Source organism: Antennarius striatus, chromosome 1, assembly GCF_040054535.1.
Source record: "Antennarius striatus isolate MH-2024 chromosome 1, ASM4005453v1, whole genome shotgun sequence".
NCBI classification, from domain to species: domain Eukaryota; kingdom Metazoa; phylum Chordata; class Actinopteri; order Lophiiformes; family Antennariidae; genus Antennarius; species Antennarius striatus.
Genome location: NC_090776.1, coordinates 4384496 through 4616805, shown reverse-complemented (window position 1 = coordinate 4616805; position 232310 = coordinate 4384496). Strand labels below are relative to the sequence as shown.

General features: G+C 40.5%; 10 protein-coding genes and 1 long non-coding RNA gene across 19 annotated transcripts; 5 read left to right on the top strand and 6 right to left on the bottom strand.

Annotated features, from left to right (window-relative positions):
* Positions 1 to 3059: 3059 nt before the first annotated feature.
* Positions 3060 to 8821, bottom strand: c1h16orf87 (chromosome 1 C16orf87 homolog). Its single transcript, XM_068316244.1, has 4 exons — positions 8486 to 8821; positions 6519 to 6618; positions 4667 to 4846; positions 3060 to 3981 (listed from the first exon to the last, which is right to left on the bottom strand). Exons 1-4 carry the CDS (start codon positions 8549 to 8551, stop codon positions 3863 to 3865), a joined length of 465 nt encoding a protein of 154 aa, XP_068172345.1. The 5' UTR covers positions 8552 to 8821; the 3' UTR covers positions 3060 to 3862.
* A 3212-nt stretch (positions 8822 to 12033) lies between these two features.
* Positions 12034 to 33727, bottom strand: vps35 (VPS35 retromer complex component). Its single transcript, XM_068319770.1, has 17 exons — positions 33644 to 33727; positions 32563 to 32661; positions 31690 to 31786; positions 29964 to 30087; positions 24036 to 24218; positions 22751 to 22970; positions 21417 to 21500; positions 20647 to 20756; positions 19811 to 19907; positions 18349 to 18497; positions 17759 to 17966; positions 17193 to 17348; positions 16256 to 16378; positions 15987 to 16166; positions 15158 to 15397; positions 14793 to 14936; positions 12034 to 13523 (listed from the first exon to the last, which is right to left on the bottom strand). The coding sequence occupies exons 1-17, from the start codon at positions 33644 to 33646 to the stop codon at positions 13344 to 13346; spliced, it is 2397 nt and encodes a 798-aa protein (XP_068175871.1). The 5' UTR covers positions 33647 to 33727; the 3' UTR covers positions 12034 to 13343.
* A 5896-nt stretch (positions 33728 to 39623) lies between these two features.
* LOC137590589 (plakophilin-3-like) lies at positions 39624 to 68159 on the bottom strand. Its single transcript, XM_068308295.1, has 13 exons — positions 67813 to 68159; positions 59358 to 59446; positions 56544 to 57157; positions 55635 to 55758; positions 55297 to 55501; positions 55034 to 55193; positions 53365 to 53473; positions 51195 to 51359; positions 47634 to 47813; positions 47159 to 47312; positions 46873 to 47068; positions 45812 to 45899; positions 39624 to 40600 (listed from the first exon to the last, which is right to left on the bottom strand). The coding sequence occupies exons 1-13, from the start codon at positions 68015 to 68017 to the stop codon at positions 40559 to 40561; spliced, it is 2331 nt and encodes a 776-aa protein (XP_068164396.1). The 5' UTR covers positions 68018 to 68159; the 3' UTR covers positions 39624 to 40558.
* Positions 68160 to 68992: 833 nt separating this feature from the next.
* Positions 68993 to 82678, top strand: LOC137590664 (uncharacterized). Of its 2 annotated transcripts, none has more exons than XR_011034465.1 (3): positions 68993 to 69679; positions 69778 to 69872; positions 82438 to 82678. It is a non-coding gene; the product is annotated as an uncharacterized lncRNA (long non-coding RNA). The 2 variants fall into 2 exon arrangements; XR_011034456.1 differs by lacking the exon at positions 82438 to 82678 and adding an exon at positions 70408 to 70964.
* Positions 82679 to 83321: 643 nt separating this feature from the next.
* On the bottom strand, positions 83322 to 110001 carry LOC137592574 (CD81 protein-like). The gene is made up of 8 exons (XM_068310840.1): positions 109792 to 110001; positions 99414 to 99528; positions 92432 to 92529; positions 91795 to 91869; positions 88473 to 88592; positions 87761 to 87859; positions 87055 to 87138; positions 83322 to 86242 (listed from the first exon to the last, which is right to left on the bottom strand). The coding sequence occupies exons 1-8, from the start codon at positions 109855 to 109857 to the stop codon at positions 86180 to 86182; spliced, it is 720 nt and encodes a 239-aa protein (XP_068166941.1). The 5' UTR covers positions 109858 to 110001; the 3' UTR covers positions 83322 to 86179.
* Positions 110002 to 118979: 8978 nt separating this feature from the next.
* On the top strand, positions 118980 to 126318 carry LOC137594104 (tryptophan 5-hydroxylase 1-like). The gene is made up of 11 exons (XM_068313362.1): positions 118980 to 119084; positions 121581 to 121715; positions 121875 to 122058; positions 122261 to 122361; positions 122468 to 122535; positions 122961 to 123157; positions 123400 to 123535; positions 123957 to 124083; positions 124522 to 124617; positions 124962 to 125095; positions 125608 to 126318. Exons 1-11 carry the CDS (start codon positions 118980 to 118982, stop codon positions 125768 to 125770), a joined length of 1446 nt encoding a protein of 481 aa, XP_068169463.1. The 3' UTR covers positions 125771 to 126318.
* Positions 126319 to 129129: 2811 nt separating this feature from the next.
* On the top strand, positions 129130 to 145522 carry LOC137598395 (AP-2 complex subunit alpha-2). Of its 3 annotated transcripts, none has more exons than XM_068318457.1 (23): positions 129130 to 129317; positions 130518 to 130586; positions 131634 to 131776; positions 131908 to 132101; positions 132962 to 133091; positions 133600 to 133701; positions 133797 to 133905; positions 134472 to 134622; positions 134996 to 135164; positions 136147 to 136284; positions 136361 to 136543; positions 137061 to 137158; positions 137395 to 137626; positions 138728 to 138892; positions 140578 to 140667; positions 141567 to 141703; positions 142037 to 142119; positions 142448 to 142538; positions 142788 to 142910; positions 142997 to 143113; positions 143363 to 143432; positions 145157 to 145291; positions 145385 to 145522. In XM_068318457.1, the coding sequence occupies exons 1-23, from the start codon at positions 129251 to 129253 to the stop codon at positions 145460 to 145462; spliced, it is 2874 nt and encodes a 957-aa protein (XP_068174558.1). In that variant the 5' UTR covers positions 129130 to 129250; the 3' UTR covers positions 145463 to 145522. The 3 variants fall into 3 exon arrangements, with proteins under 3 accessions (XP_068174558.1, XP_068174555.1, XP_068174562.1); XM_068318454.1 differs by having other exon boundaries at positions 140578 to 140673; XM_068318461.1 differs by lacking the exon at positions 140578 to 140667.
* A 3015-nt stretch (positions 145523 to 148537) lies between these two features.
* On the bottom strand, positions 148538 to 155569 carry LOC137598403 (protein C19orf12 homolog). 3 transcript variants are annotated; one of them, XM_068318486.1, is made up of 4 exons: positions 155294 to 155568; positions 151322 to 154137; positions 150118 to 150284; positions 148538 to 148806 (listed from the first exon to the last, which is right to left on the bottom strand). In XM_068318486.1, exons 3-4 carry the CDS (start codon positions 150275 to 150277, stop codon positions 148541 to 148543), a joined length of 426 nt encoding a protein of 141 aa, XP_068174587.1. In that variant the 5' UTR covers positions 150278 to 150284; positions 151322 to 154137; positions 155294 to 155568; the 3' UTR covers positions 148538 to 148540. The 3 variants fall into 3 exon arrangements, 2 of the variants coding, with proteins under 2 accessions (XP_068174587.1, XP_068174575.1); XR_011036669.1 differs by lacking the exons at positions 148538 to 148806; positions 150118 to 150284 and having other exon boundaries at positions 151328 to 151478; positions 152188 to 154137; positions 155294 to 155569; XM_068318474.1 differs by lacking the exons at positions 148538 to 148806; positions 150118 to 150284 and having other exon boundaries at positions 151328 to 154137; positions 155294 to 155569.
* A 1792-nt stretch (positions 155570 to 157361) lies between these two features.
* On the top strand, positions 157362 to 163184 carry si:ch211-260e23.9 (uncharacterized protein LOC555795 homolog). Of its 2 annotated transcripts, none has more exons than XM_068318522.1 (4): positions 157362 to 157493; positions 159178 to 159311; positions 159438 to 159588; positions 160064 to 163184. In XM_068318522.1, exons 2-4 carry the CDS (start codon positions 159188 to 159190, stop codon positions 160290 to 160292), a joined length of 504 nt encoding a protein of 167 aa, XP_068174623.1. In that variant the 5' UTR covers positions 157362 to 157493; positions 159178 to 159187; the 3' UTR covers positions 160293 to 163184. The 2 variants fall into 2 exon arrangements, with proteins under 2 accessions (XP_068174623.1, XP_068174614.1); XM_068318513.1 differs by having other exon boundaries at positions 157364 to 157498.
* Positions 163185 to 163223: 39 nt separating this feature from the next.
* On the bottom strand, positions 163224 to 166660 carry zgc:162297 (uncharacterized protein LOC555865 homolog). The gene is made up of 6 exons (XM_068318499.1): positions 166135 to 166660; positions 165680 to 165762; positions 165408 to 165588; positions 164779 to 164929; positions 164352 to 164479; positions 163224 to 163459 (listed from the first exon to the last, which is right to left on the bottom strand). The coding sequence occupies exons 1-6, from the start codon at positions 166205 to 166207 to the stop codon at positions 163269 to 163271; spliced, it is 807 nt and encodes a 268-aa protein (XP_068174600.1). The 5' UTR covers positions 166208 to 166660; the 3' UTR covers positions 163224 to 163268.
* Positions 166661 to 166849: 189 nt separating this feature from the next.
* ccne1 (cyclin E1) lies at positions 166850 to 173767 on the top strand. Of its 3 annotated transcripts, none has more exons than XM_068316823.1 (12): positions 166850 to 167083; positions 167648 to 167698; positions 167919 to 168006; positions 169110 to 169175; positions 169331 to 169494; positions 169786 to 169921; positions 170736 to 170882; positions 171021 to 171116; positions 171317 to 171451; positions 171963 to 172074; positions 172201 to 172358; positions 172696 to 173767. In XM_068316823.1, exons 2-12 carry the CDS (start codon positions 167685 to 167687, stop codon positions 172879 to 172881), a joined length of 1302 nt encoding a protein of 433 aa, XP_068172924.1. In that variant the 5' UTR covers positions 166850 to 167083; positions 167648 to 167684; the 3' UTR covers positions 172882 to 173767. The 3 variants fall into 3 exon arrangements, with proteins under 3 accessions (XP_068172924.1, XP_068172915.1, XP_068172932.1); XM_068316814.1 differs by having other exon boundaries at positions 169325 to 169494; XM_068316831.1 differs by lacking the exon at positions 166850 to 167083 and having other exon boundaries at positions 167691 to 168058; positions 169325 to 169494.
* Positions 173768 to 232310: the final 58543 nt, after the last annotated feature.

Genomic DNA, 232310 nt, shown 5'->3' with positions numbered 1-232310 from the left:
TAAAGCTCTCCACTGTAAGGATGCGTCTTACATTGAAGATCTTATTGAAGTGTATCACCCCCCCAAAAAAGTTAAAGGAAAAGGCACCTGTTGAAAGAGCAAGTGGAAAAGAAATGTTAGAGAAATGATAGTTCTGTTAGCTGACTGCATGAACAGAACTGTATGTCGTGACTTGAGGACTGTTTTTGTCAGATGCCCGAGGAGCATTTTAGATACTACATCGATTATCCCATTCCAAACGAAAACCATAGCTGGACATAGTGTTCGTACTAGCCAGCTAGTTTCACTCAGAATTTGTCGTTGTTTTCTGTGTCGTTCCTGCTGTTTGGACTTTCTGCTCAAAAACATGAAAATTATGTTAATTGGGAAGTCCATGTATAGTTATTTATTCTCCTTACATAGCAGATGCCTTGCGCCATATTGTTGACGTGATTCCTTCTGGGAGATGTGCCGTGATTGGTTGGGCACCTGATTGACAGGTAGTGGGTGGAGTTGGTGACAGTGTGACAGCGTGAGACTTTACAAGTGAGTTTATACAAATATATAGGTGGGGAGATAGGTGGGGAGATAGATTCTTAAATAGGAATATTTATTTGAATGTAAGTTTTTTGTTTATTCACAAAACCAGTCTGAAGTACTTTATCTGTAATTTTCATCAAACTTTTAAAAGTACAATAATATTAAAAATGTATCTCTGTCCAACAATTAAGATTCAATAATTTAATTAACACTTTAACAGGATTTTTATTGTATAAAATAATGCAACCTTTAATTACTTACTTATACTTTACAAAGAGCAGTAATTGTATTTCATTGTTTTTAATATGCTATTTTCTATTTAGATACTATTTTTCAAATCATAGTAAAAAATAAAATACTTTACACTGTAAGAGTTAATGGGCAAATAGAAAATATTTTCCACTTGTGGTAGCACAGCACAGACCTCTGCCAAGGCCAAACAATCCCAATGAGTGGAACGTAAATCAGGTTTGGATCTGCACCAAGAATTACAAATTAAATCCTACTCATCTGGATATTTTTTCACAGCTGTAAGAGCCATCTCTAAATTCCATGATCTCAGCTGTACATTGTGTGTTTCCAGCCCTTTTTGTTCCTGTATAGATACCCCTACTAAAACAGAATTTATTCCAGTAGATTATCGAGATGTCTGAATTAGGACCATACCAAACACCCTCATAGACATCAACACTGTCCATGATTTTTTTTTAAAATCATGAACAAAAGATTATTTCATCAGATAATAAATAAAATATATAAATTTGCCAACCTTACAACACTGCGTAAAGCTAGACCAGCAGTTTCATTACAGCATGCCCTTCCCTTCCATATCATTTCATGAAGGCCCATTTGGTAGTTTAAGCATAAATCCAACATGATACAAATCCACTCTGATTATGGAAGTGACAGAAATGAATTGAGGCGTCTCTCTTGTCAGATCCAATCTAAGGTTTAATGTTTTCTTCTATGGTCCATACCCTACCCTTCCATCATTGTCATGATAAACAGTACAAAGATTCTGATCTTGTAATGCTTAAAAAGCAAGAAAAAAGAATCTAAAATTGCCTCTTTTGAAGGTCCACTCCAAAATATCATGAATTTCTTTTTGCTACATGCCCAACCCTTCTAGTTTCATCAAAATATGTCAGATATTTAGGCATGATAGTCATATATATACACACACACACACACACACACACACACACACACACATATATACTGTGTATGTATGTATGTATGTATGTATGTATGTATGTATGTTATATATATATATATATATATATATATATATATATATATATATATATATATATATATATATATATATATATATATATATATATATATATATATATATATATATCCGCGACCTGCGTTAGCGGATTAAGCGGGTTGGAAGATGAATGTATATATATATATGTTGTTATTTTTAGGTGTTTTTAGGTGTTGTTATTTTTAGGTTATTTTATATATATATATACAGTAGAGAGAGAGAGAGAGAGAGAGAGAGAGAGAGAGAGAGAGAGAGAGAGAGTCTGTACAGCTGTTCATTACCAAACTTCCTACTTCCCTAAAATATCTTGTAAAACTAATTTAGTGGACTTTCAGTGATACTGTGGAGAATGAAACAACCGTACCTGTCATGCTGTTTGGTACTGAAGACTTAAAAGTCAAATTAACCTTACCACTATCAAGTGCTGATCAAATATCTAATATGATCGTGTCTCCTTATCATCTGAGATGTATTCAGAAACATTTTGTTTCACTGTTGAGTTCAAACCCATAATTCCAGTGAAGAGAAAACTCAGTGTCCCTGCATCCCAGGATATTTTTGAAAAAAAACTCTCCCAACTCCCAACATTGTGGGTCCAAGTTTTGGGGAGGTCTTTGTTCCAGTTAGTGTGGTTCAGTCCACAAAGCCAGGCCTTTAAAGACGTGATTTTTGTGAATTTTAAGGGTAACAATCTGAATGGCCTACCGAGAGGCTTGCGATCAACTCCCTCAAACACCTTTAGTTTAAAGTTGATAAAATACCCCAGACATGCTCGCAGAGAAGCCATCCTAGAGGAGTGGGAAGTAATATACAGTACGTAGCTGTAAAGGGTGACCAAATGTAAGGTCCAAATACACCAGTGTCTCCATGTCCAGTCCACTGTATCTCTTTACGTAATGGCAGCTTTCAGACAAAGAAAATAATCTTCAGTAGATTTGACCAGCGAACCGTTAGAACAACCACCAAAGTCTCTACAGTATCGACAGGCTTGTATGTGACATGGGCTACGGTTCCTCACCAAACAGTACATCAGCATTTACAATCACAAAAAGCACAGAAGTTTGAATGTAATATTTATTTCTCAACACTGAATCAGATATTTGATAAATATTATGCTCCTCATACAACTTTAGGTCATGCTCCATCTGTGAGCACATGAATGTTTGATAGCCTGGAGATTTTAATGAATTCCTCTCTTAGCTGAAATGCTTCAGCCAGACAGGGTGGATGCTATGTTTACAGTTCATTTCAATGTAAAAAAATATACTGGAATAAATGCTGTTTTATTATAATACATAGAGTACATGGGATTCTGCCACATTCATCAAACAAAACGTTTCTAAACAATTAAAACTTGTCCGAATAAAAGTCAGTCAGGTTCATAAAGATTTTATAGGAACATCAGGCTAAATATTTGAATTCCTGTACGATTCTTGGAAAGCTAGAAGAATGATGCTAAGCACTCATTAAAGACCATTTTATTCCATTTTGGCTATCACTTTTAATAAGCTTCAGTCTCAACAACAGAAAGGATCATGTCCAGCTAAAAAGTCATGCAGGTACCACAATGTCCTGGTTCCTTTCATTTACATGTAGCTTAAGTCAGCAGGGGATGTGCACAATATGCCACAGTAGTTTATTTCAGATGGGATTCTTTAGTGTGTCACTCTGTGTCATGAAACCCATATAATCTTGTAGGCCATTAGAGCACAGTATGGTGTGGGTTTATATACAACAGCTATGTATCTACAAAACAGGCTGGATAAGTTTCAAACCCTCTTGGCCCTGGTTCAATCACCAATGCATGTCAATACAATGCATAAAGCATAATGGTGCTTTTAGTGCAAGGACATGTGCCTACATGTCTATGGTGTGTGTAGGATTCAAGGTGCTAAAGAGCTGTGATTTCCTTTAGTAACGCCTCGACTTCTGTCTGAACGCTTCCACCCTTGTCCCAATCTAAGCCTATCATCCAGGTCAAAGTTCAGCTCCAGCCTCCACTGTCTTCTTTGGTCGTCATCTTGCTAGTCTTTCCAGGATAGGATCTCAGCTCATTATTCTGGCTTCAGTCTATAGGATGAGTCTTTGACCCAGGATCTTACGGTTGATCTCAGCCAAGGCAACAGAAAAAACAAAGGCCTTCTCGTCGGACAGACTTGCATATATATCCACTTCTTTCTCTTGTTTATCTGTGAACACAGCAAACCACAATCAACAAAGCTTGGTTTAGTAATTATAGCATACAATTAAGCGTCTCATCTTTCATGATTCCTGCCTCACATTATGCTCTACTTTATTTCATGGGTCACATATCGCAGTTTAGAGCATCAACATTCAAAACACCACAGATTAAGACGAGAAGCCTCTCTGAAAGCCATTTGAACAGTGTTTTCAGCGTCAGCGTGGTGAGAGCTGTCATTTTTTTTTAAACCCATTTAAATACCAGGAAGTGGAAACAGAGACAGGAAAAGGAAACAGGAAGAGCGAAAGAGAAAGAAAGCAGGTTAGAGTAATTTGAGTAAACTGTATCACTTACCACCGACACAACAATTGTATTTTTGATTTCACTTTTTACATGTGATATGTTCAATATTTTATATAATTGTTGCATGTTTTAATTTAAATTTACAAAGAGGTCCTAAATATGAGGAGAAAATATTGAGATTTGAGAAGAAATCTTCATTGTCATTGAAGCATGCACCCACAACAAAATCTCATTTACACCCTGAAACCGAGCCACAAATGGGTGGGGGGCGTAGTGAGCGCATGCACACAAACACACACACAAGCACACACACAAAGGGTTGCTGTGTTATCGGCATATCCTCCGCTAATAAAGCGGCTGATCTGAAAACGACCCACCCCTGATTTTACCTCTTTCATCTTCCTGTTTCTTCAGTCCCACTGTTTTAGGTCTGCCCCGCCCTCTCCGGATGGGATCTGATTGGCTGTTGCTCCGGGACCTTCTCCTGTTCTCCATGTCACTGGTTAAAGAGGGGTCGATTCTTTCTCTGCGAATGCGCTCTGTCCTCCTCCTTTTTAATTCCAGCTTGTCTACAGGAGAAAACGTGAATAAGTTAACACAGATCACCACATATTGTTCTTTACATTGGTTCCAGGCTGATATCTGTGATTCGCTGATTAAGTCAGCAGTTTGGTAAGAAACTTCAGGGAACTAAAATAAACAAAAACGTGTTTCTGAAACTTTTCAAGGGACATGTAGGCAATTGAGTTTTTTAGTACTGGCATTTTAATAATAGAATCTCATTGCAGATGGTTATTTTTAGATAGTTTTTTAAATATGCCAGTTTATCCTCTTATGACATTCCCCTTCTCTTCAGCAGTGACACTGTTTTATTCGGGCTTTTAATGTCACAGGAAGTTGCTGTCTGCCCTCGGTGACATTTTTCTAGCAGTAGCTAATGGATACTTCTGTCATTATTAATACTTATACAACTATACAGTCATTTAATTTAGATGAAGGTGGACAAAGATTGACACTGGTTTTATTCATTTATTATTGTCAGTGTTTTATTTTTAATCACTTTTTTACTTGGTTTTGACTAAGCTATTATTTTATAATAATTTTTGCCAGACATCACTCTGACTGGCAGCTCTGATCATTTAAGGCACCAAACCTGTTTTAAGGTCATCTGCTGAAAATGTCTGTGTTATTACATATCACAATTCTTAGCACGGTGAATAAAAATAAAAGAGGATGAACTGGCGTATTTATAAAAAGACTATCTAAAAATAACACAAGAATGTGAGGGTCAGTCATAACGGTCGTTTTAATTTCAAGGACAGCCTTGATTCGCTCTGATATGAGACCATACTGTAGACCAACACCGTACAACAATCCAAATTCTGATTGAAGTCAAATTCTTTCATGTTTCTGCATTAAGCAAAGAGCATAGTTCAGTATGATAAAGGTGCAATAATAATGTGAACCCAGACTGGTAGCTGTGACAGAATGATTAATATTTGGCTCAACACACGCTTGGTGAAAGTAGAAACATTTTCAGGACAACAAGTACATGTCAAAAATAAGAAAATCATGGAAAAGTTCATTTTTTCTCCCTGTAATTTCATTCACACAGCAAAACTTTCACATACTCCAGGGTAATTACAAGCCAATTTCTTTAATTTATAATTTAAATATGGCACAAAAATCTGGTAACTGAGTAGAATGTTTCATTAAACCAGTCAAAAAAGGATTTATAACGCAGAAAAATCAAAGATCTTATGATCTTAATAACTTATATTCATCAATGTCCTGGTCGAGGTCGAGCCTCTTTTTGCATGAATTCCTGTGTCGGCAGAGCGGAGGCGATAAGCCGGTGGCTCTGCTCAGGCATTCTGGAAGCCCAGGATGCTTCGGTGTTGTTCAGTCAACTTCCTGTGAATATGATTTGATAAAGCTCACTGAGAACAGTGAGCCTTTTCAGTAATGATCTTGTGTAGGATCTTCTGTAATGATCTTCTGTAGCTTCCTTTCCTTATACAGTATCACTACATGCTTTAGAATTTAGTAATGTTCTATGTTTCTATTGTTTGAGAGGTTGGCTTTAAATATCAATACAAAAATTGTTAGAACATTTTAGTTTACAAATAACGTCTCTAGAATATTGAGTTTTCACTTCCTGAAATAACTGATTAAATTATTGAACTTTTCCGTGATGTTTTAATTTTTTTAATGACTTACCCTTAACCAAATGAACATTACCTGCTATGGCTGGAGAGGAACGCTCATTTAATTTGGCATTTAGGAGTTTTCTGCTTATAAACACATAACCACACGGGCAGGACTTGCAGGCAACTGGAATCTAGAGGGAAAGAAAGAGCAAATATTCATTCATTCATTCATATAACTTTACACAGATCAATCTATATTTTATATCTTCCTTTTTGCAGACAAAAACTTGACCAGCACCCCCTGAGATAGTGTGGTGTACAAATGTAGTACAAAGTAAAGTACAAATCACCTAAAGCTCACTATTCTTAGTTAGACCATCTTAAAGTCATTACATTTAATACATTATAACAAATATTTTTTTCATATACGAATATTTGTGTGTACACTTCTAAAGTTATATACGTTTAGGGATGTGACCCCTAAATATATGGCAGAGGCTTAAACCAATGACCTTCCAATGTGTGGAAAATATTAAAACCTAAACCACAGCTGCTCCACACATTTACATTAATGTAGCTGCCTTTCTTTATAATGGTGGAGTTCAGGGTTTATTTATAAGCCAAGAGATTCTTGTGTTCAGGCTTCATGATGATTACACGTTTAAAGTGATGACTGTTCTTGAGAGCTAGATGGGTAGAGTTGGGATGGGGGAGGGGTATTTCACTTCTTCATTGTCCTACTTGCAAATAGCTTAAGAGGGCAAAGCCTAAACAAAGTACATTAGTGTACCCATAAGCACCAATAAGGCTAGTTTGTAAAACTATATTATTATTGTTTTATTGTCATGTAGGAATAGATTCCAGAGCCTCAGGCAGCCCTGATCCAGTAGGTGTCCTGGGTTTTGGGCCACAAACTACAGCAGAAAATCACTGATGGTCACACGCTGAGTGGTTTTTAGAGCATCAATGGTTGACTGTGTGGAGATACACCAGTCATGAAGTGTGAACTCTGGAGAGCTCCTCCTTTGTTTGCTCATCTTCATGGCTCCTCGGTGGCTACACATTTAGGTTAGCAGCTCTGCTCCATATTTAAATGACATATTGACATCATGACATAACATTAGATGTAACATGTCGATGTAACATGTAATGTTTAAATGCGAATACGCCTGCGTTTAAAATGCTGTGGAATGTTCGACTTAAGCAATGCACGTTCACAAGTCAAATTGAGCAATATCAGCTTTTTGCATACCAACAGTAATGCCTGATGTAACAAGTCAAAAGCAAACACAATGTCTAGGGAAACAGTCAAAGCAAATTCAGTCTGCAAATTAAAATATTTAAGGAATCTCTGATGGATAATGAACTTAGAGTAAAATCTTCTATAAATATGTGGTATTATTTAATTAAGACTGAAACTTATTTATTTTTGTAACATTTGAACTTCATAAGCAGTCAGCCTGCTTATCTACTCTTATGAGGAAGGCCACAGCACAAACATAAACATGGAAAATTTCCTTTATATGGTGTGGTGTATTACATATATTTTGATAAATGCCAACATTTAGGAGAAATGAACTGCACTAGATAAAATTCTGCACCGATGGGACACCACAGAGGTTTCTCTGACCTCCAAGCAGAACCTTGATGTCGATGTCTGTGTGCAGAAATATGAAAGTATGTGTCTGCGTGGGGAGTATCAAATGTCCCGCACGTTCATTATTTCCCTTTAATCGGAACCATTTAAATTCCTCTATTTTAACGTGTTGTTCTGCTGCCTGCGGTGTGTTTACAATGTCCCACACGAAGCGTTTGGGTTCACAAAAAGTGAAATCACATAAGAGAATAAATGATTGTAATCAATGGATCACAGAAAACATGAAGGGTAACTTGTGCCACCTCTGACTGCTGTGTTTACACGTGTGCATCGGCGCTGCGCTCAACCATATTTCCGTCTTAAAGCTGCTGTGACTGCGGATCGCCGTTATCAATAAAATAACCAATAAGGCAGGAAATCAGTAGACACTTTAAGAATCGAAGGCTAATCTAATTTCTCACCTGTTGGTCGCATTCAGGACAAGATTTAGTAGCCATTTTGACTTTCTTTGTTTTATTTGCCGACATAGTCCGTTTCCTCCAGCGGCGCAGCGACAGCTCTGCGGTTCAGCGAACGTTCGAACTTTTCTCCGCGGAACATGGACGGTCGGGTTCGTTCCGGCGGACAGCAACACCCGGGAGCAGCGGAGTCACCCCGATGGAGAGAAATGTCAACGCGCCTCAAAAAAAAAAAAAAAAAAAAGAAAAAGAAAAGAAGAAGAAGCAGCAGAAATTACTGAATGCTGAATTGTTATATCGGTGAGCATGCGCACTGAGACTCCTTCTGCTGCTGTGGCGCATTCAGGGTCTATAGGAAAAAAATAATTCAAATCTCTTCGGGAACTGAATTCGTGTTAAAAGATTTTCTTTATATATATTTGTCTAGTATTACGGATGTAAGAGTCACAAAGAGGGGGAAAGATGTGGAAAATAAAATCGGAAAATTACTCAAAAAATGTTGAAAATTATACAATATTACAAAATGAACTTGGTATTTTCCACAAGAAAAAAAAGTTATGCAATGGACAGCATGGTGGCGCTGTTGCATCACTGCCAGAAGGTCTTGGGCTCAATCCCACTTGGGGCTTTTCTGTGAGGAGTTTTCATGTTCTCCCCATGTCTCCGTGACTCTCCGGGTTCTCTGGTTTCTTCCTACCTCCCAACATCATGCAATTTTGGTGAAATGGACACTCTCAATTGACCAATGTGTGTGTGAGCTTGAATGTGTCTGTCTTTGGCTCTGCCATGAACTGGCGACTTGTCCAGGGTGCACCTCACCTCCAGGCGCATGTCAGTCTGGACAGGCTACAGCAGAGATCATGACTCGGACAGCTGAATACGAGATTACTGATTGTATTGTTTTAAAGAATGAATGAATGAATGGTACTTCATCTAAATGACTTCGCCATTGTGTGATTCGCTGCACCGATGTCTGTGTAGGTTGTCAGTTATCCAGGTCATGGTTATCCAAAGCTGTTTAAATCGATCCACTGGATTTTATGAACGTTTCTTGAAAATGTTTCGCCTCTCATCCAAGAGGCTTCGTCGGTTTCCAAAACTTGGTCAGTTACCAGGATAGGAACTGAGCCCTTGACAACTCTCTATTCAGCTGGCCTGAACTGCTGTGTCATGTGTTCTCATTTTTAGTCAGTGTGTTGGTGAGAAGTAAAAATATGATTCATCTGATGTCCAGTTTGACAATCCATATCTGACAACTGGCATTGTGGAAGTATTTAATATTAAAAGGGCATTTTAGCTCAGTCCACTAGATCTATGGCTGGGCACAAGAGGGTGGCCCAGCGCTACCCACTGCGCCACCATGTTCAAGTTCAAGGTCCACGTGGAACAAAAATTTTGGGAGTGTGAACTGGCACTGGAGAGGTGCCAGTTCACTTCCTGGGCACTGCTGAGGTGCCCTTGAGTAAGGCACCATCCCCTTTATGAGTTGCTTATGGGGGCGCACCATGAAGGAGTTGTCCACCGTGCTACCTCCCAATATATATCTGCATACCTACAGGCCCCTTGTGTGTCAGGGCCTGTACCCGCATTTGGCATGTGAAATATATATTAACTGAGAGTGGAAAAACTAATTTTCCCAAGGGGATTATTAAAGTACATTTCTTCTTCTAACTGAATTCTATTGTTTCAGTTTCAAGCAGCAGCTCATGGTCAACTTTCCATTATGCATTACAGACTTTTGATTTCTACTTTGAACAATGTGGTTTTTGGCACAGAATCAGCTGACAACATCCCAACAACAACAGAAGAGAAAATTGACAAAATTGCCACTCTTCTGTCACCTGAGAGATGCCTCCCTGTAAAAAACAGAATACACTTGGTGCACATTTCAACATCATCTTTCACCAGTTTACAATCAGGGCCTTCCAAAACTCTCCAAAAGTACAGTACTCATTTCAACTAACCCCCTTTGACACCCCCTGGCACTCCCAATGACCATCACTGAAAAACCAGACAGGTCTTGACAATGGTCATTGGAATGTGAATAGCACTGACCACACCTCACAAGTTTAATAAGGTAGGACAAGACCAACCACCACCGGAATTGAAGAAGTCTCTCAGATGAGAAGTGACACATATTCAGGGGACTTTCTACAAGTCCAGTGAATTGATTCAATGCCTTTGGAAAAATTGTCGATGTCTCAATCACTCATCACGTGCACTCGAGTATCAATGGCTTGACGATGAAGTGTCATGCTGTTTGCAAGTCGACATTGTCTCACTCTTCTTGAAGAGTGGCCCTCAGGTCATTCAGGTTCTCATTGAGAGTTGCCTCTAAACAGCGACTTGACTGATCCCATAATTTTCTGTGGGATCCAGGTGTGGAAAAAGTGCAGGCCACTCCGTTCGTGTTGTTCATGCAGGGGCACTATGACTGGATTAATGATGTTATACAGGTAGTAGGGGCTTGTCACTGTACCATTTATGTGTAGGGCAGTTCTGCATTGACTTAACACATCTGCCCATGCTGTAACACCACCACCATAGGTTTGTCTGGTGACAACAGTGGTTGATACCTAATGCTCTCCTTAACACCTCCAACATATTTAGCATCCATCATTTCTGCTCATTGTGAATCAACTTTTATTTAGAGAACAGCATTGAGGTCCACTGGTCCCTTGTCCAGCATAAATGATCCCTGGCCAATGCAAGACTATGCCCATCTCTGGTACTATGGTCAGGGATCCTTGCAGGTCCTACACTGATGTAAATGGTTTCGAATGGTCTTTGTGCCTTGGGTGCCTCTCATCTCCCTTAATTTACCTGGAGTTTAGTAGCATTCATAACCTGGTTCTGCAGAGCACTATGCACAATAAAGCAGTCGTCAGTGTTGGATGTGGCAAGACGTCCACTTCTGACTTTGTGACTCTTCCATTCTGACACTAACTTCTGTAGTCACTTCCCACTGAGGACATTCTGTATGAAGACATGACCAATTATTAGGTGTTGTTTTGGGTCTCATGTCTGAACAGCACAATGCGAAGGACTATTTAAATACCAATTCTGATGGAAACAGTAAATTTATTGGAAAATTCATGGATCCAACACCTGTTGTTTTGCCAGTAAGCTCCTTGTTAGGGAACAGCAAGTTGTGCCAAAAGTACTCAAACATTGAACAGTTGAGGGTACATTTAAAAGTTTAGAAGTCACATTAAATTCACCTGTAATCGTTATAGTTCATCCTGGAATCTCACCTGGAAGTTGAATACCCCCAACTTTGTGTAGTGTACTGTATGTCTTCAAATGGGTGAAGCTAGAGTGCAGTTGGACACACAGGCATAGGATATTATATGTATTTGATCATATAATACAATCTAGGATTATATTCTATACTATGTAACTACATTAATGTCATTTTACAGTCAAGTGATAAAAAAGAAAAGTCCTGGGCAAAGAAACATAGGAAACAGACCTCTCTTACTGTACCAATCCAACAAGATCCCTACTGATCCCTGAAAGAGAAAAACTAAAATATATGACGAGCCAGTCAATATATTAATAATGATAGGATTTTATTATATGCATATACTGTGTAAAATTAACAAAATTCAAATATGTATTGTTAATTTTAATATTATTTCAGCAAATGACAATGATAATTACAATTTAATCCGCTTTTTCTTTATGCTTACAAGTGGGTTACATACAGATTCAAAGGGGGAAGAAATTGGTCGATACTGCCTTCATCAAATCAACTCCAGTAACTAAGACAGATCAGGAAACAGCGCCAGATGCTGCAGCAAAAAATTCCCAAGTCGTACACGCAAATTTGAACCTTGTCACGTATTCATTATGGCAATTCATCAACTAGCATACAAACCTGAGGAATAGCTGCATCCCTTCCATAACAGTTTAATCTGAAAAACACCAAGTAACAGGGTTTCTACGCTGACAAAAATATGAGAAAGTTAGACACTGCTGTTGGTGTGATCTATATAAAATCAATAAGAGTTCTTATGGTACAAGCACACATAATCATGCAAATACACGCCACATTTCAGAATGTGTCAGTGTAGTAGCGACAAGTCCAGAAACTTAGTCATGAATTATGGAGACAGGTCTGATTTTATGAAAATGAAGCACTGGATAAATATCAGAGAATGGGATCTTTTTGCTAAATTTTGCACCCATTTTGCGAAATTCATACTTTTAATTTCTTTGAAGCCCAGACAGGATGGTTGTAGGACTGGGGATCATGCAAAATGCTGAACACTGGCTAAAGAAATAAAGTTCATAGGTTGGATGTACTGGTACTTCCCTTTCTGTTCTTAGGTTTGCATGGTCTCATCTGAAGAACAGTAGAGCGACTGATTATTCAGGGATGGAAACTAGCATGTAGCATTTAACACAGCTGAAACACCACTTCTAGATTCTGTAACCTTTATACACTCCGCTAAGACATCCACTTCTCAGTATGGAATTATGTGAACAAGCGAGAGGTTGATGGCTCAGTGGATAACCTACAATAAGAATTTACTCTGAACAATAAAATGGTACAGGTCATCAACAAATTGGTCAAGTAGGAATTCATAAAGGAATGGTGCCTAAGACTTGTGCAGTGTTGCTGGCACACACTTGAATCAAATACCGCCACTCTATGCAGAAAACAGCTCTGCTAGTGAGGGACTGTGAGAAGGACATAATGCAGAAAGAATAATAAAATAACGGAGTGAGCTCTTTTTGCTCTTCTTGACATTTATTTTGATTCCTGCCTACGAGATGGGATTTTGTTTGTCCCTGTAATATTCATGATCTTATGAAACTATGGATGGGCTCCACATCCTTCCAATCCGCCATTGTTTTAAAGGACCAGGCCCTCATAGGCGGGACCCTCAGACTCAGGGGATTCTCTCTGTAGGCGAAGGTGCTCCAGTGTGTTCTGGAAGTGTTTGTTGATCTGCTCCGTTTCCTCACTCGCCTCCAGGTTGGGAAGATCTTCCCTGATCTTTTGGATCAGCTGGTTTAATACTTGGACAGTCACCTGGAAGGGCAGACGAGGCAAAGCTAGGAACTTTGCTTGTGTCACATTTACATCACTTTTCTAGACTGCAGTCACATCACACAGAACTTCTTTATGTTTTGATGGTACATATTCAAGCACAGCCAGCTCATTTTGTCCATTAAATTTTGTCCAATTATAGCTTTACCCTCATAATATGCCTCCTACATAGTGAAATCCACCCCAAAAATTTGGAATCAAATTAGCATCAGTTTCAGTTAAGCCATTCCTTCATTCAAATCCACTGCACACCTGTTCGAATGGCAGAACCCCACCCACGCTTACATAATACGTCACTGTGACCCAACCAGTAGTTCATGTGGAAATGTTAAAAACTAGCACTGGACTAATCTAATCTCAGCTAAAGAAATTGCAAAAAGAACAATATCACTGCTTTTAACACTATCTTCAATCCTTTTATGACTTCAAAAAATTTGACAGTGAATACACCCAAGATACCCAGAATCCACTCCTAATCCTTCTGCAAGCTACACAGTAAATACGAGCCCAGTACATACCCATGACCCTAACACTCCCAACCTCTCTCTCTCCCCTCCAAAATAACATGTTATAACCACATAATGAAATGGAAATTCACCATCAATCACATCCACAGTATTATACTTCTCTCACATACACACACCCACGTTCTTCACAAGGTTCTAAATTTCAAATCACCCCCACTCTAGCCCTACAGCTGGCTAAGACTATGATCTCTATAATGCTAAATGTTTGTCTGTCATTTTGTCTTTCCACATCTCTCCGTCTCCTCGAGGTAATTGTGTGTTCTGGTCCTTGTCTACGTGTCTTTATATCTACCTATTTGTCTGTCCAAGTTTGTCAAATGTGCCTGTTTCTTTGTCTTGCATTTGCACTGTGGTGAGTGGGTGTTGGAGCCACCTTTAAAATATTTTTTGTATACCTAAACCTAATAATAAGTTCAAATTCATAAAATGTACAAAAAGAACTCTTCAGATAAAATGTAGTGGGTTCTTCTCAGGTAAGAAGTTTGGAAAAAAATTGGTGGAAAAAAAGAATGATGTATGACACATTAACTGAAGTGAGAGAAATTCCCTGGACCACTCCTCTAGCCATGGATCCAATATAACAGTGGGACATTCCCTGCATTTTCTCTAAACTCTCCCATCAAGTTTCATGAAAATCTGTCATGGAGAAATTGTAATGAAAGGCAAAAAAAAAAAGCAAATCAAAGCATATGCTTTAAATTTTGAATCACTTGTGTTATCTCACCGCATCGTTTTCCCTCTCATAGAAGCAGACGTATCTGTTGAGGATTTCGATGAAAAGCTGGACTTGCAGTGACGGATCCATGCACTGGTTGGCGATCTTCAGAGCTTTCTTTAGACACTCCATCACTCGCTTACCATCACGGATCTAAAGAATCAACAGCAATAGTTCATATTTACAGCTGAGGGAGCAGTTTATTGACAACTACGTCTGTGTTGACTGTGGAAAAAGACGTCATATTTTCTGGTTTTGACAACATTAATAAACTATGAGGATAATTAATTCAGTGCTCTGAAGCGAAGACAACTTCAGACATAATTATGGCTGAAATAGTGGAAAATACTAAAACACAAGCAAGTCAAACGCACCTCTTCACCATTTTTGTCAGTGCTGCGACCTGACCAAAACAGATGGGCACAGATACTGACGGCCCGGCACTGGTCCGGTTTTTTCAGTAGCTTGGAGGCAGCCAGTGCACACTGCGTTCTCAGTGGTTCGTGGTTTTCCTCGCCGAAGCATCGCATTCGCTCAAAAGTTCCAATGATCAGCGTGATGGCTGCCAGTTGAGCTTTGGAGTCACTGATCTCATCCTCATACAAAGAGAAGGCCTGGTGAAGGAATGCATTAAGACATAAGAGAAGAAGTGGAAGAGTAGTAAATGGTTGGCAGAGGGGACAGAAGAGGATGACGGAGAAAAAGGATGTGAACGAGAGGTGGAGCTTTGACTAAATGCAACGCTAATGTTAGTGTTGCATTTAGTGCAGATTTGCACCATCCATGGAAGACAACACAAAGTGAAGCAACTATACCTTCAATCACATCATGTAAAAAATCAGGTAACTGGGATTTGACCTTCACTAACACTCAAAAACAGAGGGAACAACTAATCCAATATATTTAAAATCTGTCAGCTCTTTGGGCAGCTTCCTCTTCTGAAGCAATGATGTTACAACATGTGTGGTGCCTTCAGCTTGTTTCTACAGACAGCATACAGTAGAGAAAAACATTACTAACGGGTGTCAGTGTCTGTACTGGTGCTGGTTCTTATTCCAGAGGGTTATTATTGGATTGTGAGTCGCTTTCAGACCTGCATTTAATTTGATCTGGAGAAAACTCGACTCGCACCAAACAGTCTGCACAGAGCCTCCGTAAGGCTGACAGATTCATAGCTCTGGCAGTTTTGACCTAACATCCCACCTGTGACATGAACTCATACGCCACCGTCTCGTGGTTGTCAAAGCCGATCTCGCCTGCAGCCAGCGCCCCCTGGAGGAAGAGCCGAAGAGGCAGTTCAGCCAGCTCAGCCTTGATAAGTGCACTGATGGTCGGATGAGCGAAAGAGAAGATCTTCTGGCACTTCTTTTCCCATTTGTCATCCTGATAGGATATAGTTTTGGATTTATCTTAAGGATTGATGAGAGAATACAAAAACACATGAAAAGTAGAGAAAAAGGAAAGATACACACCAGTGAGGAGTTCTCCTTGTATCTGAAGGCCAGCTGGTAGGCAGCAAACACCAGAGGAGGGAGTGTGTAACGAATCCTTTGGTTTCCACCCGCACCAAAGTGTTTCCGGGCTGTGTTTAGAATCTGAGCACAAATGAGAACGTGTACTTCAAAAAATGGCCTATTTAAAAAAAAAAGAAATCATATATAAGGCACGCTGGATTATAAGGCACACCATCGGTTTTTGAGAAAATTAAAGGCTTTTAGGTGCGCCTTATAGTGAGGAAAATACTGTACATGGAAATCAGTTTCAAACATTTTCCAAAGCAAACCGCAGTTTGTTTGAAATAAGTTACGTTTTCTATGAAATGGAGCATCCTGAGGGATAATTAGAGTTTCTATTGGTCCTGAGTTCACTTTTAGTATAAACTTCAAATTTGTGATCACAGAAAAATGTCTTCTTAGAAATTCCTTTGCTGTCCACATCAGCCGATGTATACAAGCCTTACAAAACATGTGGCACAAAAACAGAAATGAAGCTGTGGAGCAGTGCACAACATCGGGCCACTGGGGTTTGTTGGATCGACTTCCAGACACAGAGGCCCGGTGTCACCCAGCCAGCCTTCCACCGACCTCTACTGGGAACTTTGGATAGGCACTGATCAGATAAACGTTATAACAGAGACTTTATTAATTCATTGTAAATGGTGGCAACTTGGTGAGGAAGTGGACACAGAGGTTCTTCACACATTTCTCACACAGTAGAGATGATCAGTAGAAATCAAATAAAAATAAGTGTTGTTCGAAGCCTGTGTTGTGTAAGTGTGAATGAGCATGACGAAATTACCATCCATTACAGAAATATCTTATCGGCTAAAGGAAAACCAAATCTGTTAAAGATTGTTAATTTAAATTTTTTGCACAGTTGATTGATGATGATTGGTGATGAAGGACCTACAAGGTACTGCTGATCAGGATCATCGGAGTGGAGCAGATGGATGAAACGGCCAACGAGGCTCTGCTCCTCAGCAAAGTCCTCAGGATCAGGGTCATCAGCAGGTTGGTCTGGCTGATCCTGAATCAGTGTGGATACCAGGTTCAAGATGGCATCCACCTAGAAAGACCAGAACAGGAGTTATTGTTATGTGACCTTGTTTTTAATTACAGAACTCTAAAAATTCCGCTTGAGAAACAAAAATGATGGCAAATCAGCAACTGGTCAAACTGGTTAAAGTCAGTCCCAGGATCACACAACCATAAACCTGCCAAAAATTGGTCTATTAGGCCTTTATTTTTTTCCCTAAATGTTGGATCTTTCCTATACCTTAGCTAAGTGTCAGGTTAGCTTGGTGCTAACAACATACCTGTAACTACAAGGAAGAGATTTCAGAAATAAGAAACATCACACACATGTGAGCAGTAACAGCTGGGGCAGCTTTAGCCCAACACCAGCAATATGTCCTGGTGGGCTCTCCATCTTTCTTCAAAAAAATTCTAGAGACACAGTCATAACTACACACTGACCTGTTCCTGTGCAACAATAGTGGTGTTGTAGTCCAGTGTGTTGCTCAGCACATAGCAACTCATGCTCTTGCGTGACTCGTAGTCGAAGTACTCAAAGAGTGGAGGGAAGTGCTTTAGTTGCAGCACCGTCAGAATGTTGTTGTAAGTGTCCACTGGGATCTTCAACAGCCGGGTGAGTTCCTTCGACACTGCGCTGCTGGTTGCTATGCTACAGGAGGGCAAAGGAGAGACACACAAATTAAAAGAAAATAAGTTGAAGTGCGTAGATAAAAGCCAGTTACGCTTCATCTTTTATCATGCCTGTGATTATGGGTTAAATGTTATTGGGGATGAAGTCATCTCTTTTCCTTTCTTGGTTCTTTTGACTTCATATCTTCTGTTTTTTTTAACCCTTTTAAAGTCTCCACACACTTCAATGTAGAGATTAACAATAAAAGTTTGTTCTCAAGCTTCGATAATGTGTGGCACACTAACAAACTTCACTTGTCCCTCTAAAGGCAAGGAAGGGGGGTGTAGATAATGGTTAGAATAGTCCTCTTTGTTAGTTGTGTTGTTCTTGACCTAAGTGTGTCAGGTATTTGTGGACTTACTGTTCCAGATTTAGCTTGTTGAAAATCTCCACGGTGCCCTCCAGAACCTTATCCACATAATCCACACGATCAGGGTAGCACTTCATGGCCAAATTGATAAGAGAGACTTGAAGGGAGACCACGTCCTCCGAAGGCATATCCTGACGAGACTGGAAGAGGAATCGCACCGAATGAAATCTTCAACTTCGTGAATGAGACAGTCTGAGTAAGTTCAGAACGAATGATATAAAACATTTTCTAGCATCTAATTAAATCCATTTTTAAGAGATATCATTTCACCAATATCCTCAGTTGTTAATACACCATCTGTGGCTGGAGTGTGTGGGAGATCTGTTTCTCATTAGCTTCACTTCAAAATAAATGATAAGAGCAGTTCATTACTTCACTCTATGGAACCATCACAACTGATTAAAGCAGTGCTTCTCAATTGTTTTCTGTTGCCCCCCCCCCAGCAAGAAAACAATTTGCACTCCCCCTCCACTCTCCTTCATACCTATAAATAATTTTCCTATAAAGTTTTTAAGGACACCTCAGCATAACGTTTTATCCTTATTAACATTAAAGGAAACAAATGAAAAAAAAGAAATATAGTTCAATTTATACCAAAGAATAATTTTATTAACATTATTTTTTAGTCAGAAAAGATTTTAAGTATTAATTTTCCTGAAATAAAAAAAACAACCTTTGTTTAAACTGTAAACATTTTGACCAACTTATTGCACCATTTGATACTGAAAAACAAAATTAAATAAAATCAATAAATAAGGGGCAACAATGAATGAATAATAAATGAAAATTCAGTTCAGCAACATTAACTGAGGAGTACAATATATAAAACACTTTAATCTACCAAACTATAAATAACACAATTTGTGCTGTTTTTTTTATCAGCATAGCTACGATGATCTCATTTAGGCAGTGCTCAGCTTCAAAGCGGTTTAAAGCATGATGCTGAACACTCAGCTGCTGCTCAATGTTTCAGCTCTTCTGTTATGATGTGAGGTTTTTTTTCACTCAGCAGTTTGGTACTCCACCTTAATGATGCTAACACAGCTTGCTGGTTTACTGAAGTAACATTCACAAAGCGGGTTGATTGTTGGCAATATTCTGCACGTTTTCACTGAAAAAACTCCAGCGGCTTATCAGGGGTGTAATGTTTTTAAGTGGCGCCTTAATTCATTATGCTTCACCAAAATCTGAACAGGTGTAAGAATTCCTTCCGGCATCAACGGGTCTTGAACTCCCATCCATTAATGTCAGATAGTGATCATGTTAAGCTACATAGAGCTACACAAGACGGCTTTTCAGCAGGTCAACCAGATCAGAATTATTTAAAGCTTTCTAAAGACTTGTTGGCTCACTGAATTCACTTGACCTCAACCTAAGAAATAAGCTGTCTGAAAGCAATGTTAAAAAGCAGTGAAACTAGTTCAGCAGAACTACTCAACCGGATGCAACTCACTTGAATCACCGTGGCCACCTGCTGAGAAAAGATGTCAAACAGTTTGATCTCAGCTGGAATACCAGGGCCGTCTTCTCGATGAGCGAACAGAGCAAGTCTAAAAAAAAAAAAAAAGTATTAGATTGTCTTTTTAGGTTGATCTCATGTCTTCGGAGCTGCAAAGGAAGCTATTTCTCTATTTTGGAACTCAAGTTATTCTGTCCCTACCAAAAAAAAAATGACATACCCAGGAAGAACATTCAACTGTCATCAGTGTGGACTACAGGGAGTAAAAAACACTGAACGTGCAATAAAGTGTGAGTTGTTGAACTTTAGAGGGTGTGTTTAAGAGTTACAAAACATTTGTTATGACTTGGACGGGGAATTACCAGCGGGATTTTATTTAGAGAAAAGGGGTGAAGAGAACAGTCAATTGAAGGTAAGTGGTTAGAACAGCATTGCTTTTGTTAAACAGGGGATGCACTAACGTTGGTCTGCTTGAAGGAAAGAGACTGTTGAAAATAGAGGCTATTAGCTTCCATTATAATCACAGTATAAGTGAGGATCTAAAACATCTCTGCTTCACAGTGCAAAATGTGAGCACCAAGCGTAAAGTTCAGGGATTCATTTAAGAACCACACTGTCCTTATATTTTGAATGGATATTCTATTCTGTCACTGTAATACATGGAACACAATTTTCTGGGTAATTCAAGGGACTTGGATATTCAAAACAATTACAACACTAACTGATTACTGCTGCATATTTTTCATTTGGATTTCTCAGAAGTAGTACTGTATACTATAAATAATACAAAAATCTCCAATTTAACAGAAATTCAGGGAATCCAACTGTACCTGTCGATGAGGGCGATGATGATGTTCTTTACATTGACGTGTTGATGCAGCTCAGCACAGGAACGCAGGAAAGGGTTCAGAGTCTGAAGATGGAACTCATCTGGAAAAACCTGAAGGAACGGACGTGTTGAGGTGAGACTGACAGATTCTGCTTGTGCTACAGGAGGTTTAAGTTTTCAATGATGTTCATTTGCCAGTGGCTTGAAAGTTTTATTTAGATACTTTATTTTATTGTAGAAATGTCATAATCGTTAGCATGACTATGTAAAACATTCTGGATAGATTTCCACCTGATTGGATGGTGTGATGGCTACTGCATACCTATCAGACAGACGTACGGGTTTATTGATCTTTGAAAAAGCCTCGACTTTGAATTAGTCAATAGAAAAAGGAAATATCTTTGATTTAGTTCAGTACATTAGCCGAGTTATTGTGTTTTGTCCTGCTATTTATCTATGAATTGTTTACTTCAGTGTCGGGAATCTTCATTTAACTTAGATTAACAGTAAATCTGAATCACAACACAGCTGAAGCACCTTGCCGGAGACGGCAGATACGTAAACTCAGTGTCTCCATATACTGATCACGGCTCTATTACTCACAACTGGGATCACACGTAAAAAGTTACACTGGACCTCAAAGTGATGTGGTACAAAAATGAGCCAGAGGCTTGCTGTCATTGACTGAATGGAACTGAAATGAAGGTGGACTGGTCATGTGATGGCCAACGTCACAAAATAAATTTAAAAAATCTGAAAAGAGTATTCCACCTGAATGATGCACTCCATGAGATACTCCTGAGCCAATGAGTCCCTGCAGTTCACGACCTGCTCCAGCACTCCAGGAAGCACGATCTGAAGAAAGAAACACAATTGTTTACAAGTTGGTCAAAACCTCATCCATAAAATAAAGAAGGCTGTGTCTGTTTCAACAATACACATGCTGTATGCTTAGATCATTTGTTTATTTTGATCAATGTAACCTGACCTCTGGCCAGCAGGTCTGGTTACAGGTTATGTTTGGATTTCTTCAAGCATAACTTCAGGTAATTGTTAGCTACAGCTGCAAAAAACACCATGGAACACCCTGACAGCCAGAGCATATTCACAACAACGCTGAGCAGCGTCAACGAGTGACAGAACAGTATTAACAGACAATACAGTAATTCCTCGTTACTCGCGGTTAATGTGTTCCAAGACCACCCGCGAAAAAATGAAATTCCGCGATACAGCGACAATTTATTTACGGTAAATTTAAACATTTATGAACCCTCCTCATACTGATAATAACCACCTTATTTCTGCACTACCTTTTCCCACACTTTAAGACTGTTTAAAACACTTTTGTATTAAAGATAAGTTGCAAGAGGGACCCCGAGTCTGCATTGGTAGTACAGTGCACACGCGGATGCTGTCAGCCAATAGCATGGACGTACGGTATCACGTGACTACCTACTAAAAATCCACGCTGCAGTGAAGCCATGCATCTTGAAACGCGAATAAGTGAGGGATTACTGTACTACCAATGCAGTTTTGTTAATGACAGATCAAAAGCCATTTAACTTAAGTTTAGTTGTCCATCATCCATTATAATTCAGAGAGGACAGCTCTTCTGACGCGAAGACAAAATAAATGAATCAATGAGAGAGAACTTTGTTTGGTCTTTAAACTCGTCATGTCAAATGCAGAGAACAATGATGAATACAGGACTCCTTAAAAAACAAAACAGATTTGTGATTTTTCAAGTTTGCAGTACCTGTGTCCTCAAATAACATGAAATATTAATCAATAAAATGCAAAAACATCTCCTGCAATTGCATTTCACAGCATCATCTGAGCTTGATGTGACAGAGGCTTTTGTGTAAAAATGATAACCTTTGTGGCACTAGATGGCATCAGGGACATCAAGAAAAACAAAGGGAAGTAGGCCTACAATGACCTGGACACATAATAACACGATCACAGCGTTTGTCTGCTTTTGGTCTTGAAGTCATGCCACTTTGGTAACGGCTGCACACTAAAATACCAGAATACCAGCCAACAGAGATGATTTTTCCACTGGAAGAATCTGAATCTGGGTCTCACTGGAAACAATGAACCAATACCTGTTTATACTTGTCCACGTTGACACCCTCCAGCTGGCTGAGGCGAACTAGGTTGGTGCCCACCAGAATCCTCAGCTCTTGTCGTTCCTTCTCTCTCTTCTCTCGGTCCCGGCTGTGGCCCTGATGCTGCATTCGAACCCACAACTTGTTCATTTCAGCAAAGTTCAAAAGGACAAAGTCAATGGAGTCGTTGATGTCACCAGTCATTTCCTCTGTCCCCCTAGAATAAAGAACCAGGATTTAAGTCAAAGTATTAAAAGAATATGTCTGAACTCTACCATCACACTAATCGTACGTTTGCCAAAGAAAAGCTTCAAATTCAAATTTTAAGCTTCATTCTGAAAATAGATTATTTCTTCATAAATTAAAATCACCAAACAAAAGCATGAAAAAGCATTAAATAGTAAAATCAAAAGCATGGCATGTGCTGAGATCCTCCCAATAATCGGAGGAGACAGCTCTTCTGAGATTTTGACTGGCACCAATATCATGTTCCGATTAGCTGGTAATGTGGAGCATTTACACACCCACTGTTAACAGACACAACAACAGGAAAGTTGAAAGAAAAACCAGATCCAAGGCAGTCACAGACTGCAACATCCCGCGACACACCTGAATTCAAAATTTTACTCTGACCTACTTAAATAAGTCAAAGATCAAAGTTAGTGCTCTGAAATACTTTCATAGATCAAAGTGCTTTGATCTATGGTCTTACGCCCACCGGGTTTCTCCCTCGTCTTTCTATCTTATCCGGTTCCTGAGTGTGCAAAAATTGAAATCTAACCTTGACCTAGTTGGTGGACTAACAGACGGACAAACAAACACACGAACACTGACAATTACAATACATCACCGCTTAGAAGCGGGATGTAAAAAAATACATAAACTTAAAATAAGCAAACACATTTAAGGAAGTTTTTCTTATTTTCAAAATACATTCAGTAAGTGTTTCTCTTCGGTGCTTTGTACTTGTTCTCATAAGGTTTTTAAGATATGACATCTCTCTTCAGTTCAAGAATTGTTTTGTACCTATATTTATATTTATAGTTGGTACTTGTCGCTTGACATGTTCCTCTTTTTTACAGAAAGTGCCAACCTCTGCACTGCCTTCCTCTTAAATTCCCAGTGTGCTTGCTGTGAATTTGTGAAGTTAAATGCTTCAAGCATTCTCATTGGTCCAAATTATTTCATATTCACACAATCGTCAATCCGTTAAGAAATGTAGTAAAATTTTAAGGGCAATAAAAAGAAGGTACCTAACCCCCATACAATGTGATATTCTTACTCTGACTGCTCGCCATCATCTGGCAGGATGTTGCGGGTGCACTGCAGCAGGTAGTTTCTGAGGAAGAGCCCCCTGAGAGGGTGCTGGACCCCACGACACATTTCCACCAGGTCCTTCAGAATGTCCTTACGAGACTGAGGGAAGGAGCGAACATACACCACACCCACTGTGATCAGCAGATAGCTGTGGACAGAGGAACACGTTTGACACTTAAGTATGAAGCCAGAAACACGTCACGCAACATCAATGAGGTTTCAACAACTACATGAACTACATGAAGGCCTCCAGGGTCCAACCTCTTCTCTTTGCACATTATATCCGCTGTAAATTGCAATTATCATTTTTTTATAAAACACCCATAAATATAATTTGAGTTTCACTCAAAGTAAATCCTAGATGAAGTTGTTCTAAAACCTTGTTCTGTTTCTGTGGAAAAATCCCACGGACTTAAGTTGATTCTGAAATCATCCTAACAACAGATTCAGTAATCAAGTTATTAAATTACAATTATGTTTGCACAAAAGATATGTGAACAGTCTTAATCTCTGAACTTTAAACTGCTTGCAGCATCCCAACCTGCAACGTATTGAAAACAGGAAGTTTGCATCCAAAGCAAGTAGAAAACCAAATTATGAGGTTTTTGCCACAGCTGAAATTCTCCTTTTGGTGTAAACAGCAAAAACAAAAACGCTGTTTGTCACGGGGCAGACCGCACCCTATATATGAGTGGTTAAGGACAATGTACACACACACACTATACAATTGGGCCCAGTATAACATGTCCAGTCAGTATCATGCTAATGTTTGAATGCATTCAAGTTCTTTGGTTCAAAGTTACAACTTCACAAAATGATGCTTAGACTTGAAAGAGGGGTAAAACATTCAGTTTATTTGTTTGTTTGTCATCTGTGTCTCCTCTGCAGTACTGGCACTTTTGGTGGGCAGGCAAACAGAGCAGGCCTCTACCATCTAGTTTATATAGAGGGCTTCCCGCCGGAATGTGCCAAGTACTGTAGAGGAGAAGGGGGTTTTGACATGTAACAATGCTAAACTGATTTCTATATAATGTACATGCCATATTGATATGAAGTCATGACCAAAGTAGTGTTTATTGAGAGTAACCTATTTATTGTGGGTCTTTTCATTATATGTGGTTTAAATGTGAGCTTGTAGATGAGCTGTTGGTAATTGGATTAGTAGTTGGTTGGCTCCTCTTACCTATAAAAGGGAGCTGCATGCCAGGAAAGAGGAAAATAAATATCCTACAACTCTGGACTGTTTTTGAAAAGCCTAACCATTCGTACAACTTCACATGTGGTGTCAGAAGCAAAGAAAAACAGTTCATGATGCCTCCAAGATGGAACCTCCAGCTGCAAGTGGACCTCTCACAAGATGAGAAAGAAGGGGCCATAGACGGTACTACTGGTGATCTACCGACGATGAGCACCACGTCTTCTCAAGAAGAAACTTTACCGTCAGCGCTTCCGCAGCCTTGATGTACCACCAGGTGAATCACCTCAGGAGCTCTACACCCGCCTCAGGGATCTGTTCTGCAAGTGGGTCGACTACGCTTCTGCCTCAAAAAGGGACATCGCGGAGATGGTGGTCTTGGAGCAGTACCTGAGGATCCTCTGCCAAGAAGTGAAGGTCTGGGTCAAAGAACGGGATCCGGAGACGGCAGAAGAGGCAGCAGAACTTGTGGACACCTACATCTCTGCACACAAGGGTCCAGGGTCCTACCTCTACGCTGGACAGTGCCAGGCGAGGGGTAAGTCTGAGGGTTGGTTCAAGGGGGGTGGTCCGCAGAATGGCTCTCCTTTCTAACCTAATTCAGGCAGGCCAGTTCAGGAGTACACTAACACAAAGGCCCAGCCAGGTGATAAGTCACAGATTGTGTGTTATAATTGTGGTGAGGTATGAGCCATACGCTCGCACAGGCCTATCCGCTGTTAGGTATTAGAGGACAATAAGGACCACCCCTTACCACCCTCAGACTGACGGGCTGGTAGAATGTTTTAACCAGAGTTTGAAAGATATGCTCAGGAAGTTTGTATCAGAGACTGGTAAAGACTGGGACAAATGGCTGCCATATCTGCTGTTTGCTTACCGCGAGGTCCCTCAGGCCTCGACGGGCTTTTCACCTTTTGAGCTGCTTTACGCCCACCAGGTCCAAGGTCCTCTGGATGTGCTCTGGGAGACCTGGGAGGCTCCGGCTACAGCACGGGACATGAACGTTGTTTCCTACGTCCTGAACATGCGAGAGCAGCTCATGAGGTCCACCGCCATCACCAGAGAGCATCTTCTCCAGGCTCAGGCGAAGCAGAAACGGTGGTATGACCAGTCAGCCAGGCAGCGAAGTCTCCAGCTGGGTGAGGACGTCTTGTTGCTGTTGCCGACGTCAGAGCGAAAGCTGTTGGCAAAGTGGCAGGGTCCCTACAAGGTCAAGCAGAAGATGGGTCTGGTGACGTATGACATCCACATGCCGGACCACATGCTCAAAAAATGAAATCCTCATCCCACCCCACCGCCACCAGTTATACGCTCTCTGTACGTGAAGGCTGTGAGGGAAGAAGAGGAGACTCCGGAGCAGTACCTGCCAGTGCCAAAGGATGAGCCACAGCTGGAGCTGGGCCACCTGAAAGTGGAGAAGAGGAAGGAGCTTCTTCAGATCCTGCCCAGACACCTGTTTGGGTTAACTCCAGGCCGCACCGACGTCACTCACCACCGCATCACCTTGAAGGATCCAGAGCCCCTTCGCCTGCCTGTCTACAGAGTACCAGAGCGCCTGCTGCCAGTCCTGAAGAAGGAGATCGAGGCGATAAGGGAGTTGGGTGTCATCGAGCCATCGTCTAGTGAGTGGAGCAGCCAGGTCATCCTGGTCCCCAAGAAAGATGGAACGCTGAGGTTCTGTCTGGACTTCAGGAAGGTGAACAAGGTCACTAAAAGAGACTTGTATCCAATGCCAAGAATTGATGACCTGTTGGAGAGGGTGGGCGGTGCCCACTACATCACGACCCTTGACCTCTAAGGGTTACTGGCAGGTCCCCCTCAGCCCACAGTGCAAGGAGTACACAGCATTCAGGACACCGTTTGGACATTTCCAGTTTACTGTCCTGCCCTTTGGTCTCAATGGGGCCCCTGCAACTTTCCAGCGGTTGATGGACAGAGTTCTGGACGGCACGGAGGCCTTTGCAGCAGCTTACCTGGATGATGTGGTCATGTTCAGCGGCTCCTGGGTAGAACATCTGACCCATCTACAGACGGTGTTGCAGAGACTCAAGGGGGTGCTCCCTTGCCAAAAGTGAGACTGAGTATCTGGGTTTTGTGCTGGGGAAGGGGGTCATTCGCCCACAGGTGGGAAAACTTGAGGCTATCAGGTTGGCTGAGAGACCCACCACCAAGTCTCAGGTCAAGTCATTCATGGGCCTGATAGGCTGGTATGGCCGTTTCATGCCTTGCCTGTCCATCATCTCAGCTCCCCTCAGCGATCTCACCAAAAAGCACATGCGCGACAACACTCTAAAAGACTTTTTGTGCAAGGAGCCCATTCTGAAAATCCCGGACTTCGAACAGCCGTTCGTGGTTCAGACGGATGCGTCCGACGTGGGCATAGGGGCGGCATTACTGCAAAGGGAAGCAGGTGACATCCACCCCATTGCCTACATCAGCAGGAAGCTCCTCAAGCGTGAGGTGCCATATTCAGTGGTGGAAAAAGAGTATCTTGCCATAAAATGGGCACTTGGACTCCCTGAAGTATTATCTGTTAGGGAGACAGTTCACCTTGGAGATGGACCACAGAGCGTTGAGCTGGTTGATGAACATGAAAGACACAAACTCCCAAATCCCTAGGTGGTTCCTGGCTATGCAACCCTATGACTTTGTGGTTCTTTACAGGAATGGGTCCGAGAACTGTACCGCTGACTTCCTGTCGAGGACGCCATAGGGTCGTCTTCGGAAGGGGGGGGAAATGTCACGGGGCAGACCGTGCCCTATATATGAGTGGTTAATGACAATGTACGCGCACACACACACTATACAATTGGGCCCAGTCTAACATGTCCAGTCAGTATCATGCTAATGTTTGAATGCATTCAAGTTCTTTGGTTCAAAGTTACAACTTCACAAAATGATGCTTAGACTTGAAAGAGGGGTAAAACATTCAGTTTATTTGTTTGTCACCTGTGTCTCCTCTGCAGTACTGGCACTTTTGGTGAGCAGGCAAACAGAGCAGGCCTCTACCATCTAGTTTATATAGAGGGGTTCCCGCCGGAATGTGCCAAGTACTGTAGAGGAGGAGGGGTTTTGACATGTAACAATACTAAACTGATTTCTATGCAATGTACATGCCATATTGATATGAAGTCACGCCCTAAGTGGTGTTTATGAGAGTAACCTATTTATTGTGGGTATTTTCATTATATGTGGTTTAAATGTGAGCTTGTAGATGAGCTGTTGGTAATTGGATCAGTAGTTGGTAGGCTCCTCTTACCTATAAAAGGGAGCTGGATGCCAGGTACTTGAGTTATGCCAGTATGGTCGAGCGGGCGACAGCCCTAGCGTGCCCGTGTTTGATAGCTGCCAGGTCCCATATGAGGGCATAGCCTTTCGTGCAGTTTTCTTGGTTTTTTTACCTGAGTTTAGGCTTGATTCTCTTTTTTTCGTTTTCTGTTTTGTTCTTGGTCAACTTTATTTTCGCTGGAAATATTTTTTTTTTAATCACTTGTACAGTACATGCTGCACCGGTTCTGGGAAAGAGGAAAATAAAAATCCTAAAAGTCAACTCTGGACTGTTTTTGAAAAGCCTAACCGTTCGTCCAACTTCACACTGTCCATAATATCGTGTGTGTTTTAGGGCCATGTAAAGGAGTTAACAACAGACTGACTGAATGTGGGTAGAGCGCAAGTTTGCACTGAAGCTGACAATTTTGCAGCCTTTGCGTCACAAAAAAGTGACACGGGGTTTCGCTGTAATTCATACAACTGTTATTTTGTCAACATACAGTAACAGCAGAAAAGTGTGATGGGGGTTTGTCACTGGTGATGAATGAATGTAAAAAAAACAAAGTCCTGCAAAGTAACATCGGATTTGATGATTCCTGGGAAGCCACTCGGAGAGAAAGATAGAGATTATTTTTATATTATTTCTCTGTGTAACAGAGAAACAGAATAAAATATGACATGAAATTAAACAAAAGTTCTGAATTCTAAATGAGACTTTAAAATCCAACAAAGCTGTTTCCACCACATTATGTGCAGCACTGACAGAGCTGCATGACAGAGCCCATAATGATGCTTGTATTTGACAGCTCAGCGGATGACTAACAAAACTAAGTGCACATGGCTTCACAGAAGTTACTGAAGAGCTCACAATTTAGTTTTCCATCTATATGTTCTTCTGCTTCTGTTAAAGTGAATGAAAGAGTAAACAAATTGGGCCATGACAAAGCTCAGATATAAAAATTGTGGAACAGAAGTTACTGGTGATCAAACCCATCCACTGCTCAACACACTGTGGGCAGACGACAACAGCCGTGTGTCAGAGCGACCTTTATACTGAGTCCTCACAAACATCACAATCCTGTCAGATTTATTCTTAAAAGATTTGTATCACTGCTGCTGCGGGTTAACATCTGATACCTTGTGTACCAAATCGTGATTATCTTTCTATAAAAAGTTTTTTTTTTTGTGTGTGTACAACACAAACAGACTTCACAGGAACTGATACTGCTATGGGAATCTGCACTGCATACATACATAACAGTGGGACTGGGACAGAGAGGTCCTTATTGAATTCTGAGTGAAACATAGAAGAGTTTTACTTTTGTCATAAAAGCAGAGTAGCAGTAACCCAGAACAGGACCACACCCGATCCACTGAGATAATGTACAGGTTTAGATTGGGCCCAAAGCGTCTTCACGTGACACTCACAGTCTGGGGATGATGTTGCCAGCGTACTGGACAAGCTCGTAGAGATCGGCCACCTTGCGTCCCTTAGCAAACTCATCTGTCAGATACACTTCTAGGTAATGGAGCTCGTCAGAGATTGCCATGTCTGTAAAACTGTTAAGGGAATCACTCACAACATGTCAATTACAGAGCAGCTTCAGTCGCACCTTAGGCAGCAACGTTGGAAAAGTTGAGGCAACTCGGGTAAGAACAGCAACCAAATTCAGATTCACCCCACTTTAAAGACATTTTAGCTCAAAATAAAGATTTGCTATTGAGTCACCCTCATGCCCGTGGAAAATTAAGTAACATTTCTTTGTCTACTGAACATTCTGTGGATCTTCAGAGCAAAAAAATATGGAGTTGTATGAGCTTGTATGTATTTACAAATGCTATTATATGAGATTAATGAGAAGTCATTCATGTGAAAATGGAATATTCTATCAGACGGGGGTGTTTGTTGCTACCAGTTCAAGAAACTTCTCTATAACAGGTATACTGTGGAATGAAGACATCTCCAGTTCTCATTGATTTCCTCTAATGGCATGTGTGTACACACCAGAGCAAGCTCATCTCCCTCAGATGGGTGCATGTTTAGCTTGAAAGTGACAGGTGAAAATTTCATCTTTAAAATTACTGTTTACATGATTCTGAGGATGTGGATAAAGTTGTAAGAGAAAGATGGCACCATTGGATGTTTTTCATTTATTTTCTTTTAAAACCTGGCTCCATTTTTGTAGCTGTTGAGGAGAGTTTTGAAATACCGTTTTGCTGTGAAGGTTAAAAAAAAAGTATGGTCTAAGAAATTTAGCAAGACCTCTACCAAAATGTGTTAATGTATGTTAAGAATTCCTTTAAACTCGTCAGTGGTGAGAGGTTTCGTACCAACACATATTTAGATTCTTCTGAATGGGGATCGAGTGAAGGCATCATCTGGGGACTTATTGGGAGGACTCCTCCAGTGTTTACATGGCCAACATCATGTTTTTCAAGTAAATATCAGCAGCTAGTGGATTTGGAGTAAAAACCTTGCTAATGTTTGCTTGTTATTTAACTTGTTTTTTTGCTGGAGTTCAGTTGTGACAGTAAGGACAGTCCTCACTACTTGTTTTTCCTGCGGAAATATTCTAGAATCCTGGCTGGAGCAAAGGTGTCGACCCGCTGCAGCGGATAAAGTGGAAGGAAATGGATGGATGGATGGATGGATGGATGGATGGCTGGGTAGATGGATGGATGGGCATCTATTATCACTCCATGATTGCCAAGGACAGAAAGTGGGTGCAAACTGGTTGAATGTTATGGTCTAATGAAAAAACTTAAATTGAAATGAGCAAAAATTATTAATAAATAAGCACCAGTCTTTGTGCTATATAAATGTGTAATTTTGGCAATAAACTTTGACACAAAGACATCATAATAACAGGTTTACCACAAATGCTTTGCGTTGTGTTTAAATGCAGACTTCTTGACAGCAGTTTTCTAACTATCTTAGGCCGTTTCACTCTTCCGTTCTAATTCACCATCACCTAAGACAAGAAGATGTGAGCACTGCTTCATAACCACTACTTCAATCTGCTAACAGAATCTACATTTTGCACAACCTATTGTTCTATGACCACAGTCTCTTAGTATTTACTGTATCACCGCGATCCAGTCAAAATCAGATGGTAAAACAATCTCAATAAGAGTACCGACTACAGAAGGATACAGAGCTCGTAGTAGCTCTTTGGCGACAGCATGGAGGTCCGCAGCTCTCCCAGCATGTTCGATGCATGCTTCAAAGCATCCATCAGCTTGTTCTTGTCCTGCAGACCAGACAACACTCAAGTCAAACTCTCAGCATTTAAAATAATCACAATCAAAACTTTTGAAGAATTCAAGATCTTACAAAAAGTTATTCAAAACCAGTTACAGGTTAATGTGTGATGTATAGAATTTTTAGACTAACCCACATACTGTATAGTAAGCATCTTGGGCTGCATTTCTAAGGCATGGTACAACTCAGTAATGTAGGGTCAATCACTTCTCTTTATTTCATTTTGCACTGCTGGGGATACCCCTTTAATATAGGCAGGATTCTTTTGCTGTCATAGCAACAAATTAGTGACATCAATGACATCACCTTCAGTGGAGAGGAACCATGAAGTGTGTCGTTTCCTTGTCTCCTTCTATTACTAATCAAACAGAAGAATGGCAGCACTTCCTCAACAGATGATAGAATGTTTGTCTGAGCTGTCTGCTGTCTAAGTTTTTGGGATGCAAGGAAGAAACAGACCAATCTTAAACAAGATGTGTTACAAGGGACAATCTGACAATCATGGTTCAGGAAGTCATTTGCACTTCCACTAATGGGAAGCTCAGCGTTCTGATTTTGACTTTCATGCCAATATGTTTTTGGGTAAGATGCTGAACCAGTCCTGATGAGTGCCTTGGTGAACCAGGTGATGCATCTCCTGGTAGTCAATGTGTGAGGGTGTGTAAAGCACTTGGAGTACTCAGTCAGACAGACAAACAAACAAAAAAATCATGATGTCTGTCCTTCTCCTATAATGAGAAACATAATTAATTGGAATCAACCTACCAGGCATCGCTTCATCTGGAATGACTGAACCTTGACAGCCTGCACAGCTTCATCCAGAAGCTTCTCCTGTTCGTCCTGTGGAGACTGCTGTGTGGTCGGCTGCAATTCCGGAAGCATAAACTTAATACAAATTTTGTAAAGCTATTGCAAATAGCTGCTAAAAGCATATTTAGTTAACAAATCTATACACATATATAGTCGGCTCAATGATTGTGTTTTCAAATCCATTTTCAGTATGGACATTACTTGATACAAATGCAATGTATTAACAATATATCTTTAATGTCTACTTAGTTGAAGGTAAATCCTCATCATCTCACTCGCAGCCTGTGGCTCAGTCAATCAAATGTTTCTCTCTGGTTAAACCTAAACACGGATTATATTTCCAGGACCCTGACTGTGCAAAAATAAACTAAATTTTGCTGATAATTATTGACGATTGCCTTTGGAAGGCTACCACAATATGCAAAACTTCACTAAAGCGTTGCGGATGGCGCAAACGTGCTTGCACAACAAATATCCGCGTTTATGTCGCGTCACATCACAGAGGAGTCCTCTAGCCTGTTGGCAGCGTTTGGGAGTAATCCACATGCTGATCAGCTGTCATTGTTCCGGGGTGTTTACACTGGAACGAGCCGAACCAAAACATTTAGCTTGAGTTCTGTTCATATGACACAGCAAAGCGCAGCAGCAGGCTAACAGCAGCTAGCCTTAATGCTAATTGTCAAAATGTCACAGGTACGACCCAGATATTTTGCAGGTCAGTGTTCGCGTCTCATTTAATCCACAATACTACATGTAATGTGACAAATTAAATAGTGTCTTATTAATACAGAGTGAAATATAGAATAAGCAGAACAACTAGCTACTCGGTTTCAATCACTTGGTAGCTTGCTAGTCTAGCTAGCCGCTGTCAGAAGCGCTAGGCCAAGCTATCATCCCCTCTCACATACAAGTCTGACTTTAGTTTGGCTTTAACAAGTAAAATCAATGCTTGCATTGAACGTTACTAAAATAATGCTGTTACCAAAGGGAGACGTGCGTATGCATCCGATATTATTGTATTTGGAAAAGTGCTTACCATGATTACTATTAGATGTTTCTCAGATCAGTCGGAGAGGCTGTCCTGTCATGTGACTCAAGTTGGTGCTGCCTTCACGGTCCGCTCTCAGTTTGTACATCAGACAACAGGCGTGGCCAAGGTCTCACACATTGCACAACATGATGATTTTGATAAGGAAGAGGATTTGAGTCACGTGATTGCTTTAAATGATTCGGAAATCTGAGATTAAAGCCAGGAGTCTGAAATTTAAAACAGAATTCTGAGAATAAATTCACAATACTGTGATTTAAATCAGAATTATTATTAGAGATTTTTTCCCCATGACCTATTTTTTACATCCCGTTAAGCGGTGATGTATTGTAATTGTCAGTGTTTGTGTGTTCACCCGTCCGTCCACCAAATATCTTCACAACAGTTGCAGACAGAAAGATGAAAAGTGGCAAAGGGGATGAAAATGAGATGATGACCTTGACCTTGAGAAAAGTAGGTCAAGGTCAAATTTCAACTTTTGTACACTCAGGAATTGGATAAGGTAGAAAGACGAGGGAGAAGGCCAGTGTGGTCTGAGATATTTTCTATCCTGTAATATTTTTGCACATATCTCAGGAACCGCATGAGATAGAAAGACAAAACAAAAGGCTTTATATTCAGTCAGGCAAGGGGAAGAAAATTAGATCACAACCTTGACCTTGAAAAACTAGGTCATAGTTATAGTTTCACTTTCATACCTTTTTAGGTACACATCTCTGAAACCTCATGACAAATAGAATACACCAGTTACATGTTGAATCATGGTTTTTTGTGTGCTGGGAATATTATTCCCAGTGTGTGTGTGTGTGTGTGTGTGTGTGTGTGTGTGTGTGTGTGTGTGTGTAGAGTATAACTTTATTTATCCCTTAAGGAGGTTCTGTCAGGGAAATTAATCTCTCCGTCGCACACATCACAGTGAGTACACAAAAACACAGAAAAAGCACACAGAAAGCACCAGCATATAAAAAGTAGTACAACACCAAATAGAAAAATTAATAAATAACCCATCAAGAATATACAAATAGAAAATCATAAATAGGCATAGAAATAAAATAAATAAATAAACAGGCCTGGTTTAGCATGGGTAGATAGAAATGTCTATAGCTTTTGCAATGTTTTTGCTGTATTGTGTGTGTCATCCCTCAGCTCTCATGTGGACTCTCTTCTTCTTGATCTCCCCCAGAGAGGAGTTGAGCAGTGTAAGGCTCGGGGAATGAAAGAGTTCTTAAGTCTGTTGGTCCTTCATGTTGGGAGGCGCAGCCACTGGCTGCTCAGGCTTCTCTGGTTGTTGGTAACGGTGTGCAGAGGGTGGCTGACATTGTCCATGTCCAGCAGTTTGTCCAAGGTTCTCTTCTCTGCCACTGTTGCTGGAGGGTCCAGCTTCATCCCAACCACTGAGTTGGCCCACCTGATCAGCTTCTCCAGCCTGGAAAGATCCGCCTTAGTCACGGTCCCTCCCCAACACACCACCCCAATCACCATATATATATATATACAGTATATATATAAACTCAATGCATAGCGTTGGTTATGGAACCAAGATCCACCAAGCTTTTAGCTCAACATGACGAGGGGCAACTCAAGAGCATTGGTCTTATGGTCAGGCGGGTCATTGTGGTGGTGATCCAAAGTAAGGGTGGCTTGATTGATTAATTGATTGATTAATTGATTGATTGATTAATTGATTGATTGATTACATCAAGAACTTTAAAAAAAACAACATTGATGCTGTTTAACTTTATTGAAAACAAATATCCATAAATTAACATAACAATTTGAAGGAGCAGTTATTAAATTCAGAATGTTTAATAAACATACATTAAAAAAATTCTCAGTAATTTATTTTAAATAGCTTGGTAGAGAACGTGTTCTCTTTTGGATATTTTTACTTAATCTACAACATGCAGTGCTGGGAATATTATCAAGAAGCTGATGCAACTCCTTTGGAAATAGTGTCAAAGGTTAAAAAAAAAAGGGATTAAGAGATTACATTTCTACCTTCTTTGAAAGAACCAACTAATTATTGGCCAAATTCTCTTTCCAGTACTCTGGGGAAGTTCTAGAATATTTATACTAAGTGTTCGGGTTAATAAGAGTAAGACATTGTCATGGGACAATAATGCCACCACAAGAGGGCAGGGAAATGCTACCTGAGCAGCATTCTACCAATCTTGTGTTGAAACCCACTTTCAAAATGTCTGCAACTCTGAGTGAGGCCAGGAATGCTCACTCTCATGCTGAGAACCGATGCTCCCTGAGGGCAGGCTGCTGTTCATCATTCGTACATCCACAATCAGTTCTGATTGTGGTTGTTAGCTGACTTTACTTTCTGCTAGTTTACTGCCTTTGAAGAAAGTTTCAAAAGATTGTGTTCACATCAAAGAGATTAACTGAGGTCAGAACTTTGGTATAAAAGGTATGCATTAATGCAATGGTGTAAAAAATAAAATTTGGGGGGCTAGTGGTCAGTGGGAAAAATTATCTATAGTAGCAGAACAACAGGTTGGAACTCAACCCTATCTGTTATGGACCACAGCCTTGATGGGTCACACAATACCAATCGCACAATGACCAACAAGCTAAATGGAATAAGGACCACAAAAAGACATTGAATGCAATTTATGTGGGAAAGAAAAACAATGTACACACAACCAAACTGATCTAACTAAGTATTGACACTGCTTCCCCACCTTTTTGCAGGGGAAGCAGCACAATGGAGATCTTTTCACTGTTTCGAGCCCTCGTGCTGATTTCCAGCGGTGGGTGGTCTTAATGCCAAAGCCCCTCTCTCACATTTTTTCCAGAGTAGAAGGCTTTAAATTCTCCTGTGAGTCTGAGCCCCTCCCTTCCTCTCTCTCTCTCCTCTGGCAAATAAACTAGGCCTGCAGGTTACAGCGCTCTCTCCCACACGTCCTTCCTGAGAATTCCCCTCCTTTCAGTCCCCCACACCGGATCTCCTGTGAGTCTGTTCACCCACAGATATTACAGAGAGGTTTCCATTTTTTACATCAAATTATGACAACTAGATTGATTGTATGGCATTGAGTTGAAGTTTCTGCTATTTTTCCAAAATAGTATACTATTTGATTCAATCTGTAACCCTGTTCTACTAAATATACACATTTTCTAGATCTTACCATAATCTCTAGCAGATTATTTGAGGAGACACCTTACCATTCAGATTCTATTTTTAATATATTTTGACATTGAAGCAAATTCTTCTATGTTCAAATGCTGAATTGGTCAATAACTGATGTTTAATTATGTCTCTTATTGTGGTTGATGCTTCTCTCCACTGTTGTCGTCGTCTCCCATGAGGTCTTCTTTTTTTTTTTTTTCATTAATCAAACTGAAGATTAAATGCCTTGATTCCTTATATTAAAGCATATATATTAGGATCTCTACAGGTTGGCCAGACAGATGCATCGAGATGAGAAGGACGTGCAAGGTAGAGGAGAAGATGAAAGTGTGGTGGACCAGGAGGTAGCAATGATTAGCTAGGGTGAAGTTAGAATGACACTAAAGAGGATGAAGAATGGGAAGCCTGTTGGTCCAGATGACATTCCTGTGGAGGTATGGAAGCACATATGTGGATGTGCGGTCTTTGGCCAGTTTGTCCAACAGAATTCTAGTGGGTGAGAAGATGCCTGAAAAATAGAGGAAGAGTGTTCTTGTGTCCATTTTCAAGAGCAAGGGGGCTGTGCAGACTTGTGAGAAATAATAGAGAATAAAGTTGATTAGTCATACAATGAAGTTGTGTGAATGAGTAATAGAGGCTTGGCTCAGGACAAGTATTTGTGAGCAACAATATGGTTTTGTGCCTATGAAGAGTATCACTGATGCATTATTTGACTTGAGGAGTCAAATAATTGTTTGGCTCCTCAAGTCAATGTTGATGGAGAAGCACATAAAAAGTCAGAAGGAGCTCCATTGTGTCTTTGTACTGCATGAGGAAGTCTGGAGTAACGGAGGAGTACGTTAGAATAGTACAGGACATGTACGAGGGCAGCAGAACAGCAACAAGGCGACCTGCAGCTGTGACAGAGGAGTTTAAGGAAGAGGTGGGACTGCATCAGGGATCAGCTCGGAGCCCCTTCCTCTTTGCAGTGGTGATGGATAAGCTGACAGATGAAGTTAGACTGAAATCCCCATGGACCATGACGTTCATGGATGACAATGTGATCTGCAGTGAAAGCAGGGAGCAGGTGGAGGAACATTTAGAAAGGTGGCAGCATGCCCTGGAGAAAAGAGGAAGGAAGAGTAGCTGAAACGAAATAGAATATTTGTGCATAAACGAGAGAAATGGAGAAGGAAGAGTGAAGCTACAAGGAGAAAAAATAGCAAAGGTGGAGGACACTTAATACCTGTGGGCAAAAGTCCAGGGCAATGGTGACTGTGGTAAGGAGGAGAAGAATTGGATCCAAGCAGGCTGGGATGGGTGGAGGAAAGTGTCAGGTGTCTTATGTGACAGAAGATCCTCATCTAGAATTAAAGTCAAAGTTTATAAAACAGTGGTGAGGACATTCATGATGGATGTTGAAAAGAAGACAGGAAGTCAAGCTGGAGGTGGTGGAAATGAAGATGTTGAGGTTCTCGAGGAGGAACCAGGTTGGATCAGATCAAAAATGAGTTCATCAGAGGAACAGCTAAGGTGAGATGTTCTGGAGACAAAGTTAGAGAGAGCAGACTTGAATAGTTTGGACACGTCCAGAGGAGAGATTGTGAGTATATTTGTAACACAATATTGAGGGTGGAGCTACCAGGCAATAGGGCAAGAAGAAGAGTATAGAGAAGGTGTATGGATGTAGTGAGTGGAAGATGTGAGGGCAGTTGGCGTTAGAAAGGTAGGCTGACATGGAAAAGGAGAAAATGTTGTGGTGACCCCTGACGAGACAGGCTGAACGGAAAAGAAGAATATTAAACACATACAGTACATTCCCATGGCATGCATAAATGAAAAATATAAAAAGCCTTTTTTCATCCTAAAATCTTCACTGTAGCCACTAAGATGAAGGTGTTCATGGAAGGTGCACAAGCTTAAGGTGCACGAGCTTAACTGTACTGTCATCTGTACCTACTTTTTTTACCTGCTAGCTGGAAGTTACATCAACACGTAACAGACGGTGCTCTGGTGATGCTGCATCAGGTCAGATCTGATGTTACTTTTTTTTTCTGTCTGATTATTCAGATGTGAAAAGATGACTCCTTTTAGTTGATGTTGCTTCGCACCACACGTCCATACATTTGATCTCATGCACCGTGCTTAGATGTGATGCATGCTAATAGTCTTAGTAAGGATGCATGCTAATGCTCTTAGTTAAACTTAGTTAAAATGAAGATAGCATCTTAAACAGAGAGCAAATATTGTCTTTTCAAACTATTTTAGGTCCTCCAGTTTCCTGAAGACTGGAGACAAGAAGCATGGAGTAATTTCTCATTTTGTTAAATTTTTATACTTTAAACATACTCCATGTTCTTCATTTGCTTAGTGTAACTATGCAATGTTGTTTTGCTTTGAGCCGAAGTGTATCTCCAATTTTGCAAACTGTTTCTTTAAATCTGGAGCTACTATTTGTTTATCCGATGGTTATCATTTAAAATATGTTATTCACACAAAGCCCAGCATGCTGGCCACTCTGAGGTTGAGGTTGTTTACAGAGACAACTGCAAAAATGTAATACTGCGAACTAATTACCAGATAAACAAAATTGTGTTTAACACCATAGTTGCACCACATTAATACTGTCTAATTATCACTAAAAACAATGCGGAGCCCAGGCTGATAAAATGTCAATAGCTTTACTGATATCGTCATGAACCACAATATGGGACAAATAACACACACACACACACACACACACTCACACACACACACACACACACACACACACACACACACACACACACACACACACACACACACACACACACACACACACACACACACAAACAAACACAATAGACCATGTACTGCAAAAGCTGATGTCACGCTCTTAGATTTATTACTACACAAAACAGCCTGAAAAAACAAACAAAACAACAATATTTTCAGTTTAACAAATTATTTCGTCACTCTTCCATCACTGAGGCTGTACACATCAGTCTTAATGCATATCATTAAGTCAGTTGATCATTGTGAACCTCTGGAGCGATCTTCAACACAGAAGAACATCTCTGCATTTTCTATGTTACTTCCACGTGAATACATTTCCTGCTGTCCTAAAAAGCATGATTATTTGTTCATGGCATTTGTTAGTTTTTTTTAAAAACAAAGAATAAGCTCAGGAAAGGCTTTTGTGATGCTGAGGGGTGGCCCTGCCTGTCCCTTGCATGACCCAAATTGGTGAACACAATTGCGAATTCCTATAACTCTTCATTTCACTTTCACTTTCTCTGTCAATCTCTCTCCACATGGTTGGTCTTCACCCACTTACAGAATGTGATGATGTACAAAGGCAAGAAGAGATGACACCATCAGGTGAAGGGGTGTGAGTGTGTGTGTGTGTGTGTGTGTGTGTGAGTGACCTAACTCCATAATGAACTCTGTCTTTGACACTCATTTCTCTAATCTCTATCATGGATCAGGTGTTAGAAACATCAGTGAAAAAAATAATTTGACGTAGAGGGTGAGTCTGGCGGTTCATAACACACACAGGGAGCGTTTGGTCATTCTGGGGGTGAAGTCCAATGTGGATATCATCACGTTTGAGCCAAAATAAACACCTGAAAGAGGGCAAACTTAAAGTCCATGACTCCTTTGGCTCAAATCAATGCTTTTCCCCCAGCTGATTGATCACACTCAGATAATCTACTGATTCGATTCCTCCGTTGCTCTTTGTTGCCACACAGCAGCCATGATCCTTTTGTCAGAAGCTTGGATTGAATCACGTCACATATTGCAGCCTAGATGGTGACATCTGTGAAGTCTCGCTTGACAAATCCTTTCTGAAAAACATAAAGAAACATAATAGACAGTGTTCTCACTCGTGTGCATCCTTGCGTCTTTGACGCCCATTTTTTGACAGGGACGCATTAATTATCACCATGCCTCAGAAAAAGATGCAAAAGTCAGTAAAAAAGCAAGCGACAATGACTGCTTTCTTGGATAAAAAACAATCAAAAGTTAATGAAAAAAAAGAGACAGATATTACTGACAGATATTACTGAAATGTGTGTGGAGAAGGCTCTGTCAGCTTGGTGTAGTTTCCACAGGAGAATATATGAATTAAAAGCAAAGAAAATTATTGAGTGAAAAGCAAAAGTGAAAAAAAAATCTATTAAATCTTTACTTCTAAAACTGTTTATTAAATGACTACCAGGCTTTAACATTTCGATTAAATTAATATTTAATTTTACTCCTTTTTTCTTTTTACTTAAAGTTACCGTATATTGTTACTACATGTTGGGATGCACAAATTTCTCTTGAAACGCATCCCAGGGATGCACTACTTTCTTGAGCTACTCTGAATAGATATTGTTGAGCTATGTAAGAACAGTAAATAATTGCAAAAATTGTCTAGTGACATAAATAAAAAACTTCTCAAAAATATGGATGTATAAACATGGCCAAAAAAGATGTGTAGTCTGGTTTGACCTAAGAGGAGGTGTGTCTTCCACTGAGCTCTTCTGGTATGTTTACAGTTCTACCATCAGCAGGAATGCTGAGGTGACATATAGAGAATGGTCAGTTATGTTACATCTGCAAACAGCCATCTGATATCTGTGCATACTGCTATGATTATTGTACACATGATTCACCCATGCATTTACAAATGTGGGTTGATGGCGCTGCTTCAATCCACCAGTCATATCATAACCAATGAACATAAACTTCTGTCATTCAACAGTCATCCTTCCTGGTTTTACTTCTTGTAGGAAGGATAAAGTTGCAAAGGTTTCAGAACTGTGTCTGTTCCTTGTGTTCTCCGGTAGATAATTGTTTGTTTGCAATGGGTTTATCACAGACTCCTCACTGAAGTTTCCTGCTGCTGTTGAGTTCTCAAGAGAGTTTTCTAAGGGCCAGTATGTTTGTGCTGTGACTTGTGAAGACAGCCTGGAGTTTGGTGCAAACTGCAAGAGATCGTGCTGAAGAAAGGCATGTAATACTTTCATTATGACCACCCACCAATCAGACTGAGTTTTCTGTCAGGAACTGTTTAGAAGTTGCCAAGTCCACTGAACCAAACTCTGCTTTTATTCATGGCAGAAGACACAAGAGACAAATGCAAAATATCTCAGCAACATCTTCTGCATTCCTGCTGAGAATGGTCCCTCAGATACAAAACCAGACCAAATACTGACTGATACCAGACACAGTATTCATTTAGTAAAGCAGGGATTCTCACATGGGTGTGGAGAGCAGCGTATTCACTATAGGAAACAAACAAAGCATTTTAGCTTGGTGAAGCTGTGAAACAATATACAGTAATTGTAGTTTTGATGCAATCAGATTTTTTTTCTTGTACCATTTCCACTAACAATAGAAAAGAGATGGCAGTGGAGGAATCGTTCTTTTAATTGGAGCCCCATTACCTGGTAGTAAGTCAGCAAATAACGGTGCCTCCTCTTGGTCCACACACATTGTAATAGGTCTTTACACAAGAGCTCTGAATACTGCGTTTGTTCTGGTTTTTGTTTAGGTAACCCCTAGCAGCCAGCCTGGTAGGGTGGCTATGTTGCTCTCTCTCATAATTTATTTGTGAGAACGTACAATCTGATTGTTTATACAGGAGCAGACATGGCTAAAGACGCTCATTAGTTTGCATGCCAATCTATCCTCCACTCACAACCACGAGAGTCTGACATTCATTCCCTCTGTGCTCCTCTCCACATCTAAGGAACAGAGCAGTTTGAGCTGTGCAGCTTTACACTGATTGATCTTTTTTGGCTGCACCCTATCAAACTGCTGAGTAGTAAAGAAGGTGACATAAAACTAATGGCTATGTCTCTAAGTATCACCAAAACTCTAGAAGCCAGGGTAATAAAAATTTTTTTTTAAAAAGGAACACTGTCTAATTCTCGGTTCTCCTTTCATTTTCTTCAGCTCCACCAAGCAGGTTATTTTTCACAAGTGACAATTTGTGAATTTGTGAACATTTAATTAAATTCAGTGTAAATTCAGCTTCAACGTTTGTTTGTTTTTTAATTTTCTTCACAGTTGTGCTGCATTAGAAAGCTTCCATGTTGGTGACAACTGAATCAATTCAAGGTAACTTCACAGGGGGGACACCAGACTAAGCATTGAAAGAGAAAATGTTTGAAGCACAGATTACACAGATTACATGTTATTAGATAAATAGATAATCATCCCATAGACTTCTGTACTCTTAACTGGGTTCCACAGTCATTGCTGAGCCTCCACCATCATTCTTGTTGGTCAAGTTAACCATTACTGTGGAACGATCACTTTAATAAACAAGGAAGAAATCCAGATTTAATTTATTCAGTGAGAAGTATTGTAGTGTCTGCTACAGAATCAGGAATAACATGTGGGCTATTATAACCAGAATGGCATTCCACAGCAGACTGGGAGAACATCCTTCTTTAAAAGGGCCTGCTGCTCACTATGTCCAGGCTGCTGTAATCTTGTTAGCTGGTCACTTTAGATCTCTGACCCCTACACCAACCCTGTACTTGGTTGTAGTTTACCATATTGTCAGAGCTCACCTTCAGTGTCAACCCTTATGTTGTGGGACAAACCTTTTAGCAGTACCTGTGGATTTAATTTTGCATTATTTTTCAAACTGGCAAACAATTCAGCAATACACTGCAACTGGATTGAATAAAATCAGTTACTTGTGGGGATTTACACCCTCACTGACATCACTCTGACAGTAGACTATCAGAGCATGGCTATGGTTTTACAGCCCCGTCTATTCTCTTACACTCTCACAAGTGTCTTTGGTAGCAGCTGGCAGCAAGATTCAGCAACTTCCTTAAAGGCCACAATTATATCAAATAATGTATTATATTATTATTATTATTATTATTATTATTATTATTATTATTATTATTATTATTATTATTATTATATTTCAGCAAATGCTAATTTTAGTATAAATAACAATCTTTTTTTGAGTTACATTGGAAAATTTGTCTTATTATTCATCAGGTGAACACAGGGCTTCAAACCGGTTCACAGGAAAAAAACCAAAAAACAAACTTTTTGACTTTTATCAAAAACTTTGTACTTTTTAATGTTCTGGATTTGGTTATTCTAAATAACAGCAACCGGTTAATGCCTTTGCTTTTTTTTCATTCTTGACAAAAAAAATCTGACCTCATGTTTCACTTCCTGTCATTCACTCAATGCGTGATGAGAGAGGAGAGAAGCTGAGACATATCACCAGCAGTCAAAGAAAAGGCAGTCTCCCAACTTCGTAATACAGTATTCATAACAGGTAGACAACACATTCTGTCAATCTGAAAAAAATGTTTGATTTAGACATTAATTCATTGGCAGCAGCCATTTTCAGAGCAGATTTCCCCCAACTCTGCTCTGAAGCTTTGAAGCTTTGAAACTTTGTTGCATCATAAGCTGCTGCAACTTTTCCGTCTTTCTGTAATTCTCCATTCTCTATTCTGAGCTGTTACATGCTAAGGTCAAAGCACTTTCCTCCTTTGTATGCAAATTCATCTTCATGTAAGAGGTTCATCAATAATTTGAGATTTTGCTATGCTGTTAGATTTTAGTTATTTTCAACTTGTTGGATTTTAGAACTTTTGAACATTTTTGTCATGGTTTTCCCATTTAGTTTGGATTTTTAAGTTATTAAACCACCAAACTCCACGGCGCACTGCCATCGCGTCCAGAGTTTGCCCGCCTCACGCCCTATGCCAGCTGGGATGGGCTCCAGCTCCCCGTGAGCCGTGCAAAGCGGATGAAGCGGTCAGGAAAATGAATGAATGAATGAATAAATCACCAAACTGCATCCACCCTGCCACCACATTTCTTTAAGACATATGACATGGTGCAGATCGAGTAAATATCAAGATATCCCTAAAGGTTCTTCACCAATTTAAATTGATATTTGTGGCAAAATCAGCCTTCAGATTGGAGAATAGATGAGATCAGACTTTTAGACAGATCTGGATCAAGGAGTAAATCTGAACCTTTTTTCATAATGTGAAGTAATACTTTTTACAACTCCTATGTCTGTTTCTCAACGAATGACACATCACTGTTGGTAAATTAAGTTAGAAATATGTCCTGCCTTCCTGCTCTTTGTTAAGTGTTGGGGGGGCAACGAGCCCGGACCAAAGCTCTCCAGCAGAGGAAAATAACTGAAGCTTTTCCACACGCCTTTCAAAGCTGGACTCTTTCCCCTTTTTTTTACTGCCCACAGTCCTGTGTAAAAGTTTCAAAGGCAGAATAGTGTGGGGTTATTGTGGTTCTGCCTTTGCGGGGGCAGAGGTAGTCATAAGAGCAACGAAACAAGTCTTCTTTGTGGTGCTATTTCACTATCACCATGAAAAAAGGGCTACTAGATAGCAAGACAACGCACAACGGACATCTGCAGGCACGACCTCACATATATTGTTTGAAGTAATTGCGAACGCTTCTGGACATATAGTAACCTCTGTTTTCTCTGAATCTAGATGGTCTTTATGGAACATTTTGAATAAAAACATCACTACTGAATGTGTGATGCAGAGACTTGACATCCACAGCCAGTCAAAATGAAGAACTTTAATGCAATCTAATTGCCATCAGCTTCAAAGAAAAATATTTGCATTTCTAGAGCCAAGTATCCCTCGATAAGGCTTGGCCAGAGGCTAACAAGATGCAGGTTTCCCAAACAGAGTGAAGGAGGGGGCCAGAGGGCCAATAAGAAGAGAGGAGTGGAGGTCATGTAGGATAAAAACCATCTGGTGGAGAAAAAAGTTTCAAGTGCTATCTCATTCCACACCCACACATTCTGCTCTCCATAAGTTCACGTTCATGTCTTTATTCACGCATGTACAGTAGCCATTAAACCACTGTGGTCATGGAGCAATGGTGTTTCTTTATGTGTCGGAAATGGATACATGAATACACTGTTTCTCATGTCTGAACCATCGGGATCAGGAACCAATCAAAAGATCAAGAAAACAAAGCATAAAAATTACTCAATAACAAAACTAAAGAGCTGCAAACCTATATTATAGTGGTCTCACCAGTTTGTATTCTTTGTGCAGTTTGTTGTACTGGAACATGTTGCAGAGGACAGTTGAGGCCGACCTGGCAGCTTTTAAACTCCCGGAGCTAAAACAGGAATCAGTTACAGATGATGATACATGACAATGATTGGCAGAGAGAAAAAAACACAACATAGAGTGGCTAATAAAAGTACTCATATCCCTTGAGTCTTTCCACAGTTTGCCACATCACAACCAAACAAAAAATATTTTATTGCATTTTTATGTGTATCCTAATTCTGGCAAACTGCAAATGGGACTTCCATAAAGGCCAGACTTGCATTGCATGACCCGTAGTTGTCCTGTGGACAGATTCCCCCCACCTGAGCTGTGGATGTCTGCAGTTCGTCCAGAGTCACCATGCGTCTCTTGGCTGCATCGCTTGGATGAGATGTTTTTTGCTCCCGAATGTTCTCTTAACAAACATCTGAGGCCATCATAGCAGTAACAGCAGCATTTGTACTGAGATTAGACAACACACAGGCGGGACTCTATTTTGTCACAAGGCCGACATTCAGTCGTTCATCACTCATCAGGCAACTTCTGCAGCCGATTGATTGCACACAGAGAAATGGCGGCTGCATATTTTTGCATGCTCTTCATCTAATCTGACTGAAGTCGAGCTGTTTTTACAAAAAAAGGATGGGCAAAACCTTTATCCTAGATGTGCAAAGCTGGTAAAGACAGAAACCTAACCCTAACCCCAAAAGACCAGCAGCTATAATTTCTTCAAAAGGCAGTCCTACAAATTATGGACTCAGGATGGCTGAATACTTTTGCACAATGCACATTTCAGTTGTTTATTTGTAAAAAAAAAAATTAACTCATGCATAATTTCTTTGTACTTCACAATCATGTGCTACATGAGATTCCAATAAAATATAGTTATGCTTGTAGTCATAATGTGACAAAATGTGGAAAGGTTCAAGGGAAATGAACTCCTTTGCAAGCGACTGACAACAGAAACAGGAAACACACTGATGAACACTGAAATGACTGACAAATGAGCAACGAAGCTGAAATGTAGAAGTCAGTTGTACCTGTTATCATGGGACGTCTTGATGCCCAGCAGTTTGGGCAGACCGTTAAAGTATGAAACGTCACGGGCTGCCAAGGAGCTGCAGGTAACCAGGTGATTGAGGGCCCCGCATATATTGACTACTACTTCATTAGATGGTGTTTTTTGAAGCCCATCACTGGGGAGCTTTACGACCAGAACTTTCACCATGTTTGTAGCTGCAAAATAATGACATTAGTTTTCATTCCAGAGTTTTAAAAGTTCTTTTTTATTTCCAGCCAAACAAGCCATCCTTGTTTCCATCTTACCCATGTGGTCTTTGTTGGTGGAGTGTTTGGCCAAATTTCTCAGCAGTCCGGTCAGAGGCCTCAGCTCCGTGTCACTGTCGGTGTCTAACAGATCTAGGAGAATGGGTAGCATTCTCTCCTGTTCCATCACCACACCACTCAGCACTGACGGCCACTGGCAGAGAGGAACAGACGACACATTAGTTCTCTTCCACTTGCTTAAAAATCCAACTCCAAAGCCTCCAACAATAAAGCAGACGTTAACTTTGGAGTAATATACCTACACTCCCCTAATTTTAATCATGATCCCAATCATGTTGCTCAGCAGTTTCAATCTTGTAGATATAATTTCTCCCCAATCGTCATGCATTTTTAAATATGGGAGGGTTAGTTTAACAAGGGAGTAGTCCTTCAGGGTCAGTTGGATAGAGGCGATGTCTCTAAAGGTTGTCTGTCTATCTATCTATCTATATTTCAGTGGTGTGTGTGGCCTTACCCTGGCCTCTCCTGCGGTGATATTCTGTAGGGCTCCTACGGCAGCCTCGCGGCTGGTGCAGTGATTTTCACTGTTCTGCAGAACACGCTTGTATAATGCCACCACCTTAGGGTGCCACAGCCACTCAGCTCCTTTAGGCTGACGGGACACCTCAGACAGTATGGACAGATTCTGGTCACGCTGTTGTGGTGGAGGTGAAACGGAGAGGAGGACGTAAGTAATTGTACGGTGATATTCAGTGCATTCTGTCTCATCTATACAACGGTGCCGTCGACTATGCGATATAACGTTATATTACTTTTCACTAGAATTGTTTTTCCAGCCTGGATGATTGCAGTGTTTTAAGAGAAGATGAGAATGTGATCCCTCCAGCAATTTGTGAGTCTACCAGGAGTTTCCTCCCAGCAAGAAATCTCAAAAGGTGCCGAGGAAGCGTCATAATCAGATTCCTGATTCATCTCATCTGGATCCTTTCTCAACTAAGATGCAGCAGGTCTCAAGATGTCGAACACACCCAGTGAAAGTGTGACAAGAGGAATCAATTAAACATGCACACACACACACGCACACACTTCGACTATCCTCAGGGAAACGTCAGTTTAACTCTGAGGCCAAATCTGTCCAAGAGTGGAAGTGGAAGTGTTCTGATTATGGATCACACATGAATGAAAGAACATCTGTTGATGACTGTGGTGTTTTGTTTGAACAGCAAAGGGTGAAATGACACTAGTTGGGACAGACTAGAAAATGTTGCATGAACATGATGGAAAAAAAACTGAATTATACCATGTATTAGCATTTTAAGCTTGATTTTAAAAAAATGGGCTTATTACTTCTTATTTCTAGTCTGAAACAATTGGCAAATTTAAATGAACAACTTTTCAACTGTTGCTGGCTTGACTTAAAAATATATATCTGGTAGATTAATTCTATTATATCTGGGTGCTGGATTTGTATTTAATGACTACAGCACTATTAAACTACATGTCCCAAGAAACCAGCCAGTGTCCGCTGAAGATCTGAGCTGTCTGTCTGCTTGTCTTAGTATGAAGTGACTGAGTAACTTATCTATGAAAGGAAACAACATTTGATTACATTTTGTGTGTGTGTGTGTGTGTGTGTGTGTGTGTGTGTGTGTGTGTGTGTGTGTGTGTGTGTGTGTGTGTGTGTGTGTGTGTGTGTGTGTGTGTGTGTGTGTGTGTGTGTGTGTGTGTGTGTGCGTGCGTGCTTCATGTGAATAACGAGAGCATTACAGCTCTTTTCAGTCCTGATGAATATTCATGAGAGGCTTTTGTTGCTTCAGACCGAGCAATAAAACTTGATTGGATTTGAAGTCACTGATGAAACAACAAGAAGATGATTGACATTACCCCGTGCGGTTGCCTGGCTTACATATTTAGACAATCAAGAACAGTGTTTAAACATTTGATCAGCAGGGTTTTAAAAAATCTTAATAAAGCAAAAATCAAAAAAAAACCCAACCCTGCAAAAAATGTAGCTCATTCTTTTCCCTTGTTTCTAAGACCCTGAATCTCTGATTATGTATGTTATTATTTAAAACTTGTCTGCTTGACACAAGATGTCCTCTGTTCATTCTTAGTCTATGTCTATGTCTGTTAAACCATTCCAAACAGTTTGCTTGTGTGCTGTTGGATACAGAAAGGATTCAAAGGCTGAAGTCTGTCACTACAGGCCCGTATACGACTTTTAAGTCTCTGTGGTAACAAAAACATTACCAGGTCTGCAGTGCATGCAATGATAGGGGAGTCACTATTTGGTGGAGGGAGGCAATTTGGGTGTTGGGTTCAAGATATCCTACTTTACCCTCTATGCAGACTTTAAGAGGTTCCTTTCTTGTCACTCTGTGTGACTGTGAGAACTCATATTCAGCAGTGGGTCTGATCTTTACGCTTCTGTAGCCTTCATTTCTATTGAAATAAGTAATGTGATCAGCCTGTGGAGTGTGTTGTATTGGAAACTGATCCTCCCTGAGGATATGTGGTCACCACTAAGGTTTCTATCTGTTACGTTATTATCTGTTGATTAGAGAGATACCTGAAAGAAGCCTGACCGGCTTAATACCAACATCTTGACCCAAATCTTGACTTTTCTTTACTCGAAAAGTGAAATATTTGAACTTGAAAATGACCCCGACACATCACAGTGGAATGTTGAGAAACTCTAGATATGTGACAACGAAGGTGCAACTTACAAACTGCACTTAGTGTGAGATACGTTGTAAGTGCATGAATACTGCAGTCCAAATTTCATCATTGATTTGTGTCATACAAGACAGACTGTTACATGACCTGAATACACACTGGTATGTATTACAGGCAGCTCCCCAACAATGAGCATGATATTGAACCTGCAGCCCAAACCAGGATAATGAATGAACGGATCACATTCACGTAATGTCTGAGAGCTCTGCAGTGCATAGTGGTTACATAATAGTAAATAGTAATACTAATAGTAGAGTGGATTTTATTGGCCAGTCTCTCTTCAGATGGAAAGTATTTGAGTATTTCAGATCTTTTCTAAATCAGTCATCAGGCTAAAAACAGCGGTGATAGTGGTGGACAGCGAGCATTGGTGGGCAAAAGCTTTTTGTTGAGCAGCAGAAATAGCAATAAGCACACATCAGTGCACAGAGTGAATGAGAGCGTGGCGGCCGTGAAGTTTGCCGCCAGGGATGTGATGGGTGTGACTGAAGCAGGGGAAGAAGCCTGATTACATAAACTCTGAAGGCTGACAAGTGTAAATATGAAACTATCCGTAACCATTGGGGTAATTTAAACAGATTACGGTAAAGAAAAAAGAGCCCCCCCACCCCCCTTTAAAACTAAAAACAAAAACAAAAAAAGCCTAAAAAAACCTACCAAACTAAAAGCTACACTAGGTTTTGACAGGGGGAGTTCATTAACATATGATGGCAAGCCCATTCCAATGAAGTATCTCGAGCAAAAGTACATTTGAAGTATGTTTAATCAAATATACAGATCAGTTTGGGGCGAGACATTTCAAATACAGTGTAGTTGGACATCTGGCAGCATTATATGTGACCTTTAAAACATAAAACTTTATGATCTCTCTTTATTTCTGCTCTAAAAAAGAGAAGAGAGATAGAAATGAGTTTTGTTTTGTTTCTGTTTTATAAGTTACATTTCAAATATTGTGTTTATTGGATGGCTCATCCAGCTGAGGCATAAAAACACTTCTATGTGCTGTAAATATCACATCAAAAAAGTAACTTTCTAAAGCTGTCACGCTGAGGAAACATGTCGGTAAACACCTTGCCAAGATTGATCACTAGAGAAGGCTTTCTGCTGCTGGGTGGAACATTTAATGGGAACAAGAGAGGATAAAAGAATTGTGTAGCCCTTACTACGATCTCAGCAATGATCCTCTGTGTTTGCTTTTCCTCCAACAGCTGACCCATTTGATCCAATATAAAGTGGTGACTTGTTTAGAAATAAAAGAAGCCCAAATGAAGGAGAATTCAGTAATTTTCTGGATAATAAGTAATTCTGGTGTGTATGTTCAGGGTGTGATGAATTGTACCTCAGTGTCCTTTTTGTTATAGAGAGTGAAGCAGCCAATGGCCTCGCTGTCCCTGGTGGCAGTGCCTCTTGATGGACCGTCCAATCGGAGTCGGACTGAGGGAGGAAGCTCAGTATACAGCTGGTAGGACAGATTCCTCATGATGCACAATGAGTTCTCCAGGCCCTAGATGTAAAGATGGACAGAATGGGACAAGTGGACACTTTGTGTGGAAAGCTGTAAGAGGTAACACACTAACTGACCTGAGTGGATGCCTTAATGTTTTACAGACCAGGTTATGAGTTTATCTTTCATTACAGACACATTCTTGTAGAGAAAACCAGCTTTTTGGTACTTTAGGATTTAGAGTTCCAATATTTTTTCTGCCAGGGTAAAGGGAATAGTTCCCTTCTGTTTGGAGGTCAATTGCTGCCCCAAGAAGAAAAAAAAAGACACTACATACTTTTTGTATTTCTTAATTCATCTTTTGTCCTTACCTTGGTGTTTGGTTTTGAATACTACTGAACTCATTTGGGTTTTGTGTTTCCCTGGAGTTCAATTTTCTTGGATCATGGTTTTGATTTTTCTTTTAATTATTTCCTGCTTCCTGCATTTAAATCACTGAACTGTTACATCCATGCGTCTGGCTTTGATTTTACATGACATACATTACTTTGCTGAAAAGTGACAAAAGATGCATTTAGCTTTATTTTACTTTGAAAATTAACAAAGTAAAATACTTTAGGCTGCAACCATATCAAGAATATAATTGTTTCCAGGTGGCTGTACACTTTGTCTTGCAAATATAGCCATCTGGTTGGGTCTCTTGTTCACCGAATCATCACATTCACTTATATTTCTGGTGACTTATGACTTAAGAGAGAAATTAAGGATACTGAATGAACAACAAACAAACAACTGAACTCCTAAAATGTGTAACATCCCTGTATTTTTTCCTAAACTGAAACTGATTTAGAATCAGATTTAGATCAAATAGCAGTTCAAGAACAATCTCTCTGGTATCTCCCATGGCATGCTTGTCCAGGCAGGTGCTGGACAGGATCAGGTTGATGTTTAACAAGGTCAGCCCATTTATTTGTAATGTTGACTGAATGTTTATTCAAGTATCTGCAGAGTAATTATGGTCCGATGGCTTTTTAGAGAACTTCGAACCTGAGTGAAGGACTACTGAAATGTGCCAGGATAAAGACAACGGTGTGGAGATGAAGCAAAGTAAATCACAAAGCATTTGGAGGTAAACAAATCTGAAACACTAATTCTATTGTACCAATTTAGCTGGAATAAGGTCGCTCAATAGCTCTTTAGAACAAATCTAATGAGAAAAAAAAAGCAGAAATGTTAAAAATATTCTGCTAAATTGGCAAAGGATCATATATGTTGCCCCTGTGTCATTGAGATTAGTTGTCCACAGATTAACAAACAGGAGCTGCACTGGGTGACAAACATTTTTTCCCCCTGGTTGAGTAAAGTTTATAAACTACAGTGATCATCAGTTTGGATGAACTAGAAATTCTTTTTAAAGTGTGACAATTTAGACATTCCGATCTTCAGTGAGGAAATGACCCAATGCCAGACTGGTATCATCATCCTGTTTTAATGGTTAATCCTTTAACTGTGCTCTGCTAGCCTGTTGGAGCTGCAGCTCTGCCCTCTTATGAGATCCTGACTCCACACTGTAGGCTTTCCATTGAGCATCAAAGAGAACATCAACACTCGGGTGAGACTGACAATGAGGTCAGAGAGAGGGGATGGCAAAATACTAAAAGGCAGCCCACAAATGTTTTATGTTTTCTCTTTCATACTACACACCGCAGAGCTGGACCCAGGCTGTGGGAACCCTGAACTTTGAGTAAACTGGCATGAAGTATGCAAGAAATCTTTGAATGTGCCTAAAAATGTGAACAATAATTACGTTTAAGAAAGGTATGAGGTGCACAGTTTTAGATTTTGTGTGAAAATTCTTTGCATTATGTCCATGGTTTATTAGGAGAGTTGGATGGACTATCCTCTTCAGCTGGGCCACAAAAAAAAAAGTCATGTTCTCAGTTTAAGTAGTTCTCTGTTTTTTTTTCCTCTCTGGTTTGGTTGATTTTGTTGGTTAGCTCTCCCGTGTAACGCTGGAACCATTAGGAGTGATTATATTTTCGGGTCAAAAGTTAGTCAGGGTTACCTTGTCATCTGTATTCTCCTCTTGTTGAATATATGACACCAGAGAGTCCACCAAGCCCCTCGTGTCCCTCATCTTCTGTCTTGTCCTCTCGTTCACTGAGCTCAAATTCCTGTGAACATAAAAGTACAGCTTGAGGTATTTAAACCCATGTTAGGCAGCCAGTGAACAATGCACTAATTCTTGAGTGACTTTAAACTTTATGAAGCTCTTCTTTCAGTAGCCGCCTAATGGAAAATCGCTCTTTCATAGAGCTTGCTGGACTTACATCAAATTTTATCAGGGTTTCCATCGAAAAACTGCTCAAGGATTCCTTTTTGAGGTGTAAGTTAAATCTTACATCTCTTCCATGCACCAAAAATGTTTTTTTTTTGTATGACCTAGAGGTAATTCTAAATGGAACTAACATCTGTCATTTAATGCTGTGTATCAAGAGTAATTATTTAAGTCGTTCTACAAAGATCCTCAATAAAATATTCATGTTTCCTCTTCCCTGTGGTCATTTTTATCCACTTGAGAATTATGGCGTGAGCTGAAGATATCACTCACACAGCGGAAAAAAAACAAAAAACAGGTAGGCAGGTAGGTCTGCTGAATTAATTTTAACCTTAGGGGTGCAGAGGCTAAGCCAAGCTTTAATCCACTGAGGGGAACAGTGCACTGATGTCACTTCCTGGTCATCAATAGTCAGACACGCTATTTTGTTTTTGATTACTCTTTTTTATTTCTATTAAGTTAACTCGACCAACAATTAACATTAAACAGTAAAAACATTCCGAGTTAAGAGTTCAGCGTTCAGAGGTCAATGCTTCCGGGCAGAAACCTGACCTGGTCAACATTGGTTCCTACATCATTTAGCTCCTACAGGAGGTCAGCCCCATCAATAATTAATAAAATATGAACAAACAGGCAGGCTGTGACAAAGTTTTCTCAACCTGACTATGATTATCGTCACTCTAAATGTTGGTGAATGTTCACATACACATAAATACATTATGGGTTCCTTCGCTGCTCAGAAGTCAGCAGAGATGTGGATGAAAGAAAGTTGCAACGCTGCAGAAGACGCGCCAACAGGAAAGTCACTTGAGTGCGCTCTCGTCCTTCGCGGTTAATGCGTTCCAGGAACCACAGGCGATTAACAAATTCTGCCATAGAGCGACAAACTAATTATCTTATTATTTACGCTAACTTAAACGTTTATGAACCCTCGCCATACTGATACTAAACCACCTTCTACCTGTATTACCTTTTTCCACACTTGTAACGATTGTGTCTCACGTAAGTCCGAGACTCACGGAACGTAGCGCACTTCCTGATGCCGTCAGCCAATAGAATGCACGTACGGTATCACGTGACTACCTAACCAAAAATCCGCGATGAGGTGAAGTAGCGAACGTTGATGCACGAATGCGTACTGTATATTTGCTGAGTTATTTTGACATGAAAAATGAAATCTTAATCAATGAGGAGTTAATGTTACACTGCTCAGTGTGGGTTGTGGCAGAAAAGGGAACTAAAGTAGTCGGATACGGCAGCGCGCATATCCATGAATGATTGTAAATCGGATGTTCGTATCTTAAGGACTACCTGTATTTAATAATCACAAGGTCAGATTTTCCTGATACTTCCTTTTGGGGTTGTAGAAGTTGGGCTGGGTCTACTGTGGGCTCACCTGAGGCAGCCGGTGGTGTTGTAGAAGACTTCTCTCTCAGATGGGCTGAGTGGGATGTTCCCACTCAGGGGAATCAGTACTTTCTCTGTCAGCTCAGTCAAAGCTTCTTTGCACAGCTTTTCCTTTAGGTTGTCTCTGGAGGAAAGATTCCAGAGGACACCTGCAGCCACAGTGGCTTTTTATTCCATTGTCTGAACAACTGGGGACCTCAAAACACTTCTATGTATTCAGCACATGAAGACAATTTGGTCACACAACTTTACCTGTGATGGTCTTCTGAAGCTCTTCGTCATGTTCGCTCAGAATGCTGACAAGATGCATCACGCCACCCGCATCCACGAGCGCCACCTTGTTGTCAGCATTTTCGTAGATGAGGTTCCGGGTGGCGCCGGTTGCATAACGCTGCACCGCTCGGTTTTCACTGGAGAAAAGCTGAACCAGAGTCGGGATGCCATGTAGAGCACGGACCTGAGAAAGAGAGACGCTGTAAACTCACATATGGAGAAAAATACTGGAAAGAAGATTAAATGGATAAAACAGTGAATGATGAAAATACAAACAAAAAAACAAACAAAAAAAAACAAGCACAAGCTGTTGTTACCTGATTTTTTGCATTGTTACTATGGTAACACTGATGTTGTATGTATGCAGCTCCCAAAACTTGCAGGGCGGTGTCTGACTCGGACAGATATCTGACTGCTGTAACCATATCTAGACCCTGGAGCCTGAACACACACACACACACACACACACACACACACACACACACACACACACACACACACACACACACACACACACACACACACACACACACACACACACACAAACTATGTTACATGACCATATGTATTATTTGACAAGAAATACATCTCTATTATGGAATGAAACACAACTCACATTTGTGATTTAACGCAGGCCTATTCCTGCTGTTGTTTTATGAAACCTTCAACTTAACAAAACTTACCAATGACAAACAGAACAAACAGACTCTACTGGCACAAAGTGTCACTCACGGCAGCACTGTTAGTTCTACCAGTGTTATTCCAATGCAGGTGTTGCTTTCAAGGCCAATAGTTAACGTACTTGTGCCCATCTGCAAATTCATAGGAGTGTTGGTTTTAAATCGAGGTGAGGTGAGGTGTGCATTGGCATCTTAAAAGTGACAACACCACACATTTAGAAAGGCCTGGCCTAAAGTTAATTGTGTAATTCATGTGCCGACATAATTCTGTTCACTTTATTTAAATTAACTTGACTATATCCTGTGATATACGGTGCGTTACAATGTCAACATGTCTCTTAAATTAGGCTGCAGCGTCTCATGCTTAAATGGCAGAGACCGACTTCTGGTTTCTACGGCTGGAAAGTCATTATCTTGCACTGAGACAGTGATGAGTATCATTTCCTGGATATAAAATGATTTATCTCATTCCACACACCGGACCAAGCTCGAAGCACAGCTGATCCATGAAATGTTTTAGTTTGGAAATGAAGGCGTCTCACTCACTGTTCCAGCGGGTCATTGCTCTGGATGGAAGCTCCGTCCATGATATCCACTCCTTTGCCGACGCTCCTGATGCTGTGGAGCGAGGCGGCCCGTTGGAGGGCAGCTTGGTGCTGCCCTGTTCCCAGAGTGTGGTTGGCTCTGGACACGCGCTGCTGCCACTGTGTCCCCCATCCATCTCCTGCCATGGGGACCCCCCTGCTGGACCCCACCCATCCCTCCTGAGCAAAGGAGGAGCCCTGCTGCTGGTAATACTGTCGGTTTGCGATACGGCTGATGGTGCGATGGGAGGGGCCTTTGTAGGTGTACTGAAATGGCAGTGTTTCCTCCTGCCAGTGGCCTCTATCCTGTGCAAGTGTCCCACTGAGGCTTCGTCTTAGGGTTCCAGGGGGAGGCACTGTGGATGGGGAGGCTTTTTCTTGTGGACCCAATGTATTGAGTGTCAATGCCTCCTGGTCTGCCTGGCACAGCGACTTGGAGCGCCTGCTTCTGGTGTGTGTCTGGGAAGAGTGGAAGCTGCTCTGGGCCACACTGATTCCTTTATTTCTCATCCTGGAAGTGGTTTCCACAGCAGAGCGAGTGGAGAAACCCGGGGAGTGGAGGGGTACTGTGGGCACCTGCAGGATGGGTGGGTAATGAATGGTTTGCAGACAATCAAATATCAACAAGTATTACCATCCTTCATGGGTAATTTATGACAAATAGATGGGTATAAATCCAACTGTTCTCGCTATAATGCATCTGCACAAGAAAATAAACACGCATCACTGGTACAAAGAATGAGATAAGTGGTAGTGGTCATTTAAAAAATAATAAAGAATACAGAGCTGAGATGAAAATATCCTGTAGTATGTATTGATTAATGTGTTCATAAATATGATGCGGTTATCATCAGTTCAGAGTTCTTTACACTCAACAACTCAAAATTGTGCAATTTCTAAGAGAAATTGGGAGCATTTTAATTCTACATATTTGGCATTACAGTGAACCAAATCAGCTGTTATCCATTATGCCTGTTATTGTGGCTTCTTGTTGTTGTTTGGAGAGATTTTGTCAGTGGGTGGTCCTTCTGTGTGGCCCCCCCGAACACATCAGTGTTCACACTGTCAAAAATGTGGGTCCATATTCAAGCCAGACATCTGCAAATGTAGTCAATGGAGCATTCACACACCAGACCTTAAGCTGTCCACGTTTGATCATAAAAAATCAGGATGGATGTTACCACCAGGTCCGAACTGGACTTTCTATTCTGAGGAGTTTTTTCAGCGGCTTTGTGGGAGGTTCCACCAGCAGCAGCTCTTCCTTCTCTCCCTGATTAAAGTGTGGCTACTGTAAACTGCAGGAAGTTCGCTGTTGCCTTTGCATTGTTAGACTGACCAGTTAAAAGCATCAGACAAGCGTCCTGTTTATGATTACTCCGTCTTTACATTGTTCTGGCTCTGGTCAGCAGTGTTGCTCATCATCTGGACATAGTAGATTAGAGAGGAAGCATTCAGCCAGTTGAGGAAGGAAAGGTGATTCACATTGCACTTCACTCTGACTGAAAAGTTAATGCATTAGACAGACGTAGTTACAACATGATTAGAATTAGTTTGAACTTTTAGCTGTTTTTAATGTTTGAGTTGGTTATTAATATCTTGGAATATTATAAAATCACTGCAGCATGGGGACAGGATAAAAGTCAGTCAGACTAAAACAGATATCAGTCTGTCCAAAGGATTTAAACCACCTTATTTGGAGTTACAACTGAAAATATCAACATGACTGGAAGTCATAACCCCCTACACAGTTTGGTACAGTGGGTTGAAGTTCAAACCTGTCTGTTGGATGTTAGTCATGACATTTTGCATGCATTTGCTTTTCTGAAAAATTCAGGCCATCCTGGGAGTGTCCGACGGTCAGACTGCCTCCAGCTACACAGCTGCACTCACATTTCTCAGCTGGGGCCAAAGTTAAAGAGCTACTGAGGAGGCTGAGGTCACAGCCTCTGCTTTTGTTCTGGGAACTCGGGTGAATAACCTGCAGTAAATTCATCAAATTCAGTCATGGTGGCTATTTTAAGAACTGATTTATATATGTTTTAAGTCAATAAACTCATGTGTGATTACATTTAAACCTTCAGAACTCAGTTTCATAGTTGGTCTGCAATATTAATCTGTTTTCTTTAATTTAAACGACAAATATCATCGATGCATTTTTAATTCAAGGAGCATTTGATCACTGGACAGATCAGGTAGTTGGTATTACTTGAAAAAAAGAAGAAAAAAAACAGAAAAAGAGAAGAAGATTGTGTTTTTATCTTCAAAACTTAAACCATCCATCCATCTTCTTGTTGAAAGTTTAATACAAGTTTGTTGAGGAGCCCTCTCTTAGTCTAAGAGATCAGAAGATTGTCGAACACGTGCAGTTTCCCTTAAGAAATAATAAATATGAGGAAGTGTGCAAACTAGAGAAGGAAAAGTCAATTTAATTTCTGAAGTGTTAATTTAATTCAGGAAATGTTTAATATTTAGTATGTAAATATCTAAATATCTCCTACGAGTCTCATCAAATGTTCATCATTCAAACTACTAAAAAAAAAAGTATTTTTAACTTTTAGATAACCTAGGATTGCTCCACCAGATATTTTTCATATTTTAAAAAGAATTGTTGACGCTATTGTTTGAATAAATGCTGTCTCAACTGGCTCTTCTTTGAGCTACAGATTACAAGAGATGACAAAACCCACTTTGTTTTACATGGATCTGAACCAGGGAGTTCTTTCAATAGTATTTTTGCATGTATTCTATGGATGCAGTACAGGGAGGTGGTACTCACAGCCATGACACGGCTGGGTGTGTGTATCATGGATCTGGAACTGAAGCCAAGGGTGTGTGTGAAGCTCTTGGACTCGGGGAAACTGTAGTCTAGACAAAGAGAAGAAAATTGAAACATTTGTTGAAACATGGTGATATTTGTAAAAATACTACACAAAATAAAGTGTTCGTCAAGTTTAGAAATACATGCGTACATTATTCAATGCATATATAAAGTGAAGTAAAAATTAAAGTGCAGAAACAGGGTCGAGATATTATAAAATTACTAAAAAACCTGGCTAACTGGACAGTAGTACCTCCGCCACACCCCACTTCACCCAGTCTCACCCCATGAAAACATCCCTGGGATAGTGCCCAGGGATCAAATAAGTGTTTTTGTTCCTAACCAACCTGTCTAAAGACTGTCTTCCAAAATACCTCAGATTGAAAGAGTTTTGACTTCTGAACCGTTCTGACTACATGCATGAGTGAGAAAGAAAACACTCCACTTTCTTGTGACAGTGACAGAAACGCTAGGCAATGAAGAAAGAGGACAGTGAGCCAAGGAATTCTGTTAAAAGTGTCAACTTCTGTCAACCTGAAATGAAAAAAAAAAAAAGAGGACATCTATGTCCCAGTATACAGATACCGCTATGATCGGAAAGACTGTGTGCTAATATGGACAGGTAAAAAATGTAGCTTTGAGGGTTTTAGCAAGGAATCCGTTCTGATTGGCCCAAAATCTCTCTGACTGAAAAAAAAAACAAACAAACCCTATAATCATCCAACAGATACGATCCACCCCGCAGCGCTTCACTCTCCACTGGAGGTCTTGTTGAAACATTGAATGTGAAGCACTTCGACCAACAGATTGAAGGAAATTATGAACAAAGGTGAAATGATATGGCCGAAGGAACCTCACGGGCCAACAGATTGCACACTGACCAGAATACTAACACCCCAGCTCATTATGCTGTAAAGCATTGTGTAAGGGAGCTGCTATGTGTTGAATAGAGTGGAGGAGGGGGAGCAGTGCCTGCAGTAAATGTCTTGATAAAAACAACACGCACCATCCAGTCCAGAAGGACGGAAAGAAGGAGGGAGGAGACTGTGCTGGGAGGGGAGCTGGGCTGCATGCCTGAGCATAAGCATCACTGGGTTAGAGGTCAGAGGTCAGTGAGGGTATGCTTAGGGCCCACCACAAAAAGAAGAACACACAACATAAGTTAACAATACATTAAACAATACTGGGACGCGCAACTGCTTTCGCACAAAACGCACCATTTCACCTGATGTGTAAAGGTAAGTGCCACTGTTTTTTGGCACAGACTGAACCAGAATGGTTCTCAGTAAGACACGTACATCTGAATGTGAAAATCCTGCCATTCAGAATTGCAAACATAACCTCCATAACCGTTACTTTTGTGGAGATTTATATTGAGATCAATCTGACACCAGTAAATCATTTAAGAGAGGATACTGACTGCTGAACAACATGCCCCGTATGGCCACACAATCTGATAATTACAAATGAGCCTTCCATAATATAATATCTTTTTCCTGTGTCCTATTTACCTCCTTAATAACCCTTTCCAATGAAAGCAAACTGTGATAAAGAATTCCTTGAAAAAACAATACACTACAGTTAGAAAGACTTGTATTAACTGTGCTGTCCATGTGTGCAGAAACAAGAACTAAGTTAACGACTAATAATTTCCCCAAGAACAGTATACAATGTTATAGTTACAATGCTTCAGGTTTTGGGCATTGTCCTTACATTGTTGACATGTTAGAAAAAAATGATTCATTGGTGGAAATGGAACCACATCGTGTGAAAAACAGCGGTAGAGAACTTAGTGACCACACCCCAGAAACACTGCAAGAAACATGTATAATTATGATTCTTCGTCCTTTCTATGACATCACCTTAACCGTCTCTTAAAATGAGTCCATTCTAAAAAATAAAAAAAAACAGCTGAAAACACGTTATTGTTTCATGTGTTTCTAGGTGATGGTCGAGGGGAGTGGGATAGCCTCCAATAATATCCAATATCTCTGCTGAGACTCCCTTTCTCAGATCACGACTGAGCATAAATCCAGCCCTTTCTATAGGGTAATGGTGCTGTGCTAGATGGTCACGTAGCCACTGTGTGCCTCTTTCAAACAGTGATGATTCAGACGCATCCGATTGTTGATTGCAAAGTATTGGTTTGAGGAGGTTTTTTTTTTTTGTGCATGTTTTTAATTAACTCCTCTCTCAAAGTTTTATGATTGTGAATAAACACATCTTCAGTGAGAGGCTGATTTCTGTGAGTAATGTGTGGAAACCCCCACCACCACCACCACCATCATCATCAAGTCAGAATACTGAGCCAAGCTCAAATCTTTACCACATATTCATCAAACCTTGTCCTTGAGCCAAAAACCCCCCTCCCACAATAGTCTTCACCCAACAGCCAGGGTCTTATGACCATTTGCATAGTCACTTCTGACTCCCTATAGTTTGTTTTAAACAGAGAAAGCCCCCCACATATTTTCTGGGTTTTCCAAACAAACATTATTAGACAGACCAGCCAATCAAATGACGACATCACCATCCTTATTTGCAATCTAAAAGGCATGTCCTTGTGGTATTCTATGACTTTCTACTTGTAGCCAAGTCAGATGTGAGAACACCAAAACTGTCCGGATCTACTCCCATCTCCTCTTATCAGTAGTCACACAGGCATTAAAAGAACAGTTCACCAAAAAAATGAAAATGAAGGTATTATTTACCTTCATTTTCTAAGTTAGCCACTTAGCTTTAAAGCAGAAAAATGTTTCAGTCTCCTCTTGAAAACAAAGGAAAGTGATGAACTGACTTTATTAAGCTCAGATGACCTGAGATCCAATCAGTTACATTTATTTATACCATTTCAGAAGGTGAAGTCCTCGTCATAGTCTCTACACTAAAAGCGTTAGCTGACAAGCTGTCTGAGAAAAGTTTAAATGAAAGTGCGTGAAATGTGATGAGACAGTTGGCGCTAATGACTGGGTTAACTGAACATCAGGGAGAAAATTGGGTACGGACTCTTGCTATTACGTTAACCTTAACCCTGCTGTTTGGGACGGTCATATTCTGGACTCATGCTCTCTTGCCTCCTTCAGATTGCTTTATTTCAGGTCTCAGTTGTGTTACCGTGTTGGCTGTTATAAAATATATATTATAGTCCGGCTAAAACATCAGGACCTACTCCAGTGGCTCCGGCGCAGAGCAGTCTGAAATAGATTCTGATAACACGCTGTGAAGAGGACAATGAACAGGAATGTTCCACAAACAGGCTGGGGACTGAGCTCAGGAGCAGCAACGCTGAACCAGACATCATCTAGACATGCAGAATTAAAATGCATTTTTTAAAATACAATTTATAAAAGTTGCTCCTGTTCTTCACACTTCTTAACTCCCGCTTAGCTTTCGTTCTTTCTGTTTCCTGATTCATTAAAGCTTACAATTAAGATGAACCCCGGTCCACAAACTAGCTCAATGACATTCAACCCCGCATGTGACACAAAACAGATTAAAATTCACACCAACACTGGAATCAGGGTTGGGCTGGGGGGCATTCTCTCTGATACCCACCACGTCTACATGAAGCAGAATTGTAGTATTTGTATGACTGAGGAAAATGTTAAAAACTCCCCATGACCTAATGTCAATACTTATTGATTCCCAGAGGGGACAATGTTCTCCACATTTGACCAGTCACTGAGGAGAAGTGGGGAGCAAGTTGGGTTAAGTATCTTACGAATATATAAGCGCTTCAAAACGTCTGTTGATGTGATTAAGCGTTTTACAAATAATAGCTGATTGATTGATATGTCAGCATCTACTGGGGCTGAAAGCACTGACCTGATGATGCTCCTGCCATCGAAGCCATGGCTGCGTAGTCTCCAATTATGACCTACATTACATAGATCACATAGATAGCATCCAAAGAAGGTTCCGTTGGCGTAACGTTTGTCATTTTAGTTGCAGTATTGCTTTTCAAACTACAGTATTATTGTGCTTCTTCTCAATGTAGAAGAAAGTAAACATCTATTTCCTGGAATTTGGATCCTAATCTGGATCTATCCCAAGATTTATCGGATTTCATCCCAGTCCTACCACTCTACAAATGGTACTTCATCTTTCAGGTAATCCTTCTGAATAATACACAAGCCATACAACCAATACACACAGAGAAAACATAACCTCCTTGGAAAATGCAATGTTTTGACAGCATTTTTATTTGAACTCTTACAACCCATCTAGCTTTTAGTAAACTCAAATGTGTTGGAATCACGACTCAACCAATAATCCAATAATCACACCCGTGAAACCACAGTGTGAGTTAGTGATTGGGATAAATTCAGACACCAGAAATTCAACAATCTGTCTTCTCTGGTCACCTCCTTTCTACCTCTCTTGACGTGAAGAGACTCATCCTATAGCATCAAAGTGGAAAACATTAATTTGTTACATAAGTGACCAAATATTTCTCATAAATGGGAAAAAGAGAGAATATGTCGAAGCAGACTGGAGGATAGCAGTAGATTTATCGAAGAATATGTGGAAGCAGATTGATTTTGTCCATGTTTTCATGTAATGTATCAACAGACAGTCGGTACTAGAGGCTACGGATCATCCTGAATCCTGTCACCCAGAACAAAATCAGTCGCTCCTTTTGTACTTTGTGCGTTAAATGCCATTCAGAAAAATGTACTTCAATTGCTTTGGGGAGTTTTGAGAGTCTGGACATTAAAGGAACATTTAAAATTACCAAATTTCTGGTGTCCTAATAATGAAGTCTGTGTCTCAAAAAAACAGGAGATTCAATCTAATGAGAAGGGATGCGCATTTCTTGGACGTGCGCCCATTTTCTCTCTTCAATCTCCAAACAGCCTTGTGACTGTTTCCTGGGTCAAGCCGGGGTCTTGTTGTCTCATCAGACAGGAGAGGGAAGAGCCGCATAAGGAGGAGACATTTTTGTTCCTTCCTCTGAGTACATTCCTAACGCAGGACCACAGTCGAGAATGTGATGTCACAAAGGTAGATCATCTAACATGACTATACGCACATGAAGCACTGGCCTATCTGCCACTCTCTCAGTCTCTCTCCGTCTCTTTTACTTGACCTATCTCTTTCCCCAGTGTATTTCTATTTCCCAACCAACAGGTCAAGGCGGATGACCACCCTCCAGAGCCTGGGTCCTGCCCGGAGTTTCTTCCTCAATGAGGGAGTTTTTCCCCGCCACCGTCGCTTATGCTTGCTCTGGAGGGCATTGTTGGTTTTCTATCTATAAAGCGCTTTGAAATGTCTTCAGATATCTGACACTCTGTACAATATGTCCTTGGACCCTTGACTCCGCTGATGAAAGACTCCCCAAAAAGAAAAAAAAAAAGTAAGAACACTTAAGGAGAGCCAGTAAAAAGGGATCCCTCTACCACAGGTATGAGCGAACTGTCCTACGGGCCATGTACGGCCCATTAGGCTTTGTATTGAGGCCCACCAAACTTCTTCCTACTATACAATTACTGTAGATGTACAATTATTTCCAAATTGCATTCATTTTGATTTTTTTTTATAGATATACGTTAATGATCCCAAACTGGGAAATTCACAATGGTCATAATGGTTTTTACATATCATTAGCATCAGTACAAATAAACACTCTATCCATCTGACCTCAGCTGGCCTGCCCTGGGGCAGTCTGATGTAGTTTACCATCAGCATGTATGAATGAGGAGTGAATAAATAATGGATCCATTTTAGAAGCGTCTTTGAGTGTCCAGAAAAGCGCTATATAAATCAAATCCATTATTATTATTATTAAATTTTAGAACTCCATGTGGCCCACGAGTCAAAAGATTTGCCCGCTCCTGCTCACCAGGACAGACAGACATGCAATAGATGTCTTGCGTACAGAACAGAGCAACAGGTACATATTTTAATAACAAAACATTAGGATAAATTTAGATTTCTAAAATGTGCACAAAGGAATCAAATTCAGGAGGGCAAAGTGGTTCCAGAGTCCCCCAGTAAGACCTGAGCCACAAGATACAAGTAAGGAATCCTGGGGATCTGTGGAACCTCCCACTTTGAAAGCTTCTCACAAAGAAAATTTAAAACTCCAAACCATGATCTGTGAATTTAAGTTTCCATAGAGATGGCAAAAGCAGGAAATGACCAGGAAATAACGTACCGTATATGTAGGTTGTCATAGCGCACAAGTATAAATCCCTTTACTGCACTACCCAAAGATAAATAACCTCAGGTATACAGATTTATGGGGAGATGACTGATACCTTGTTGAATTTCACACATCCATAAATCTGTCTTGTCGTAACATGAATGTGATCATTGAAAATTAATTCTAGTTGCCACGGTAATCACTCAGGAATAAAATGACTTCATGAGAAATGATTTAACGGTGAGACTTCTCAAATCCAGTGACATCATACCTCTGGGCAGCTGCGGGATGAACTGGACCTCAATAACAAGCAGCTTTAACACAGGGATGCTAAAGTTCTGCTGATACACTCCTGGCAGGATGTGTCCCAGCTATTCTCAGAACTAAAAAGCTACAGAACCAGGAAGGGGTGATTTTTTTTTTTCTAAAGGCAAAAAAGATAATGATGAAATGGAATTTCAAATTCTGCATTATCAGTTTCCTGACTGTTGTCTGTGTAGCAGATTTCCGGTCCTGTTGCAGACCAACTGGGGTTCCCAGCTGCTGTTTTGTGTTGAAATGCTGACAGTCCATGACTGCATGAGTAATAGTGTTCTAATGGTGTGTCTATTCAGTCTAGACAGTTTAATACATGACATTAAACCTAGGAAGGACCTTCACGCAGTCTGGTGTCCTGTGGAGATATAATTTTTAAATTGTCAAATTTGCTTCATTCCATAATAATGTTTTCATTCAAACGCAGCCTCTTTTGAGGTAAAATTTCTGAGAAACAAACACACAAACACACAAACAAACATACAAACAAACAAACAAACCGATTCTGATTCAGTCCGTTGAAAAGACAATGGCAACCAAAACCTACCTAACCCTTAACTAAGCAGTAGAATTTCGACCTGTACACACATGAACAACATCAGGCAACAACTGACAGGGATGACAGGGGCAGCTCAAGGGGCTTCAGGTGGGGTGGGGGTGGGGGGGATCCACTGTGTTCAAATGGTTTCCAGTTACAGGAGGAAAGTGGAGTAAGAGAACGAAATAAAAAATACATTAGACTTTACGATTTAATGAGCTGCTTGGTGAGTGAAAACCCAACTCACAAGCAGACACCTTCAGAATGATGATGGTGGAATTTAAGTCGTTTCACAGTAAGTAGGATGAGACTATAAATATGAAATTAAGATAACAACATAAAAACAAGGTGGTGCAGTGGGTAGCGCTGTCGCCGCACACCAAGGCGGTTCTGGGTTTGAGTCCTGCATGTTCTCCCCGTGTCTGCGTGGGTTCTCTCCGGGTTGTCTGAATTCCTCCCACCTCCAAAAACATGCGCTTCAGGTTAACTGACCGGCTTCAAATTGCCCGTAGGTGTCAGTGTGTGCGTGCATGGTTGTCTGTATCTCTTCTGTGGCCCCGCGGTGCACTGGTGTCGCACCTGGAGTTTCCCCCGCCTCATGCCCTCAGCCAGCTGGGATAGACTCCAGCTCCCAGAGAAACAGGACAGCAGATGTAGCAGTGACAGAAAATGGATGAACATAAAAACAAGAAATACCACCAAACTTTTTCCAAAATCAAACTCTTAACCCTGTTTCTATGACTGAATGTTACTGAAGACAGACTTTATTAATCCAGAGGGAAATTCAGTGAATTTCAGTGAAAACCTAATAGTCACTCTCACAAATACAAATACTACCTAAATATATCTGATATCATTGTCAACCATTACCAAACAACCCTAACACTTCATCATTTTACGTCATTTCTCCAGACAATGACGTAAAACACATTATGTAACATTCATGTCACAAGAATGGGAGGGGAGGGGGCTGGGGGTAGAGACCCGTTTTTCTTCACAATAAAACTAAGGATGTCCATGCGGACCAGAAACCCTCCCCAAGTCCGTCTGGAGGTGTTGTGGGACGTGTCGGTCCAACCGGGCAGGTGCGCGCTGCGTAAAAGTCGCACCGCATCCCGTTACTTCCACCTCTCGGTCCCCACGGACAGTTCCTGACGCGTCTTTGACCGCAGAGAATGTCTTCGTGTCACTTTTGATTTCGCAATCGGTCGTAGCCGAAAAGTTACAACCCACTCAATGACAAACAAACAAACAAATCAACAAACAAGAAGTTGTTCATTTCGAAAGACGTTTTGTTCCTTCTTAAACGCTGTTTGGTGCTTGTTAAGTTGATGTAGGAGAACTAATCATTGTTGTAACAGTTCAATAACCCTCATCTGGTCATGACTTGGACAAAGTTTAGTAACGAGCCTCACCTGAAGATCCGAGCTGCGAGTCGTCCAGTCTGGGCAGGGAGGAGGACTTCTTCTCAGCCAGCCGCAGACGGACCTGCTCCCGGACCCTCCTGGCTTTGGCCACCGGGTCCGGAGACGGGCCGTCCGATGGAACCGCGTAGGCGGTGCAGGAGGTGTTGGGCTGCAGGGCGGACAGAAAGCAGCCCTCCGCCACCGCGACGCTCATCCTCACAGGTCGGATTAAAGGGTCACTTCAGAGAAGACCTGCAGGCGGTGGAGGGCGAGGTTGGTCCACTGGATGTGTCTGTGTTTGTGTGTGTGTGTGTGTGTGTGTGGTGTGTGTCCGCTCCGGAATGGAGATCAGTCAACAGGCTGAGTGTCTGGAGGCGGGACCTGCAGCCTGGACCCCCGGTGACGGTCAGGACAAACCCGCGTCCTGCAAACAACTTACAACAGCTACTTTATGATGTTCCAAAAGAAATTTCCTATCAATACATGGAGGAATCGCTATTGATTACTTGGAATTTCAGTGATCAGTATGAAAAAAATGCTGCATGGACCTGAATCTGCATGATAATGTCGACATCATTACTTTTCCTGGAATGGTAATTGAAATCTTACCGGTTGTGTCGGAGTTTAGTGAAACAATTATGAACAATGGTTAAGATTTAAAATATTTTACAATGAACTCATACAACCCATCTCTGTCTCACCAGGCCACCAGTATTTTGGACAGTGCTTAGCAAATATAATCATTGTGTAAATGTAAATTTTGTATGGAATGTAATTTTGTGTGGAAACATCACCATATCATCGATATGTTAATGACACGGTGACTCAAGGCTTAAAGGTTACCTCCTGGGAGCGTCGTGTGGATGACTTTGGTGACTCCCAGTGGCTTGATCAGAAAACGCTCTGCACAGACACACCCTTAAATGACTTAAGCATCAATGCAAGAATTTTATGTAATGCATTTGAATTGCAGTTCACCTGTGCACTACTTTCACGAATGCAGAAAGATGAACATATATAAATCTATTGTACATTTATAATTTGTATTTATCATTCATAATGACATTTGTCATCGCACCTAAACATCAGAAAACAGCAAGAAGACCCGTTCGACACATCTTGTGGCCTTTCTATTTTGCAATGTATTTTAAAACTCAAATTCAAAAGCTCAATCCAAATTTTACTGTTGATATTTTTCCTCCTTTCACATTTTTCTCACTCTATTCTGTTTTAAAAGTTGAAAGTTCAACACAGATGTACAAAGAGCTTATTGGTATGAAGGAACAATGCCCATATTCACTTACTGGGGATCTGAACAGAAGTCGGTGCAGTTAGGGGGTCAGGAGATCACAGCGAACATAAAGAACAAATTACAAAAGTAGGCATAGAGCCTGAAGCAAATGGAACAGACCCAGAGTCATTGGCGTGGGCTTACAGCCCCCAGTGGGGCAACAGGGAATCCTGAAAAGTCAGGTGGGAAACTTGACCACAAGCATTGGGCCTGGTGGTAATGGCAAAACCTTAAGGCATCAGCAGTGCAGACAGACCCCTCTGCAGCCCAGGTAGGAGGCTGACAATGGAAATGGACAATATTAGCGTGAGATCAGTGGATCCACTGGAGACTGGAGACCTGGAGTGGGAAATCAGGAGTCAACAGGCCTGACCTTGACTGGAAAGCAGGAGTTGGCTGGTCCTAAACAGGAGAACAAGCTAACTGGCTCTGAAGATGAATTTGGTATGAGGGTAACAGATACAGACTTGAACTTGCTGGAATCCAAGATGTCTTTTATCCACCATGGCAGGGAACTTGTTAATAAAAGTTCTCAGGCATGTTTTCAGAACTAAACTGAGGACAGCATCACAAATTTCCTCATAGGTAAGCTTACAAAACAGTAAGACTCCTTATAAAGTTTATTCTCAAAATGTTTGTCTGCTGGGACTCCATGTTTCTCTGTTTGTTCTTCTCTGGTTTAGCAGCTCAAAGTTCAGAACCCAAACACAGACCCTCCACAAGGAGGCAAGAGTCCAGTGGGAAGAACAAAAGGAGGACTTTCATCGCTTAATGAAAAGTAGGTACAATGAATCTCAAAGCTCATTCAGTTTTCCATGAAAACATTCCAAGAAAGAATGATCCAATGAAAATAATCGACAGGCAAAAACTAATGGAAGAGGAGGGAGCAGGAACACAGGGAGGCTAAACTTAACACAAGACACACAAGACAGCTAAAATCTGAAAGCAGGAGCACACAGCCTGAATACAAACAGGAACTGAGAAAACGAGAAGCACGTGGAAGCCACATGCTTGTGGTCACATGTTGGTGGCCATCATTCTGATACACAATATCCAGTTTGATAGAACAACTCACTGGTGAAATTCACACACTAATCAGGAAGGTATACGGACAAGCAGTACACAATCTGAGTTTATGAATGGAAATACTCCAGTTGGTTCACAGCTCAGGTGTAAACTAAAGACACAGGAAACTTTCAAATCAATGTAGAAAACCAAAGTCAAAATCAACACATCCACCCCTAACTGTCCTTTTGTTTTTTTTCCTCCATCAACATTCTCTTCAACCTTGTCACTTCTGATGTGATGTCCAGATCAAAACAGCTCAGTTGCTCTCACCTCTCCATTCAGTGCCTGCCAGCTTTACCCACTCCAGACCAGAAAGTAGCTTCAAAGTGGTGAAAGTTCCTGTGTTAAAGGGGTAAACATGTAAACACCACTACTTCATTGACAGAGCTCCAAGCTCTAAATCCAGTGCAGATAAAGTTAGCTAGCTGATTGGACTAACTGAACTTAACAGTGTGCTTAAATTATACTTTGTCTTGATGCAGTGCAATGCATCTGAAAAAGATGGAGATTGTTTTAAAGTCTAAATATACCATTGAAAACAAACAGGAAAATGATTTCTTACAGTTTCATCAGAATTCTAGAAGTTCCCGGATCACAAATTCATTTTACTATAGAGATTGATGGGATCAACTCTTCAACTATGCATGCTGTTGTTTAGGCAGATGCTGCAACACTGTTCTACTATTGAGATCCAAACATAGTTTATTGACTCTTCACCCAACTTTATAAGATATAGTTTTTACATATTCATTCAATATGTACCAGATAATTCTATTTGATTCTTCAATGATGTGACTCAAATGTCCAAAACCTCTGTTCACTCTTACAAAAAACGTCTGTTTTCATCATTAGTAAACAGAGATATCATATTACTTGTCTGCATGTTATGCAAGATCTTGAAATATTTCTCTTTATACAAACCTAATTGATGAGGGAGGAAGGGAGGCATTGCAAGGGAGGGTGGGGTAAGGGTCAGCTTCTAAAGCTAACATGCTCAGCTGAAGTGTTTAGAAAAAAACAACAACTACAGGGTGACATCATTGCCAAACTTTCCAAAAGTTAACTCAGGTGGAACACATGAGAGGCAGAGACGTGACTGGTGTGATGAAAATGATCTGAATCACATGCCTTGGCACTCAAAGCCAGTAGACCTCAACCTAACTGAAAACATTTTTTAAAAATTTTGTATGATTTAATCCTCGAAGGGAAAGCAGAGGTACACTCTAGTTAGATGAAACATGTATATACTATATATATATATATATATATATATATATATATATATATATATATATATATATATATATATATATATATATATATATATATATATATAGTATATGCATGTTTATATATATATATATATATATATATATATATATATATATATATATATATATATATATATATATATATATATATATATATATATATATATATAGTATATGCGCATTTAATACATTTACAGGCCCTGAACACGCTAACACACACACGCACACAGGGGGCCTGTACGCATGCAGGGGAGGTAGAGTGGCGGGCCTGCAGGAGATTTCAGAGGAACTTTGCACCAAAGGGGATGTAAATTCTGTAAAAATGCTGTGCATCCTCATAATAAACAGAGTTATTAGAGATGGTTTTCTCCACTTAATGTACTTTTACAAGTGTTTTAAATTAAAATATAGGAGAGTAATGATAGCTGTGCAAAATAAGCCCAGTTTTCCTGTTTTGTGGGTACTTCACAGCCCAGGAATGTGGAAAATACCTTCGTTGCCTGAGGATAGGATGACAAATATTTTGGGGAACTCTGGGAAGTAAAATCTGCATCTGAGGCTCAGACACTGTAGTTACCAGAGACCCAGAGAGAAATTCCTCCAGCCTGTCTGAGCAAGAATCCAACCAGACCCTTCACACAAACCCGAGGAGAAACCACTAACTCTCTGTTGGGGGTCATGAGGAATGACTCAGGATGACCTTTTTAGTTACCACACACACACACACACACACACACACACACACACACACACACACACACACACACACACACACACACACACACACACACACACACACACACACACACACACACACACACACACACACACACACACACACACACACATACACACACAGATTCTCATGAACTTTACTTCAAGTTGAAACAAAGTGCAACCAATTAAGTTTACAAAAACTAAAAGAAAACATTAAAAAGATAAAAAGAAAGTTTTAAAATCTCAAGTTCAGCATGGTTCATTAATTTTAAATTCAATCTAAGAAAGGATTTAGGTGGTGTTAATGCAGCACATTAACATCATCTGGTATCGAATGATCTGAAACAGGGATCAGCACATTGAGGGTTAAACAATACAATCAGAAATTCCAAACTTTATTAATTAATAAATCATCTCATAAGCCCACAGATCATTGCATATATCTTTGTATCTCCCTGACTTCCACGTTTTCTCACTCACATACTACAATGTGAATATTTATTCATACTTAATGTGGATAAAAATTTTAGATAGAAATCAATCAGGTTGTTGGTGTGAAAATGGCGTTTTGCATGTTCACCCCCGCTCACATCATTAAAAACGTATCCATCGACGCCACCAAAGGTGGCTGGCCTTAAATTAGTTTGAGCAAATGTATCAAGCCACATCCCTCTCACACACACACACACACACACACACACACACACACACACACACACACACACACACACACACACACACACACACACACACACACACACACACACACACACACACACACACACACACACACACACACACACACTCCCACCAAACGACAATGAAATACCAGATACAGACGGGGGACTTTTTATAATTTTTTAGATAGACAGACAGACAGACAGACAGACGGACGGACAGACAGACAGATAGGTACACGTTTGGGTTTCAATAAGCAAATTGCAGTGTTATGATCAGGGGTTGCTTTGGTTGGTCAAGTCTAGGCTCAGCAATATCATTCAGGAAAAAAAATTAATCAGCTGAGTATCTGAATGTACTGAATGACCAGGCAATCCCATAAATTGATTTTTTCTCCCGGATGGCACGATCATATTCCAGGACAACAATGCCAAAATTTATCGGACTCTAATTGTGAAAGAGTGGTCCAGGGAGCGTGAGGAATCTTTAGGACTGGTGTTGAAGGAGGCCAGCCTCCTCAGGAAGTATATCCTGCTCTGCCCCTTCTTGTACACACAGTCCGAGTTGAGTGACCAGTCCAGTCTGTTGTTAGCTGCAGTCCCAGGTACTTATAGTTTCCTACCACCTCCACCTCACTGCACTTGATGATCACTGGCTGTGGAGAGGGGGGTGCCCGCCGGAAATCCAGCACCATCTCCTTCGTCTTGAGACGAGATGTTGAGCTGGGCTGGTTCTGTTGGCACCACTCCACGAAATCAGCCACCAATGCCCTGTACTCCACCTCAACACCCTCCCGGATATATGCCACAATCGCAGTGTCATCGGAGTACTTCTGTACGTGGCAGGTATCCGAGTTGTGCTTGAAGTCCGATGTGTAGAGGGAGAAGAGAATGGGGGAGAGCACGGTCCCCTGTGGCGCCCCCATGCTGCTGGTCACCATAGAAGACAAAGTCCCCCATACGGATGTACTGGGGTCTGTCCGTTAGGTAGTCCATGATCCAGCTCACAAGATAGGTGTCCACATCAATGGAGGTCAGTTTATCCTGCAGGAACCGTGTTGAAGGTGCTCGAAAAGTCAAAGAAGAGCACCCTGACGGCCCAGCCCCCAGTGTCCAGCTCTGTCTCCTGTCTTTTCCTCAGTGACACTGTCTCCAGACCAAACAACATCGCTGGTCTCACCACAGTTTTGTACACCTTTCCTTTCATTTTAGCTGAAACTCTTCTATCACACATCACACCTGACACTTTCCTCCACCCGTTCCATCCCGCCAGTACACGCTTCTTCACCTCTTTTCCACACTCTCCATTGCTCTGGACTGTTGACCCTAAGTTCTTAAAATCCTCCACCTTCTTGATCTCTTCTCCCTGTAACCTCACTCTTCCATTTGGGTCCCTCTCATTCACACACATGTAGTCGGTCTTTCTGTGGCTAACCTTTATTCTTCTCCTTTCCAGGACAAACCTCCACCTCTTTAGCTTCTCCTCCACCTGTTCCCTGCTCTCACTGGAGATCACAATGTCATCTGCAAACATCATAGTCATGGAGATTCCTGTCTAACCTCGTCTGTCAGCCTGTCCATCACCATAGCGAACAAGAAGGGGCTCAGAGCCGATCCGTAATGCAGTCCCACCTCCACCTTGAACTCCTCTGTCACACCTACAGTACACCTCACCACTGTCTTACAGTCCTCATACATGTCCTGCACCACTCTAACATACTTCTCTGCCACTCCAGACTTCCTCATACAATACCACAGTTCCTCTCTGGGCACCCTGTCATTAGCTTTCTCCAGATCTACAAAAACACAATGCAGCTCCCTCTGGCCTTCTCTGTACTTCTCTATCAACATCCTCAAAGCAAATACTACATATGTAGTAGTCTTTTTTGGCATGAAACCATACTGCTGCTCACAAATGTTCACTTCTGCCCTTAGTCTAGCTTCCACTACTCTTTCCCATAACTTCATTGTATGGCTCATCAGCTTTATTCCTCTGTAGTTGCTACAACTCTGCACATCTTCCTTGTTCTTAAAAATGGGCACCATCACATTTCTCCTCCATTCCTCAGGCATCTTCTCACTATCTCCTGACTGGGTTGATCCTGTTGAACAACCCAGTCAGAAACTCTACTGCCACCTCTCCTAGATGCTTACATACCTCCACAGGTGTATAATCAGGAACGACTGCCCTTCCACTCTTCATCCTCTTCAGTGCCCTCCTCATTTCATCCTGACTAATCTTTGCTACTTCCTGGTCCACAACTGCCACCTCTTCTAATCTTTGTTCTCTCTCATTGTACACTTTCATCAACTCTTCAAAGTCCTCTTTCCATCTTCCCATCACACTACTGGCACCTGTCAGTAGACTTCCATCCCTATCCTTAATCACCCTAACCTGCTGCACATCCTTCCCATCTCTGTCTCTCTGTCTTGCCAACCTGTATATATCAGTCTCTCCCTCCTTACTGTCTAACCTAGCATACAAGTCATCATAAGCTTCTTGTTTGGCCTTTGCCTTCGCCTACCTTTGCCTTACGCTGCATCTCCCTGTACTCCTGTCTACTCACCTCAGTCCTCTCAGTGTCCCAGTTCTTCTTAGCTAACCTCTTTCTCTGTATACACTCCTGTAACTTCTCATTCTACCACCAAGTCTCCTTATCTACTTTCCGTCCAGATGACACACCGAGTACTGTCCTACCTGTCTCCCTGATCACATTAGCTGTGGTTGTTCAGTCATCTGGAACCACCTCCTGACCACCCAGAGTCTGTCATAACTCCTTCTTAAAAGCCATGCAACGCTCTTCCTTTTTCAGCTTCCACCATTTTGTCCTCTGCTCTGACTTTACCCTTTTCATCTTCCTCACCACCAGAGTCATCCTACACACCACCATCCTATGCTGTTTGGCTACACTCTCACCTACCACTACTTTGCAGTCACTGATCTCCTTCAGATTACACCGTCTACACAAGATGTAGTCTACCTGTGTGCTCCTACCTCCACTCTTATGTTCCTACCGCTTCTAGAAAAAAGTATTCAATATAGCCATTTCCATCCATTTTGCAAAGTCAACTACCATCTGTCCTTCTGAGTTCCTTTCCCGGACACCAAACCTGCCCATCACATCCTCATCACCTCTGTTACCTGCACCAACATGTCCATTGAAGTCTGCACAACTCTCTCACTTCTAGGTATGCTCTGCATCAATTCTTCAAAGTCCAACCAGAATTTCTCCCTCTCCTCCAGCTCACATCCTACCTGTGGAGCATACCCACTAATAACATTGAACATCATACCTTCTATTTCTACTTTCAGACTCATCACTCTATCTGACACTCTTTTTACCTTCAGGACATTCCTAACAAACTCCTCCTTCAAGATAACTCCTACTCCATTTCTCTTCATATCTACACCATGATAGAACAACTTGAACAGTGCTCCTAAACTTCTAGCCTTGCTACTTTTCCCACCTGGTCTCCTGGACACACAGTATGTCTACCTTCCTCCTCTGCATCATGTCAGCCAACCTTCTACCTTTTCCTGTCATAGTCCCAACTTTCAATGTCCCTACTCTTAGTCCTATACTTTTGGCGTTCCTCTTCTCTCTCTTCCTACAAACACTTTCCTCCTCTCCTTCTTTGACCAACAGTAGTCCAATTTCCACTGGCACCCTGTAGGTGAACAGCACCAATGGCGGTTGTTGTTAACCCGGGCCTTGACCAATCCGGTATGGCAGTCATAGGTTTGATTCGCATGTTTGGTTTGGCAAAAGTTTTACGTCTGATGCCCTTCCTGACACAACCCTCTGTATTTATCCGGGCTTGGGACCGGCACAATAAGACACTGGCTTGTGCCCTCTTGCAGCTACAGGGTAATAGACAGGGTAATAGCAGGGTAATAGACAGGGGAAACGGACAGGGGTAAACAGACACGCTAACAGACAGGGGTAACAGACAGGGGTAAAAGACAGGGTAACAGACACGGGTCAACTGCTGACCCCTTCTAACTCTAACCTCCTCTAACCCCTTCTAACCCTAACCCCTATTAACCCCTTCTAACCCCTTCTAACCCCTTCTAACCCCCTCTACGCCATTGTGTGTTGGGGTGGGGGGCCCAGGAAAAGAGATATGGACGGTCTGAACAGACTCATCCGCAGAGCGGGCTCAGTGGTCAGGCTGAGCCTGGACTCTGTGGATACTCTTCTGGAGAGCAGGACCATGTCTAAAGTTAAGGCTATCATGAACAACACCAGCCACCCCCTGCACACCACCTTCTCCCAGCAGAGAAGCACCTTCAGCGGCAGACTGCTTTCACACAGCGCCTCCACAGAGAGGCTGAGGTCCTCCTTCGTGCCGCATGCCATCAGGGGGTACAATGACTCTCTCAAGAGGAGCGGGGGGGGGGGGGGGTGGCGAGGTCAGCACGGGGTTGAATGGATTTAATTTCATTTAATTTAATTTTATAATGTTTATATTTTTTTTAAATTTTATACTGTTTTATATTTTAATTTAATTTTATACTGTTTATATTTTAATTTTATAGTGTTTATATTTTAGTTATAGTTTAGTATATAAGTCCTGTTAGTGCTGCATGTGTCTGTTTGTGTAGTGTATGTCTTCCGGTATGTCCTGTGATGTCAGTGTTTCTTTTTCTCCTGGTGTTTATCCAGTATTATTCGTTATGTAATGTCTGAGCAGTGGATATATACAATTTCCTCTGGGATTAATAAAGCATCTATCGATCTATCTATCTATCTAACCCCTTGACTTACGTTTTGATAACCAAGTACAATAAAAACATTTCAGTTCAAGTAAAAACATTTTCCACAAAGCTGCCGTCAAGTGAACATGGCCAACATGACAACTTTTAAATCAATAATTTGTTTGTTGATGCTGCTGTGTGGGCAGAGAATGCTTCCGTTAGCATACAGAAAAGGAATTCAGAGCATCAGTAACAAGACTGAAAGATATTATTCACTAGATCTGTCAGTGAGAAATTATTCCTCGAGAAAGTAGCAGCAAACAACGAGTATGAGGGTCAGTGGAAAATATGACCTCCACAAGCTTATTAAAAGACATCCCATTCAAAATATACCAACCAAGATTAACCAACACAAGTAAAACCAAAAAAATGAGCAGAGCAGTGATGAAAACAAGTTTAACTGAGGACAAATGCAATTGAGTGATAAGAGTCTGTGGGTTTGTCACTTTGACCATCTGCTATCATGGAGGGACAAAACTACTTTATTTTTGATTGATTCTGATTGGGTAAATAATATAAAGAACTCACCTGTTGCAAAAAAAATTAATACAATATATAAAGTAAGTGTAGTTAAACTTTTACTCAAATATTCACTTTTAACTTTTGAATTTAACATTGCGTTGGTTATGTATGTCCCTACAACATAGTTGAATTATTGGCCACATTAAATTTTTCTCTATGTGTATGATGTTAAAATAATATTAGTGAAGTTTCTTACTGGAATCCCTAGACAGGTTCGTGACATTCAATCCACCAAATAATTTTCTAGGGTGTGTAACCAAGGGAATTCCTAGAACCAGATGTATTGTAGAAGCTCACCTGGATTCAATTGTCCCTGGCTGTCTGAGGCTGCCATAAGGCAGAAGTTATGACCGCTGTGTCTTCACCTGTTTAGATGCTGCACATACAGTATAAACCTTGATACCTTCGCTTACCCTCTACAACCCAAGCCTTTTATCATAGCTGTGTTGAAAACATACCAGCATTCAACCTGGAAATGTTGCCAGTTAATAACAAGTCTGACACACAAAAACAAACAATAATAATTATACTCACATTCTCAACTATACACCATATATAGTCCAGAATGAACATATCTTACAAGCTGTTGGACCAAGGGACATTCAGTGAGCAGACTTATTTTTGGTGTAATAGGTTAATAATGCCTTTTTTTATTACCTTTACACCCTGTTAGGATAATAATTACATTTTAGGAAGTGACAGGGAAGGAGATTATTCATAAAACAAATAGACTAACTTTCATGAACTGTGAACTAGTGTCATTGATAATCATTCATTTCTTGTTCATTTGTTCTTTCATTAACTGTTCATCATGCGTTCATTCGTTCCTTCGTTCTTCTCCATCTAAATTCCTCCTTTTTGACGTATAATATCATCACATGAATTTCTATTCCTATGCTGATGACACAACTTTCCATACACACCAAGCACTCTGACACCCTACCACTATCAAGCCTGACTGTTTCCATGGCATTAGTGCTAGCATGACCTACAATTACCTGGAGTTTAACAGCATATAACTAAGCATTATTACCTTTGGACACATATATAAAATCCCAAGTTTTATTGTATTCACTGTTGCTGAGATCAAAAAATCTTGGTGCTATTTTGAATTTTACCCTCTGTCATAATACAGATCAGGAATGCATCAAGTATTTTCCACCTGAAGACCGTGCCCATCCCTCTCCCAGTGGGCTGCATCTTTATAAAATCCAGATTCCTACCCTTCCCTTCTTTCTTGCCACACATACTCTGAAGACCACTTACACCAGCCTTCCAACAGTTGCACTGGCTTACAATACACACTGACTCACTCAAACACTTTTTACACAATGTAGCTCCAGTGATACATTGCACTGTCAAAATTGCTGTCATGTTTTATCAATCAGACAAAATTCTAAATATAACACAATAAGGTTTCAGATTCAGTTTTCCACCCCCAACTCTTTATGTGAGAATAACTTAAAACTGGACTTGACAGTTTAAGTTATTAAAACTGCAGACAAATAAACTTCCAAAATGACAAGAACACTTTTTAGTGATTTGATCTTTAAAAATCTTGACAAAAATGATTTAACTTAAAGGATTTTGGTGTCTGTAAAATTGACGACCATTACCTGACATTGTTTTTATAGAATGAGACAAATAAGAGAAAATAATCTTACACTTAAATTGTAGAACACTTAACAATAACCATCAAACACTAAGAAACTGAATTACTAATGTTTTACATTCTCAACCCTGTTGTTCCCTCAAACAGGCCTCCTGTATTTAATCATTCCATTCAAGTCATTAATTATACATGAACAGCGACACTAGATCTGAATGTCTGTCCAAAATATGCCTTCATTTATTTTGACACCCTTAGAAACACACAAAAATCAAAAATTACCACAGTAAGACATTTATTTTTCTTCTTCTTTATCCATTTATGCACTTCCACTTAAAAACAGGAAAATAATTGTTCCCTATTAGGGCACTAAAAAACAAAAACCATAAGAACGATTTATATAATAATAATAATAAAAAGAAAACAACAATACAATCTTCCCACTAGAATAATATTTCACAAAGTTAATAGCCATTAACTGAAGTAGACCCTAAACACTGGTCTCTACTGCCATCTGGTGGTAAAAGACCAGAGCGCATGGTGAAGGATGTGTCCACAGGATAAAGCTTCACTCACAGATCGAACTGAAATGCTGAAAGGCACTCAGAAAATCACTGTGTGAGCAATTCTGGTCATTAGTAGTTGTTCAAATGTATTTAGACATATCAAAAATGTAGGGAATATTACTCCCACATAAGTCTAAATAATAAAATGTCATCACAGCAAGAGGCAGATGGGACTGTAAACAGCTGTTAATGTTATGAAACCCGAGTATTCCTAACTAAGATCCATTGAGACCCTCGCTATAGCAACAGGAGAAGTCAGTTCATCACTCTGACGTCAGTCACAAACTGTTCTATAGAGGCAGGTTGTGTCCTTAACTCCATTCAGTTCAACACAAACAGGATCAGTCCAGGTAAACATGATGCTCCACTGGGTTATGTTCTCACACTGATCCAACATTAGAATGTTCAGACGTGTAATTCAACCGATGGGAGGAACAGACCATCTCCGTTATGAGCCCAAACACATGTCATATGAAGCAAGAAGAAAAATTACAGACTAAACACATACACACATATAATAATAATACGGATCAAGTTTATTTGTTTGACAATATTCATATAAAAAATACACCTCAAATTATTTTGCTGTAAAAAACTAATGTAAGCTTTCACTTATATAACTGTCACAAAAGTACATAAAAATACAGCTTACAAAACACTCAATAATAGTAGTAAAATGATAAAAATTGGATGAAGATGTATTTCAATAATTGGTTGTTTAATTACTTGCTATCTGTTATTTGATACTTTTTATACTTTTTAGTTGTGTAGTTGAATCTTTCTCTTTAGTTGAATCATTCTTTAGACTCTCTTGTTGTGCAGTGTATGTCCTGCATTGTCAGTGTTTTTATCTTGTGTGTTTATTTATCAGGTATTTATTTATGTGCATTTATGTCAAAGTCTTCTGGTAATGACCCTTTACTAAAACAAGAATTGTAGAACCAAAGCCCACGGTGAGGCATGTTTTTCTCAGGAACCTTTAGAACAGCCTTCCTGTAGAACTGAGGGCAGCAGAGAGTTAATATTTGTAAAATCAAACTCGAGATTGAGGTTCAGTTTATTGTCTTGTGTGAATCACCTTTGTATGAAAATCCCATTGAAATAAAGTTTGATTGATTGAAAAGAAATATTATATAATAATATTTTTAAATGTTTTTCAAGGGCTGCATTTTGTACATTTATGTACAGCCTGTTCAGAATAATGCTGTTCAAGTTCAGTGAACTGTGGCAGGAGAGCAGACAGAAAGCCAGTGCTGTGACACTAAAACGGGTTTGCTCGACTTCCTTTTACTTGTGGTTAAAACTGCGGCAGCAGCATTTTGTTTATGCTGAAAACTGGGTTTAGGCGGCGCCAGAATAGGCAACACATGAGAAAACCCAACAGGAAGAACACCAGTATATAATCTGACTTTTCATTTGCCTGCTGGTAAAATACTGAACAATACACACACAGTCAGTAAACTGACGTGCAGATTAATTAGCCATGGTTTGTCCTTTTTCAGTAATATTGAAATAAACCTTTGTTGAAAATATAAGAGTGACAAAAATTGCCTGTCAGTGGTGATTGGAAACTAATGAAGTATGTATAGGTCAGGTCTATTGGTTTTTAGAGTTGTGTTGCTCCAAAACCTTGAATTTGAAGCATGATTAAAAGTGTCAGAGGAACAATCTGGTTTGATTTTTGTTTGAGGCTGATCTTCATCATGGATTACCTGGTAGTGTGATGCATTTACAGATCCAGTTTCACACCTCCCAGTCGACTCCTGGATACGGAAGGGCTACACTCGTATTTTCAAGCATTTTTGATTTCTAGGATTTAAAATCAGGAAGGTTAGATGAAACTTTATGAACCAGACAACAACAGCCAATCTGAGGACGTTTCATGCAGCTGAGACAGAGAAGAAAAAGGGTAGGTACTCTGTGACTGTTCATCTGTGTGATGCAACTACTTACAGAATCAGTTAGTTATTAGTGCTGCGGTCTGAGCTGAGCTTGTGAGCACATCTGAACCCACTGTGGGTGACAGACTAGAGGGAAGCTAATGTGTGTGTGTGTGTGTGTGTGTGTGGGCCGGATTTTTTTCTCCCTCTCACACACACAGTATATATCATTGCATATATATATTTTTAAAAAATGTCCCTCTCACTCTTTCAGGGTGGTATCTGTGTGACATCCTCAAGATCAGGTCCTCTACCAGAGGCCTGGGAGTCTGAGGGTTCTGCGCAGTATGTTAGATGTTCCTAGGACTGCGCTCTTCTGGACTGAGGCTTCAGATGTTGTTCCAGGAATCTGCTGGAGCCACTCTTCCAGTTTGGGGGTCACTGCCCCAAGTGCTCCTACTACCACGGGGACCACATTAACCTTGATCTTCCACATCTGTTCTTTCAACCCTATATACAGCATATATATATATATATATATATATATATAATCTATATATATACATATATTCAATATAGTCAATGCTTTGAGTATTGGTATTGTTCAGTCTACTTTCAATGGTTGTTTATTTTTGTTCAGTCTATTTTGTTGTTTTACTTTCACATGTACAAAATAAAAGGATTCATTCATATATATATAAAATATATATGTATAAAATGTGCATATGTGTGTTGTGTATCATGATGAAGCAATCCATTTTATACAGTATATCTGCCCGGTATGATTGCCCGTTTGTGTTAGATTTTTTGACTATGTCCTGGTTGTAAATAAGCTGCTGACCTCAACAATGTAATTTCTTTGATTTATAGACCTTTTTACTGATTACAACATCTAATAGCATTAAATGGGAGCCGATCTGTTGTCCTTACAAATTCATGAATATATGAACATGCATATGGGGTTTTTTTTAAAAAACGTTGATAAATTTCCAGTATAAAATAAAAAATCTAAACTGACTTATTATACAAACATTTTTGACAGGATGGTAACTGCATGATTTTTGTTTTTTATTTAAAGGAGACCGTTGTTGTTACATTATCTTCCACCTGGCAGCCTTTCATATGAGGAACCCTAAAGAAAAGCACAAGAACACCTGGTTTGTAAAATACATTTAATCCCTTTATATTTGGGCAAACCAAAGTCTACAAGAGTCCGGAGGGGTTGAGATTCTGTGGCACAGGGTCCTGGGTGTCAGTAACATGGACACCTGGGACCCTCACGACTGAGGAACAGTGCACCAACGGGTGTCATCACTTCTTAATTTCAAACTCCTTCTCAGTTGACATTGCCACAGAATCCTCTACCCTTCCGTTCAGACTCCTTTGACGCCGTACCTGACAAAGATATCACGATACAAAGAGAAAAAAGGCATACATTGTCTTTCTACAGCCTTCATGTTTTTCATTAGTACAATATGTCAGAGACGTAAATGTTATTACACTTTTACTGTTTCTCATTTTAGCTAAGATTTTAACAAGACTAGGTTTTAGTTGGCTGGTGAAAACTGTGAAAAAACGATTACACAAGAAAATGTGATTACATGTAAGTGTAAGTTTGAGCGCCGTGCAGTCAAGCGTTCCTGTCGGCGGCAGCTGGATCTGGTAGAAGCACACTTCAAGACAACGTATGCTCAAGTTATGTTGAGTAAAAAGACCACTGCTCTAGATAAACAGCAAGTTCATGTGCCAGCGATGGTTGGCACAAAGCTGTGACTGCACTGCCCTCCATTGGTACAAATATTACTACAGCAGTCAGCCTGAGACAGTTCAAAAGGAGCAGACAAAAAGTCAACAATTGTGAAATGAATCTAATGCGATAAGGAAAAGTCAAATATTGCATTATTTTGAACTAAATAACACAAAAGGTGACTGCAAGGATGACCAAAGTGCTTCCCACAAACACTCATATTATCAGATTTCCGATACATCAGTAATGTGGATGTACTAGAAGAATGAAACATAACCTTATATAGTATGAAAAGACACCTATATAACAACATCCAAAAATCCAACAGATAATACTGTTACTGTTACTTTGGGACTTCAAAATGTGAATTTAAACACTTAAGCCACAGATTTCCCTCATTATCTACTCCTCATCATGCTGATGGAAAGTCTGGTTACTTAATTTGACATGTACATTTGAGTACAGCAAAACGGTGTGAGATCAAATCTGCATCATGACTTCTAAAATTATGTTGCATGTTTTAAATCTTAAAACAAACCCATGTATTTTCAGTTGTTCAGGATAATAGTGCATCACTGTGTTGCTGTGCTGGACTAATAAACATGTTCTCCCATCAGCACTGGGGGACTAGAGAATGGCGGGTGAACTGTTCCTTTAAGGAGAGCTACATGGAGTATCATTCATTGCACGTGTTGGTGATATTGTGTCTGCCCCCGCTCCGTTTGCTCATAAATACACCTGCTCTGACAGCTTTCAGAGTGAAACAAGGTCATCACCAGCTACGCACACTAGCAGCAGGGCTAACAGCTTCTTGTACTGGACGAGCTGCCTTTGTCCTGTCTTTGCCCTGCACTGAGAACAGCTATCGCATGAATGGTGAGGATGAGGAGGGTCCGTATGCTGCAATAATGGTGCTATCGGGTCAAATAGGGTGGCAGAAGGCTCAACCGGACTTGGGAGCCCAAATGCAGAGCACCAAACCAAAGCACCAGCTACACACTGGAGTTTCACCACGTCTTCACAGGCGAGCACAAGGACCGCAGAGCTGAGCCGCTGGGGTTTGTGGGAGGTCAAACCGCCAGCCAAGTGTCAGTCACAGTAAACATCATCCAACCTACTTTAAATGTTTCAGTTCCATTTCTCTGATCAGAATCATGCTGCTCACAGATGAGTGCACAGTTGTATAAGTCTCCAAAGGTTTCCTCTGTGATCTTTATCTTTTTATTTCTACTCATGTGTGAAGGGTTTTCCAGAAGTGTTGTACACACACAATGGAGTGTTAAGCAAAATGTAAAATGGTGAAGTTATAGCTGCTACTAATGTTCTTGCTGTTTTAATTGAGGTTTTTAGGAAAGTCAGGAGAAAATCCCACAAAGACTTGATCGTAATGACAATATATGACACCATCTTGACAAAATTTAACACATGTTGTGATTCAAAAGGTCAAATCTGTTTAGACAAATTCCAAAGTGTGGTTTGTTTGTAACCGAGTTCAACCTTACGTAACTTCCATCTCAGGAATTTACAGAGAAACCGATTGTGAAGAAATGTTTTATGCAACTGGGCACTCACTCAGGCAGTTTTGGGACATGTGATGATCAACAGTCAAAGACAAATCAACACCTCGTGGAGTCAAAATGACAGATTTTGGTTCCAGCTTCTAAGAATAATTTGGATTCCTTCTGTAGTTCATTCCTCACAGCAACACAAAGACTGGTTTCCATGTTTTCACATCTGTGTAGTGTGGCGGGCTTATGGCTAGCACTGCACTAGTGAGGCTCATATTCACTACCACCATGTGGTTCAGTCTATGGCAAGACAAACAGAGTGCAGGAGGAATACAGGAGAGGGATCTACTGTAATACAATATCCATGCTCAGGCAGTCATAAAGCACTGTTAATATATATATTTACATACAGTTTATACATACAACAGTGGAAAAACATTCATGAAATCAAGAATATAATTGCATGTTCATAGCAAGGAAGCAGTAGACAACTGAAGAGTCACTAGAAGACTGGTGAGTGTAACTCATGTGACAATGTGATATAATATCTACATATCAGGTTAGGATAGCATTGGTTAAATATGCATTACAGCATCTGGGACTAACAAAAAATTCATTGACAGTGTCATTAAAACGGCCGTCTTCTCAAAGAGCTGACTAAATCCAGCAAGCAATATATGTGACGATTCCTGCTTATAAAAGGAAAGAAAAGGACAGAGAAGAGACTTGTCCCTCCTTCATGGCGAGTGGGCCGGACGCCTTCAGTACACCGGACTGTTGCGGATCCCGCAGCACAGCACCATGCTGAAGATCATCTCAAAGATCTGGAAAGAGGACGCAAAGATGAGCATTGATCTAATATTCAAACCACAACCATCTATACATCCGCACATGAAAATAATCCCTTAAAAGCATGATTTCCTCCTGCGGGAGTGATGTCTAAAAACTACATCGACCAACTGCTTCAGTTTCCTGCTGAGGATTATGAAGAAACTTTACTAGCAGAAATTTTACTAGTAGAGACCTCTATAGTGCAGATCGCTAAACAATATATGAATAAACCAACTGTTTCTATGGTTGAACAGTCACTACAACGCTGTCTAGCGATGACCTGCTAAGAGTTCATTAAATGTTTGGTCCACAACTAATAAATTGTGTACAATTTTAAATTTTGTTTCCACAGTGTGATGTAGATGGTTCTACTTGTTGCTGTTCAGAGTCTGAAGCCTTATGTTCTTTCTTTCTGGATGTGCAAGCAGCACCAAAAACATGTTTCAAGCCTTAGAAAGAAGAATTCCTTAAATTAAATTAAATACCACACGTTTTTTCTTTAGTTAGTATTGAAAAAGCCAAAATGTCGATTGAGAGGTCAAAATATGGGTAAGACTTCAGAACTAATCCATCTGTGGTTTACATGTTTCAGCAACTGATTTAGAAAAATAAATTACTTAAGCTCATTTTCCTGTTAAAAGTTCAAACTTATACTAAGAAATATTTACATATCCGCTAACAATTCAACATATAATAAAACATTATCTTATATCATGGCAAACAAGTTCATTTTTTAAAAATGTTCACTGAACCTCATGTTCCATGGTTTTAGATAAGCTAACAGAAGAGGCACTGATGTTCTCACCATAATTACTGCGATTACCAGAGCGGCGATGCCGATCAGGTAAATCTTATCTGAAAACAACTCCTGGATCCTTTGGTGGCAATTCTGCAAAAGAAAAACAAACAAACAAAAGAACCAAACACGTATTTATCTGGATCATTTGTTATCAGAGCAACAAGACAGTCAACAGGAGAAGATTATAGTTTGGATTTAAAGCATGAGATTATCACAAACCAGACTGTAAATTGCTATTTACAGTTTATTTACTTTTTACCAGACAGCGTTTTTCATTATCATTCATGATAAGGACTTATCCTTACGTTCCATGATTCTAATACACACACACACACACACACACACACACACACACACACACACACACACACACACACACACACACACACACACACACACACACACACACACACACACACACACACATAAAACAGGAAGTTGTTTTTCAACTGCATTTATATTTGCATTAAAATGAGCTACAGGGAAATTGTTTTCTTCTCCCATGCGTATCTCCATAACTTCCAAGTGCTCATGATGGAACATTAAAGAAATGTTCCTTTTCTGACAGAGAATTTAAGTAATCTAATTTAAGTAATCAATGAATTTAAAAATTTACCATAACTTCAAACTTTTATATATTTCGTATCTGCATGAATCCAGCAACGTGAGTGAAGGCAGTGATGTAATGGTTGAGACAAACAGCTGTACTTACAACTAAAGTTCCAGAGCTGGGGCAGATGTCGGTCAGGCCGAGAGCTTCTGTGAAGTGTGTCAGTAGAGACGACCCCTGTCCTTTTCCACAGCAGCTCAGCTGAAACAAAGGAACCACGCTGTGATGAAGGCTGTTCCCCCCACTCAGTAGTTTAGTACCACACATTCATCTCCAAATCATACAGAACCAGGGTTTCAAACTTAATATTTTTTTAAAAAGGAAGAAATGTGGTGTCTCTTTGAAAGTAGTAGCAGCAACTTTTAATTTTTATACTCATGTAATATACTCAGGTAAGACCTACATGGCACCACATAACCTCCTTCACACCCCACTGATGGACGGATCATCTGGATTTCTAGATATTCATTTGACTGGCGGCATGAGGCAGGGAACACTCCGGGGGTGATGCCGGCATAGAGACAAACAACCACTTACAAACACTCACAAATACGGACAATTTGAAGCCGGCTAATTCGCCTGAAGCACATGTTTTTGGAGATAGGAGGAAGCCAGAGAGCTCGGAGAGAACCCACGCAGACACGGGGAGAGCGTGCAAACTCCACACAGAGTGGGACTCAAACCCAGAACCCGCCTTGCTGTGCGGTAACAGCACTACCCACTGCGCCACCTGGATGTCTAGATATTTATGTATATCTAGACATCCATTGTGGTTACTGATTCTAAATAGTAATTCAGTCGTTTATGTACATACCGTCTCATGGAAGACTTTGAGCACTGAGGCTGCAGCCTTCCTCTTGTCCTGGTCAGTGATGCTTTGTTCCACAGCCTTGTCGTAAACAGAGTCGTAGAAGTTGATCATCTCCCTCGACACCTAGAACACCAACAAAGAGCTTTCTTCAGTCTCAGCTTCAAACATGTACAGGAAGTTCTCAATCTAAGTAATAACTGATATATAACAGATGTTAAATCTTTCAATCATACTGATTTGAGTTCACCCATTTAAAATACTGAATTACTGACTCCTGCCATCATTCTTTGGTTTTTCAAGGGTGATCTTGAATCTTGGACTTAATTCCAGAAATATGTAACTATAGACATTGGCTATTATTTAATGCTAGTACACACACATACATGAGGGACACACCCACTGCCCAGATGGGTGCAATGCAATTTCCTCCGGGATTAATAAAGTATCTATCTATCTATCTATCTATCTATCTATCAGAGCATGGTAACGCCATCACAAACAGGCGGCTAACACTGACTGTCTCTGCTCACTGCTTCACTGTTAGGACGGGGTGTGTTCACCACGATCACTGAATATACTGTAGCTCATCTGATTGGCTGCAGGCTCAGAGAACGATCAGCCTTCCTGATTAAAAGAGAACAAATCTAGTCTGAGATCTTCAACACAAATTAAGTCCAGCTTGGGTCACCTGGTAATGACAGGTTTTTAGAGAGCCAGTCTTTAAATCATCTAATAAACCGTCTGATATTTAGGATTTAAGCGCATCGAGCAGCTGACGCATTTTACCCTTTGAAGCTAACATACTATTTACAGAAACAACTCCATGGTCTCATCAGAGAGATAGTGTTGTCCTTATAATAACATAAAAGAGATAACGTAAGGTGTGAGATCGGTATTTCTGATGTGATGGTCCTGGCGTGACGTTCTACTTTTGTGATTTTTGCATGTTTGGTTTACTTTATTTGACACAGCCACTGATTTGGTCAAAACCAGCCCGGGTTCCCTTCCTCCAATGTCTCGCAGTAGGAAATAAAATGAAAATATTTTACCTTATAATCGTACAAACTGCGATAAGGTTGTGCTCATCACTTTGCAAACTCTGGCAGAATTTGTCAAATGTAAACAATAATTTTTTTAAAAATCACGAGTCGTCACGAGATCAGCTCAAGAAAACACTCAGATGGCCTCTGCTCAAATGTTTGCATACCCTTGTTGTTAATATTGTGCAAAGCGTTGATGATTTTTTACGACATTCAATTTTGTTCTCATTGCTCCCAACGACTTAGTATTGCTAGAGACGACTGTTGGGCATATTGTAAGCAGGCTGCTTTATGATATTGCAGTAGAAGTGCTCTTCTTCTTGTGACCCAAACATACAACCCATTTCTATTGAAGTGCCTCCTTATCGAACATCTTGACAACAGCCTCACAAATTTCCTGCAGCAAATCCTGTAGATGAGCTGAAGTCATTTGTTGGTTTGTCTTTGCATCTGGCATTTGTTGCTGATGTTTTTGTTGGTGGCTTGGTGTCGACAGACCCACTCATTTTCAGTTTGAATAAGTCTTCAGAGAACTTTCTATGCTTTTCTGTGTTAAACAGTGCTTCGACCTTTCTCACACCTTCTATGGTTGCATTCCTGTGTCTCGGGTTCGATGCAGCACTGGATGAAATATGCAGCGTTCTGTCTAGAGCCCTGAAACTCACTTTCATACATAGACACTAATTACAAGCAAACGGGTCACGAGTGTGGACGTGTGTGTGTGTGTGTGTGTGTGTGTGTGTGTGTGTGTGTGTGTGTGTGTGTGTTAAAAAGGGAAACATAATTGTATGATGATAAATGACTTCTGACCAATAAACCACGAAGAATAAGACACATATTTTGCCTGATGCCAGGGACTGTACATGTATGAGCACAACTGTATAACTTCTGTTCAGCTTCAGTGTCTTTATAAAACTAAATTCTCTGCTATAAGTTCATTCATAATGATAAAGGTAAGACATCCATCCATCTTCTACCACTTATCCGTAGTCGGGTCGCGTGGGCAGCAGCTTCAAAAGGGAGCCCCAAGCTTCCCTTTCCCCCCCACATCCACCAGCTCTGACTGGGGGATCCCAAGGCGTTCCCATACCAGTGTTGAGATATAATCCCTCCACCTGGTCCTGGGTCTGCCGCGAGGTCTCCTCCCAGCTGGACGTGCCAGGAACACCTCTCTAGGGAGGCGCGCCGGAGGCATCCGCACTAGATGCCCAAACCACCTCAACTGACTCCTTTTTCCACGCAAATGAGCAGCGACTCTACTCTGAATAGCACTTTTATCCGCGATCTCGTTCTTTCGGTCATGACCCATCGCTCATGACCATAGGTGAGGGTAGGAACAAAGACTGAACGGTAGATAGAGAGCTTTGCCTCTCGGCTTAGCTCCCTGTTTATGACAACAGTGTGTTAAAGCGACTGCAATACCGCTCCTGCTGCCCCAATTCTCAGTCCAATCTCACGCTCCATTGTTCCCTCACTCGTGAACAGGATGCAAAGATACTTGTAGAAGGACTTCATTCCCCACTTGGAGAAGGTAGTGCACCGACTTCCTGCTAAGGACCGTGGCCTCAGATTTGGAGGTGCTGATCCTCATCCCTGCCGCTTCACACTAGGTTGCAAACCGGACCAGTGAGCGCTGCAGGTCACAGGCTGATGACGCAAACAGGACCACATCATCTGCAAAAAGCAGCGATGCAATCCTCAGCCCACCAAACTGTAAACCCTCCTCACCACGACTACGCCTCGATATCCTGTCCATGAAAATCCCAAACAGAATTGATGACAAAGCGCAGCCCTGGCCAGACAGCCACTCGGAACAAGTCCGACTTACTGCAGAGAACCCGAACGAAATAAAGGTAAGACATGAGAGGGAAAACCTATACGCACCCAAAAGAATTAAGATAATCTTGATGCATCAGTTAAATTACTAGATCATTTAGAATTAATGAAAGAATGACTAATGCATCTTTTTATCACTTGGTCCCATAATGTACTTCAAGAGCAGTTCTTAATCTAGTACTAGATGTAAGAAGCAAAATATAAATTAGGTGCACACACAAATCACTGACGGCAGTCCACGTGAATAAATTTCAAACTATATTCTAAAAAAAAAAAAGCAAAGATGAAAAACATTAGTCACACAATGGGGGGAGGGGGGTCTGAAAACATGAAAACAACATTAACAGTTGGGCATTTCCAGACTCGATTTCAGATTCATTTCAGATTCAGAAGTTTTCTCGATCTGAGCTTCTTGCTTTGAGCCCATCTCTTAATGTGTGCAGTCTTACTGTGTCTTTGTGCATGAAGCCCCAGATTCCAGCTGCAACTTCACAGGCGAACAAGATGACCAGGCAGGTAAAGAACTGTCGACAGAACACAAAGGGTTAAATGTGAAGCTTTAGCATTATACACGCTTAATTAGATAAGCTAATAACGTTTTACTTTACGCTAGAAGCCAATAAATAATGTCTCTGACATCACAAAAGCATCTGATGCTGAATCCTGAAGCAAAAACAGGAAGTGAAAAATAAAGAAGGTAATATTTTAGCTTAGTTTATGACAAACTAAATGTTTGCTGCACCGAGTGTTGCAGAATGTTTTGATTCTGCAACTTCAAAAAAAATTTTTTTATTTTAACCTGCTGCTAGTCCGTCTCTCGACACAGACTGGTTATTGCTTGCCAGCTGACAAAAGGAGGAGACTTCACATGACACAAGGTCGACGGGGAGGGAGGAATGTTTTTCCCTCTGAGTGGGCGGACCCTATCAGCGCTCCGTCGCCACGGTATGTCATGGCATATACACCCAGATATAAATGGGTCGTCATGCAAATGCACGGAAGAAGGACCCGCCCTTAGAAAAATAGCTTTCTATGTAATGCTAGTGGTGTACAACTCCACAGGGAGAGGGTGTGACTGTGACTCACAGTTCCCAATAAGCACTGGGACTCCTGGATGGCACCGTAACATCCCAAAAAGCCAACCACCATCATCACTGCTCCAACAGCTATCAGGATGTGGACACCTGGACAGAAGGACAAACAGTACGGACTGATTAATACCTCTGATGACAGCCAGAAAAAAAAAAGACAAGAAAACACTCAGAAGAATCAGGACAGACGTGAAAACCACGAAAAGCCTTTCAGACCACTGTGGTTTTGAAGCTCTGCAAACATCCTCCAGCCCATTTTGAGAACTGCATGCATGCAATGACGCCTGCTGGACGGCAGACGGCATGATGTTTGCTTTTATGCCAGAATGGAGTGAGTCATCTTGCAGTAATGTTCACATTTTTTCTCATACAACTGTCTGATTCATAATTCGATGCATTATCTTTCACCTTGGACATAACCCAGATCCTCCGCTGGTTTTCTTTCTCTTCAAGCCAACTTATCTCACTGTGTCTGTAGAAGCCTGTGTTTGTGCGCTACACTGCCAGATGCTGTTAATATTTGACTTCACGGAGGACAGAGCCGCTGTAGCGAGGAAAGAACGACATGCTTCAATGGGCTTCACCATATTTTCAGCCATTTCTCTGCTTTGCTCTTAGATCTATTAATCTCAGGGGGTTGGTGGCGTGGAGCTCTGCTGCCTGTTGGTCTTATTTATTCTAACAGCTGATGAAAGGAAACAATAGACTGATATGTGTTCAAGTCAAAGGTCAGATGCAGAACTAGCCAAGTAGGCTCAAAGGCTGCAAGTTGGGTGGACATAATATTTTAATATAATTTCAACAAAAGCAGAAGTGACCCAAAAATCAGTATCATAGGGTTATGCAAAAAAAAAAAAAAACTCGACTAATTTTCACACAATTTTGTGACCAAGCAAGCTGAACTCACTTCCTTCCTTCTTTTTCTTTAAATACCAGTCTGCCTTTTCTGGCTTTACTGTAATCAAATTCAAACTACACCTGCCAATACTTGACTGGGGTAATTCACTTTTTACATCTGGTGTGAATCGTCAATACTGCTACTGAATGCACCAAATCAACTGTTCATTTGTTCATGGGCAAAGAAAGACAGGAAAAAAAATATTTGGCTTAAGCAAATAAATTGCTTCCAGTTTTTTTTTTTTTTTTGACAGATGGTCAGTTTGACATGATTGTCCTTGTACCTTGTGTTGGTAAATTCAAACCCTCTAGAGGTTTTTATTTTCCCCTTGTTTCCCTGGTATTGGCTGCGTTTGGAGACTTTTTTTTGTTGGTATGCTCTGCTTGTCTTGAACAGAACTTTTGACCCTTTCTCAGTTTTCTTCATTAGTGTAAGTGCCTCAGTTTGTATCATTAAATCCCTGAACACCACCAGCTTTGTCTTCTGTCTAAATCAGGGTGTCCCTTCTGTGTCAACACCAGCCTCTACATAACACTTCTAAGAAGTTCATCTTTTGCCACAAATGTGAATCTGGTGGAGGTCTGAAGATTACGTAGTGACCTAAACAGGTTGGGAGATGTTTTTTTGGCAAATACAAACCAGGATGATTTTCTTGTAGATGCAAAGTGATGCCACTATTTAAAAACAACAACAACAAACACGCACGCACGCACGCACGCACACACACACACACACACGCACACACACACACACACACACACACACACACACAAAAACCTACCAAAACATTAAATTCAAACAATAAAAAAAAAACTGTAAAAATATAACAATACATTTTTGAAATGTAAGGTTGGTAAACCATATCTGAAACCATATCTGATAATTTTTTCAAAGGTAAACCACCTTTGAAACCATATCTGATAATTAAGTGGATAAAATGCCCCACCTCTATCTGTCTAGCAAACCCATTATACATTCATCAGCAGTAGAGATACTGACAGTACAGACTGTCAGTGGGCTGGGAGTGCACTCTCTTTGTTCAGCTCCAGCATCATAACTCTTGCTTGTCAGCTCTGGCATGATTAGATTCTGGACCACTAACCATTCACGTCCAGTCCCGCATACACCCCACCCCATCTCTTCTACCCACAGATCCACTCTCTCTCTCTCTCTCACACACACACACACACACACACACACACACACACACACACACACACACACACACACACACACACACACACACACACACACACACACACACACACACACACACACACACACACACACACACACTCACACAGACTAATTATGAAATCGATATGTTGGACTGCGACCAAGCGCTTCCACTATTTCTTCTACTCCAGCTCTGCCGTCTGTCCCCCCCCCCCCCTCCACCCCCAACGCTGTTAGGCAGTCTCAATCTCACCTTGTTTGGCCACCACTCATCCGTCTGTCCTTTTTAATGATTTGCTCATTTCAAATGATGCTCTAAATAATTCCGCTTACTTAAATGTCTTTTCCTGTCCATCTTGATTGAATCTACTCAAGGATTCTCTTTTTATCATCTGCTCCGTCAGCTCCCACTCATCAGACTTATCTGCATTACGACATTGCTGGCTTTGCCGCAAGACGTGTCAAAATTGTCTCATATTTCATGGGGTAAAAATAAAATAAAATGACCCCATAGTGCGCTGTCAAGAAATAAGTAGTAATAAAAATAATTTCTCAAGCTTTAAACTTCTTAAAATTCCTTTTTGAAATTAAAAATCTGACTATCAGTTACAATTTTCAGTTGCTAGCTTCTAGACATCAACAGCTGTTGGACGGTCCACCAGTAACCCATTCATTCTATTCACAATATATTTGTTTGTGTTTAAATCCCAAAATTAACTGTGTTGAGAAAAAAAAAAAGCTTTACGGTACATTAAAGCACATCTCACAGTCTTCACACATGGATGGTTTCTTTTGTCATGATATGGAAGCTTTTCCATCATGTGAACAACCTCTGGAACTTCACCGAGAGAAATGATGGAGCATTCCTACTATATAAATTATAGTATGATAATCTACCTTTTCCAAATTAGCATAAGGTATTACCAAAGTTCACCAGAGTTCACCAGACTCCTGTTTGTTCCTCCAAATGAGGCTCCATAGTAGTGTCGGTGAACTTTTCCAAAGCAAACATGACAATGTAACTCCAAATATTTTATCCAGATGTGTTACCCGGCTTTGCTAGTCATCCGACTATTGTTCAATATACAATGAAAGCTTTCCTTTCTGTTGCTTCCTCTTCCTTGTTATATTTCTATGGATTATTATGAATACTGTGGTCCAGCTGTGTGTGTGGACACCTGAACCTACTGAGATAAAGTAAGTTTTTAGTGGGCAAACTGTGACACAGATGCTCCTTCTCTTCACACTCCTGTCTCATTAATACATGAGAAACTTTCTCCTCAAGTCTCTGTGGTTTTTAGTACCGTAAATTTCCCATGAATTGTAACTCATTGTAAGGCTGCGGTCCTAGCTGACGTCCACTGATATTATCATTATTACCATAATATGTCTTTTTTCACCTTCAGTCGAAGCAGTGGGCCACCGCCCTGGGTTGGGATCTGCTTGGGGTTTCTGTCTGTTAAAACATAATTTTTGTTTCTCACCTCTGTTACAATGATTGCAACTTAGATTGTGGATCATGATTAACATCAACTACGTATAAGGTTACTGTCTGGGTCAGATCACCACCCAAAATTCCACTTATACAAAAAAAACTACATATGCTGCAGGTCCAGAGTCTATTTAATGCCCACCTACAGGCAGCTATGTCGATGTTATGGTGGTTTAATGTCAATTCTAAGAATCGGTGTAGATGTCAAACAAAGGAAACAGCCGACGTTCGCTGAGGCAGGTGGATCGAGTACTCAAGATCCTAGTTCTAGTTTTTAAATTTATTGTGTTCCTGCATTCAGGCATGCCATTGGCTGGTTTGTTTGTTTATCAATAGAATAATAAAAACATCGACATAGATTTCATCTAAACTACAGTGATGGGATACAAATTAAGAAGGAACCCAATGTATTTTTGTATGGATCCAGAATTTTATTTTCCATTACAGTATAATCGACATTGCTACCCAAAAATTGTTCCCTACATTTTCCCTACTTGCAAAAAGTGTTTATTTAATTTCCATCAGCTTTTGTGGAGGGAAGATCCTGGTAATCGAAGGAAGTTTATTCTGATTACTCCACTGGTTTCACTGAGAGTTTGAGAGAAAGTCATGGCTTAAAACTACAGGAAACATCCTTTTGTTTCCTTGTTTTCTTTATTTTTTTTAAACATTTGAGTAATTTTCTAATATTGAAAATTACTCAAAAGTTGTGGTTATCACACTTCCAACCATCTTAAAGTTTTTCAGTCTCGTCCTGTATTTGACGGTAGAAATTCACTTTATTTGAGGACTAAGAAGTTCTCAAAACAGCACAAAGTAACACACACACACGCGCACCACACACACACACAGTGGCCGTTAACGGTTCCATCACGTACCAAACCCACACTCTATCTCCCATTTCCTGTCACATTCTCACAGCTGTCCTATCTAATGAAGGCTAACCCCAACCTTAACCCCCCCCAGATTTTACTGCTAACCAGGCTAGTTAAAAGTGATCCATCTGCTGCCTGACAAACAGCGATTCTGCAGAAGGGGGAGGAGGAAGAGGGTCACCACTGGGTAATTGTGTCTGCCATCAGTCAGGGGGAGAGAGAGAAGCACATGTAGGCGTCCATATTGAAAAGTTCCTGGCGGGAGGGGATGAAGGAAGGCAGAATGGTAGGAAAGACGGAGCAGACAGAAAAGAGGGAGGGAGGGAGCGACTTGAGGAAAAATAAGTGAGACAGTGAACACTAACCACAACCAGATGGGGAAGTGAGGGGGAGCCACAGTGGAAAGAAATTGAGCGGAGTGAAAGAGAGGAAAACTTTCACAGAGGAGGGAGGAAGAGGGTTGGGACCAGTGAGGAGGAGGAGGAAGAGAAGAGAGGGTCAGTGAGGAATATTTTCCGACACCAACAAGGCTTTTTCTCCCCTCCTTGGAATGAGGGAGGCTTTATGTAATGGGTGGGATGCAATCGCTGAGGCCGTTGGAGACAAAGTCCCTGAGTAGTTCCTGTCTGACTGTTCACCAACCACAGCTATGCTGCAACAATGATCCAACGCTCGTTCGTTTTTTCCCCTCGAGCTCTTCTTCAGCTGTCAAAAGGAGACTTATTTTCTAATCACACCAGTTCTGTATTTTCCTATCATCTCACGTCTCCCTCTTGAGGCAGATGATTCAGCCGGTTCAGGCGGAGAGGAGGAACCGAGCCAATCGGGCCGTTGCGGTGGTGCAAGCATTTCAGTCCTCTGACATCCTCCATTGGTCGTGGTCACAAGTTGTCACTGATCTGGGAGAGCCACTGCATATTTCACACCTGTTAAATATTCTCACGTCCCAGCTACTGTACCACCAGCTCTGCACATGAGCGTTAATCTAAGCGAGCTCTTTGTAACTACATATTCTTCAGTACAGAGGAAGAGAAGTCAAATATTCATCACAAATTTCAGGATGAAATGCAGGATTTGCTTTTGTGCTCCATTTTATGCACCATTTGAAGGTGTGATATCATTTGTGTTTCATGTATTTAGTGTTTCATCTAGAGGCAGTCTAATTAGTCAGTTAAATGATCAATGGGCGCCAATCGGATATTTTAAAAGCAATGTTGGCTGGGCCGCTCTCCGTTAGTGGTCGCTGGCTGTGAAGTCTTGACCAATCAACTTCTGACTTAGAAAACACTTCCATGTTTGTGAAGGTTTGTTTCCGACAGTGCTTCATTAATTTTCCAGGGAGATGACAACCAACCGTTGGCTACTGGCTCCCCCCCCCACCCCATTACAAATGATCATTATTATAGCGGCCATTGAAAATCTTGAATCAGTCCATCTCTCTTGCACCAAAGTTAGTGGAAGAGTGAGACACAGAATAGAAAAGACCACATTTAGTTTGGCTGATTGAATGGACGGATTGATGAATTCTTCTTTATTTTCATATTTCTTTTTTTCTGTCTTTGGAATATCATGAGGTGTAAAATAATTTTAAGTGATTTTTTTTCTCTGGTTACTAAAGAGTTTACAGGACAAACGGGTATTCAAATGTGATGATCAAATAAATAATGATGTAGCAGCAACTAGTGCCGAATCACCTCTGCTGATGACATCACACAACAACTCTGAGTTGAACCTGACTTCAGTCAGCAGCAAATCCTGAATTAGTTTTGACCCGCTGTGTGAGTCTGCTAACAGAAACATTACATGCTTCCAGTTGTGAAGAAATTGTTCCACTAGTCTTTATTTCTATCATGTAGCACACTAGTATAATGCACTAGTGCTTTGTGTGTGTGTGTGTGTGTGTGTGTGTGTGTGTGTGTGTGTGTGTGTGTGTGTGTGTGTGTGTGTGTGTGTGTTGACCATACAGATTACTCCCTGAAAGAAATGCAGCTACAATTATTTACAAACTTACAAAATAATCCCATCAAACTCTGTAAGGATGAAAGATTGGGAACTATTTATGAGATCCCTTCTATCTCAAATTCATTAATAATGAATATCGCATTTGTTCTAATCAAAAGGGACAATAAACATCCTTTTATGCTGGCTCTTAATAATTAATGCTGATCTATAATTATATATCATTGTCATCAAAAGGCAAGAAACAACACTGATGGGTTGTACACTAACAGTTAGAGCAGGTGATATGTAAGTACACTTCTCATAACATTTCTTTCAGTAGTGTCAGATAATGCTTTATTAATTCTGTCTCACTATGTCTGAATGTGTGGAACTCATTTCAGACACTTGTTCAGAAACGACTCATAAAATAACCTGTCATCTTTATATCAAATGTGAAATTAAAATTTACAATGTAAGTCAATCTGTGGAAGTAAATTTAAAACAATATACACTAGAAGTGAAAGAAGAGGAAAAACTTGTGTTGATGGGGATGAATTCACTTAATGACAGCAGAAGCAACAGATGTGATACGTACTGATGTAGAAGGTGCTGGGGGCATGTGCTCCATCGAACTCAAGCTCGAGCAGGTTGCTGGTCTTGGGGTCATGTCTCAGCCAAAGGGCCACACCCAGTATTACACCACCGGCAAGCTGCAAATTGGAACACATCATTTTTTTCAGTACATTTCACCACAACGGACTGAATCTGGACTTAAATATACGTTGATCTGATCTGTTTCACTCAAACAGGAAACAGCTTACGAGAAATTAACCTTGCAATTCCCCGCAACCTGCGACAGCTGATGAAGCAGTACAAGATAGATGGATGGATGAATACCGGTATTCATTACGGGTGTTACCATGGAAAAGTTAAATAATTAAACTAATACGGTTGATCAACCCTCTAGTTTCACACTTTGTTGAAGACACATGGAACAATTTCAAAGTCAGACAAACAGCCCAACATGAATATTCAGGAAATTTAAAACAATTATTAATTTATTTTAGTTCAATTCAACATTCACCAGCTCACCAGCACTGGCAGGGTCTCACCTCTGACTCAGAGTTCAATTCTCTTTGGTAATTCTACAGAATCAGTGTCAAGCAGAAGAGACAATTGTGCAATGTGAAGTATTTTATGAAATAGTTGACCACTTTTAACATCTACACTGAAAGGGATTTCCCAAAATGTCAAACTATTCCTCTGAGTGTGATTGTATACAACACTAGGCTAATGAGTAAACCAGTTAATGTCCAAGGGAACCAATGTCCAATTGTTCATTGATTTTTCTTTCCTACTTCCTGTTGAAACACTTTCCTGGGGAACCCCGCAGTTACTGCAATGAGCACCTCTGTTACTGAATTATTCTTTAGTGTTTTAATTTGTCTGACCCTTTCTTAGCTTGAGTTTAAAACAAAAAACAAAAGAACAAAAAAAACAACAACGAAGCTCTAAATATAGCTATAGTTAACGTATATGTCGACACGCACAGAGGGAAAAGCACCACATATGGCAACAGTAAAATAGTCCACTGATGAAACCCACGGACTCCCCTCCACCGCACACGGCTGTGGATGTTTGATATATCTTTTATTTCCTTAAACACGACATGATGAAGGTGAGCAAAGACAGCATCGGAATTAAAGGAACATTTTCAGCAGAAGACGCAGCCAACCCGACTCAATCCCTCTTGTCCTCCTGGTGGAAGGAGGGTCATTCCAATGCTGAGGCCAGTTGCTGCCTAGCAACCAGATCAACACACACTGCTGGCAAGGGTGGTGAAATTCAACACAACACAGACACACACACACACACACACACACATACACACACCACAGAATGCCTTGCTCTCTATAAGTAAATTCTCCTAACCACGTGAGTCACTGCTGAGACGAGTCACACTGATCCAACGCATTGAATCAAAGTGATTTATCGGCAAAGATGAGTTCAACTGACATCTCGACTTCGCTACTTGGAATTAGGTAGTAGTGCAAACTGGTAGTTTTCAGTAACTTCCTCTTTCTCTCTTAAAATGTAGGAAATAAGATAGAGATTAAAAAAAAGAGTTTTACAGATTTGGACTCCTGAATAAAATCTATTTAAATCCTGTTGAGAACAGGTGGATTTAGCTGAGACTTTCTAGTAGTTTCTATGGAGCACAGAACCTGAATGCAGCTTCTCCATGTCTGGTTCTGACTCCGGGAACAGATTAAAGACAGGATCCAGATGACCTGAGAAGTCAGGTGGGTTCACACTGGGTCAGGAGGTCACTGATGTATTTTAGTCCTAAACCATTCAGAGCTTTATAGACAAGCAATAGAACTTTAAAGTCTATCCTCTGATGGAGAGGCAACCAGTGTCAGGACCTCAGAACTGGACTGGTGTGGTACATTTGTCTGGTCGTGGAGAAAAACGTCCGCATCGTGCTGCTTGTCATCTTTGACATGAACTCAAAGCTGTTTGAGGCCAACTGATAGTCTATTTGCAAAAATATTGACTGATGATATTTTTTGGAGTAATTTTACTGCTGTCTAAAGTGCCTTTTTCTTTAGACAATAGTATTTCAGCTTGACAACGCTTAATTTTCACCTCAAATTTTCAGAAGCTCATCATAACTTTTTGATGAACAGACCAAAACAATGGCTGATACATCAATAAAATCAGATACTATGAAATGATTTGATGGTGGAACTGATTGTCGCTGGTGCCCAGGCATTAAATATTCTCATCAAGTATAATCCAAAGTGTCTTGAGTAATCAGGTTGGCAGAATGTGACTATAACCTAATTATTAGCTATAATCCTAATTTCCCTTTGGGGATTATTACAGTAATAAAATTAAAATTAAATTTTAATTAAAAATTAACCCTCTGACACCACAAAATTCAAGCAACACAGAGTCAATCTGACTGAATCAAAAATACCAAAGCTTATAAAAATTTAGCATACAAACAGAAAGGGGTTTTCCATTCTTGTGCAGGCATCACTACAGAAGTGTTGCTTTATATTCAGAGACTTATCCTCTACAGGTTGAAAAACAAAAAACATGAAGGCAGGGTTCTACTTGTCATGTCATAAATTGAGGTATTAGTTTTTGCTTTCCTATCAATATGTGAAATTTCTAATATACTGATCATTTGACAAATATTCCCCTGAAATCTCTTGAAAAATATGTTATTGGGGATAAAAAATACATGGACAAAGAACCAGCTCCGATCACTCCTCTAACAAACAGAGGAAATGTCTCAAAAACTGAGCAGTTATTTGGAATGCTGGTTCACCGTCCTACCAGGACTCCTAAAGCAACAAACCACCTGCGTAGTTGTATTTATTTAGCTGGGAGATGGAAGCTCCAGCCGTCTCCACCTACAATTACACCACATAAATCTTTTTTCTTTACAGGTTTTGAAAATACCCAGAGCAGTAAAACATTAGCTGCTCGACCTGTGAGCATCTGACGCAGTTGAAAAATTCCACGTTTCCTACGTAACTTCACTTCAAGTTTGGCTACATCCCATATTTCTGTACTTGTCGGCAACTTTGCTTTGTAAAGTTGTCAACCACCTGTTCTTCTCCTTTCACCTGTTGTGTCGTTCAGTATGTGAAACTGAAAGTGGAGGGGTGATAGATGGATGAAGCAACTGTGGCAGAGCTGAGAGGGGGATTCTGTCTCTTTTTTTATGCCACAATATCATTAAACATCAAAGACCACTGATTGGTCAATGCACAGCATGCCTGGACTCTCCATCACAGCATAGATAATTGGCTCCAACCTCAAACAGGCTACTTCAGCAACCATGACTTGCTTTAAAAGCATGGCTGCTCTATTAAGGAGGTGAAGAGGTTCACGTCTTTGATAGTTGATGAGAGGATTGTGAAAGGTGGCTCAGAACAGCGTCACCTTGGAGACTATCCAACAGTTGTTTCATACGGCACACATCTACCCTGACAAGGTACCATCAAATACGGAAGATGACCTGCATAAGACTCCATTATAGTGACTTGAGTGATACGCGGTGGAAATGTGGCTTCAGAACCATGGGAGGTGAATTACAAGGAAACACATTTAACAACATTCAGTAACAAGAACTGGCTTAGATGAGACTTATTCATCAGAGTGAAAAAAGGAAGAAGTAGAAGAAAATAATCAGAGATCAAAACGGAGATGTACAACAATGATAAAACACACCACAACTTGTCCAAGCTCTGGCCTCAAGATGCTAAAGACATTATCTCACATCTGTTGCTTCATCAGCCATTACATTTGTTGTCATACATTCCACAAGAAAAATGTCTAAACATACGGGTTCAGTACGTATGTTGATGTACTCTCCTACCGCTGCCTGGCAGAAGAGCCATGCCTGCCTCCTTCTAAGCACCTATAACTTTATATTATTGACAAATGTTCAATTTCCCGTAAATAAGAAAATATTTAAAAGAGCTTTGACCAATTCCTCACATCTATAGATGGAAATGAACCAGAGAAATGGGGGTGAAACCCTGCTTCAGTTAGTGTGAGACCACGCTTCTAGGTTTCTAAGCAAGTTTTCCCTCCAGGGGCTATTTCTGCCCGTTGCCCAGAGTTGTAGAATGCTGGGCATGCTGGGGAGGGGGCTGTTGGGGGTGGGGCGTTGTCTGCAGTTCCCATAAGTCCTATACCACCACAGAGACCACCGCCACCAGCCCCCACCCCGACTCTGTAGCCTCTTAACCCTCTCAGTGTCCACGGTGATTTATGGAAACAGGAGGTCTCCTTTAAAAGAGACAGCCTCCCTGGCCGGCTGCTCAGTTGCCGTCCAAAAGTCTTTGCTGATCAACTCAACATGTTCACTTTGACAGACTCTTTCACAAAGCTCTGTGGAGCAGCCAACAAAACTCAGGCTCAGTTTACGTAACGGCTTTACTAAATATGGAATCTCCTAAAAAAGCTCCATGTTCTTACGACAATTCTGAGGAAATTATCCCAAAAGGAAACATTTGTCACTTCAACCAACATTCTCAGAAAAGGCACTTGATGGTACTCTCATGTAGAGCCCAAAAACTTGTTTTAGGGTTTCATCTCTACCAGGGATCCATCAGTCCCTCTTCCTGCATGACTTGTGGTTTGAAACTATCAAACACCTAGCAATTGTACAGAGCAAACTAAAGTTCAGAGGAGAATTGACGTCCATCGAGACAATCTTGAGGAAACTGCTCAGACACTTTGGTTGGTGCAGATCTTTAGTCCAAATCATCTTTAAGTGTCAGGCCTTTAGAGATCCAGTTTGACACCTTTAGATCTGTTTGTGGACAATCAGATTCTGCACAGTCATATTCGAACCCAAAATAAATCTGGATAATGAAACCAACAGGTTTTGAGTTGAGTGTGACCACTTAAGCTAATGAGAGAAACAGTTAACATGTTGGCTTTTCAGGAAATCATTAGCTATCATACTATGGTTGACAGGAATCCTCCGAAGGATAAACAACCTGTGTAGTTTGTGTCTTACCTACCAGATTCTCATCTGCACTCATTTCCAAACTTGTTTCCTTGTTTGTTTTTGGGGTAAATTGAGCAGATTAATGCAGCAACTACATTGTTCTGTTTATGTTACACTTCTGTTTCACAAGACATTCTGTGAGGCGTTGTGTTCTTTGGTTCCAGGGGCAAAAGAACTTTAATGATATCCCATAGTGTGCAAGTTGGAGATGTAAGAGATGACACCTGATTTCCCGATCAGGTAGCATTTGAAACTCACGTCATGTGAACCAGCCCTTAAACAACATCTGACAGCAAATGATTCATCACTAGCCTTCAAAGGTGCAGAGTATTAAATTTATTTGAAAAGTCAACATGACCAATGAGGGAAAGCAATGATGAAGAGTGCAAAAGTGTCAGTGAAAGACTTGCAAATGCTGGGAGGGTAAAGGAAAGATAGAATTCAGACAAATCTTGGATATCACTGGAGGAACAGAGCAATGGTTTCAATGAGTGCCATTAAAATTCAGCTTCCACTCTATTCCACACTATTTGAGTGAACTGAGCTGAATATAACTCACTTCAAGACAAGTGCTGGGGGTGACTAAGGTCCATGGCCAGGAGCTCAGTGTCTGTCTCCATTCCTGCCAGAAGGCAGCCACAGTCACCATGTCATCGGTTTTCAAAGAAATCGTGTTTCGTCAATTCACATAGCAACAGTAACGATGGTGCTCTAAAACCTGGTTTCAACAGTTTTCTTTTTCAGCTTCGCAAGATGTTATCGTCATGTAAAGGAAAGACCACACCACAAAATGTTACCGTTTAATACAGAAGGATTGTCATATTAATTTCCTTAAAAAAATTCAGTGTCAAAAAGAAAAGAGAATCGAGGATAACGTGACACACTCACACTTCGCATTCAAGTTATTTTCAGGAGTATCACCAACAACTAAATCTCTGACTATGTCTATTTGAAAAGAACCAAGAAGACTTTCACAATAACAGAGTCTTATCAGGAAGATATGATGGAAGTGAAAGTAATAAATAGTGAGAAAAATTAGTTAATGTGTATCTGCTTCAGTGGATTCAGATGAAATTATTCATTATTTGACATGTTTTAGATTTATATGACAAAAAAGGTATTGGTGTACAAGTGTCAAATACGATAAATGAGAGAGGTTACTCCCCTTCTATATGACTTGACTGTGCACAGTGTGCAGTGAGAATTCTGACCAGACGGGTTTAATTCTGGCCTGTTATCAAATTACTAATGGAATTAGCATTGATTACAGACCGCTTATTCCACAAGCAAAAATTGTCATTTCCACAGCTAAAAATGACATGAATGTTTTGTGTACCGTTTTATTTTCCTAATGATAATTAGCTTGTGGATATGCAGCAAAGCGGTGCACCGTTGTTCCTGACTGTGATAAGGAGGAGCCGTGCTGCAGCACTAATGGGCTGATTTAATTACAGTGGTAACATAGCATGATTAGTACAGTCGTGTGCCTGCAGCAGCTCTGATGCTGCGATGGTGAGGAAAAGCATCGGGCTTCACTTGTTGTCGCCACATAGGAGGTTAGATTTTCACGTGTGTTCATTGGTTGGTTAGTTGATTTGGAAATGGACTGTACTTCCTTACATCCATCTCATCAGTTCAATTGCTAAAGGCATTTCAAAACACACACTCACCCAATTTTGTTGTTTCATCAACTTCTGTTGTTGAACTTGACAATTACAATCGAAGTGATTCGTGAAATAGCAGTGGGGTTCAGCGTCTCAACTCAAAGAGATTTTTAACATGTAGACTGTGGGCCTTGACCCCAGTCGCAGACTGGTCCTCTTCTACTCCAAGTTTGGTACAGGGGCATGAACTGGACCAAGGACAAATCCAATAAAGTTTGGTGTAGCTCTGGATACAATCGCAGATTTTTACAAATCCTTTCAACATTGCTAGATTACATTATGCCCCCTAATTTGGCAAAACTTCTGAACGAGGTAAGAAATGTGAACGAAGAATTTTCATTTTCTTTTATGTTTTAAGTTTGGATTTACTGTAGTTGGTTAATGCTTTTTACATATTCCCTTTAAAAATAAAAACAAATGACTTTTGACTTCCTAAAAACTTTATGCAGGGATGAGGCATCAGCCTGGTAGCCTGAATAGGAAAGTGCAATGTAAAATAGCAAGACTACAACATCTGAAATACTGAAACAAAAAACATAATTGTGCTCACTAACAATTTGTGTTTGAGGTGATCCTCGGTGTCTGAACTGAAGTCGCCACACAGAGAAAATCCTGCGTAAGAATCTCACTAAAAACAGCTAGGCGACAGGTGAAAGCATCACCTCCTGATAGAGACGATCAGAAAAATCCTGAAGGTGAAGGTGTCACCAGCCAAGTCTTAACAACCAGCCTGACCCTCTCCTGACTCCTGTCTGATGGAGATACAGAAAAACCCCACTGGACAAAAACCATCAAAAATATCTGGATGTCACGAGTGCAGTTCCTTCTGACGTGGCAGGATGGGGACTTGCCAGTAGTCTTAACAGATCCAGCTTTGTTTCAGAATTAGTTCAGCCCGTTGCAATCCTCAATCCCAGCGAGTGAAACAAGGTTTAGAGACTGAACTGACTTATTGTCATCGCAAAATCAGGGATCATCAAGGACATTAAGGTTTCACTGACTTCAACCGAAACATGATTACAACCTCTCACTTCCTGCTCTCTGTGGTCTCTTTGGTGGCTTAAATTTAGCTGCTTCCACGATTTATGGCACCAAAGCATTTATCAGACAATGTAAATGACTAAACTGATTGATTTCAAAATCTGGATAGGCAGAGAGGGACTGAAGTCTCAACCGATAAACTGGGAACAAACTGTGATAGAGCAACACTGAGGAACACTACAAGTGTGAGTGTGAAGAACGAAATCTATTTCTGACCTCTCATTAAAAATAACATGGAACCTGGGCTTGTTGAATCCAGGTGGACCTGACACCAAAACTTTAAATGGTTTAAAGGATCTAAACATTCTGTCTTGATTAACTGAGGTTAAACTTTGACATTGTTTTCTTTCAGAATACCAAACAAATGCTAGTCAACAGTATGTCTGTTCATTATAAATGGTTTATTTACTTACAAATTGTCATGATCATAACAAACAGACCATCAAAAGGTCTTAACAGCTTTGATTTCCCGTCGCTCAGATGTCCTTCTTTTAATTTATTTGTTCTTGGCACCAAAGCTGTTTATGTTCACATCAGAGGATAATAAAGGTTATCATATCATAAAGTTTATATGACAGATCAGCTAACTTCGTACAAACCCTCATGTTTTTTTGACCTTTCACCAATGATACAAAGCCGAAGACGGGGCAGAAGAAGATGAAGGTTTTACAGCTGTTACAAAGCTGACACAGACGGTGGATCAGAGCCTTTGAAAGATTGACAGCCCACAAATACGAGATGAAACAATCGTTTCCATCACCGGGTCCCCAAACATTATTCCATTTAAAGCTAGGATTTTTAAAAGCTCAAAGTACTGAATATTTGCAGAAAAATCCCGTCTCGAAGGAACTCAGAGAGCCATTGTTCTCTGGGGCGACACACTGGGTGGCCTAGAAACACTGAAGCCGAAAGATTCATGGGTGGAATCTTCCCAGTCCATGTGGTACTAAAGTCATTTCACAGCACGGATCTTAGTATGTGATGGCTTTATTAACAAGTACCCCAAAACGTTGAAATTACTGTTGACTTGAAATTTGTGACCTGTCATGTGGATAATTTTGGATGAACCAAAATTTGAGGAGACTATAGAGAGGGCTATCTCTGCAGTCTTTGGGTCTGGTGTCCAATTCAAGTTTTGGCCGGATGCCACACAAATCAACTAAAAGGCTTCCAAAGCCTCTGATTGAATGGAAGGGGTGAAAAGAACACTGTGATTGGGTCTCCCCACAATTTGAGACAAACTGGTATTACTTTGCAACAAAAGCTTTAAAGGGAATTGTTCAATAGGAGTCTGGTATTCAAGGGGGGGGACATTCTGTCATTACCGAACAAAGTTGCATCAACAAGTAGCTCTAACCCACCCAGGGTTCATGTTTCCAACTCTTTTGATTGTTTATCATCAGGATTACACAAATATTACGGATTTCCATTCAGGGTTGGTGGACAGGCGGCACATCAAAATTTGCTAAATAATGGTGGGGCATTTCAAGCTTTTTTAAAAATATATGTACTTCTTTTACAGCTATGCTACAGAGCACCATTCTACTTTTGTTGTTTTCTGAATTGTGAAACATGTTTCCATCTTCTTCTGCACTCATCCTGACAATGCCGTTGACAGGATGACGATTGACTGTCACTTTTGGGTTGACAGCTCTTTGAAGGCCACACCCAGACAACTACTGTCATGAAGTCATGGATTTTTAATCTGAGACACAAGAACCAGCATGTTGTGACCAATCAGCACGACCAGAATCAATCAGCACGACCAGAACATGACAATGATCTAATTGGTGATGCAACCAAAATCGTCCCTCATGATTGTCACGTTGTAAAGCTGCATCCTGCTGATCAGTTAATGGTTTCGCACCTCCATGCTCTGCAGATAGTTACATTTACAAAATACATCTGAAGCTCAATACACAGCTGTTTGGAGCTCTTTAAAAAGAGAAGCACCAATCAGAAAGCAGCGCTGGAGGCCGTGGGGAACAAACACTACACTTTCACAAACAGTAAAAACTGAACACTCACAAATGTTTCCATGATAAGTCACCCAACATCCAGCCTTGACTCACCAAATGGAAACCTCTAACCCCCCCCCCCCCCACTACCCCAACCACTCACCCACCCATTCACCCCCCTACACACACACACACACACACACACACACACACACACACACACACACACACACATCTATATACAAACCGAGCAGAGGATGTAATCCAAACAAAGCCATTATCCACACACAGGCGCGTCACCAGCGCGCAACAGCTCGATTTCACGCATTAAACACTCACCAACTTCTCTTAGCCGAACTTTAACGCCCTGAAACTTTTAGTGTAAACAGTTTAACGTCTTTTAAAACTCTCTGTTTATTTCTCAAGAGTCTGACCAGCTCTGGGACTCCGGGGGAACAATCGCGTTCTCGGATCCTTTTCGTCGGAAGCTGAATTCACCTGGCGTGACTGTGTTCCTCCGCCTTAAAAACGAATCCCCGTCGCCTCCATGAGCATCACGGGAAGAACACGTTACCTTCATGTTCACTTGGTGACCCCGAATTCGCCATAATCGGCGCTAGTCGCGATTTGCGCACCGTTTCGACATTATGAGTGAGCGGAATGTGGCCGCCGTGGATTCGTCCCGCATCGTTCATTCATAACGGGTCACGACCGACAGACAGGCGGCGGCGCTGCGCACGGGAGCCGCCAAACAAACAAAGGACTGCTTACCCAGAAGATGAAGTTGAAGAAGAAAAGCATGTACTTGATGCATTTGGTGCAGCCTTCGACTCCCATCTTGATCCGTTTGCGTGACGCAGGTTGTTCCGTGGGGCTCAGAGGAGTGGACGGCAGTGGGTCGCGGCTAGCAGCGAGTAACGGTTCTGATATCGACTGAGAGAACGGACTTTCGATCTGAGACCGAGGCAACACCCAACTCCTCCCACCTCCCCTCGCGGTTTGAACCTTCCATCATCATCCAGTCGGAACTCCCCGGCGGACTTCCGGCCGACGCCTTCAAAATAAAGCACCCACTCGCTGACAGGCTCTGAAGGGCGCGGCTGCTGCGTCCCTTCAGAAAGGGTCGTTCTGCTCTCGCACCGTTAATAGCGTTTGATGGTGATGTACGGAAGCCTGTTCCTGCCAAAATAACAGGATTAACACAAAAAAATAGACATAAAGCGTGATGAGAGGTGTCATAACAATAATCTAATAATTAAACCTTTAATGTCCCGTAGGCGAATTACCTTTTTTTCCACTCTAGATTTTCGCACACGCACAGTATTTTCTGCACTATAAGGCGCACCTTCAATGAATGGCCTATCTAAAAAAAAAAAGTTTTTTTTGTACATAAAGCGAACTGGATTATAAAGCGCGCTGGATTATAAAGCGCATTTGAGAACTCATCTTCAATTAATGGTCTATTTTAAAACTTTTTTTCATATATTAGGCACATTGGATTATAAGAAACTGAGAAAATTAAAAGCTTTTAGGTGCGCCTTATAGTGCAGAAAATTCTGTATACAGTATGTACAGTGTATACAGTATGTACAGGCCCGTATACACACACACACACACACACACACACAGATGATGGGAGGTAGGGTTGCAGACAGCTCTCACATGGGGCTTACCATGAGCGGCTTGTAAGGGGATTGCTCAAGGGTGCCTCGGCAGTGCTCAGGGGGTGCACTGGCACCTCCCACTACCAGTTCGCACTCCAAATGATTTGGCCCGTACGGGTCTTGAACCGGTGACCCTTCCGTCCTCAGCCCAAGACTTGATGGACTGAGCTACAGCCGGCCAAATACAATCCTACACAGTCAATAGCTGAACAAGTCAATCAGAGACTGCAACATCCTGCGACACCCCTGAATTCAACATCTACCTACACATTTTTGTGCCTCTGGCTTCCTGAAAATGTTGCTTTTTGGTTTGTGATTATATCTCATCAAGTTTCAGAGATGTTCCTCGCGGTCAATGTGTTTCAGGAACCACACGCGATTAACGAATTCCGCGATAGAGCGATAAACTATTTATCTTGTTATTTACGGTAATTTGAACGTTTATGAACCCTCCCCATACTGATATTAAACTACCTTCTATCTATATTACCTATTCCCACACTCTTATCGACTCTTTACAGCACTTTTGTGTCTCACGGAAGTCCGAGACTCACTCACAGAATGTAGCTCACTTCCGGATGCCGTCAGCCAATGGAATGCGTGTACGGTATCCGCAATGACTACAAAAGTTGAAATTTGACCTTGACCTAGTTTTCTCAAGGTCAAGATCTCATTTTCATCCCTTTCACCACCCGAGTAATGTGCTTGTTGTTTCATCTTTCTATCTCCAACCATTGTCCAAACGGTGGACGGACGGACGGACGGACACAAACGCTGACAATTACAAAACATCACCGCTTGGTGGGATGTAATAAGTAGTGAGTAGTTATGAGTTGTAATTGGTGGATCCCACAACTGATAAAAAACGGTAAAAAACAAAACAGTGACAATGACTCTGGAAAAAATACCGAGGGACACTTTTTAAAGGGCCACTGTCTTTCTGTCTTAGGCTTCATGCATGATATGTCATACTAAGGTTGATAACTTTTTTTTTTTTTAAATTGTAAGAGAAGCTTTCTCTTTATAATATGAAAAACACACAAGTAGAATATCTTTGGTTTTAAGTTTTTTTCCAATTAAGTATTTGGCTGTTGTTCCCAAAAAAGAAGTGTTTCCAAAGTCCCTGAGCAGCAGACAAACAAACAGTGGCTCTGCTACATCAATAAAATAGTTTTAATAAATGCTCCCACATCTAACCCAGCATCTACAAATACAAGCAATGTTAACACACTCAAACCTGTGACTCACACTCATTTAGACAAATTTGGTTTGGTAGGCCAGTGAAAACACCTTCATTGTCTGTTCACCCTTCAGTGAGATCACTGATTTCCACAGTAGCCCGATAATTAAAACAGTTAAGTGTAAGTTGGTAAAGGTAAGGGCCTCAACTGAGTAGTCCAAGAATAAATGAAAAGTTTATACTCTGAAACCAAAGGTATCCTGTTACATAAGTAGATCATGTTCAACCACTTCTTTAGCAACACTGCACAGACAAGCTGTTCTTGGTGGAGTCATCCTGACAGCTGGCGAGGAAGGGCGACCGTCTCACTTGTGGGACTTAACATGTCTGAAAACGCTGAAGTCAAAGTTCAAGTAGGCTCTATCTGGAAAAATCTTCCAGACTGATGGTTAAGCAGCTAAATTCTCAATGAAACAAATCTTGAAAATACATTCAAACAACAGCAGTAGTACGGTGTTATGATTTATAATATTGCTGCAGTCAGGAAGATGACTGGAAGACAGGGTTCAACATCTGATGAACCACACTCATTTATTTCACAAGGAGATAGCATAGCATAGCACATCACCATCTCAGATGTTCACGTTCTTTTAAAACGTTTATTGGCTATTTGACGTCAGAATGAACATGCTTCTTTGAATTCAATGAGCACCACTGAATATCATCTTTGATTATTTGAACAACAACTGAAGCTGTCGTGATTCAAAATCTCACCTTCATCTGGCAAAGTAAAGAGTGACAAAGTGGAGGAAGAAGTGAAGATAAGAGACTAGTTACAACCCTTCAGAAAACCCCAATTGAAGCACTAGAAAACAGATATTAATGCTTTAAAACGAAACACGCTGGACAGAGATCATTAGAGATATGCTGTAAAATACAGACCAAAAAAACAGAATCTATTAGAAAGAAAATGAACATGTTATGTTAGGAAACTCCAAATGATATTGTATAATTAATAAATAAATAAAGGACAGTTGATAAATAACTCATATTTATTATCATAGCTCAAATACACTCAGCTTAGAGTGCAGAGTCATTGAGTTCTTGCAATGTGAAAAAAAAATGTGTGCATGCTGTGATCAGAGAGAACAGAAAGCAGATAGGCATGTCTGTTATCTGTAAGACAGACTGGATAGGTCCAGTTAGAACTGGTAGACTTAGTTTTTAGAATTATGAGAAAACAAACTTCTCCTACAAGTTTTATTGCCGATATAAAAATTTAAAAAACCAGGTCAAATGGGCTCATGGTAAAATATTTCAATCATGGGTGCAGATCCTGGGGCGGAAGAGAAACATGTAAAAAAACAACAACAACAACATGATTTTAATGGTTCATAATATACGATGTAATGAAAAACAAAACTTAATAGATGCCTTATTGCCTTTCATTTGTACACAACAGTTTTTGAGGGTTTTGTTTCTGCTGTCTTCCATACGTTTTGCTCAGTGGATTTGCTTATTGCTTCCTTTTCTTCTGAACAGAGTAAAGGATCGTAAAAGACAAGTTCTGTGTTGACATCTGCAGGGAGGATGAATTTGTTAAAATGAGGGACCTGTGTATGTCCATGGCAAATGCATCAGTTTAGGATGATGTTAATCAGTAGCTGAAATGTGCACTGACTGAGCCTGTAGGTGTGACCCACTTATATGTCCTATTAGGACATATAAAACACTTCCTTTTGAGTGGAGTGCAGGGAACCAAGCAGAGAAAACTGAGTTGCCAACTGATGCCCAGAATTTCATTCTCTGCATTTATTTACCAGCTCACATTTCACATATGCAACACCCAGTTTAAGGAGCAGTTTCATGCAGAACATGAACTGTGGAACGTATTGTCAGGTCAAAAGGAGTTGTTTGTCACCAAAACCACTTCCTCCATGTGGCTGTTAGGGACTAGCAGATTGTCACATTTACATGTGACACAAAAAACACATCATGAGTAAAATCCCCCTTGATCCAAGCTAGGCCAAGATCAGAAAGCTAAGAAGAGCCTGAAGGCATCTAATGAAAACCAGAGAGCCATATTCTTCCGTTTGCAAACTGTACAAAAACAAGTCCACTTTATTTCTGTTGAGTTCTCTTTCACACATAGAAGGAAGATCTAGAATATTACCCATATAATTACACAAGTATAATAAGATGAATATCAATACATTTGGATGAATGTAGTGTGTCTACATGAGTCACCTGGTGTTTTTACCGACTCTCCTGTGAATATGAGGATGATGATGAAGAACAACCATCATCATTATGTTGGTTCATGAACAACTGGAACCAACATAATAAGCAGCAACAGAAAAGACCTCAAAAAGAACCCAGGAGTCGGTGCTTTGGGTCATCGTCAGACCGTTACCAGAACAGCAGGGAGCAGCAATGAGCTGAGAATGAACATGTGCGCATCAAGGGAAAACTATTGTTTTCCAGTCATTTTTTAAATTTGCTATAAGCTAAACTGCACACGAAAAGGGAAAATATTTGTGAAAGGTTCTTTATTTGCGGTAACAATTCTTTCCAACAATAAATATTTTACCATTGGAAAGCTTGTTAGTTTATCTTTTAAATGCTGCCACATAAAGAACATGCATGTGTCGGATGAGCAGCAGAACTAAGTACGACGATTGTGCCCATGAAAAATTTGCCAAATGTTCTCTGCTAATGCCAGACAGCTTTTCTCAGCTGATGACTGTTGTTTGTGGACTGGATGACTGACATTTTGGTATTTTGTTTATTTATTAATTTGACACACAGAAGCCTCAGTGGTTTGCGGAGGAACCACACACAGCCACAACAGCCTGGCACCTCCTCATGATGGTCACCAACCTGGTCACGAGCTGCTGTGGGATGACATCCCATTCTTCAATCAATATTTCAATGCATGGCATGTCAGCCAGCATGGTGGTGTTGGTCACTCTGACACAAACAGCACATCCAAGCTCATCCCACAAGTGTTCCACGGGTCAGGACTCCTGGCAGGCCATTCCATCCTCTCCCCTACCAAATTCTGGAGGTTATCCCTGATAACCCTCAGAAAGCACAAAAAACCCCTCAGAGTCCACTCCAGTTTACATAAATACATTGGCAGTAGACATGAACAAATAAATTCTCAGGAGAGAATATGATTATTTATTTTGCCTAAATCCAAATATTCCCAATGGCGAAAGAAACAAAAAGAGCTCTAGACAAGTACCTCCAAGTACAAACGAATATATGTCAATATATGTGCAGAAACAAGGGCAGCCCAGTAGACCTTGGACTACTGACTGGCTAAATATTTTTTCATGAATGGACTAGATGTCCAAAACCTGATTTGATGTGTTGTTTAATGTTATGTGTTTAAAGTTTGTTCTGTTTCTAAGAGACAATACTCAAACATTCTGTCATCTGCACCCCACATAGTCTCATCACCTTATCAATAGTGCTGCCAATAGGTGCATCAGCTCAGGTATCAGTCTTTCATTTCATTGTCATAGTTCTTGAGCTAGATGGTACTATTAATCACTATGTCATGCTTCATTGTAAACCAACCAAAACACAAATGGACATGGATTAAAACATCAACCTAAAATTATGGGATCCTTAAGTAGAGGTAAAAACATTCTGAACCAAACATGTAAAAAGATAATGGGGGATAATGTGTCTCTGAATAACTGCAGAATTCTTGATCTTTAACAAAATCATATATTGATGTTCAACACAATGCGATTTTATGTGTGTCTTTAGAAAATATTGATCAGTAGTTTATTTTCCTCTTATCATTATAAACTTTGATGTATATCCATAAATATTTTCAGAATCAAAGGGAAAACTTCCTGCTATGAAAAAAAAACCCTGAAATGACACTTGCATCCCTTCCTTTTTAGCTGATTTTTCATTTGATATTTTGGGAGTCAGAGATGCTACCTGAACAGCATAAGACTGTCATTCGGTCAGTACACTCTCTTTTGTCCAAAGACTCCTCATTTGGTTTTGAGCAGTCGCTCCCTGTGGTCAGCCTGCAGTTACACTTTACTTACTTTAGAGGGCGCTGTTTCCCTAAACTGTAATTGGGCTGCTTTCAGACTGCAGGTATATCGGATACCAATCAGATTTCCTTCCATATCCGATTTTTAAGGCCTGACTGTTCACACTGTTTTTAGACAGTGTCCAAATGCAATCTGGCTCAGTTCAGACTGGGCCACGTTATCGGCCCATCTGACAGGTTGCTATCATAATGACGTTGTGGCGGAGTCGTCGTTCAGTGCGGGTAATGTGTGACAGGTCATATAATTGCGACAAAAACAACAACAACGACCACAAACATGGAGGCTGGTTAGTTTACAGTATTGGCGGTATCTTTGTCTGGTAGAGGTGGAGAAGACGTGACACACACCAGACATTGTCAACTTCCTTAATTTTTTGCTGCTCCGTAATGCGCTACGCTCTTCCTTATGGCACCTTGCTCTTGCGTCACGTACGGTGACATCACAGACAGCCAAATCTGATTGGTGTGTTTGGAGTTGTTCAGGCTGAGACACATCTGTCCATATCCAACATGAAACTACAGCCTGACAGTGGTTTAAATCTGTCCCGCAAAAATTGGATTTCATGTGGTATGGGATTGTTCAGACTACAAAAGAGACATCCAATATCAATCTGGATGGGCTAAAAATCACATTTTGGCGATGAGCCTGAATTAGACCTAATTGAAATACAGTATTTCCTGTCTATAAAAAAAGCCTCAGTTTAGGTTTCAGTTTAATAATTTCAGGACAGAAAACACACACAATCAAAACACAGACGCTAAAAGATTTTTTGCAGTCAACGCACATAAAATGATCATGATTTGATGAACTGATAACATATTACTGGCATACCAGGGCCTCCACCATCTCATGCATGAATGTCTGCTTGGATAACATCCACCTCTCACCCACCACATACAGTAAGTCAGCAGGCTGTCATCATTTCTGTGTATTTTACAAAACAGTATTTGACATATTCTCTCCACCATCTCCGTCTTGCTAGTGTTGATGTGAAGCTGGTTGATCTCACAAAATCTACCACAAGTAGCATTTTTAATTCATTTATTCAGTACTTTGGTAATTTCATCAGTTAGTCTATAATAAATAAACAGCGTCCAAAGAACAACATCTTAAAGATGCGTAAGGGTGAACATTTTAACCTGATCACATGACTTTGTGGCAAATGTCAGACAATCTTACAGCGTTAACTTTTTAAATGGACATCAGGAGAGTGATGTAGGTCTATAGTCAGTAATGGAACAAATTCTTTCTGTTCATGCAGTCACGTTGACACAATTTGGAAAAACCTATTTCATTATTTCTCTGAAGCTTTTGGGAAATGCTCTGAGCCCGATCTTGTCATTTCTGGAACAATGTCCACTCCATAAGACATAAATAAATTGGCTGGATCTCAGGAGAGAATATGATTATTTATTTAGCCTCAATCTAAATATTCCTAATGGGAAAAGAAAGGGAGAAAAAAAAGAGCAATAGACATATTTCCAGTTTGCCCTCCAAGTGCATACTGATAATATATGTCAAATGTTTAATTCACCTGTTAGCCTCACACAGATTTGGCTGCTTTCTTGTTATTTGAGATATTTCTGAACGGGTTGCTGGAAGAAAAAAAAAAGAAGATAGATTTATCATCCATAAGAATTATTCCAAAATGTTGCAGAGCTTGAAGGATATGGTAAAATAAAACAAAACATGAATAAACATGTAGTTCCAGAACAACTCCACAAAGAGACCAGACAACGTCAGACAATACCTCTCATTGAAGGAGCTGGCCTGTCTAATTCTATTAACACAGAGCAGATGGATCACGCTGGTTGTCATTAGGAGGCTCCAGATTTAGTCTGAGAAACTTATGACTGCAGATAACTTGAACCTGCATCCATGATTTCCTTCTCAGACATTTGGTGAAGGTCGTTTCCGGCTGTAAATGTGCTTAGATGTGCCAGGTCTCATACGAGACCTCCTAGTGTCTCAAATTAAATTAAAGATCCAGATCAAGACTTCCTGTCTCTAACTAATTACAAAGGTCATTATAGATGTATATATTACAGAGTGTTGTGGAGAACTTTTATTCTGTCAGTTTATGGTGCTCATAGATAAACCAGTACATAACCTTCTATTTTATAGATTCACTCTTTTGAATTCATCATAATACATGATTTCTAAATGGAAATTAGTCAATTAGGCACCACCAAATCACATTTGTAATGGAAATATCTACTATTATCTAAGTGCTAGAACAGCTGATGATGTGCATGACGCAAACTGTGATCATTTATGTCTCCAGTGCAATCTTTTAAAAATGACATTTTCCCGCTATAAAACCAACACCTTCTGTTTTCACAGAAAATAAACTCAAACATCTGTATCATGATGCAAAAACGTTCCAGAATATGTCGTTAAGATATTCACCTGGAGTTGTATTTGTTTTCTGGAACATTTCTCCAAAGAGATATTGCTTTAACCTTAAAAGAGCACTCCATCGAAACGTTAAAATGTATTCATTATCTCCTCACAGCCGTGAATAACGGTGACTGGACCCCTGCTCCCGACATTCCCCCAATCTTGTTTGTGGGTTTCTCTTCTCCACACAATAAACCACTCATCCTGGGTTATTTGAAATAAATAACTTTTGATTGAAAGTCGACTTTAATTTTGCTGTTGTTACCATATGGATCTGTGTAAGAATAGCTGAAAGCAGCTAACTATATAATTCACAGCTAAACATCACCCAACTGTCTGCTGTTCTCTGAAAGCAAAGTTGAGTGATCAGAGAAATAATCAAGAACAAAAACAAGACTTACAGACTGAAGACGTTTCTCCCTCTTTGGATGTTCCCTCCCCCCTTCTCTACAGCTTCATAAATGCCCAAAGGTTCTGCTCTGTTGATGCTGGAGACTTCAACTGGTGCAGTAGCTGATCCGTCATTAACTACTGGGAGAGTTTATCGAGCGTAGTTTGGTGTTTGTGTAGAACAAGCAACTTTACTGAGCAATAATAACAACATATTACATTCCATACAGCTTTGGGGCAGACATGTACACCAAGAAGTCTGATTTTCATGGTCCACTTAGAGGAAGGTCTCTTGACTCAGGGAAGTCTGCTTATGAGGAGAAGCATCTCAACAATGAAGTAAGTGGTGCTTAAGGTTTTTGTTTCTTTTGAAAAGCCTCACATGAGAGAAGAATGGGTTGTTTCAGTCAAGCTTTTGAGTAGATGGTTCCATGAGGAACCTAACTGGTTGGTTTTGGTGTTACTTTATAGGATATCCTGTGTTTTACTGGTCTACTGAAGAGATAAGATAACAGTAACAATCAACATGAGTCATTAAAAGGGTTTTATATGAACAGCGGTTTATTAAGTTGTCCTAAAAAGCCTAATAAGCATATTAAATGGAGTTGTCATTAGATTGAGTTTAATGACTCTATCAGACTACTAGCTGATCTCCATTCACAGATCAGATAGAAGTCTGTATTGTAAGTCTGTATTTACTTCTCTGCAATATTAATGACCTCGATCGCCATTCGTCCATGGTGAACAGTTGTATATTCATTATAGATCCTTGTCTAAGAGAGACAAAGAGTTTATCCTCCAACCTCACTTATCCATAAAAGATTTCAAAGCATTGTTTATGTGGTTTTTCTGACAAACTTCAAATGTTAATGACTTTAAATAATTTTTATGTGGCTTCACTGTGTGGTTACAGTTGTCAAATGATGGTCACTGCAGACATTGATAATGCTTGCATTGATTTTGTATGATCAATGAAACATGAACTATTAAAACCACTGGCACCAAGTTGTAAAAGTTCTCACAGGTCAGATCACAACATAAGAGAAATTGCTATGGAAGTCAACTTCTTACATAATGGATCATTATTTTTTATAAAACCAGACAGATCTTCAGGGTGGAGGATGCCCTTACTTATTTTGTAGCTATTTCCAGATATATATCAAGAGCCCACAAGGTAATAAAGAGAGAATGGGTCAATCTGAAAGTATAGCTTCATTGTATAGCACCATTTATAATAACTAATGGTGACACAACTGCAGTGTGTTTATGACAGGTACATATGTATGATCATAACTATTGAGGTAATGCACAAAATATAGTTGTTGATTTATAGAGCAAGAATTGATTCGTTAAAAATTTTCAAGCAATTGTGAAGGCGCAGTTATGCAGTTGTACCACAAGAGGGGGTATTTGTTTAGATGAGCACTAGTCATAGTAGGGTAACAGGGCTTGGGGCCTCAGTCTTCTGAACCATTTCAATGTCTCCCATCTTTTCTACTCCTATTTGAGGGAGGTAACTAAGCAGACAGTTGAAGTGGGCATGAAGAATCACAGGAACTAAATACAATGAGTGACGAGCAAGGTCAAGCCGGATAACCGCCCTCCAGAGTCTGGGTCCTGCCCTGAGTTTCTTCCTCAATGAGGGAGTTTTTCCCCACCACTGTCGCTTATGCTTGCTCTGGAGGGTTTCTCTGCTTGTAAAAGCAATTTGAAATGTCTGTTGATGTCATTAAGTGCTTTGCAAAAAAAAAAAAAGCTGATTGATAGATTGAAGAGACAATGACAGACAGGTGGAGCAGGAAAGAGCAGACAGGTGGGACAGGGAGAAGCAGACCGGTGGGATGGGGGAGGGAAGAGGAGACAGGTGGGACGGGATGGAGGGGGACAGACAGGTCGAGCAGCGGAAACAATCCCACAACAACAGTGGAGGGAAAATCAAGGGAGAAACACAACTGACACGAACACAGGAAACATGACACCAGGATTTACCACAAAATATATCAGAAAATAAACACAAACCCATGACACTAGCACATTTTCTTTTTCTTTGTATGGTCATGAAATGAAGTACATTTCTCCTCTATTCGAGAGTCAAATGGAGAAAAAAAAGATTTGTCAGAAATGTGCTTGCTGTTGCTGAGGTTTTAGAGTGACAGAGACAATTCCACTTTATAATCCCAAAATAAAATAAAAGAATGATCCCCGTAGGAAAATTATTTTCACTCGTGGTTAGTAATCATGCATTTATGTATTTTTTTTGTATGGGCCCCTGAAACAACCAAGCACACACAAGGGGCCTGTAGGCATGCAGTAAATACAGGGAGGCTGAGTGACGGCCAGCCCCATCTTTGGAGCGCCCTGAATGAGCAGCTTGTGGAGGGGACGGTGCCTTGCTCAAGGGCACCTCGGCAGTGCTACGGAGGTGAGCTGGCACCTCCCGCTGCCAGCTCACACTCCAAGAGTGAATGGTCAGGATCGGGAATCGAACCGCCGATCATTGGCTACCCGCTCTACCAACTGAGCTACTGTCGCCCCAAGAATCCAACCAGCACCTCTCTTGAATCAAGATGTGTTCCTCCAGTCCTGGGCTCTACCCATGGTCAAAGCCAATATGCAAAAACTATTTCAATGTAGCCTCATCCTCATTTATATGTGACTTAAAGACTTATCATTTTAATGAGAACAATACAGCAATTTCCCTTGATCAAATCATCTTAGGCTAAATCAAGGAGGATAAACTAAGTTAAACAAGGCCTAAAGTGGTCGCTCGTCTTGGAAGAAAAATAAGACTGTTGGTTTTGATTACGTATAAATGCTTTGTTTTTCCTTTCACACTGAATAAAGGTTACTTTCGGTAAAATTGAGGAGAACCAGGACAAAAGGAACATCCCCACAAGCTCTAAGAGAGGCGTTACCACCATCATGTTCTCTCTGAAGAAAGAAGTGGCCGATCTTGTCAAGGCACTCCAGCTTTTCCAGGTGTGTGTTTCATCTCAAGCATTAAATGCATGCTACAACATGCTTTGTCGTGTCTGAATTCATAATAAAACAGGTAACAATTTCTTTTTAAATTATCTTCTTTCCGCATCATGTTCGAAGGCTTTTCAAACACGCTTGACGTCTTGTACATTCATGCAGGAGAAACATGTCGACCTTGTTCCTATCGAGTCCCACAAATCCAAAAGGAGGGATTCAGACTTTGAAATCTTTGTGAATTGCGACACTGACCATGAACAGCTCAAGGAGCTGACTCAGCTGCTGAGGAGGCATACTGATTTTGTCGGGATGACTCCATCTGACAACTTCCCTCTACTTGAAGACGGTAGGAATTTAATTATTTTTGATTCCTCTACACAAAAAGAGACAGCAGCAAATGCTTTCAAAGCAGGTCTTAAACAGCCACGATAAATTGCAGACACGGTTCAGATAATTTGCCCATTTACTCTTCTCAAATTATGATTACATGCAAAAACAGAAGCTTTCCTTGCTTTAAAATGATGCCATTGACCCAAACTGTTTTTCAGACATGGCTGGTGTGCCCTGGTTCCCTGAAAAGATCTCTGATTTGGATTTGTGTGTGAAGAGGGTTCTGATGTATGGCTCTGAATTAGATGCAGATCATCCAGTATGTATACTGGACTCAGTTGGTACAGAGTACAAAAGCTGGCACTTCTTGAATGACAGCAGAGATGAAAATGTAAAGTGAGATTGTGAGTCTTTTGTTTTTGCAGGGATTTAAAGACAACGTGTATCGTAGAAGAAGACAATACTTTGCTGAATTGGCGATGAACTACAAACAGTAAGTTCTTTCTCTGAGTCGTTTGAGAAATTCTTTCAGAAATCCCTCTGGAGGGGATCAAGATTATTTTACAGTTGGTTATGACAAAGAAAGTAGCATCAAAAGCTCGCTTTAGCCCCACAGCCCCAAACCATCTGTACTACATCCGTATTATAGTCACCATTTGCACAGGGACTTAGCGGCTGTTATTTGAAGGTTAATATTGCCAATAGCAGTGAGAAATGAGACACATCTGACAACGATCTGAAAAAAAATTCCCAGAGTTATAGAAGCTTGATTTTTCCCTCTTTCTGGATCCACTTTTTCTGAACAATGCCTCATGTTTCCACCGTGTTACATTTAAAACCTTCCATTAGTTTCTTAATATTGTTCTTCTAACAAACAAACTAACTAAGTTAACTACAGCACATCTGTCTTTTGCCCAGTGGTGACCCCATCCTGCGTATAGACTTCACAGCAGAGGAGGTGCAAACCTGGGGGGTGGTATTTAGGGAGCTCTGCAAACTGTACATCAGCCATGCCTGCAAGGAGTATCTGGAAAACCTCCGTCTGTTGGTCAAATACTGTAACTACAGCGAGGATAACATCCCCCAGCTGGAGGATGTTTCACACTTCCTCAAAGGTAACTCAACCCAAACCAACTTCTTCTGAGTGTATCAGCGGGTAAATGAGGCAAACGACTGCCAAGTGATACTTGGCAGGGTTTCTTTAATTACTAGAAGATTAATTCCAGAAAATGTGTGTGTGTGTGTGTTTGTGTGTGTGTGTGTGTGTGTGTGTGTGTGTGTGTGTGTGTGTGTGTGTGTGTGTGTGTGTGTGTGTGTGTGTGTGTGTGTGTGTGTGTGTGTGTGTGTGTGTGTGTAGAACGCTCAGGCTTTATCATTCGACCGGTAGCAGGGTACCTCTCCCCCAGAGACTTTCTGGCAGGCCTGGCTTTCAGAGTGTTCCACTGCACGCAGTACATCCGCCACAGCTCCGAGCCTTTATACACACCTGAACCGTGAGTACACACTTGTACAGACACAGATTTTATTTTATTTTTTTCAGATTTTCTGCTTCTGACCCCTCATGCTCAGGAAAGGCTGAATTCAGATTTCTGTGCTACCAAATACATTTGAACCTGTTTGCATAAATTACCAAGCACCATAATGTACACTTCATACAGTACATAAAATATTTGGAACACTTCATATTGGTAGCTAATAAAAAATTGCTGTTGGAATTTACTTGAAAGGGAAAATAGGATAAAAAAAGGAAAGAAAAATAATGAGGGAGAAATTGAAACAGCTAAGATAGTAGCTTCCTTTTTGGGGTCTGTCTGTTAGGAGAATGGACATGGGTTCTTTTAACAGAGAGACTTAACAGCACACCTCTTCACCCCTGGTGTGTTTAACCATCTCTGGATACGTGTGTTGATGCAGAGACACGTGCCACGAGCTGCTGGGTCACGTCCCTCTGCTTGCTGAGCCCAGCTTTGCTCAGTTCTCTCAAGAGATTGGTCTCGCATCTCTTGGGGCTTCGGATGATGCTGTACAGAAACTGGCTACAGTGAGAAAACACACATACACACAAACAGAACCTGGGTTTTTACCCTATAAATTATGCAACTATGGGTTACAATCAAAACATTATTTGTCACGTTCATGCTAAACTTTGTGCAGTTTATTGTGTATTTTATGTATTTTTTTTTGCACAACTGAATCTGAATTTATTTTTTTTGCACAACAGATTGAGGTGGTCTTTCTTACAAACTGTTATTTTTTAAATGTTGATATGAGCAGATATGTGTTATTCAGAGCAATGCAGTGAATGCATCTATGAATACTGTATGATAAATGCAGAAATGCAAATGAACATGACACTCAAGTAAAGGACCTTATTTAACATATTAGGAGAAAACAAAACTAACGTCTGATGTCTAACAGCTGTATTCTCATGCTGTGTATGAAGAAGATGATTTTAAAGTCCCAACCTGTTTTGTTTTAGTGTTACTTCTTCACAGTGGAGTTTGGTCTTTGTAAGCAGGATGGTAGGTTGAGAGCCTACGGAGCCGGACTCCTCTCCTCTGCCAGTGAACTCAAGGTGACGTATGACCTCATGTCTACCTGTCTATATTTAGTCTTCAGGGCAGTTGCGTGACTTTCAGTTTTGTAATCTCTTCTGAATCTGCATATCTTTTTTGGAGTTCTGGTAACTCTTAAGGATGACTCAATCATGTTTCACTGGAAATAATCCAGGTCACTGTGATCTACCCAACAAAAGCCTGTACACAGGCCGGTACACACTAATATGCATGCGTCTGAACTAACAAGTCTGATCTAGAGTGTGCTAATAATTTCCCTACGGGAAACAATAAAGGATATCTTAATCTTAATTTTAATCTTAATGTAAATCTGACCTCTCATTATGTTTCTTTCTTCTATTAGCATGCTTTGTCTGGCAAAGCCCACCTTCTTCCATTTGACCCCACAGTGACCTGCAATCAGGAATGCATAATAACCACGTTTCAAGATGTTTACTTTGTTTCTGAAAGTTTTGAGGAGGCCAAGGATAAAATGAGGTCAGTGGGATTCCTCCTTTAAATCATTATGTAGTCTTTGTTGCAGTGGTTAGGGTTAATCTAATGTATTATTACCCAGCGCTGAAGAAACATGATTAGATTTGATCCATTTCCAAGTTTTCAATTACAGGATCAATACTCCTCTCATGTTCATAGTATATAGAGCTAAGGTGGAGATGATGAGTTTATCTGAGTTTGAAGTGTGGAAGCAGAAACAGTTGGCTGTCTGTCAGAAGAACAGGATGAGTCGTATCTAGCTGCTGTTAGTCACTCCGTAAAAACGTTTCAGCAAAAAAAAAGTACCGATCAAAAAAGTTTAGGGATGCTTATCCTATCATTAAATTAATATGTAAAATTCATTACTAATTTAAATAATCTAACTCTATCATGGGAAAAGTAGTCTCCAAGCTCTTGTCATTCCCAAGCATCTAGATGTTAGCGCCATTGTAATCGAGTACTGGCCATGGAGGAAACTAACGTTATCCTGATATATGACTTTTCTGCATCTACAGGGAGTTTGCCAAGACCATTCACCGTCCATTTACAGTGCACTACAATGCTTATACACAGAGTGTGGACATCCTGAAGGACAGCAACAGCATCAATAGCATGGTGAAGGACATCCGGCACGAGCTGGACATTGTAGAAGATGCCCTGAAACGACTCACAGCTTGAGACACTGGAGTCAGTGGAGATTAGCTGCAGTCGGAACGGTCTGGCCACATGAGTTACAGAGTGAACCTGGCCTGAAGTTTGACCTGGTTTACAAAGTAGTTGTGATGTGATCGGATGGTGCTGTTTGGAAGTGTTCCAGGGTCACCAATAACCATGTAATCGATTATGACAGAGAAGCTTGGGTTATGTTAAAAGCCCTAATATATGCAGTTTAGATTTTGAAGCAACATTATGCAACAGTTTGTTTGTAAATATAATTTTGATGGCATCACTAGATTCCCATTGTCGGCCTCAGATACTGTATATATACGTAGAAAGCTATGTCAGCAGGGCGAGCTGCATAAAGATGTGCTTTAAGTATCTATAAACCAAATCTGACTGGGGTTAATGGATGCAGTAACGTCAAATGTTAAATCAAATCAGTTTAACCTTAACAACTGACGTCGAAATTACGACTCTTAAGTTATTTCTTGAGGTCAGTGTCAAACGTTATGAACACATGACACTACTAGGACAGACTGTAAGTACCCAGTTAGATCAGAATGTAACAAAGGTAAATGAGTGACGCCACTATCACTTTATACAAGTGCAATGAAACAGTATGTTAGTAACTTTATTTTTCAAACTCAGTAATTAAATGACTTGGATATACAGTAGTTATCCCTCACTATGATCCAGAATAAACACTGCAGATAATGGACAGTGTGTTATAGACATCCTCTCCCCCTATAGTACCATTCACCATTCACTGAGTCTCTCTCTCTCTCTCTCTCTCTCTCTCTCTCTCTCTCTCTCTCTCTCTCTCTCTCTCTCTCTCTCTCGCTCTCTCTCTCTCTCTGTCTCTCTCTCTCTGTCTCTCTCTCTCTCTCTCTCTCTCATTCTGTTGTTTTTTTTTTAACCCCCCTGTTAACATGTGTGGTTTAAAACTGGGCACACTGAATGTGAATGGAGCAGGGGACATGGAGACAAGAGCCTCTGTTTTTGGTTTGATAAATATTAAACGGTTGGATGTTTTCTTTGTTCAGGAAACACACAGTGCTGTTGAAAATTCTATCATTGTTTTTGAGATGTGAATTCCTTTTTGCATGAATCTCTTTTGGATTTTGTGTCAACGTGATTTTGTCATCTGGCTTTTATGAATAAACGTGATTTTAAAAATAAAAAATCTCTCTCCCCCTCTCTCTCTCTATCATCATTGCCTATAAATTTTTAACAACTTTGGATCTCTTCCTAAGGTGACAAAGTGATCAGGTTTCCTTGATGAGGCTCAGCATGTCCTCGTTCACATAACAATAGCGACTGTTCACATTCAATAAAAACCCTCTTGCCAGTCGGCTCGGTTGTAGGGAATGGGCACCCTTCGAGTCAAATGGCTCGGCCATAGGAGCTCTAGTCACTACAGCCTGGCTACTGAGAGAATTACATTATTTGTGTGGACATATGGGCCTAACAATTTTGATTATAACAGTCGACAACTATGGAGGTGATCTTTGCTCCTGTACTCGTCTTCACAAAGTCACTCATCATAACATGGTAACACAAGGAGCGGTGACCTCCATCACTGTGTCTCATAATCAAATATTGATGACTTTTTATTTTGACACGTGACTAGAATATTTCATACAAAGTACAAAAGTACAAAAGTATCACAATATAACTTAACTGTACTGTAAGCTAAAAAAAACCCTTAATTTGATGCTTTTCTGTCATATAAGTTAAAATGTAGGAAAAGCTGAGTGAAGTTAGGCCTCAATGGATAATTTTTCATTTGGTATAATTTGTGTCACTGTACAAAGAATGTATTAAGTTCTATCTTTGTAATCTCAGACTTGTGTAAAATGATCCACTGTCAACTGGAGATGATAGCCAGCATGTTCAGACATGAATGACAAAACCACTGTTGATTGGATATGGAACTGGCTCTATAAATCGGTAGCAGTGCGATAAAAGTCAGTTAAAGGAACCTTGCTTTGACATACTGTATGTGACACAAACAGTGTGTGAAGAATTCCCACCAGACAGTTCAAACAGGATGAACAAGTAAATGAAGTGAGAGTTACTGTTTATGACATCATCCAATAGGTACTAAGGAAATATAGACAGCAATGTCATTATTGTTATTACTTTGATCTTTGACCTATGCCAGTAGGTCAGGGTAAAATTTTGAATTCAGGGGTGTTGCGTGACGTTGCAATCTCTGACTGCATTGGTTCTTGTTGTTACTGTTGCTGTTGCTGTTAGAAGTAGTAGTACCAGTAGTAGTAGCATACATCTTTTGTGTAGGTACTGGTAATGCTGCAAAACTAGTTACATGAATGGAAAGTGTACAATAGAAAAATATGTTTTTCAATAATGATGATGATAATAATAATAATAATAAGAATCAATGCAGTCAGAGACTACACCATTCCGCAACACCCCTGAATTCAAAATTTTACCTACTTGCGTAGGTAAAATAGATTAAAGCTAGTGCTCTGACTTACTTTCATAGATCAAAGCAGTAGCTTTGTTCTATGGTCTTACACAGCCCTTCTTCCTCGTCTTTCTATCGTATCCAGTTCCTGAATGTATAAAAGTTTCATAGATCAAAGCTAGTTTTGTAAGTAGATCAAAGCAATAGCTTTTTATCTATGGTCTTACACTGTCCCACTCCCTCGTCTTCCTATCTTATGCGGTTCCTGAGTGGGCAAAAGTTAAAATTTGACCTTGACCTAGTTTTCTCAAGGTCAAGGTCATCATGCAATTTTCTTCCCCTTTACCGCCCAAGTAATCTGCTTTTTGTTTCATATTTCTATCTGAAACGGTTGCGAAAATATTTGGTGGACTAACAGACAGATGGACGGACGAACACACGAACACTGACAATTACAATACATCACCGCTTTGAAGGGGGATGTATTATTAATAATATTAATAATATTAATAATATTAATAATATTAATAATATTAATAATATTAATAATATTAATAATATTAATAATAAGTCAGTCCTTATTTACATTTATTTACAGCTTTTTAGAGTTCTGTGGAGTTAAAAACTTTATTTGAATAAAACTTTTTTGAACTACCGGTATGGCTGATCGGTGTTCTTGAACGGAGCACGACAATTAAAAAAAAACAAAAAACAAAAAACAAAACAAACAAACAAACAAACTTTTAACAGAATAAATATGCATCTCGTTGATGTCATGATTGTTGCTGCTGTTTTAAGTGTCTTCGCCCCTTCCGTTCTGCTGGGCTGACGCGCCATGAGAGGATCTCCGCCGCTGCTGGAACACATTCATGTTTTGAACGCCGCCTTGTTTGCGCTGGTGGGTGTGGCTCGAGATGTTTGGAACGCAGCCGCAGCTGGTCTGCTTCACTGTGTGAACTACACAGCGCTGCTAACTGGTTAGCGAACTTCGGAACAAAGTTACCCGGCATACTGAGGCTCTTTTCGGTACAGAGGAAACAACGTGACATTAACAGGCGGTGAACAGAATGCCTGCAGTCTCCAAAGGCGATGGGATGCGTGGCCTGGCCGTGTTCATATCCGATATCAGAAACTGTAAGTTTGTTTATTACATTCATGACAGTTGCGTGTGGGCTCGTTAAAGCTACCTGTGGTTTGGAGAGTTGTCACGTTAAACATCATTATCGATAGGATTGGAACGGAAATGTAAAAAAAAAAAAAGTTACTTTTTCCGCTCCAACTCCACGGTTTTAACAACTTTAAAGTTTTAAATTGGGTTTTAAATCAGCGCGTAAACAGCTCCTTTTACGCTAGCGCTAGCCGTTAGCCTCCGGTCGTAAACGTCACGCTGATGGGCGTGGCCTGCAGGCCGACTGGAGATGATGCGTGACTGACATTTTGATGGTTTACACACAGTTTACTACCAAAACAAAACATTAAAATGATTTTTTAAAAACTTTGTAAGAAATATTTAGCTCATGTTGAATAGGGTTTGCATATTAAAAAGTTGGAACAACTGTGCTGCAGTATTAACACAAAATTATCAAAAATTAGGATTGAAGTTTCCCAGATAGATCATTCTTTCTAGTTTCAATTGTGCAGCTGGAGAGATTTTAGAGGAACTGGTCAGTCAACACACACACACACACACACACACACACACACACACACACACACACACACACACACACACACACACACACACACACACACACACATTCAATGTTTTCAGTGGTTTCTACACAGCGGTTGCCTAACACATTGCCTAACACACACTTCCTATGATTTCCCTTCTTTCTCATGATATTAAATAATCATTATACATAATGTAAATAATACATAATTATTGTCTTTTAGTGACTTTAGTGTTTGACTTTTTACACTCTGTCAGAAATGTGCTGGGTGATGCCCAAAAATTAGAAATGTATGAAGGCATATTTCACTCACTGAATGGAAAATTAAAATGAAATTTAAATGTGTAAAACAGTAATTAGGATAAAACATTGTGATCATCTTTATTTGAATGAAATTAAAATATATACAGTTTAATTTCATGATTAGGATAAATATAATGATATGTTTGCCTGATAATTGTGAACGTATCATTTAAACATGATAAAATAGGATGTTCGACAATTTCATTGGGATGTCCAGTCACATGAACCCACACAGCAAACACTGATCCAGTTGTTTTTATTGAGGTCACATGCCAATTCCACAATTGGGAAAAACTGAGTGATCACATTACTATATAGCATGTAACGTATTTGTCATATCTTACATATCTATTTGCAGGTAAAAGTAAAGAGGCAGAAATTAAGAGGATAAACAAAGAACTGGCCAATATCCGTTCCAAGTTTAAAGGTGAGTGAACTCTTGTGAGAGATGAGGCTGTGCTTCAGAGGTAGGATTGCATAGCTTTAGAGAGCCACAAAAGACTGATTCATAGCAGTAGGCTAAAAACATTTATTATGTCATGACAACAACTCAGTTGCTGTCTATATTATTAAATGTTCACACACCTCACTAAGAGGTGCTTTCATCTCAAGTTGTTGTTAGTGTCTTGCATTTGTTTCTCTCTACCTATAATTAATTTGCTTCTGAAAGCTAAAATTGTGAAAGTTATAAAATTTGCCAGCCCCAACCAAACCATGCCTGAATCTTCAAATTTTTAGTGGTAAGAAGATACTGAACAAGGAAGCCTCCACAACAGCCACTTTCACCCTCTGGTGTCCAGGCTAGAATTTAAAAATCGGGGCTCACCAAAGTCAGTTTAGACAAGAATGAACAGAAGTGTGACCCCTCACTACAATGTCCCTTCAACTTGCTGTGTTAACCTGTACTCTGTACCAGCCTGACAAAACAAGTTGTAAACTGAATATGTATATATAATAGTAATTGTGTATCAGAGAAAATATCAGTAATAATGTAACTCAGATATTCTCTCATGTGCTGCAGAACTGCCTTTTGATATTTGTGAAATTTAGGTATTTTCTATTTTAAAAACTGAAGTTTTTATTAGATATGCTACATGAATCACAGGTAACAGGGGCAATATAATTGAATTCTAACAGTTGTGCTGAAATGAAATGGAAACAGTGACAAAGACCCTGAGATTCTAAAAATATCTGTAAAATTCTCCCATTTCTCTTCCACTGGACACTGGTTTGGGATGAATCTCCCACAGACTCATAGACAATGTCAGACCATAGGAATTCCTGCAGGTTTAAATGTTGAACTTTGTTTCTCTCTCTCTCTCTCTCTCTCTCTCTCTCGTGTGTGTGTGTGTGTGTGTGTGTGTGTGTGTGTGTGTGTGTGTGTGTGTGTGTGTGTGTGTGTGTGTGTGTATGTGTATGTGTGTGTGTGTGTGTGTGTGTGTGTGTGTGTGTGTGTGTGTGTGTGTGTGAATAGGAGACAAGGCTCTCGATGGCTACAGTAAAAAAAAGTATGTCTGCAAACTGCTTTTTATCTTTCTTCTGGGCCATGATATCGACTTTGGACACATGGAGGCTGTCAACCTCCTCAGCTCAAACAAGTACACAGAAAAACAAATTGTAAGTTTGTCCTTGTGTTCATCTGGGGTCTGAAGTGGCCAATAATGAGTGTCCAAATGATTTGACATCATTGGTTTCTTCTTATATTGTTGTGACTGGACTAAAATGCATTTTTGCTTGTCCCCTCTTAGGGTTACCTGTTTATCTCAGTGCTAGTCAACTCTAACAGCGACCTGATCCGTCTGATCAACACTGGCATTAAGAATGACCTGGCCAGCCGTAACCCAACCTTCATGAACCTGGCTCTGCACTGCATAGCTAACGTGGGCAGCAGAGAAATGGCTGAGGCATTTGCTTCTGAAATCCCAAGAATCTTAGTGGCTGGGTTTGTACACACACACCTGACGTCTCTAACAGCAAACACCTTACAAAAAAAACCCCCACCGGGATCTTATATGCATTCACAAAAGTAATTGTTCTTATCATTATCATTATTTGAGTTAACTACCTTTATTTCAGAAGCTGGAGGAAACTTAAATGTCATAATTCTATCATATTTTTTCCATTGTCTTCAATTGTGTGGTGTTGGAGTGGTGATGGTTCACGCCATCTGGTTTATTCTGCCATGAGGTCGTAATCGAGATGAAAACAGAGATCCCAAAATTATGTTTGTTCAATTATGGTCTGGAGTCGTAACATTCCAGACCATACTTGAATTTATTTGACCTTTTTATTGTATAATTGCCTCTCGCATAGTCTAAATAATGCGGTCTGCTTTGACTGCATGGGATTGTGTTCACATCCCTGAGGGATTCAAGGAAAACAAAATATGAAAACATACCAACAATCTTCCTCTTTTAGTTTTACAGTTGTATTTCTTAATGTTAGGTAGGTCTGGATTTGATAAAGGACCAGATTTTATTTTGCTTCTTACCACTTAGTTCTTCTAATGCTTTGAAATAATTTTTATATTTACTTCTGCTGAACAGTTGTTAGATTTTAGTTAGTTTTTTACGAGTTTAGATTTTGTTTGGTTGTGTTTCTAAGTGGTTCCTGCAGTGGTTGATACACACAATCCTGTAAAGATGTAGTCATCATTACACTGGTAACGCCAGGTGTTTCCAAAATGTCCTAAAATCTGAATGTGTAAGTGTGGCATGAAATTCTGATATGAATGATTTAAATGTTATATTTCTTATGTATTGGAATTGAATGAATGAATGGCGCTGCATGTATTTCCATCAGAGACACAATGGACAGTGTGAAGCAGAGTGCAGCGCTATGTCTGCTACGACTCAACAGGACGTCTCCTGATCTGGTGCCTATGGGTGAATGGACGGCGCGTGTGGTCCATCTGTTGAATGACCAGCACCTGGTAGGACCGGATCCAGTCATGTCCTGTTTACTTAATAGCATTTTTGTGCAAGGAAAGACGCACATCTAACAGGCAGTAGGTACCAGAGCCCACCATGCTCTACATGGTCTCCTCCTGCATCAGGCTGTTCCTCTGTCAACCCTGACCCAACAGCACCTTGTTGGTATCAGCTCAATGAAAACTAAATGTTTGCCTTCATGTCCACAATGAGGCAGCTAACAGGTTGTACTTCACCAAATTGCTCTAGTCTTCATTCATTCATCCATCCATCCATCCATCCATCCATCCATCCATCCATCCATCCATCCATCCATTCATTCATTCATTCATTCATTCATCCATCCATCTCCAATACCTGCTTCTTCCGCTATATCTGGAGCCTATCACAGTGGACTTGGGGCATGAGACAGGGTAGACTCTGGGTGCGAAGTCAGTGCACTGCGAAGCCTGTTAACACATGTTATTTTATCTTGGATTTGGTTGTTTAGGATGTTTTAAACCTTTTCAGGGAGTGGTAACAGCAGCCACCAGCCTCATCACCACTCTGGCTCAGAAGAGTCCTGATGACTTCAAAACATCCATCTCACTGGCTGTGGCCAGGCTTAGCAGAGTGAGTGTTTTTTTTGTTCGTATTATAACATCTCAGCGAGGCCAAAGATAAAATCTCATTTCGCCATCTGCGTTATCTTGTTTTTGCTCATCTAGATCGTGACTTCCGCTTCCATCGACCTGCAGGACTATACATATTACTTTGTTGCTGCACCGTGGTTATCTGTCAAACTGCTGCGCCTGCTGCAGTGCTATCCTCCTCCTGGTATAGTGCATACGTTATTTCCTCTGTAGAATGGTGCAGTCCCATCACTGACTGGTTAGCATTTGCCATTATTTAGAATCATGATCTCACAATTATTTTATTAATTTTTTCATTTATTTATTCTAGTACAAAAGTCAATTTATTAAGATTTCTCTCTGAAATGATTGAACTACCAAAAATATGCAATATAGGAAAAAGGTGACACTGAATTGGCCATTAATGTAGGCCATGAATAGGCATGAATGTGAGTATGATTGGTTGTTGGGATGTATGGCTTTGCAATAAGGTGGCCACTTGTCCATGGTGTTACCACCTCCCATACAAAGTCAGCTGGGATTGACTTTGATGGGATAAAGTTAAATTAAATGCTTTGAATACTAAATACTGAGATGACACTGCTGCTGTTCTTTCTCGTTAATGGGTGTCTTTCTAAAGTGGAATAACATTAATCAAATAAAATAAAAAATATCTAATGAAGCCCTTAAATAGTTTATTGACTGAATTAAGTTGAGTGTATTTGAAATAAGTTACAGGAGGTGTTAAGAGCTCGTCCTTTATTGTTGCAGAGGATGCTGCTTTACGAAGCCGTCTGACTGAGTGCCTGGAGACCATCCTCAATAAAGCCCAGGAGCCCCCGAAGTCCAAGAAGGTCCAGCACTCAAACGCAAAGAATGCTGTTCTGTTTGAAGCCATCTCCCTCATCATCCACCATGACAGGTTGGTCATTCCTGTGACTCCGTGCCAGCTGCTACTCATTGAGCTCCTGCATTATGGTGGAGATGTCGTTGTGTTCTGGAAAAGGAAACTACAACACTGGATGTGTTTTTAAAGGGAGTGCTAAGGGTGGTCCATTGTGATTCCGTTATATTGTACTAGATCTCAGTTTTCAATTCAACTGACACACAAAAACAGCAAAAAATGAAAACCCAATCTCTGACTAATTTATGCCTTGTCTTTAAACTTCACATCCAGTCCACAGAAGAAAACTGATTGGCATCAGTTCACCCTTCTACGTTGTAAAGCATGTTTAAAGATGCTGATGTCTGTGGTGGCATTCGGATGCTACAGCTTGTGTTGTTTCTTCCTCCAGCGAGCCCACCCTGTTGGTCCGAGCCTGCAACCAGTTAGGCCAGTTCCTGCAGCACAGAGAAACCAACCTCCGTTATCTGGCTTTGGAGAGCATGTGCACACTAGCCAGCTCTGAGTTTTCCCATGAGACAGTAAAGACACACATAGAAACTGTGATCAATGCTCTGAAGGTGAGTCCTCCAACAGCAATGTGGCATGATCATTGCTCGCTCGTGAAAATGATTTGTACTGCTTTCTTTAACAAACTGCTTCTTGTAAGGTCCTCTTACAAAGCAAGCAAGGTAAAGGCATCGTTCCAGAGTTGGACCATAACAGCGCTTGTTGCTTACTGTTGTTTGATGGTCGTGTCCTGTGGTGGGAAAAATTAATATAAATCTAATTATGTACAACGTAAAAAGTTTGTGTGTGTGTGTGCACGCACGTGTGTGTTGATCCCACACTTTGGAAACTTGGTCTCTTCCTCTGTGGTGGTTGTTTTTTGTGTTACTCAACATTTTTCTCGCTTCCATGACTTTCTTTGCTGTCCACAAATCACAGAATAGTGGAAGTGGGATTTGTGAAATCCCATCAGTATCTAATACATTGTCAGAATTACACTCAGAGTTTATACGACCAACACTCAGTTTGTCACTTTTTCCATGATATGCTACTGTACATGTAGTTGTGTAAAAATATTGATACGACCCCCCCATAGCTGATTTTACATAAATAAAGACAAGTAACAACTCCATATCTGTGCTCTATTCTGACCGACGACGGAATCCCAGTCTCGTCCTGCAGAAGTGAAGAACGATGTGTAAAACTTGTCATTCAGTCTGCTCCTCATGTTTTCCCTTGACCTTGACCCATGCTGCACAAGCTTCATTTTGTTGTGAGGGAAGTAACAAGCATTCCTGTGTGCTGACAGAACTTCATATCTTCCTTCAGTACGACCATTCTTCTTTAAAGCCTGGCCATTAGCTACCAGCCTCCCCATTTTCCTTGTCCTGAACTATCCCACTGGGGTATGCTCCATGTTCTCCCAAGATTTACAGGAGTCTAACAGTGTCTATATGACAGGCTATGATTGAATTTAAGTGGCTGGTGTGTTAAGATTTGAGAGATATTCTTCACAACATGCTGTGTATGTGATTTGTTTTGTGTTCTAAACAGACAGAACGTGATGTGAGTGTTCGCCAGCGGGCTGTTGATCTGCTCTACGCCATGTGTGATCGCAGCAATGCCAAGCAGATTGTGGCGGAGATGCTTAGCTACCTGGAGACCGCGGATTACTCCATCAGAGAGGAGATAGTGGGTACAGGCCTTCAAACCATGTCGTTCTCCTGTCTGCTGCTCTCGATCTCAGCCAGTCACCTCTCTTCCTCAGGTTCTTAAGGTGGCTATCCTTGCAGAAAAATATGCAGTGGACTATACTTGGTACGTGGACACTATCCTTAACCTAATCCGCATCGCTGGTGACTATGTCAGTGAGGAGGTGTGGTATCGTGTCATCCAGATAGTCATAAACAGAGATGATGTCCAAGGCTACGCTGCCAAGACTGTCTTTGAGGTGGGTATGAAAATGTATGCCATCACAGATCAAGACAGTCACATATATGTGGTCCTGTTTCTCTTATCCTGTTTTTAAAAGAGCAACAGGTTTTATCTATTGGTCCTCATGAGTAAGTAAAGAATAAGGATTTTTTATAAACATAAACTACCTGGCTGATTTGGGTGAGACTTTGGAGGGGGATTGGAAATATATTTCTATTCAAGCAACATATCTTGTTTCAGGAATTTTTCAGTTCTTATTTCAATGATTTAATCTGTATAAACGCACACAATTCAAAGTAAAGTTATTTAACTCATTCGCTGCCAATGCTTTGTATCAATTTATCTCCTTTGGACATTCATCGCTGTTTTCTTTCTGTTCAGAGGAACCAGTCAATGATCATAGGAGTGTTGCTCACTGTGTGAGGTCCACTTAGTCAGTGTTAGTTGTGTCTAGCTGCCTTTACCATTGGTTAGTGTGGTTTCCTCCATGTTGTTCCTAACCCCATGATGTCATGCTTTGTGAACAAATGCAGGCTCTACAGGCTCCCGCTTGCCATGAAAACCTGGTGAAGGTGGGGGGTTACATCCTGGGAGAGTTTGGTAACCTCATTGCCGGGGACTCACGCTCCAGGTATGGAATTTGCAATGTTTCAGTGTTACTTTAGATTCAGTGCTCATCTGACAAAAACAAATGTCTCAGTGATGTCTCCTCCAGGAAATGTAATCCATTACCATTTCTCTTAGATTTTACTGTCAAAATAGGAAGTGACTGATTGTACCGGTGCGTTCTGTGAGCTGAGCAGGCTGAGGTGTCTTTCAGCCAACCATGATACCGTTTAAAGTGCTTCTTGTTTCATGCTGTGTCAGCCCTCTGGTCCAGTTCAACCTTCTACACTCCAAGTTCCACCTGTGCTCGGTGCCAACACGTGCGCTGTTGCTGTCGGCCTACATCAAGTTCATCAACTTGTTCCCAGAAGTGAAGACCACAATCCAAGACGTCCTGCGCTCTGACAGCCAGCTCCGCAATGCTGATGTGGAGCTTCAGCAGAGGGCCGTCGAGTACCTCAGGCTCAGCTGCATCGCCAGCACTGACATACTGGTTAGTAAATCATACAGGAACTGTCCAAGATTCTTACGATCATGCTTCGAAAGCTTTGAGGACAGAGGACATTAGTTGAAAGCACCAAGTGTGAGCTATACTGAGGTGATTTGTTCTGGGTCGTTCTGACTGGGTCACCTCTGTAAATCATGATGATTTAGTGTTGAGACAATGACTTTTTCTGTGAGTCTCTTGAGATAAAAATATTTTTAAAGCTCCTCTACTGTCTCCTGACATTTAGTGCATAGTAGCAGAAAACACTCCTGAAAGATGAAAGGATTAACTCACCTGAAAAGATGATTCTATCTTCTATACTGCTGCTGGATAAGAGCGAAAACTACAGTGTTTTTGATCCATAGTTTATTCATGGCCTTAGAAACGTTGTGTATTTCTGAAACTTTTTTCTGGTGTTTAAGGGTAGATTCTGTGCAGATAAAATGAGGAAAAATGGTAATACATGTATTACAATAATAAGGATAATTGATAATAAACATATCTAAAAGATACAGAAACAATCTCTTTAGATGCAGTTTGTGTTATTCTGAGACGGGGCTGCAGAAATGGGACTGTCACCTCCTTTCTGGCCATTCGTCTGTTGTACGTGTGTGTGCGTGTGTTTACAGTAACATCAACATAAAATCACCAGCTGGCTTTTGTCAGTGATGTAGTTTTTCAGTTCACTTACATGAGCTCAACATTCCAGAGCTAGACTCAGAATGAGTTTGGCCTTCAGCAGATGGGTGAAATGGCATCGCTATAAAGGACTGGTGCATGCTGGATTTAGAAGAAGACAAAACAAGCCCATGACTGTAAAATGGAATATGACACAGTAATGGTTTGATGTGCGTTTGTTTTATCCAAGCTGTGGGTGCTCTAATCCGAGAAATCCTAACACAAACACTTCACAATGTTGCTATGTAAATAATGGATTAATGCTGAATTTCAGTTTGCACAATCCATAGTTCTGTATGCTCAAGAGTTATACTAGATATTATTACAGTGATAATTGCCAGCCGCTGCTGCTGACTGCATGTTGAAGGATTATCTGTCTATTGCCCTGCTGTAAACGTCACAGTTGTCCTTCTACGTGTCCTTCCACAGGCCACAGTCTTAGAAGAGATGCCTCCTTTCCCAGAGAGAGAATCTTCGATTCTGGCCAAACTAAAGAGGAAGAAGGGCCCAGGCAACCTGCCGGACATTGACGATTCCCGGAGGAACGTCAACGGCAACACAGAACACAGTGAGAGCACGGAGGAGACAAAAAAGGTAGAAGACTTTTTAATTGGAGCCTGTTTCGTGACAGGTCCTTACGCACATTGGTCATTTTTTTAAAACATTGATGATTGCAAATTAATCAATCAATCAACCTTTATTTATATAGGGCTTAATCATATCAGCAGACATTTTCACTGAGCCACAGAGCTTTAATAGACAGAGAAACCTAACAAAAAACAGAAGGGACGATACCGATATGAGGTTTTGTGGTACTCTTGATTCTACTATTGATTCTTTCAAACATAGCTGATTTTTTGCTTTTTTTTTTTAATATTGATTTCTGTGTAATGGTTTGAGATGACCGAAAAGGTGTTAGGAAATGTGTGATGGTTGTTGTGGGTGGGCTGAAGACACAGAACCGAACCCACAACAACTATGAAGGGTATTTGGTATTGGGTTGTGTGCTCCATCCACTGTGTTATCTGTGCCTCCCTGTATTGATGTTTAGCTGGTTAAGATGGATCAATACGGGCAGGAAATCTCAGCTTTTTTTTGCTGAAGCTTAAGGCACGATCTATTATTATAATTGCCCCTAAAATTAAATTTAGTAAAACAATAAAATAAAAAAATATAGTAAATGTGCTGTGTGTGTGTGTGTGTGTGTGTGTGTGTGTATATATTTGTATGTATATATCTGTGTATGTATATACATACACACACACACACATATATATGTATGTGTGTATATATATGTATGTACACATATGTATGTATACATATATGTATGTATACAGCACCCGTCCTTCACACGTTCATGGGAAATCTGGAGCCTGTCCCTATGATTTTGCATGAGAGATGTGGTTCCCATCGGTTCAAGATCTGAATAGAGAGACAGAGAGACAAACATTCAAACACACACACACACACACACACACACACACACACACACACACACACACACACACACACACACACACACACACACACACACACACACACACACACACACACACACACACACACACACACACATTCACACCAATTCACCTCACTATTGGTGGAATCTGGAGAAGGGAACCATTCCAGACATCAGGAGGACAAAAAGAACATGCAAAAGTCACGTACTGTATGTCACATATTTACGATACATTGCATTTAGTTGAACTGTAGCTTCTGTGGATCATGTTGCCAGATTCTTGATGATAGACAGCTATATCACGTCTAAAAATGGTTGACTGACTCAGCAGTTCCATCTTGTTTCTACAGTTGTGTAATAGTCGCTAGAATACCTGTTCGGGTATCATAATCTGGTCGTGTGTTGCCTACTTCCTTTCTCCAATCCTCTTCCTCCCATCCATCACCACAGCTAGCCATTAGCAAAGGAAACACTGTGGGTGAGCGTCTTAGGGCTGGCCAGGAGGACGACAAGTTGGACGGGTACCTCTGCTAATGCTACCAGGTCTGGACCGCACCGTTCAGACCTTTCAGGCCTTTTCCTTTTGTGTTTTACCAAAGATTTTTTTATGCGAACATCTCATCGACATCTCATTTCAAACAAAATTATATCAGACAGGCATCTTTAAATCTGCTATGTTCGGTGTTGTTGAACTATTATTTTTCTGGCCTTTATATCCGTTTCCCAGACCTGTAATGTCCCCTGTCTTCTGTCCTTCCTTCTACATCCTCATCCCTCTCTCCTTTGTTTTCTGTTCCTGTTGCTTTTCTTTCTCCATCAGTCTTCCTCTTCACCGATGGCCAACCTTCTCCCCACCAACAGACCCCGGCCCGTCTCCTGTAGCTCTGTCATGCTCTCTGCTGGGACAGTGGTATATGTTAAGTTACCAACACTGTGACCACATCCATAGTGCAGTGAATGTGGTCACTTCTACTTGTGTGGATTAAAGTGTTTAAATATCTCTCAGTGGCACTCAACTAACATATTCTTCTATGTTTAAGCATTCAGCTTTGATGCACTCATTGTCCTCACTTTTCTGCATAAATCAGCACTAAATACTGCATTTGCAGACCGTCTTTTCACCATAATTGTGGGTTAATGCAACATGTGAGCGTGCTGGAGCTGCAGACCACCTCCGTTGGTGGTCATGAACAACATGAATGACATTCTTTGGAAATTAGCGCTAAAATAAACCAGTAAGGTGAAATAGTTTAAGTGTATGGAGTACTAAGCTAACAGCAGAACACTGAGCATTAAAGGCTGATGTTTACAGGTACAGTTTCAAGTAATATCAACATTTTAGCTCTCCATCCTGGTGTTCATGCTAATTTTTTACTCTATCAACACAGCACAACTCTCACAGCTAGCTTGCATGACAACCAGTTTAACACTTCCCAGTTAAACGGATCAAACTACGCTGTTGAAGTGTTTCCCTGTAACTCCGCCCATTCTGCACGTCTCATCCAGGTCTTTTTCAACTCTGGAAGAGTGTTCATGTTCGTGTGGACGGGCAGCTGTTGCTCACAGAAGCTGACAGCACATCTGCCAAAAGTAATGGGACGTGCCCCAACTAACACTCACCCTCGTGATCCTATAGCTGATATTTCCAACCACAAAATTGAGTTCAAATCACAGTTTGACTTTGTCAAATTTATAAAACTGGATCTGGTGTCTTCACAGTTAGTGATTATACAGTATAAGGGACTATTACCCTCTTATACTTTTGCTTTGTGAATAGATGGCATACTAAAGATGTGTCCTCTCTCCCAGGGCACCACCGAACCCTTCACAGACCTTCTGAATGTGAACTCAACCCCTCCTGCAGGAGCCAGTCTCCTGGTTGACGTCTTTTCCGAGAGCTCCACCTCCCCTGCATCCATAGAAGTGTCTGAAGAACATTTTCCTAGGTGGGACCTTGTTAACATAAGCAGAGAAATACAAGTCCACATGGCATTAATGATCCAGCAATTACACTTTAAACCTATTGAGACCGATATTATTTATTTATAATTCTCTCATAAACTCTAGAGAGGGAATTATAGTGAATTTTAACATCTGGTGTGTTTAACAAAATTCAAAAACACTATTTCTAATAATTAATGATCATCTGACCCTAACCCTGTGTCTGATCCCATGATGTCACTGATCATCAGCTAACATCCCACCTGAAATCTTGAGAAACTGTGCAGCTACAGGAAAAGGCAAAGTTATGAAATCCAAATTGTGCTTTGAAATTTCAGGTTTGTTTGCAAGAACAACGGTGTCATCTATGAGAACCAGCTTTTGCAGATCGGACTGAAGTCTGAGTACCGGCAAAACCTGGGTGAGCTACTTTATTATTCAGAATGCTTCTGGAATGTTCTGCATCTTTTGGTTTTCATAAATCCAGTCAAACCTCAGCAGCTTTAAAGGAATAACTCACCCAAAAATTAATATTCAGTGATTATTTTAGGAGAGTACTGCACCACTCTTTTGCTTTGACGCACTGACAGTACTGACCTGACTACAAGGATGAGTAGACAGCGTCTGAATTTTAATTTTTAAGGGTACTTTTTGTGACTTCTTATGAGAAGAAAATAATTGAAAAAAGCCAGGCACGGAACATGATTAGTCATGATTGTACAAGGAAAAACTTGACTGTTATCCCACAGGTCGCATGTATATTTTCTACGGCAACAAGACGTCAACGCAGTTCCTCAGCTTCTCCACATCAGTGACCAGTCACGACCCACTCAAGACCCATATCCGGTCCCCTGCTCAGTCGTTTCTCCTCGTAGAAGTGATTGTCCTGTTCTAGTAGAAGTATAGAATTTTCCGCACTATAAGGCGCACCTAAAAGCTTTTAATTTTCTCGAAAACCAACAGTGCACCGTATAATCCAGTGTGCCTTATATATGTACGGTATGACTGAGGAGGAATACTTACTAGTCTGCTATAGATTATGCTAGTGTCATTTAGGCATGTGTACAGTCCTTGACTATTACCTCCACAGCTGTCTATCCATGCTAAGCCAGTAGACGCCATAGTCGAAGGTGGGGCTCAGGTTCAGCAGATCCTCAACATTGAGTGTGTGTCAGATTTCACAGACGCTCCAGTACTCAACATCCAGTTCAGGTAGGTGTCTAACTGCTTCATTAAAAAGATAAAAAAGGATATGCAGTATTTGTATGTATTATGTACTGCACTGCTTTGGCCAACAGATACGGTGGAACCCTTCAGAACATCGCAGTGAAACTTCCTGTGATGCTGAACAAGTTCTTTCAGCCCACAGAGATGACATCCCAAGATTTCTTCCAAAGGTGGAAACAGCTTGGAGCGTAAGAAAGGAAGACACACACACACACACACACACACACACACACACACACACACACACACACACACACACACACACACACACATTAAAGTCAGAGAACCATTGGCGGATGTTTCTGCATTTTCAAAATGTATCTTCTACTTCTTCTGTAATTTATTGATCCGTTGATCAGATTTATTGATTCATGGGAATCCTGGAGACAACACTGCTGGTTTCTGATGTAACCATCTCATGTGGTTTCTCTCCACAGACCTCAGCAAGAGATCCAGACAATCTTCAAGGCCAAACACTCGATGGACACAGACGTTACCAAGGCAAAGGTAAAAAAAAAACCTTTTATGAACATCACAGAGACAGAACGATGAATAATTGGATGGATATTTCTACTCCTATGATACAGATAGTGTTTGATTAATGAGTCATCGTGAAACGTGTCAACACGCTGCCAAACTATCGACTGTGTCGACACTGTCACTGAATATTGAACCTGCTGGAAGCCTAGCTGACAAACTGAACTGACACTGATTTGATGACCAAATATATACAATAATATGATTTAAGTCATAGTATTTTATACAACATTATTTCATTTACCTATTTACCTTCATTTGAATTCAAAATATTTTTAGTGAATGTGTTGTGAATGATGATGCTTGTAGACTGGGATTTAAAAAAAAAATTTTTTTTTACAAATTTTTATTCAAAAAGAAAAATGTTTCCAGCATTTTGAAATTGAGTCTGTTACGGTTTTTTTAAGCAAGTTCTCCAGCTGTAAAAATCACCTGCTCATACGGGAAAGATGAAGCTGGGGTGCGCTTCCTTATAAACATAATTTGGCGAGTCAGCGTCAGGAAATCAGACGTTTTTGTGATTGAATGAATTAATAACACATTTTCGTTGCTAAATATGTTTGTTTTTTTAACTCCATGTCAAAGTTATTGTTTAAAGAGTAGGTGCAGCAGTTCCATGCTATGATATAGAATGTGAGTAATCAATGGTAATCAATACCACTACCAATATTACAGGTTTTATAGATCATCATCCGTCTGTGCAGATCACAGTATGTGTTGTATTCAGTAATTTATTCTAGAAGAGACATGAGGAGAACAGTCAAGTCTTGTTAGTTTCTTTTCTTCTGAAACTGAAGCATTGTAGTGTTGTAACTGCTGGACCAAGTTTTCATTCAATCACGGGTCAAAATAAGATAAATAGTCAATTAAAAACAAAAACATACTGTGCTGTTTTTTGAGATGTTATAATATCACAATGTTGATCATTTTTGTTTAACTCAAACTAACCAGTTAAACTCCCTGTGCTGTTTTCAGATGAGTTTCTATGACCCTTTTTGTTTGAGTGATGAGCATGTTTGGTGGGTGCTGGAGCCCCCCATTAAAATAAATCACTGTGACTGGTCTCTCAGATGAAATAGAATGGACAGTAACACTAAAGATTAAAGTGTAGAAAACTCTAATCAACAAAGCAGCAGCAGGAGACCCCTGACTTTTATCATCAATAAATCCAGCGCATGAACACTTTCTAAAGAAGTAGCCAGTACAAGTAAAACAACTGAAGACAGAGTCCGGACGGGTTAGAGACGTGTGTAAATGGTTAGGGTTCTTCATCAGTGTCCTTATTGACCTTACGAATACAGACTACTGCCACCTGCTGGCCGGGAGTTCTACATCCTACCATGCAGGTGGAGAACTTGTGTGCCCTCTGGCCACCAGCTCAAGGTTCTGTGATGTGTTCAGGTGTTCCTTTTGACTCTGTCACCTGTTCCCTGGTGGTTTCTAGTACGGGCAGCATTCAGCTGACGTTCAGCTACATTAGCAGATGTGCTGCAAATGTTTAGATTTCTTATTGAGCTGGCAGAGATGAATCTTGTGTTGAAGCCTAGAATTACCTTTGCACTGCACTGGACAACTGTGTTGAGTTGATGATCCAATATTTCCTGCTTAAAGTGTGTCAACCTCCTTTTGCATGTATTTTAGTTTATAAATAGGAATTTTATGTTTAAATTTTGAATGTGTGGATGCTTTTGTAGATCTTGGGTTTTGGTGTGGCTCTGCTGGACGGGGTGGATCCCAATCCTGCAAACTTTGTGGGAGCTGGGGTCATTCACACTAAGAACACTCAGGTGGGCTGCCTCCTCAGACTGGAGCCCAACATACAAGCACAGGTAAACACACACACACATACACACACACGGACACACACACACACCCTTCCAACCTGTATGCAGCCTGTCTAACTGTGTGTGCTTTCTGTTCAGATGTACCGTCTGACCCTCCGGACCAGCAGGGACTCGGTGTCTCAGCGACTGTGTGACCTCCTGTCTGAACAGTTTTAGAACGTCAGCTCCAGCATTTTGACACCTCTACTCTTCTGGTCGCAGTTTAGTTTGGATTGTGATGTAGTGTTTTTTGTTTGTTTGTTTGTTTGTTTGTTTTTATTTACTCTACATGTAAATGAAGTGAAATGTATTCTTTACTCATGGCTTTCTGAGTATGTCACTGCTTTTAGACCGGTCTTGTCCTCTGAAGAGAGAGGATCATTATAGATTGAGTTTGAATTTAAATAAAAAAGCTGAGGCATTAGTGAGATTGCAAAATCATAATAGTTTCATTATCAGTGATCTCAACAACTATCCTGTTTCAATCGAAAATTTTGCACTGCAAGGCCTTCCTGAGCTTCTCAGCCATTTTGCACTTGGGTTTAGTGAAAATTACATTACACTTCAAACGTATTTCGACAAGAGAAATTGCTTTTCAGAATTGTTTCTCCACTTTTATGTCATGAATTGGGTTTTGTTTTTGTTTTTTTTAGCATGAAATACTCTGAATACTACAGTTGTCTTTGTTTTCTGAGGTGTTAAAGTACATTGAGTGTTTTGACTTCAAAAGAAATAGTCAAAACAAAATCAGTATAGAACATGTGGTAAAAAATAGCTATTATGTTTTTTTTTAAACTGTTCCTTTTCTGCTCTGCTCCAAACAACTGTGCCTGTTAACTCTTGTCTGTGTAGAACAGAGCCTTCAAATAAGAGTTTATAGTACTGCCACACTACTTTGACTAAAATACATGATTTCACATTGTCTATATTTCAATAGTATTTACTGTTTTGATATAATGTACTCTTATCATAATCATTGATAGCTTGTGGATGAATGTAAAAATGACAACATGCATTTCCTAAGGGGTTGTGTGTGGCAGACTCTGCAGTAACTCGTAGCTCCTGGTCATAAAGATAGCACACAGATGAGAGTGATGATCGTTATTTTTAGTGTAAATGTCAGCAGGAGAGCCCGTCTACCAAAATGTTAAAAGTGTTTACAGAAATATGAGCTGGGTTACTTTCAGAATACATGTAAAGAAAACAATCTTTACATGGTCTCACAGGGTTTGGAACCTGGACCTGGAACTTACTGTGACGAATCTTTACCAAAGTGATCCCATGTTGCACCAGTGGTGACACTGGACCCATTTATACATGCATGCCATGTAGAGTTCAAGGGCTCATGTCATTTTAACACTGTTGGGAATTTAATCTGTTACTGTTAATAGGACCCCGATCAACCAGCCTGTTTGGCTGTTTATACGTATTTTCATTGTCATCTTTGCTTACAGTCGATCAAACATATGTTGTAAATGACCACTTAATGTTCAGCACTGATGTTCTTTTCTGGCCTGTATGAATATAGTACAGTGGCTTAACTGTAATAACTTGGGTCTGGTTTCTCAGTTGTAACAGGGTTTTCAGCTGGCAGCCCAAAAAAAAGCTCTGATACACCAACCTGGCATCAGCGGCAGGGGGGGAAAGACCTAACAGAGCAGGAAACGCACAACCTAATAAATGGCAGTGTCACTGATTGTTGAATGTATGAACTTCTGAATGCCAGTAAATTTGAATTTATTTAGATCTTTTTTTTAGTAACAACAGCTAAAAGTAAGCACTTGTTTTTCAGCATAAATAGGAGAAATAAACTTCAAATCTTTTTGGAGTCTTGGAACTTCCACTTTTTTCATTTTAGGTTATAAAATGAGACAACATTGTTGATCTAGGAGAAGGGAGCAACGTGTTTGCTGTGAAACTCCAGAAAGGAAGACTCCTAACAATTCACTCCTAACAATGTTTTGTGCCATCTCTTAGGTCTCTAACAAAACAAATATGCGGCATTGAGAAAATGAGTTTTGATATATTACAATGTAAATGTATGGTCATTTCAACATGCACATCCAAATGTTTTTATGAATAAAAAAAATCAAGTTGCATTTGAATGAAAAGTTTTAATGAAGTTTACAGAAGGACACCTTGTCGTGGGTCAAAGTCAAAGGGATGGTATCACGTCTTCATGCTCGCTACACAACCTTGAGTCTTCATTGTCATGTCGAATTCAGGCACATTTTATAATCTGATTTTCAGCTGTTCAGGGCATCAATGTTAGGAATCTTTACCATTTTTCCCCCTTCAGACAAAACTTAAAACATCTTTCAATACCTCTACATTATTTGACACTCCATAACTAATGATCACCTTCTGAACAGACCCTATAAAGCAAAGAGTAAAACTTTTTTCCTATGTTGCGGTCCCCCAGCTTTCATTCCAGCTAGGATTTTACAATACCTCCACATGACTGAGGCCTGACGTCAACAACCATCCATTCATCTGAAAAATACTCATTTGTCAGTTTGAGGATAACATTCACGGTCCAGTGAAACATCTGTGTGTCAAAGTAGAATATTAGCTGAATACTAAAAAAAAAAAAAAAAAGTCATTAAAACTGTTTACAATTTTGGGGGAAAAAAAGCAAACCTGTTTATTAATTTAAATAAAATATTTGAAAGTTGTGTTAAAAACAACCTAAGTGCTCAAAACAGCCAATAATACAAATCAAGTTACTGTTAAGTGTCTTTTGATCCGAATTTTGAATTTCTAAATTTCAGACAGAGTAACTGATAGGGTTTTATAAAACATACAACTGATGAGGAAAGGAGTAAAAGCATTTTTGACATTTGAATACAGTTGGCAGCATGGACACAGAAGAGAAAACACTTCTTCACGCTCGGCAAACTAACGACTGGGAAACAAACCATGAAGGAGGGAATAAGTTAAATAATAAAGAACATTTTCATCCGAGTTTCATCACCAAGCTTTGGCTTTTCTGGTCATCAGGTGTGATGGATTTGAACCTTAAGATATGACAATGCAAAACGATTTTGTATCGGCCATGAGAGGCAGGACATCAAATATCAAACTGGCTGAAAGAAATCCATGTTGGTAGTCCTGGAACACAATTATTTCTCATCCTGAATATGGTACATTACTCCATATGCAATATATTTTGTTTCATACAAAACATTACTTCCGTTCTTTTGATGAACCAGATTTCTGATGCCTTATGATTCCAAAAAGTAGGCTGTTTGGCACTCAGTCTTCATAGCGCACCTCTGCCCTGAGCTCCTTTGTGATGAAGTTAATCAGGGTAGCTGTGACTTGCTGCTGAAGAGTGCTGTTTCCCATCACCAGGGCGATGAGCTGGGCTGCGTCCATCCAGTTCAGGTTACCTAAAACGGCCATAATGTCATTATAGAGCTTCTGTTGCTCTTTAGGTGGCAACTCCATCAGGATCTGAGGCAGGGGCCTGAACTGCCCGCTAGTCAGCCAGCTGCCCAAGAGACCACCAACCGCTCCACCTGCAGGCAGATAAAGGTCCAGTAAATGTAAGCATTTTATGTATGAGCTGCATCTGCATCAATGAACACAAAAACAGACTCAGATCAGAATCAAACTAGTGCTAGTTATAGTTTTATGTGTTTATCCTTCACAAAAGGGGTTACGAAACGTATGAACCCATCTCTCCTCTCAAGGTCACCAGCAAAGGTCTTATTTCCTACTGTTTATCCATCATACTCTACAAAACAAGGATCCACCTGTTTGTTTTTTGTTTGTTTGTTTGTATCTTTGGAAAATACTAATACTATGTATGTGAAAACGATGCTTCATGCTCCATAAAATCTCGGCCACAGTTTGGATCTGATGAAGCCTTGCTCCGTCCTGGAATGTGACATCAGGGATAAATCTAGATTGAGATCTGGACTGATCAAACCACTTGACATTTTTCATCGTTCCAGAGTCCAGTCTTTATGCTTCCTATCAGATTGAATCTCTTTATTTCCGTTTCACCTCACTGATGTGTGCTTGTCGTGGTCCTGTCACATTATGTCTGTTGTTGGACATTAAAACTGTACCAGTAGGAACCAACAGGTTTAAGTGCCACAGACAGGCGGTTTACATTCATTTGTTCACTCCATGTTCTGTCTGTATTCAAATGCACTGTTTTGGCTTTGAAAAAGCATTGTCCATGCAAACTGTTGTCCTGCTTGACAACACGAACACTGTGAGCTGACAGTCTGTGTGACTAGGAGTGTGTTTGAACTACACTTACGGGAACAGGGTCAGTCACACACAGCAAGCAGGATCACGCTTACGCTGTGACTAAATCCACACAAAATCAAGTAAAATAGTTTCTTTCCAGTGTCTGTCGAGGTGCTTTAACATTCATCCACTGACATTCAGAAACTGCTTAGGTTTGATGCTCCTTCTCTCCAATCACTGGAGCTCCATCGATTACTGACACAGTCAGTTAACTGTCTTTAAGTGAAGACTTATATATAACGCTGTTTTTAGGAACAACAACCACCAAACATTGAAATTCAATCCCAGCCTATCCCATGACCCCGGAGGGTCGTTGGGGCACCACAGGTGACCCACGGTTGTCATGTTATGGTGTGTCTTGGGCAATTGAACATGATGAAGCCCAACTCTCTTCTTGAACTGATCACAGAGGTCTCTGTGTGAATGGATGAATAAAAACCTGACAATCCTAAGGTTCACCCCCCTTTAGTGAGGAAAATGCTGAGTTCCAATGAAACGACCACTGTGACGTCTCCGTCACAAATACAGAAATCAGGACCAGAATTGTGAGAGCCAGTATTTGTTCTTACCGACAGCAATCCCTGGAGGTCCACCGAGTAACCCCCCTACAAATGCGGTTCCTCCTGCCACCATCGCTCCTTTGGTTGAGTTTTTCACCGCCACCTTTATCTGATCATGGGCTGATATCTCGCAGCACAGACGCATGACGTCATCCATTCGAGGAGCCATTGCAGCACTGACATGTTAGGAAAGAGAGGACAGTCAGCTCTATGGTGTTAAATGACAACTTAACTGGAATTCCTTCAGTTGTGGTTTAATAATTTACGACAAATCTATTCACAGACTCAGAGTCAGATCGAAACTTTAACAATAACATACATGTTCCACCTAGTTTGACTTTAGAGATCTGATGCTGGAAAACTGATTCCTGCCTTTATTTCAAACTGATTTTGTACTGTAACTGATTTTAATTGTTTTTCTCTGAAAAAAAGTGTGTTCAAATCTATTATTTCAAAAATAGACTGAACTGCTTTTATGTTATAGTAGCAGTAATAGTAACATTAGTAGTAATAGTAATATTAATAGTAGTTATAGTGTGTTATGTGTGTGTGAGAGAACAACAATGACAACAACAACAACAGCAATAATAACAAAAATAATAAATACTAATAATAATAATATAACTATATAAAGCATTACTTTCCTCGAACTCATGCAGCGTGACGAAGTCATTGGTTGTTTTGGTTTCGAGATTTTACATTTTCGGTTTCATTTAAATGAAAATTAAATTGCATATTTAAAAAAAAACCCAAAGCAAATATTTGTATAAAATATAAATTATTAAAGAAACACTTTTATGAGTTTATTAACCCTATGCTCTTCAATGTTAGTTACATCCAAATGGACTTTAGTATGACCTATCGTTATTTAACTGGTCTGTAAAGTCTGAGAAGTTTTATGACACAACAGAAACCAGACAAGGTTCATTATTTTATTAATAGAGTTTGTTTTTTTCCTCAGATAGTAAAACTTCATTTTATAAAAGTCAGCGGATTTGTCGCTGAAACATCGGCTCTATTTCACGATCTTAGTCCACATGTATTCACCTACTATCGTTACTGTAACTCTGTTCACTGGAAACAAAGTCAAACAACTGGTTTTATGTGAAGAAGTAAATTAAACTTGAGTTTCCTTTACTGAAGTCCTCCACAGTAAAACCCACTCTATCCTGTCAACGCGGCGGCTGTGGAAAACACATCAGGTTCAAGTTACCTGCAGGCCTGGTCCGAACACTCAGAGCGGGACTTCACGGGTTTAACACGCCTTCGGTTTCAAGTGAAACTTACGGACACGAGTCCGCTCCATGTAGTCCCTTCCGGAACCTGGGTCACGTGGTTTTCACCGCCGTCCCGGAAACGAGCAGGCCCCCCTGTGGACGGACGGGTTAGTCAGAGAACCGAGTCAATAGGTGGGACATGGCTGCTCAGTCACCTGTTCTATGACGTAGTGTTTGGACACATGATCATCACCTCTTCTATGACGTAGTGTTTGGACACATGATCATCACCTGTTCTATGACGTATGTTACACAAACATATTTATTTATTTTTGATTAGATGATCAGGTGACTGGTGTCACCTCAATGATTAGTGGGATATTGATCATCAGGGCCTACTATTGAATCTAAATCAGATTGATCATTTCAAACATTTTAATCATTATTATATTAAAGTAATTGATATGCTAACAGAACTATTGTGACTGCTTGGGCTTGGGTTCCTGAGTATCAAGAGTCTCGCTGTGTTCTTCAAGCGTTAGAAAAAAAATCAATGTCAAGATACAACACAAAATATAAATACAGTTGATGATGTCAATAAAAAAAATTCTCAGGATTCAAATCTTATAAATTTATTTCATCTACAGGTTTGCTTCAAAGTAACTCACCTCATTGTGGGAAGACATTGGAAGGAATTAAAGCTAATTAATAGTAATTATTGCTAAATGTAACAAATATGTTTCTACAGCTCAAAATTCATCCTTAAGAAATACGTACATCGTTAGAGAAAATGCAAAGTATACTAAAAGTGATTTCATTTACAAGTGCAGTTGGATAAGTGTGATTAAATTAGAATTAGTACTTGCAGTTATCCCCCTCCCTGCCCACAGAGTGCTTCTCACTGAAGTCCACCGCAGTGTGGACCAGGAATGTTTGCTCGCTGGGCAGACACTCCAGCCACCCACCTCGCTCTTTCCACTTTTCTGTTCGTATTGTGGTGGTCCAGTGAGGTAGAAACAGCAGAGAGTAGAATCAGGACATAAAATGACGTTAGTCACGTTAATGTAAAATCTGGCTTCTTGATATGGACAAAATGCTTCTATTGCATCCGACCTGAGACGGAAGGATTTCCTATCGTTACTAAACTTGAAGGAAAGTGATTCTGGCATGGTTCAAGTGTCAGAGACATACTGAGGAATAGAAACGTTCCACAAACATACTAGAATCTTCTTCCTTTAGAATTTATTTTACATTTGGGTAAAGACTTGTCGCATTTACTAACAACCAGGTACCCAGATGACTGCTATCAATGGTTTCTGATGTATTGGTCCTCAGGGCCCACTACTTAGATCAGAATCTTTCATTTCTCTCATATTTTATGAGACTATACCAGATCGTCATGTGGGTTTTGCTCTGGTATTTCAGGAAACCTGCAAAACTTTAGAATACACATTTGCAACCGCTGCAATACACATTTGGAATACACATTTGCAACCACTGGATTCGCCTGTCTGGTGGTCAAAATTAAACTGCACCGTAGCAACTTTACCTCATTATCTTATTCCTTTTTGTCACTGAAACCTTTAGAAAAGTTCATCAAAACTTCACAATCATAAACTAAAACTTACAAGAACCCCCTAAGACGTTTCTCCTTGTTTATTCATCCACCTTAAACAAGATAATATTTATGAACCCCAAACATTATGAATCATCTAAAAACAATGCAACTCATCTGCATGTGGTTGAACTCATATTCAAACCTGCATCTTTTTCCACAGAACTTTGAAAGTTTTCGCTTCTTGTCAGCGTGAATGTGTCTCGTAGATTTTCAGCAGACCAGTGTGTGTAAAATGTATTCCACACCTTTCAACGGTAAGGCTTCACACCTTTGTTTTTTTTTGTCATGTAGAATGCCATGCTGCAATTGTGTCTGAAATGTTTCCGCACACGTACAACTACTCAGTTTCTCTCTTGTATGGAATCTCATGTGGATGGATCCATTGGCTAGTCCATCTGAAATGCTTCCCACATTCCTCACAGCTAAAAGGCTTCTCACCCGTGTGGATTCTCAAGTTGGCTGTCAAGTTATTCCTCCTTCGGAAACATTTCCCACATGTTTTACAAGTGTAAGACTTCTCGCTTATGTGTGTTCTCATGTGGAGTGTCAAATGATAACTTTGTCTGAAATGTTTCCCCACATGTTTTACAACTGTCTGGCTTCTCATGTGGACGATCAAATGACCCGTCTGTCTGAAATGCTTCCCACATTTCTCACAGCTGTACGGCCTCTCACCTGTGTGCTGTCTCATGTGAACTGTCAAACCCGACTTCCATGTGAAATCTTTTCCACATGATTTACAAATATAAGGTTTCTTGCCCGTGTGTTTTCTCATGTGAACTGTTGAACCACTCTTCCTTTTGAAATGTTTGCCACATGATTTACACCAGTATGGCTTTTCATCTGTGTGTGATAGCAGCAGGTTAGTACTTTCTCCTTCTACCACAGAGCTTATAACTTGCATGCTAACTACAGACTCCTCCTGTGCTATACTTCCATTGGGTTTCATATCCAGAGTTGGATCTTCACTGGAGTCATTTTCCTCTTTAGTGGGAGTCAACATAAAGGTATCAGTCTCCTGCTTCAATATAAGCTGCTCTCTTCCCCAACTGATGCCAAGTTCCTCCTGTTCTTTTTTTTTTTCCACCTGTGGAGGCTTTGCATTCTCTTCATCTGTAGCGGGGCTCATCTCCTGCCACCATAACTGCTGATTGGTAGGAACATCTCCCTTATGGACATGTCGCTGTGGCCAGTCTGGAGGGACAAAGAACAACATGGAATGGAAATATACAAGACAGAATTTTGTCACTATTCCTGCAGCATTATGATAATAATGATGATAGATACTTGATTGTAATACTGAATGGAAAAGATTTGGCTTTCACAACAAAAAGTCCTCCTAACAAATAACATGAAAGATTCGTTTAGACTGATGCGCAGTTTCTATCCAGCACAGAATCACTACAAATCAAAGTTACAGAGGTTAAATAAAAGTGACGAGCTGAAGGAAGATTGATGATTAAACTTTACATCACTATTAAGCCTATAAGGAACAATCAAATGTTATCAGTGTTACGTTAATATTAAAAATGTTTTATGTATTTTTTCATTAAGATCATGGAAGAAGGTTGAAACAGAAAGGTAGAAAATCTAATAGAAAACCCAATTTCCATAAATGTTATAAGATGGAAATTTACTGAATGGGTAACTATAGTTTTGGCATGTAGAATAGTACATGACAGGAAATGCATGTTCTGTGTAAAAGAGGACGTTCAAACTGAAGAAACTGAGCGATAAGAAAAGAAAAAGTCAGGTCTTCTTAGACAGCCAGATATCTCTCTTCACAACTTTCACTCCCTCCATGTTTTCACTGATCATTCAAATCTTCGGATTCAAAATCTCTTGATTTTAAAACATAAAATTGTTTTAATTTAATATCATGCTTTAATATCATTTTAAATATATTAGGGTTTTTTTCAAAATATAATTTTGGCTTGTGAGCTGTGAAACCTTCCCTTGCCAAAATAATTATCTGCATAAATAATAACTTCTAAATAAATAATAATCTTACGAGTCGATCCAGCCAATGAAATCAACTCATCCTTTTGACTGACTGTTCAATGGTCAAACGTCAATTTTATAATGACACTAATTCACACAAATAAAATAAAAATACCATATTGTTTTAAAACACGACTCCAGAAATCCCTTGTACTGTATATAACGTATCGAAAGTGAGAGTGCAGCTCCCCCTACTGCTGAAGAGAGGGACGAAGACAGACTCGTCTATTTTAGCAGTGCAATGTAAACGATGAGACGGAGACGACAGGCCAATGCAAACGCACGCTATGTTACCAGTCTTGATAATTTTCATACAACAAAATAAAATACTAGTTTGAAACAGACGTACCTATCCTGTGCAACTTTAATTCTGGTTTCCATTTGATATCCAGGAGTTCGCGCTGCCGATCGATCTCTTCTTCGTAGGCTACGTAAAGTGCTTTTATTATTAACTCCATATATTTTATCAGTGCCTGTTAGTAGCTTTCTTACAAACTTTTTTAAATATTCATTGGAAGAAATTTTATTCCATGAATTATTTAGTTGTGAAACCAATATAAAACGGCGTTCTACGTGTTTTAGTATAGCCTATAAACTATTAATCACAATTGCTGTGACGCTTGTATTGTTGACTTCCGCTTTCTGTCCAACTGTTCCAGTTCCGATAAGAAAGTGAGGGCACCATTAGTTCCTAGTTTGTTCTCAATGAAAAAACAACAACAACAGCAACAGTCCAAAACCCTTATATTCATCCCACATGAGCTATATTGCAGACATTCTTCAAATATAATTTATAAAGTGAATGTATTTGAACAAATTCATGAGTTTTCAGTTCAGGTGTGTAGGATCTGTCTGTTGCATTAGGGCAGGAAGATAATGATCGACGGGACTTCCGCTGGGGTGTATCCTATAAATAACCCCCAGGTCTAGTCTGCATTAAATTTTTTCGGAATTACCGGCTTACTGAAACACTGTCAGTGCCTGTCAGGCAGCAGTTCTAAGCACATCGCTAATATTTGAATTTATGTCATATTTTCTTGAAGTCATACATAGTGTCTGTCTGATGACACCGGTATGAACTGAAAATTAAATCCCTCTTGTTCTTTAAAAAAAAATAAAAATCATTAGTCCACCAAATATCTTCGCAACCGTTGCAGATAGAAGATGAAACAAAAAGCTGATTACTCGGGTGGCAAAGGAGATGAAAATGAGATGATGACCTTGATCTTGAGAAAACTAGGTCATTGTCAAATGTCAACTTTTGCACACTCAGGAACCGGATAAGATAGAAAGACGAGGGAGAAGGCCAGTGTGAGTAAGACCGTAGATCAAAGCTAGTGCTTTTATCTACCTATGCACTAGCTTTGATCTATGGTTAAAGCTAGTGCATAGTTTTGACCTTACTTTCAGGGTACCCTGACCTACCTTTCAAGGGTAGATGTTGCAGTCAGGGATGTTGCGGTCTCTGACTGCCTTGATTCTTCTTGTTTTTGACTGGGAAGAGAGAGGAATGTCATCTGCATGGGCTCATTTAAAAATTACCTGTGTATTTAAAAAAGGGTGTGGACAGGGATGGGTCGATTACTCCAATATGTGCACTCTCTTCCATGTTAATTGTGATGTAAAAAGGAAATATGCTTGGATTCATGTATGTTTCAGTAGTAAATCCAAGCAAATCTTTGTACAAGAGGCCCCAGGGGCCAAACAAGTGACGCGTGAGGAGAGTGTGTGCAGGAGGGTGTCAAGTCAGTGAGGCGCACAGATACAGAGGTGAAAATGAAGTGGTCCAGTAACACCTGTATATTTCATATTTATTAGTAACTTCTGTCTTTATATTTCACTTTGCATACTTCTTTCATATTTGTAATGAATGTTAGAGTATATATTCTCTCTTATTTAATGTAAATCTATAATTCTTAATTTCAATGTCTCCCCAGATTTTATTCTTTTTAGTCTTTATTCTTCGTAATCCTTCATTTTCTGCTATCATTAAAGTCTGTCTGTCTGTATACCACATAAGATTAAATGCTTATAGCTTGTATAAATTTAACATATAAATTACAGATGAATACATTGAGCTTTGTTCACACTCCATAAATTATCATAATAGATATGTTATAATTATAAAATGTATACATTTGCTTCCCTATATCTCTTTCTGTTCCTTTGTAGCTCAGCTGCCTCGACTCCAGGCAGGAAGAACCGATAATCAATGTATCCGGTTAAAACTGGAATGTTTTCTGTGGAAAAAGTCGAGTTGTTGCGTTTGGCTGCAGCTTCACCCTCAGTTCACACAAAGGGCGATAAAACACGACAACTGAAGCGAGATACAGAACTCTATCAGTGGGCATCAGCGTCTCACTCCCAAGTGTTGTTGACATATGACGCACCGTGGACCCGCCTTCTGGGCGGGGTTTGGTGACGTCACCGGACACAGCTGAGACCGTAGCTCATAAACAAGTCCGAGATCAGAACTGTCTCCGAAGAACCGCAACGTAGTTGGATCTTCTTTCTGTCCGCCACTACCGAAGAAAAAAAAAACTTTTTCGGTGAGGTATGTTTATTAAAATTAACATATTATCACATCAATTCACAAACACTGCTCACTTTTTGTTCGTCTTTTGTTTCCTGTTTTCTCGGTTCTGTGATTTCTTGCAGCCTTTGATTATTTATTATTTTTTGGTGAATAATGTTAATAACTGCAAGTTGTCATAAATAAAATATCTAAAAAAACAAAACTCACACCGATGTTATTAGAAGACTCGAAACAGCACTAATGGATGAGCGCTCTGCGAAGACCATTAGACTGGTTTTACAGTATTTGTCATATATATCTGTATTTGGGAGAGCAGACAGTTAACGGTGGTGTTCGTTACATTAATATGGGTGAGGGACAATGTCCTGCTGTAAATCTTTTTATAGGGTGGGGTCTAGTGGACCGAGAAGCAGACACTGAGGCATCAGAACATGGGGGACAACACAGGTCTATTTATGGATCCGTGTTTATCTAAAATGAACACTGGGTCAGTACGCGCAATGTGTCTAATATAACATGTTGGAGCATTTTATTCACTATTTTTACTTTCTTGCAAAAACAACCATAGTTTATTGTATGTCCCCCCCCCCCCCGAGTTTTTTATTTGAAGTAAATTTTACTAACTTTCGTGCATGTTATGAGGAGTGAGGTCTTATATTTCCTACTCGAAACGTATAACAATAATTAAGGCACTCCGTTTTAGAAAAAAAAAATGGAATAAAGGTTACAGGGTCAGAGTCAAGGTCAACCCATCAGTCTGCAAATGTGTTTATGGAAGAAACCTAACCTAGTCAGACGTGATATGATATCTGTGCCACCAGTGTAATTTCAGCCTCTTGTGTCGCGTTCCATCAGCTGTTTCCGTTCAAAATGATCACGTCACGGTGACGTAGAAACTCGGGCTGCTCGGATTTCTGAGGCGCAGAAGTTGTTGACAGAAGGGTCTGTGGAACATTTGTCTTCCGCCTCTAGGGGGAGCTGTTTGGGACGGACACAGCTGGACGATCCCACTTCTATTTCTCTCTCTTTCCTGACCTCAACATTTTTTTGGATAGCGTTCGTTTTTATTTATAAAATCCAGGAGGAAGTGACCAACCAGTTATTTAGATTGAGGAAATCAATTACAGAAGTTAAAAAAAAGCTTGATTGTGGAAAATGATTAGTTGGTCTGCTTTTTTTTTTTTTAAACTTGTGTTTTAAGTACATTGAATGTGAATGGAGCAGGGGACATGGAGACAAGAGCTTCTGTTTTTATTTTATTAAATGATAAAAAGTTAGATTTTTTCTTTTGTTCAGGAAACACACAGTACTGTTGAAAATCCTACCATTGTTAGTTTTTGAGATGTGAATTTCTTTTTGGCGTGAATCTCTTTTGGATTTTGAGATGTAATTTGTGTCAACGTGATTATCTTGTTATTTTTCTTGTTTTCTTGCTATTGTGGAAAACATCAAACCAAATAAAGACCAAGTACTTTTTAGGTTGTGTAGAAGTCAGACCTTCCATACACTATGAACCACAGAGTTATTATATTATCTCTTTGGTACAGATTCCTATTAATTGGTTGTTACCAATAAGACTGGACAACTTTACTTGGGTGGACCTCAGTGCTGACTTTCTGATGTCATCAGGACAATACTGTGACTTTGCAGAATTCTTGCTACTTATCTGCTTGTTCTTGTTGATTATCTGATTTCAGAGGCATAAAGATGATTGGAAAGATTCTTTCTCACCTGCTTGGGAATGCTGGCGAGGACTTTGAGGCAACAGACGACACTTATGAAGAGCTGATGGAGTTTGAGGAAGAGGGATGGGTCGTTGTTAATCTCCCAGGTGAGTGAAAGACCCTGTTAGAGGTACAGGGTGTTCAATATGTCGGCCACAGGATTCAGAGTGATCTTGGCTATAAGGTAGTGTTCCGAACATGGATTTGGTTGAACTGGGATGTTCCTTATCCAGAGAACGTGCCGCTATCCACCGACGACATGGACCCCTTCGAGAACCTGCTCATCGAGCACCCCAGCATGTCTGTCTACCAGATGAGATGTGGGATGAGTGCAGCAGAGGGAGAAGAGCTAGGCCCTGATGAAGATCAAGCAGACACCTCCAGGTTAGCACGGCTCTGTTTGTAAGATAATTAAGGATGTATGATGCCGTCCTTTTCTAAAACATGCATAAGACAAAAACCTGGTGAGTCCAAAGTGTGACCCAACTCCAATGATTAAAAAAACGACATTAATTTAATTGATTCTTCACAGTCTTATTGTGATGGAAAGTTACTAATCAGATGACTAATGTAGAATTATGAGATTACTTCATCAGTGAGATGCACAATCAACTTTCATGATGAGCTGAAAAACTATTTTGGGACAGTTGTTTCAATTATGGCTGAGGTTTTAAAATGTATGTAGTCCATAAGGAACTGCTTTAGAAATGAGTACCGGTACCATTTTAAAACTGGTTACGTGGTCATGTGTTTCTAAACCTTAAATACAGAAAGTAGAGAGCAAACAGAAACGGTGCATTGTAGTTTTGTCCTTAACATTTTGTTCAGCGTATATTCCAACATTTCCCTGTGTGTCCAGGCCAGTGGCAGTGAGGCGGCACATATCCTGGCATCTGGCTGCCTGGGGAGTTCCTCTGCCCTGCAACATTCACCTACTGGCTGTCCAAAGGGCGAGGACCCAGAATGAGCGGAAGAAACTGAGCCGCGGCGCCATCCACAGACAAAACCTGGCTAAAACACGATTTTCCCCAGCAGAGAGACGCTACGGCCACTTCAAGCAGCCCTGCCAGCGTCTCTTTAACTACTGAAGAGGATCGGGGGGGGATCTGCTCACGCTGCATGTTGCTGCCGCCAGAAGCCCATTGTTTATCACAGTGGCGTTACTCAGGTTTTCCACCGTTGTTTCACCACAAAGTTATGTTTGCGCATGCACCAGGGAATAACGTATAAATGTGCTACTTCCTGTGCAGTAAAATGGTTGAACACCTGCAAAGTTAACCACACCAATACAAACAGTTTCATTTGGGTGTCAGCACTGACTGAAAAGGACCTCGATGTCCTGACATTATTAATGATAGTTACTCTCTTGGCATTAGTAACACACAGGGTTATTTTTTAATGAAACGTTTCAATATCAAATATATACAAGTGAGTATTTTGATTTGGTCGGAATTTATAGTAAAGGGATTTTTCAAATATTGTGTAGATGCCATTTTAAGTGTGTTTGACTAGGGCTGCACAGTATATTGTTGGATCATTCGCTTCGCGTGTGTAACAGTCACACTGCAGGACACTTAGTGTCAAGAAAGACACATGAACTCAAGCACCTATTATAATTCATTTGTCATGCCTACTCGACTGTAAGTGATAAGTGATATTGGATAACTGATTCTTGTCTGATACAGAATTTGATCAGTTCTTGCATATTCATGATGCAAAATGAAAATTACACTCTAAATGGAAGTACGATTCACAAAATGAACATTATGCTGTGTCAAACGCAGTAGTACCTTGACAGACGAATGACTTGACACTCAAGTTTTTGGAGACACGAGCGATCACTCGGTCCACATTTTTGTTCCGACAAATGCGCAAAACTCCCGAGATGTGAGTCTTGCTTTTGGCACCACTGCTCGTCTGCAGATGGATACATCAGCTGAGACCGCATCTCGTTCTTTCCCAAGTGTTACCCGCAGAGTAGAGGAACTTTATTGATCCCACAAATTATTTTTTCCACTCATTCACTGATTGACATGCATACACAGTATATATATTTTTGTATAGGCCCCTGAAACAGACACAATCACACACAAGGGGGCCTGTAAGCATGCAGTGTATACAGTGGGGGGTAGAGCGGCGGGCAGCTCCGACCAGGTGCGCCCCCAAAAAGTAAAGGTAAGATGTAGCTTGTGTGTTCACGTGACTTTTGTGTTTCTTTTCATACTTTATCATTGTTTACGTAAATTTTATAGAATTAATTATGCACAGGGAAAGTATGCATATCTATTGGTTGATAAAATGTCTTTTATCATTTGGGGTGTTTGGTTTTTGTTTTTTTTCAAGGCTGGAATGGTTTAAAATTATTTTAGTTATTTCAAATGGGGAAAAGTTGTTTGACTGACGGGTAGTTTGATTTACAAACTCGGTCGTGGAACACGTTTAAGATTAAATCAACTTTATTAATCCCTGAAGGGAAATTAATTGTCCACTTTAGTGTTAGTCTATGTTAATCACATGCATATTATATACGTGTACAAGCGTGTGCCACACACACACACGCGCGTGCGCAGGGGGCTTGTAAGCATGCAGATGAGTGGTAGAGTGGCGGGCAGCTCCTTGGTGCGCCCCCAATGAGCAACTATCAAAGGGGACAGTGCATTGCTCAAGGGCACCTCGGCAGTGCTCTGGAGGTGAGCTGGCTCCTCTCAACTGCCAGTTCATACACCGAAATTTTTTGGGGTCTAGACCCGGTCAGAGTACTACTATATGTGAAACCAGCAACAGAGCACAAAGCCTTAAGAACCCATTTACTGATGTGGTAAACCAAGTGAGAAGATTCAATCTGGCATCACGAAACCATGAAAGGTCATCAGATAAGACATCTCCTTGCTCCCCAGGCAACAGAACGCAAATCCCATCACAGACAACATCACCTGTTGTGTCACGAGTTGACGTTTGACGTGTTTATTTCATAAATCACATTTATTGTCATTGTTATGTTCAACGATGAAATTGGGTGCAGTCTTTCAGTGTAAACACAGAAAGAAACAGATAAAAAATTTTTTTTTTAAAAAACAACCTAGAGAAGCAAGAAAGACAACCATCACACATTTACTAATGCTCGCTCGCAGTTTGACATGATATCGGTAATATATATTTAAATTGCACATAGACACTTGGTTGCATCACATTTCAATATTGCAGTCACATACTGTATGTTTGCATGTATACATATTTCAGAGGAGTTGGGTAGTGTTCAGCAGATTTATGGCATTTAAATCGAAAATATTTTTCAGTCTGCTAGTTGTTCATTTTATTGCCCAGGGTGATTACAGGGAGACGGTATCAGAGTAATTAAAACCAAAATGGATGTGTCTAAACTGATTTTTTTGGGGTGGGTCACGCAGGGGTGACAGGGCACAATGAATTTTGGTTATAGTAGGCGTGGGGGTTTTGTTTAGACTTTTAAATAACCCATATGTAGACAATTACCATCCTGATCACACATGAAGAACTCGCTGCCTGAACCTGAAATTTATCTCTTTTTGAAGTTTCAATTTATATCCAGCTCTACTTGTGTTGTAGTGTATGACATTGAACCAATTCATACCTGTATGTTAATTCGCTCTAAGTTTTGATTGTGGTTTAGTTATGAATCATGCACTTAGCTTTAGTTTCTTGTGACAAGTATAAAAACTTCATAACGCACTGGCCTGTAAGGTATCCATATTGTGTTTAACGTCATGACATAGTGTATTATATGAGAAATATTCTTTTTGTTTGACATTGAGGAATAATTTTTAGAACTACTTTTTATGTTTGTACTGACTTTACCATTTTGTATCTTTGAACAGATATTCATTCTTTTAAATTACACAAACTGTTCATTTCACCAACACAAGTGTAAAAACAACGTTTTTCTTGTTGTGTATTTATAAAATGTAAAAAAAACAACAAATAAATCTTGGGTTTTTTTTTAAGACTGTGGCTTCATATGTTTAATTTGGCATTTCATACATAAAAAATGAAACACTAGTAAGGCATTGTGTTGATGAGAGAAAATCTCACTTTAGAAGGTCACGTCTCTTTTTCATGAACTTTATCACTTTTTCTGGTTCGAGTGCATTGGCCCAGTGACCCCCCGCCTTAAAATGAGAACCAATAATCATCCCGTTTGCATCCAGGTAGTGTTCCACGTTGTCACAGGTAACTCCAGAGCCCACGATCACTGGGATTCTCACCGACTTCAAGACGTCTACAAAAGCAAAGAAACAGAATAGTAGAAGAAACGGGTTGCAAATATGAACAAGACAATTTTTACTCATAAATGCTACTGTTAATGATAACAATAATGCTTCTACTTATGAGAACAATAGTGTGTGACGGAAGGAGAAAGATATTTGTAAAGTCTTATCGGTGTGTGTTGCTGGCGTGTGACAGCACACCCACCGATATTTACAGTCATGCATGTCTTAACTCCTACTTTTTGGAATTGTCATTTGCCCAACGTGAGCCTCTTTGATGTACTGGCATCTCATTTGGGTCGTACCCCGCCTCTCACCCAGAGCCAGCTGAGATAGTCTCCAGCAATACCCGTAACCCTTACTTCAGATACTCGTGAAAACGAGACAATTACAAAAAAAAATGAATGAATGAATGTGAAGCTTTAATGCCTCCAATCAATGCAATTAAAACATTTACAGTGGTGAAAGCAGCTGTAACACAAGTGCAATATATAATATAATAATTAAAAATATGGAATTATTTCAGGATCAGAAACAATCATTACAGAGACTGTTGTTTTGAGGTGAATTATTCCAATTTAAATTAATTTAAATCAAAGTTATAAAAGATAGAAACACTTCTGAGTACATGTTATACAAGTCTCCAAAGTAAGAAACTGGTTTGAGTAAATTATTGATCACCACGCTGTAAACATGAAGTATTACATATCTTAGAGCACTGATATGGTAAACTTGTTAATAGCTTATTAAACTTATCATTAGGCCAAAATTATTTATCGGACTAAAAGCAACAGCAGAATCAGGGGACTCGTTTATGGATGAGATACTATGAGCTTCAACAAAAATCACCGATGAAACAGCTCTGGTTGTGTGAAGTGAGGAGGTACAGTATTGTGATAATACCTCTGAGCTCCTGTGGATTGGCCTGGACTCCAGTGGCCGTCCCGGTGATGATGACCCCATCAGAGAGGAAGAATTCGGCGGCACGTGCCGTCTCTTCAATGCTCACGTCTGACGTCAGGGCATGGGAGCTGAGAAGACACACAATACAGACAAACCGGCTTGAGACCACATCAGGGCAGAGCACAGGTCTCAAGCGTTTTAATCACATGTTTAATCAGAAAGTTTGAAGTAAATTTGAAATGTCAGAAATATAGAATGACCTTATGTATCTCTTATATTTAACTTGACACCTTCAAATTATTTATAGAATGTTCATTCACTTCAACTGCATTTAGAGATGCATAAAGCCATATTTTTTGGAGCATATCAGCAAGCTGATCATATTGTACTCACTATTCAGATGACACATATTCTTTCCTCTTCTCACCTGTGCTTCTTTTTGATGTCTGTGAACACTTGTATATGCTCAGCTCCAATCTGTTTGCGATATCGCAGTAAGTCCCCAGCGCAGGCATTCAGGAGGCCCTCATCGGCCACATGAGAAAAGACAAAGCCCTCAGCTCTGATGAAGTCCAGACCTGTGACCGAACAGTAAAATAAACTAAGTAGTTCTCATGGAATCAAATTCAAGTGCGTTTTAGCTGAGAATGATACACAACAAGCCAGCCTTTTGTTTAGATACGTACCATATGAACACACAAACAACTAGAATGGCACTAAATAGAATCCATATCTCCACCAAAACTGAGCAGTTGTTCAAACATCTATTCATTTTACCTGATCAATGCTCCATACAATGTAATTTGATAAATTATTAGAGAAAGTGAAAAAAGAATCCTCTGAGTTATGGATTCGGGTCCATTGAGTTATCTAGATGCTCCATTCCTCCACTAAGTTTTGTGGAAAACCATCCAATAGTTTTTATGATTTTTTTGCTGGAAAACAAGTAAAGCAAGCTGACAACAGACACAGGGAAAAACAAAACTAACTTGATGGAGGTAATTATATCACCCCATATGCAACAAAATTATAAAATAACTCGTGTTAGGAATGAACCTGAGGCCAGAGCTATGGCCAGTGCCTGCTGGTTAGCAGCAGACAGGATCTGCACTCCGAGTGGCAGAGATGGACAGATGCGTCTCACAGCAGTGCAGACAGCAGTCATGCAAGAAACCACCTCAGGCCCCACAGAGAAGGAGTATGGGATATCATGCATGTTCTCAATGATCACACCGTCCTGAAAGAGACATTTACAAGTGATGTGCAGGCAGACAACTTGCTAGGAAGAGTTCAAAGATTTGACAAATTCACACTGTGCACAAACGTACAATTCCTGCATCACGGTAGATTGCTGCCTCCCTACAGGCTTCCTCAGTGATTTCAGACATTTTCATACAACCTAAGGGGGTGCCTATGAAAAACAAGAAAATTGGTTTGCAAACAGTGTAATCTGTCACAAATATGAGGTGAAGTAAATAATATACTGAAGTCCAGGAGTGCAGTGCAGTACATGTATGCCTATATTACTTCTATTTACAGTGTAATACTGTACATTCAACTCAACAATTAATTAAAGTTACACCTATTTCACAAATTGGATGTTTTTTTTGTTAAAGATTAATTTACCTAAGAAAAAAAGGGTTCAGACGAGATGTAACAGCATAATGCATGTGCACGAAAGTCTCGTTTCTGTGCAGTAAAATTTAAGTTTAAAGTGATGAAATGAACAGTTGACACAACAACATGACATCTAAATTGTAAAGCGTACATCGGTTCACTTTACCTGGCAAGGCTTTCACATGAATCATTCCAATAACCACGGATTTTAAGCGGCCAAAAAGTTCTAAGAATTTCATGTTGTTGTGTTTGCTGTATCTTGTTCTTGTTGGAGCGGGGAGCTCACGTGACTGGTCAAAGGTTAATTTTAGATAATCAAACAATAAACCCCTAAATAGTAAATCCCATCAAGTCAGATAATACAAAACATCGGTTTACCATACAATACATGTTGCATCAAACGCACTCAAAAGTACAAAAAGGTTTGTTTATGGAACCGAATATAGTGGTTTTAGTTGCAGATTTGTTTCAATCATGGTGGAAATGGGCGCAATCCCGGCAGAAGCATCCGTAGGCTAACATTGTTAGTTTCTTTTTGTTAAATAACAGATGCGCCCAGAGCGACAGCGAGTTTAAACTATGCATGTAGTCTGAGGAACAGAAATACTTCATTACTTCGTCATATTTCGGTCGCAATATGTTAAAATTTAAGCTTAATCTCGAAGAGTACGGCTTTGTTTACATCTGACAGACTAGCCATGCGGTGCCTGCGTACTTCCGGTTTAGAAACCACGCCCCTGCAGCTGTCACCGACAGCAGTCCCGCCTCCCGTTTAAAAAGTTATTTTTCTTTTCTTTCGCTCAATATAAACCATCCATAACAAGCAGGCGTGCAGTGTAGAAACATTATATGTGAAACCGGAGCGAAGTGAGAGAAATCGAGTCGGTGAAACGGGCGCCGAAGCCGCAGGTTTAGCGCCAAGATAAATCCGCTCCGCCCTGACGTTGATGCTTCAAGTCATCTGTTTCCTACAAGGCGCCAGTTCAGAGCGACGAGCCCGGCCTGGACGCAACATCTCAGAGAACCCCCAACACTCACAGCCGCTCAATTTAACCACAGATTTGCTTTCATTTTCAATCGGAGATAAGGGTGAACTTCAAGGAAAACGTCTTGAGGTGAGTGAAAGAAAACTTGTTCAGCTCATCGAGTTAGGAAAGCCAAGCTAGCATCAGCTTCTGCGTTCATTGCAGCACTAAATGCTGTTTTACGCCGCCGACGTGACTAATATATGAATGTAAAGTGTCTTTTTTTAATGAAACACTAACTAAATGTTGCTTGTGTAAACCGGGTATTCGATGTCGTTGCTCGTAAGTTGTGTTTAAAAAGTGAATAGACATTGTAAGAGTTCTGGCTGTGAACGTCGTTCGGCCATTATGTGATAACCCAGCTGCTCCAAAGTTAGAAGTGGAAAATAACCCGCTTCCTCTGCAAAATATACCAAGAAACTACGGGAATATGTTAATATAGTGTTTGTTGTGTGTTGTCGACTCTGTTTCTTAACGTGCATGCATTCTGCGAGACTTTACAGCGACTTTTAAGTGAGGTTGCGTTTCCATTTCCCCGCGCCAGGCTGCGTTGGGCTTTGTCAGAAGGAGGGAGTTGAGAGTGGGGGTTGGGACTGGATGAAGTTGTTTTCTTAAAACCCCTTAAAAATAACGCTAAATGCTTTTCATCCACAGGTTTGCTCCAAAGGTGACACACATTCCTCTGAGTATAATGCGGGGAAACCGGTGAGTTTGATTTTTATTCCACGCGTGGCTTTTTTTTTTTTTTTTTAAGCGCGTCCATCAAGATGTGTGACGACAGGAGCTGATGGAGCTTTAGCCATCCGGGTTGTTAGCCTGTTGCTATATGACCTGATTTTTTTTTATTTTTCACCTTAAAGCAGGTTTTAAATGGTTGATCGTGGAGACTTATAGTTACTTTTTTTGTTGTTGCGTGTTTTTGCAGAGAAGACACTCAACCTAAATCTGTTGCACCCGAGGCGCCCAAGGAAACCACAGCCCGACTGAGAAAGAGGAAGGCAGATGTTGCCATTGTAAGAAGCCGAGAACACTGAACACTGGGCTGGAACTCGTCAGGCTGCAAATGTGGGCCGACTTGAATAAAAAAAAAAAATCTCTTTATTGATCACTGATGACAAGTTACAGTTCGATAAAGTTATTTAGTATTGCTCATAATTTATGGTTATGAAGCAAAACATCATATGACATGATTTAGTTTCTCTGTTTTTACAATCCAGCTCCTGGCTTGCTGTTAAGTCATTCATAGAGAATTACATAGCTCTCTGTTGATAATAGGTTCCCTCATGTCATCACACATCGGGAATACTAGTTAGTTTGACCTGGATTAATGAGTCTTGAACCATTAAATCTGCTTTTTTTGGGGTATTCAATTCTAATCACAAGAATTGAATACCCAATCAAAAAACTTTAAGTTAATTCTGTCAGTTCCCTCAGTAAGTTAATATATTATACCATGAATGAATGGTATAATATATTGCCCAAACTAGGCAAATAAGCAATCAAATCTTTGTTGTTTAAAAAGAAAATTTCAGTCATAAAAATCACAGTCAATTGGAATTTGGCCCATGTGTCGATTCCCCCCTCCAGCTTTTGAAATCAATGGAATTGGCTATGATTTGATATTAGTGGCAGGACTATGAACATTGTGTTATCTCACACTGGGTAGGTTTTCTGTGCCCTCTCTAAATTATCACTCTGGGCAATCGGATCAGGAATGTTACTGGGATCCAGATCCAACTTAAACGTATAAAAGCGGTTTTGCCTGCAAGACCTGCAAAATCAAAAGGCTTCCCTCTGGGTTCTGTTTAAGTAAAGGGAAGGATTTACCATATGCTTTACTCCTCCGACATGTTTGTTGTGCATCCATCAGTTAGCTTTTCCTAATTAATAAAGTTCTTTAAAAAAGTTTTCAGTGGAAGTGATAGGAACTTTTTAAAATATGTCCCTTTACGTCCACTCCAAAATTTAATTGGATCATCCACTACATTTACAGGGCCAACCTTGTCACTATGTTTTGTAAAAATGCGTCTTGTGTCTTGGCGTAATTCTTTTAAAAGTAAAAATCCCATGTCCTTATTGTCAAGAGTTTATAACATGATCCTTTTTTGATCTTCAGTATTTACAAGATCTGGATGATGAACAGGTAGCAGAGATGACAAAGAAGAAACAGCGTGACTGTGAGGTAAACTTGATTTAAAGTTGTTGTTTTTTTGAAGAGTTTTTTGGTCTCATTCAGGCCGAATTAATCTTCAGTTACACAATATAGGATATAAGGCCTGGTCACACACCACCGTACCCCCTCATTTTCTTTGTCACCTCTATTCTCCTAAGAAACAGGGCTGGAGTCCTGATGCTGCACCTACCAGTCCTCACAGGCGGATCCCCACACCGGACCAGGAAGAGAATCAACCGCTCGCCCTGATAAATGCTGGCTTTCCCCACTATAACTTCAACAATATATTTACCACCCCTGTGCATTGTGCTCCACTACCTGTGTTGTGGTTAGTGCTGCAGACACACAATCCACAAATGTGCAGTTGATGAGGTTCTGGAAAATGCTAGTATTGATGGAAAATAATCTTCCAGCCTCTTCAAATTTATTGTCCAAAAGCACATGTACAGCTATCTCAAAGACATGAGGTTACATGTATGTTGATGCAGAATCTTTGCTTATACTGGCTTATAAAAGAAACCCTCATTGCATATTTAAGGACAAAAATTCCAGTTACTGCTTTACAGTTTTGCTCAGGCAAAGTGAATTTTTTTTTTCTGTCATTCTGTTTTCCTATCAGCTGGGCCAGTAAGGATGTGGTATGGAACAACATGTTGGAGAAGGATAAGACCTACACCAGAGACGTCCACATGATGGAGAACCATCCTCATTTGCAGCCCAAGATGAGGGCAATTCTGCTGGACTGGTTGATGGAGGTCTGTAGCGTGTCTTGGCAACCAGTATGACCACACCAAACATACACATGATGACGCTGACACGGTTTCAAATCGACAAAGAAAAAACACACCAAAAAAACAAAAAGGTAGAATGAAGGTGGAGCACGGTCAAACCTGTTTTTCTTCATTAAGCTGAGCCAGATGGGATTTTTCAAAACCAGTATTTGATGCAGGAACAAGAAAAGATAGTTACGTAGGAAAAATGTATATCCGAGAGAAATTTGAGACGGAACAACCTAAATATTTTACTCCCAAGACTAAACCGTCACACATTTCCAATCTGAAGTCTCCAGTGCATCCAAAGACATTTAAATGAGTTCACTGGATGTGTAGAAGGTTCTTTAAGACGTTTCACCTGTCTTCCACGAGGATTCCTCAGTCCTGGTGACCTCAGTTTCTAACCTTTTGAGGTGTGGTCAGTGCTATTCATATTCCAACAGCTGTTGCCTGGACCTGTCTGGCCGCCCTAGCGATGTTTGTCGGGAGCGTAAACGACTCTTAATGATCAACAAATTACGAATTTGAAAGACGTCGCCAGTCTTAACCGTTTCAGAAGCTTTTGTTCTTGGGTTCATCTCTCTGTGAAACATTGTGGGAAAACACATCGAAAAGTCTCAGCGAAAATTTGAAACTTAAAATAAGATGAAGGTGGAATAACTGATCAGAAGTTTACAAATTATAATATCTAATCATTTTTAAAAATCCACATTTCCTACACACGAGCAAACGTGTGGGTGTATATTGTTGAAGTGAACGGAATACAACAGTGAGACGTTTGTGTTCATGTTTTTAGGTGAGTGAAGTGTACAAACTGCACAGGGAGACGTACCACCTCGCTCAGGACTACTTTGATCGCTTCATGGCTACACAGAGAAACGTGTTCAAGTCAACGCTGCAGCTCATCGGCATCACCTGTCTCTTCATTGCTGCTAAAGTAGAGGTACGTGTTAACCTGTACTTGACTTTCCATCAGGGTGTTTTGTTTTTTTTTGTCCAGGGTCGTTGCTCTTTTTCCAGTCATAGTATGTTGGTTGTTGTGACTTATGAAATGCTTTTGTGTTCATGCTTCTTCTTCCAGGAGATGTACCCTCCCAAAGTCCACCAGTTTGCCTATGTCACAGATGAGGCCTGCACCGAAGATGAAATCCTCAGCATGGAAATTATAATAATGAAGGTAAAACACACACTTGCAGTAAGTGAACAAAATGACTGATGGGTGATGACATCTGCTTTCTTTTCTTCATTTATTCTAAGCTGGTTTTGATCTGTCTAGAAGGTTCTTTCACTGCCAGACCCCTGGGAACCTTAACTTTTTCTAGACTTGTCGCTCGTAGTCTTGCTGAACTTCAGTTCTGTGTTTTTCTCCCAACGCAGGAGCTGAACTGGAGCCTCAGCCCACAGACTCCCATCTCCTGGCTCAATGTTTACATGCAGGTGGCTTACCTGAAACAGACGGACGAGCTGCTCATCCCGCGATACCCCCAGGCCACCTTCACACAGATAGCAGAGGTATGCCGAGTTGTCCTTTTCCTCCCTAAAAAAATAAAAAAATAAAAATCATAAATCGATGAAGTCCTTTATTTAAAAACATTTTTCTCAGGAACACACTGACAGCGAGTAACGAGGGATTACTGTACACCAAAATAAAACAATACAACCAGTGTAAAAACTTTGTTTTTCTAAATATACTAATAAACGTGGATCCAATGTGTATCAGCTTTATTAGCAGCCTCCTTGTGATAATGCGCTGTTTTTTGTTCATTTTGCAAGTTTGAGAATTAAGAAGGTATGTGACCGACGTAATCGTAATCATAGACAAATGTGGAGGAGAGAATCTGGTCATTTTCCAAAAAAAGCCAAAATGAACCATAGTTGAGAATCGGATAACAATTAAAACAAATAATGTAAGTTCTGTATTTATTTTTTTAAAATGGCCCTGCAGGTTGTTCATCTTGACGTTTTTGTTTAAATAGTATGCACTGCTGTGACCTGTACTTACACTTCATTTTCTTTCTTCTAGTTGTTGGACCTGTGCATGCTAGATATGCAATGCCTTGAATTTTCCAACGGCATCCTTGCTGCTTCAGCCCTTTTTCATTTCTCCTCTTTGGAGCTGGTGGAAACTGTCTCAGGTAATCAAAGTAACCTGAAATCTTCTCTTATTTCACATGACATCAAAAAAATACACATTTTTTTGACGGTGCCTGCCGAAGTTGTGTTGCGCTGACCCGTCACTTTTCATCCTTCTGTCCATACAGCCCTAAAGAGGGTGGAGGTGGAGGGGTGTGTGAGGTGGATGGTGCCATTCGCGATGGCTCTGCGTGAAGTTGGCGGATCACCGATGAAAACCTTTACAGGAATCCCCGCAGACGACGTGCACAACATTCAGACACATGCCCCCTACATGGCGTGGCTGGTAAGTGAAGAGTATGAGGAATGGTCAACACTGTTCTGTATTCATCTGTTTGATGTTAATCAGCTCAATCAATCAGGTGTTCCTACCCTGTAAAGCTCCCGGAGTGGTTTTGAGTAGATCCTCATTGATAATCATCTATTGTCATATGCAGATTTACTCATGTGAGATGAGAATCAAGCAACATTTAAAAAGTGATGACCGTTCTTGATGACGATCTTCAAAAGAATGTTACCGTAGCATGACGCCTGGAGACTTTTCTTACCGCAGAGGACACATTAGGAGAGCAGAGAATCTAGCATGTCATCAGATCACCTCCTATCTCTGTTTCTGTGTGCAGGATAAGGCCCACTCTTACCAGGACGTGGAGTTGGAGCATCACGGTAACTGCCCTGTCCCCTCAGGCGTCCTGACTCCACCCTTGAGCAGTGAGAAAACAGAAGACTTGGTCCGGGTGGATGCTGCAGTGCTGAAAATGAGACCAAGGATGCGTACTGCATCCCCACAAATGCCTCTGCCAAAGTAGCGTGACAAACACTGAACTGACAAGACGGCAACAAATCCTAATTACAGTTACCTTGTTTGTGTGGAAGAGAAGCCACTTCCAAGTGCCGATTCCAAAACGGTGACTCGGCAGCACCATTCTACATGTGCGCTACATGCTTTTCAGTTGTGATTCGTTTGAGGCTGTGTTCTGTCCCTTTGAATGCTGACTTCATGGATCCAGGTGATTTTAAATGTGTGTAGTGGGTTCATACTCTGACTTTGGCAAAAAAAAACAAAAAACGGGGATACACTGTCAAACAGGAAGTAGTTGGGCTGACCTTTGTCCCCACAGGAACCTGACTGTTAACCCTACAGTTTGGATGGAAACAAGGACTCTTTGGGATTTGATGTCTGCAGTTTTTGTTTTTGAACAGCATTGCACCCAAATGCTTGTACAAATTCAGTCAAACCTACATTTAGTGGTTGCCATTTTTATTTTCTATGCAGAGAATGGATTGAATGGACATTTTGTGGAATCTCTACTTAATTGTGTGTGTGAGTGTGGTTATTTCGGTGTGCTGTTTTAAATCAGTTGCCTCATTTGCCCAGAAACTATTCCTAGGGTCATGTTTGGCTCTAAGTGCTGCTATGAAGTGGGCTTTGCATGATGGGGGAATGTCTGTGTTTGTCCATGTTTGAAACGATGATTAACTTTTGTTTTGGTTCGCTCTCGCCATTTTATTTGGCCAGACATGGTCGCGTTCTGCTTAGGGACCAGTAGCTTGGCTACTATTATGTATAAGTGAACCAGCCAGGCTTCAGAAGCTAAACTTTTGATTGTATTTAACTTTTATTTTAATCCCAAACAGTGGCCTGTTTTCCCCACCACAAAAATGTAACATTTCTATTTGACTTTTTAAATAAAATGCTGCTACATTTTCCGTGTCCTGTTGTGTGGGGTTGAAATACTTGGATTAAATCTTGTCAGAGTTAATACGTACATAAGTGTTGCTGTCTTCCACTGTAGGTCATCAGTTCCTCCTGCTTTATTCCACTAGATGTCAGTGTGATGCTGTTTGCACACTTTTCCGACAGAAGGTGCTCAAATACAGAAACACTCAGCGACCGGATCAAACATCGGTTTCAACACCAAGTTCTGATTTAGGTCAGAATGCAGTGCCCGTGTGCGTCATGTGTTTTAATGTCAAAGCTGTGGACATTGTTGTGTTTGCAGACTGAAAGCTAAAGAGACTGTTAACCCAAGATGAAAATGATGTACAGTATTCCCTTAACCTGCAGTGTTATTGATCGTAGATTGTTTAATTTGCAGAGATGTGCAGTTTGTGTTGAATTGAACCAAATTAAATGGTGCAAAATAATTTTAAAAATGACGTTATTCAACAACATAGTATATACAGAACAATATAGAGTACTGCATTTAGAGCTTTTGTGATTAATAAAATTGTGCATCCGAGATGAAACTGCAAACTTAAATAACAGCCCAAAAATACACACATTGACCATAATATACTTTATATGGAGACCTACCACCATCAGTATAACTTCACTGCTCACTGCTTGGAGCTGGTCCCTATAGATGGACAAGCAGTCCCAACAATTATCGGTCTTCTCATTCTTTTTCTCCAATTTCTGAGATGTAATTTTTTTTTTCTGTCAAACTGACACTGATCCAATAATGGGGGCACACACAACTCTACACATGGAGAAAAAAAACCCCCATCAAAGGCCAACTCAAGAAAATAATTGTGTTACTATGGGACAGATTTCAATTGCAGAAGTAATAAGAGTGCCACAATTAGGCTGTAGGTGTTTTGTCACTGGGTGAAAAATTCCACACGACTGATGAGAGATGGTGATAAAACTGGATCCACTCCGAGTGGGGCTGTTGCCAACGATCCTAACCAACCATTCAGGAAATGGTAAAAAAAAAAAAAAGGGTGTTGGTAATGTAGATACTGTACATCAGGTACATGTTGTTGATGTCAAGATAAACAATTTATTTTCCCAATGGGAAATTTGCCTTTGACATTGTCACGTAGATCCATGTCTACAGTGCAGTATTGTGATGGAGGACAAAGTAAAGGACACACGTGTTCTTAGATTTGGTGTTAAAGAGCTTCAGGGATTGACGGCACGTTTGAAAACATTTCAATAGACATGACCCTGTCTGCCAACGTTAACTCCGAGTTGGCTTTATGAAACGGACCAATCACAATTCAGTCTTTTAAAATGATGCTCGCTTTGTAGCTGAGCGTTGGAGTGTGTGAATAGCCACAGAGATTGGACCAGACCCCACAAAAAGAGGTTCTTGTTAACCACCAACGGAGATCTGGACACTCTGGTCCCAAACAGACACTTTCTTTTTTTCTGTATGTTGACGCCGCCGTTGCAAAACAACACGTTTGCTCTGGCTGTGAGCGGAGTCAGAACCAGGCCAGACCTCCCTCAGGGCCTTGCTTCCATCCCATGTAAACAAGTTGCTGCAGTGTATATCAGCAGCTGCTTTGATGTCACCAGCTGACTTAGTTTCTCTTCTCTTACTCTAAATATTTTATTGACTTAGGCTAATTCACACCATTTGAGCTGGATATAGACCATAACAATGCCTGCTGAGCCTTTTTCAAGAACTCCATAAAAGGCGGAGTTTACCTCGGGGTTCATGGTAATCACAAACATGGTAGCAGAATATATGTATGACGATGATACATGATCTCCAGGTTAGGTCTCTGACTGGTTGGTGATTATTAAGTGGCCTTCAAAAACCTTCACAAGGGAGAAACACATCTGTATGTAAGGACCACCCGACATGTGGCAGTGGTCTGTCAAACCGTCTTACATACGTCTCTGCCGCCCTCTTGTGGTTCCTCTAACTAACTGCAGGGCCTCCTCACAAACCACAGCTGACGGTCACGGAAGCTAAAGTTTTTAATTGTAGTAAAATAAACACCTCTGTGACAAAGTAAGCACATCTAAGAGTTCAGAAAGTTCACAATATGTAAAAAAGTTGTGTAAGTCTCCTGTTAGTGTATTAATATGCCACATTAGAGGCATATGATCGTTTACTACAGAGAGATTCAGAACACAGCTTCTATATACTGTTTACAAAATTAAACATAAAAAGTTAGGTCCATCTTAATTTATATGATCTCAGTTCAAGTTTTTTCCAGCTCTGAATGCAGGCATTTTGAGGTGGAACCTTTTTTAAAAAAACCCCCAAAAACTGTAAAGTTGTCAGTTCTGCCATTGCTAAGACTCTTTAATAATTGGCTCTTCAGTGTTTACTTTAATGATCTTCTTTTCTTGTTATAGCTTATGCCACCTGAGTTTCCATCAAATAGTCTTACATCATTTACCAGTCAATTCACCTTGTTGGTTCAGCTTTCGAACATGAGAAACATGAGAATCTGTCATTTCACTCGCCAAACAATTGAAATAAAGTCCTGTCACTGATACTTTATTCAAGGGTCCATCCAGGAATGCTGTTCACTCTACATTTGATGCTGTGATGATGTACAGTATGTTGTAGTGAGTAAAAGACTATAAGCAGATAAGTTGTAATAAAACTGCATTGTACATGCTTCATTAGAAATTAGGATGACCCCTTGATTGATTACTTCTGCCATGAAGGTTATGTTTTCATCAGATTGACAGGTAGCTTTCGTATAATGTCGCACCAGATGCCAACATTGTTAAAATGTGTTAATGTCTGCATGCTACTTCTAATCATACCACTGGAGCATCATGAGAGAGTTTCTGTCGTGCACTGGCTTTGTGAAAAGGGCCACAGTTAAATGTAACATGAAGGCGTTCAGCTGGAGTCTGATACACAGACACTGAAATAACAATGGTAGGTTACATTAAATACAATTTAAATACCAAAGTGGAGGAACATATGACTTACAGATCCCTCACACAAATGGATTCTATGTTAATGCTGTTTTCTGGGACACCAAAGATACCAAATGTTCAGCAGTTCAAATAATGTTCACCTAAGAACAGTCTCCAGATCTAAATCTGGAATTAGGTCTGAGGCAGAACTTCTAAAAAATCCTTGGCAAAGTGCTCCATTCTCATGCCATGCTTGATAAAGGAAGTATCTGTATCTTCCCATATAATTTAGACCAAGGAGGACGTATTTGGAGCAGATCTCAGAGCTGTACAGTTAACACAATAGAGCATGTGTGAATTAGGCCTATTTAATAATGTGAGCACAAAGGCATTCTGTTCTTATAAGTCTGTATGGGATTTCATAATGTGTGTTTGTGCGTGAATGTGAGTGTATATGTCAGCCTGTGTGTGTGTGTGTGTGTGTGTGTGTTTGTGTGTGTGTGTGTGTCACACATGAGAGGCCGTTTCCTGTCGATACTACTCCACACATCCCCGGTTCCGTTTCCATTGTAATTCTTTTAATTAAAGTGATTTTATTCACAGGCACACAGCTGGAACCAGATACTTTCCATTAGCCATCTGAGTGGACGCCTCGTTCAGTGGGAGGACCCGCACTGGGGCTGCTTCCTATGGCGCACACAATACTATTTTCATTTCCCAGCTGAGTTTGTTGTGTGTTTTGAATTTATTAATCATTGATTTTAATGTGCTGCCTCTTGACAGTGGCAGCTACCCACACATTAATTAATTTCTGCTTCCTAGCCTTACAAAATGGCATTTAAAAACAATGAGAGGTCAGCTGGTGTTTCCTCTGACCTATAAATGGAAGGTGTCAAAAAGCAAAATGTCAAAATTAGCTTTTACTTGTTCTTCTCCAGTCAGACTTTATTGTCTACTTTTATTTGATAGAGCGAGATAGAAATGAGGTTACTTTCTGTCTATTAAAATGATGTGTAAATACAGTTGTGTCACCTTTAATATTCCGCTCTTCTTTTTTTGGAGACTGTGAAATGCAATAATGTGTCTTTTGTTGGGCATGTTTCCCCCAGTACACCTGCTTTGCATACAGCATCTGCCAGGAACACTCTCAAAGGAACTGTGGGGTCTTAAGTTGGGGATAAAGGTGCATTTCAAACAACAATAGGTAGTCTGTGTTTATCCTTTGGGGTTTTAAACAACTATGTGTGCAAAGATTCACCGTCTGTGAATTGGTGGAAATAGAAAAAAAAAGGAAGATTAGATCTTAAATTAAGCACATGGTGCCTGAATTTGAATGGTGTTGGGATTTGAATGTATTTATGGAAGTATATTCTTTATTTATTTATTTTATTTATTGAGCAGACCTGAATTGTTCATCTATTTAAATGAGTGACTGGTCTGTGTGTTTGAGGAGATAAAAGCTCGCTCTCATAATCCTTATTGACACTCTGGGATGCGTAAAGACAGCTATTGCTAAGTCCCTGCAGTGCCCTGCCCCATGGAAAGGGCCTCATCCCTATTCACAGTGGGTTGTTTAAAGCTAAAGATTTCCTGACAGATTGCTCTCAACAGACTGATTAGCACATGTTGGGAGAGAAACAACTACCCAAACTGGATTTATGTACATTTTGCATGACTACGTGTGTGTGTGTGTGTGTGTGTTCATGGGTGCACGGTGGTCTTGCTGTGTGTGCATGCAACCCTAGAGTGAGAGGGAGTTGTGGAGCGCTTATCGCATGCTTCAAAAAGGATTCCTGCTATAATTAAAAAAGCAAACATCCGCAGTCGTAACCTGATGGCATTTAGTGGGGGCCCCGTGGAGCTTTGGTACAAAACCTCTGACGGTGCTGACAGCTGCAAAAGATTATGCACACTTTCAGCACACCTCTATCATACTCGGAGTGGCTGCTACATTGAAGGATAATAGCAAATAAAGTCAGTGTTTATACACACACTCACATAAATGATTTGTCTGTTTTGTGAGGTCACAAACTACTTGATGAACAACTCAAAAAAAGAAGACAAGAAATTGGTTTGATAAGGAATTGTGTTTGTCTGTACAGACGTCAGGACTTTTGGCTCAGCCTCTCTACAAAGTAAAAATAATCATTCCCATGCAAATGCTGTGCTTGACATCTTTGGATAGGCCCTGATGAGGAAAACGATCGGCGCTTTGAAGAGAGTCAGTTCCCACTATTAGTGCACCTATGAAGTCCTAGAGCTGCTTGGCCTTCGCTCCCCCCCTCCCCCTTCTCCCTCTCGCTGTCCTCCCCGTTCCAGCCTCTTCTTTCCTATGCCTGGGCCTCTATAGGGAGTGAAAAAGAGAGATCCATCGATCAGGCCGATCGTTGAGCACCCACCCCGCCTCCTGCCTCCTGCCTCGCATTGTTTTTAATCTCATCTCTCAACCCTGTTGCCATGGCACTGAAGATGGCACTTCAACCCTTGTGCTTAATGATCTCTTGGATGATAGCCTACTTGTCAGGCATTCATGCCCTGTTCTGTTTCAAAAGCAAGACAGGGAGGAATGAGCGGCTGCAATCGAAACAGGGAGGAATGGTTATTTAAACATTTTATTGTAAGCTTAACATTGCATTATGGGTTATTTTACCAATCCAGCTGTCTTGAACAGTTCCCTGTTTCCTTTTCCTGGCCAGCTGAACTGTCTCCTTAGGAATGGACACTCAGAAATACAGATAAGCATTTCACATTCATTTAGTGGCTTCTTTTGTTTTGCAGCGTTACTTAAAAACCATCCCCAGCTCAGTGCCGGGTGAGGGATTACTCATATAAATAGCTGCCATTGATTTGACTAAAAGAATGTTTTTTTCATTATGTGGGCAGAAAACCCTAATTTGAAAATTGGAACATAAAAAAAAAAAAAAAGAAAAGAAAAGAAAAAAGACCCGAGCATTGAATTCATATCCATAATCCACCACATTGCATGAAATCAGGGGTGTCGTGTTACAACGTTTGATTTTAGTCATCGCTCTGATGAGACAAAGGTAGAGCCTGAAGCCATCATGGCTACGCTACTCAGTGTAGTAATGTGTCATTTTATTACGCTTTATCTGGCAACCTCTTCCTGTGCTTGGGTTCGTGGAAGGCCTGCGTTGATCCTGGAAGAAAGAGACTAAAGACACTCGCAACAAATTATGGAAGAATGCAATGATTGACGGTGAATATGTCCATACGTGAAGGTAGTCATGCCTAATCACATTCAACTTTATGGAGGTGATGCCGCAATGCACCCTCTCCGCCTTGTTATTTAAATATGAAATAACAAATTTAAATAACTTAGTCAAACGAATGAACGTCGTGATGATTGAGATTTGTGGGAAAGAAAGAATATTCTGACTAAATAATAACTGGACACGGATGGAACAATTCTCACACGTTTAGTCCTGGTTTGATTCCTCTCTATGTTTTTTTTTTTTTTTTTTTTTAAATCAGAATATAGAAGATCACTTGATTATCAGAGCACGACGATTATATCCTTAAAGATTAAAGGATGAAGAAAGTTAACGTTTGTGCTTCCGCTAACAGAAGGGTCTGATAACTTCTCTGAGTGAGTTAATCATGTCAGCACTTTGAGAGCATCGAAGAGAAGTCAAAAATAGCCCTGGTCTGAGTTGACTTAAATGCGTTAGCTTGTGTTTTGTCTGCTTAACACAGACAGACAGCACTATGAAGCGACATAATCCTCTCCTCACTTACAGAACGGAACACAATGAAAAACACACTCTTCGTTTTATCTGCTTTTATCCCCCTTTGTGCCGAAGAGCTTCAAAGAATCAGCGTCTTTATCTCCCCCCCCCCACTCCCCATAATGCAATAGGGCGAATGCTTCCTGTGTGTCATAAATAAGATATTGAAAGGTCCAATTGAATTAAACTAAAAGATCTGGGAAGAATATGGGAAGTACTCTCACTTTTTCCCTCTCATTTTTGACGGCAGGAATTGCTGTAAATTGACACTGAAATGGTCCGTCTCGCCTCAGCTGCCCTCCCTCCCCACCCCCCCACTTCAACCCCATCACACCAACCCCACACGCCCCTCAGCGCAGTCAGATAACATGCATATTAACAAAGTGTGTTGAAATGGGACAGAAATGCAGTAAATGAGATATCCATTGTCAAGCAGATAGCATTTCCCCTCATCAGAGCTGCCTGCTTGATTCCCTCCCCGACTGACGCCTGATGGGTTCATGACGTAGCCACTGCAAATTTAGTGACCTTGGCCTGCGAACACACACACACACACACACCCACACACACAGTCTACAATCTGCAGTATGTTTATTTTAGTAGTTGATTTAAAATTCAATGATTTAAAATCAGAAGTTGTATTTGTGTTGAATGAACAGGACTCAGATCAGCTGTGATCAGTGGTGACTTTTTATCACACTACTTATATCACACTACTCACAGCTCAAATGTAATGAGACTATATTTTTGGGGGACTACAATGTGAACTGGGCCGATAAAAAAGTCAAATCCAAACTGAAATCCGTTGATAGATAAACCCACCTGCATCACTAGGATGAGTTCAACTCTTATAGACCTGATTTTCACAAACAGGCCAGAGAAAATAATAAAAAATTATAATCTTATCACCGGGCTTTCAGATCGCAACATGACTTTGATAGTAAGAAATCTAACAGGAAAAGGTCTGATCCACCACTGTAAAACGGAAAGTCGAATCTTAACATCAGGAATCCCTAGGGCAAATTTAGCTAACTTTGAACAGGATTTAATGGAAATAAACTGGGATAGGGTGACTAGAGAGCAGGATCTAAATAATAGTGTGAATAATTATACCTCAATCCTGGGCAACTTAATAAAGAAATATACCAACAAATATACCAAGACATGGAAAAGCAGGGCAAAGAAATATTCTGTCCCCTGGTTTAAACATGATATCCTCCAGCTCGCAAAAAAGCGAGATCTTGCCCTTAAAAAGTCCCTAAAAACAAAAAAACAGCACTGATCACCTTCTCTTCACTGGCTTGGGCCAGGAGTAACTACTTCCACAAGCTTGTTGAAGAGGCTAATGGCAACAGCTCAAAGCTCTGGCGGCATATCAACCGTGTAGCCGACTCAAATAAGCATAAACACGTTAAAATAAAAGGTCTGAAAGTACACAATTGCCTTGTTGATAATAATGTGGCTATGGCTGATGCTTTCAACAATTTCTTTTATTAATTCAGTAGAGAAACTGTCCACTGACTTTAGAACCCTTGAGTCAGCATGTGAGGAGAATGACAATGCCCATCCAGATGATTTTCAAATCAAAGTGGTATCCAGTGATGCAGTAAAAAATGCATCGTAAATATGAGTAGCTCAATGTCAAAGGACATCCATAGTTTATATGCTGAACCAATAAAAAAAAAAAATCAGACCTGCTTACTAGAGCCTAGCACTTACTTAGTTAATTTACCTATAAAAACAAATAGATTCCCAGAGAGCTGGAAAACGGCAATAACTGCCCCGATCCACACATCAGGGGACACGGACTTAGCTAGTAATTACAGACCTGTTGCCATTCTCCCTGTTGTTTCTAAAATATTACAAAAGATTGTTGCTCCACAACTCACTAAACATCTTGAGTCTAGACAACTACTGCACCCACAGCAGTTTGGATTCAGACCTAAGCACTCTACAGAAACAGCTAACTGCTACTTACTTGACCGGTTCAAAGGACTACTGGTGAGGGGACGTGTTTTGCGGACGGTGTTCTTGGACCTCAAAAAGGCCTTTGACACTGTTTTAAAGTTAAAACACTTTCAAATGTCAGCAGAAGCTCTACAGTGGTTTAAGGGAGACAGCAGTGTGTCAGGGTCAATGGGGAGAAATCAACGCTGCTCCCAACATGGGAGTGCCCCAAGGGTCGCTACTTGGACCGCTGCTGTTTACTATGTACATAAACAATCTCCCGAATACCTGTCCAGGCGTTAGCTGCCAGATGTGTGCTGATGACACTGTCATCTATGCATCTGCTAAAACAGACAGCATGGCAGCTGCGCAGGCGACACAGGAATTAGAGAACATCTCAAACTGGCTAGAGTCGTCACAACTTTAAATGTACAAAAAACAGTTTCAACGTGTATCTCCATCCGCAGCAGGCCTGCTGCTGATACCGCTGAGGTTCGTATCAAAAATGAAACTCTTGCTGAAATGAGTGAAGTAAAATATTTAGGTATGATCTTGGATAAAAACCTAAAATTTGAAAAACAGGTAAAGCATATATGCAAGACGGTTAAACCAAATCTATCAGCCAATCTGACCTATCAGCCAAAACTGCACTACTGTACATGCATGCCATGATTTTCTTACACCTATCATGCAGTATTACAACATGGTCACAATCCTCTCAAACTGTCTTAAAACCAATAACATCATCATACAAACAGGCTATAAAAATCATGGATCAGAAACCGATGAGATGGCACCTTTGTGGTATCCTAAAAAAAACACAACTGTCTTAAGTTTGAAAATTTTGTATTCTTTTCTACTATCAAATTGGTTTTTAAGTGTTTGCATGGTCATGTTTCACCTCTGTTCTCTGGACTGATTCATAGACTCCCGAGCTCTGGTAGAGCAACCACACAAGCCACAGCAAGGGGGCAACTGTATTGTTCCCAGGTGGAACAACTCATTCGGACAGTCTGCCTTCTCAGTAAAGGGAGCAAACCTGTGGAAGTCTTTGCCCACGGTTCTAAAACTAGAGACAGATGGTGGTGTGTTCTACAGAGGGCTCAAACTATGGTTGAAATCAAATCAACTGTGCTCACATGTATAGCCTCTGACTGGTTACTAAATTATGTTGACTTTTGTACTGAAGGTTTTGTAATGTACTGAAACGTTGCTCTAAAAAAGTCTCCCATGGACAAGTGGTGAAAATTAGCACTCGTGCTAACACACTGTAAACTAATGCATCTACAAGTTGTGCAAAGAGCAATGTGATTGTTATGTCCATGTCAAATAAATAAACAGAAACAGAAACATCTTCACTGCATTCTCCACCGTTCAGTTTGTACAAATGTAATCTAAAAAAAGAAGGCCAGCAAAAATCCCACGATTTTGTAGCAAGAAGTCAGGGGTGAACGTCTCAAAGACATTAATCAACGGTTAGCTTTTCATAGCATGATAAAGTACTTAGTTCCAATTGGCTAGTTTCACTACTGATCAATCATCTCACCCAATAGGATGGACACCTACAGGCCAGTTACAGGCTGACCATTGGACATTTGCACCTTGCACGATGTTCAGGAAACAAATATTTCCTCCTGCCTTCCGTGGTACAAGAGGTGTACACATATGACCCCCACCAACAATGATCTTCAGTACTCATGCTTGGTTGTGCATGCCTATAGACAGCAGCATGCTAATTACAAGTTAGCATTTAATTTATGCATAGAAATTATGTGATGTTTATATGTAACAACAATATTTCAGTAGACCAGTAGTAAAAGCAGCATGGAATCAAATACAATAAGTTGACTGACAGGTATCGAATACGCGCTGTCATAAAGAGTTTTAGCAGATAAATTCATTTATAAGTCTACTATCAGGTTGCTCGGATGTGTCCAAAATGAAGTGCTTGCAGCTGTCAGCAGGCTTACAGAACTCAGCATAACACTGGGGAGGCTGTCAGCATTGGCCTCTATGACAATCAATAAGGACCTTTTATTGGAACTGAAACACTTGGATTTGCAGCTGTCTAATTGAACTCTTCGTAAAGAAAAAAGAAAAGAAAAGAATAGTCCTCAAATTAAAAGCAGCTTTGGTTAGTTAGATGGAGTTTTTATGATTCTTACTCTGGCCAGTAGCATGAGTGATCTCAATAACGCTTAGTGGTGAGATTTTATCTGGTGAGATTTTCTCCTTCTGCTTCATCCTTATGTAAATGTAAAAGGAAAAATATTGAGTTAATATTACTGATCTTGATATGTTTTACAATCTGTTATCCCTTGTTTCAGACCTGAGACGTGCTGCCTGTTTGTTGTGTGGAGCTACACCTGCTCATAGTACTGAAACAGACCTGAGCGATAACCAGACCACCTACTGGCACTGGGCCTGTTCGCTGTGAGTTCATATTTGCAGCAGAGTGCGTATGGTGTGTGGTGACAGGTATGTTTAGCCTCGGCAGCTTGGCTGCAATCTGTGGAGAAACCTGTTGCATCTTGATTTTATTATATTTTAAATCAGATTTGCTTATTTGGTGGTCGTGTGAGTTAATTCCGACTGGTTGGAGTTAGTTTTCTCAGTTAGCAATATTAACTCAGCTACTTGATGTTCATTTGTGATGTAGCATCCTGAGTGTTATAGGGACTTTCAGCTTAAAAGCCGAAACGCATTAAGATATGATCCTTCCTTCCTGTAGCATTACTCTCAATGATAGTGTGTGAACGCACTAGTCTCTTGACATAAATGCACAAACATTCACCCACTGGTTGATCAGTTTTCCTGAAGGAGAGAACGGTCTGGTAGCTCCATAGCGCCAGCAGGAACACCAGTGTTAAGCTGGTGTAACTGATGCTGACAAAAATCTTTGTAGCTACATGTGGACACCCAGAGCTGTCTGTGTGTGCTTCCAGATAATGTTATAAACTTAGACAACACAGTGTTTGACTTCCGGGTATATTTCTATTTCAAACACAACCCAGAAATTGTGTTGACTTTGGTCAGAGTCGTTATTAGTTTGTAAATGCCCATGACCTTGTGGTGACATTTGTGTCAGTAAATTGAATAAATCGAGTAGAGTGATGCAAAAATTCTTATGAATGAAATATAAGGTAGCGTATTTGTGAATGCATGTGCCACCACTGCAAAATTAAACTAATTGACGATGGAGCTGTTTGTAGTGAAGCACACTGGATTAACTACCCATCCAGTTGTGCAGGTCATTGTAATTGTGAGGTATTTTACCATCTTTTAGCTATTAGTTTTTGGTGTTTCACCAAGCACCAAGCACCAAGCACCAAGCAACTGTCAGTTTTCACTGAAAAAATTGCAGTAAGCTCATTGTGAACTCCCAGTCCAGCATCAAAGAGCAGATAGATATATTATCAGGTGAATGCAAACTTTAGCCGCCACAAGAGCCCAAAATTCAAATGACATGAAAAGAGAGCTGAAAGAGCATCCTTTAAAGTAACTAGACTTTAATTCATCAAGGTTTGTTCTACTGCACCAACAATTATTCATGCTCAAACTAAACTGAATGATAGCATTTAAATGTAGCCACTCAGACATATTCATACACTGCCATACACTGGAAAACTAATAAGTATATATAATAATATAATAAGTTGCAGGAGCAAAAACAAAATAAGGTAAAATGTGTTCCAGCAAAAAGTTGTAATGAATTCATGGTGAAAGTCCTGGTTGAAATTAAAGTGATTCAATTGTGTTCACATTTTATAATTGCTGCACCGCTGTCTTAAAGACACATATGCAAATATTAATTATGGAATACTTTACAGGCATATGAAGGCCAATTAATGGATAGACGGATGGATAAAGGCCAATTACTTCTTTTGCATATATGGAAGCTTATATAGCACTTCACCACATTTAATTCAGTGGAAGTTCAGACGGTACTTCACCAGGTTATGTCCCCAAAAGAGTCACATGAGAGGGAACCTTTACTGTGTTTTTCTTTACATTGTCCACCGAAGTTAGCCATAAATGATGCAAGGAGTCACTTGCTTGTCAGAAGTCCGTTTTTGGGTAAAGAAACTTAAATATGCAGTCAGAAAAGGGGATCAGACCACTAACCTTCCAGTCAGATGAGGAAAAAACTCCCAATCCAGAGCAATGGGAAGCTCCAACATTGCACTTAACCTCATGTGAATTGACCCATGATATGTTCTTAGAGCCATTATAATGTAAATTATATGTTTGCGACTGTCTGACCTGGGTAAAAATTGAAGTGACATTTGCTTCAGGTTTACAAATTAATCTGAAGAGCAAGTGGGTTTTTTTTTTTCTCATCTGAGAAAAAGAAAAAAGAAAAGGAGTGTGCTTGTGATTTTCCCATTGATACCTGTGAAATCTAGGTTAGATGTTTCGTGGAACTTGCATCAGTGTTTAGTGATTGTTATTTCAAATTTAGCACAGTATTATGGGGATTCTCTCCCTTCGAGTGGCAACTGTCAGGGAATATTTTGGTGTGTCTGAAAAAAAAAAAAGAGATGCCTTGAATACACATGCTATTAATAATTAACCATGTGCTTTATTCTCCTTTGAAAGTTATTATGCAAAATTAATATTTCATACGGGTACAGGCTGAACACGACAACTGTGCTAAGACAAAGGATAGTAATGGTGCAAACTTTGACAAGTCTGCTTATGCTTGCTCTAAAATCATTGGCCTTTATCTTATATTTAGTAGTCAAGAGAGGCAATGAGATGAATCTCTATTTTTGTTCAATTTACTATTCATGAATTCTTTTTTGTCACCCAATGTGCAAAATACAAGAAGTTTCTCTTTTTGAATACACAACGGGAAGCCTTCTTTTGAGAGATGCGAACATCCCACAAGGAAACTCCTCTTGCGATCCACATCAGCGCTTAACACTTAGACCTGAAGAGACTTCAACAATGGAATGTATCATGACATGTATGCCACCTTTCCTCTGTGGTCGCCTACTTGAGGGACACTCACTAACATCCTGCACACTCCACTCCCCTGTTTGTTTGTCTTTTAACATTCACCCAACCCATGCATCTGACAGTAACTTTTAATAGTTACTGTTTCTGATGTTGGGGCTGAGTATTTGAATGAAACACATTTAAATGAAACACATAACCCACACCCTTCCTTGAGTGGTCACCTTATCGTGGTGGAGGGGTTTGTGTGTCCCAATGATCCTAGGAGCTAAGTTGTCTGGGGCTTTCTGCCCCTGGTAGGGTCACCCATGGCAAACAGGTCCTAGGTGAGGGACCAGACAAAGGACTGCTCGAAGACCCCAAATGATGATTAAAAACATTGGAACACGTTTTCCCTTGCCCGGATGCGGGTCACCGGGGCCCCCCTCTGGAGCCAGGCCTGGAGGTGGGGCTCGAAGGCGTGCGCCTGGTGGCCGGGCCTGCACCCATGGGGCCTGGTCGGGCGCAGCCCGAAAGGACAACGTGGGTCCCTCTTCCCATGGGCTCACCACCTGTGGGAGGGGCCATAGGGGTCGGGTGCATTGTGAGCTGGGCGGTGGCCGAATGCAGGGACCTTGGCAATCTGATCCCCGGCTACAGAAGCTGGCTCTTGGGACGTGGAATGTCACCTCTCTGGCAGGGAAGGAGCCTGAGCTGGTGTGTGAGGTCGAGAAGTTCCGACTAGATATAGTCAGGCTCACCTCCACACACAGCTTGGGCTCTGGTACCAGTCCTCTCCAGAGGGGTTGGACTCTCTTCCACTCTGGAGTTGCCCAAGGTGAATGACGCCGAGCAGGTGTGGGTATACTTATAGCCCCCCAGCTTGGTGCCTGTACATTGGGGTTCACCCCGGTGGACGAGAGGGTAGCCTCCCTCTGCCTTCGGGTGGGAGGACAGGTCCTGACTGTTGTTTGTGCGTATGCACCAAATAGCAGTTCAGAGTACCCACCCTTTTTGGAGTCCTTGGAGGGGTGCTGGAGAGCGCTCCCACTGGGGACTCCATCGTTCTGCTGGGGGACTTCAGTGCTCACGTGGGCAATGACAGTGAGACCTGGAAGGGTGTGATTGGGAGGAACGGCCCTTCCGATCAGAACCCGAGTGGTGTTCAGTTATTGGACTTCTGTGCTTGTCACATATAACTGACTTATGGACTGTCGTGACTGTCCATAACGAACACCATGTTCAGACATAAAGGTGTCCATATGTGCACTTGGCACCAGGACACCCTAGACCGCAGCTCGATGATCGACTTTGTGGTCGTGTCATCGGACTTGCGGCTGCATGTCTTGGACACTCGGGTGAAGAGAGGGGCGGAGCTGTCAACTGATCACCACCTGGTGGTGTGTTGGCTCCGATGGTGGGGGAAGATGCCGGTCCGACCTGGCTGACCCAAACGTATTGTGAGGGTCTGCTGGGAACGCCTGGCGGAATCCCCTGTCAGAAGGAGTTTCAACTCCCACCTCCGGCAGAACTTCACTCACGTTCCGGGGGAGGCGGGGGACATCGAGTCTGAGTGGACCATGTTCCGTGCCTCCATTGTCGAGGCGGCCAATTGCAGCTGCAGCCGTAAGGTGGTCGGTGCCTGTCGTGGCGGCAACCCCAGAACCTGTTGGTGGACATCAGCGGTAAGGGATGCCGCCAAGCTGAAGAAGGAGTCCTATCGGGCCTTTTTGGCCTGTGGGACTCCTGAGGCAGCTGATAGGTACCGGCTGGCCAAGCGGAATGCAGCTTTGGTGGTTGCTGAGGCAAAAACTCGGGCATGGGAGGAGTTCGGTGAGGCCTTGGAGGACAACTTCCAGACGGCTTCGAAGAAATTCTGGTCCGCCATCAGGTGTCTCAGGAGGGGGAAGCAGTGTAGCATCCACACTGTATATAGTGGGGATGGGGCACTGCTGACCTCAAGTCGGGACGTTGTGACTCGGTGGGGAGAATACTTCGAAGACCTCCTCAATTCCGGCGACACGCCTTCCCATGAGGAAGCAGTGTCTGGATTCTCTGAGGCGGGCTCTCCTATCTCTGGGGTTGAGGTCACCGAGGTAGTTAAAAAGCTCCTCGGTGGCAGGGCCCCAGGGGTGGATGAGATCCGCCCGGAGTTCCTAAAGGCTCTGGATGTTGTGGGGCTGTCCTGGCTGACACGCCTCTGCAACAACGCGTGGACATAGGGGACAGTGCCTCTGGATTGGCAGACTGGGGTGGTGGTCCCCCTTTTTAAGAAGGGGGACAGGAGGGTGTGCTCCAACTACAGGGGTATCACACTCCTCAGCCTTCCTGGCAAGGTCTATTCAGGGGTTCTGGAGAGGAGGGTCAGTCGGGAAGTCCAATCTCGGATTCAGAGTACCCACCCTTTTTGGAGTCCTTGGAGAGGAGCAGTGTGGTTTTCGTCCTGGCCGTGGAACAGTGGACCAGCTCTACACCCTCCGCAGGGTCCTTGAGGGGGCATGGGAGTTTGCCCAACCAGTCTACATGTGTTTTGTGGACTTGGAGAAGGCATTTGACCGTGTTCCTCGGGGGGTTCTGCGGGGGGTGCTTCAGGAGTATGGGGTACCGAACCCCTTGATGAGGGCTGTTCGGTCCCTGTACGACCGATGTCAGAGTTTGGTCCGCATTGCCGGCAGTAAGTCGGATTCGTTTCCAGTGAGGGTTGGAGTCCGCTAAGGCTGCCCTTTGTCAGCAATTCTGTTCATAACTTTTATGGACAGAATTTCTAGGCGCAGCCAAGGCGTTGAGAGTGTCCGGTTTGGTGGCCTCAGTATTGCGTCTCTGCTTTTTGCAGATGACGTGGTGCTGTTGGCTTCATCAAGCCGTGATCTCCAACTCTCACTGGAGCAGTTCGCAGCTGAGTGTGAAGCAGTTGGGATGAGAATCAGCACCTCCAAATCTGAGACCATGGTCCTCAGTCGGAAAAGGGTGGAGTGCCCTCTCCAGGTTGGGGATGAGATCCTGCCCCAAGTGGAGGAGTTCAAGTATCTTGGGGTCTCGTTCACGAGTGAGGGTACAATGGAACGGGAGATCGACAGGCGGATCGGTGCAGCGTCTGCAGTGATGCGGACTCTTTAACGGTCCGTCGTGGTGAAGAAGGAGCTGAGCCGAAAGGAAAAGCTCTCGATTTACCGGTCGATCTACGTTCCTACCCTCACCTATGGTCATGAGCTGTGGGTCGTGACCGAAAGAACGAGAGCCCGGATACAAGCGGCCAAAATGAGTTTCCTCTGCAGGGTGTCTGGGCTCTCCCTTAGAGATAGGGTGAGAAGTTCGGTCATCCGGGAGGGACTCAGAGTCGAGCCGCTGCTCCTCCGCATTGAGAGGAGCCAATGAGGTGGCTCGGGCATCTGGTCAGGATGCCTCCTGGACGCCTCCCTGGTGAGGTGTTCCGGGCACGTCCTACTGGGAGGAGGCCCAGGGGACAACCCAGGACACGCTGGAGAGACTATGTCTCCCGGCTGGCCTGGGAACGCCTTGGGATTCTCCCGGAGGAGCTGGACGAAGTGGCTAGGGAGAGGGAAGTCTGGGCTTCCCTGCTTAAGCTGCTGCCCCCGCGACCCGACCCCGGATAAGCGCAAGAGAATGGATGGATGGATGGACATAACCCACAATGGTGAGTCTCATGCATTGTCTTTCTTTACAGATTTAGCATTATTTTAACTAAAAAGACAGTTAAAAAAAAAAGGATAATTGAAAATTCAACATCTGACCTTAAAATATAATTTTCAGAAATACATAAAATGGGTATAAAAAGTCTATTTTAGCCATAAGAGTTACAAAAGAGGGGAAGCTCAGTGGCGCAGTGGGCAGTGCTGTTATTGGGTTATTACTTCACTTGTTATTGTGTTGTTCATAAAAACACTTTAACGTATATATTTTTATATATATTTTCATACATTTGCTTACGCTGCTGTGTAGAGAAGGATCTTCCCTCTGGTTTCTGTTGCATGATCTCTGTGTAAAAAGTCTCAGCACATCTTTCTACCCCACTCTTCCATTTGACCTCTCTCTTCTCCCTCGTCCTCTCTTGTCTGACTCTCTCGTCTCATGATATGCCACAGAGAGACACAATTATCCACTTCATGGTGCTAACATCTGAGACTGGCCTCTTGGGGAGTTTGTGGTGGGTGAGGGGGGCGTGATAGGTAGCAGTAATTGTAAATGGTGTAATGAATGTGGAATAGCCACAATGTTGGACTCTGCCATTACAGGTGACCTGCTCCCTCCCCCTCACACATCACTGCGACAACAAGTGACCCCCCTCCACCCAACCCCCCCACACATACACATATGCACACACACTATTCTCTCTCCTTCAGGGTTCAGCTGAGAGAGGAAATATTAGCCTCACACACCATTACTCCCAAGTGGTTTGGCCATTGCTCCTTCTGCCTCATTCTGAGGGTGGCCCCCTCACCTCCCATTTCGATTTACCTGACATTTATTTTTTTCACCCTAACTTTTGTATTTTCATTTACAGATCCAACTATCCCTGGAATGGCCTCAGCATTCTTAAAACATTCCATCTTCCATGATATAACATATATTGCTCATGCCGAGCGATATGAATGTTACTTCCTTTTTTTTTTTTAATCCTCAACATCTCATCATGTTTTACGTATCATTGAGTTCATTTTTCTGAGAGGTATGAATCGGTTTCCATCAAATTATTTAGTAATACAGGTGGTCTGAAAATTGTCTTAACTCTGAACGTCGTCTTCCAGGTTTAGAAATCTGCAGGAAAAACTCATGTGTGTACTTACAAGCCGGCAATAATGGCTACATGCATGGCTCAGTAACTATATCATAATGTTTTACATACAGTATGATTATACATCAACCTTAAACTGTGTTGCTGCAATTCCCTGCATCAACATTCAGAGGAAGGTAAAGCTAATTAATTACTAAACACATTTTAAAATATGCTTTTTCCTTCCCGTTCCTCTTTCGCATACGTAAACAGCATATGTCTGAGCGTTATAGAATAAAAGAGAAGGAGAAAAAGGAGGAAAAGGAGCAGTTTGTGTCTGGTGGGCGATGACACCCCAGCACCTGCACAGAGACAGGTGAGCCTGCGCGATGACGTTCCCCAATTATCACAAGTGACACAATGTCATTGAATTGCCCCCCCCCTCCGCTCACCGACGCCTGGAGTGCTGGGGGGCAGCAGGACGCCCGGCCAACCTCAGGCAGCAAGCATCGAAGGGAACTGCCTGTGAATGAGACACACACACACACACACGCACGTACGCATGCACACACACACAGCCAAGTGTGCACACATTTCTGTGTGTGTGTGTGTGTGTGTGTGTGTGAGTGTGATGCACTGCTTCCCAATGATTCCTGTTGAGTACATGGGAGTGATATGTGCTTGATATCTGCTTCCAGTCATCCAGGTCATGATAGATCCCCCAACTGCACAAAGGATTTGCAAAGAGGATCTCCAAATTAGGGGTACACCATCTTTAGCTTCTGAAGAAGCTAAAGATGGTGCGTCTTCATAGCATCTGCATAGCGCTGCCTTCTCAGAAGATAGTATCCATTCACAGGACACAGGATTTCATACTTAGATTGGTTGAGCTTAGCCCTGGACTATGTGTTTTGTAAGTCCATTAGACTTCAAACAATATGTAAAGGTAGGGAACACTCAGTGAAATGTTGTTTCACTAAATCAAGAGTTTATGAAGTCTATACATAATGGATATAATGACAAACCAACAGATTCTGTCATACCAGGGTAGAAGGGGTGGGTATCCGCTGTGGGACTACAATTCCAGGGCGGAGAGGTGCTCTGAAAGTATCCTAACAGATCGTTGATTCATAGTGGGACTGGTGGAGGATATCAAAAGGACTTCATTGCCATAGAGACATCTGTGTCACAGCTGAGCCCATTAGCCTCCAGCATCTCTCCTCCCCTTTGTCTTACAGGTCCCAATGGTCTTTCCTCTTCAAGTCTCCACTCAGGGAAGATCGGCAGGAAAAGTTTTGCTGAAAGACACAGATGCTTACAGTGGGGAAACACATCATTGAATGATAGTAAGTGTTGGTGAACTACTTCTGACTGCACACAAGTATTACTGCTGCAGCACTGCTACTGACTGCTTCCTCATGGACTTCACCTGGTCATGATGAATAAAGATTCTGATGCTGAAAATCCAAACGACAGTGTTCACGTTTGCGTCTTTGATGCACATTTTTTGACAGGAACACACGATCGTCAGACAGCGTGTGTCCCTGGGACACAAGCTTTAAATGCACTTCAAAAAATTCAAAAAATCTTGTGTGAGCTTGTCACGAGACTCATCTGATTCTGCCTTATTAAAATCGACCAAATGCAGCACGGCGTCTCCTCATTTTAAACGTAGCAGTGAGAGCGAGGAGTTAGTTAGACCCTCCAAAGCAAGCATATGCTGTCGCTTACGCTGGGAGAGTCCTTTGGGGTTTCTCTGTCTGTTAAAGCACTTTGAATCGTCTGCTGATGTGATTAAGCGCTGTACAGATAAAGATTGATTGATTGATTATCATCATGCCTCCGAAAAAGATGTAAATGTTGGAGAATAAGCAACTGACAAGTGCTTGACTGAGTGCTTTCTTGCATAAAATACAATCAAAAGTTAGTGAAGAAAAAGAGAGATATTACTGACAGATAGTACTGAAATTTGTGTTGAGAGGGCTCTGTCAGGTTGGTGCAGTGTCCTCAGGACAATATAGTGTATGGATTAAAGGTAAAGAAAACTACTGAGTGAAAAGCAAAAGTGAAAAAAAAACAATTTCATCTTTCTTTATTTCTAAAACTGTTTTTTTAATGACTACCAGGCTTTAACATTTTGATAAACCTAAGATATAATCTTACTCTTTTTATTTCTTTTTTACTTAAACAGTTATGTTATTAAAAACCTTAAAATTAACAGTTTGTTTAGTTTTTATATTGTACTATTGGCAAAACTCAATCCTTGCGTATGCTTCTACCATATGTTCTCTTATTACGTTTGGGTTGTATAAACGTCATGTTGGGATGCAAAAATTTGTCTTGAAGTGCATCCCACGGATGCACAACTTTCTTGAGGTAAAAAGAACTCTGTATGTGGTATGCGATTAGTTTATTATTTTTTTCTATTTATTTACTTGTTTGTTTATTTTGTACGTGAATTCCTTTGTATTTGAACCTCTTTTAGTTTTACATGAGTGTGATTAATGTGTTAATTTGTTTTTTTCCGTGAATTAACGTGTTTTTTTTTTTTTTAAAAAAGGAAGAATTTTTCTTCCTTCCTTGCTGAATGCTGGGAAAGGGCATGAGAGGAAGTGAGAGGAGAGTGTGGCGTCTGTGTGCATTTTTCATTCTGTTTTTTGCTTATTTTTCATGTTTATTCACATATCTGTTAATATATTTTAATCACAGTTACGTTTGGGAGTTTGTGGGTGGTTTTTTTTGGTGGTGGTGGTGGTGGTGGTGGTGGTGGTGGGGGGTTAGTGGGCAATCAGGCAGCCCACAGGGGCGACATGTCAGTGAGCTCCAGGTTTGAGCGGCTGACGCGTCGGTATGCCATTAAACTGGCACCGGCAGTCAGCTGCTCTGTGGAAGAGCTGAGTTTACCGGTGGAAGAGGTCGGGTATGGCAGCATAAAGTCAGCCTCCCGAATGAATAACATGATGGTAATATTCCTTGATAGCGTTGAAAACGTGAACCAGGTAGTTGACAGTGGTGTGTTGATTCAGAACATCTTCACCCCTGAGGAAGAGGAAATGATAATGGATAAAATAAAAATAAAAAAAAGCTTCAAAAAGAAAAAACTCAGACACAAGAACTAGTAAAGGTAAAAAAGTTGCTAAGGAAATAAACAAAAAGACATATATTTATGCAAGTGGCTCTGACAGTGAAAATGAAAGCAGCCTGAAAGAAGCCGTGAACGAAAATAAGATTCACAAAAGATTAAAGAATTCCTGCATGATGCAAAAGGTCTGAGGGTTAAAGTGGAAAATTTCTTTCCTGACCTCAACATGCTCCTTATATATGGAACAAATCATAAAATAAACAATTCATTAAAGGTGCGCCTTATAGTGCAGAAAATACTGTAATGGCAAAACTAAAAAATGTGATTGTGGTTAACGAATAGGTGGTTTCAAATTTTGACAGCCTTTTTAAAAATGTGTTTTAAGTGCAGTGCACCCTCATTACTCGTGGTAATGCGTTCCGGAAACCACACGCGAATAGCGAATTCCACAATATATTGACAAACTATTTATCTTATTACTTACGGTAATTAACGTTTATGGACCCTTCCCATGCTGATATCAAACCACCTTCTGTCTGCATTACTTTTTCCCACACTCTTATCGACTGTTTAAAGCACTTTTGTGTCTCATAGAAGTGCGCTGTGTCCCGAGACTCATGGAACGTAGCGCATTTCCGGATGCCGTCAGCCACTGGAATGCGCACACAGTATCACGTGACTACCTGCTAAAAATCCACAGTGAAGTGAAGTGTGTGTTGATGTTCAAATGCGCGAGGGATTACTGTACTACTGTACTTTGTTTTTAGTTCCATTCTTTACATGTGCAATTTGAAATGAGGCACACTGAACAGTAATGGAGCGAGGGACATGGAAAGGAAAATCCTCTGTTTTTAGTTTGGTGAATGTAAAAAAATTATATGTTTATTTGTCCAGGAAACACCAGGATTTTATTTTCTTGTGCCTTTAAACCCCACTCTGTTTTAGTGGAAGACATCATGTCGGGCCACGTTTTAAAAGTAAGGGCAGCGGTTGAAAGGAAGATATTGGCTTTTATCTGTTTGTATGGTCCAACTGGAGGCACAGATAGAGTGGCTTTTTAAAATATTTTAAATAAAGAAGTTCTGAAGCGGGGGCACCCTTCAGTCAGCTGGGATAGGCTCTAGCTGGGATCCGCTACAGCGGATGAAGCGGAAGACGATAAATGGAAAAATCAAGTTCAGAAATGCAGCAGAGGTGCATACCTGTTTTTAGGAGGGGATTTTAAATGTACAGAAAACCCAATTTTAGACAGGAATCACCAGGAGCCTCATACTGTGGAGGAATTTTAATAGCACATGGCGACAGTACACATGGGTAGGCTGCAGAGAGAACACACGATCCATGCCACGATGAGACAGATTTTATTGTTTTACCCACCATTTTAGTATTAAGAACTGTTCCATATTGCCCAGCTGGTTTTACAGATCACGCTCTTGTACAGTGTTGTATTTTTATTAATAACATAAAAGGTAGAAGTCCTTTGTGGCATTTTAATACGCTTTTATCTGACAGATGTTTTAAAACAGCTTTTATTGCGTTTTGGAATAGTTTAAAAAAAATTATTTTAGATCTCTGCAGCAATGGTGGGAGGTAGGCAAAAGCCAGCTTAAAAATCTGTGTCTACTGTACACTCAAAATGTTTCCGGTGACTTGGTCAGGTCTATCGGAGTTCTGGAGAGACATGTGGCAGGAATTCAGACTTTAGCAGAGTCCACAGTAGAAAGAGGGCAAATTACACCCCTCAAAGACCAAAATCGTGCTTTAGCTCAGCTGCTGGGCTTGCCCGTGACTGGTGCCATGGTATGCAGAAAGTTCAATAACATTACTGTGATGGATGCTCCCTCTCACTTTTTCTTTGGGTTGGAGAGGAAAAACAACAGAGGAGATTGATCAACTCTCTGCGATCTATGGATGGTACGTTGCTGCAGGACAGCGCAGAAATCTGTGGATTCGCCGCAAGTTTCTATGATGAACTGTTTCATTCTGAACACAGAGAAACCTGAAACACTGACATTTTCTCGGGTCTGTCAAAGGTGTCAGCAGACAGTAACAACAGTCTAGATGCTGACATCACCCTGCAGGAGCTGTCTGTGGCCCTGCAGGGGATGAAACCTGACATGTCTCCTGGCCTAGATTGCCGGCCCATCAAATTCTATAAAGAATTCCAGGCAATAATTGGTGAGGACCTGTTCTCAGGGAAAGCCTGATGACAGATCAGCTGCCCCTGAGCTGTAGGAGGGTGGTCCTCGCGGTCCTGCCGAAAAAAGGAGACTTGCAGGACATCAGGAACTGTTGGCCGGTGTTCCTCCTCTGCACAGACTACAAGCTCCTCTCCAAGGTCTTGGCCAACAGGCTGAGAAAAGTGATGGAGCAGGTTGTTCATGTAGATCAGACTTACTGTGTACCAGGTAGGCTAATCACGGATAATGAACATTTAATTCAGAATGTTTTAGAACTCCCAAGTTCATTGGGCACAGGACTTGGTCTTATTTCTATTGAGAAAGAAAAGGCTTTTGATAGAGTTGAACAAATGTACTTATGGCACACCTTAAAAAGTTTCAGTTACAGCTCGAACTTTATTGCCAAGATTCAGACTCTGTATGGAGACATTGAGAGTGTACTTAAGATTAACAGTGGCTTAAGCGCTCCTTTTAAAGTCCAGTTAGGTGTGAGACAGGGCTGCCCCCTCCCAGGGATGCTCTACTCTCTGGCCCTGGAACCTTTTTTAAACCAGCTACGCTCCCAGATAGGCTCCAATGGAAAAAAATGGGTTGAAATACCTTGGAGTTGATCTGGAAGACCACAATATTGTAGAAAAGAACTGTGACAATGTTTTGGAAAAAGTTGAAGGGAGGCTTAATAACTTGAAGTGGATTTTAACAAAACTGTCCTTTAGAGGTAGTGTTTTAATCATTAACAACTTGGTTGCGTCAATGTTGTGGCACCGGCTGTCTGCATTGATCCACTACCAACGTTGCTATCAAAAATCCAGGTAACAATGGTGGGCTTTTTCTGGGACTGCTGTCACTGGGTCCCACAGAGCGTCCTCTTTCTGCCATGAGAGGAAGGAGGGCAGGGACTCATTCATGTGGCCAGCAGAAGCGCTGAGTTCCGCCTGCAGTTCATTCAGCGGTTCCTGACTGACCCTGAGGACTGGTGTGGCAGTCAACAACACAGGCAGTCTTGGATCAGTGCTGGGGTCTGGGACTCGACCGTGCTCTGTTTTTAATGGACCAGAGGAGTGACATACTAAAAGACTTTCTGGTTTTTTATCAGAGTATAAAATCTGGGGTTTTTTATGTAGCCCAGTTGAGAAAACTAGAGGTTTAAACTAAAGGAGCCCTTAATTGCTTAATATAGTATTTAAGAGAAATAAACTCAAAACAGTAACATGAGTTACTAGGAGAATAAAAGTAATTTAGTTGGGAATATGAGTTGTTAACGGAGAGTTAATACTGGATAATTCAAAGCGTGATGAGTAAACAGTTCTAAGGTATTCATTTCAATATTGAAAAGACTGATTTAAGCAGAGATTACGGGGGGTGGTTTTATGTGGTGTGGATGTGGTATGAGTGAATGCTGGGGATTGGTGGTGAAGGTGTTCCGTTCTGTGCCACCTGCGGGCATTGGCTGGGGGGCGGAGGAGATGGCAGGAAAAGGTGGAAGAGAAAAAGCGGGAAGGAGAGACGGATTGTGGGAAAATACGTAGATAGATTGGACGGACTAGTACTCAGGGCAGCGTGGCTTATGTTGTCCCTGCAAGACTAACGTTGAGACAACAACTAATCTTTCGGTGGGCAAGTAGCTCATTGTTTTGTGGACAACGTTAACAGTGAGAGGAGTCCACACCTGGTTGGCCGGGTGTGGACTGGCCGGGCGACCCTCATATCTACGAGACGTCAGCTTGGAGGAAGTTGTCGCGGAGAGACTGTTTCCCTTTACCTTGGCCGTTGGACACGTTGGGCACCAGTACTGTATGTCGGAGTTGATCCTACAGCGTCTACTAGAAGCTGTGAGTGGTGCAGTAATTGTCGGATTCTACTGAGGACCGCATCATCGCCACATGGACTGACGCACAGGCCTGCATCGTGGGTGGTGTGTGTATGTGCGGTGTGTGTGCATGTGGGCCCACAGTGTGTGTTAAAGGTGTATCTTTTCAAGTCCACTTCAATGTCATGATACATTTTATGCGTTAAGTTCAACTGAGATATTAGCAAATATAATTAATTAAAAGTGTAATAGCATCATTTGAGTAACCCTCAATATTGGAGGAGTTCATATCGTATGGTCATTTTGGTGTTAAGGGTAATAGATAGTTAGGGAGAGAGATAGGGGACCAGTGTTGAGTATTTGGGGAATTATTTGAGTGGATTATATAATTTAGGAAGTAATCCGGGTTTATAATTCATGGTTTGGTAAAATCATCCATTGGTGAGTCAGTGGATTGAGGTAAAAACATATTGTGTTCACTCTTTAATGTTTTAAAGCCTTGTGTCATGTTCTTGGCATTTCATTGAATTTCCTATTTCATTTAATGTTTTATTTCGTTTCATAAGGGAGGTTTTTCTTCTAAATTTAAAACAAAATCCAAAATGTAATTTCAGTAAAGAGCTTCCTTTAAATTTAACAGCTGTTGTCTGGGTCAGTTATTTCATTATTACTCGAACTCAATACCCCCCATAGCTCATGGGGGCGCTACATTTACTAAAGAAAAGATGAATGGATTGTAAAATCACTTCATTGGATTTTAAAAGAACCTGTCATCAAAGGAGGACTTTTTAACTTGAAAGACCTTGCGGGAACAGCAGTGGAGAACAAGTTCATCACGTCTAAAATCTCCACCCTTTGGCACGTGGTGGAGTTTTGTAGACCCATTTTTGAAGACTTTGTTCTCCGCTGTGGGTGTGACCCCAATGAAGCTCATCGAAAGACTGCTGAGACGATGGAAGAGCCGACTCACCCCACAGCAACTGAATTTGATCGTTTTCTATTGTACAGGTCTTTTAGATCCAGATAATGCTGATCCCTTCCCAATAGAGAGCTTGTCTCCTTGTTTTAACGACTGTGTCAGACCAGATCAGCCTCAGTGACATTAATGGTAAAAACACGTACAAACTGATGTTAAAAATTTTAAACGAAGACAAATTTAGGATCAGGTGGAAGAGTACGGTTACAGGGAGAAGAGATCGAGAAGGTGGAGGATTTTAAGCACCTCAGGGTCAATAATCTAGAGCAATGGAGAGTGTGGAAAAGAGGTGAAGAAGCACGTACTGGCATGATGGAACGGGTGATGAAAAGTGTCAGGTGTGATGTGTGATAGAAGAGTTTCAGCTAAAATGAAAGGAAAGGTGTACAAAACTGTGGTGAGACCAGTGATGTTGTTTGTTCTAGAGACAGTGTCACTGAGGAAAAGACAGGAGACAGAGCTGGAGGTAGCAGAGATGAAGATGCTGAGGTTCTCTCTGGGAGTGACCAGGAAGGGTAGGATCAGGAATGAGTACATCAGAGGGACAGCACATGTTAGAGGTTTTGGAGATAAAGTCAGAGAGGCCAGACTGAGATGGTTTGGACATGTCCAGAGGAGAGATAGTGAATATATTGGTAGAAGGATGCTGAGTTTTAAACTGCCAGGCAGGAGGCCTAGAGGAAGACCAAAGAGGAGGTTTATGGATGTATCCTGTTTCATGTCATGATGGAAATAGTCTGATATAGGATATTATTTGCAGCACCTTTTTTTTGGGTATAATTTCTTTGACAGATGGATGGAAGTGCATATCATTGCTTTCAGATGTGAGCAAGCTCAAAGTTTTGTTGGATGTGTTACCCGATGACTGCATCAGCTACAACAACCCCATGTCAACAGTATATCTCCCCCTCTTATTAAATAAAATTTTAATTGTGTTAACATTGCCATTTGGTTCACAGAAAAAGAAGTGTACCAAGTAGAGAGGGGAGGAGAGAGAGTAGGAACACACTTAAATAGGCCTAATAGATAAACGACTAATGACTCAAGTCAAAATAAGAGAACTTGAAAAAGAGACAGGATCCTAAAATAAAATATAGACTTGAACTGTAAATAATATTAAATAGGACTGAACCAAACACAGGGACAGTAGATTTATTAATAATATGATATAATTATGTCTACATTTGTGTTCTATCGTTTTTATTTGTCTATGCTACTAATCTCCCAACCTATATTTTTGAATAAGCTCAGTTGAAAACCTCACAGTGTCACATTTTAACTCCACCCACTACCGCCCAACCAATCATGGCACATCTGCCAGAAGGAATCGCCTGAACAATATGGCGTAAGCGAGACTTTTTGTTGCGGTTACGCCTTTAATCCACACGACAACGCAGACATCTGGGACGAAAACACCGGCCAAAGGGTGGGTTTTTTTGAAAATGCCGGCTCTGCGTTGTTGTGTGGACGTTTTAACCGAAACTTTTTCAATCCGGGGGTCGTCTCCCTGTGACGAAAACCACTGTGACGTTAGTGTGTGTGACCTATGTCTTCATGTACACACAGAATGGACGGAGTTAAAACCGGCTACTTTCTGACATATAACAGCTCCATGTCGAAGACGCATTAATAAACATGCTTGACAGTTGGATCTTTGTTAGTCTGTCTCTTTCTTTATGAGTTATAAAGTTTATATATTTATTCATTCATTCACATTCCTCGCCAATGATGCCGACGCCAGTTCTAGGCCAGACCGAGATGCGCTTCCTGCTGGTGGGAGAACTCTGTGATGGGTGCACTTGCTTTAGAAAACCAATACATTTGTTTTCATTTGTTATGAAGTCTGATTATATTGTTTTAATCGTGGGATTTCCACGGGTTTCTGCTAGTTGATGAGTATAATGAAATAGTGAGTACTTTTTACTATTGTCAGTACAATTTTCTGCTACGTGTGTTTTTAGCATACCGCCTTACCTCTCTCTCAACCTTTACCTCTCAACAAATGGAGTGTTTTTTGAAATATCCTGACATGTCTGGGGCATACCCCGCCTCTTGTCGTATGCAGCTGGTATAGGATGGTCTCAGGAGTGAAAGTTTTTATTGTGAACTGAACAAGTTTTAAAAAAGGCTGTCCATCCATTAATTTTGTTTTAGATTATATGATCACAATCATCTCAGCTACAATCGCTTATCTGCCTTGCAGGTCATGGGTGTGCTGGAATCTATCCCAGTGGCCACAGGGAGAGTCGGGCTATACCCCGGATAAGACGCCAAATCAGGGTCAAATGAAAGAAAAAAAAGAACTCACAATCATCACCGATGGACAGTTTGATGTGACCAATTCACCTGAGGTGCATTTTTTTGGGGGTGTGAGGAAGCCGGAGAACCCGGACAGAACCAACGCAGACCTGGGGAGAACACACAAACTCAGCACCTGTAGGAATAGAACACGGGTACTTTCTGGCTGAGAGTCAACAGAGCTACCCACTGCGCCGCCCGTTTTAGAAAAATGTGCAAAAAATATTCAATACAAACTGAAATCAAAGAATTTCTGACAAGTCCTTCATCCTTACCGCATCTAATACTCCCTGTCTTTACTTCTGAAAACATTTATTTTCAATTTCGAAATTGATCCTGTAGTTAATGAGGAATTTATTAAAATGAATGTGTTTAAATGAAATAAAAAAAAAAAAATAGCCATTCTAACATTATGGACTATAGTTTGCACTTAGAGTTTGCATTCCTTCAGTTGTTGACAGGAACATACACAAGTGTACGAAAAACGGTGCAGCTAATGGTGGGTTCTACAGGTGAAATTAAATAATATAACTTCCTTGGAATAAATAAACTTGTTTTTAGTTTATAAACCTCACTTTAATTTTTTCAGCCACGGTCTTTGATACCTGGAACAGCCAACGAGCCAGTACCCCATCCTCCAGCAGGGGGTGGTATTAGCACTTGTTTGTCAGCTGCGGCCTTTCGGGGATCGACAGCTGAAATGCCAGCACTCTCTACGGAGAGAAGAGAAGGGTAGGGATGGGAAAAAGAGGTGTGTGTGTCTGTGTGTGTGTGTCTGTGTGTTCTAAGTAACCCAACAATACCAGACATGTCGTCTTAAGTCAGGAGAGTTAAGAGAAGCTGATTGTTATTCAAAGTTATATGTGTCAGGGTCGTTAAATGAGTCGATGACAGGGATTTCCACCGCAGCTTGACGCTTGATCCCACACCGTACCAAGAGCTCACATCTATCTCAATTCCCTAAACATATGTGTTTGAACGTGAAATAAATCACGGTTCATCTGGTGTCTCCTAACGCTAGCAGTCACTCCTGCTCATCGCAGATGTGTTTCTCTGTTTAATTCTCCTCTATTTAAAGACATTTTCAAATCATGCAAGCATTAAATCACCCATCCCTATCATAACCCTAATCCAGGTCTGGTCAAGTGAAAAAAAAACCCCCAACTCCCACGTATCCATAGTTCAAGAAATAAGTCTTTTTTTTTTCTTTTTTTTTTCTTATACCAGTGGATTTAAAGTCAGTCAGGAACATTATCAGGCTGGGCCCAGCCGAGCAGAAACATTCCATAACCCCAACCTTCCAACTGACCCCTCCTTTGCTTTTAACAACTGTCGACATAGTTTGGCTCTGTTATGTGATCATGCTTGGATGAAATCTGTCAAATAGCTCCCTGAGTTATTAGGCTGTCTGTGCCTGACCTTTCCGCAATCAAAGATATATGACTTAAGGGCTCGGATTTGCCATGGCAACGGCTCCAATTTGCCGCCGTGAGAAAAGGTCTAATTGTTGCAGAAATTTAATGATCTAGCCCCGACATCAGGGGCTGTGAGATTTTATGAACTGTTTACGCTATAATTTTCTTTTGTTAATGCATTCTGCCTTAACCCCTTCCCTGCTGGCTGCCTGCAGGGAAGGGAGAGGGAATGAGTGCACACATGAGTGTGTGTGTGTGTGTGTGTGTGTGTGTGTGTGTGTGCGCTTGTGTTTGTGTATGTGTGCATGCGTGTGTGTGTGTGTACATGTGTGCACAAGCACGCAAGCATGTGTGGTGAAGTAGGAGGGTGTGTTTTGGATAAGAAATGGTGGCAATGAGGAGGAGGGTGATTTTTTTGCCCCCCAACCTGTTAGCTTGTGTGTCTGGCTCCTCTTTAAAAAGGGCAGTTTTGTCTTTAAGAAAAGCAGCTGCCTGCCGCATTATCTGCTCTCAGCGATGTAGACATCAGTAATATATTCTACAAGGTCAAAGACAACTGAGATTAAAATGTCTAATCAGTTAATTTGTTTTATTGAGAAGGACTGCCGTGTGATTGGACACACAGAGAGATAGAGGGAAAGGGAGAGCGAGAGGTGGAGGAGGGGGTAGAAGAATATTGAGAGATGGAGGGGAGGTGGTGCTCGGATTTGCACATTGGTATTTTGACTGAGCTTGATGCTGGAAAATATGGCCGTGCCACTCAGTTATAGCATGTTGATGAAGCTCTGACACCCTTTGTTTTTCTCTCTCTTCTCTCCACCCTCCCACTCCGCCTCCCCTCTTTGCGCTTGTCTCACCCTCTCTCACTATTCATTTTCAATCTATGGCACATTCATACAAGACTGATTTTATTAGTTGCTGAAATAGACTTATATTTTATATCTCATTAAATATTCAAAATAAATTCAGCATATTTGAGCTGTTCATACATATTCAGTTTCTGAAACTAGGATCAGAATATTTTGATTGAGCCTGTACAGCAGAGACATTTTGAATTTCTTTTTTTTTTGTGTTCATATAATTCCATTCAGAAGAATGAGTGGAATCACAATTGATCTTGTTTCCCCCCCCCCCCCACTTACAATTAAATGTGGAGGAATAAATCCCCATGGATGAAATGACTATAGACTCTATTGGTTTGCGTGGGTCAAGCCATTTGACATCACTAGAGACTTCTGAAGGTGATAAAGTAGTTCCTTAATGATGAAAGTGTCATCATACAGTACAGGGAACATCCACACCCCCTGACTTTTAACAAATGATAGCGTAAGGATTACTGTAATGACCTTTAATGTCTCATTATGACCTATATCAGCATGTAGGTGAGAACTGTGATGGAGTTTTTCCCTAATTAATTTCAAGAAATAAGATCATCTAATGGGTCATACATTGCTTCAACACATTCCTCTGCCTTACTGGTGTAAGCTTCAAGTTGAGCTTTACCATAGTAGAAATATTTTATCCCTCCTTGTTCACAAAATTAGGAGAAAATTGTGGCAATACAGACTGATATAGGATAGATCTCTTCAAAGACAAAGAAGTTGTCGATCTTGGCCGTATCCTGTGTGATCGATGTGTGAAATTCAGTTCTCTGTAACTTTACCTCACAAATATTACGGTACTTTTGTCTCTGAGTAGAAGATGAGCAACTGGACTTTTTCTTTTCTTCTCGCCATAAATACACCATGCCTTTCTTTGTTCGACGAACATCTCAGATTCCTTGGCAAATCTGTTTTGTTTCTCCTTTTGCTGCAACATAATAAAACAAACTAAGGTGTGTCTTCAATTTACTTCTCATTGATTCATTCGCTTTCTCTTATTTAATTTCCAATACAGAACATGCAGATGATGTGAAACTAGACTACACTGCATAACAAATAAAACAAACTGCACCTTTCCCATTCTATTAATGACAACAATTGTCCAACTAATTTTTCTTTTTCAATATAAAGTGATTTTACTCATGGGGATAATTAAAGTCACTCTTCCTTTTCTTTATGCTCAAGTGCAAAGGCACTGCTTTTTGTCAGGACAATGTTTAAGTGTGCTTGTGAGCTGTTGCTTTTTTTTTTTTTTTTTTTCTCCAGGCGTTTGGATAAATGTGTCTCTGTGAATGTGACCTCCATTAGGAACAGCTGAGGAGATCCATCCAGGGGCAGTTTGTTTTCCAGAGAGGAGCAGCAATGGTGGACGGCCCTTGATTTATTAGAACCATGAGCTGAATGACCATGATGAAGTGCATTTCCATTTTAAAAGACTATACAGCTTCATCTGTAGAGGGAAGTTAAAAAGCGTAGAAACACAAGGCTGATGATGAGAGTGGCACACACAGCTGAGCTGCAATGATCACAAAGACAGGAATGCCTGGAGAGCCAAAGTGAGAAAGACGATTAATATAGAAGTCTGTTTTTAGTAACCGGGATTGAGAACTATTATTAAAAAAAAAATTGATGCATTAGTGGAGATTTTTGTTGCTGGGGAAATTGAGAGACGAGGCAATTGTGGGGGCAAAGGAGTAAATGATTTAGAGATGTTTTTAGACGGGACATCGCTATCAGATATTTAATCCTGGGAATAGTTGTTAACACAGAGTAATGCCTCATCCTTAAGCAGGAAAACATTTTGGGATAGTGTGTGCCAAACCTTGCAATCATGCAAGGATTGTGTAATGAAAGTGGGGCACTGTCACTACATAGGTGGTGAATCCTACAGGATATCAATATTTGCATCTCTCCCTCCATGAAACAAAACAAACCTAAAAAAAACAAATCTTAAAAAAAGTCTAAATGAAAATGTAATCAAAGGTCCATACGGATTTGTTCCCTGTTCTGAGCTGCAGAACCGGTGTGCATCCTTCACGTGGAATGGAACTAACAGGCTCCCATCCAGCAAAGTGATGGAGTGTTTCTTAAATGAAAATACACCTGTCTTTAGGACAAATATGTGCCACTAATTACCTGTCTAACCTAAATCTCTGGGCGCCAGATGTTGCTAAAACACAGTGAGACAAAGACAAATTGCAGCATGCTGTTGTAGCCGTGCACGTAAATATAGTAGAGGCTTAAATCATCTTTTCCTTGACCCTGTTAGCGAAGTTGCTCAATGTGATTTTGGAGTGCGCTGCACCTGTAAGAAACTAATTGTAAAGATAGGGTAACGTATCAGAGTATCACATAATCTCTCTCCAGCTCTCTCTCTCTCTCTCTCTCTCTCTCTCTCTCTCTCTCTCTCTCTCTCTCTCTCTCTCTCTCGACTCAGCTTGACCGAGCCATAAGCAGGATTACATTTTGATCTGTATCCTTGCTTCCAATTCAGATTTCTATTTCAGTTATGCAGACTCCCCATATCCTCCTCCTCCTCCTCCTCTTTTGCGCCTGTCTTGGTTAGATGTGAGAAGGTAGACAAAATTGCGCTTAATGACCTGTGCAAAGTGGTGAAGAGTTTAAAGGCTAGATTCACAGAGGACCCTGAAAAACTTTGCGGGTCTAAGTTACAGTAACCCAATAAGAACCCTTTCATACAGCACTCCCACTTAGTCTTCTAAATACACCGCCTCTTCCTCCTGCTCCTCACATTCCTTTCCTTCTCATCTTCTCACCTCACATCTCTGTTTGTATTTGTTACAAGTCCACCCTTTATATTTAGGATACAGGAAATTATTCATCCATCTCACCTGCGTCCAGTAAGTTAGTCTATGACTAACATTTAGCTCATAGGTAACAGGACCACGCTTTGCACTCAGAACAGACTTAGCAGCAGCAGGAGCCGTCAAATCCACTTACATTCTACATTTTCAAGATTTACTGATGCACACACAAATGAGACAGGTATTTGACTTCTGGATTACTGAATAAGTTCGACGAGGCACTAGCTCAAGGGGGCCCGAGGCCCCTGGGCCTGAGCAGTTATGTGAAGTAACTGTATTTACTGAAGTAGATAGAGCTCATGATGTTCCACTACTGGGTCCAGTTCGATCCAGATCTGAAGCTGACTTTAAATGCTCATTGTGTGAGCGGTATCTGTCTGAGATGAGTGTCTCTGTTTCAATTTAAAAACCTCTCAATGTTATTTAGGGAAACGTGCCGAACGCTGGAAATCAACCTTTTGTTAATTTTGGGAATTCTTTACCATTTTTTTTTTATTTTGAAAATGTAATTTATAACAATTTATGCAATAGGGATTTTAGTGAACAGGGACAACTTAAATAATATGTCTAACATTCTGTCTCCCTGTGGTGGGGGATCCTGAGCATTTCTTACTTGCTTATTTGTGGTTTTTTTTTGCCTGTTGGATTGCTTTCTTCTTTAAATGCTTTAATTTGTATTAGTAAATCCACAAACTGTCCCTGATCTGCCTCTGTTGTCTCCATTTCGGTCCTTAGTGTGAATTCTTGATATCTTCATTAAACAAATGAGGCAGTATGATCGGACATCTTTCAACATTTTCCCTAATTACCCAAAAACTACTGAACCAGTTTTGTGGAAACTTTATGTAGAGAAAAGGAATCCACCAGGAAACCTAAGCAGATAGACTGTATATACAATTACTTGACCTGAGTGGGGGTATTTGTTCAGCGGTTTTTATTTTTTTTCCATAAACTATGGAGAGCAGCATCAGTATGGATCTCCCCTGGCAGCTTTGGAGATGAGTTAAGCAGCCTTTCTTTCCAGTGTGGAATAAATATTGCTGTTCAGGTGCAGTTTAAGACCAGCAGCAGAACATCAGAGTGATTCCATCAGAATTATGGTAACATTATGGCCGCATCTTCAAAACAGTGAGTGAAATCTGTAAGCGTCTGGAGCAGCAGTGTGGAGCTCATTCAAAATTTTAACGTCCATGTTATATTATTTCGCTGTACGTGATAGGCAGTTACGTACCATTATATTGATCGATCATTGATCAGAATTGTTTTGATTTCTGCTTCGAAACCAAGGATTTGCTCTCCATGTGAGACGGACACTGAAACACTTCGCTGCCGTTCAAGAGAAAGAACTTTTCCACTCCATTCTGCTGATGTGTTCGTCTAACGCGTGTTAAAGCCTTGATATGGATGCACTAATCTCACCAACACAAACCATTTTTTCTCCACATTTATCCTGCGCAGTTGGCAAAGGAAGGGCCTCTGATTCTTTCTTATTCTCTTATATCCTCTTTTCCCTTTCCTCCATCCTCCCGTCTCTGCCTTCCTCTATTTCCTGACTGTACATATTTGAATTATAAGTGATGGGGCAATAATAACGGGGCACCGCACACAGCCATGTTCAGCTTTTCCTTAAAGGACAGGATAATGAGACAGAGTATCTATTTGCATAGCTTAATGTGTGTGTGTCCAGACGCTGTTAAAAGACATGCGGACCTCTCTCTTTCAGCCTTGGGGAGAGGAGGGGTGGAGAATCACATGGAGCCGTGTTTTTTTATTAATGTACTTTTTATTTCCTTGAACGCTTTCCCCGCATTTATCTCCAGCAACCTGACGTTCCAAACTCCTGCAGCTGCTGTAATCTTCGAGTTGACCTTTTTCTCTCTTTTGGGGGAAAACATTGGGGTTTGCATGTGCACTCTCATTGGTGCACCAATCTGCCAATCTTAATCAAAGATAACCAATATGCAGTAAAGGTAAATATGGACATTAAGCCCCCCCCCAGGGCAATTTATAAGCATCCAGCAGGTGATGAAATGCTGGTTCTTCCATTCAGAATGCTACACACATGACACTCTCCTGTGTGATATCAGCCAAGAGCGCTCATTCTAATTATTTGGGCAAATGTACTAATTAGCTATCAGGTGCCCCCCTCCCACACCCCATCCTCACTTATCATCCTCCCCCGACATCTTTTGTATTCAAAATAGGTTCCCAGCATGGTTGAGAATTTTCCGACCATCAGCAAATATTTACCAGTTCCATCTCATTATGTTCCAAGCTAAAACGCTGGCTATGAATATCTTACGGCCCCTGGTACATGCCATCTAAACTTTGCCTTGACCTTTTACTGCTGGCCGCCTGCGCTGGCAATTGAGCAGCAGTTTTACTTTGTAGGCACACATGTGTACACATGCACACAGTATCTCTGTCATCATGTCTCAGTGCTGTTTCACTGTAGACTTAAGACTAGAGCAAACTGATGATTATGCATATGCACCTTCCTCTGCATAGTCGGCCTCGCCATCCTTGCCTCCTGCTCTGATCAATCCATTACATTACGTCCTGTTGTATATTTCTGCTTTAGCATGATCAACAGAAATGCTGACAGCTCTTATTTCTTTTGCTTTGGCGATTAGTAACTTGGCGCTTGTCAATAAAATAGTAATGAATGGGCCAGTTAAATGCGATTTAGGGACATAATCATTTTTTTGTGATAGTTTGATATTGCTGGTCTGCATTTTTGCTTTAAAAGAAAAGTGATTAATCAATAATTAATTATGAAGCAGGAGCCCTGATAGAGGGGAGCAGATGAAAATATTTGCCATAAATCTGCACTTTATTGCTGGTACTATTGAAAGATTCGTGGCAACACCTCGTCAGTCTCTGGAAGTATGTTGTGAGTGTTTTCTGTACAGTTTGCAGAGTGACTGAATGCATCTTATTAACTGCCAAATGTCTTTTTTATGCAGGACATATCTGTTCGCTTATCAATTCATTTAAACTGGAGGCTTATCGCTGCAAAGATGGTGGTAAGTCAGCTGGATCACAGGGACGAGGACGGATGTTAGAGTGTAATCCTCTTTTATTGACCGCTGACTATATGTGACTTTTCAAGTGTGTGTGTGTGTGTGTGTGTGAGTTAAGTATTATCACTTAACTCTATTGATCATATTTTAGGAAATATGTACACATTTCTTTTCCTTAGGTAAGAGAATTGGTGCTAGTTGTCTATACTAATTTCTTCACCAAGGATTTTCACCCATATAGGTTAGTTATTTTTGTGCTGAGGTTTGTTCAAATAGTTTAAGAGATATAGTTTTTCATTCATGATCTTTAGAGAGTCTGTATAGATTTGCTATTTTCATTTTGACAAAGACAGATTTGCTACTCCAACTCTTTGAGTTACATTGCGTAGCTAAGCTAACTAGTCTCCTCATGTCCTCATTTCCCCTCCTCAGAACACACACATATGACATTGTTATTGATCATGAGGTCAACACACATTTCACAACATCTGATCACACAGACACCATTCACCTAACTTCAACCCCTCTCTGATATTTTGCAAATTTACAGCTCTGCTGTTCAGTCCCTTCCTCCTGCTTATAGAAGCATCTCTGACTCAGAATACAGTCTTGTAAAACAAAAAGGGTTTTAGCCCCCAAAATATCCTCTACATCATCCTTGTAGATGTATGGAGGTGTGTGTGTGTGTGTGTGTGTGTTTAAAGAAGACAATGGTGTGAATTTAAAGACAATGCTGTGTGTTTGCCAGGACTTTGAAGCTGAGCCAAGCTCCATCGTTCCCAGAGGTATTTACCCCCATCTCTTCCTACCACATTGTTAAACACTACCTCTGTACGTTTTTATAACACCATTGTTAAGCTCAATAGATTTTTATTTGGCTGCTTTACCCCTCCCTCCCTCACTCGCTCTCCCATACTCTTTCTCTCTGGCTCGCAGTGTTTGTGTGTTTGCACTGCCCCATCCTTTCACCTGGAAGTGTCTAGATGTGTATTTATAGTTCCTTAGACAGCAGACATGAGACTCAAGACCAAACATCCTCTTCCTCTCTGGAAATTACAGGGACTGGAAAAGAAAAATTACTCTAAGTTGTCATGTGTTTTAAGCACTGTTTTATGTGTGGGAGGGGATTCCATGTGTATTATATTATTATTATTATTATTATTATTATTATTTAACCCACATCAAATTGTTTTTTCTTTTCATTCTTTGAATGCTGGAGCCTCACTGTGTTGAATGACATTTTGTTTTCACATTAAATTCTGGCAGCTGAAGGTGGACGCCGGCCGTTAACCATTATGTTTGACGTTACAAATGTTTAGAAGGCAGTCTTTGGTCCACTTGTCAGCATCAAATAGAAGAACCTTCAGACCTCTGCTGAGAATGGAGTTGATTATGGGGACATATTTTTTTCTCATAGTTAAACTTTTGAAATGAGAAACTTTTCATCCATTCACTCATTTATCTTCTTATCTGCTTCTTCTGCTTTCGGGGGTCATGGGGGTTGCTGGAGCCTATCCTAGCAGAGTAGAAACACGTCAAATATTCATCCTTTAAAATGAAGAGGATTTAGGTGCTGCTTAAAGGATTGTAATATCTTATTTGTTTTCTGCTAAATCCAGATACAGATAGATAATCAAAGAAGGGATATTTTAGGTCGAACTCAGCAAGTTGTGTCGAGGCTGATTTCCTCATGGTTTGTGTTTCAACTTGGTCTGTGATATGTGGGCCAAACGGCGAGGGCTGTAGCCTGAATTAACTCTCATCTCAGGCTACTTCCTGCTGTCATCAGCCTCTAATCCACAGCACATGTGGGGGGGGGGGGGGGGGGGGGGGGGGGCAATTTATTGACAGATAAAACCAGTTGGGATGGACATGAATGACCAAGGATTGAAAAGATGGATGGACTGATAGATGAATGGAAGGATGGATGGATAGAGGAGGGAATTGTGTATATCCACTGCTCACTGACATAAATGCACGTACATAAATATAACATAAATAAACACCCAAGAGAAAAAACACAACACAAGACAAAAACTGCACTATGGCCAGTCTGAAGAGTCAAATAAACAACTAAGAAGTACAGAGAGTATAAAAGAACAGATAGCAGGAGGACCTCTTGGTGGACAAGATACATCCCTCTTACCTTGTGAGACACGTCATCGTCCCAACAAATACCCTGGTCCCACTACACTGTAGTACAGCACAGAAAAAGATTTATTGTCCTAATGTCAGATACGTTCAGTATTACATATAACTTTGATGTTTGTCTTCATATCTTTTTAAGGGGATCCTCAATTTTAAATAGAAAAGACTTATTAAGTAGACCCAGGACAAAGTCGCTCCACCAAGTAAAGCTTACATTAATATATTCATACATGTTCTTTGTGTCAGATAGTCTATGTATCATTTGCATGTGTTATATGAATTAGCGTATTCTTGGTAACACACTTTAATAAATGCAATGGCTCACAAAGAAGCTATAATAATGCAGCTGGTAGAGGGCAACGTGCACGACTTGGATTTCATTTTTTAACATTAAAAATGACAGTCAGGTTTTTCATATTTACCGTCAGCAGCTGTTTGCATTTTTGTAATTGAAAAAGCAGGATTTAATTACCCTGATTTTAAGGCTTAAAGTGTAATATGCTGTTGCCCAGGGCTTTATGGCTGCTCCTTGCATCAGGCGGAATAGATACCAATAGCTGAGTGAGTGACAAAGCTGATGGATTGGGTAGGATGGGACAAATTTGGGAGTGAAGGTTAGGAGAAAGCAAAGAAAGTGAGGAAGGTGGTTGTGCATCAGCCATCTGCTGTGTGTTCCCCAGCAGCAGAGCAGAAGAAGGTGAGGTCTGTCCACATCTATTCTCTGGCCACACATCATAGGCCTGCCGTTGGCCCAGTGTTGGCCACGCTGTCGCCGTGTGGGCGCGAGCGAGCGTATTTGTCTGCATGTGTTTGTGTGCGTTACGTGGCCAGCGTCGACCCCAGACACGAGGTGCTCTGGCTGATTTAATGAGAAGGGCTGGGTTGCCATGGCTAAACCAGTCTCTCTCTCTTTTCTCTCTCTCACACACATACCACTCAAAACGCCCGTCTGATTCCCCGCCACCACGTCACTCACCTCCAAAAATCACACATGGTTGTCGAAACTCGCACAGCTCTCCTGGAAAGTCGTTGAAGAAAATATAAAAATTGAAAAGAAAAGGCCGGCATTAATGCATTTTCATGTGTTTGTGGAATTTGGGAGCGTTTCGAAAGAATGGGGGCAAAAAATGCTAATGTGCAGGACTATGAGAGGCTTGTCTCGCCTGGCCAGGAAGTGTGGCAATGTTTTAATGATGCATCTGCTTGTGTCAAATGTTTCTGGGTGCATGGCGAAACCCAGGGCTGCTGGCCCGTTTGATGTCACCGAGCACGCACGCACACACACACACACACACACACACACACACACACACACACACACACACACACACACACACACACACACACACACACACAAACAAACACAAACACACTTTGTTAAAAATATGCACACCAGCACTTCTACATCACACACACACACACACACTTGCGCTCATACGCATGCTCCCATACAGCTATGTACTGGGCAGCGGTTCACTCGGGCCCCCTCTGGTGCTGTGGTGGCTGGTTTTAATGTCCCTGCCTAATGATCTGGCACGCGTCGAAAGGTAAATGATAATTTGCTTTAAGTGGAGCCTTTAGGCGGAAAAGCCTTGTAGGGCTTAGCTGTCTCCCTGACATGACAGTGTTTACTGGAAGAATCCCACAGCAGATTTCATTTCAAATATGATTTCTTTATGAAAATCCATCAAAAACCGACACCCCGACTCTGCTGACTGCCGCACCAACAGACATACATCTGTATTTGTGTGTGTTTGTAATTCTGAGAGATCCTCCATGAAGGCATCCAGGAGATGATTGAAGTCAATTCAGTTGGAGACGAACGCCGGTGGACGGACACAGCAGCATGAATTACCCAGAGAGAGAGACAGAGGAGCAAATCACTTTTTTCTCAGTGGGAATGATTCTGAGGCTGTGAAAGCACATTCTGAGGAGATGGCGCGAACATGCAGCCTTGGTGTCGTGTTTCTTTGTAGGAGAAATCTGGACAGTTTCAAATGAGTTTCTCATCACTGAAAAGGGGACTCATTATCACTTTTGTATACTCTCTCCATTCCATTCTTCAGGCTTTGTAAGCACAAAAAGTGCTAAAGCAGTTTTTTTTTTTTTGTTGCCCGATTCTCCTCACTTGTAAAGCAGTCAGGAGTTACTTATGTGATGAGCAAATGGAGAAACTGCTGAAAGTGAATGTCTTAACACCTCAACATGTTGGGAATGTGACAGCTTACTGTATTTTGCATCTGAGCAAAAATATAATTGATCACATTTGTGTTGTGCCAGACACACAAACTGTAAACAGAGAGCATAACACCATCAGTATCTGGTGAACGCATCACAAAAAAATCTTCCTAAATGAGACGCCATCAAATAAAACACCAGCAACAACGTTGCTGTCACTATAACTATGACTTCACACCAGTACTAAATCACCTGTTCCCCATTTCAGCGCCTCTGTCTGTCAAATGTTGCGTATTCACAATTATTTTTCACACATCCACGCCTTTGCCCTCTCAAAGCTTTTGCCATTCCATTGATGCTGGAAGACATCACGCAGATTTAACCCATTTGGCAACTGTGTTCACCATCAAGCTCAAGCGCTGGAAAGATTCAGGAGTGTAACTATGCCACCGGAGCTTCAGCCTCATACTACAGTGTGTTTCATCAACTAGGCATCTCTTGATGGTTTATATCACATGCGTTCATTTGACTATCAGTTTTTGTTTTCATATGGTTTGAGGTTTTACCACCCAGGAGAATGCAATACATTCAAAGCATTTTTTATGGAATCAAATTGATTTTTTGATAGAACAAAGTAATGCAGCATCATTTGTTGAAGTGATATTATGTTTTTGTAATGTGTTGTTTTTTATAACCCCCCCCCCCCAAAAAAAGGAAAGTTCCCAGTTTTTCCTCTTATTTTTCATGCAATAATGAGCTAAATAAGCATTAATTTGAATTGTTGCTTGATGTACTAATATATTTGGGAGCTATGACATTTTAAAAGCTGTGTGCAACTGTAAAAGTGATCTATAATAGTTTATCCACATCCACACATAGCATGGTTCAGTTTATTAATCGTGATTCAGTCAAATGGTCTGATAAAATTAAATGGGTTTTCTTTATCCATATTTGCTTACAAAGAAATGCAAATCTTTGCAGGATGATCATTTTGAAAGACCAGATGGGATGAATATGGTCAGGACAAATGTTAGAAGTCTTTGAGAAGGTAGACTGTCAGTTCATCTGTGGGCTGTAGTTTATTAAATATAATGTTATAACTACTTGACTTTAAATTTGACAAATTAAAACTTAAGTACATTAGATGTCCGTTGTTCTGTTATTCATATATAATATTCTGCATTCTACACTGTTTTTGCCGGTGTGTTTTACATGAAGAATTTTCAAAATCCTGTTGCATATAAAACAATACATGGAGCTTATTTGTACTACTTTAAACACTGATTTATTTTAAAACAGTTTTATATCGTTTTTATACCAACATATTAGTTTTGTTATTATTTTTCACAGTTTGCAAGATTGTATAAATTGCATTACATTTCTCACAGGCGTCTCCTTTAAAGAATGCCTCGACAAAACATCTTTGTCCTGCATTATCTATTTTATCTCTTTAATGCCTGTAAACTGGTGGGAAAAGGCTAGCTTTTAAAGTGATAGTAAATGTGATTTCCAGGCATTAGCAGTGAATACTGTATGTATGGTGTGAGTAGCCGCAGGAAGAAATGATGCTCTTGCCTTGGGTGCTGATTTCTTCCTGCTACGGGCGAAGACACAGGAGGCCCTAGGGGCACAGAGCCTCAGGAAGCGTCTGGATGTGTCTTAAGAGACTGTTTCCCTCCAGATGTAATGGAGTGTGGAACATAAGAAAACTGTGATTACAGTATAAAGTTCATTTCATGATCTCTTAAGAATGCAGGTCAGGATGAAGACAGACTGGAGACACTGGATCTACACGCTGTGCTCTTAAGGCATTAAAGTTAATTTAAAACAAAACCCATGCAGGTTGTGAGCAAGTCTTAACATCACATAAATAAAGAATGATCTTTTCTACTGTTGATTGACATAAAAATAGTCAGTTTAGTTCAAAATATGCCAACACATTGGAAATAGGCAAATAAATAAATACTAAATTCTTTTAAGTTATTGACGTCTTAATCTTTTTGACTGGATATCAGTAAATGTATTGAATCATAATTCATTGATTATTCTATGGAATTGGAAACATAATGCCAAACAAAAACTATATTTCATTTTGTAATATATAATTATAGATCATTTATTTTGGATTTGTGTGTGATATATGTGCCAAATGCTCCATGATAAAATCCATTGCATCATTACCTGACATCTCAGTCACGGTTGGACTTACTTACATACGCATTTCGTACCTGGTATTGTGAAAATGTTATTTTTTCTCAAATATTTAGTTGGTGAGAAATGTAAAACAAAACAAAGAAAAGCGAATAATTAAGTTTGATCAACTAGCTTGGAAATTTTTTTGTAAATTGGCATTGAAAAAATAAAATTGAATGGACTTAACTTATTGCTAATTTAATCAGAGGACGAGTAATTATGGGAAGACACAAAGTCAAAATATTATTTTGAGATAATTATGTGAATAATTATATGAAGATATTTTGTCATTCTTATGAGATACTATATTGTTAAAATGGCATATTTTGTTAAAATGAGATTTTATGTCATTATATTGTAAAAGTATGTCATTATAATGAGATAGCATCTCAGTTTGATAGTATCTCAGTGTAATGACATAGTATCTCATAATGAGATACTATCTCATTATAATGACATAGTATCTCTTTAAAATGACATAGTGTGTCATTATAATGAGATACATCATTATAATCAGATAATATGTCGTTATAATGAGATAATCTATAATTACAATGAGAAAGTGCGTCATTATCATCAGATACTATGTCATTATAATCAAATAGTGTGTCATTATTTGGGAAAATATACAACTGAAATGAGATACTATGTCCAATAATGAGATATGATTCTATTTTTGTGGGACACTAAGTCATTATGAGAGTCTATATAGGATGATACAAATCCATTATGAGGTGAGACTCATCTCATTACATTGAGACACTGTGTCATTATAGAGAGATAGTTAGTCATTATTTTGACATATTGAGATACACACAATTGATGGTGACTGTCTTTTTCTTTGCTGCATCTGAATATGATGATGTTTACAGCAGCGTGAGTGAACCAAACCATTAATACAGAAATATGTCTATATCAGTGAATGCAATAGAAGTTCAGATGTAATGTTAATTTAATGAATGAAGTTTTCAAACCCACTCCTGCTCATGGCAGGCGTTTTGCTCGTGTGTATGTTCTGTCAGCGGCCTCCGTTCAAGTCATTTTATTTAAAGACACTGCCTAGCTCCAATTACGTGGGACCCCTCCTTTGATTCGCTATTTTCCTTTCTTCACCAGCCATCTTTGATTCCTGGGCGATCCGCCTCCTCTTGCACACAGCTGCCTCCTCCCTTGTTGTTCTTGGCACCACATCCAAAAGTCCTTCAGCCTTTCTGTGGTCCCCTCAAAAAGAAGAGGGACATCAAAAGGTTTTCACAGGGCTCTGTCGACATGAACATTGCTGAACCTTCCCTGTCTCTCAGTCGGGGAATGGAGTCGTTGTATTTCAGGGGGGTGAGAGAAGAGCTGGGTGCCACAGCCCAGCCCCCCTTGGCTCTTTATTTGTAAATGCAACAGAGAAGGCTAAGGGTTCTCGTCTTTTCCAACATAAAGAGCCCCAAGGTTAAAGCTCAGCCACTGATCCCCTTCCAGCAGCCACGTTCTTCCTGTCCTTCCATTTTTATGTCATTTCCAGCAGTTGTCTGCTTTTCCATTCCATGCTCTACCTTACCAGACACTGAGCCTGAGTCAAACAAGAGCTGGTCCTGACTCTTGGAAAGATTAACATTATGATTAAGACTTTTAAATCTTTCTCTCTAGTGTTTTTTTTAAATCATCTTACATTTCTGTGTATTTTTCTTGTTTGTAGGAAGGTTTTCTTCAAGATGGATAAAACGGGGAATGCTTGGGCACAGAGACACACTTATCCAAGTTGGCTGGCAGTTGCAGGATTTATAGACAGGCAGGATAGACATGACAGACTTCACTTATGCTTGGAGTAGGAAGAGGAAAGGTGCCCCAGGGAGTAATATGCCAGGTGATTTTTCAGGATCCGTGTGTTTGACCAAACACTTTCTTAACTGAGTGAAGAAATCCAAACGAGGATCAATTCACAATTTTGAAGCAGTATAATCCCCTCCCCCCACGTCCCCAAGAATAATGAAAATGAGACATTCTGAAACAAGATAGCCCCAGTAGGTTGAGACAAATTAGCAGAGAGACATCTTCCCCACAGTAATGTTTTAAATTCATTTTTGTGAAAATAGACATAGATAACATGAAACACTTTCCATCTCAGAATTTATCATTTAAATTCAAATTTCTTTACAGAAACCAAAACATAAATGCTACTTACTGAAATTAACTTATATGCGTGTATATATATATATAATGATCTTTATACACATTGATATCGTTAGTGACGGACAAGACGTCAAAATGTTTGTGTTACAACAAACAAACGGCAAATATAGAATTTTATTTTTTTGTTTATCACCAATTAAATATATGATATAATGAACCAGAAGTTGGTTGTTTGAAGGAACCTGATTTACTGATTACTGTTGTGATGTGGAGATATTCCACAAGTATAGCAAAAACAAAAAAAGATTTTTTAAAAATAATTTTCTTTAATTGGCAGAATACAACTTTTGCGGTTAGAGTTCCCCTAAAAATTACACACAAGGTCATGTTTTAAAGTTTTTTTTCTCATGATGTTTAACTACAACCACTGACTTTCTTCTTTCGTCCAGCTCCCTGCTGGAAATTACCAACTGAAAACTAATTTACTTTGAATATAATTACTAGGTTTCTCTGGGAATACTAAAAATACTGCAAGTAGTAACTTCTCTCATCATTAACATTTCCTGATCAGATTTTTTACTCTTTTTTTTGACCTGTTGGACAATTTTGTTTGTATTCCTTCTGTATTTTTTGCAGATGTCTCTAATTTCTGAGTCTTACAAAGCCTTCAGGTGTGTCTCAGAGCTTTCGTGCAGAAGAGAGCGCGACACCTTGAGCCCAGTTAATCGGAACAGTGGGCTGCTCACTGCATATGTCTGGTAACTGTGTAAATGTGGGTAGCTGTTGTGGCCCTGCAATGCATCCTGTGTGATAATAGACCTGGCAGCAAAAAGGGCAAGGATGGGGGCAGAGGGTTTTTTCCGTGGAGGGGGGGAATGAATGGATGGGACACCATGCCTGTGTGGCATATACATATTCACATGGGTGCATATACATGTTTATATGCAAGTGTGTGTATGCATATGTGTGTGACTGGGCTCGTCGGTTACCAGGGAAATGGATGTGTTGGCCTCATCAGAGAGTCTCCAGCTGGTGGAGAGGCTTCGGAAGCGGCGCCTTGGCAGGCGCCTGGTCAGGGGGGAGTTTGCATCTGTGCTGCCTTGGCACTAAACTAGATTGTAGTTGTGGTGTATGGAGCGTATGGATGTGTGTAGGGTTGAGTGTTAAAGGCAGGGGGGAGGAGGGCCACCTCTTCTCACCTCTTTACAATCCATTCATCTGACCCTGTGTGCACACGCACTCACACACACATACACACACAGACACACAGACACACACACACGCACACACAAATACATACACAGATGGACGTATGCACACATGCAAAAAAGGCACGCATGCAAGCACACACACACACACACACACACACACAAACACACACACACACAAACACACACACACACACACACACACACATACATACACACCCACTTAATGACCTTAACCATAACCTTATCCAAAGGCGACCATTACTAACTGAATAGAGGACAGTAACACTGCCTGAATACGGTGACTGTTCCCTGCAGGTCTTTAAATAATTTTCCCACTGACATTTTATCAGTTAATAATTTCCAGTTGGAGAATTTTCCAATAGAAAATATAAAGCAGACACAACCAGTGTTACTTATGGTAGCTCATCACTTTATCAAGCATGCAAAAGCGGTAGATGATGAGTACCTGGATGTGTACTCAAATATACCCAAAACCTGAGGGTAGAACCGCTCTCATTGGCTGCCATCTTTGCTGTGTGCTGGGGACAGGGGGAGGGGCTTATGACATTTCAAGCATGTGAAAATGACTTCCATTTCATCTGTCTGTTTATCTTTCTGTCTGTCTGTCTATCTATCCAAGTACTCGTTTCAGACGGGTATCCGGTACGAATAACGCATTTTTGAAGAGTACGAGCAAGCTACGAGTAAAACTCGTCAATACTCGTGCTCGTTCATTCATTCATTCATTCATTCATTCATTCATTTTCCTGACCCATTCATCTGCTTGCACCGGTCACAGGGAGTTGGAGCCTATCCCAGCTGGCATAGCTGAAGGAAAATCCTCAGAACTGACTGTCTTCAGGCTCTGTGACTGTCCAGTCGCACACAGCGCCCACCCCTCCCTACAGAGACACTACAGAGACTCTCTTCCCCACTCTCCCGCACACACACAGACATTGACTGATCTCTCTGTGCGTGGCTTCGCTGTAGCTCATGTTGCTTTCCTTAGATTTTCTTCAGCTTGCCTCTATTTCGATTTATTTAAAGTTGCTTTGTGAACTTGTTTCTTGTTCTGTTTTGTTGCACGTACGTGGTGCATTTGACCACACAGAACATTAGGTGGTAAAATAAATAAATAATTTAAACAAAAGTTTGATCATAAAAATAAAAAAAAATGTATAAAGAAAGAAAAAAAAAACTATTATTCATGCATACTTTGTAGCTCATAATTTCCTGTTGCATGCGTTGTATTCATTAATGTCCTTCATGTTCTGAGTTCATAAACTTAAAAAAGAGCTCCTTTACTATTGTGATCAAAAGCATTGAATCTCAATTCTGAGGTTGTTCTGTAAATATTCATTCATATACTTAATGTTCAAGAAATAGTTCTCCTACTTTTCTTTCTATCTATCTACAGTATCTATCTATCTATCTATCTATCTATCTATCTATCTATCTATCTATCTATCTATCTATCTATCTATCTATCTATCTATCTATCTATCTATCTATCTATCTATCTATCTATCTATCTATCTATCTATCTATCTATCTATCTATCTGTCTGTCCCAACTGGTTTTATCTGCCAATAACTGTTGTTAATATGTCCCCCCCCCACATGTGCTGTGGATTAGAGGCTGATGACAGCAGGAAGTAGCCTGGGATGACAGTTAATTCAGGCTACAGCCATAGCCATTTGGGCCACATATAACAGACCAAGTTAAAACACAAGCCATGAAGAAATCAGCCTTGACACAACTTGCTGATTTCGACCTAAAATATCCCTTCTTTGATTCCCCCCCCCTCCTATAGCAGCCAATCGTGAGACATACAGTTACACCTTATGTGTTTTGGTGTACCATAACTGTACGTACAGTACACGGAGGAAAGAGATGAAATAGTGCTTTTGAAACTAGAATGGGTGATGCAATTGAATACAGCATTTGCTCTTAATATAATGCATGTGTCATCCATTCATTATTCCCATCCGGCCCTCCGCTACTCCTCTGTCAATATTTTAGATTTTAGTAGAATCTAGCTGCATCCAGCTGTCCCTTTTACTCACATGTTACTGTGGTCAGCTAATAAAAATTCATGATGGTAGTCATCTGTGGAAAAGATGAAAGGAAATGTGGTTGGATCAGGACCAAGAGTGATGATACACCCTGTCCCTTTGTATAAACTTTAAGAGAGAGCTAACTGGACAGGAGGAGAGAACTATTGTTTTCAATCTTTTTTATACGTCTGTCATTTGTTCTCCTCAAATTCTGCCTTTCATTGTCCTTTAACAATGGTTAGGACCTGTGGAAGTGTGTATGCATATTCTATGCATGTTCACGGTCTTTCTAGTTTTAGTTTACAGTTGTACTTCGAGTTACAAGCTGCTCGATATGAGTTATTTGAGATATGAGCTGTTGCTCTGTCCGTATTTTTGTTCAATATACGAGGAAAATCCGATATATTAGGACAGCACTGCTAGTTGACAGATGGATACAACATCAGCTGAGACCGCATCTCATTCTTTCCCATTTCATTGTGACTGGATACAACATCAACTAAGATCGAATCTCATTCTTTCCTACATGATCACGGGTGGATACAACATCAACTGAGACCAGATTTCCTTCTTTACCACGTGTTGGCAGATGGATAAAATAAAAACTGACCTGTTCTTGTTCTTTCCAACATGTTGATGGATACAACATCAACTGAGACCACATCTTGTTCTTTCCCACATGATGGTAGATGGATACAACATAGGCTGAGACCAGATCTCGTTCTTTACTACATGTTTGCGGGATGATACTTCAGCTAAGACCTGATCTTGTAAAGTAAGGATGTAGCTTGTGTGTTCTCTTTGTGTTTCTTTTTATACTTTATGATTGTTTATGTAACTTATATAAAATTATTTACTCACAGCAAAGTTTGCATGTCTTTTTGTTGATAAGAAATATGTTTTTTATTTAATAATTTAGGGGGCTTAGGTCTTTTTTAAAGGTTGGAATGGATTAAAAGGTTATAGGGACATATTTGACTACGAGCTCAGTCACAGAACAGATTAAACCTTGTATCTCGAGGTATTATTGCATTTCAGAATTATTTTCTTTGGTTTCTTTGATTAAAGTTCCACACTATTGGATTTGACAGTTTTATATATTGCAGTATTGTGTATCAGCAAGGATCAGTTACTATTGAGAACACTGAACCCAAACATCTTAGCCAGACAAGACGGCCTGTGCTGGGACATTCCATAAAAACCCTGATTATTTTCAATCTCAAAATATCCCTGAAGATTCTTGTTCAGGCCAATTAGACCAAGTCTTACTGGATTTATATTTGTTAAGCTAAAGTGTATAAAAATCTGACCTTTTCTTTATATCGTGCTCACCATCCCGTTTTTTGTTGTTGTTGCAGCGCTGCTCTTCTTTATGGCAAACAGTTTGCGTAGCATTCCACTGAAACTTTGACTGTGTGAATGTGAAAATTTATTTGGTCACACTGTGGGCTGAAGGAACTTGATTTGAGAAAATACACAGACTGGTGCTGGTGCAAATGGTTGTCATCAAGCCAGAATAGAAGTTATTCAGTTTGACATGAAGTTGAAGTGAAACATTAATCCCATAAATAGGAGCGAAGCAGCCAGTCAATTGGGACAACTACATAGTTTTTATGTGTTAAAAAAGTGTAACATCAAATTAATAAAACTAGAAGAGCTTCACCTTGATCCAAAACATTCTAAACTAATTTCAACTCCTCCTCGTTCTGAAGGCCACTTCCCTACAAAACAAGGTCTTTTAAGAACTTTGAGAGATATTCCGATTACTAACAAACACATTGGCATGTCACCCAGTCGAACACATACTCCCACATAGACCAAAAGGGCTTACACATCTCTGAAGCTCTCTTGACTCCCCCTCCTCCCCAAAATTTGTCAAAATCAGGAAGTTTTGGCATAATGAGGGAAAAAGTTGAGATACACTGTGCTTAATTTCTTTCTATTACAAATTTCTAGGTGCCTCCCTGAAATTGACCTAAAATTTCAGGCAGTAGTTGACGACGAGACAATATGATCATCTTGTCATCATGTGAAGGTGCAGGTCCTGTCTATTAGATGTGGGCAGGTGTAACAGGATGGTTGGATGCTCCAGCTGTTATCAAAGCAGTTGACATTAGAAAACAGAGAAGAGCTACGATTAAGCTAGATGTTTATTCTGTGGATGTGGCTATGCTAGCTGCATGTCAGGACTTAGTTACATATATATACAGTATATATACATATATACTGTATATATATATATATATATATATATATATATATATATATATATATATATATATATATGTGTTCATTTTCACATTCCTTCGGCTGTTCGGAACGTAACTAAAAGGAGCGTCTCTGTATATATGTATGTATGTATGTATATATATATATATATATATATATATATATATATATATATATATATATATATATATATATATATCTTACAGGGAGTTACTTTATTCACTTTAGGAGCTTCTGTTACTTCTCTTTCTTTGCTTTTCCTACTAATATTATATTAGACCTTTCAAATGCTTGCAAGATACTGCCACTGTATTTGTGCTTCTGGTCGACAGGTGGGGAACAAGTATGGAAGACAGGAAATCTGAAGGCCTGGAAATCCCGCCCCCACTTCAGCAAGTACAGCACAATGTGGACTGCAAATTCTATTTGATCTATCTGCCACTCTCTCCCCCTCTCTCTCTTGCTCCCTCTCTTTTCCTTGCCCTGTCTCTTTCCCCACTATCTTTCCTTTCCCAGCCGACTGGTCAAGGTGGATGACCGCCTGCCAGAGTCTAGGTCCTGCCCAGAGTTTGTTCCTCAATGAGGGAGTTTTTCCCCGCTGCTGTCGGTTCTGATGGGTTTGTCTATTAAAGCGCCTTGAAATGTCTGCTGATGTGATTAAACCCTATATAAATAAAGGTTGATTGATTGATATATATGTAGAAAAAGGATCTCCTTCATCATCACTTATCACCCAGTGATGTGTGCGGTGGTGTCATCTTTCTGTACTCAGGACGTTTCTGGCGATCAGCGTTAGAAGAGGACGAGTGCAGCCCTCCGTCAGCAGCCTCATGTAGGGAGTGATGGCTGCAGGTGATAGATTGAACTGTGTTCGGCTACAAATCCTATTCATTCTGCCATTAAAGTTATTTCTGTCAGGAACTTGATGGCAGGCCAAAATACAAGCTGGCTGTGGTTTGGCTGCACATAAATTTCAGGAGTCACATTTTTAAGATTAACTATCTTAGTGTCCCATCACTTTGGTAATTTGAATTTAACTAAATAGTTTTTACTTAATGTCGCCATTATTTGGACCTTTGCACATAAAACATTAGCAGGTCATACTTAGCTATGGGCTAGTTGTCAGACTACAAACGGGATGAATAATTATAACAAATAACATTTAAGTTATTGAAAAATAATTACAGAGGATATTCTACAATTAAATACATATGAAATGACATTTAGGAGACGTTTATCTGCAGTATACTCTACACCCCAGCCAGTAAATGCCAAACATTTTAAATTTGAATAGATTTTCTCAAGACTGCCATTAAAATGACTTTTCATAGGTTGTTTAAAAAAAAATCATTTTATAAAAGAAGCTCGATATACTGCTCATTTTGCAGGCATTGTTTGCTGCTTAAACGTCTTTGTGTTTCGGTAAGGGACTTAACTCCTAAATCTCTGTCTCGAACTTGGGAAGGCATCTTAACAATCACACTTGGGCTGTTTGTCAGTTTATGCTGGAATACCTTCATCATTTAGGGTCACTGTTTAAAACGATTAAATGTAGATTAAAATGTTGGTCATACTTATCCTTTTAAGACAAATACACTCGGATATATGGTTGTTTTAATTGTTACGTAAAATAATTATATACATTTTTATTGACCTTGTCTTTGATTGCTTGTTTGACTGATAGTTTTTAAGTTTTACAGAATTTGCTTTGGGGGAAAATTGTGGATATTTTCACTGATGAATTTACTTTCCTGTCTCTTAATTTTAATTTTAATCTGTTGAGCTTTACATAGCTCCAGGCCGGCCTTGCACACCACTGTAACTGTAAGCAGATGACAGCTCAAAATAAAACTTCTAACATATATTTTACATTTGCTTCCATAGAGTTATTTGGGACTTAATCTTTGTGCTGACCAATCTCAGAGCATCAGTACTGCACAGCCCTCTGTGCATGCTGGGTGTATGTATGTGTGTTTTGATGGGTTGAGGAGAGAGTTTCTGGTGCTTTCCCTTCCATGTTCAACAGCATGTTTGCGTGTCTCAGCTCAGAGCGTCTCTCATCCTAATCCGTCCTTATCTCCCAGTGCGACAACACAACAAGAGGATCTTTAAAGAAGACATTTCTCTTTTTCACAGCGCTGAAGCTGCTGTACTGATACTGTTTTAGTACTGACTGCTGATGTGTACATGCTTTTATTTGCTCCCGTACATTCATTTAATTCGCACACATGTATGAGTGCCTTCAATGCTAAGGGAGTGTGTATTGGAATGTCAGTGCAGATGTGAATGCTGTTGTCATTCCAAAGCTCCGCCAACATCAGACTCAGACTAAAGGTTGTCTGCACGTCTTGACATTAGATAAATGCCTGGTCTGGTTGTACACACAGCTGTACCAATTCTCCAATAGGTCTCTCTCTCTCTCTTTCTGTCTCTGTTTCTCTTTCTCCATCCAGGCTGATCTAATGACTCATAGGAATGCATCGAGCTGCTTGTCAGAGATCAATCATCTTCGTCAGGTCGTTCTACCGATTGTTTGAGTAGAGGGCCATTAGAGAGGAGCTGTTTGGAGGTGTTTTGTGAACCTAAGCGGCTCCAAAGGTCAGCTGGAACGAGAGACAGAGGCAGGAGTGAGAGAAACAGACAAAAAAAGTATGTGTGTGTGTGTGTGCGCGCGCATGTGTGTGTGTGTGTGTCCGATCCCAGAGAAAGAGAGGCAGTAGACAGGTAGATGTATGGAGATAGAAAGTCAGGCCTTGTCAGCCCTGCTGCGTGACTCTACTGCCCTTTGTTAGTATGAATCCTTAAACAGCTCACCGCAAGTACAGAACCTGAGATTAATAATTCCCACGCACCGCCTGACATCCTTCCCTGATCTGAAATATGCATGGTGGTGAAAAGAAGAGAGGATGAGGAGGAGTGGAAGGAGGGGAGACCAAAAGGGCCCGCAAGATGGAAGCTGCCGAGCTTTTTGGAGGAGCAACAGATTCTGTTTTATGTGGCCTGTCAATAGCATCTAATGAGGAAACCCACCTGTGATTTGCGCTGCGCATTGAGCACAACCCCTGGCCGTAAACTGTGAACATGAGGTGCCATCAACTTTTCAAAAGGTCCTCCCTCCTGAAACAGCCACAACTTCTCTTTTGAAATGAAGTTGAGATGGTGTAATTTAAAGTTGCTCGGTAACTTGAGAGGAAATATTTCCTTTTTCTTTATTTTTGAAAGAGATTCTGTGTCTGATTGTATCAGTGTGTGTGTGTGTGTGTGTGTGTCTGTGTGTGTGACATCCTCTGTCCTTTGAAGAGAAATGGACTGAGACTTCAGCAGAACAACAATTGATGATTAAAAGGTTTTATTGCCAAACTTTCTGCAAAGTTACACTCACAATGCTGAGGTCATTTGAAAAGCCTGAATCTTTGTTGCTCACCTGAATGTGGCTGCAGCAAGTAAAACGCTGTGGCATCTCATTTTAAAACAGAAGAGTTGACACCAGATTTGAAACCTGAATTTATGTTGAGGTCTGGCTTTTAAACTTGCTGTTTTACAGTAATCTGACCTTAGAGGTCGATGCTCATAATATGATGCCGATTTAAGACGGCTGCATCTCACCAGTAATTGGCGGTGCAGCGAGAACATCTGATGCAGACCTGCCTTCTCTCAGAAACACTTCATAGGAAAAAGCTGATTTGAAATCAGCTGTTTAGCAGATAAAGTAATGGCAGATGTCTGCTGTGAGGATATGAATGTGATGAAAAGTGGAAGACATAGACAAGGAGTAAATAAAGTGCCACCTACGTGCTATAACTGTCACAATGAAGGTCAGGAACTTCTGCTGAATATGATTTCTACAGAACGGACATGATAAATACACAGCTAGGCAAATATCTCATTAACTTTGATTGCTAGTTTACATTCTTTACGCAACTTTAATCTATTTTTTTCTTTGTTTGTTAATTTTTTCCCCTGTTTTTCATTTTTTTGTTGTTCCTTCCCAGTTCTCACAAAGGAGGAGAGAAAAAAGTAGGGCGCTCACTTTGCAGTTTCTCCTCAAGCCCTGACTACTTCTTTATAAGACACTGAATTATTTTGTTTTAAAAACAAACACACACAAAAAAAGCGCTTTCATGCGGGAAGAATATTTAATTGTTTTTTGATTACTTAGGAATGGGCCATGGGAATAGGCCTTTGTAAATATTTAAACAGATTCAGCATGATGCCATATTTCCATTCTGCCATTAATGTTTGTAAGTGATTGTTATTGTCATCTGAGTTTGACATTCGCAGGAAAAAAAATAATTTACTAAAAATAGAGGAAAGAATAAATGTTTTTTTTCTGCCAGTGCTGAGGAGGGCAGTGAAATGAGACGCAACACAAAACGAGTTTACAGCTGCTCCACACGTCTCATGTCGTCTCCTGCATTTCCTCTGACTCCCAGTGGGGGGAAGCAGCGAGCAGGCAGCCCTAACAGAAGGCTGCCACTCAGTGATTATAATTTATGATCCATTTCTATTATAGGTGGGGTGTGCAGAGACAGTTACAGTAATAATTATATGGACTGAAGTGTTTCCAAGGCAACCAACACAACCCCACCCCCCGTACCCACAGTCACTGTGTATCATACTGTCTTGTAGCCTGCATGTTAAAGAATCAATGACTTTTAGCCTTGAGAAGGCTTTTGTTAGAAACACTCTTGTTTAAAGAGAAACAGTTGTTTATATACATGTCTGATCCTTTAGCTATACATTAATTTAGTAAATTAAAGACTGAAATAAAAGATTTGACAACATTCAAATTATTTTCTTGCAGATGGAAAGCATTTTGAGCTCTCTAATGATAGTCATTTTTAAATATATTGCTGTCATTGAACTAACCTCCCTGTATTCCTTTAAGGATAAATCCAAATTCATTTTTATCCAAGTATCCATGCCTGATTAAATAAAGGATTATGATATTTTCTTAACAGGGCCCTTCCATCTCTTTTAAATATACACTTTGATTCCCTTGAAAGTGTCACACACAATTACTAATTACAACACTACTGCAAAACTCAGGGAAGCAAGTAGAGGACAAAATGATTATGAGTTATAATTCTAATTCTATGAGCACAGGCAGAGCGCTGTGACAGAGGTCTGTGCTTGTGCATATCACGCACGGAAAATTTGCATAATGCATGCTCATCCAGCTGTTTACTATCGACTGCATTCACTGAAGTTTAGCGCTAAGTAACAGGATAGTGCAGAGTTAGAGGGCTCCGTCTGTGTTCATACAATTACACTTATAAAGCCATTTTAAAACACTCACTACACAACATTGCCGACTTCATCACTGTTAAAGTGTTGTCTTCTTGCCATTCAGACATAGGTGACTGACTTTAAAAGAACAGTTCACTCAGAAATGACAATTTAGTCATCATGCTGATGAAAAGTCTAGTTAAGCTTTTTGCTTCATGAAACATTTCTGGAGCTTCATAGCAAAACAGATTTGCAGTGTTTTCCTAAATGACTAGAGAAATGGAGGACGTTCTTTAAAAAACATATAAAACCAACATAAATGGCTCCATACAACTTGAGTAGTGAAATGTAATTCTCCAGAGGCCACAAAATCTCAAATTGACCTCAAAAGACATTTTTTTACATCATCTTACCTTTTTAACTGCTTTTTTCACGGCAGCCTGTAAAATAAAAACGGTATGCGCCACATGTGAAGAATGAATACTTTTGCATGCGCTCCTGGAGGAGATCAGCAGGAACTCCTGATCGCTTCATTCCTCAGTACTCAGGCCCACAGAAGCACTTGTTGCTGCAACTTGCGAGCTCCCATTGTTTGGTCGTTGAACGTGTGCATCTAGCACAGATGGAATGCACGCTAACACATTTAGCGTAAAGCTACGCTGAAGTGTAAACATAAATGTAGTCTGATGGAGAACCTTTTCAGGTTAATTTCTGTTTTGTTGTTAGCTGGTGGGTCACCAATGTTTTAGTTCTGAGAGTGAATGACAAATGAGCTACATTTCATATATTATATATCAGTGGTGGGCCGTGCATTTCACACCGATTCATTCAGTGATGTTTTACTCTCATAATATCTCATAATACTGTAAGCAGCACCCACCGCTGCCACCAATGTAGTGTTCCAGTACTGAGGCGTTTATAACTTCTCTCAAATGGGATAAAATAAAAACAGTACTTTTGGAGAGGCGTCAACCCTACTCCTTTTATTGTCACTTGCACAGAAAAACCCAGCGGCCACAACTTTTATAGATGTCACACATCCACATCAGAACCAAACCGGCTGTGCCATTTAGAGTTCATTTTACTGTACCTCAAGAAAGTAGTGCATCCCTAGGATGCGCTTGAAGAAAAATTTGTGCATCCCAACATGACTTTTTTTTGCATCCCAAGAGTAATAACAAAATAAACTGTTAATTTTAATGATTTTATTAATAACAATGTCATAACTGTTTAAGTAAAATGACAAAAAAGAGTAAAATTTTATATTGGTTTTATCAAGATGTTAAAGCCTGGTAGTCATTTAAAAAAAGCATTTTAGAAATAAAGAAAGTTGTAATACAGTTTTTTTTCCACTTTTGCTTTTCACTCAATAGTTTTCTTTGCCTTTAATGCATATACTGTATTCTTCTGTGTAACCAGCACCAAGTTGACAAAGCCGTCAAATTTCAGAAATATCCGTCAGTAATACAGCATTTCTCTTTTGTGTCATTAACTTTTAATTGTTTTTTATTCAACAAAGAACTCATTGTCACTTGCTTTTTTTCAAGCTTTTGCATCATTTTTGGAGGTAAGGTAATAATCAATCAATCAGTCAATCAACCTATATTTTTATAGCGCTTAATCACATCAGCAGACATTTCAAAGCGCCTTAACAGACAGACAAACCCATCAGAACGTTTATGCTTGCTCTGGAGGGTCTAACTAACTCCTAGCTCTCACTGCAGCGTGTAAAACGAGCAGACGTCGTGTTGCAGTTTGGTCGATTTTAATAAGGCAGAATCACGCAGGTGAGTCTCGTGATGAGAAACTCACGCGATATCAAAATGTAATGGCGAATTCCGGGTTCGAAATTTAAGTTGAGAAAATTGTGAATATTTTTTTGAACGGAAGTTAATTTAAAGCTTGCATCCCAGGGACACACGCTGTCTGACGATCGTGCATCCCTGTCAAAAAAATGTGTGTCAAAGGCACATGACCATCATTTATGACACCACAGCTGGAAAAACAAAATACAGAAACATACTAACACACTACTAGATGATGCATTACCTCAGTCAAGAATTGTTTTTAATTTTTAATATATTTGTCATTTTAAACCATTTTAATTGATTTGATATGAACGAAATTAAATTATAAGAACATCAAATATGAAAATATCAATAAATAAAATGCTTGTACTCACCCAAACAGCTGTTCAAATGGCTTATTTCAACACAAAATCCATTCTCCTTTCTTTCCTCAAGAACACTTAGTAAGCTAGAACAGGTTATCTAGTTCAGGGATCGGACTGTCTCACAAGAGCTAGCTTCTCTTCAAATGTGCACCTGCATAGAGTCTGCATAGCACTGCCTTCTCAGAGCGAGTATCCAATCACAGGACACGTACTATACATGTCATTTCA

Excerpts from the sequence above, each read along its gene's own strand:
- c1h16orf87 (XM_068316244.1), bottom strand. The coding sequence starts at position 8,551 with ATGTCGGCAAATAAAACAAAGAAAGTCAAAATGGCTACTAAATCTTGT. Across the intron at positions 4,847-6,518 it reads TTCCTCTCCAGCCATAGCAG|ACAAGCTGGAATTAAAAAGG; the intron begins GTAATGTTCATT and ends TTTCTCCTGTAG. Across the intron at positions 3,982-4,666 it reads GAAACAGGAAGATGAAAGAG|ATAAACAAGAGAAAGAAGTG; the intron begins GTAAAATCAGGG and ends CTGTGTTCACAG.
- vps35 (XM_068319770.1), bottom strand. Across the intron at positions 22,971-24,035 it reads GATGATGGCGAGCAGTCAGA|GGGGACAGAGGAAATGACTG; the intron begins GTAAGAATATCA and ends TCTTTATTCTAG. Across the intron at positions 18,498-19,810 it reads AGGTGGCCACGGTGATTCAA|TCTCGTCAGGATATGCCTTC; the intron begins GTGAGTTGCATC and ends TTCCTCTTCCAG.
- LOC137590589 (XM_068308295.1), bottom strand. The coding sequence starts at position 68,017 with ATGAGCGTCGCGGTGGCGGAGGGCTGCTTTCTGTCCGCCCTGCAGCCC. Across the intron at positions 59,447-67,812 it reads CTCGCAGCTCGGATCTTCAG|ACTACAGTTTCCCCGAGTCC; the intron begins GTGAGGCTCGTT and ends CTCTTTGTCTAG. Across the intron at positions 55,502-55,634 it reads GTAACAATGCAAAAAATCAG|GTCCGTGCTCTACATGGCAT; the intron begins GTAACAACAGCT and ends TCTCTTTCTCAG.
- LOC137592574 (XM_068310840.1), bottom strand. The coding sequence starts at position 109,857 with ATGGGAGTCGAAGGCTGCACCAAATGCATCAAGTACATGCTTTTCTTC. Across the intron at positions 99,529-109,791 it reads TCTTCAACTTCATCTTCTGG|CTTGCCGGTGGTGTAATACT; the intron begins GTAAGCAGTCCT and ends TCCAATTTGCAG. Across the intron at positions 86,243-87,054 it reads TGGTAATCGCAGTAATTATG|ATCTTTGAGATGATCTTCAG; the intron begins GTGAGAACATCA and ends TCCTCTTTCCAG.
- LOC137594104 (XM_068313362.1), top strand. The coding sequence starts at position 118,980 with ATGTACACCAAGAAGTCTGATTTTCATGGTCCACTTAGAGGAAGGTCT. Across the intron at positions 122,536-122,960 it reads TTGGCGATGAACTACAAACA|TGGTGACCCCATCCTGCGTA; the intron begins GTAAGTTCTTTC and ends TCTTTTGCCCAG. Across the intron at positions 124,618-124,961 it reads CCTCTGCCAGTGAACTCAAG|CATGCTTTGTCTGGCAAAGC; the intron begins GTGACGTATGAC and ends TTCTTCTATTAG.
- LOC137598395 (XM_068318454.1), top strand. The coding sequence starts at position 129,251 with ATGCCTGCAGTCTCCAAAGGCGATGGGATGCGTGGCCTGGCCGTGTTC. Across the intron at positions 137,627-138,727 it reads TCGCCAGCACTGACATACTG|GCCACAGTCTTAGAAGAGAT; the intron begins GTTAGTAAATCA and ends GTCCTTCCACAG. Across the intron at positions 142,911-142,996 it reads GTACTCAACATCCAGTTCAG|ATACGGTGGAACCCTTCAGA; the intron begins GTAGGTGTCTAA and ends TTTGGCCAACAG.
- LOC137598403 (XM_068318474.1), bottom strand. The coding sequence starts at position 155,402 with ATGGAGTTAATAATAAAAGCACTTTACGTAGCCTACGAAGAAGAGATC. Across the intron at positions 154,138-155,293 it reads ATTAAAGTTGCACAGGATAG|ACTGGCCACAGCGACATGTC; the intron begins GTACGTCTGTTT and ends TTGTCCCTCCAG.
- si:ch211-260e23.9 (XM_068318522.1), top strand. The coding sequence starts at position 159,188 with ATGATTGGAAAGATTCTTTCTCACCTGCTTGGGAATGCTGGCGAGGAC. Across the intron at positions 159,312-159,437 it reads GGTCGTTGTTAATCTCCCAG|AGAACGTGCCGCTATCCACC; the intron begins GTGAGTGAAAGA and ends TTCCTTATCCAG. Across the intron at positions 159,589-160,063 it reads GATCAAGCAGACACCTCCAG|GCCAGTGGCAGTGAGGCGGC; the intron begins GTTAGCACGGCT and ends CTGTGTGTCCAG.
- zgc:162297 (XM_068318499.1), bottom strand. The coding sequence starts at position 166,207 with ATGAAATTCTTAGAACTTTTTGGCCGCTTAAAATCCGTGGTTATTGGA. Across the intron at positions 165,589-165,679 it reads TCTACCGTGATGCAGGAATT|GACGGTGTGATCATTGAGAA; the intron begins GTACGTTTGTGC and ends TGTCTCTTTCAG. Across the intron at positions 163,460-164,351 it reads CAATCCACAGGAGCTCAGAG|ACGTCTTGAAGTCGGTGAGA; the intron begins GTATTATCACAA and ends TTGCTTTTGTAG.
- ccne1 (XM_068316814.1), top strand. Across the intron at positions 169,922-170,735 it reads TGCTGGACTGGTTGATGGAG|GTGAGTGAAGTGTACAAACT; the intron begins GTCTGTAGCGTG and ends TCATGTTTTTAG. Across the intron at positions 170,883-171,020 it reads TCATTGCTGCTAAAGTAGAG|GAGATGTACCCTCCCAAAGT; the intron begins GTACGTGTTAAC and ends TTCTTCTTCCAG.